The 288,358-nt window shown below is 34.1% G+C and overlaps 1 protein-coding gene and 1 pseudogene across 10 annotated transcripts; one reads left to right on the forward strand and one right to left on the reverse strand.

Moving 5' to 3' along the window:
- Nucleotides 1–14,210: 14,210 nt before the first annotated feature.
- On the reverse strand, nt 14,211–116,473 carry TFPI (tissue factor pathway inhibitor). Of its 10 annotated transcripts, XM_042949399.1 has the most exons (14): nt 116,375–116,454; nt 115,219–115,283; nt 112,270–112,372; nt 94,310–94,442; nt 85,475–85,578; nt 82,032–82,391; nt 61,415–61,476; nt 52,442–52,564; nt 45,288–45,485; nt 37,501–37,539; nt 33,444–33,620; nt 32,403–32,588; nt 15,012–15,191; nt 14,211–14,317 (listed from the first exon to the last, which is right to left on the reverse strand). In XM_042949399.1, the coding sequence occupies exons 8-14, from the start codon at nt 52,548–52,550 to the stop codon at nt 14,211–14,213; spliced, it is 996 nt and encodes a 331-aa protein (XP_042805333.1). In that variant the 5' UTR covers nt 52,551–52,564; nt 61,415–61,476; nt 82,032–82,391; nt 85,475–85,578; nt 94,310–94,442; nt 112,270–112,372; nt 115,219–115,283; nt 116,375–116,454. The 10 variants fall into 10 exon arrangements, with proteins under 10 accessions (XP_042805333.1, XP_042805339.1, XP_042805335.1 ...); XM_042949405.1 differs by lacking the exons at nt 112,270–112,372; nt 115,219–115,283 and adding an exon at nt 86,202–86,303 and having other exon boundaries at nt 116,375–116,473; XM_042949401.1 differs by lacking the exon at nt 112,270–112,372.
- Nucleotides 116,474–238,393: 121,920 nt separating this feature from the next.
- On the forward strand, nt 238,394–239,042 carry LOC122226040 (annotated as a pseudogene).
- The last annotated feature ends 49,316 nt before the right edge of the window (nt 239,043–288,358 follow it).

A 288,358-nucleotide genomic window follows, 5' to 3' on the forward strand; every position in this document is an offset into this window, starting at 1 on the left:
GATTTTTGGTTCTAATTGTACACATAACTTATCATCTTCAAGGACATTATAATGTTATTGTTAAAATATCTCCCATGACTACAAATTTGAGAAAGAGCAGAAAACTCTGAATTTTAAATGAGTAACATTACATCCATATATACATAAATAAAACTATTTTGTTAATCTATAGATAGTATTTCTTCTAGTATTTTATAATGTGTTTCCCCAAGAGAGTCAAATAACAAATCAAAAACAATTGGCTAAAAGTCTGCCTATTCTTTTCATTATTCTTATTCATTATTCTTATTAAGTATTCTTGGATTTGGATCTCTCAAGAAAATCAATATTTTTTATAGATATTCATGATTGTTTGAGCCTCTCCTCTTCCAAAAGGAAGAACCCTTGCTAGAATAAAGAGCTGACACTGGCAAATGAGCTATGACATAGACTAATTCAAAATGAACATTTCAATATAACAAAATTATAAATTCTCACTTAAATGAGGGTACAAAATGACCTTTCCAAGAATGAACACCATTAATTATGGTGACATTATGCCTCAGTTTGCTAGGTTAGTCCCAGTTCATATTTCCACACTCAAAACTGTCATGATTTGAATGTAAAAGTATATATATGATCACCTTAGCCATACTTATGCATATTGCACTGACAAGTGGTAGCATAAATATTGAGAAGAATTCCTTTGCAAACTTGAGTCTCCTTTCCCAGAAGAGTTTAAAATAGTTCTTCCTATTTCTAGGATAGTTTTAGTTGGCATTGAAAAAGATGCCCTTTTCGTCTCTAGATATGTATTTATTGTGAATTTTTGCTGAATTGCTTATTTGCAGAATGTCAATCTTGATTACAAAAATAAACTGTTTATTTAATTTTAAGCTTATGTGTGTTGACATAAGTAGCATAAGATTAAATGACCATGTCTTAAGTTCTAAAGATGCCAAATAGTATGAACGTTCTCCCACTACAGACTTTTTTATTCAGCTATTGTCATACTTATAAAACTTGTAAAGTTACTAGTAATTTATATGTTTCTCTTCAATAATTTACTCATGTTTAACATCACTCTGTTGTATACAGTGGAAGTTTTTAAACATAAAGGAAGTGGAATTATATACAGTACATATATTAAAGAGTGCTACAACGTATTTGACTAAAAATTCTCAATACCTTTGAGAAACCAGCAGATACTTTACACTTAGCTTTGAGGAGTGAGGTATCCGCAGTCTCATCCTGCCATCTAGTGTTAAGCAGTGTCACATTGTAAAAAGCTGCTTTCTAAGTGAATAATGAAATTCTTTTTTTCTCTGACAAAAAATCCCAACAACTAGGAAAGATCACTAAGAAAATATTCTGAAGCACTTAACTAGGTTTACAGTGGGCAGGTATTTACTGTAGACTATACAATTAAAGTATCAACTTATATACAGTGGAAAAAAGTACATCATAAAATACTTAGATACAAAGACAAAACAATAAATATATGTTAAAACATAATATAAGCAAAAAATACGAATTAAAATGACATACTATCTTTTGTCTTCCAATGAATGTGTACATGAGGTGCATATATAATATATATATTTAAATATTGATTTAAATATACACAATGCTGAAGCCCATGGCTAGGCTAGAGGGGATTAACTCCTATGTATCTGACCAGGAATACAAATCAGATCTTCAAAAGCTCAGAACAGAGTGACAGTGTCTCTGACATCTGACAAATGAAGCCCTCACCATATCCAAGCATGAAAAATATACATTCCACCACTGTATGTTAGAAAAAAATCAATTGCTAATTGGCTATAATCCTGTTCTGGCCTAATACAACGGACACTTGAGAGAGACATTATTTGGGGGCATAATTATTACATCCAAGCTCTATCTCTATAAACATTTGTATCATAAGAAAGTAAGTTTCTGAACAATAACCATCCATAAAACACATATTAATTGATCATCTACCATATGCCAACATTTGGATAGATACCAGAAGTACAAAATTTGGTAATAGAGACATGATCCTTGATCTGAAAGAATTTACTTTCTATCCTCAGGTAGACATTTAGAAAAATAGACTTATTTTTGCTTATATTGCTTAAACATTCAGATTCTAAAAAGCACTACGTTCAATGACTAAAACAGGTGAGCACTGAATAGAAGGAAGGGGGGATGGAGGGAGAACATATTTCCTATAGAAAAGTACTTTCTCTGAAGATAATAATTACTCTGGAACCTAGAAGGGGAGAAATATGAAGCATTCTGTAGATTAGAAAGAAGTCTGAAGTAGAGCTTCCCAGATGAGAGCTTGAGAGGATTCAGATGCCACAGTAATTGCTGGAGGAATGCTCTTCAGACTTTAGGCAAAAGCAGTAAGGGAAGGAAGCAGATTTGGGGGAAAAAAAACAAACATGCGGTGAGCAAACACGTGGTCTCAAGTAAACTCTGGATTTGGCCTAAACAATAGGGATAGGGCTCTGGAATGTAATCTGAATGACAGAGTTGGCCTCCCTTGATGCAAGGGAATCCCTCTTTAGCAGGTCCTTGTTAGTCATTGTATGAGCCACTCTGGGAGTGGGAATGCGAGGAGTGCTTTCAAGGGAAAGAACTACCATCAGCTGAGCACAGTTTGGAGAAGGATGCAGCTGAGGGCTATTAGCAGCCAATTCTCCCAACAACTGGGAGATGAGTTACCGGCTCAGTAAAAGAATGTGGGAGGGGGCATCAAAACAGAGTTTGCTGGAAGACTATTGCAAGTAAACAAAACCTGTCCAGGTGGTGCACCTAGAGTCTGGAGACCAGTGAGCAAGAAGGGAGTCCCACACGAATACATCAGGACATAAGTTGTAGGACCTTGTAGACTGTGGTAAGGAATTTGTATTTGTTCTATTTGCTGGGTCAGGCAATCCAAATCAAGTTTTATGCTTTGTTCTGGTGCAGTTGGGTATGGCTGGGGTGGTGGGGCTGGGTGAGGAGGCAAGTCCAAAAACTTTTCCTTTGAAACGTTTCCATGTCTTTCTGAAAGGCTATTAATTGAAGTTAATGTCCATAGTGTTAACCATGGTTCCTCTTATGTGGTATTCTTAAAATCCCCTTCTCATAGTATTTGTGGATATTCAGAAAATAAAAATACCACAATTGAAGGGCTCTCTTTTTTGGGGTTAATTGTAAAGCATAAAAAATTCAATAGTGAATTGTAGTAATTAGTATATTTCAAAGTACTTAACATCTAGTAGTGCTGCTGGGTCTCTGTTCTGTTTTAGGGGAAGTTGAGGAGGAAAAACAATGTTGATAACCTGTCATTTTTGCAGAAATATGCTATATGCTTTAGGTATTTTCTGTAACTCTGTGAGGATTTTATATTCACTCATCAGATGAGGGAACAGAATCTTAGTAAGTTTTTACAACTGGAAATTGTAAGAGAGACAGAGAATGAGCAGGGGAGGGGCAGAGAGAGAGGGAGACACAAAATCCTAAGAAGGTTCCTGGCTCTGAGCTGACAGCACAAAGCCCAACGCGGGGTTCAAACTCACGAACCGTGAGATCATGACCTGAGCCAGTCGGACACTCAACTGACTGAGCCACCCAGGTGCTCCAGTGGTGGTCGTTTTTTAAACTCAAAATCTCGTAGAAACATGAGACACATTTAAAAATTGTAAGATAGGTTTTATGTAGGTTCAGTAGAGAAATAAAAAAAAAAAATTCACTGATTTTACCATTTTACCCGTGTCCTAGAACTTCCCACATTAAAAAATATTTTAGCAACTCTTAGGCAATTATTTCAAAAACAAATTACTAAACGTTTTAAATATTCGCAAATATATAATTTTTACATTTTTCTCAGTTAATCTTAAGAGCACTTACATCAATTCCATTTCTCATATTATAAAATTGTTATTTTAGTGAACATTTACCTAAAAGTTCCTACTTTAACTTTTATTGCTTGACTTATTTGAGTAATTGTTAGAGCTCAGAGACTATTCAAAATATTATATATTCAACATATCCTAGTACCAGTAGTTACCATTTTATTGAAGATTTACGATGTAGCAAGCACTATGTTGAATACACATGTGCTCTTACATACCCTCATAATCATTTCACAATAGGGACACCAAGGCTTAACAATCTTAAATCCAAGTTAATTTGAATCCAAATCCTATGCTTTTCATTATTTTATTTGATTTGTTTTTTGTTTGTCTCTTCCATAATTGAAAAATAGTACTCATTTGTGTCTGACAGTTTATTGAAGCTGTGAGATATACTATTTTTTAAAGATTTTCTTCCTTCATTGATTGTATACGTGTGTAGTTTGTGAAGGAGAAAAAGAGAATATGCAGAGTTAAATTAAAAAATTTCCTAACCTATATTAGCTTACAATTCCAAAGACTTTCTCCTTGAACAATAGCAGATACTTTGAGTAAAAAATGGTAATTGTTTATTTCTTCTCTGAAGTAGAAATTTCTTGGCAAGATGGATCATTTAAGTAGCTCATAACTGTTCACATTTAGAAACTCTGGAAACTTCCCTAGGGTGATTTGCAAAATTGCAGAACATTTGTTCAGAGTGGGGAATATGTTTAAAAAAATAGACTATTGGAAAGTAAAAATTCCTTTTTTTTTAAATTTTTTCATGTTTATTTTTAAGAGAGAGAGACAGAACATGAGTAGGGGAGGGACAGAGAGCGGGAGAGAGACACAGAACCCGAGGCCAACTCTAGGCTCTGAGCTATCAGTACAAAGCCTGACGCGGGGCTTGAACCTAAGAACCCGAGATCATGACATGACCTCAACTGACTGAGCCACCCAGGCACCCCTGAAAAGTAAAAATTCTTCAATTCTAATTCCAAAAATTGACGAAGAAGGAAGTAACAGTTTCCTCTGGCTTCTAACTTGAGAGCCCTTGCAACTTAAGTGTTCGGTATATTAGAATTATACCCTCTGTGAAAATACAGATTAAACATGGATTAAAACCCCAAAGATCTACAGGTTCGTAATTGATTTAGCTGATGTTATCGCATAAAGAGAAGCACAGCAAATGAAGAATAGCAAATCATCAATAATGCTGACAGGGATGAGTTAATTTTGGCTACAATTGGATTTGCTTAAAACAGAATAAGTCTTATATCGAAATAAAAGATTTTGGTACTAGAGATAATTTATTTTCACTAAGCTTTGCTAGTACCTCTAAGAATGATTTCAAAAAGATTAAATACTTTAAAAATTATTTCAAAACTTTCCATGGGCTTGAAATGCCTTGATGACTTAGTGTAAATCAGAAGCACATGTATTATTTCTAGAATGCATATAATCTTTTTTTTATTTTTTATTTTTTTTACATTTATTTATTTTTGAGACAGAGAGAGACAAAGCATGAACGGGGGAGGGTCAGAGAGAGGGAGACACAGAATCTGAAACAGGCTCCAGGCTCTGAGCTGTCAGCACAGAGCCCGACGCGGGGCTCAAACTCACGGACCGCGAGATCATGACCTGAGCCGAAGTCGGCCGCTTAACCAACTGAGCCACCCAGGCGCCCCTAGAATGCATATAATCTTGAGAGGAAAAAAAGTTAATGGTTCAGAATTTTTTTAAATCGTAAGCAAAACTGCAATGTTAAGGCATTCAGAATCTCCCAAAGTGATTGGAATCTCTGTAATCAATTGGAAGCTTCTCATACAATCTTCTGATGTTTGGGAATTGGGCACTGAAAAAGAAAATCTGTGATAGATGTAGTCAATTTGGAAATGGCGAGCTGCGTCAACATAGGCCAGCGTTGAAGAAATACAGGGGACCACTGAGAATGGACCACCTTATGCTAGAAGAGATGTGGTTATTAACAAGAGAAGAGCCAGGTCAATGGTGATTTTTGTCTTTTTGATCATGAGGCATCTTAACACTTTTCAGCTGTGTATTGGTGTTGAATGTTTTGAAATAGAGAACAGCCCCGTAAAATCCAAAAATACTAAAATTGGAAGAATTCTTATAGGTAGTCTAGTTCAGAACACGCATTTCAAATATGAGTAAATGTGGGCCTGAAAAAATTAGATGACCAAATCATCCACCAAGTAGTGTCTGTATTGGTACAAAAAACAGAATCTTAGTTCACATTCCAGAACTTTCCCCAAAGCCTCTGATGGAAGGCGAAAGCATTAAACACCTTTATTTTAATTAATGTTTGTTTCTCAGGAAGCATTACAGGCACATTTTAATAATTAGCATTATTAAAGCCTTTTAACAAGTAAACAGCTATTATCCTCTCTCAGACTTTCGCATCCAACTTTATTTTGGCTTCTTTCCATTCTTGCCATGGAGATGTACAATTCCACTTTATTTCAACTTCTCTGTGATTATTCCACCACAAGCTTTTCTGTCCTTTAGGAATTTTCTCTTTATCACTAGTATTTGAAATTTCATGTGAGTATAGGGAGTGTGCTGGGCAGGTTTTCCTTTGTGGGTTACAGCACACCATTTCAATAAAGGAAACCTATGCTGTTCTATAAAATCTCTCTCCCCTCTCTTCCAGCTGTTCTATTTTTCTGGACCTTCTGTTACTTCAGGGTTGCTCCTCAATTGATTTCATAATTTTCTTATTTTTTTTTATTATCCAATTTTCATTTTGTATATCTTTTTTTTAAATTTTTAATGTTTTTTATTTATGTATTTATTTGAGAAAGACAGTACAAGTGGCTGAGGGGCAGAGACAGAGGGGGGACAGAGGATCCAAGTGGACTCTGAGCTGACAGCAGCAAGCCTGGTGCGGGCCTGGAACTCATGAACTGCGAGATCATGACCTGAGCTGGAGTCAGATGCTCAACCAACAGAATCGCCCCGGTGCCCTTGTCTTTTTCTTTTTATAGGTTAGAGATTTTCTTCACTCTTCTGTTTTTTAATTTATAAAATGCTTATGTATTTTAACATTTTTTCCCTTCATAATCTAATGTTCTTGTGTTCTTTCTCTGCAAATACTAAGGGCTACAATAAATAGAAGACTATTTAGTTCTTTTTATGTCCCTCAGTAACATATTTGAATTTTCTCTCAGGGATTTTTTTTCTAAAATTTTTTTTTAATACATCCCATGGGATTTAATGTTAAGTACATTAGGGTTGTTGTTCTATTGTGGCTAGTACATTTTTTCTATTTTTCTATTTAGTGTACAAAAATGCTCTTGAGGCACCTGGGTGGCTCAGTCAGTTGAGCATCCAACTTCAGCTCAGGTCACGATCTCATGGTTTGTAAGTCAGTGGAGAGCCCGTTTTGGATCTTACGTCCCCCTTTCTCTCTGCCCTTCCCCCACTTGTGCTCTCTCGTTCTCTCTCTCTGTCAAAAAATAAATTAGGGGCACCTGGGTGGCTCAGTTGGTTGAGTGTCCAACTTCGGCTCAGGTCATTTCCTGGTTTGTGGGTTCGAGCCCGAATCAGGCTCACCGCTGTTGGGGCAGAGCCTGCTTCAGATCCTCTGTCCCCCTCTGTCTCTGCCCCTCCCCTACTTGCACTCTCTTTCTCTCAAAAATAAATAAAAACATTTAGAAAATAAAAACATTAAAAAATTTTTAAAAATTTTAAATGCTGTTGATTTCATGTGTTGAAATGGCATGTAGCAATCTTGCTGTACGCATTTCCATTTTTGGTTCTGCTGTATTTTCACTTATAACAAGCATATTATATGAAACTATGATGTAATATTTATACTTAGTTTTTGTTTCTTATCTGTTTGTTTCAGTATAAAATTAAGACTACCTGGATGTGTTGAATAGTAATGGTAATGGAGAGCATTTTGGTCCTATTCCTGAATTTAATGGGAATGTTTCTGAAATTTTACCACATACATATCATGTTCTAGGTTTTTGGTAGATCTGCTTCATTAGGAAGATCTCTGTTTTGCTCAAAGTTTTAAATCATGGAACGAGTGTTGAATTTTAGTCAAATGAACTTTATTTATTAAATAATAACTTGGTTATTTTTGTCTGAAAATAACTTTTTATTACACTAATAATGACCAAATGTGAACCGTCTTTATATTCTTAACAAATCGTCAATATTAGTGTTTTTTCCTTTTGCCTCAGATTCCAATATGGTTGTTACTGATCCTGTCTTTTTAATAACTTGGATATTTTCATCATGAATTGCTTTATTTTTTAAGAATGCTATATTAAAAAATTATTTCTTAGTTACTGACTTCTTTTTAACATCCTCTCAAATTTTGTGCCTGTGGCCTCACTCTAGTCCCAACCCTAGCAGTCTGATCACAGATTTCAGATAGTGCTTATATCAGTTGGATATCTTGGAATGGACTTGTGAATCAAACCTGGTTAATCAGAAAGTCACAGTTCTCTAAACATGATGTTGGGTCAGGGCTGGCCATAAGATATTTGGGTCAAAGAGTGTAGCCACGATTTTTAATAAAAAAATTTAGAGCAATTTTATGTTCATAGCAAAATTGAAGGAAAGGTCCAGAGTTTTTCCATGTATCCTCTACCATGACACATGCATGACCTCCCCCATTATCAACATCCCCCAGCAGAGTGGTATTTTTGTTATAGTTGAACTTCCGTTGACACATAAATCATCATCCGAAGTCCATAGTTTATGTTGGCTCACTCCTGTTGCTGTACAGCCTGTGGGTTTGGATAAATATATAATGATGTATTTCTATCATTGTGAGATATCATACAGAGTATTTTTACTGTTCTGAAAATCCTCTGTGCTCTGCCTGTTCATCTTTCCTTTCCTACCTATCCCTGATCTTTTTACCATTTCCATAGTTTTACCTTTTCCAGAACATCATATATTGGGGATCATAAACATATAGACTTTTTCAGTTTGTCTTCTTTCACTTAGTAATATTCATTAAAGTTCTTCCATATCTTTTCATGGTTTGGTAATTCATTTCTTTATGACATTGAATAATATGCCATTGTCTAGATGTAACAGTTTACCCATTCATCTGCTCAAGGACATCTTGGTTTCTTCCAAGTTATGGCCATTATGAATCAAGTTGCTACAAATAGCTGTGTGCACACTTTTGTGTGGATAAACATTTTCAACTTCTTTGGGTAAATAGCAAGGAGAATGATTGCCAAATGGTATAGTTAAGAGTGTGTTTATTTTTGTAAGAAACTGCAAAATTGTTTTCCAAAGTGGCTGTACCATTTTGCATTCCTACCAGTAATAAATAAGAGTTGTTCTTGCTCTACCCACATCTTTCCTAGCATTTGGTGGCATCTGTGTACTGATTTTGGCCATTCTAATAGATGTGTAGTAGTAGCTCACTGTTGTAATTTGTAGTTTACTGATGGTATAGAGCATCTTTTAATATGCTTGTGTCATCTGTAGATCTTCTTTGGTGAGGTATCTGTTAAGATCTTTGAACCATTTTTTAATAAGGTTATTATTTTTTTAGTTTTAAAAGTTCTTTGAATGTTTTATATAACAGTCCCTTATCAGATGTGTCTTTTGAAATATTGTCTCCCCATTCAATGTCTTCTAATCTCTTGATACTAGATTTTGTACAGCATAAATTTTTAATTTTAATGAAATACAGCCTATCAATTATTTCTTTCATGGATTGTGCCTGAGGCCAGGGAACAAGTCTAAATGTTTCTATAAAACTATTGGAGAGGATGTGGGCCTTAAATTCTGGAAGTCATCTTGAAACCCTGTGAGGTTAAAAAAGGTAATAAATGTTGGGCAGCAGAATCAGGAATAAAGATGGACTGAGTTTTATTGACAGTATAAAGCCCTGAGTCCATCTATACTTAGGTAAAATACCTTTGGCCTTTCCATTTTTTTTTAATGTTTGTTTTATTTTGAGAGAGAGAGAGAGAGAGAGAGAGAGAGAGAATGTGCATGAGAGAGTGGGGGAGGGGCAGAGAGAGAGGGAGACACAGAATCTGAAACAGGCTCCAGGCTCTAAGCTGTCAGCACAGAGCCCGATGTGGGACTCGAACTCACAAGCTAAGATATCATGACCTGAGCCGAAATTGGATGCTTAACAGACTGAGCCACCCAGGCACCCCTAGCCTTTCCAATTTTGTGATCAAATATATCCTTGTTTCATTTCAGACTGCTGGGGCCAGAATTTTTTTAGATGAAGAATTGTAGTCAGAAGTTTTGGATGAGGAAGTCCTACTCATTGTCATAATGCTCTATTTTATTGTATTATATGACTAAATGCTTACACACATCTTTCTCTCTCTCTCTCTTTCTGTCTCTCTGGTAAAATGAATTACCGTGTATCACTACTCCCTTAAAAAAGTGGTCTGAATAATTCTAGCCAAGACACCAGCTATAGTTCAGAGATTGGTCCTGAGAGACTAAGATGAATGTTTCATGTTCTATAGAGCGGAATACAGGAAAAGCAATTGAGGTGTGTTCATGCTAAATTTCTTAAGAAAGAACTGAAAGTCAAAGGTTGGAGACTAAATTCAAATGCTAACTTCAAAAAAATGAGACAAGAGCAGGAGCAGCTTATGAAAGAACCCTAGATTTCTCCTAGTTACTTTAATGTCATTTTCTTCTGGTATGGAAATGGGCCAGGACACTTTCAATAGTCAAGATTGGAAGTCATATATAATACATAGTTACATGAATTATATTTAAATATATATATATATATATATATATATATATATACACAAACACACATATATATATATAATTTATAGAATTATATGAGGTGATTGGTAGAAATATGGGATGGAGTATGGATTTTAAAGCATGTGTACTAGTGTGTTTGACAAATAAGAAGTCCTAGTACATGAATACACATTTGTAATTGAAAGGAGATTATTAGCAAATTCTAATTAAAGAAGGTGAAAGTCAACTGGAGTTTATGGAACAATTTTTTTCTTTGTCTTAGGACTTAATCTGTGTAATAACTGAAGAACACTGAATTTTTTCTGAAGTATAAGAAACTTCATGATGGGACACCTGGGTGGCTCAGTTGGCTGAGCATCCAATTCTTGATTTTGGCTCAGGTCATGATGTCACAGTCATGGGTTCAAGCCTGGGTTGGGCTCTGCACTGACAGCAAAGAGCCTATTTGAGATTCTTTCTCACCCTCTCTGCCCCTTCTCTGCTCACATGCATCTAATGCTTGCATGCTCATGCTCTCTCTCTCTCTCTCTCTCTCTCTCTCAAAATAAACATTAAAAAAAAAAACTTCATGGGGTACCTGGGTGGCTCAGCCGGTTGAGTGTCCAACTTCAGCTCAAGATGATTTCACAGCTGGTAGGTTCGAGCCCTGCACTGAGCTTGCTGCTGGTAGTGCAGAGCTCAGTTCAGATCTTCTGACCCCCTTTCTCTCTGCCTCCCCTCCCCCCCCACCCCATTCATGCTCTCTCTGTCAAATATAAATAAAATATAATAAAAAATAAAATAAAACCTTCATGAGGGGTGTCTGGGTGGCTCAGTTGGTTAACGGTCTGACTTCATCTCAGGTCATGATCCCATGTTGGGCCCTGTGCTGACAGCTAAGAGCCTGGAGCCTGCTTCAAAATTGTTTCCCTCTCTCTGCCCCTCTCCCACTTGTGTTCTGTCTCTGTCTCTCCCCAAAAATAAATACACGTTAAAAAAATTTTAAAACACGAAAGAAAAAAAACCTTCATGAACATAACAGCTATGCTTCATTATTCAGAATATTTTATTTATTATAATGTAAACACTAAAATCATTTGGGCAGTTTTCAGCATGATTCATTAATTTTGAACAGAGAGAAAACTAAGTAGGTAAATACATATAAATGCTGTATAAAGTAATTCTATATAAAATTCACAGTTAGATGTATTTAATTATGTAACACAAAGTAAGACAATACAACCAGAGAGCTTCTTATTTAAAAACACAGTAAAAATAATATTCTCATGCATTAAAAATTAGAAATCATCTGAGTGTATTTCTTGGTTAAGTAATGAACCCGTGAATGATTGTTGGAGAAAACCGTCAACTCACTAATGTGAGTAGCACTAATGTGCTACTTCTATGTCCTTGGTGGCAGATAGGTTAACTTAGGAGACCATATTGTTTATTTAAAGGTATTACTCTCCATGTATAATGATACAAAGCATATTTCACAGGGATTTTGATTTCCAAGTCTCAAATTCCACAGCAAAGATCCAGTCTAAGGCAGTTACTTATGTATATATTATGTATATATATTATATTTGAAATCAAGATATAAAATTTTTAAGTGAAAAAAATTGACACTATTTTATAATGATATAATTTTTATGCCTTAGGATGAAAGTAATTTGTAATTGTATCTTAGGACTTTATATTCAGCCACAAAACAGAGTAATTTTATAGCTCACATCAGCTGAACCCTGACTTCACATGGATAGTCTGGAAAAGATAATATTTTTAAGTAGGAAATCAGCATGAATAAGCTGACTAAATAAAGAGTATTTAGTGAACAGTATATACCCTTTTAATTAAATTGAAATAGTCGTGAAAGAGGGCAGTAGTGTAATATATATAGAACAAAATAAAATTGTGGGGGATGGGGTGGGGTTAAGTACCAACTAGTGAGTCCTTGATGGATTTTGAGTGGTGGAGAAATATGCTCTAAGGAATTAATTCTTAGGAATTAAATCAATACTGATGTGAAGAATGCAGTAGGGGCAAAAACCCTGGAGTTGGATGAACTTTATGAAAAAGGAAGCACTAGTGTTTAGAGACTGATCAGATACGTACATGAGAAAAAAGAAGTCAAAACTGGGGTCAAACTTTCAAGTCAGAGGAACAGAGAATTATAATACTATTGCTAGAGAGAAATCATAAAGCTAAACTAAGCAGATGAAGTGATTAGTTGTTTCTAGATGACAAGTTCAAATTTAAATGCAAAGTTTGAGGTGAATATTATAGGAACTGAAATGTCTAGGAGGCTGTTGAGATGCCAGACTGCACATAGATCAGCATAAAAGGATCTGGATAAAGTGAATTAACTCCACGGAGAGATTATTTAAAACCCTGAGAGTGAATAGTACATAGATTTTTCTAGTGGAATCTTCCTTGCTGGTAGACTTTTCAGTAGTAGACCTTCCTTTTCTACATAAATAACATGACTTTTTCTTCCCCCTGAAGCTTACTTCCCCCATGACTTACTTATTGGTTGCCTTGCATGCAAAGCTTAATGATAAATGAATAAGTTTCAGTAGGATTCAGTATTCTTGCTATTTGGGGTAAGAGAAAATTTTGTTAAACAATAAAATTAGGAAGTATATAAACACAATTCACTTTTGATTGCCATTAAAAACTTCCCTTTCCACCAAGTTTCTTCTTACCATGATCTGTACTTAACATACCAGTATTCAACCATTTTTACTAATATAGTGAGTCATAAGCACACATACATACACAAAATAGTTAAATCAATCAAAATCAGGCAGGCACATGATAGAGTTGACTCTCTTTGTTCAGATAATGGTATGGCTCAAGATTGATTGAGGTACTGGTTTATAAGAAAGGAGAAAAATTATGTCTATGGATGGAAGCACATAATAGAATTGTATTATTACCAGCTTTCGCACAGTTGAGTGATCCTTATAGAAGCAAATGCTTGTCACCATGTTTGATATGAAATCCAAAAAGTGCTTGATCCTTAATATCTGCATTTATCAATTTGGGCATAGACTATAAAGATCATCATATACACGGTCAAAACAAATAAATGACAACATATTCTCAAACAGATAATCACCAAATGGAAAAATGGACTGTCTTGATGTGGCCAGTAAATGATAGCTTGTAGTTAATGAAAAATATAAAGGAATTGAGAGAATAGGTAAATTCACAGTAGTCAGTTAATAAATCATTGTCCTTGAGTAAGCAATTTGACTAGATTAAGAAATGAATTCTGATAAAAATGTATTAATAGCAGTTAACTTGTACATAGAAAATTGATGGAAATATTCATTAAAAGGATTTCAGGAAAAAAAATAAAAATTATAGTGAAAAGTTTCATCCAAAATATTTAGAACTAATGTAACAATGTAAGATTTATTTATTTTTTGTTTATTTATTTATTTATTTAGAGAAAAAGAGAGTATGTGAGTGGGGGAGGGCAGAGAAAATCCCAAGCAGGCTCCATGCTGTCAGCACAGAACCTGACCCACAGAGCCCAAGGTGGGGCTCAATCTCCCCAACCATGAAATCATGACCTAGCCAAGAGCAAGAATCAGACGCTTAACAGACTGAGCCACTCAGGTGCCCCCAAATTTATATTTTTTTAACAAAAATTTTTTCGTATCCTATTTTCACTGTCTGCTTCTTTCTTTTTCTTTTAGTTTTAATTAATCCTCCTTTTGATGTTCTTTTGATGAAGCCTACAAAAGGAAGAGAAACAAATTTATTATGCATAATAAAGTAATATAATAAAACATTTTATCTAAAATTTTCTCAAATTATCCTTTAATATTTAAAACAAAAAAATGGCTTAAAAGCCTCTAATTTGTCTGTCTTTGTGTAGAACAACCTAATTCTAAGGAAGTCATTTTGCATATATAAGAATTAGCAAAAATGGATAAGAATGTTATTGATTTTTATTCATCTTCAGTTAGAAATTCATGCTTGTTTTATTAAAGTGAACATGTGGCTGTATATGGTTGGTGGAATTATATATGATTTTTATTTATATATTGATACTCAGTAAACATGCATCATTTTTATATTCAGAAGAAAATTAGTAACCACATTAAAATGTGCATTATAAGATAGCTTACAAATATTTTGGTATAATCATTTAAAATGAAAGCTTAGTATATAAATATTAAAAGAATAAAATGTTTTGTTTAAAACTGATTATTTTTTGTGAAGACACATTAAGAGAAAATGTAGTTGACATCTCCAAAACTATCATCTAGATGTAATAATTAAAAGGGGGACATATATTAGCTTAATTATAATAATTTTTTATTATAAATAGAACTAATTTCATATTTTCTTAGATTAAAATTTGTTCACAATTTCATTAAATTTGTTATCCTAAGTACTACTGAAGGGGAAGAATGTTTTCTATACCTTTTTTACAAGTCCGAAGACATGCATTTTTAGAAGTAAAATTATTTTCATTCCCTCCACATCCACTGTATTTAAATGGGCGGCATTTCCCAATAACTGAATTATAGTAGAATCGGCTCACATTGGCTTGACACAATCCTCTGTCTGCTGGGGTCAGACACCAGGAAGGACCGTAAAATTCTAAGAACATCAAGAAAACACGGTAAATCACATATGATAGTTAATCTGAGACTTTAATATTTATTGTTTATAGATCAGTCTTGTGGCATGTTTATATAAAACAGTAATCTGAATGAATAAAGGTAGTACTCTGTGAAATCCATGTATTTCAATTTGAGGAAAATGCTTTACTAATCGCCATGTGTACACTACAGTAAGATCTATCGCAAATAAATAAAAAAGTAGATATATTTGTTAAAGGGAAGTGCTATGGTGACTCTTTAAATGAAAAAAACTAGTTGTCCTAATAAGAGAAACTACTATTCAAAAAATTAACTTACAAAAATTTGTTAACCAAATTCATTTGAAAAAACAATCAATGTTTATCATTTTTGTTCATGAATGTTCAACTTTGGGGGGGGGCGCAAAATCCTTATTTGATGTAGCAAATCTTAATTTGCTGCATGATGCAAGAATTGAAGCTGAGGAAGAGTGTTTTCTTGACTAAAGTTCTAAATGATGTAATGTAATCACAATTAAAGCACAGGAATTCAGGTATAGCAAATTCTAATTTCAAGCTTCAGAGAAGGGGCCCTGAAGAGATGGTTTGATTTAGTAAGAAAATTTTCTTGTGAATGGAAAAATCAGTTCTAGATGAGTTAGATGTTTTTGCAAAGGAAGGGATATTGCTAAAGCAGATAAGATAAAACACTTGGTTGAAGCCAGACAGACATGCTGATGTGTCAATGGGACTAACCACTTTAAAAACAGAAGAAAGAAAATGCAACGAGGGTAGTAAAAGGATCACTCATTTTCTTCTTCTTCTTCTTCTTCTTCTTCTTCTTCTTCTTCTTCTTCTTCTAATGTTTATTTTTGAGAGAGAAAGCGTGAGTGGAGGAGGGGCAGAGAGACAGAGATGGGGACATAGGATCCAAAGCAGGTTCTGGGCTGATAGAGAACCTTATGTGGCTCCCACCCCCCCCACCCCCCGCCCCGAACACAGTTGGCAAGATCATGACCTTAGCCCAAGTCAGACACTCAACACCTGAACCACCTAGGAGCCCCATGGATCACTCATTTTCTTAAGGCAAAACAGAAATAGTTTTAGTTCAATGGTAGCTTTTAGCTCTTTTGGGAATTCTTGTCAGTGAGGGGAAGCTGATACTCTTAACAGCAGATTTCAACTGCTTGATCTTAGTGAGCCAATACTGCAGGCAAGTTGGTAGATGGTGAGGAATCAATAAAATAAAACTGTACTGGGTTTGCCAAATAGTGAGATGTGGCACAGAAAATAGAGAGGATATGCTAAATGTGCAAAATTGGCAGAAAATAGAACTTTGAGGAATCCAGCCAATGAAGGCAAAGAGGTTGTGCAGAAAGCTGTAAGTGGTTTGATGGCAAGCAAACCCTAAATGAAAAGACTATAAAAGAAATAAAATGAAACAATTTGGAGGAAAAATGAGATCTAATCTAAAGTAATGAACAGTAGTATAATCCTAATTAGACATGAAAAAAATAAGGATCTGGATTTACCTCCTGCCTTCTTGATAATTTAAGATTAGAGTGTCTTGATATAATGGCTTATTTAATAGAGAAATTCTGGAAAATAAATGGAATGGGATGACCATGGAAAGAATATATAAGACATTTTAGAAAGATGATAATTCTGTCAAAATTCAAGAACTGTAATCACATAAAGAATGCTGTCTTTGACTTTAAGTCTTTGCCTAGGTCTACAAATACTGATTTTAAAAGAACATCTTAGATCTATAAAACTAAAACAGTCAAAGTCATGTAGTCTAAATTCTTCTTTATGTATTCCTATTTGGGGGCTATAGTACAGCGCATGATTATTGCCATCATAGATATAAATTAAGATGTTATTTGGTGAAAATATATGCTTAACTTCCAATGTTGAAGTCTCCTGCCTCCAATATTGGTTTCCGTGAGAGAAATTTTCTAACAGTGTAGTAGAGATACACTGTAATTGAGCCCTACTATTGTGCAAACTTGCCCAATGTATATGCTCTGGATTCTCATTAACCCAGAGTCTGGAATATGAGGAGGTTACCAGTTGCTACCACTTCTGTCTCCACAAACTTTCAAGTTATCACCTGTATTCAGATACAAAAGAAATATTCCACAAGCAATCAGCCTGATTTGAGAAATAGAGAAAATGGCTATTTTTTTTTCTCAACAAGCACCCATAGATGCTTCATAGCTGGTGTGTGAGTATGATGTTAAGATTTATACATCAGTTTCACTTTAGCACTTTGTACACAAGATTTATTAGTCCACAGTAAGTTGAAGATGATATACATAGATGTACCTGTAAGTTGTACACTTCTTCTTTACAAATGTTAATTATTATGTCTTAATAGCAAGATTCTACCTAAAGTTCCTTATTCCAAGAGAGATAATTTTTTTCTTTTTTTTTTTAACATTTTATTTTTTATTCTCTATACCCAACGTGGGGCTCGAACTTAGAACCTGGAGATCGAGAGTTGTATGCTCTACCAACTGAACCAGCCAGGCACCCCCAAGACAGAATTTTCTGAAAACATGAAGAAATTCCATCCCTCTTTTTCCTTAACCTGTAGTAAACCTGGCCCCACAAAATTAAGGCTACTTCAAAATAAGAGCAAAATAGACTAGTACATCTCAGGCTACAATCCCTAGACTAAAGGTAACAAAGGAGGAGCCTCTGTTATCCTAGGCCAAGAGCCTAGAACACCAGGTGAAAGCTAGAACAATAACAAGCCTCTTCAGGGGGATCTGAAGCCATGGAGGATACAAGTTTGGTGGGGAGAGGTACCCTAGCTTTTGTCTTTCTTTGGGCACCAAGTCTTCCAACAATGTCTGCCATTCACCATTCTACTCCAAAGCCAAGGGAAAGCGTTTCCTATAATATGGGACAGGGCAAGAAGAAGGCAGGGGTTTTATAGTTGACCAGCACAGATGCCATCAGAGAGTTTCACTACAAGTTAATTTGTCTCAAGCATCAGATTGCCTCTATCTGAAACTCTGACATCGGAACCAGAGTGTGTCTGGCTTGCTGCTCTCTGACCTCCTGGGAATTGGCATATGGACTTGAATTGTCCCTCTTATCAGACACTGGCTCCTGCTTAAAAAGCATCTATCTGTGACTGACCCAGTTACTGTTGTCCATCTATCTCAATTTGTTTGTCCTGACTTTAATCACTACCTACACAGATTATCAAATACAACTCACCTTCGACCCAGATAAATATCGCAGTTCCTAATTCTAAAAATACAAGTATTTTGATAGGTTAAAATTTGAAATTAGTTACTAAGAATGTTGTATTATAGTTAACTTTTAAAAGTTTTTAATACAATAATTATCAGATGGGGAGTCTTTGTAAGGCTATTACCTTCAGAACATGAATTCTACCTTCTATGTAAACGAATTCATTTCTCCTAAAATCATTTTAACTCTAAGAAGTTGAGAGTATCATTGGATTACTTTAGCACAGACAACAATATAATTAAAATATGAAATAGATGGTTTCTCAAGGACATTTTAGCTCCAAGATTTTTTGAGTCCTTGATTACCATCTGGTTCAATCTCCAAAAGTGAGGAAATTGGAATTTCTTGTACCTCATGAGGAGATAAGCTTGACTGTTTTCAATTGACATATTTATTCTAGATAAACATAAGCACTCACCTACTCAAAATCCAGACTTTGATATCTACAATGAAAGAAAATATACAGGTTTTGAAGTAGCTGCATAATGTAGTTATTTTGATCTAGGTTATAATTATTCAGATATTTAAGCAAGAATAAAAGGACACTAACCTGACTTCTGTTCATTTTCCAAAGGGAATTGAATAACCAAATGCATTCTGTCTTGATCTTGCCATTAGCAACAAGTTGAATAGCTTCCATTTAGAGGGTCTATGATAGATTTCAGAATTCAGGATCCACTTCTATTCTGCCAGGAACTGCCATGATCTAGTATGGCTGCTAAACTGTAAGGTGGTACTCCAAAAATCAGTTTTATATTTAAAGTGGCTTATGTAAATTTTCTCTGAAACTTAGACTGTAAACCTTAAATTTTATAGTCACTTTGAATATTTACTATGGTGTCTTTCTGCTCCCACTTTACATACCTAATATTTAGGCTTTTATTTTACCAACCAATTTAGGATTTATGAACCACCCCATGACTTGCTGGGAAATTTTTTGTCTTCTGAGATTATTTTAGGGAATTGAATAATAAACCTTTTTCCTTTGAATGACATATTCTTTTTTTCCCATGATTTTCTAGTAGAGAAAACTATTTTAACTTTCTAATTACAGTTTATCATTGTAAAACACTGAATTAATACAAAAGTATAACAAATAGAAAACAAAAGTTCTCTATAATTTGACCCTTGTCCCATAACCACCCTCAGTGTTTTGGTGGGTATCTTCCTGCAAATTGTTTGCATAGGTAAACATATACTGTGTGAGCATACAGTACTGTGTATCTTTTTATACTTGATAATATTTTGTGAATGTTTCCATATATCATATATATCATTTTAATACTGAAACAGTATTTCATTTCTTGAATTGACAATAGTATGCTTAGTCAATCCATTACTCATGTGTATATAGATGATTTTTTTTCAATTCCAGATAATGGCTCATGAGCATCTATACACTGGTTCAGATATTTCTAGAGACATTTCTAAAATTAGAATTGTGTAAAAGCTATATTCAACTTATAATTGGGTAGATGCTGCTGAATTTTCTGCTGAAAGTTTATATAAATATATACTGACACAATGATGTTTTAAATTGCCTAAACAATTACTTAATGTGGACCTTACTGAAGTGTGTGTATGTATGTATGTATGTATGTATTTATTTTAATGTTTATTTATTTTGGGTAGAGAGAAAGAGACAGGATGCAAGCAGGGGAAGGGGAGAGAGCGACAGACACAGAATCTGAAGCAGGCTCCAGGCTCTGAGCTGTCAGCACAGAGCCCAATGCAGGGTTCGAACTCACGAGACGTGAGATCATGACCTGAGACACAGTCAGATGCCCAACTGACTGAGCCCCTCCAGTGCATTTATTTATATTCACTTTTATTCTCTCCTCATACCCACAAAAGTAGCTGATTACTGTAGAGATGGTTTTCATAGGTAGGAAGCTTAGCTGTTCTCCAGGTTATAGCTCCACAATGCCGAGCTTCCTCTATGCTGTTAGGGATTCTCCAGAAGCTACTTTCAGTCTTGTATTTTATTTACTTCATGGTGTGGTAGGAATCAAAAATAGCAAAGAAATATTAGAAGGAAATATGCTAGAATGTTTGGCCACGATTGCCTCTGTGAAATGCAAATATGGTTGATTTTCCTTTTTCTTTTCTATTTTTTCAAGTTGTCTGCCATTATAATGTTCACATTACAAAATAAAATATATAATGTTAGAAATATTATTAGATAATAAAAATATTTTTAGATCCCAGAGTCCTGGGGCCATAAGGAAAAGGCTGGATATTGGAATCTGTGGTTAGAAATGGAGAGTAAACCTGCCATCTGTCAATTTGCTACTTATAGAGAGTAAATCTGTACTACAGGAAAAGTCCATTCACTAACAAGGGAGAATTGGTGTTAAATGGGCAGAAACTGACATTCTATATAGAAAAGAAAAAACAGCAGGGAATGGGAAAATGAGTACTGTGGAGTTTTGTTTTGATTTGGATTTTTGGTTTTGGGGTTTTGGGTTTTTTTGTTTGTTTTGTTTTTGGCCTATGTGTACAGTAATGTAGCTGAAAGTGAAATGTAAAAAGCATTTCAAATTGAAAGGTCATGGAGGAACAGACAGTAAGATACCTTGCCCTGATACGGAAGCCTCCACAGATTAAAAAAGAAGAAGAGAAGTTGTATAGCTATTTATTGGTTGGATTTCTTGGCGTAGGTATGGCCTAACCCAATAGAAAGAGTTTACAAAGTTATCATCATCCAGGGATTTTTCTAAATAAAACCATAAAGAAAGCAAGCCATGGTAAAATTACAAATTATGAAACTTCCGAGTATAATTTATCCTGAGATAATTATGTCTTATATTTAGAAAAGTTTTTCCTCATGAAATCTGCAAAATTGAACACCCTACAAGATTTTAGTGAAAGGTGAAAATTAATGCTTATTTAGTTTCTTGATTGGCATTTAAGGAAGAGTGTAATTTCAACAAGGGGAAGAGATACAGGGGAAATAGGTGAAGGAAAGCACAAAAGTCAGGATATTCCTGGTTTGTTTGGGGTACTTTGAAATCTCAAGGCTATCTGAAGAACAGAGTACATGGAGAGTATAGTGGGATGCAGGGCTGGAAGAGTAGATTTAGACCAAATTAAGAAGGTTTTTGACTACTTATAGACTTGGATTTTATGATATAGACATTAATGAACAGCCAAAAGTATCGAAGGATCAAAAAGACAGTTCTGCTCTTTCTTGATACATGAAACAAGCTCAACCAGGCATATGTAGGCTAAATTCTACAGGAGACTTGCAATAAAGGAGAATATGAGATGACCCTAACTGACGTAGGTACATTGGAGATAGATAAAATTAATTACCACATTGACTGTGGGCAGGAAGAGAGCTAGAGAGAAGATAATTCTAGTATTTCTAGACTGATTGACCTAGAAGATGGACTATTTTAAAATATAGTATGAAATATAGTTATAAGCTTTAGAATTTATGTTTTTTAGTTTTTAATATTTATTTATTTATATTGAGAAAGAGAGAGAACACACAAGCAGGGGAGGGACAGAGAGAGGAGGACAGAGATCCCAAGCAGGCTCCGCACTGTCAGTTCAGAGCCTGACACTGGGCTCCTTCCCACGAACCATGAGATCATGACCTGAGCTGAAACCTAGAGTAGGACACTTAACCAACTGAGCCACCCAGGTACCCCTATAATTTATAATTTTATCATGGCTTTCTTTCATTGTAGCTTTACTTAGAAAAATCCCTGAATAAAGAGAGAATTGTGAACTATGCCCATGCATTAGCCAGCATCTACACAAATAAATCCAAGATATTAGATAGAATATAGAACCCAGGCTTTAAAAAGACAAAATTTTAATTGTGATACCCTGCAGTGGAAGTACAATATTGTGACCCTGTCCTCCCATAACACTTGTGCAGCTCTGTGTCTTAGCATATAGTGCAGGCAGTGAAGTCATTTTTGTATCTATGCCTTTCCCCCATTTCAAAGGCAAGCCTATGAAGGACTAAAACCACCTTTCCTTTTTATTATCAAAAGACTTCCAGTTCCCGTGACAATTCCCATCATATAGGAGATATTTGTTGAACTGAACCGACATTAAGTATAATGGATCTGAACCTCAGGTCATAAGAGAAAGTTGGAAACACAGATTTACAAGTCCTCTGATTAGAAATATGATCCAAAGACACTAACTATGTATTGGTGTTTTATAATTATGTTTGAATTTTAGAAGTGCTTTATTTTATTTCAGGTAATAGTATTAAGTATACTGAATGAAGATACTTCAGATCAAGGTTACAGGCTTTAGTTATATTAAAAAATTATTACTAATAAAATATATACAAATAATACCCCTGATTATTTTTTCCTGCTATAAACATCCACCAACACCAGATAATCATCATCAAAAACTTCAAATACTAATACTTTTGACCCCTTATTGCATGTTAAACCTGGGGCTAAGAATTTTATATATGTCATCATAATGATCACAAAATTTTGTGAGATATACTCTCCACATATAACAAATGAGGAAGCTGAGGCCAAGAGTTGTATAATTTTTTTTTCAAGTCCACAAAAAAGAGTTGGCAAATAGAATTAGAGTTTAAATCCACATCTTTTTTCCCCAAACCCAGTGCTCTTAACCACTATGATATGTTCTCTGAAAACTAACTAGAAGATAATAAGTAAAGATATTTTAATAGTTATTAGAAAAAGAAAGCTGTCACAACTTCCTTTTTATATCCAATTTCCAAATGCTCTCCTGTGAAGCTCAGGTTCAGAATGTCTTCTATATTTCTTACCCCAAGTTACATGCATAGAGTTGGAGTTTATCAAGTTTGAATAGGGAAAAGATAGGTCATCAAATGAAGACAGTGGAAACAAATCTTGAGAGTAACAGTGCTGAGCCAAGCAGTAATCAAAGACATCAAATATTTAAAGACAAGAATTATTGAATTTGCATATTCGCCCTGGACTGATTCTAGAAATAACAGACCAGAGTTCCAGGCTTTTATGTATTCTGTGATCATATTTGCATTAACCAGTCAGCTATCCACTTAATAGCATTAAGATCTGATGGAAGACTAGAAACCATATTCCACTGTGTCCCTGGAAAAGATGGAGTTGGGATTTTCCTAATTAATACATTTTATAATAATGCTTCTCAAACTTATTCTTGCAAAGATTGGTCATTATTCAAAGAGAAGAAGGGCCGTCAGAGAATTACAACATAGCGTAGCACAAGATTTTCTAACCTATTCCTCATTCCTAACCCGCTCTATAGCAATATATACCAAATTCATATGATAATGGGGATTTTTTTCCCCTTTTAACAAAAAACATGTGCCACCAAAAATCAGACACACAGATCAATGGAACAAAAATGCCCAGAAATAAACCCAAACTCATATGGTCAATTAATCTATGACAAAGGAGGGAAGAATACATAGTGGACAAAAAACAAGTCTTTCCAATAAGTGGTTTTGGGAAAACTGGTCAGCTACATGCAAAAGTATAAAGCTGGACCACTTTCTTTACCATGGTCAAAAATAAAATGGATTAAAGACCTGAATGTTAAGACCTGAAACTATAAATAAACTCCTGAAAGAAAACATAGGCAATAAACTCTTGAACATTGGTCTTACCAATATTTTAGGAGTTTGTCTCCTCAGGCAAAGGCAACAAAAGCAAAAATAAACAGGTTGGACTACATCAAGATAAAAAGCTTTTTTGCACAGCAAAGGAAACGATCAACAAAACTAAAAGGCAACCTTCTAAGACTGAGAAGCTATTTGCAAATGATGTATCTGAAAAGTGTTCATACACAAAATATACAAAGAACTTGTACAATTCAACACTAAAACAACAATTTAATTTAAAAGTAAGCAGATGACCTGAATAGACATTTTTCTAAAGAAGACATACAAATGGCGAAGAAATACAGTAAAACCTCGGATTGTGGATAACTTGTTCTGTGAGTGTTCCACAAGATGAACAAACATTTCTAATAAATTTTAACTTGATAAATGAGTGGTGTCTTGCAATATGAGTAGTATGTGATGCTGAACATCACATGATCACAACTGAGCCAATGGTTCTCTCTGTCTCTCCCTCTCTTCCTCTTGCTGAGGAATTGTGGGTGATTGTCTCCCATGCTCAGATGCTGGGTCTCAGGCCACAGTGTTTGGCAGAAATCAGGGATTTTTCAGAATGTTGGAAGGTGCCCACAACTGGCACTAGTGTATTTTTTGTCACTTCAAAGCACCTGTGGACAGTCCTTCACTTTTCCATACAAAGGTAAACTTAGGAATGGTTTGCCTCATTCTAGGTCAGGCTGCCTACAGATATAGACCCTTTTCCTCTGCTGCTTTATTGCCAGTTACATTAAAAGCAGTATATGACAAGAGTTTATTAATACCGGCCTGTAGTCAACATTTGTGAGAGCATATACAAAGGCCCCCATGCAGAAAGATTCCATTGAGCCAAGAGATAGCAGGGATCCCGTTAGTGATCATGAAAGTCATCCTACACAATAACCCTCCTCTCTCTTGTCTCCCTAATACCAGCCACGAAGGCTTTCAAAGGGAGGTGCAGGTTAATTTATGTTTCTTTATATTTTATATTTTCTTTATTATTTTGTATTATATTACAGCATTGTAATCATTTCTATGTGAATATCTTTGGGTTGTGCAATGAATCCATTATTTCTTATGGGGAAATTCACTTTGATATACAAGTGCCTTGATTACAAGCATGTTTTTGGAACGAATTATGCTTGCAAACCAAGGTTCTACTATCTGTATTAGGTGGATCCAAGACAAAACCAAATGGTAAGTTTAGTGAAATTACCTTTTCTCCTAAATTTCATTATGAACAATTTCAAACACAGCATGTTTCCAGAACAAATTATGCTCAAACCAAGGTTTTACTGTACATGAAAAGAAGCTCAACATTACTAATCATCAAGGAAGTGCAAATCAAAACAAGGAGTTGTCACCTTAGACCTGTCAGAATAGCTAGTATCAAAAAGACAAGAAATAACAAGCGTTGGCAAGAATGTGGAGGAAAAGGAACCCTCGTGTGCTATTGATGGAAGTATATTTCGATGTAGCTATGGAAAACTATATGGAGGCTTCTTAAAAAATTAGAAATACCTTATCCAATAATTTCACTACTGAGTATCCAAAGAAGGCAAACACTAATTTAAAAAGATATATTCACCCCTATGTTCACTGCAGTGTTATTTATAATAGCCAAGATAGGGAAGCACCCCAAATATCCATCAATAAATGAATGGATAAAGATGTGGTATATGCATACATATACATACCGCCAATGGAATATCGCTCAGCCATAAAAAGAAAAGAAAAGAAAAGAAAAGAAAAGGAAAGGAAAGGAAAGGAAAAGAAAGAAAGAAAGAAAGAAAGAAAGAAAGAAAGAAAGAAAACTTGCAATTTGTGAGATCATGGTCAGCCATAGAGGGTATTATGCCAAATAAGATAAGTCAGGGGGCGCCTGGGTGGCGCAGTCGGTTAAGCGTCCGACTTCAGCCAGGTCACGATCTCGCGGTCCGTGAGTTCGAGCCCCGCGTCGGGCTCTGGGCTGATGGCTCGGAGCCTGGAGCCTGTTTCCGATTCTGTGTCTCCCTCTCTCTCTGCCCCTCCCCCGTTCATGCTCTGTCTCTCTCTGTCCCATAAATAAATAAAAAACGTTGAAAAAAAAAAATTCAAATAAGATAAGTCAGAGAAAGACAAGTTCCATTACCATTCCTTATACTGGAATATAAAAAACAAAACTTATAAACAGAGAATAAACTCGTGGTTGTAAGAAGGCAAGGGGGTAGAGGAATAGACAAAATATGTAAAGGTGATTAAGAGGCACAAAGTGACAGTTATAAAATAAGTCATGGGGGTATAAAGTACAACAGAGAGAGTATAATCAATAATATTGTAATTACTTTGTATGATGACAGATGGTAACCACATTTATGTGATCATTTTATAGTGAACATAAATGTCAAATCACCATAAATGTACTCCTGAAACTACCATAATATTGTATGTCAACTATATATTTTTTTAATGTTTGTTTATTTTTGAGAGAGAGAGAGAGAGAGAGAGGAGGAGGAGGGGCAGAGAAAGAGGGAGACACAGAATCTGAAGCAGGCTCCAGACTCTGAGTTGTCAGCACAGAGCCTGATAAAGGGCTCAAACTCATGAACCAGGAGATCACAACCTGACCAGAAGTTGGCCGCTTAACCGACTGAGCCACCCAGGTGCCCCCAATTTCAATTAAAAAGTGCCATGGGGTGCTTGGATGGCTCGGTTGAGCATTTGACTTTGGCTCAGGTCATCATCTCCCAGTTCATGGGTTTGAGCCCCACATCAGGCTCTGTGCTAACAGATCAGAGACTGGAGCCTGCTTCTGATTCTGTGTCTCTTGCTCTCTCTGCCTCTCCCCTGCTCCTGTTCTTTCTCTCTCTAACACTGTCTCTTTCTCTCTCTCTCTCAAATAAATAAATAAATATTAAAAATATTTTTAAAGTGCCATCATTAATTTGTTTGTAGCTTGTATTAATTTGTGAATAAGTTTTGATTTATGGTTGTATAATCGTCACATGCATAACTAGTTTATTCCTACTATTTTACTTGTCCATACAAAATTAATGTCATACAATATAATTTGGTTTAAAAATAATTAGAAGTCTATGGTTTTTTTCTTTAAAAGTATCTGTGTATTCAAGTTTTAGAAACACTTCTCGGGAGGAATCTCATGACTGGGGCAGAAAATTTATCCTTGTTAAAACCAGAGATGGTCCAGGAAGAAAAGGATTAGCGAAAGTAGTCAGTGGTCACCTAGGGTGACTGTATTTGGATGAAGCAGTCTTGGCAGAGATGAAGTGCTACATTTTTGTTTCTCACCAGCTCTACCGGCAGGAAATAGAAGGTCTTATGGATCCCTTCCAGAAGCTATCTATTTTTAGAAAGTCACCTTATCAGAAAATCAGGGTATGAGGCATCAGATTCACCATGCAGGCATATTTAGATTATGAGGGAAGTTTCTATGCTTCTTGGTCTGAGAGCACATTGTGAAAAACAAGACACTTTTTGGGGGCTATTTCAGTGGGTTTTTGATTAAGTGGGGTTTTTCACAGTTGTTGACAGTGCTGGTGATTAACTGTGGTATGTAGCTGCATGTTTAACTCTTTAGATTATGGGGGATGGTTTCTTTCCAAAAAGTTTCCATGGTTGCCATGTATAAGCACATCTTCAACAAGAGGCCAAATAGAAGACAACATTGTCTTGCAAATCTATAAATTAACAGTAATGGTGTCTGACTTTCTTTCAGGCAGTTTATATAACATCGCTTCCAAAAGGCCAATGAAGCAATGAGGGACTAGGTCAAATATATAGGTGTTTCTTTTCTCTGTCAGATGTGTGTATATGTCTACATGTGTCTGTATATGTTTGTTTTATGTTTATGTTTTTTTCTCCCTGTTTTTTTTTCACATATATGTAGAATCTGGCCAATAGGGCATATGCTGAATACAGTCAGGCAAGAGAAAGTGAGTCTCAGGTACCCAAATGATTTTCCAAATATCAGATTGAGTTGCCAGTGGGCTTTTGAAGTCTATCTGAAGATTTTTTTCCCAAATATCATATAACTGATGTAGTCCCAAGGCAGCTATTAAGAGCTGACATACAGAAGTAAAGAGAACTAAGAAAATAAATCACTTTTTAAAAAGTTTATTTATTTATTTATTTAGAGAGAGAGAGAGAGAGAGAGAGAGAGAGAGAGAGAGAGAGAGAGTCCCAAGCAGGCTCTGCACTGTCAGTGTATTTCTATGAATCCCATAAATAATAATAATGAGTAATATTTATATAGCATGGAATAGGTATCAGGCACTATGCTAAGTGAGCTATGTATATCGACTGATTTCACTTGACAACAAAACCTGTAAGGTGGGTACTATATTATCATCCTCATTTTACACTGGGAAAAAGGTTCAGAGAGGTTATGAAGTATCTCAAGGTTGCAGAGCTAGTAAGTGAAAGACCTGGGATTTGAGCCCAACTCTTCAGGCTCAGAGTCTTTTATCTACTATAATATAGTGCCAGTCACAAGGGAAAAGTCAAAGAAAACTAATTGTGGTAGTTTTTCATTCTGAAAATTATGCACAGAACTGCACATGTTTACAGAGATTGTTTTAGAATTATTTCTCTCACACATGTAGTGAGAGAATGCTTGGTAAGCATTCAGATATCTTCAGTCAAGATGGTTCACTAGAAAAAAAATTCTCAAGATTATGTGCAATATGTAGTTAAGAATAAATAGCAATTAAAAAAATCACCAAACCATTTTCTAGTAAAAGCATGCAAAACTTTCAAAATGTTTCCTATTATCATCATGAAGAGAAACTTTAAAATTATATTTAAAAATATTCTACTTAATAACAACAACATAATCTAGCATGTTTTGGGAATATTCAAATATCCTACCTAAGGACTGTTATTTAATGGAAAGAATTTTAAATGAATACTATTACTATCCTATTTGTGTTGTGGGGTATGATATTGTTCCTATTCACTGAATCAAAATAAAAAAAGATTTACATCTTTTCAAAAGAAACTAATACAGAGAAGCTTACACATTTGCTAAAACCTAGAATAACAAGGTCTTACATAAACATGGAACCATAGCGGGGCTTGGGCGGCTTAGTTAAACTGCCAACTTCGGCTCACGTGTCATGATCTCACATCCATGAGTTCGCACCCGGCATCGGGCTCTGTGCTGACAGTTCACAGCCTGGGGCCTGTTTTGGATTCTGTGTCTCCCTCTCTCTCTGCCCCTCCCCCACTCATGCTCTGTCTCTGTCTCTCAAAAATGAATAAATGTTAAAAAGAAAATGAAAAAAAAAATCCATGGAACCATGTTTTCTTAAATTGTAATAACATATCTTAATATAATTGCAAACTTTGGTAGATGTAGCTATTTTAGAGCTGGAATATGAAGAGTGTCTTCATAGACCTCAGCAAAAACCGTTGGTGGAATAGGAGAGAGATAATCTAGGTATAGGAAACGTGGGGGCACAGTTGCCTTCCTGCATTCCGCTACTTGGATGAGATGGAGAAAGGATCATCCAGGTCGCATTGAGGAGGGATGGCTGCATTCCGACCTGCACTTGGATGGGGTGGACGAGGGATCATGAAGATCTTAAAAATAGTTAAGGTGGAGCTTCACTGTCACCCTTTACACGTTAAGCCACTCTTGGTATCAAACTTCCCATAGTAGTTCCTGCAACATTATTTCATGTTTTGACTTAGGAATGTTAGAAAAACGAAAGAATGAGAAATAAATACTCCTAGAAAAAAAAAAAAAGGAAAAACAGTAAAACTGGCTAGAGGAATTTAGATTTTGAAGCAAACGAACACAATAAAAAATAAAATTCTCTAGACAAAAAGAAAGGAGGCAGATTTTCCCTAATTTTAAATGCAGTTACTATGAAAGAATTAAACGTCTCTTGTGTTAAATAAAAATCCTCTTAATGTTTTCTTTTAAGTTCATGTTGTGAATTTTTACTGTTTCCTTAGTTAATAATTTATCATTATAACCATTAATTTGGTATACTTTTTATTGTGCAGCTACATAAAAACTCAGGACATTTATCAGACAGTATTGAAAACTCATTTACTTTCTCACATGTATTTTATCTCTTCCTTTCTTTTTTTTTAATTTTTATTAAGACATTTCTTCTGAGTTTATTTATTTTGAGGGAGAGAGCACAAGCAGGGGAGGAGCAGAGAGAGAGGGAGAGGGAGAGACAGAATCCCAAGCAGACTCTGCACCATTAGCACAGGGCCCCATGGAGGGCTCAAATTCACGAACCTCAAGATCATGACCTGAGCTGAGATCAAGAGCCAGACGCTTAACTGACTGAGTCACCCAGGTGCCCGTCTCTTCCTTTCTATATTGGTAAAGTACCTGCCAAAAACCATTTTTATATTTCATAAAACTTTAAGGCACAAACATCTCCTGACTTACTCCATTCATTATAATGACAAATGAATGAAGACCTTTATTTGAATTAGTGAAGTAATCCAAACAAAAAATATTGAAACATATTGAAAACTGATTTCATGCAATTATTTTATTAGCAGATATATTGTATCACATGTATCTTTAAGCCCATTAAGTTTGTTATTCTAAACTTCCACATCTTTCACACCATAGGATTTAGCATGCTTTTTCAATATGTGACTCTTAACTGGATTAAACAAAATGTCACTGAAAGACACAGGGCTGCAAGAACACAAACAATGCAATGAAATTACTTAATTTTACAGATAAAAAATCAGAACTAGAAAGACATTTATTCTTACCATGATTACAAAGTATTGTTTAAAAATGAGACTCGAATTCATCTGGCATTGAATTCATTGCTCTAATTATAGAATCTAATCTAAGGACCTGAAGGCATTTGAATATACTATGTTTTCAAACTCCCTCTGAAATGTTATATGCCCTTTAATGACATCTCAAGTGCTATTAGAATTTGAATGCCTACAATTTAGGGAATTTAATCCCTAAACTACCCATTCATTTTTTAAGACCTCACATTAAAAAATAAACACTTTACAGAAAGAGACATCTACTTTAGATTTCACAAATTAATCCTGATCCTTAGGCTGGCTTGAGGGAAATAAGGAAGGGTAAGGATGTGGGGAGGAGCAGATTAAAATGGAGAGGACAGAGGTTTAGGGATATAGAGAACCTAATTTTTCTTTCACATGATAGAGTCTATATGATGTTCCCTCTTTAGATCTCACATCTCCTTATACTTCCCAGTCGTTCTGTAAACATGTTTCCGGTTCTCTTTGTGACTTCTAAGGTATGGCATTCAGGGCTGAAGCAAATCCCACAGACGTGATCAGGTCAGTGTGGGACTAAACTTGGTATGTATATCCCTCCTTCTAGATGAGGGATAGTTAACATTTGCAGTGCTTTAAATCCATCTGGGCAGACATTTTGTTTGCCATGTGCTTGCTCGTTTGTTTGTTTGTTGCAAAGACCTGCTCAGAGACTGTCTGATTCTGAATACCATCTGATTCTGATACATGGCTGGGGTGGAGAACCCCTGCCCCTGTCTCTTTTTACCCAAAGGCTACAAATTTAACAGCCACAGAACTCTTCCAAGTCTTGTCAACTTTACGTTTAAAACTTTCACATGGACTGCTTCTAAGCAAAATCTCCAATTCTTGAATGAGCACATGTGACTTTTAAAATTTAGGTAGGACCTTATCTTTATCCTGTTAACTTTCAGCTTTCTAGATGCTTTTTAACTGCCCAGATATTTGTGGTTTCTGGTTATGTTTTTCAATATTTTACTATTTTTTTCCAGCTCTGCAGTTTTGTTGGTATATTTCCTTAATGTTTGTTTAAATTTGATAAATACGCTGAAAAGTATCTTCAGAATAGCCCTAAATAGCCCAGGCATAGCCCAGAAAAGAATTTTGCAGAAATCCAAAAGAAAATTCCTTTCAGAGTGACCTAACCTTTGGGGATGGCTAGTCAACAAATTCCTAATCTGTCCTGTGACCAAACACCTGAGGCCTTGCCCAATACCATGCTCAATTTAAGAGCACCTTATACATTGCTGCCATTATAGCACTTTACCATCAGATGTTGATGCTGATAATTGTGAGAATTATTTTATATGATAATTTGGCCTAGAGTTGAATATCATAGGGAAGTTTTCATGTGATATATAATCAAAAGCCTACTTCAAAGCATACTTTAAAATAGATTAGGAAAATTATCACCCTTATGAGACTGAAAGACTTAAACATTTTGAATCTCAGTATTTCAACACACCTATTATTAGATAACAAGAGCTACATTGCTTAAAAAAGCGAATCGCAAAGTTCTCATATACCTTCCACTTCTATTTCTACCATAATATTTTTCTGGTAGCAATTTTAAAAAGATTCTTACCAAAAAAGCTAGGGACGTTGGTAGGCTGGGGAGTGAAGGAGTCATTATTCACAGAATCAAGCGGTAATGTACTATTCACAGATTCAGGCAGTAACATATTAGTTGTAGAATAAAGTGGTAATACACTGTCTGTAGTCTCAGACAGTAATGTATTATTCACAATCATATCCAGCTGGTTATCATTCACTGGGAAAAAAATACAGCCAATTAAAACACAGCAGTGTCATAAGTTCATAATTGTACATGTAAAGCAAAGCATAGTGGTTGTGTTAAGAGTAGACTTCTGAAAATTTTTTCACATTGCTATGTTAAATTAGTTAACAATAAATATTTACTACACTCACATATATAGTTAATATACAGTTATATATACAGTTAAAAAGATATTTCTGTGAGCAACTTTGTAGTTCTTGGCCAAAAAAGTTAACAGTTAAATTTTAAGGCAATCCTTCAATAAATTTTATGGTTAGAAAAAAGATGATTGATTTTCTGTGGTAGGTTCCAAAGTACTACTTGCTCTCAAATTGTTATAAATCTAAGGGATTTCAGCAGCCTGATTCTTATGCCTACGTTGTACTACAATATTCTCAGGACAGAAAATTAAGTAATGTAACTTAAAAAAAATCTATGGAAATAATTTCCACTATACATTTCTTAACTTTCCAGTGCTTTACAAAATTATTTATTTTATTTTAGAGAAGGGGAGAGGGAGAGAGAGGAGAGAGAGAATCTTGAGCAGTCTCCGCATTGTCAGAGCAGAGCCTGACGTGGGTCTTGAGATTATGACCATGAGATCATGACCCTAGGATCACGACCTGAGCTGAAATCAAGAGTTGGATGCTCAACTGACTGAGCCACCCAAGTGCCCTCTTTTTTTTAAGTTAACATAGTGACTAATTTTTAGCAGATTTAGTGGATGCAAATGTATCTTCATTTGCATGGCTGGAACAAAAACTGAGTAAAGCTGAACATCTTCTAAGATGCCTTATTTTTAAAGGAATGACTCTAAATGAAGTAAAACGAGATGGGAAATAAACTTACCTGCATCTTCACAGGTGTTCTTGCATTCCTCAAGTGATTCAAAGTTGTTTTGATTGCCAAGGCACCCACCGTACTTGAAACGTTCACACTGCTTTGTGTCATTGCTGTAAAAATACCTAGTCATATAACCTCGACAGATTCCACTGTCTTCATCCAAAAAGCAGAATTCTGGCTTTTCTAGAAATTATAAACATGTCAGAAAGAATACTCTTTTTTGTGAATAATTTGTGTTGATTAAATGTATAACTGACGAAGTGGAAGTTACTTAGTGAGTAAACATGAAAAGTGAAAGATAAAAGGTAAACATAGAACTTTATCCACAACTGCATAATATTAAATAATCTACTGCATCTACTGTGACATTTAGAATAAGGAAGATACATCTATTGTCACATATAGTTGCTATTGAAATTTCAAGTTCTAAATTTCTTATAGTAAATTAGTAGGGCAATAACTATCAACTATTTCATGAATGGAGAGAATAAAGGCATTTTATTTTACCCTTGGTTTGGAAGCACAAAATATTATGACAAAATTTTGGTCTAATTATGTTTATTAGGCTTATGTGCATTGACATTTAGGAAAGATCTAGGAATATTTCATATTTTTCAGGGGTAGGCTCTCATTAGGGAAAGAGGTGTAATGTCTTGCGTTATTACAATGGTTTCAATTTTTAAAATATTGGAGCAGAAGCTTTGAGGCGTATGGAAGCTTTCAGAGCTATTCTTAGAAGTTCCTGAATACTTATGCTGGAATCTGTATTAGGTGTGACATCTACCACTGTGTCTCTTATTTTTCTTCTTCCAGGCATTGGAGTGACTCCAACAGTATAGAATCAGAAAGGAAATACATGTTCAGGGATTGGAGAGGCATTTGAAAAAAACCTAATACCCATTCTTTGATAGTACTCCAAACCAGACTAAACACAGCTGCCACAAACTTGCGCCACTGTGATCTACATTACAAACCTTGTCTACATGCGTACTCTGTAAAGAAGAGAATTAAATTTATTTTCAAAATTATGACCGCAAGATATATGGGGCTTGAATTTTTTAGGGCAAAGCTCCAATTTCTTCATTTTTCCCCTGCACCTATATTACCAGAGTGGCAAAATGAACTGTAGTATATCCTTTTACATCTTAAAGCAACTTGTTCTTCTGTCTCAGGGAAGCAATACTCAGGAGTGTTTTACTATGAAAAGAGCATATATTTAATAATGTTAAAGATTTCTGCAACAGTTGCAGATCTTCAGAAAAAAAAAACAATTTCCCATGAAAGCACTGTTTTATTAAATAAAACATTCTATTTAATATAGTATAAAATATCTACTTTCTATTACTTCTCAAAGTACCAATTTGGAAGTTATTTTGTTTATTCTTTATTGCCTCTTGTTTCTCAAGGTGAATGTTACTATTATTCCCATAGTAACAATTTGTGGTTAAGTTTATGGCACAAGGGAAAAAAAAACAATTCTAAATTTTTGTAATGCTTTTCTATAAGAGAAAGAGCAAAAAATACATTCAAATATTATTTTGATACATTTTGACCTTAGCGTGTACTTCTTATGAAATTTGAAATCATCTTGACGGAGAATATAAGAATTCTATGTTTAACAAAAAGGAGGAGGTAAAATATATTGCATATAAAAATAGAAAACAATAAGAAACTATGCTGAGAACTATAAATTAAGAAATTATGCAACTACAAGTTGTTATTTATGGGGACCCATTGTAGGATATAAATTTATTTTAGGACAAAGTTGAAATTGCACATTTGCAAAATAATTCTCCTTGGGCCTACGGTTTAAAATAAGGCTACAAATCAAGAAACTCATGCACTATATTCCTCAGATAAAGTAATATTCATATTAAATCTATATACACAATCCTTGGCCTAAACTGATGCTTGGTTAAAACACAAAATACAGACTTCAAGCTATAGACCAACCTCCACAAACCACATTAATTTTCACTGTTAACTTTTGTTCGAGGCTGCATACTTGACAATTGTTTTAAACCAGACCATTTCAAAATGGTTGCCTTTATAACTGTTCCAATATTGATGCTAGAAAACATATCACAGAGTTAACTTCAAATTGATATGCTTAGAGGTCTTTATTATACATTGGTTATGACATCTGAACATTTTTTAACACGTGTGAATAGTATTGATAGCTTTAGTCTCTAATTTCCATGTACTGTATCAATTAAGAATGAAGAGAAGAGGAACTCCTAACTAGGAAACTAATTACCTACCTACCTACCTCACTGCTCTCTAACAACCTTTTAAGCCAAGCAACTTTGCCACCTACCTCCCTGACTCTTGACAAATGTATTCATTCAAGTTGCTCCTGATCTTTGCTCTTCCTTTGACACAGCATATCTCTCATCCCTGGGTCTCCTACTTATTGTCATATCTCCTACAAACGCTGAAGTTGAACTCTACAGATTGGGGATTCTGGAGGCTTGGTGATCTCACTGAGCAAAGCAATGCAGTGAACTGGAGTAGGTTATAATCACAATTGAGGAGCCCTTATTTTGCTCTTGAATATGACCACTATTCTAGGATGATTAAGAACTCCATAAACCTACACAGGATGAACATTTTTGCCTTGTATCTAAGGAAATGATATATATATTTTTTTCTTGAGTTAATTACAATCTGACAAAACTCAGAAAAAAATATAAATTCATAACTTGTTAAAGGTAAAAGAATTGTTTCTCTGAATATGCTCATTTTATAGAGGAAAGGAAAGGGAAATAGGGATTCAATTAGGAGAAGTGATTCCTGTGGTTCTTAGGTAAGCGCCTGTGTATCCCATATTCTTTTTCCTCACATCTAATAATGTATACTGTGCTTTACAGTTTATAAGATTGTATTTCATACAGTGTCAATATTTTTACTGTTTGGAGCCAATTAACTTTGCTAACAATAAGATACTGCATTTTTGGAAAAATATTAACATGAATTAGTAAAAAAAAATGGATTCTAAATTATTAAATATACAATAAATACCATAATTATATGTTAAATTTTATCTGCATGTAACTTTTTCCTAATTTCACATTTTTATAAAAACATTCTAACATTTAAATGTTGGTATTTCCTTTCTTTTAATTGAAGCATTGAACATTTTTGTAAACATTAACTCGGCATTTTAAGAAAGCTATTTTAAAATTTGTAAATAAATATATCCACCAATGGTATTTGTACAAACTTTGCCACTGAATTTATTTTACAAATTTTGATTCAAAGTCTAATGTCTTAAGGTTATCACTGACAAAAGCTTTCAACTCCCTCACACAGTTAAATCAAAGTCAGTAAAATTAAAATACACTGAATTTTGTAGCTTTTTCATGTCTGAGTTAAATAATTTGATCTCATTGTTTAGTGTTATCTCATTCAAATGCAAATAATATAAATGGTAATTGGACCAAGTCAGTTCCTAGACTTTCCTAAAAGGAGAATATCTTTCTTAATATATTGGTACATTTTTTCATGTGCTAATATAATATATTCATCAGGAGATAATTATTTTTAGGTAAAATCAATAAATAAAATAATTTAAATCACAAAATAAAAAGTATGCACACACACTAAATAACATTGACAAGAGCACTTATTGTTAAATATTTCCATTTACTTCTGCATACAGACTGTTGACAACTCAAAGGCATATATTCATTCAGGGGAATACTGGATAAAGCTTGCCAAAGCTACACAATGCTGAGATATCAAGGGATTAGAGCTCTGAGAACTAAAGATTAGAGGCATCTAAAGTACTGTTCCGGAGATGTTGAAATAGCATGTGCATGACTCTGGAATGTGACTGATCTAATACTAAATATCATGCTTTATTAAAATGGGTGTAAATATAGCATCTGAAGGCTTCCCTACCAAATAGCATGTATTTGTTTCTAATTTTTCATTATATCTACTGAAAACACCATTTCAAATATTGCATGGGGTTATGATGAACTCCGTATCAAAGAAAACTAAAAATTGAATTTCTAAGTGCCTTACATACATTCTAGTTAGCATACAAATGAATGTTTACCTTTTTCTAATGTGGTCTCTGTCCTGGTCTTTATATAATCTGTGAGAAAAACGTGTATCAATTACCACAAATTATAAATAAATTACATATACATTTCAATTTAAAAAAATTAGAATGATGTGTTTATTACCATTAAAATTATTCTTTCCTATGTCAATAAATTTCTTATTTTATCTAAAGATTAATTTTAATTATTATAAATATGAAGCCATCTGCATTGTAACATAGTACTGTCTCAAAAATGATGTTGAAAGTTTCTAACACATTGACAAAAGCATGAATTCATGGTGAACTTCATTTGCTATTCAAAAGATCTGTAATTAAAAGTGATTAAGATATGGGGTGCCTGTGTGGCTCAGTCAGTTCAGCGTCTGACTCTTGACTTCGGCTCAGGTCATGATCTCATGGTTTGTGAGCTCAAGACCCACATCGGCCTCTGCACTGACAGTGAGAAGCCTGCTTGGAATTCTCTCTCTCCCTCTCTCTGCCCCTCCTCGCAATGCGCTGTCTCTGTCTCTCAAAAGAAATAAATAAACTTTAAAAAAAAAGTAATTGAGATAGAATCTACCCCTGAAACCAAGAATACACTGTATACACTCTATGTATGAGCTAACTTGACAATAAGTTATATTTTTAAAAAGTCATTAAGATAATGTGAAATATGGAAGTAATTCAAGTAGCCTACTTTGCATATAAAAACAGACAATTTCTATAGAGAATTGATAGTAGGGGTGGAAAAAACCAGAATTATCTTTTTTCCTGATTCCTTTCCCTGAATAATTATCTCAACCCAATTACAAGTTGTATTATTATTTCCAAGTACAGAAGAGAAATGAAACAAAAGGTATCTGTGACATATTTTTTGGTTTAACATCAAAGAATTAATGGAATAACTCCACTCAAGAACTAGGATGCCACTTGTCTTTGACCCACTATATAAAAGTATGGATTCTAAGTTCTAATTTAAATGATAGGTAATGAGGGGTGCCTGGGTGGCTTAGTCAGTTAAGCTTCCCACTCTTGGTTTCAACTCAGGTTATGATCTCACAGTGGTTCCTGAGTTCAAGCCCCAACTCTAGTTGCAGGGCGTGGAGCCCTACTTCAGGCTCCTGAGATTCTCTCTCTCTCTCTCTCTCTCTCTCTCTCTCTCTCTCTCAAATAAATAAACTTTAAAAATTAATGATAGGGGGTGTCTGGGTGGCTCAGTCGGTTAAGCATCCGACTTCAACTCAGATGACAATCTCGCGATCCGTGAGTTCGAGCCCCACATCGGGCTCTGGGCTGATGGCTCAGAGCCTGGAGCCTGCGTCCGATTCTGTGTCTCCCTCTCTCTCTGCCCTCCCCCCATTCATGCTCTGTCTCTCTCTGTCTCAAAAATAAAATTGATTAATATGTGGTTTTAATTTACTCATGTAAAAGTAAAGCTGAGTGATGCTTGTTGTACAATCATTTGGTTTACACAGAAAAGCTTTGGTCAAGGCAGCTTATCATTAGTTGTGTGGCCAGAGAGACAGGCAAAGAGGGAGACTGAGAGAGAAAGAAAGAGAGAGAGAATAAGTTGGCTTATATACCTCTTTCAGACCCAAATCAGCAGTTGGGTTATTTTTTGGAGAATAAAACATCTTTGAAAGAGAAGGAAATGAAGTCTCTTTTTTGAATTTTGAAACTATGTTTCATTCAATAGTCTTTTAAAAAAGATATATTTCTAATTGTATTTTAAATATTAAGGAAACCTCAGGAGTCTTTTTTGTTGTAAATAAAAAACTCTCATTTAATGTGCTTTAATTAGATAGTGAATTGTTATAATAGACTTACACTAAAATATTTTTATATACAACTAATTTGTTACAGTTTTAATTTATGAGAGCAAAAGAATATATACAGATAAACATTATATCAGACTAGACTGCTAAATAGTTTATACTGTTTTGCCTAGAACAGCCATTGGATGGGAACATAGAAATGCCTAATTTCAACGTTCAAGCAGTTTTAAAAGAGATAACTTGTTTGTTTTCTGATTCCATTCCAAGTTTGATTAATTTAGCTGATATACATGTGAATTAACTCAACTAAGTGATTCAACACACTAGAATTTAAATGTTTTTATATTACCAATGATTAGCTTTTAGGATTCTGGAAATAAGAACCATGAACACCCAATTTAATTGATAATTATGCCAATTACAGTCTGAAAAATAGATAAGTTTTACAGTAAATTATCCAAATTGTCATATTTTCCTAGATTTATTTACAACATAACATTACTGGGACACGTGGGGGGCTTAGTCGGTTAAGCATCTCTTGACTTTGGCTCAGGTCATGATCTAATGGTTCATGAGATTGAGCCCTGCATCGAACTCTGTGCTGACAGCTCAGAGGCTGCTTGGGATTCTGTCTCTCCCCTTACCCCACTGGTGCACATATGCGTGCTCTCTCTCTCAAAATAAATAAATAAACTTAAAAAAAAATAACATAGGGGCACCTGGGTGGCTCAGTCGGTTAAGCGTCCGACTTCAGCTCAGGTCATGATCTCACGGTCTGTGAGTTCGAGCCCCACATCGGGCTCCGTGCTGACAGCTCGGAGCCTGGAGTCTGCTTCGGATTCTGTGTCTCCCTCTCTCTCTGCCCCTCCCCTGCTCATGGTCTCTCTCTGTCTCAAAATAAATAAAAACATTAAAAAAAAAAAACCATAACATTTACTAATGATATATTAAGGAGTAATGAGAGTATATTTTACTAATTCCCATTTTAGTAACTCCTTTAACCCCAATATATATGAATTCACATTTTAAATATTTTATTAAAAATATTAAAATGTAATTAATATTCAATAATTTAGTTCATAATTATAGGACACATTTTAGGAATTGTAACTTAATCTATTCTTTTTTCATCTTTTTTCTCTTGTGTAGGAGAGCAGAGAATAAGACTAATTTTTAATGTTTCTTATTTGTTGAAATCAGCCTAGAAAATATTCTAAGCAGGTAGGAAAATGACTATATGGACAGAAGACTCTCATTAGTAAATAGGTCTTCACAATCTGAACAAATAAAACATGAAATGACAAAGTTAAAAATAAGGAGAATGGAAAAAGTATTTACATGCTCTTTAATTCCTTATGGAGAAAATCCCCATGAAAAGCCCCATGAAAAGTCACTACTAGCCCAACCAATAAAATAGTAATTAATATAGACAGCATACTTTCTAGAGCCTTTAAACCTGTTTGAGGAATTGATGAAATTCTATGAAATTAAATATACCTATTTTAACTTTGCTGTAGAGGCTGACTGGTTATAAAGTTAATGAGAATTTGATATCTTTCATCTACTTCTGTAATTTCCAACACTACAATGTGCCTATTTTCCCAAAAATAGCAATCAAAGATAATGTTGTGGGAAAAAAAGCAACTAACCCAAAAGGCAAAACATCTTGAAAGCCATGTATCTAAAGCCATTTTGCAAACTTTTTATTTTTTAAAACCTATTAACTTTGTTTCCATGCCTCTATTACATAGGTAAAAACAACAAACAAAAGTATCCATATTTGAAAACAACTAACAAAGCAACTTTACATGCACAAGGAGAGCTGTGCATACATATCCAACTAAACACATTCATAGTTCCTGAAACGTTTGGCTTGCCCTGTTCTCAGGCTTGGTAGTTCACAAGCTATAGTTGTCATTGGTCTTCCCTCATAATACAGAATTTCACCTTTCAAGCCGTACTACACAATGTATGTCATATGTTTTATGTGCACCATACTTATACCATCTTCCCTTTCCCTAGGAAAAACACTTAAAAATTGGTATGAATTTCTGTAATGAAAGATCTAATAGCATTCTGTCAATAATTTATGCTTAAGTAATTACATATTAAACAAAAACCAACAATTTCTTAAAATAGTCACATTGATCTTAGTTAATTGTAAAATAATTAAGTTCTCTGCATAAAGAGGACCACTTTTGAGAGATTTCACTGGCTGCTTCTATAGTATTCATACCTTATCATGTCAACTAAGCAGCATGTTTTACACATGAGTAAAAATTGAAACTACTTATGATGAGCATAATGAAAAAAATATATAATTTTGTAGACAGAGACATGAGCAGGCACGGCAGGATAAAATGACAACATGTTGATGTCGTTATTTTCTAATGTTTCCAAGTGCTTTCAAGCCTACAGTCACATTATTTACTGGAAAGGATCTTTCCCTTGAACAAGTAATGTAAATATTTGTGTAAGTAGCATTAATGATTTGTCTATGTGATTATCACATCCTCAATGTGCACAGGAAGAAACAGAATTTCAGAGAGTAACAAGTAACATTCAGGTTGAAACGAAGCAAAGCTTTTATCATGTTTATTACTTTTTCTTTATTAAACTGTTATTCTATTTATAAAAATAATATGTCCATCTTCATAGAAAATCAAATAACCATGGTTGTGTACTATCTGTTTCTAGACTATTTATTCTGTTCCACTGATTTCTGTACTTATACTCACATCCTCCTCCTCAATTTTTGCAGCTGTACTATAACTCTTGAAATCAGATAAAATTCTCCAAACTTGCTCTTCTATTCAGAATTGTTTTGCCATTTTAGGTCTTTTGTATTGCATATCAATTTTAGAGTTGACTAATTAATGTACAAACAAAAATGTGCTGGAATTTGATTGGAATAGGATAGAATTTCCAGATCCATTTGGGGAGAATTTATATCCTAACAACAATGAGTCTTTCAATCTCTTAATAGGTTTTCTATCTCTGTTTATTAAAGTCTTCTTTATTTACCAATGACTTTTTAACAATGTTTTATAGATCTCATTGTACATGTTGTGCACTTTTGAATTTACATCCACCCCTAAGAACTTCATGTTCCATTATTTTAAATGGAATTGTCCTTTTAAAAATTTTGTCTAATTTTCTATTTGTTCATTGCCAGTATATGTGTATATAAATATTTACACTGTCCTTTCCTCCAGTGAGATACCTAAAATCTTCTGCAAGTTCTTATAATTTTTCATCAATATATTTGGGTTTTTTCCCAGTTATATGAGAACTCTGGGAATTGTCCCACTTACAAATCACTATAATTATTTTCTCAAACTTAAGGAATTTCATCAAATGCATGCAGTTTTGTTATTCAGTGACAAATTCAAAGGGACCCTTATCCAGACTTTTTCCCTTTTTCTCCACATATGTCCATTGTCTCCAACATATTATGCCTCAGAGCGCAGTCACCTCAATCCCCAATCTCCAATTCCATATTCTCTACCAGGGAGACCACCATGCTGTGTTTGGACTCCCCTCCATTGACTGTGGTTCGGAAGCACGTTCATGCAGAAAGCTGAGAGAAGGCAGGCCTCACCTCACGTGCCCCTTCTCTCAAAGATCGCAAGCCTGCACTGCCTTTTTTGTTTTAATTTTGTTTAATGTTTATTTATTTTTGAGGGAAAGACAGAGCATGAGCTGGGAAGGGGCAGAAAGAGAGGAGACACAGAATCTGAAGCAGGCTTCAGGCTCTGAGCTGTCATCACAGAGCCTGACATGGGGCTCGAACCCATGAACCATGAGATCATGACCTGAGCTGAAGGCAGACACTCAACTGACTGAGCCAGCCAGACACCCCTGCACTGCCTTTTGATCAATGTCTGCAAACAGTTGCTTCATATATTTTGCCCACTTTTCTAGTCATTTGTATTATGAGAGAAAATTCAGTTCCAGCTACTCCATCATAGCTGAAGATGAAATTGCTCCTTTGATGATTTTTTTAAAAGTCTGGCAATGCTTTTTCTATATGCCAGCTATATCCTTAACAGTAGCTTTCTATATAAAATGCTCAGGTATTCAAACAATAAAACATAAGTGGCTTTTGAAGATATAATAAGGATATGGAAGCAAGAGACTCGTATTTATACATTAGGTATATAAACAGATAATAATGTTTTAGAAGATATTATAAGCAAGACAGTCAGTGAAGAACCAAATGATTATGTTTGATTAATTCCTAAAGAAAAGGGTAACCTTTGCACAATGGTGAAATAAACGATTTGTGAATTGTAAAAAAGAAATAAGTATGTATTTCAGGAAAGAGGCCAGGTGATGAAAATGTGTTGGCTGCTAAACGAAAAAGTGAGAATTACAAAGAATGAAGCAACCAGGCCTCTGAGCCAAGGTGCTGAACCTGAGTGATATTCAACTCAACACAGAAGGATACTTGGCCCAGTATGGAAGAGAAAGAGGTATAATGAATGGAAAACGACCCGGCAATCACAAAAACCAAAGGCACTACAGAGGATCACTGAACTGCTTAATCTGTGTTAGTAACATTTCCAGCACATCTATGGAGAAGAAAGAAGGAAATAAGTGCTCTGAGGTCAAGGAAATACATTCGCATCAATCCTTTTCTGTCAGCTATGGAACATACAACAAAGCACCCCACAGAGTCACAGAGGAGAGAAGTTCTCTCTTTTCACCACACTGACATTTTCCCACAGGCAAGAGCATCATGATGCCAAGGCTGTTTTGTGAAAGCTATTCTGGAAAACATTATCAAAGTGAAAATGCACAGCTGCCTGTTTTGCGAAAAAGCGAAAAAGCAAGGCACCTAGCGTTACTAACTAAAGATATCGTCTCTATAGCACTACAGTTTCACTCAACGAGCTAAGAACACACTGTGGGGAAATTTGGGGCTACAAACTGGGGAAATAAACATAATTCAGCTTCTTCTATCCTTCAAATAGCCCACAATTCAGAAGAATAAAACAGAGACAAAAGCATTCAAAATGTGACCAGAAGTGATTTGGGATCTATCACAATGAGATGAGATGAAACCACATTATAGTTTGTAAAATTCAGGAAACAATGTTGTTTTAATAGGATTAAAGCAAAATAAAAGTGTTCAATAAACCTTAACAATATAATATATACTTTTAAGCATTATTACTTAGTAAAAATATGAAAAGTTGAGCTCAGTAAAATCTACAGGGGTCAGTAAGTATAGTATTTTCTACAATATTCCAAGGTCCCAGAGAAAATGACTTAATTTTCATATATATATATATATATTTCTTCTTTTTTTAATAATAATAATTATTATTATTATTATTATTTTTGAGAGAGAGAGAGAGTAGGAGAGGGGCAGAGAGAGAGAGAGAGAGAGAGAGAAAATCCCAAGCAGGCTCCTCACTGCCAGTGCAGAGCCCAGTTCGGTGCTTGAACTTACAAACTATGAGATCATGACCTGAGCCAAAATCAAGAGTCAGATGTTTAACTGACTGAGCCACCCAGATGCCCCTATTTCTGCTTTCTGATGCAGTTTAGAATTTTCTCATTAGTAGCCACTGAGAGCCTCAAAGTGGATTCTCAGATTCATTATTTTGACAGGAATAGCTATAAGATCACTGTACTGATAAGGAAAGACTAAGTCAGTGTGACTAACAGTTTCTTTCCTGCCAACTCACAGCTGCCCAGGAAGACTGAATTATACTCATTTCATTGCAGATATAAAATCAGTGAACTTAAAGTTTTTTCTTCTTTATTATGGAGAAATAAATATAGGATAATAAGTGGGGCTTAATATAACTTATGATAACTGATATAAACAATGAAAAACGATATTTGCACAGGAATGCCAAAAATGTGAACAAAATGTTCCTTGGAATGTTAAAATAGTTTAACTTTTTTTTCTAAAATTATCAGATCTATGATTAGATCTAATAACCCTGAACTTTTTGAAAAAGTTAAAGGAACCTAATGGCTCTTGGGTAATAATTGTCCCCAGAAACCTACCTCCTATACATTTTTCTTCGCACTCTTCCAGGCTTTCAAAGCGATTCTGATTTCCTTCACATCCCCCATATATAAATTCTTCACACTGTTGAGTGTGAATATTGAAAAAAAATTTCGTAAGGATTGCTCTGCATGGGCCATTATCTGCTTTCAAAGCACAAAATGAATGTGCAAGTTTCAGTGGTGGTAACCCATCATCTACAAGGTAAAAATAAAAGATATATAAGCTTTCATCAACACTGCAATAATGTTCTTTATTTTCATTTCCTTTTCAGAATGTCCTAATTTTTCTGAAAAAGTACAACAGAAATAGCACAGGCTGAAGAAACCATGACAAGTTATTCAAGATTATCAAACAGGTACACAAAGTTTATAAACACACCAATGAAACAGGTTTTATCAACTATTAAAGTTTAATAGTTGATTACTGATTATTAAAGGAAAATGTAGAATAGTTTTCTAGACTCTTGTTATGGATTTGTTTAAAAATATACCAGTTGATCAATGTGGAACTGAGTAGCAATTGTAAGGTAACAAGTGTGTTGACATTAGAAATTAAATAGAGACATCTTTTTAAATTCAACAGTTTTTAAGGGCAGACATTAATATCAACTCTTTGCTTTGCTCTCTAATCCACAGTTGTGCCATTTTTTACACATAACTTGTTACAAACAATAGTATATCTAGATTCATATATATGTGTACTATATCATACCATGTTAAACCATTTCCCTAATTATGAAAGTATAGGTGTTTGATATTACAAGTACATATATATCATGGTCCATTCTTTTACTTACCATGGTTGGTAACGGTATTTTAGCAATGTTGAAAAAGTTATACAACACTATCTATGTTTTAAAATAGAATGAGGCAATTATTTTGATCTTGAGTTAGAATTTTTTTCCCTCAGTATTCCGTCACTTATTTTAGTCACAGGAGAATTTCATATCTTGTGAAGGGAGTTGTACATACAGAAAACTCAATTTTTTTAATTTTAATTTTTTTTAATTTAATTTTTTTATTTTTTAAAACTTACATCCAAATTAGTTAGCATATGGTGAAACAATGATTTCAGGAGTAGAATTTTTTAATTTTATTAAGTCCAACAATAGAAGCCTAATTTTAAAGAAGTTGCATTTGCTTATAGATTTATCGGTATGATAGACATGGACAATTGTGGCTGGTACCACCAAAATAATAAAGACCAAATAATGCCATTTCATACTTCTGAGGATTGTCTATAATATATTTTCTAAGACTTTAAGTATTCACTCTGGTCACTTCTGAGGGATATTGAAACCTCAAAATGACCTAAACCAATTTGCCCTTCAGAGGGCAGCAGTATTCTGCTAAGTGAAAACTGATGAAGTCTAGGTATCTAGACTTTAATACACTATAAAATAATTTACATTGAAAAATATGAATGAATGTCATCATTGTAAAAATATATGCAACATGTTAAAAGCATTAAATAAAAAAAGTTTGTGGATATAAATCATCGAGAAGGAAATCAGTGTTGAATTCCTGTAATTTCAAAATTTCTTGAAATTTCAAAAAATTTCTTGAATTTTTTGAAAGAGAAGATAGGCATATCATCAAAGCTAGAATAGGTAAGTTTATCTAATGTCTTCTACCCTTCAGGTTTTGTTATTTTAATTATCTATATCGAATTAATGTCTAGCTTTAGCTATATTTCAGTAATGTTAAAATTCTCTGTGATAAAATAATTGGAATATTATTTTTCATTTTCTATATGGGTCATAAAATTATAAGTATGCCCTGAAATCTTAGAAGGATTAAAAATATAGCTTTCTATGCATAAGTTATTAATATGCTGTTTCATTCACTCCATGGTAATTATTTATGAACATGTAAATTTTATCTCAACCCCTTAATGCAACTTTTATTTTTATTTATTTATTTATTTTTGGCTTATATATTTTTTTCAATATATGAAATTTATTGTCAAATTGGTTTCCATACAACACCCAGTGCTCATCCCAAAAGGTGCCCTCCTCAATACCCATCACCCACCCTCCCCTCCCTCCCACCCCCATCAACCCTCAGTTTGTTCTCAGTTTTTTAAGAGTCTCTTATGATTTGGCTCTCTCCCACTCTAACCTCTTTTTTTTTTTTTTCCTTCCCCTCCCCCATGGGTTTCTGTTAAGTTTCTCAGGATCCACATAAGAATGAAACCATATGGTATCTGTCTTTCTCTGTATGGCTTATTTCACTTAGCATCACACTCTCCAGTTCCATCCACGTTGCTACAAAGGGCCATATTTCATTCTTTCTCATTGCAACGTAGTACCCCATTGTGTATATAAACCACAATTTCTTTATCCATTCATCAGTTTAATGCAACTTTTAACCATAAAAAAAATCTCAGTTTAATTTATAAAATACCATATCACCATTTTTATTTCTTTGATAATATAATTGACATTTTTTTCAATTGAAATAAATGGAGCTGACAAATTATAGAACAGTTAAGTTTTCAAATTCCAAATGTGATAAGGTAGAAAAACATAGAACAGAGATTTATTATGACATATAGATCTTCATCTACAAAAGACATATATACTTTCACACCAAACACAATTTTCATGAACTGGCTGATTACAAGTTATAATACTGGTCAAACCTTTAACTAATTTGAATTTTATGCACCTGTGCACTTGTCTGTTTTCAGCTTCCTGTGGGGTATGTGCAGTTGAAAAATATAATTTGGGTGTTTATACGATATTTTTAAGTAATTTTTACACCAATTATATAATGTCCCAAAAGCCAATCTCTATAATATATATGTAAATAGTTTACCAAATGAGTAAATAACTATTGATTGACATATATAAATTTAAATCTCATTTCCTTTTCTTTTTAATGATGTACCTAATATTTTATGCCGATGAACTTTTTGAATATGATTGGCTTTAAAATGTGTCTAAAAAAATAAAAAAATTAAGAAATAAATAAAATGTCTCTCAAGGCATATTAAAAGTTTCTGGCATCTAATAATGTGTACTTCAGAATTATAAATTTTGCTTAAATGTTCTTAGACTTCCCCAAAATTTTATTTTCTTAAATTATACACACAGGTGCTTTTTTCTATAGTTCATTATAAATGTTATATATATAAGAGCACTTATATATAATACATATACATTATATATAACAGCATTTTAGAGTTGGTAAAAGTATTTTCCATAGATAAATAGGTAAACATAAAGAAAAAATGATTTGTGAAAAAATATCTTTCCCATTCATCACTGAAATTACAGTTGTCAGTTTGAGTTCAATAATAACTGAAAGCCTTTTCTGAGCGGTAGTATATTTGTGAATAAATGTAAATGCTGTTTATGTTCCCTTTCTTTACTTAAAGATTTAGAATACTGTGACTGACATTCTGAACTGTTAAAAGTTGTGAGAAGCTAGAAACTTTGCCTCAAAGACTCTAAGCAGTGCACTTGATTCAGAGCAGACCCACGATAAGTATCATTGCATTAGCACAATGTATTTGTGGATGCATTTTTATGTGACCGATAAAAATTTGACCTGTCAGTTCTATAAATGTCTGATCTTAGAATAGGTCTCAGGATCTCAGGAGTCACATAAATAATTTTGAGAATTAGCTAGGAATAATAAATAATATTCGGATATTTTGAAGCTTATGGCTTATATCCCATTTTTTCAGAAATTCCTATAGCGCTCCTCATATAATATTATGGTTCCTTATTCCCACGCTGATGCTACCTCAGATATTCAGAAATCTTCACATCTTCATTGATGACTCCTCTGATTTTGACTTTTGATGTATTTGATTGTCCTATTCATCATGCCAAAACTTTTACTTTACATTTTGTCTATTAAACAAATATCGCTCCCTCAACTTGCTATTTAGTAATTATGCCACCAGGTGGCAGGCCATCACCACAAAAACGAAAGCTAGTACCATATTTGTGCCTGTAGTAGTAGTAACAGCTGTTGTTTATGAATTGTGCTCCAGACATTTTGTAATTGTATTATTTAATAATCACAACAACCTTCTGAATTAGGTATTTTTAAATACCATTTTAAAAATTATAAAATAGCACTATCGAAATTAATTGCTCAGTTCACACCATAAGTGCTGGCTTTAGAATTGACCCCCACATAGTTTTACACCAAATATCTCACACATTCTTAACATTGAGTGATACTGTCACAGATCTGCATGACTGAGATTCCTAGATTGGCATTTAGGTCAAGGACATAGATTTAATCCTAGGATTTCCACTCAATACATTTTTTTTCTCAAATTTACTTTATAAAAACTAAAAATGTTTCAATAATGAAAGCAGGTGGTTTTACAAAACTTCCCAAAGGAAACACTAAGAATTAATTGTAAACTATATTTTATTAAGTTATTACCTAGTTCTTTATCGTTACTGTTCACATTTTAATGTATTTTTTAGATGAATCATGTATTAGAATATTGTGTTGTCCCATCAGCTTACGACCCACACTTTGCACATTGCTGACGTGGGGGAGTGATGAGGTGCACTCCCTTGAATGTGGTGCCATGCACTCCATCCAAAAGGGATGCAAGTCTGTCTTGGTTTTTATTTCTTACTTTGGATAAATCCTTTTGAAAGTTAACAATCGTGTGTTGATCATGTGTCAGACACTGCGTGGTCAGGGCGGATGTGATAGTACAAATATCAGGTGGCAGCAGACACCCTGCCCCCCCCCCCCCAAACACACACTCTCATGTAGCATGCAGACACTGAAGACTTACTTACATAAATATTCAGGACATTCAAGGTGCTGTGTTTGTGTGTACTAAGATGCCTAAGCTTGTCTGAAGGATCAGGGAGAGCTTTCCTGAGACTTGAAACTGAGACTTGAGGAAAGTGTTAGTGACAAGGATCTGCCTAACACCACGTAACTAGAAAACACATACAGAGCAGTATAACAGGAATTTAATCTGATGCAGCCAGACAGAATTATGGTTTATATTATGTCATTTTTCTCATTGATTTCTTGTATTTTATGTCTCATAGTCTGAGGATTACAATCTCACTCTCCCTTCCCCCTGCCCTGGGATGTTGGATAGAAGGCTCATGATAATATTTGGGGATATGTCACATCCCTTTTAGAGTCCTCATTCTCCTGGAACTTGTTTGGGAGTCTAGAGTTTTAATGGAATTTACTATTTAAGAATGCAGCCATATGCTCTGACTTCTCCCTGCCACAAAATGTGCCAGGTGCTTCTACGCAGTTCATATAACAACCATATGAACATAATTATTTACATCTTTATATATAAAGATACTGGGAGTCAGAGAGTTTACATAACTCACCTAATTTTGCAAAGCCACTGAGTGACAAACCACACATGCAAACTTAGGTCTGTCTGATTCTAAATCTTATAAAGGACACCTGCTTTTCTTTAAATTCTCCCTGTTAATCTTCTCTCTCCCACTCTAAAGGAATTTTTAAAACAATCTTGTCACTATCGTTTTTTTATTATCAAAAGGTTTATTGTTTTTCATCCTCCCCGCTGGTTAGACTGATTAAGAAAAGGTCTACTATTCCCTTGTGAGAGAAGCAATAAAACCTTATGTTTTCTTATAAGATGATAATACTCTATTCAATCAAATGGTATACTTCTATAAAAAGATGTCATGACTTTGGCACAGTGTGATAAATGGTATCTTCAAAATTGAATGGATTCTGATATGGAATCATGTTATTGAAAGATTAATTAAAAACAAAACCCCAAACCCCAAAACTGGTTAAGACTGTGCAGCTAGTCAGTTTAGTGACCTTCAAGTCTAACTTTGAGATAAAGATGTTTTCTTAGCCAGCTTGTTTTTTTCTGAATTTATCCAGAGATTTTAAACTCTGGCTTAATTATTGATGGGTTAATTCTGGCTTGTTGGCCGACTGTGGCAACAACAACATTTTCAGGAAGCTTCTGGTGACCTGGCGTGCATTTTCTCAGGCTAACTGAGGAGATTAGATTAGGTGAATATTGGGGATCCTCTCTCCTCCCACCTCCCAAGATGGTTGCCCGCTGTTTCCCTGTTGGGATTTTATTCTCTACATTCCTTCTCTGCTCAACTTCCAGAATATCGGAAGCTATCTCTTTTGATAAATGGGGCAAATGAAGAATTAGAGCTTATTTCATAATGCCTAAATTCTCATTTTATAAAAGCAGATTATAGTGTTTATTAAATAGTTTCATTTTTAGGAAATTTTTATAACAATTTTTTTTTTTTTCACTGACAATAGAACAGTCTCTCCATGAAACAGATTCTTGAGAACTTGGTCTGACTCATCACTGCTTCCCTAGGACCTACCAATCTCAGGCACATAATATATATTTATTTAGTCTTTATCAAAAGGAAATATATTGAATTAAATCACTTTAAAGAGTGGTTAGATATATGAAATAAAAATGTATTTATGGAAGTCTTTTGTACATCATAAACATTACATACGAATAGAAGCTATCACTTTGTTCATGTTCTCTCACTATTACCAATGACTTGAGACTTCTATCAATGTTTTACTAATTTGCCACAAAAATATTACTTTTAAGAAAGAAATCTATAATAACAGTCATGGTACAGTCTTCTTTTTGTTCTATTGCTGATTGTTAATATTTTGTTTTTAGATACAGAGCTTCCTGGGATGAGAACTAACTTGCACTAAGCCAGATCTCCCAGTGTCCTGTGTGGCTAGGTTCTCACACTGGACTCATCTGGGAAGTTCTTATTTTGAGAATAAGGCAAGAAAAGGAGAGAATGTCTGTAGTTTCCTTTTTCTTTTCACACTTATCCCAGCCAAAGGGTGGCATCACGGTTCACAGAGAGCTGTTTCTACAGCACTTTGCTACCTGCACTTGTCCAGAGATCCTTCAGTGTTAAGATGTTATAGCCTGAAAAAAAGAGCCTTCCTTGCTAAAGTGACTTTTTTTGGTGTAAGTTTCATTTTTTTGTTGTTTGGATTTTTTTTTACATTTCACATATAAGACATTTCCCAAGAAAAATGTCACTTCTGCAAAAGCTAATTTTTCTACACAATGGAGAAAAATACATTAAATTATTGAATTAAAATTGAGAGCTTTAACTAGCTGAAAAAGATGAATGCTTCTAACATTTTACCTGTGACATCTGTATATTCCTCAGCATCCTCGGCGACAGCACTAAGAGGGGCAGAAGCACAGTTAAGCAGCAGACACACAGAAGTCCAAAAAATCTGTTCTTTCTTCATTGTAGAAATTATCTCTGAAATACAGAACCCAGATATATTTAATTAAGAGTAATGTCAAATTGTCTACAGACTGGTAGGAATCTTATGCATGCCTCCACATGTAAATTTCTATGACATTTAATGTGTATTCTCACACACTTCTGTCCACAAATTCCATGAGTCATATTTAAAACGTGTATGTGGCATTTACTACTGTAGACAGACATTCAGGACATATGTCTAACATTCAAGTATGTAGCTCATGTTTCAGCCTTGAAAATGCAAATTTAAAATGGCAGTATTTGAGAGACATGGGTAAATCCTCATCAACATGGCTAAGTATGTATTAAGATCCATTTTCATATGCGATTTTATCTGCATCAGTTCTAATGCAAGAATATTTGCTACCCTTCTTTCTCAGCCAGAATTAATTACATTTTAATATTTTGTACATTCTTCTGTTATTTCACTAATGCAGGCAACGTTAAATTCCTGATTTCACTTTCCCTTTGTTTCAGTACTTTTATTTATTTATTTATTTAAAAAAATTTTTAAAAATATTATTTTTTAAACGGGGGAGGGTCAGAGAGAGGGGGAGACACAGAATCTGAAACAGGCTCCAGGCTCTGAGCTGTCAGCACAGAGCCCGACGTGGGACTTGAACTCACAAACCGCGAGATCACGACCTGAGCCGAAGTCAGACGCTTAACCGACTGAGCCACCCAGCGCCCCCAGTACTTCTTTTAAAAAAAAGAAAGGCATTTTACAAATTTTTGTCTTTGTTTCCTTTAAAATAGATTTGTTTTTATAACCAATTTCCGAACCAGGTTTTCTATGAGAGAGCAAACAGAACTGCAGACAAAATACATGTCTAGCATTCTATTGAGTCCTTTACCTCAGTTCGTCCACCTCGTTTTAGGCAGTTATTATCTGATTCAAAAGAGTTTAACAGAAAAGTGACTTTAAGTGATAAACCAACACATTTACACTCTGAGGGAAATAGATTTCAGCAGGAAAGTGAGACTTCCTCTTTCAAAATGATTTAGAGATCCACAGTAAAAACTAATGGAAAACCACACTGAAATTTTTTTAAAGGTTCTGTCTCCTTTGGATTCAAAGGTGGAAGGAAATGTGTTCATGCAGCACAGGAAGAGAAAAAGAAAGAACATAGGCACATGTTCAGCCACTGAGGATGTTATCAGCGTCAGGAAAGAAAACAAAATCTTATCAGTAAATAGTCACAAATGCAGGAATGGATATTCCATCTAAAACAATTTAGAGAATTCTGTGTTTACGCCTGTAACAAATCATAGCTGCAATACACGCCATTAAGGTGTTTGTAGCTTTGTAATAAGTAATAAATAGTCCCCCTTTGCTTTAAGCATCATAAAAATTACTAGTGAAATGTACAACCTGTTTTCTCACAACACTTTGTAAATGTTAACATACACTTGATTTTTAGTCAATAGCAGTGTTACGTACCTTCTATATCATATCATAAACTATTCGAATCCACAAATAGGTATGTATATATATATATGCATATAGATATATAATTTTGAAGAGTCTATCAGCTCAATTTCGAGTCTTTCAAGGACTCTTCTATTTCTATTAGTTTCTTTGAGATATACAACCTTGTTATATCTTGATTGTAAAATATAGCATGTTTTCCTGTCCCATGGTTTAGGGAGCAGGCTGAGGTTGGGTGCTTGAAGAACTTGATGAGAATTTGGGCTTCAAACTCATCAAATTATTCTCTTTAAAATATTGGCCTAGAGTGTTGCCTAATTTTAGTGGTTTTAGACTTTCCTTAGATGTAAGAAACACAAGGCACCTCATACAGTTTAGGTCAAAAGGCCATCAGCTTATTCATTCTAGAGAAGGTAGAATAATCTAGGATCAGAAAGGAAGGTTTGTGGTTGGATCTGAGAGTCGGGGAGCTGAATACCGCCAGGAGTCGCTCATTGCTACTGCACTCCTTAGACAAGCTTTATTCCCCCTCAGTGCAGCCCAGCCTTCTCTACATAGTAGGATGCACCGCACTGATATTTTAAACCTTAAAACATTCTTCCATGAAAACAATGTGACTGCTTCTCTTTATGGACTAGTTTCAAATAGCTTAAGAATAGCACTGATGGTTTCAATTTGGAAGAATTGAAACTTTTGGACCAGTACATTTGAGATGACAAGCTGTTGGGAGACTGGAATCAATTTGGGGAAGCTGAAATGGACTTGTTTCAGGTTTGGAAAATAGGAAAATGTAGTAACCTTGCAAATCTTAACATAAGTGTATGGGTCTTAGGGTGGACAAGTGTAGCTCCAAGAAGGAGCGGATTGTTGCTTCCAGAAGAAAGGAAGGGTGTCGGACAGCTAAAACTATAAGAATGCCCTGTAGCGAACTACAGCTAATTAATGACACACAGAGTTTGAAATCAGGTTAGCAGATTACCAGTCCAGTCCTCTTTCTTCACAATGTTGCCCCTGAAGAGTGGCCAAAAGCACTCAGCCTTCCAGAGCAAAAGACTGATTTGGGCACACCACTGAAAAAATACTATAATTTGTTATGACACTGGTAAAGCTGTAATTTGTGGAGATCACTTAGAGTGAACTGACTTAATTACATATCATTGTAATTGATTTCTTTTTAAAACTTCCAAAAGCATCACTAACTTACATTGCAAAACAGTAAACAAGACGGCAAACCCAAACTGAAGCTGTACATCGGTTAACTCACTATACCTTTCTGCATTCTACTTTCTTGAATATCTGGCCCCATTAAAAATATCTACTACCCAACCTGGTATCGTACAGAAAGATTGACTCAAAGGAGTTCAAAGATCTGAATGTGAAATATAAAACATTAAATCTTATAAAAGAAACATAGGATAATATGTTCATGACAAGGTTGGCAAAGATTTCTGAATCAGGACATAGCACCAATTATAAAATAAAATACTCTTAATCACATTTCATTAAAATCAAGATTTTCTGCTCATCAAGATAAGCACCATTAAGACACTGAAAAGGAAGTTGTGAGAAAGTGTTTGAAACTCATGTATCTGAAGACTACATTGAAAATGTATAAGGAATTAAAAATAAATAATCCAATTAAAAATGGGTTAAAGATTGAATAGGCACTTCTCAAAAATTAAATGCAAATGGAAAATAAGCATATTAAAAAATGCTCAACATAGTCATCAGAAAAATTAAAATTAGCACTATTGTGAGAGAGTACAACTAAAATTAATAAAAGCTGACAACATAAAGTGTTAATGAGCATTTGGACCTTCACTATTGTTGGTGGGATTATGCTATCATCTGAATTATTAGTGTTCTCCAAATTCTTATATAGAATCTTAACTCCCAAATGTGATGGTATTAGGAGGTAGGGCCTTTCAGAGGTGATTAGGTCTTAAGGGATAAGGTTCATGCTCTTATAAAAGAGACCCCACAAATACCCCTCATCCTTTTCACTATCTGAGGACACAGCAAGAAGGTGCCAGCTATGAACCAGAAGGAGGACCCTCAGTCTTACCAAGTCCCCTTTAATTTTTAATTATATAGCAAGAATATATTACGTAAAGGTGTTATGTTAGTGACTAGTTGTGCATGATAATATGTTAGACACTAAGAGACTTAAAAATCTAGAGGAAGCCTTGAATTTACATGTAACCAACAGAGTTAAATAAATATACAATGTTAATAACAATGCCTAGATAAATTGTCAGCATATCTTTGTAGATGCCAGGTACATAGTAGTGGACAATAAATTCATGTTAAATTATTTAACTTGAATAAAAATAGTATTTATCTTTTGGGGGCCAAAATTTAAAACTCCTATACTTAGCTCTGCCAACAGCCTGTTAAGTAACCTTTGGAAATAAATTTATATTTTTAAACCTGATTTATAAAACACATGACTTTTGCTACATTGTCCCTAAATTCCATTTAAGTTCTAAAAATTTATGCATTTTAATGAACACATTTTACACACTTCACAGAATAATCTATAGTTAGTATAGTTTACGTTTTCTATTTTTTACTTTAGTGCTAATTTGCAGCATCAATTTTATCCTTTTAGGTCAAGATGTGTTCTCATAATATGAGTTAGGCAACGTGTTATTAGTTGTTACAGAAATATATATATATATATATATATATATATATATATATATATATGTCAGAATTAAAAAACTTATAAAGGTTTCTCAACTGTAGGACTTTCATAGGATCCTTATTATGGTAATGTACAATTGTATTTTCTATGGGAGAATATAGTAAATGCATTTCCAAATTTATATGGGACTACTGTCCCATAAAATATTTTGGGGAAATACTTTGACAAATAATGTTACATTTAAGGAAAAGTCAGTAGATTTTCTGAACCAGAAAAATATTAAAAAGCACGATGTGATCTGTGCTTTAATAAAATCCAGCATATATGGAAACATGTCAAAAGGGCAAAGTTTAAGGAATTAACAGCTAGAATGTTGCAGAAGATCAGATTGAAATTATGAACAGGGAGTTGTCAGTGGAACCACAGAGAAAAGGGCAGGTAGGAGAGACTTTTTAAGTATTGATAAAACTGAGTGAGTAAATGCAGGATATGAAGGGCAGATAATTCAAGCACATCCTGAGTAAACTGTTGTGTAATCTTAGAAATAGGGAAATTAATGTAAGTATTGGTGTGCATATCAGGGATGAATTCAGACTGGACAGATTGTATGTGAAGGTTATGTCTTCTAAGTGGGCCTGTATAAAGGCAATTAAAAATATAAGACAGGAGCTGGGAAATGTTTCCCTATACCATCATCATCATCGTGAGGTAGGGTCATTTCACCAAGGGAAAGGGTGCCCAATAAGTCATTTCCAGCTCCCCTTCAATTTTATTTCCTGTCTTTCCTGTAATTGCTTGGCTTTATGGACACTACCTACTAATCCATTGGCCTCACTGAAACTGCTAATTCTTGAACAAACCATACAACTTCTAGGTTTAAGACTTTGAAACTACAATTTTTTTAAATTAATTAATTTATTTGAGAGAAGGATGGGAGAGGGGAAAGCAGAGAGAGAGAATCCCAAGCAGGCTCCATGCTCAGTGGGGAGCCCAAAGCAGGGCTCCATCCCATGACCCTGGGATCATGACCTGAGCTGAAATCAAGAGTCATGCAACCAACTTAGCCACCCAGAAACCCCCAAAGCCACTATTTCTTGTCATGGGAATACACTTTTCCGAGATACTGGATTAGCAAACTCCCTTCTTTTAGTTGGTACCCTTTCCAGATATCTTCTCCTCCAAGAGATTTTCTTAGAGCACCATATTTAAAAAGTAACCAGCACCAGTACCTCATCATTCTCTATCCCAATAACCTGGTTTTTCTTTTTTAAGCTTCTTTGTCTCTTCATTACTGAACTGTAGAAGTTCTGTACCTATTATGGACATAAATTCTTTGCCAAACATATACATTATAAATATTTTATCTTGGTTTATGGCTTAGCTCTTCATTTTCATATAAGTATCTTGAGCACCAATTTTTATTTTTAATACATTTGATTTTTAAAAATAATCCAATAGTTCAGTAACTATTAGTGTATCTATAGAGTTGTACAAACACTGCCCCCATCAGTTTTAGAATATTTTCATCAACCTATAAGGAAACTCCATACCCTTCAGCCATTATCTCCTCCCTTCCCAGTTTCCCCATTCCACATCTCTAGGTAACCATTAATCTAATTTCTGTCTCTATATATCACCTAACTCTAGATATTTCATATAAATGGAATAATACACTAAATGGCCTTTTGTGTCTGGCTTCTTTAATTTAGCGTAATGTTTTCAAGGTTCATATAGCAGGATTTCATTTCTTTATATTGCTGAAAATATTTGATTGTATAGACATACCATAATTTATCGATTTATCAGTCAATGAGCATTTGTGTTGTTTCCACTTTTGGGCTATTATGAATAACATTATGAACACTTGTGTACAAGTTTCTGTGCAGACATACGTTTTCATTTCTCTTGGGTATATAACTAGGGGTGGAATTGCTGGATCATACGGTAATTTTGTTTAATCTTTTAAGGAACTGCCAAATCAGCTGCAGCATTTCACATTCCTACTAGTTATGTCTTGCTTTGTTTTTTGAATAACGCTTATCATCACTTACATATTTATTTGTATACATGTTTACTGCCTTGAACAGTAAAGCATTTTCCATTGTGAGCATAGACACTTTATGCAACTTTCACATTCTATGTTTGATACCCAAAAAATGACAAAGTAATACTTGATAAATAAGTGAATTAATTTGGGTATACTTTGTGAGCTAAAATTAGGGTACAGTATCCATCTCTGGATATATCCATGCAGTTTTATTTATTTCCACCACACCCACACACAAAAAATAATAAATAGGGGTTAGCAGCAAATGTGATAGAGTGGTCATTCATCCATATTTCTTTTTCTAAATGTATTGTCTTTTTTAAATTGCATACTCTACTTTTCCGGAAGTATGAAATATTTCATATTTCAAGTTGAAAAATTTGTATAAAAGGAAATTTTTAAAGGAAAATATAACATGAATAGACTAGATTTCATGTTTATAAAATTTTACTCAAGTGGCAGGTATTTTCCAAATCAAAGGAGGAAAAAGAGCAATTGCTAACACCCAATCCAAAGAGATGGTAGTGTGTAGGAGGGATGCCTAAAAGTGAACTTAGAGGGGCATCTAGGTGGCTTAGTCAGTTAAGCGCCTGACTCTTGATTTCAGCTCATGTTATGATCTCACGATTCCTGAGGTCAAGCCTCATGTTGCACTGTCAATGTGGAACTTGCTTAGGACTCTTTCTCTCCCTCTGTCTCTGCCCCTCCCCCCGCTCTTTCTCTCTCTGTGAAAATAAACAAATAAACATTTTTAAAAAGTGTACTTAGAAAAGAGATAATTAGGTGAAAGAAATGTGTTATTTGTTGTTTCGCTATTATGATATTAATATTCTTGAGAGATTATGTGCAAGAAAGGGAAGTAGTCAGTATAAATCTAGGAAGTGAGGAGCCAAAAATGGAAAGGAAAAGGGAAGAACCTTGAGATTTTTACTTGTTGAGGATATAAGCTTATCTATGAACTTTCTATCAACTACAATCCTTTTAAAAAATATGGGGCACCTGGGCGGTTCAGTTGAGCATCAGACTCTTGATTTAGGCTCAGGTCATGATCCCAGGGTCATGGGATTGAGCCTTATTTTGGGCTCCACACTAAGCATGGAGCCTGCTTAAGATTCTCTCTCCTTCTGTCCTCACCCCCCCCAAAAATAATCTTATTCTACATGAAATATTATACCCATCTTAAGAAAACTGAGGCTCAAAAAAGAAGTATGATTTTTCCAAATAGAATGAGACAGCTAATATTTGCATCCCTGTTTCTGTAACTCCAGAGTTCATGGTCATATCACCATACCAAGCTGTCTTCCCAAGAATTGGGGAATTCTGTCTTCAGCAATGTCTATGAAGTACCCAGCTTCTGGCTGCCTACAAGGTTATTCTGCTTGGCAATTATATCACTGTGGTAGAGATGACTATATCCCTTATGGAAACCAAGAGCCATCAAATCAATCTAAGTAATGTCCCATGCTCTGATCCCAAGTAATATCTTTCCTTCCTCCCTTCCTTCTTTTCTCTTTCTCTTCTGTTTTTCCTGCTATCCATCCTTCCTTGCTTCCTTCCTTCCTTCCTTCCTTCCTCTCTCCCCATCTCCCTTCTGCCTTTTCTCTTTTTTAGGTTTGTTTAGTGGTTAACAGAAGGAGTCTGGAGTGAGACTGTGCTATGGGCTCCGTGTGTCCCCCTACAAATTCATATGGTATCTTAACCCCCCAGTAACTCAGACTGTGCTGTATTTTGAGATAAGGCCTTTAAAGACATAATTAAGGACCAATGAGATTGAGGTGGGCCCTAATCCAATATGACTGGTGTCCTTATATAAAGAGGAAACATTAGGATATGGATACACACAGAGGAAAGATGTACTACCTATAAGCCCAGAAGAGAGACCTCAAAAGAAACCACTCTTTGTTGACACCTTCATCTTGAACTTCTAGCTTTCAGAGCTGTGAGGAAATAAATTTCTATTGTTTAAGCTACCCAGTCTATGGGATATTGTTTTGGCAGCCCTGGTAAACTAGTACAGACTGTAAAACTTCACATACCAGTTTAGTCACTTACCAATTATGTGAATTTGATAATATATTTATCCCCTCTTTGCTTCTGTGTACTCATCTATAAATTGGGTATTTTACTAGAACCTACTTCACTGGATGTGAGGATTAAATGTAAAGGAATTAGAATGGTGACTGCTTCAGTAAATTTTAGTTATTATAATTTGTATAAGTAATGTTTGACATCATGTTGGGTGCACTGTAAAAAAACCGAAGCTCAATATTCATGGAGCTTATTCTTCCTTGAGAATGTTATCTCAGATTCTATGAAGGTCTAGAAAATAATTGAAAGCATAGCACTAACTTGGAAAGAGATTAGGGAGAAGCTGAGAAACATTTTTGTACTGATTTGGTTAGTATGCAAGCCAAGAATTCCTGGGCTACAAATTAGAAGATGAGCAGTACGGATCTTAAGGTAAAGTGAATATTCTAAGGATCGCAGTCAAGTGGAGCTAGAAATATGTTGGCAATTTGGCTTTGGTGACTGGAAGAGAACTCAAAAGGAATGGCAATGGACATTGATGTGAATGAGAACTTACGGCAGGATTCAAAGAGCAAAAAGCTCACAGAGAATGGAAGACACTAAGAGTAGGCTGGAATTACAGCATTCGATTTCTAGTACATAATTTTGGGAAAGACATGAAACAATATGTAGACAGTTACAGATCTATTCTACCTTTAGTTCCGGGAATGTACTCTTTCTTGTTATCTTCTGTGATCTGTCATCTTGAAATTAATCTGGAAAAATTTCATATTGTGTAATTGTGTTGTGTATTATCAGCACGGTGCTTATATAATTTAAAGTTCCGAGCTCACATATTATTGAACTTCTTTTTTAAAGTTTTACTGTCAATTTGCAAGATCAATGCATACTTTGCTATGTCTAAAAGGGAGGAATTTCATTTTGGCTGCTTCTTTGTGGTGTATCAATGAAAGACAGGACAGACAAACCTGACAACCAGAAAAGAGGAAAAAACAGATTGAAGAATAACTCCAATTTTCTGCTCAGCAGTCGCTAACGTTGTTATCCTCTTGGTGTTTATTACTGCCATCTACTCAATTTGGCTGGTCCCTTGGGGGCTACCTTTCTGCCCACTAAAATTTGGAGCCTTCTTTTATCTTTAATCTATGTGCCTCCTTGGCTCTTTCACATTTTGGGTGAGTTTGCTGCACACTAACACCAAGGATAATGAATGAAGAAATAGAGAATTAGAATAAAACTTATGGTGAGAGAAGGGGAAGATAAAAACCCTCCAGTGATTTTTAGTTTTCTATTTTCTCTGTGTGTTTTGAAGGTCATTTTTTATGAGTAGTATTTTCAATGGAAAATTCACAAATATTCATAATGACCAGGGTCCAGAAATGTTTGTTGTTTTTTTTTTAACTATTTTTAATAGGCTTCCAACTCTTGTTCCTGGATGGAGAGTTTCTGAACTTGCATAATCTCAGTAAGAGAATTCAGAGCCAGACTTTTCTCAGGCAAAAAATATTTTTTTAATAAATACATTGTGGGAATGCAAATGTTTGGGTGGCTTCTCAAGAAAGGTCTAAGGCTGTGTGACTGCACATTTGCCACATAATAAGTTCTAACAAGTCTGTACAGAGCCTTCTTTATCTCTTTATTAACTCCCCCCCACCCCAACCCCAGGTCCACATTCTTGGAACACTGAGTCATCATTATAAGCATTATTTTGGCATCAGGATTATTTATCTATGAAATAAGGTTAAAATTAGATAAAATGTGATGAGATTCTGGCTATAGGGAATATACACCACATTTGTTTTAAGAAATATTAGAAGTGCACGGTGCCTGGGTGGCTCAGTCGGTTAAGTGTCTGACTTCGGCTTGGGTCATGATCTCACGGTTCGTGGGTTCGAGCCCCATGTCAGGGCTATTTGCGCTGACAGCTCAGAGCCTGGAGCCTGCTTCAGATTCTTTGTCTCCCTCTGTGTCTCTGCCCCTCCCCCATTTGCGGTCTGTCTTTCAAAAATAAATAAATGTTTAAAAAGTTAAAAAAAAAGAAATATTAGAAGTGCAAAGATACAGCATTTATAAAACATCATTTTAAAATAAAGTCTTATCATTTTTTGAAGTGGTTTCTTATCTATTAGGTCACTGTATCTGGACAATAATGCTATACAGCCAATGGCACAGGTATGCTGAATTTATGTTAGAGATACATGAGTTATTTTCCAACATCACATGGCTAGTAAGTGACAGAAGCAAGACTAGATCCTCAACTTTCCCAAAGGTTCCTTAAAGTAAACAAGACTTATGGGATAGAGACTAAATACAATTCAGGAAAATATTATCCAATATGTCAATTACTTATATCTGTCTGTATTTATTTGCCTTTGAAATATTACCTTTATTGTGAATTGAAGACTATGAGCAGGCAATATCACCAAAGGAACTACAGTATAAAAACCAGTTTCTCTGGTTGCTAATCCTACAAGTATAATTGATTAACCAATGTAAGAAAATAGCTTAAAAGCAGGCATCTAGGGAGAAAATCTAAATGAAGACTCAGTCTAAAATATGAATATGAATCCCAAATAATTCTACAGCTAATTATAATTATATGCTTGAAATAACGCTCAAATAAAATAGGAGTTTGCTGTTTTCAACTTTGGTCTTTAGCCAAGATTTTTTTTTTTTTTTAGATTTGTATATGTGTCTTCTATTTCCTCTAAAATTTGGGGAAAAAAGAAAATATGATGCTTTAAAGATTTTCAGGTACCTTTTTTGCGGTTCCTTTGTGTGACTTGTTCTAATCTATTCATTCAATCTTTGGCTACTGGGTGAATTTTTGTGTCCTCTTCCCAAGTATAAGGGACCCCCCTCCTGCCAGTTTTGTTTTTTTTTCCTAAGGCTTTGACCTGTGCCCTTCTTGAATGCGGTTAGCTAAGGTTTGGGTCAAAAGCCAACTTCCCATATTTATGGATAGACTAATGCAGAAATATTTACACAATAACAGAATAATCACTAATGGTGTACCTGGGTGGCTCAGTCGGTTAAGTGTCAGTTTCTTTTTATATTTATTATAAAAAAATGTCAACAGAAAAGTAATGAAAGATGTATTTACAGAAATTGTTTCTATATGTATTTTGCAATTATTTGATTATAAATATTTTTCATGATACCAATTTAATTTTTTCATTCAGAAATATCTATAGTTCAGTCCTCTTTCATCATAACTTCTATGATTATAATAAGCTTATAAGTTTTAAGTAATTGGAAATTTTATTTTTTTCCCCATCTCCGCAATGGGAAAAATGCAATATTTTTTATTAATAACAGCGTTTAGAAATTGTCTATTTCATTTATGTTTGATTCTATCTAGAAAAAACATAGTATTATCACTTAGTTTTCATCTAAATGATATATCTGCACAAATGAAAAGCAAGCATTCTATGGTAGTTAATAGGGGATGGGAGTGAGAAAATTGGGGAAATGTTGTCTAAGTGTACAAATTTGCAACTAGTAGATAAAAAAATCCTGGATATCTGTTGCACAATGTAATAATTATAGACAACAATACTATTTTATAAATTTCAAAGATGTTAACAGGCAACTTAATTGTTCCCACCACAAAAAACAAGTGATAATTATGTGATGCAATGGAGATGTTAGCTAACATGGTAATAATCACATTGCAGTTTCCAAATGTATCAAATCAACATGTTATACACCTTGAACTTACACAAAGTTATATGTCAATTATATCTCAATAAATATTTTTTTTAAAATAAGGTAAGCATTCTGTTTGGTATTGTTAAGATAGTATGAGCCATAGGCAAAATATACTATGACTATGTATTACTAATTATAGTAGATTTAATAAACACCTTCATTTAAAGAGGGAGAGTATTATTGAGAGACTGATGATTTTGTGACCAACTGATCTTATTAATATTTACAAAATTAAAACGGTCTTCTTAACTGGGGAAGGTAATACATGTTCATTTCTAAGAAATCATAAAACACAGGGGCGCCTGGGTGGCTCAGTCGGTTAAGCATCCAACTTCAGCTCGGGTCACGATCTCGTGGTTCGTGAGTTTGAGACCCGCATCTGGCTCTGGGCTGATGGCTCAGAGCCTGGAGCCTGCTTCCGATTCTGTGTCTCCCTCTCTCTCTGACCCTCCCCCGTTCATGCTCTGTCTCTCTCTGTCCCAAAAATAAATAAACGTCAAAAAAAATTAAAAAAAAAAGAAATCATAAAACATAAAGAAAAGGAGAAGAAAATCCTAGAATAGCCATCAACCTACACACTCAGAGAAAACAAAACAAAACAAAAAACACTGATGCATATGATTTCAGATATATGTGAACATGTGTGTATTAGTGTATTTACGTAAACGTGAATAATCACAGCACATATGTATTTTGGTAACCTCCTTTGTCATCGAACATGAGGATATAGGTATCTCTCTAAAATGACCTATATAACCTCATTTAATAACTGTATAATATTTTATTTTTTATTGTTTTAGAATTTATTTTGCCAATTAGAAAATTAAGTTATCACAAACATTACAAACATCAATGTAATAAATATATTTGAAGTTTAACATTTTAAAATTTCCTTCACTATTCCTTTCTGGTACATTCACAGGCAAGGAATTATTAGGACAAAATCTTGTACATTTTTAAGAATTTGCATGTGTGTAAATTGCCATTCAGGTATATAATTCCAATATACACCTTTTTCAGGGGCTTATAAAAATGTTTATTTCTTTGTCTTTGCCTAAATGGTGTGTATGTGTGTTATGTGTGAGAGTGTATATGTGTTCCTTTAAACTTTACCAATCACTCATTTGAACTGCAATAAAAAGTGACTGTCTTTGTGGACAGTATGATGTCTGTGACCAAATTAGAGAAATATTTTACAAAGTATGAAGATGCAAAGTAAAGATTGGTAATAATAAATATATGCATCTGCTCTGGTATACTATTTTCTTTCAAAATAAATTAAGGGTCAAAAGAGATGAGCGAGCAAACAAATATATTAATGTTATTTCATATGTAGGGTAAGACTGCAAAAAATAAAGTGAAAAGAATGGACGTAAGAGAGGAACAAGATGCCTTTTGAACATCAATCTGGTTCTTTCTAGTTGTTAACTAGGAAAAAAGCTTTAAACATCCATACAACTCTAGGTTTTTAGCTGCTAAATAAAGGTTAGAACAGGTTATAATCTGTGTTGATTTTGAATAAAGATAATATGTGGAAAACACACGTAACAGAATGCGTGGCCTTAGTGGGCTTTCCTTAGCAAATTTTCACCCCTGCAAACTCCAATGTGTACAGAAGTAGCAAATATCTCCAGAGTACAGCCTAAAGTTTGATGAGAGTAAAGAACCAAAGAAATGGCCACATTTGTTTTCAGAATGGTAAATGTGACTTATCCCAATTCAGGCAACGAGGAAAAAAAAAATGGAAGGGGGTTAAGTGTGGGGAAAAAAAAAAAAAAGATCTTGTTTATCCTCAATTCAAAGAATCATTATTTGAATCACTGTTTTCAAGAGAATTCCTGACATCTTCAATATCACCAATCATCATACCTCATCAGCATTCTCATTTATAATCCTTAAACTATTTGAGTTTAGCTTGATACTAAACAAAGTAAGTTAGATTAAGACTTTTCTCTCCACTCTGCCTGCTGCGCACTCGCCTGTGCCCCTCCTAACGATGCCTCACAAAATCAAAGAAATCAAGGACTTTCTGCTCATGACCAGGCGGAAGGGTGCCAAGTTCGCTGGCAGCCACCATTCTGCTTTCTTCATGGACTGTTCTAGATGTCTCCTCCGTCAAGATTAAAAATAATAATAATAAGGATAATGTGAAGTTTAAAGTCCGATGCAGCAGATACCTTTACACTTTGGTCATCACAAAGAGAAGGCAGAGAAACTGAAGCAGTCCCTGCCCCCCAGGTTTGGCAGTAAAGGAGCTGAAATGAACCCGGCACACTGATTTGAACTGTATTAAAATTTTAAAAATTCTAAAAAAAAAAAAAAGAAGAGAAAAGAAAAAGAAAAAGACTCTTCTCTTGAAAAGAAAATTGCAAAATAAGGTGAAAAAACACAGTATGTCATATCATATCACACTATGATGAACATCAGAGTTGAGCTATATACTCAGTATTAGATGATTAGTACTCTTAATAATGTAAGAGTTGTAAACTGGAAAGGGTAATATCTGGGAAACACATCCTAGATAAAGTGAAATACCAAAAACCTTTGAAGTCTTGGGAAGAAAACTTGAGAAATTAGGATAAAGAGCAAGCAAAATGTATAAGAAATGTTATACATTAAAGTTTAATGAAAGGAAAACTCATATAATAAATTTTATTTAAAGGAAAGAATATACCTTTAATGAAAACATGAAATAAATGTAAGGGACAGGATCAAATAATGGCAGGTTCAGATTGCCTTAGATTTTGAAGCACAGTGTGACCCAACGAAGCAATATATTATCATATATAAAAATTATCAAGCATTATTATATGTATCCTCCATACTTCATGTCATAACATCACAAATGTTTACCACACACACACAAAATATAAAACATGAAACTAAGAAGTCCTCCTAACATGTACACTTGGAAGTTTTTATGGAGTGAGTTTAAGTATATTCTGGAATATCAGAAACCCAGAAGCTTCCAGATAATATTTTAAAATGAAAGCTGTCTATGATATGTAATATCATTGGAAGTGGAGTTTGGGAGAAGCGGCCCGATTTGTGAGGAAATTAAAAAGTAAATTCAAGATAATTTGTTGATTAAAATTACATGGAAAGTGAGGAGAGAGAAGAATCAAGGACAATTATAGTTTCTGAGTTAACAAAAAGTCAGTGGATGGTTCCAGGTAATGAGTTAAAAAGAAAAAGAACCTGTTGCCTTAGGAAGGTGATGAATTCAGTCTGAGGCACTTTTGAGTTTGAAGTTTCTGTAAGACATTCATTGGAGCCATGAAATAAGAAGCCTAATACATACATGTGGAGCTCAGGACAGACATCTCTGCCAGAGGTGAGAATCAGGGGCACCCGGGTGGTTCAGTCGGTTAAGTGTCCAACTCTTGGTTTCGGCTCAGGTCATGATCTCACAGATTCGTGAGTTCAAGCCCCGCATTGGGCTCTGTGCTGATAGCATGGAGCCTCCTTGGGATTCTCTCTCTCCCTTGTTCTCTGCCCCTGCCCCACTCACGCTGCCTCTGTCTCTCTCAAAATAAATAAATAAACTTAAAAAAAAAAGAAATGTGAAAATCAAAGTATAAATGATAATTTCTTCTGTGTAGTGGATGAAACAGTTTTAACACATACTTGTGTAGCACTTGCTAAGGAGCGGACATTCTTCCTTTTACAAACTTTAATTTCATGTAATCTGTGACTCTATGAGGGGAGTATGAGGATTAGAACGGAATACCCTAGAACTAAACTCCAAAGAATGAGAATGAGGAAAAGGTCTGAGAAGACGACTAAGAAATGGCCAGGGAAGCAGGAGGAAACCTGGGAAGCTATAGTGATATGGATGCTAAGGGAGGCACTTCAAGAAAGTGTTGCAGGTTGACAATGTCTGAAGCACAGAGGGTTCAAAGGAAGGCATGGTGGTTAGTGTCAATGACATTGTCAGTACCCTTGCAGAATGACAAAAGATTTGAGATAGTTGTGTGGGCAGGTGAGCTGTCGAAGGAACTGGAATAGAGGCTGTGAACACAGCAAGTTAGGGTATCAGTTCATGAATGTATCCGGAAAAATAAGAAAAGTAAAGGGAAACTTCTCTTGAGGGTATAGTTTTATATGTTTCTGCCATTAGAGAGAGGGAGAAAAAACTAAAGCAGAAAAAAAAAAATGAATAGAGGATCCTATAACATGAATAGAAGATCCTGGGCAACAGATGAAGAGGGTCTAAATTTAGACCTGAAGAAAAGAGTATATTCCATTAAAATGAGAGGTGGGGGCACCTGGGTGGCTCAGTCAGTTAAGCATCTGACTTTGGCTCAGGTCATGATCTCCCAGCAGTTCGTGAGTTCAAGCCCCGCATCAGGGTGTCTAATGACAGCACTGAGTGGCTTCAGGTCCTATCTCCTTCTCTCTCTGCCCCTACCCTGTTTGTGCTCTTTCTCTCTCTCTCAAAAATAATAAATAAATATTTGTTTCAAAATGAGAAGTATTCTTTTGGGGGGGTTGAGGAGGTATGATACATTTTCAGATGTGTGAGTGTATGTACGTGTATGTATTTTGCGAAGGAGTTGTTGAAGAGCAAATAGAAAGTCGATGTTGTTGCTGTGATTCAGTTTTCTAGGTGAATAAGAGGTTGAGATTGTTCAAAATGTCAAGTAGTAGTGGATTTTTAAAAATGTGAGGGTTTGACATCTTCTCTAGACAAAATAAAAGGAGGTATTGAAAATTTCTTGTTAAAGGATTTCTGGACCTCTGGGATCCAAAATTATAAATTCATAATAATTGGCCTGTGAAAATCAGTGTTCCTTCTCTCTAGATATCAAAATTAAACTTTTGAAGGATCCAGAGTTGGATTTTATCAATTGGGCAGAGATAAAAGACCACAAGGGCAAGACTTTGAGGAGTGTTGGCAAGAGGAAACATGTAAGTGGTTTGCTATTTAATCATCCACAAATAATTTTTCCTATGTGTACATTCTTTCTTCAAAAAATGTAGATGATATGTTATGCTAGCAATATCACATACTCAGAAATTTAAATATATGAAAATGGCTAAATGCACACTCATGTTTATTTTAGCATAAAAATGTTACATTTTTAATGTAGATATGCAACGTTATGATAATTATCAGATATGGTGACACATCCATCTATCAGATGTAATATTACACAAAGTTAAATTGGTAATGTTAATGACTAGAAGCTAAAGTGGGGGAATAATCATGGTAATATGAATTTTAAAAGCTGAATACAAAAAATATGTCTATTTTAAGATCAGCTAAAATTGATGTTCATGCAGAAAAATATGTTTTAAAAAGGGAAAATATATTAGGCTAGTGAGAATATGGATATCTTTTTGTCATTTTTTTAACTTTTTAAATTGTTTCAGTTTTCTTGTTTGTTTTCATATTGAACAACCATTTGTAACCACTTTTTATCGATATTAGTAAGCCGAAAATGTTCAAAATCTAGATCTCAGGGAAAGATAGCCTATGTCTACTCCAGGAATAAACTTATAAATAATAAGCTTCATTACTCCACTTTAATCGTAGTGATTCCATTTCCCCTATGGTGATTGGTTTAATTATTTCTATATGATAAGTTTCTGACCAATGATATGAGAAAGAAAGTATGCTATTTTCCCGGGGTTCGAGATTATGTACTTTTGAAAAAGATTCTTGCTTTAAATGGAGCCACATGGAAAAGGCCACATGGTGTGTCTGTCCATTTGTCTTTATGTGATGCTTGTGACTGAAGCAATCATCTTATAATATTGAGACCTACCTGAGATAAAGACTATCTGTTGTAAATGATAGAAATAAAATGACAGGGGAACCTGGATTTGTGTTGAATTAACTGGTCTTGAAGCATATTACCTCTGTGCTTTGTACAGTAAGATAATATAATGAAATAAGTAGCCTCATTATCTAAGCTAGTTGGCTGTGGTTTTGTCCTACACCCAGCCAAATGTAACCTGAGAGTTATTTTGCTTTTATTACTTTCACAAACTGCTTATTAACCAATTTTTTTCAACTGTTTTGATAAAGGATGCTTGGGGGATGAGAAAATAGTATCAGTACTACAAAGCCTACGTAAGAATCCCCTTTTCTCATCATTAAAACTGTTTTAACACTAAAATAATGCCTGATGTTTTGCTATTAGAGTCCGATTTTTAAAGTTCTTAAAAATAGTTTGTCTTTTGTTTTTTTTAGTTTTCATTTTTTAAGTAATCTCACTGCCCAAGTTGGGACTAAAACTCACACAGAGATCAAGAGTCACATGCTCTACTGACTGAAGCAGTCAGCGCCCCTACAAGAGTCAAATTTTTAGATTATGTTTTAGAAATATACCCAGGGTAAAGATAAAATATGGAAAACAATGAAGCAAAACATTCTGACCTGATAAGTAAATTAATATTAGAAACACAGGGTGATTCAAAAATAAAACAACAACAAAACACATCCTGAAATAACTGCAGACTATTGACTTTATTCGTGTTTACTTAAAGACTGGCAGTCCACTAGGGAAACATCTACTAGATCTGGCTCCTGTTACAGGAAGTCATATTTCCGGAGACTTGTGTAATGTGAAATTCCCTAATGTTAGTTAATAGGTCACATCATAACACTTATCTGTGTTTTAGATTGTGACAATCTCATTGATAAAAAACTTTGTTACTCTCTTTTACATTCGGAAGCAGTTGTCACATATGATTTTATAAAGCTGGAGAGTTTCTTCTAAGAATAATACATTAAAAGCTGTTCACTGTGTGAGCCTAACTGCTTGTCATGTATAATGTAAGAAATAAAAGTAAAGACAATCCCATAGAAAGGAAATGGTGACAATAGGGAGAAAGAGCGAATATCTTCATGTTATAACCCAAAAATAAAAACTGAAGTGGAGAGCATGATGATACAATTAGATACTATTAGAGATAAAAGAAACCATAGGGATAGGTATTTTTTAAGGAGAAAACTGAATCCCACAAACAGACCCCCCCAAAGTCTTACATTTGCAAATTGGCAGAACTTCAATTCAAACATGGGAATTGCGAACATTCAAGGAAAAGGCACCTGGTTCAAGAAAGACCCACTGTTCTTGCAAATATCTTCCTCTTTTTTCCCCTAAAGTGGATTTCAGGTTATTTACAATCTCTAGAAACTAACATTTCATCAAGTTCTAACTAGGGGATTTTATTCTCTGTTTTGGACCTATGTCCTATAAGTAAAATAAGTCAAGAAGAAACTCATCAATTAAAACAATTTAAAATCTTTAAAAATTTTTCTATGTTTATATCTTTAAAGAGGAAAAATAATCTCCCTTTAAATAATACTAAGAAATACTAATTCTTATTGCTAGTTAAGAGAGAACAGAGACCTGGGAAATTGAGAAGGAAAATTGAGAAATGATGGGCAGGGAGAGAGGAGAATAAAGAGATAATTAGAAGTTATGAGTCGGGAAAATGTAAATATGTATAAATATTTCTAAAAATCTGTAAGTCAAGTCTGAAGAAAATATGATATAAATCTTCAAATACTAAAAATATAATGAACAAAGAGAAATCACGTAGAAACTCATAATAGAGGAAATAATGCCAAAGATTGTTTGTTATATATTTACCCATGATTACCAAAAGTCTTTTATAACAATATGCATGGAATTATATTGTCTAGATTTTACAGTTAAATTTGTAAGACTTTTTTTTTGCTGCTGTTCAGAAGTAGATGTCATTCATTTCTTTGAGTTTATCTTTCCTTATCAGAGTAACTCTGCTTCCCATACTAAGTTTATTTAAAAGCAAAGCATTTCACAACATACTGTATTCATGTCTTTTCTTTAGCAGGAGGAGGGGGACAAAAGTTGGTATTCTATATCAAACCAAAATGGAGGTTTCTGAGAATTCAGTTCTGCTTAACTACTGAAGCCAATAGCTTCAAATAGAAGGAAATAGAAAAGATACAAATGAATACAATAAATACAGCTGTGAGGAGAAAGAACTGAATATATTAACTGTGGTTTTTTTCTATTATTATCAACGTCCATATTTAAAAAGAGAACAATATTGAAAGATCTACAGTTGCTTCTATTTTTCCTACTTTTTATATTTGCTTTTCTAGGTACCCATTATAGAGCAAGATAGGAAAATGGTATTGCAGGACCATTGCTTCTCTATATAACTGTCTATCTATTTATCTATCTATCTATCTATGTATCTATCTATCATCTATTATCTTTTGGTTATACAAATACTGTATTAATTCTAATGAATCTGTTAACTCACATTGAATGTAACATCTATGATCAGAGGGTATACGTACTTTGGAAAAACACAGAAAAATGGTTGAGACCCTCCTAATAGGGTTCAAATTAAAACTTTGATTCATAGCTAATGCAATTCAGGTTGATATTACCTTTTTTTATTTCAAGAATCAATAACTAAAGTCTGGTCAAGTTTTCTAATTTCCCCTCAGTCTCCTGTCATCACAGATTTTGTCTCTGTTTAGACAAATATATTAGAAACTTCTCAATTTTCTGCTTCTGCTTATCTTAGTTTATATGAGAAAAGGACAGCAAAGTGTTAGCCCATGTATGATGTGGGGGGCCCCAAGCAGACTGCCTCAGGATGGGCCACTTTGGCATAATGATTATTCTGAGCTGAAGGCAATCAACACCTTACGAGCTCAAGAGAAATTTTGGGATAACCTGGTGGTTCAGTCAGTTGAGCGTCCAACTTCAGCTCAGGTCATGATCTTGCGGTTTGTGAGTTCGAGTCCCACAGTGGGCTCTGTGCTGACAGCTTAGAGCCTGGAGCCTGCTTTGGATTCTGTGTCTCCTTCTCTCTCTGCCCATCCCCCACTTGTGCTGTGTCTCTCAAAAATAAAAAAATAAATGTAAAAAAAATTAAAAAAAGAGAGAAATTTTTAATTTCTTTCCCAGAATAAGGGTTACTAGCAGAGATGAATTTTATCTTGAGTGACCTCAAGATTTGTATGGCAAGGCAAGCATCTAATTACCAAACATCTGTTCTTCTTATTGCTCTGTGAAGTACATTCCTTTCCTCTGAAGTCTCAGACTCCCTAGCTCAAGATGACATATATGCCTCATTTTGCCTGTCTTTGGAATTTCCATGTCTATATGGATTCCCCATACATACGATATTAAATTTTATTTTCTCCATTAATCTGTCTCACATCAATTTGATTCTTAGTCCAGCTAGAAGGATCTTTGAAGAGGAGGAAGCAGGTAACTTTCTTTCTGACTGGAAAAGTATTATGGTTCCAAATATTAGCTAAAGGTTTTGTTTAATCTCTATTTATTTATGTTGAGAGAAAGAGTGCTCACAATCAGGGGAAGGGCAGAGAGAGAGGAAGACAGAGAATCCGATGAAGCAGGATCTGTACTGTCAACACCCAGCCCAATGCAGGGCTCCATCTCATGGAGCAAACCGTGAGATCATGACCTGAACCAAAATCAAGAGTAGGATGCTTAACAGACTGAGCCACCCAGGAGCCCCTATGAGCTAAAGATTTTATCCTGAAGTACAGTAAACATGGTGAACCAATAATGATCAGTTTTCTCACTCAGTGAGAGTAATTGCTGGTGAAATAAGTCCTCATATGGAAAAATCCTGGAATTTATGCTTGTGCTCTAATGAAAACTATCTGGAGGTGTCTGAGCTTAGTTCCAGATTGAAACTGCAGCTGTTCGTGACTGTACCCATATGTTTAGATGACATCCTGAGTTCAACTTCTCTGAATCACCACTGTAAAGGAACAGGGAAACCCCAGGGACCTGAGTCATGGACTTCCAGGAACCATTAGCGTGTTGATCTTCAGTTACTTCAATTTAGACTATAAAATGTCAAACCCATAAAAGAATGAGAACTGTAGGCCCAGAGAATGAAAGGCAATTGGTGCCACTTCTTTTTTTACTCATAGGATCCAATAAATAGTTCTCTGTTTTTCTTGGTTCCTCCTCAACGAATGCTCATTATTTTACATTTTTACAAAAACCAGTTAGTCTGTCCAAATTGTCATTTCTTTTTCTCCCATCCAAATTCAGTCTAATACATACTCATATAATCAGGAATCCGATAACCTCTTCTTGTTAAATGCCCTACTTAATTCCTTTGATTGTAATTTTCTGAGAATAGAGAACAGAGTTTTGATTTTTTTGTAAGCTACTTTAAATATTAATAATTAAATTAATTTATACATTATTAAACTGTATGGCATTGCATACTTTTTGTATCATGCAAAGGACCTAATATATAAAAAGCATATTGAGTTAATACTCAGCTTTGAAGATATTAAAAATTGAATCTGCTTATTCAAGTATAATGATAGAACTGAAAGATATCTAAAAATGATTTAATCTCTCCCTTGGCTTTTCAAAAAGATCTTTTCTCAAAGATTTCTTTTTCGTTGGATAACTTTATGGCTTATCTCACATGAAAAACTTTATAAAGAGGAGCTCCTGGCTGTCTCAGTTGGTAGAGCACGAGACTCTTGATATCAGGGTTGTGAATTCAAACTCCACATTGGGTGTAGAGATTATTTAAAAATAAAAATCTTCAAAAAAAACTTTACAAAGATAACTTCTTTATGTAGCCTTCTCTAGGACATATTATTACTTGATACTCTTTTTGATCCTAACTCTATATTCTGTTTTCTTTAGATATTTAATCACATCTCAGGTATGTCCTTCATGGTGAGATATAAGCTACTGAGATCTGAGGGAAATTAGGCTCCTTTCTAAAATACAAATACACACATGCACAGACATTTTTTATGCACATTTCTGGGCATCTATGGATGCCCACTCACTCTGTTTAATTGAGGCATCCAGTACCTACTACAAGGAGAGACCGTCACTTGTATGTCTCTGGTTTCTGAATATGGAGATGATAATATGGAATGCAGATAAGTGGTAGTGGGGAGAGTAATGTTGATATAACAATGAAATGGCAAACAATGGTATTTCAAGGACTTTTTACTTTTTAAAGGGCTTTAATTAATGCATGCAAACTTAAAATGGCTTTAAATGAACTGACCATATATAGAAAAAATTTAAAAAAAGAAATCTCTTGCCATGTGAATTGTGGCTAATTTAAGTTCTCCTGGATTAAACATCTTTCTTTAGTTGATACATTCATCAGCAATTCCTTAAGAGAAAACATACAAAGCATACACAAAAAGGTTAATCCTGGGAAGACTAAAATAGGAAAAAAATTATGGGCACTAAAAAAAAGGTTTAGGTGTTTCTAAGATAAATTGCTTATCTCACAATTTTTTGAGAAAGCACATTAACATCAGGATGTGGATGCACAATAATTTCTTTGTTGTGTACCTGCTTCCTATCCTCATGGACTGAACAACTATGCTAAAAGAGATTAAAACCACAGAACTCCAATAAGATATATAGAAATCTGAATAATGTACCCACTTTCACCTGATTATAAGACCAAATTCTAATGCTAAATATAAATTTTGTCTACAGCATTTATCATTTGGGATTATGTTTGCCTCAACTGGTATAAATAATTGAGCTTTGAGGTATTTCAAGCATCTTAATTAATATACATGTAATTGGAGTCCTGGAAAGAAAGGAATGTGCCTAAGAAGGCAAATGGCATCAGATGGAAATGTGGATCTATACAAAGGAATGAAGATGCCAGAGCATGTAACTACATGGGCAAATATAAAAGATTTTTTTTAACATTTAAATCTCTTTAAAAGATAATTAGCTCATCAATTTGACAAATGTATCCTACTAATATAAGATGTTAATAAAATGAGTTTGGAGCATATGGCTAGTCTTTTTAGCTTCACAAATTTTCTGTACATCTAAATGTATTTAAGTAAAAAGTTTATTTTAAAAAGATGACTAATTGAAACCAGAATAAATTTATAACATGTAAGGAAACAAAGTATATGGCAACAATAGCACAAAGGCCAGGGAAGGAAAAGTAGAAGTACACTGTTTGAAGTTTCTTGTACTATTAGAGAAATGGCTTAACATCTCTTGAAAGTAGAATGGGATGAGTCAAAGATGTGTACTCTCAGCCCCCAAACAACCACTAAAATAACAACGAATGATAGCAAATAAACCAACAAAGGCAATAAAATATTATCATACATAATACTGAATTCAAAAGACCCCAAGTAAGTAAAAAAGAAAACAAAAATAGTTAGGACCAATAGAACAACAGCTAAGTGAGAGACATGAATTCAAACCTATCAATGATCACATCAAATATAAATGCTCTAAGCACTGTAATTTAAAGGCAAATATTTCCTGATTGAGTAAAGCATCAAGACCAGATTATATATTGCCTAAAAGTCCATTTTATTTATGAACAAACAAGTGAAAAATGAAAAGATCTTAATATAGACATAAAAGAATAGAGAATGTACAAACCACTAATATCAAGAAATGAAGGTTTCACATTATTACAGATTCTAGTATAAGGAAATAGTCGGATGCGTATAAATTTGACAACTTAGATAATTGGACCAATTTCTTGAAAGACAAACTACCAAAGTTCACTCAAGAAGAAATGAATAATCTGAATAGCTTATAATTATTTTTTATTGAATTTTGTAATTACAAACCTTTCCACAAAGAAAATTTCAGTCCCAGATGGTTTCACTGATGAATGCCACCAAACATTTAAAGAAGACATAATACAAATTTTACATTAACTACTCCAGAAAATTTAACAGAAGGTAAGGAGTACTTGCCAATTCAATCTGTAAGCCCTGAATTACCCTGATACCAAAACCAAAAACGACAATATGAATAAAAAACATTAGCCTCCAGGACAGCAATATCAGGTAAAAATAGGTTCCAGTTTGCATCAGGAAACAAAACAGGAAGATCCTGTTTTCAGTTTTTAAAATTTAGGTATCCAATATTATAATATTTGTACTTTTATTCTATTGAGAAAATATAAAAGGAATATTATCATGAATCTAGAATTCTTCACACTGAATTCTTTTTTTTTAATATGAAATTTATTGTCAAATTGGTTTCCATACACTGAATTCTTTTTAATAGTTTTCTGTTTTTATTTTTTATTGTGGTAAAGTAGATATACCATGAAATTTGCTATTTTAACCATTTTTTTAACATCTAATTTTGAGAGAGGGAGAGAGAGAGAGAGAGAACGAACAACTGGGGAGGGACAGAGAGACAGAGGGAGGGAGAGAATCTCAAGCAGGTTCTATGCTGTCAACACAGAGCCCGACATGCTCAAGCTCATGAACCATGAGATCATGACCTGAGGTGAAATTAAGAGTTGGAGGCTTAACTGAGCCACGCAGGTGCCCCTGCTATTTTAACCATTTTTAAGTGTACAACTCAGTAGCATTAATTACATTCACAGTGTTGTACAATCATTACTGCTACCAACTGCTGAAATTTCTCATCACTCCAAACAGAAACTCTGTATGCATTAATCAGTAACTCACCATTTATCCCTTCCTCTAGATGCTGGTAAACTCTAATCTACTCCCTGGCTCTATGAATTTGTCTATTCTGGATATACACATGGAACTATATACTATATGTTCTTCTGTGTCTGGTTTATTTCACTTTAGCATGCTTTCAAGGTCCATTCTTGTAGTATGAATCAGAAATTCATTCATTTTACATTCATGCATATTTGAAAATAGTTGGCACAAAAAAGAGCAAGAGTAGGCATATGATATTTTAATATAATCATTTTGATTCATTTTGTAAGATAATTTGAAGTTTCCTAAATGAATTTTAAAAATATCAAAAGTTTGCAACAAACACTATTATTCTGAAGGCTCATCCCATTACTAAAGTTTACTCCATTTTTAAGTCTTGTAAAGTTAAGAACGAGGTGATGCTTAGAGATGGGATAATATGGGATTTGAGGCGAGGATAGACATTGATATGAATCATGAAGAGGAGAGATAAACTGAGGTTGGCAGCAGAGTGGTGGTGGCACTGAGGGTGTGGTACAGTTGAAGGATGCCAGTGACAAATTATGCTGGTAATAAAAACACTACATTTTATTAGTGCCATATTGATTGATACTTTCACATTTCTGATGTTGAAATAGTCTAATCAACAACATATAATATTTATTCAGTCTACAGAGAATGCTACTATGCTATTATTACATTTTGATTAGGGAATTCCTTGCAGTAAGTCCATGTCACCTCAGGGAACTGTGGTCCACCAGACAGAACAATTGGAATAGAAATACTGCATCACTGGCACTTCTACTATGGATCACGGTGTCCTTTTACTCTTTTGTCTTTAAAATAAAATGTGTTTGTTCCAATTAAGAGAGAACATAGGATCCCAAAGGAAGTCCTAAAGAGAGATGAACATAGCAAATTTGACATGGATCCAGTGCTTTTTGTTATTGGTTCTGGAAAGAAGAAATGTGGCAATGATTAGGTCATCCTTAGCCTTTTGGTAGTTGAATCCTAAATTTTGGTTCTACATGACACCTGCCACTTGGAGAAGAAGTGAAGACAAGGAAAAAAGAGTAGTGGGAAGACTGGGCTCCTGGCGATGATACATCACACCAAGAAACCAGTCATGGAGGATTTCAGAGACCTACTAGAGAAAGAACTTTCTGGAATAACTTGCAACATTTCTTCATTTTTATGAAATTTAATATTCAGAAACAAGGACTTTAATAGTCACTCAATTTCTTGAATTCAGATATCTCCAAGGCACAAACAAAAAATTATAGCTTTGGTATATTTCTATAAAAGGTATAATACATTTAAGAATATTTTTTGTTTTTAGGTGCTCTTGGATGGCTCAGTGGGTTAACTGTCCGACTCTTGATTTGCGCTCAGGTTCCAATCTCACGGTTTGTGACTTTGAGCCCCGTATCAGGCTCTGTGCTGACAGTGGGGACACTGCTTGGAGTTCTCTCTCTCTCTCTCTCTGTCTCTCTCTGTCTCTCTCTGTCTCTCTCTGTCTCTGTCTCTCTCTCTCTCTCTCTCCCCCTCTCTCTCTCTGACCCTCTCCCACTCTCTCTCTCTCTTTCTCTCAAAATAAGTAAATAGACTTTAACAACAACAAAAGAACATTTTTGTTTTTAAAAAGACAAATCTGTAAATTAATTTCCCAAGTTAAATGTTTTAGATGGAAAACAAAAACGGAAGGGTGCTAGAGTCAGGCTTTACTGAAATAGGTGAATTATAGTACAGTTCTTAAATCATGTCTACATAGCAAAAATAAATTGTTGATATAATTAACTTATTTTAACCAATATTACCATTCAACTTATTTATGTATACTAATAAATAAGGTATTTTTTAAAAATCCTATTCTAAGTACTTCCCTTCCCTTTTCATATTGTTTCTCCTGCCCTTTATTCTTTTATTTTGCAAAGATTTTTACTTTGCACTTTTTTTCCTGCTAATTAGGTAGTGATCTGAGTTGAAATGTGTCTTAAAAGTTTGTGACACTGAATTTAAACCAACCGTTTCTAAAGAATATATAGCATTTACTATTTGGTCAGTTGCTAGGTATTCTGAGAATAAGTAAAGCCTTTCGAACTTGGCCTTTTCTTCCAGTAGTTACTCATCTTGTCCAATTATCTTTTGAATTTGAATAATATAGATAAAATAATGGTCAGGAAATTAATTCTCAAGAGAAGAGTAACTTAATATTATAAAAAGTATAGTTTAATAACACAATTTCCCACTTCATAGATTATTTTATTTTTAAATTTAGCAAAAATGTTTATAAAAGAAGATTCTAGTCAGAGTAGTTGTATGACCAACAATCAAGTGAAGCCTAGAGTTACAATCAGGCCAGCAAGCACCAACTGATGGCATAATCCATTTGAACAGGAGCCACAGTTTGATCTAGTCTATTGAATGTAAAACAAATACTTAAAGGTATCAGACCATACCTTTAAAAAAACAAAAACAAAACAAAACTTGTGCCATTCAGCAAACCTAATGGAAAGAGGAACCAAACAGTAATATGTATGTCATTAAAGTTCTCCAACAACATTCTTTAATTTTTTAATTAAAATTTTTTTTAATGTTTTTATTTAATTTTGGGGAGAGAGAGAGAGAGAGAGAGAGAGAGAGAGACAGGGCACGAGCGGGGGAGGGGCAGAGAGAGAGGGAGACACAGAATCCGAAGCAGGCTCCAGGCTCTGAGCTGTCAGCACAGAGCCCAACGCAGAGCTAGAACTTGTGAACTGCAAGATCATGACTTGAGCCAAAGTCGGATGCTTAACCGATTAAGCCACCCAGGTGCCCTTCTCCAAGTATTTTAAAGTTTTGCTTTTACATCTGTAATGTTAATTACCAGTATTTACATTAATATTTAACCCCTTTGATCCCTATGAATATCTTATATAATTTTATTAACCCATAGGCTCTGAATTAAATTGCATACTCCGATACATTTTCGAAGACAGTATTCATTTTTTAGTTTAAAGATTAGAGGAGATATAGATAAAATGTCTTGAAATAATCATGCACTAGAATGATGAATTAAAAACAATCTAAAACTGTTTTTGGAAAGGATTTTCTTAGGTTTAAAAACTTTGCAGTATCTCAAAATTGACATGTTTCCCTTCTGATGTAAATACTATGCCTTTATACATAAAATATAACTCTCTGGGCTGTAGATTTCCTGCTTGGGTTCTGCCCTCTGTGTTTATCACACAATTTACAAAGTCATTTTGTGACTAATTTCCAGAGCACTGAGTCACACTGTGGCTGTTGCTTATCTTTTCTTTTTTTTCCTACATGGCACTGTTTGGCCTTCATTTTTTGGTATTACTTACACAAATGAGCTTTTTCCATAATTAAATAACTTTGTCTTATTATAGTTCGGTGGTTGTGTACTTTTATATTATGTGCTTTTATTGGCTACCAGAAGCAAATTTTAATGTTTCATAACCAACATGAACATGATAGTACATCATGTAGGTATGTGATCTATTGCTTTAATTAACATCATTGTACTACAAATAGTGAAATGATATATATTCTTATTTAAGTATCTTAGAATGTGAGTTTTATTCTTTGAAGGCTTGTAAAGTATTTCCTTAGAGAGATTAGTTAATACAGGCATAAAATATTTAATTTAGTTTACAAGAATTCTAATGTTTATGCTTCATTTTAACTACCAACAATTAAAAGTAATGGAAGAAGGTTCTTTAAACATAAGGCTGCCAGGGAGTCTCTCAATCATATTTCTTTATATGTTAATATATACTATTTAAAAGTAAACCAAATCTTCAGAAAATTCCAATTAAACACACAATTAGTAACAAATTGCTACCACAAGCTAAGAATTACAAAAAAGACTACATCTCACCAACTTCTTACAAAAATGTTCAAGGTCTTCAAGCATAAATATATACTGCATATATATTTGCATTAGAACTAAATGCAAAGTGCTGAGAACTTAGTTTTGCACTGAAATATGAGTTTACTTTGTTTACAGAGAAGAGTCAATTTTCATTATAGGGTTACAGACAATGGTCCTCCCCTACCAGCCTTTACCTCTCAGTACCCTGTTTTTCTCCCAAGAAAAAATAAATAAAGGTTATTTCTCATGGGCTAGAAAGTATATTGCCAAGTACTCACGAGTCAAATCTCTGAAGAAAGTTCTTGGAAAGATTTTTTTTCAAAGCGGAGTTGAGGTTATTTTGTTTTCCCTTCCAGGCACTGAAGAGAAGATTTATCTTTTCTACTTCTTTTAAACAGATCAAGAAACTGGGGAGTGGAGAATAGTGAAAGAAATGTAATCTGATCCTACTAGCAGTGAAAGGGCGAGGTAAGAATTTGATGATTATGTAGCCCAAAGTCGCTCCTGTCTATTGGAGCAAAGAGGGAGCCCCAGAGCTGGTTTCAGAGATCACAGGCAGTTGGGAATAGCCAGGCTTCCTGTTTAGGTCACTCCAATAGTATTTAGGCTAATTTCGCCAAACACTTCGAAAGGCTTTTCTATTATGGACAAAATGAAGGAAACAGAATTCAGAATTACTGTTCTTGAAGAACTGTATCTTTCACTTTCCAGGATTCTTTTTATAATCAGTTAAAAAAAGAAAAAAACACTTTTCCCCTCAGAGCTATATATTTTTACAATATATATTTACTATTACATTGTTACTTAATAAAATGACCTCTTTTTCCAGTTTGTTTTTTCTTCAAATTATTTTATCCACATTATGGGTATACTTAAGAAAACAATCTGAGGGCTTCTGAAGTTTCCTAGGATTAGAGAATTATCTATTGCAGAATGATGGGCTGTGAACCCTAAACCTCAGCTCTTTGCTAGTTTTGCAACTTTGGTCAATTATTTAAACTCTCTGAGCATCCATTTCTTTTTCCCTAACATAATAATAATAAAGGTTTTTAAGTTTGATATATGTAGTAAATGGATTAATACATATATGTATACATATAAACATATATAAAACACTTAAGACACTCACCTTCAATAAATGTTAATTTTTGTGTTTATTACTATTGTTTATATTATGATGATGATAATGATATTATTTCACATAATTTGTAAATTCTTAAATATGTCCAATTGTTCTGCTGTAAGTTGCTGTCATGAGGTTAACCTTTAGTGTTTTCTTTTTTCTTTTTTTTTCAATATATGAAGTTTATTGTCAAGTTGGTTTCCATACAACACCCAGTGCTCATCCCAAAATGTGCCCTCCTCAATACCCATCACCCACCCTCTCCTCCCTCCCACCCCCCATCAACCCTCAGTTTGTTCTCAGTTTTTAAGAGTCTCTTATGCTTTGGCTCTCTTCCACTAACCTTTAGTGTTTTCATAATGGAATTATGATCATATCAGACTAAGATCACTAAAGATTTCCTATGATTTCAGAATCTACTATTCCATTAAGGTTTCAGTCATTTGATCAAAAAATCCATCAGTTTCCTGTTTTTCCCTTTTTAGATTGTCTTTGTGCCTTTGGCTTTTCTTTTTTTGTTTGTTTCATTCCTTTAATCTTTGTGAGAGGGGTAACTTTTCTTCTTCTGTATTTTTAATATTTATTGAATAATTATTAGGGGTCTAGCACATAAATAACCTCATTTAATTCTCACAACTAGCTTATGAAGAAGGTGCCCAGGACAGGCCACCCCAAGATGGCTCAATTTGGCATGAAGATTATTTTTTATTTAAAAGCACTCAAAACTCAGCAGATTCAGAAAAGACTGTTTACCTTCCCCACGACAGCCTAAAAGGATTTAGACAGAGGATCTGCTTCGGAAATAGAACTATCACTAGAGATAACTACATTATGATATGAACTAGGCATGGTAGAGAAGAACCTAGCAAGACCTGTTTGATCAAAGTCTCTAGGTCCTATTGTTTTTGATAGCCCTGCAAATGTTTGTTTACCGAATATTTACTCTTTTTTATCTTCCAGTGAATTGCATGCTTTCCGTTTGAAGTATCAGACCCCTAACCCCTCCTTAGTTCAGAGTGACACATATACCTCATTTTGCCTGGAATTTGGAATTTCCATGTCTGTGTGGATTTCCCATATGTACAAAATTAAATTTTATTTTCTCCTGTTTATCTCATGTCAATTTAATTCTTATTCCAGCTAGAAGGACCTTGAAGGACAAATAAAATTCTTTCCTCTAGACAATGGTGTAGGAGAGAAAAAATAATTTTCCCTCTACCCTTCTAGGTTCTTGGGTGAGACCACCCTATAATAAAAGATTTACAGGGAAAAACAAACAAGTTTAGTAACATGTATACTTTCTGTATACATAGGATATACCCAGGAAAACAGAATGACTCCTTGAAGTGGCCCAAGCTACGGTCTTAAACATCTTAAACATCTCTTTGTTAAAACTTTGGTTTTAACAATGAAACTTTGCTGCATAATTACCCCTTATTAACTCAGACCCTGCCTCTCAAGCATATTCAGTGTTCCCTTCCTACTCACATTTGTGAGGAAATTTGCCTGGTTTTGGATTGGAATGAACACTGATTAATTTTGGGGCTAATCTACAGGCTTTGTTGGGGTAGAATTAAGCTCAGCCAATCAGATTTCTTTTTTCGAACTTGAACTAAGAGCTGTAGAAAAAGTATAGAGTAGGTGCCAAGCTCTTAACTAAAAAGCTGACATAGAGAAAGGGCTGGCAGCTGTAATGATATATGCAAGATGATTATGTGGAGAGAGAATGATGAAAAGAATGACAGAGAATGTACAGCCTCTGAGAGGAGATGAGAAAGAATGAAAGCAAGACAAGACTGGGAACAGGAGAGGTGAGAGAGGGTGTCTGAATTCTACAGCAAAGTCCTTCTCCAGTTCTACTTCCAGTTCTCCTAAGTACTAAAAACATACATCCTTGTAGTACTCAATCCCTGTTTCCCTTGTTAAAAAGATAACCAGAGGCCCAAAATGGCATCACTTAGGCCAAGTCACTAAACTGGGGCTTAATACCTAATTGCAATTTCAACCTCCCCCAGCAGAAAGGTAAATCTTAACCTGTTAGTCTGGAATTTCCTGATAAGCACCAGTGAAGTAATCTGTCACATGGGCCCTCACACATCCCCAAAGGCAGATAAGATAATTCACCCAATATTGACCTCCTGCCCTTCACTCTAAGGAAAAGTGACCTTGCCTGGAGCAATCCTTTCTTTTGTTTTACTTTCTTATTCCACCTACTTCCTATAAAAAACCTTCCATTTTGTACAACTCCTTGGAGGTCTCTATTTTCTAGATGGGATGCTGCCCAATTTATGCATCGCTTAACAAAACCAACTGGCAATTGGTTAGATTCATATCTACTTGGTTGAATTTCTGCTCTTTAGCACACTAAAATCATTTGAGAAATCTTTTTTATTATGTAAAGAACTTTATTTGAAAGAGTGGTAGCTAAGCCAAAATTAATTTCCCAGAAATCATCAATTTCATATTTATGTTGCATCAGTGAAAACTTTTCACCATTTTGTTCCATATAACTTACACAAACTGGAATATTCTTGTGCAGAAGAGAGCCTGGGGACATGAAGGTCAATTATTATTAAGATAAGATAGTCTGTCACTAACCTGCTTTGTGGACTCACATTTTCTCTTCTCTGAGGATTACGTGCGCTCCCTCTTGTAGTTCTGCCACCAGCTTGCCATTCCACTGTGTACAAGTCAGTGTAAGTCTAAATTAGTCGGATAAAAAAATTTTTCTCACCAACAATTTGATTCTTTGCCATTGTATCTTAAAGTTCTTTGTATCTAATCAGCATCTGGATTTTCAACTGCCCACCTAATACTAAGGTACTTTCCTTTTCATTCCTTACCATCCTGTTCACTTTTGCTTTCCAACCACCACACAACACAAATAACATTCCAGGCTCTTACTAGGAGTTTGTTTAATTCATATCCAAGCTAGGAAATAGTCTTTTTTTTTTCTTTACTTGTTCTATATATCAGAAAACATTTCCTAATTTACCCATTAAGAATCTTTTCCATTAAAATATACTGAATGTTTCAACAAGTTCAGGTAACTAACTAGATGGGTGAGACAAATATGGAAGGAAATTAATTCCTTGAAGGAACTATGAGAAGAGTACACTATGAGGAACTATGAGAAGAGTTCTCTGCTGTAGGACAGAGAACAAAATTAGACAGGATGTCAAAAACCAAATTATACAGAAGTTTTGATAAACATCTAAAACGAAATTAAGTTGTATCACATTGAACAACTATTTTATTCATGTCTGTTTACTCCAAAGTATGTGAAAGATTAGACATTCTATTGCTTTATATTTCAACCAATTACTTATCACAAAGTCACAAAGTGTGACTATAAAGGTCTTGAGTTGGATTCGGCAAGGGATGAGTGTTTGAGCTTCAATTCTTTGTCTCAGCCTTCATCCTTTATCTAGAATATAAACCATGGACAGCTTGTAGTTCACTTTCCTGAGAATGAATTTCTGAAAACTGATCAGCAAATGGAAACCATACACATTTTCAGATTTCAAATGTAAAAAAGAATGGCATCTAAATTTTATCAAAATGTATCCAGAGAAACTCTGTGTAATAGGTATGACACATACAAACATGGGTACAAAATTGCTTCTATTTATGAACAAAATTTTATGAACAAAACTAACTCTCAAGCCCCTATTTTTACTGATACAAAAATTCGTTTTGGTTTGTTTTTTTGTTTTTTTTTTTTTAATGTTTTTATTTATCTTTGAGACAGAGAGAGACAGAGCATGAGCAGAGAAGGGCAGAGAGAGGGGGAGACACAGAATCCGAAGCAGGCTCCAGGCTCTGAGCTGTCAGCACAGAGCCCGACATGGGGCTCGAACTCACACACTGCGAGATCATGACCTGAGCCGAAGTCGGACGCTCAACCGACTGAGCCACCCAGGTGCCCCTTGGTTTGGTTTGTTTTAACCATGAAGTATCTCAATTTTCTTAATTTCTGAAAGGAGTTTTCTAAAAGCAATTCTTCTCATAGGGAAGTAGGGGCTTAGACATATGTCAGGGAGTAAGGGAATCTTAGCTTCTTTGTCTACTTTTCTCTGTGGTAAATTATATTATTTGTTCAAACATATTTGCTGCACCTCCCACAGAGCCCTTCCTTGATAACCAAGAGACAAGAGGATATTTTCCCTCCACACTGACATCAAGTTTTGCTATATTGCTAGGTTTGGTTCATAGAATGAGCAGATAAAAAACCAAGAAGTAATAGGTAAGTAGATTTTTATGAGTTTTACGAGAAGTTTATGAATTTTATGATTCTGTAGTTTTGTTTTTTTCATTTTCTCTGACAAATGACTCTCTTGACCCACATGATCCAGATCATTCAACGCACAAAGGTGAGTGAAAATAAACGCTTTCTTGCTAAAAACGCTGTAAATTTGGGGGTACTTTGCTATCAAGTGTTAACTTAAGTAGAAATGCATAATATACACTCTACTTATATATCTTCTTCCCTCATAGATATATTATCTTGACTGCATCCATATTATTATATTACATAACCTTGAATACAGAACTATGGATACCTGGTTACTAAAATTAGACCCCTGGACCTCATTCCTTCTGTCTTTCTGGAGCCCTATTCCCTTTTTTTTTTTCCTTTTCTTCCTATGCACTTAATTGTAGGATATGAAGTATTAGGGGGGAAATGCTTTCTGGAAATTTACTGATGGTAAACAACAGTATAAACAAAATTAAGCACCAATCAATTTGAAATATGTTGTGGATTAAAACAAATTCTTGTTAGCAGTATAATCATAACAAAAAGGTTTTTAGGAATTTTATGGTCACAAGCTGACTCCATCTACAGAAAAATAAATTCTTCTCAAACTAGACTGAATTTTCACATGGAAATCAGAATAAGTGCATAAATGCAAACTTGAGAACTGGAATCATTATGTTACTTTTGTTTTGTCTAGTTCATGTTTTAATTAATAGTATATATTTTCTTATTTTTTTATGAGAATGGTTATTGAGAAGTAGTGGTAACAGTGGCAACTTGAAGGTCTACGCATGGTTGAGGGTTATTTAGCATTCTCAAGAGAGTCTCCACAGGACTCTCAGTTATAACTTACATTATTAATAGGCAGACATCTTGAGCAAATGATTTTTCTCATCAGACAAAAAAAAATTAACTAAAAAAATAGGGAAAGCTAAATCTTTCTATCATCTGTGCTTAAACATTGCATTTCACAGTTATTGCTACTTATTGATATCTTTATTTATTTATTTATTTATTTATTTTTATTTATTATTATTTTTTATATCTTTATTTATTTTTGAGAGAGTGAGAGAGAGACAGAATGAGAGTAGGGGAGGAACACAGAGAGAGGGAGACACAGAATCCGAAGCAGGCTCCAGGCTCTGAGCTGTCAGCACAGAGCCCGATGCGGGGCTTGAACCCACGAATCATGAGATCATGACCTGAGCTGAAGTTGCACACTCAATCGACTGAGCCACCCAGGCGCCCCTACGTATTGATATTTTTAAAATGGAATGTCTCAGAGGAAAAACAAAACAAGTTGAATTCCTAGCTTCTTCTTTCTAGGTTTTTAGAATCAGATATTCTATTAGATAGCATGGTGAGATTAGTTAGAACTTTCACTTTCATTAATGTGATTTTTTTTTTCCTAATCATATTTAGTTTGTCTAACTCCTTCTGAGAGAATCTGGAATGTATATCTGTATCTCTAAAATGTGAATAAAGAGTAAATTCTGTTGCTTTTCATTGATGTTTATAAGATTCATCATACATCTACCTCTGTGAAGTAACTCCTATGGAAGTGACATGACTATTAAAAAGGTATCATACAATCTTAGGTCACAATAATTGATCTATGTCATCTAGCATAAGGAAAGTAATACTCCCACTTCCCTTTGCAGTATTGCAGTATTTTGCTCTTATATTTGTACCATAGTTTAGGAGAACAATTGTCAAACCAGAATGTGTTCAGAGTAGTGAGATAAAACCTAGTTTTTTTTTTTTAAGGCATACACTTCAGATATTTTAAAAGTACTTATGTCTAAAACATTTTGATTAAACCCAGAATATTTAATTTTCAAAATAGAAACTGAAAGGTGGGCAGAGTCATTGTATTTATTATCTTAAAGTATTCAGGAGATGGTTGTATAGAAATGACAGTAAATTTAATCTAGTTTGCTCCAGAATAATTAGGTGAATGAAGATAATGGGGACATGTATTTTTAGCTTAAAATTAGGATAACTTTCCTACCAATTATAGTTTAAAAAGATAGGATGAGCTGTTCTATGATAAAGAGTATGTTCACTCCTAGAAGAAATAAGGGAGGGAAAGTGACATGTGGAAGCTGTTCAAAAGACATCCTGACATTAGTTTCCTGACAGATGAAACAACTGGACTAAAAGACCCAGAGAATTACCTCCAGTATTCAAAACTCTTGAGTCCTTCTTATGCCTTGATTAACAGTAAGGATAATATAGCTACACATGTAAAAACAATAGTATAAATAACAAACATAACAACAATAGTTAATATTTATTTAAGGCTTACTTAGTGCCAGGCATTATTCTGCATGTGCCATATTTAAGACACCATCATGAGATGGGTCTTATTTTCCTATTTGGAGATAAAGATAAATGATTCATTCATTTGTGCAAATTCAAACAGCTAATTAATGAAAGTGGGATTTGAATCCAGATAGTTTGAATTCTGAGCATATAGTCCTAACTATTAGGTAAGACTACCTCTCTGTTTTAGATTATGTTACCTTTCTTATATGTTTCCATAACCATAATAATAAATACTTATTGGGGCACCTGGGTAGCTCAGTTGGTTAAGCATCCAACTTCAGCTCAGGTCATGATCTCACGGTTCATGGGTTCTAGCCCCGGGTCAGGCTCTATGCTGACAGCTCGGAGCCTGGAGCCTGCTTTGGATTCTCTGTCTCCCTCTCTCTCTCTGCCCCTCCACTTCTCGTGGTGTGTGTCTGTCTCTCTCTCTCTCAAATATAAATAAGCATTAAAAAATTTTTAAATAATGAATATTTACTGTCCTTCTTAGTAAAATAGAAAAAAATTTTCACAAAGCCACATTAGTACTTTTTAAAATTATATATAATCTCTAACCTATAAATTCTACCTCTATTCTAAAAAAAAATTTACATACTGTTTTTGTGCACCAATAGATATTTACAATATCAAGTGCAATATTTTTGTAAAAATGTAAAAAACAATTTAAAAATCAATAAATATGGCATATATAAATACATTGTAATATCCATTTGATGGAATACTATTTGGAAAAGTAGGTGTTCATGAATATGTATAAACATGTGAGAACTTAAGAATATATCAGTAAGTAAAAAATGTGGGGCACCTGGCTAGCTCAGCTGGTAGAGCATGTGACTCTTGATCTCGGGGTTGTAAGTTTGAGCCCTATGTTGGGTGTAGAGATTACTTAAAAATAAAATCTTAAGAAAAATTCAAAATCAAGAATGTCATTTACTTAACTTTGGAAATACACACAAGTAATACTGGATATTTAATAAAGATATATATGTAGTAAAAGGACACACATTTATTTTGGTTGTTCTAAAAAGGAAAGGAGAGGAATACTACTGGAAAAGGCTATAAAAATTGTTCACCTTCAATGGTATTTGTAATATTTTATATCTTTTATATAAAAATACTACATAATACTATATTTTATCTAAAATAATATGCACCATAATGTAAATACATAGAAAATGTGATGAAAATGTTAGCATATATTAATTCTAGATGATAATTACTTGGATGCTTGGTATTTTCTTTTCCTTTTCCTTGATATGTATATTTAAGTTAAAAATCAATAAGGACATATAACAACAAAAGACTAGAAAGAGAACATTTTCACTGTTCATTTTCTCAAAATTTTTAATTTTTAAAATTCTAAAATCTGCCTAAATGAAAGCAAAAAGTTTGGCATCAATGAAACATTAAAAAAAGAAAAAGTTCTGAAACATTATTCTATTTGACCATTTTTATCACAGTGTGACTGAAAGAGTAGAGAGTCTTTTATAAAATGAGGCTGTTCTCTTTTATAATATAATTTTCAAAGTCAATGTACATGAAAGGCAAAAAAAAGTTTCCTGGCTAACTTCACTACCAGTTTCATAGAATTGATAGCCGATAGGCGCTACTATAACAACTCTTTGGATCTAGGAAAAGCACTCTTCTTCTAAATGTACTGATTTTTCTTTTAATAGCCTTTCTCACAAAGGAGGTGACTAACCTTGGCAAGATGCATGAATTTTAACATAGCACTCTCTTTGGCTTGCCTGTCCCATGCTCGCAGGGCAACAAACATCTTTAGAATTTTACTCTAGCAATGGGTTTCCTTTTGCCTCCATTTTCTTTTTTCTTGTGACGAAAATAAATAAATAACCACCTTCCTTTGGTACTACTTTGCTCTTTATAGATGGAAGCATCAACTTATTTTACTATGAACTGGGTGACAAATAAACTAAAAGCTGTAATAGCATTCTTGACATGTAATCTCGACACCAGTGTTAAGTCTTGCAATATTGAAGTATAAATCTTGGAACAAATACAATGCAGCACCAGGAAAAGCACACAATCCCTTGATAGATCCTGCCCTCAGAGAGCCTGGATGATTAGATAATGTGATCTTGCCCTGAATTTCAGAACACAAGACAACAGCCAACCATCCTCATACTTTCTTTGATTGTAATCTCAGCTCTCCACGCAAAGATCAACTAAACTAAGGGAGACCCAGGTTCTTAGACTCTTAGCTCATTCTTTCAGATAAGTACAGAAGGTCATTTCGAGAAGGTTTCAGTTTCTGCACAAAGGTAATAGCATAGCCAACTTAACTCATTACAGCTTTCTCCCAATTTATTGGCCTTCTCAGCGGTTACATTTTACATTTATCCCAAGTTTTCAACCTTTCTACTATTGACATTTTAGGACAGAGAATTCTTTGTTGCAGTGGGCTTTCCTGTGCATTGTAGCAACATCACTGGTCTTTATATATCAGATGCCAGTAGCAATTTCCTCTTAATGGTGACAACTAAAAATATCTCCAGACATTTGCAATATCTCCTGGAGGGCAAAATCTTTGCATTAGAACCATCATTCTACTTTGAGCCAAATCCTGGCAAAACTAATCACTTTTGGGGATTCTACCCAGCTGCCTGATCCTGCACCAACTGATAGTATGTCCCATATTCTTTGTCTGAAATTCTACTCTGCAAGCTTTGGACCTGCTAGGTGGCTTCTCCACAAAGTTCATCTAAATATAGAAAGTGGACATTCTTTCAAATGGTTTTCATTTCAAGTAAAATAAAATATCAGTGAAATACCTAATGAAATAAAAGTATATGTTAATTATAGAAAATAAGAAAAGTACAGAAAAGACCAAACTCAAATAAAACTTTATTCATATAGGGACGCCTGGGTGGTTAAGTTGATTGAGCTTCCGACTCCTGATTTCGGCTCAAGTCATGATCTCACAGTTTGTGAGTTAGAGCCCCTCATCGGGCTCTGTGCTGACAAGGCAGAGCCTGTTTGGGATTCTCTCTCTCCCTTTCTCTCTCTCTGCTCCTCCCCCACTCATGCTCTCTCTCCCTCTCCGTATGTCTCTCTCTCTCTCTCTCAAAGTAAACTTAAAAAAAAAAACAAACCACACACATTACTCATACATATTGCCCAACTCTAGGCATTACAAAAATTATTTCATATATTCTCTGTCATGGATAGCTCTATACACATGCATGTACATTATACATTTCTGTTTTCAAAATGAGATTACATTGTGTCTATCTGTATGTAGTCTGTTTTTAATCATTTAACATGTTTTTGTACAGTATATAATCTTTAAGAGAGAGAGCACATGAGAGCAAGCCAGGGAGACAGAGAGAGAGGGAGAGAGAAATTCCAAGCAGGCTCTGCACTGTCATCACAGAGCCTGAGGTGGGGCTCCAACTCACAAACTGTGAGATCAAGACCTGAGCTGAAACCAAGAGTTGGAGGCTCAACGGACTGAGCCACTCAGGCACCCTTCTAATACATTACTTTAATAGTTCCATGCTATTTAATTACAAATGTTTCATTATTTAGTAAGTCAATATCCTGCTGTTAGAAAGCTGCAGGCTTTTAAATGAATGTAAAAGACCTAAATTCCACAGAAATATATTCTAAAGCCTGTAGTCCCTGCCACCATATTGGCATCATTTATGTATTTTATTATTTTATGTCAAAGGTGTGAGGCTTGTTTACTTCATGAAGTCAGCCAGGTTGTTGCCACAGATCCATGGACCTCTGTATTTTATTAGGCAAATGGCTGCATCTTCCAATAATACTATGACACTGGAAGAACATTTGTCTCCCAGGAACTAAGATTCTTTTCTTGGAATGTGACAGGATGGAATTAAAAACTGTAGAGATGCTTATCTGATAATATTTCTTCTAGGTTATTACAGTATTAGAAAAAGTTATAAAGGTGGAATAGGGTTGTTGAGCTTTAGGTAGAGGAGAAAATGTATAAAACTTTGGTAAGTCTATTTAAAAACAAGACTTAGACGAGAGTTCAAGTTCATCTGAGTAAAATTAGTCTAACTGCTATATATAATGTGTACATACGTGTATTAGAATGTATCTGTATTATATTAGGGTCTAAAAATTATGTTTGTGATAATATATCTCAAAAAAATGTTTGAAATGATACCAGGTAATGGGTTACAAAGAAATTGCATATCAACTGTCTTTTTTTAATTTTATCCTGATCACTTAAATTTCTATGTGACTTACATGAAATAACTATTTGGATAATAATGTTTCATTCAAAATATTTATTTTACTTAAACTAAAACCATTTTAATCTCTTTATTAAGTATATATTTGTGTTTTCACTAATCTTTTCTAAAAAGAACCAGAAAAAAACATACTGCTCAGTGTCATTTGTAATTCTGAAGAATAATGGCTCACCAGTGAGGTTTTGTGATTATCTATCTCCCTTTGTCTAATGATACAAGACACAGCTACAAAAGCAAGAATGGTTGGTAGTCAGAGTTTGACTAGATTTTTTTGTAAGAATCATAAAAATATTGCTAACAGATAAACTTTTTTTAGAAATTTAAGAAGTTACTTCTCATAAGTTTATATATTTTTATTAAAATATTTTTACTTATAAACTTCTTAGAAAAATTTCAGTGTCAAATAAAACAGCATGTACATACACAACATGGACATATTTATTGAGTACTAACTATATGACAAACTATTCTAGAATAAAGAACTAGACAGGTAAAAGCCTTGTCTTCTTGAAACCTTCATTTTAGAACAATAACTGATGTCACTAATGATGACAATTCCTATTCAGTAAACAAGGATTACAGAGAACAAAAGAAAAATCTCACCTTATAAAATATCTTCTTTTAAAGCGGGGATTAGAAAGAAGTTATTCCAAGAGCTTCATGTAAAATTCTATTTCTTTAATTTATACAAAATTGTGTAAGTTTATCTTCCAGAGGTTTTCACTGATTTCAATATCTAAAAAGTAAAAACAAATTCTTGTTCAATTCACATCTCGATTCATTTTTTAAACCTTTTAGGGTAGAATGTCATGGTTACAGTTATATTTTCAAATAAATGTGTAACCAATTGAGCTTCACACCTTATGAGAGTACTCATATACCAACTCCCTCGAAGGTACCTTTAAAAAGTTTGTTTTCTGTTTTATAAGCAAAATGTGAAAAAATTTTAATTTGCAGTCCATTGAGTAACAGCGAAGTTGAATGTTCATTTTCTTAAAAATATTTTTTTTCTTAAATGTTTATTCATATTTGAGAGAGATAGAGAAAGAGAAGGCAGAGAGAGAGGGAGAATCCCAAGCAGGCTCTGCGTTGTCAGTGCAGAACCAGACACGGCACTAGAATCCACGAAATGTGAGATCATGACCTCAGCAGAAACCAAGAGTTGGATGCTTAACCAACTGAGCCACTTAGGCACCCCATCATTTTTATTTTTTCTTTTGTGAAGTGCTATCTATATTCTTTAATCATTTTTCACATTTTTAACATGCATATTTTTTTGATTTATAAACAACAAAAAGTTCTCATCCAGTATCCCAGGTTTTTCTCTCTTAAAAGGTTTAAAATTGAGGTAAAAGGTAAACTGATATTCATTTTTAACTATTAAAACATGTACCAAATTCCCAAAATTTGGTTCATAAAAACACAATGTTATTATTTGTTAAAGGAATATGTACATACATATATACACATGCATGTACATTATACGTATACACACACACACACACACACACACACACACACAGTAAAGCTTTGGTTTGCAAGCATAATTCATTCCAGAAACATGCTTGTAATCCAAAGCACTTGTATATCAAAGAGAATTTCAAGAACCATTGGCTTAGTTGTGATCATGTGACATTCAGTGTTATGTACTACTTGTATTGCAAGACATTGCTCGTTTATCAAGTTAAAATTTATTAGAAATGTTTGCTCATCTTGTGGAACACTTATAGAGTAAGTTATTTGCAATCCTAGGTTTTACAATACATAGTTATATATATTTATTTGTACATAAATATATATGTTTAAGGATAAAATGCAGTATTTCCTCTATCAGACTAAGTTGTACTAAAACAAGGAGATCTGTATGATAATATAATAGCAACAATAATCATGATGATATTAATAAACATTATTGAGCAACTATATATATATAGTATTTTCCTATATATTTTATAAATAATTATTTTAATCCTTAAACAATCCTCTAAAGTAGCTATTGTTATTATTTTGGATTTGAAGGAATATAGGCTTTGGAAAGTTTCATTCAGTTCACCAGAGTTTAGCATGTACAGACAGTAAGTAGCCTAGAATAGTTTAAAATCCAAATCTGTAGTAATCCTTTGTCTCTGATCTTTCCAGTGGGCACTACTGTATCGACATGCACCACACAAATGATCAGAAGGCAGAGTAAATGACGTTCTAATTCCCGTCAACAAGGCCTTGCCTTATCACGAAACTCACTTTATATTCTTCCCTTTTTATCTTTTGTGTCTCATTTCCTTTTTTTTTTAATTTTTTTAATGTTTATTCATTTTTGAGAGAGAGAGACAGAGCACAAGCAGGGGAGGGGCAGAGAGAGAGGGAGACACAAAATCTGAAGCAGGCATAGAGTCCAATGCAGGGCTCAGAGCCACCAACTGTGAGATCATGATCTGAGTGGGAAAAAGCAGTGTTTGTTTGGAGTATTTATTTGAATGGGAGAAAACTGGAATATAATCACAATTTTAAAAAAATAGCAAGAAAAACTGTGGTACTCTGAATACTATCTTCCTTCAAATTCTATGAATAGGATTTATTTCTTGCTCATGGAAAACATGGGACTATTTGTGGTTAATTACTGCCCTCTGTTGACAACATGTTAAATGTCTTAATATATTCTTAAGAGTATTTAAGGTTATAATTACAAGAAATTTCACCTATAAATCTTATCTATAAAGATGAATAAATCTAAAAGAATTGAAGTGCCTTTGCTTAACAGCCATAGCTAGTTAATGATTAAGGATGGAATGACACCTCAGGTACCATGACCTATGATCAGTCTTGTGTTACATAATTTAAAACAATATATTTTTTTCCTGAGAATAGTTTCCATTTTCTAAGACTCAAAAACAAAATTTACAAGTCATAGAAACTTTAAAAATTATTAAACGTTTAAAAAAATGTCTGTTTAGTTTAAAAATAAATCATACAGTAAAGAAAAGAGTGGAAAGTAGAAGTAGAAAATAAACATCTTTCTCTCTCCACCTGATTCCACTTCCAGAGGTGGCCACTATTAACTGTTTCTTTGTCATTCTAGAAATTATTTATATATGTATCTAACTTTTTTTCAAAATTGAGGTACAGTTCTCCAACTTTTTAAAAAAATTTAAAACATATATCTTAGAGTTAATTTCATATTAGCACATAAATCAAGATATAAGGCATTTTTTCATACCACGGTTTTTTATTGGCACTTTGAAATTTACAGGCAAGTTTAGAATGTCCTTAATTAGGTTTGCCTCGTATTTCCTCATAATTAATTTAGGTTATGCATTTCTTCTTGGACTATTACATAAGTGAGGCAGTTTTGTTCTCATTTCATTCCATCAGAGGGCACACGATTTAGTTTGTCTCATTACTGATGATGGATGTTCATTTTGATCATTTAATCCAGGTGTTATGTGCAGACTTCTCCAATTGCAAGTGATCCCATTTTTCTGTTCCTGCACACAGAGAGGATTTGAATGGCAGATGTGCTCAGCTAATTACAAAATCAAAAATAATTACTTTGTCAAATCCTTTGTCTCAGGTAGCAGGAATGGAATAGATCTCAGAATGTATTATTTTCACAGTAGCACTGGCTTCTCTGGCCTCTCATTTGATTCCAATGCCCATTTCTGGAGGAGCACACAGATTCATGGAGTATTTGACCAGTTGTACATGGAGTGTGAGGAAGGGTCTGGTATGTTAAATAATTCATATAAGTATGAAATTTGTTAATACGTAGGTCTGTATGTAATGTGAAGTATAATAATAATATTTTCATTGGCAACTAGATGAACTCCAAAAACCAGAACTGCTGAAAATTTACTTTTAAACACTTAGTAAGGTTGTCATATTTTCAAAAAATCCTATTAAAATTTCAGTCATTCTTTTAAATTTTGGTATTCATTAAAAATGTTCACTTTGCACATATATTTTAATAAATAACTTTCACTACTCTAAAAGAAAAAACTTTTTGAAAATATGAAATTTTTAAATGTTTAGATTGAATTTACATTTGACAAAATATTTGAAATTGCATATACTTAAAGTAGAACAAAATTGTCAATATGTTGATTATAATTATTAATTTTGCTAAAATGAAGTCAAGAAAGATCAATGCTATGAAATAAATACATAAATACTTATGAATTGTGCATGCATCTAGTTTGTTATTCATTCAAAGCATCACTGGACAATTTAAGCGATACCCAAATATGCACAATATAAATTCAATTGATATGTCCTTAGACATTGATATGCCTTGGTATTTTGCCAACTTTCAGCCCTATAAAAATTATAGCTTTATAACATATTTTACAACTTCATCTTTATGAAGTATATTGTCTAAGTAGGATAGAAAATATCTTATGCAATAATGTACTAACGTGATTAATAACTTTTAATATTTAACATATGGTCATCATTAATGCTTTGCTGCTTTCTACTTCACCATAATACAAACAGGTGTTTTCTGAATAATCCATTTACAAGCTATTTTTTGACCACCTATTACATGCCACTACTGGGACTATAGCAGTGAACAAACCAGATAAACATTGCTGTTTTCTTGGAACTTACATTTAAGTGCATTTTTCATCAAAGGGGTCAGGGGAAATATTCAGGCATATGACATAGCTTTTGGCCATGTAATGGCACAAACTATCTCAATTTTCTTTGTTGACAAATTTTGTCTGAATAACATGTGGTTTGGGTAGGACAAAGTCATAATTGCAGAGGGATTTATCAGAAGACTTGAAGAAAAGATCTGGCTTTGGGGAAAATGTTTAAGGGGCAAAAGGAAGCAGAAGAATAATAGGAAAATGTCAATGTAGGTAATAGCGTTCTCAGAATTTAATGAGTATAATTAAAAGAAGAAACAAGGAAAATACAAATTTAAATTGAGTGTTGTTTCAGGCTAGAAAGGTATTCTAGAAAGTAAGCAGAATAAGGTTGAATAATTGGTACCTTAACATGTAATGAGCAATCACAAAACCACAACCCTTATATTCCAATGGAAAGATAGTGATAAACAGGTAGTGTCCATTTTGCACACTCAGAAAAGCAAGGCTAATTAGAAGTGCTGTACTTGTAAACTCAGTTCCATTAAAAGCAAAACCAATTCAGGAAATGGTATTTTCATGGCATGATTTTTTTTTTTTCTGAGTTCTACTAGGATTGTGTCAAATCCATATATGAGTTATTCATTTGAGAGTTTAGAAAGTGAGGTGCCTGCCAAAAACCCATCTGGACGGAGAAGAGTATTTCCACTTTTTTGACAATAGTCATTTTTCTTTCTTTTGATGTTGAAGTCCTTCAGAATCCAGGTGACATTCATTAAAGTAAGACTAAAGTAAGACTAAACCATGAAAGTATGACAAAACTTGGTTTTCATTCTCTCACAAAAATTGAAGTAATGAAATGCATAAGTGACGAGATCAATCTAGATTTTTCATGTTTATCTTATTTAGGGAGTGTATCCTTCCTTTTAAAAAATAGATGACAACTGATATGCATTTGCTTTAGTGTAATATTTCAGGCTTCATTATCTACATGTCACTAAGCATGGAAATAATCTTCGGTGAGTATTAACATTCTTTTATGGCACATGGGTTAGGGGGCTGTTTTCCATCTTGAAACATTTCTCCTGATACTTGTTCTATTCATTCTTTGTGGATAGCATGTACCACTCATAATCAATAAGGACCCAGATTTATTTACTGTCTGAAATAACCTTAACTCCAGTCCACTCCACAGTCTCTCTTCCTCTTTAGTAGTCAGTATCATGAAGTTGGGGTGAATATTTTTCATTTACGATGTTGTACATTGCTATATATGATTTTTTACACAAATAATTCATCCAATTGTTTTTTATTTTACTTAAGATTTTATTTTTAAGCAACCTCCCCACCCAACACGGGACTTAAACTCACAACCCCAAAACCAAGAGTCTCTTGCTTTTCTGACTGGGCCAGTCAGATGCCGCAACCCCCCTCCCCCCGCCAATTGTTTTTTAAAAAATACATAAATAGTATATTACTCTATTTCGTTTGCAACTACATTTTTTCACACATGATTACATTTCTGAAATGTATATGTATTTACATTTGTGGATCTCCTTCTTTCACTTTTGCTTTGGTATAGTATTCCATTTATTTAAAAAAGGCAATTAATTTTTTTCATCTCTATGCTTAGGGGAAGTTAGTTTGATTAGCTTGCTTTCACTTGTTTTTGCTTTAGTGAACATTCTTACACGACACCCCGCACAAATCTAAGCGTATGTTCTAAATAGATATGTAAGATTGGAATTGCTGCATTGTAGAATAAGAGGTTTTTTAGTTAGAATAAGAGGTTTTTTAGTTATGCAAGGTATTCTATATTGATCATCACAGAACTATATAAGACTACTTATTTCTCCACATGCTTGCCAAAAAGTGTTGTCAGAATTTTAAATTTCTGATATACTGATATTAAGAAATGCCATCTTATTGTTGATTTTGCTTTTATTTCTTAGATTTCTTGTAAGGAAATATTCATATTTATTGATTTACTGATCTGAGAAATGCCTGTTCATATCCTTTGACTCTTTAAAATACTAGGTTTGCTGTTCTGTCTTGTTTTTATTTAAAAAAATTTTTTTAACGTTTATTCATTATTGAGAGAGACAGAGCATGAGCAGGGAAGGGGCAGAGAGAGGGGGACACACACAGAATCCAAAGCAGACTCCAGGCTCTGAGCTGTCAGCACAGAGTCCGTCATGGGGCTCGAACTCACAAACCATGGGATCATGACCTGAGCCGAAGTCGGACACCCAACCGACTGAGCCACCCGAGCTCAGTCTTATTTTTATTTAAATAATAAATGTTTCTTATATATTTTGGGAAATATTTTCTATTGGTTATATGAATGAGAGATGCCTTCTCCAAATATGTGTGTTGTCTTTCTGGTTTGCTTAGAGTGGGTGGTTTTTGTTTTTGTTTTTTTGTCAAATAAGGATTAATACTGAGGCAGGTAAATATATCAGTCTTTTCCTTAATGGTTTGTGCTTTAAAAATCTTATATAAAAAATTCTACCTATCGTAACATGGATGAATATATTATTCTACATTTTCTTCTAAAATTTTACTTTTAAATCTTTAGCTTTGAAATCTTCATTTTCATCTTCTGTTTCAAACATTTCAAAGTTCTTTCGGCTATTTTTTTTTCACTCTTTACATCTTCCATATAAAGTTTAATATTGGTGTGCCGGTTTCTTCAAAACCAGTTACTGTTGACTGGTAATGCATTGAATTAATAAATTAATTTGGGAAGAGCGAGCTTGAATAACTAAGAAGAGCTGGGATTTAGTGACTTGGGAGATGTACTAAGCTTCGCTCAGAGACAAGCAGCTCATTAATAAAAACAGAAGTAAAGGTTGAGTTAAAGGCTGGGTTCATGCCAGTGAGACTGATGCAATCATGCAGGGCACTGCACTAAGAAGGGTTCTATGCCTAGTTTAATACTCTGCTATCACCATCTTAACTTCTGATCAACTGATCCACAGTTTCCTTTTGCTACTAGGCCCCCCAAATTATGTAGCTGGTGTTAGAGAGTACATGGGTAGAGTGGCATAACATGGGCAGATAGGGTGGTGGGTGTATTTGGAAGTTCTCTTCCATTGGCTTTTATTTTCTCAATGAAATAGGAAGAAAAGGTTATTTTTCTCTCTGTGCTGCATTCTGGGTTATATCTCAAGGTCTCATATTCAGTTCATTAATTCTTTCTGTGTCTAATCTGCTGTTTGATTGATTCAATACTTATTATTTTTAATTTATTTATTTTTTAATGTTTATTTACTTTTGAGAGAGAGAGAGAGAGACAGAGCATGAGAGGAGGAGGGGCAGAGAGAGAGGGAGACACAGAATCTGAAGCAGGCTCCAGGCTCTGAGCTGTCAGCACAGAGCCCGACGCGGGGCTCGAACTCACTGATAGTGGGATCATGACCTGAGGTGAAGTCTGACACTTAACTGACTGAGCCACCCAGGTGCCCCAATTCAATAAATTTTTAATTTTTGTGCTTGTATTTTAATTTTAATTCTATTTGATTTTCTTTGAACTCTGCCTTTTTTCATAATTTGGTGTTTTTTGTTTTATGCTTTTCGTTTCTTGTTTTTTATTTAATGATTTTATATGTACTTTCTGGCCTTTTTTTTCTTTAGTATTTTTTTTTTTTGAAGTTTTAGGTACTCTAATCAGACTGTTGACTACGTGGTTGCTAGTGGTTATTTATGACACAAATAACTTTCAAAATGTTTTCAGCTTCACAGTGAGATTATTTGTGATAATCCTGTCTTGGGTTATATATCTTTTCAGAGAGTTTGTACATTTGCATTTGCCAGGTATTCCAGATGACAGCTATTATCCCATTTGGAAACTTTTTTTCACCCTTTATACAGGCATTTTATTTCATAAAATTGTCATAATGCATTGACTTTATTAGAACAACATAATTTACTGCTGTTTTTGGAAAATAAACATGTGTGAGTAAATGGGGGAGGGGTAGAGAAAGAGGGAGAGGATCCAAACAGAGCCCAATGCAGGGCTCCAACCCACAAAATCGTGAGATCATGACCTGACCCCCAGTCAGACACTTAACGGACTGAGCCACCCAGGTGTCCCCAATAAGTGAGTTTTAATACAACTGGAAGGTCTGCAAAACAATTTGAGTAACAACTACACTTTAATTATGATGTACTGTTTTATTTTCTTTAGTTTCCCAATAATCAATTAAAAGTCAAAAAGAGGAATACGGTTTAGTTTTAAAACATTATTTAAATTCAGTAAAAACTTGCATGTATGGGATAAAATTTTTGCCAACTAAAACATTATTCTTCCCAGTTCATACTCTATTTCAGTGTTTTAAATTTTAATCACACAAACAGAGCTCTTATTATTTAATAACAGCTCTATATAAACATAAATTTTTATGAATAAAACATTAAAGCTTTATGTAACATGAAATATTCTAGATCATAGAAAAAGGGAATGTTTCTTATATCATTTTACATATTTATCATAACCTTAATATCATAACACATTAGGAAACTCTAGAATAATTCACTTAGCACTATTAATTTTCTAAATACATTGATTAGAAATACAATTTCCCATAGTATGAAAATAATAACACCAGAAGCAGAAAGGAGTTAGAAATATAACTTTTGTTCAGAATTAGGGCACCAAATAAGCAATTACACATACACATTAAAAAGAAACCCCAGGGGTGCCTGGATGGCTCAGTTGGTTAAGTGTCCACTTTGGCTCAGGTCATGATCTCACAGTTCATGGGTTCAAGCCTCACATCGGGCTCTCTGTTGTCAGCACGGAGCCCACCTCAGATCCTCTGTCCTCCTCTTTCTTTGTCCCTCCCCCACTCACACGGTGCTCTCTCTCAAAAATAAATAAACAACAACAACAAAAAAGGAAAAATACAAATATTTAAAAAAAGAAAAACCATATGTCAAGAAATATTTGTTAAAATTCTATATGCAATCAGAATTTCTAAGCATTATTAAGGAAAGAGGAATCGACAGAAATTGCTTAAAAACAATGAAGAATATTCATACACACACACATACACAGATAAACCAGCAAACAATACATAAAACAGTGAAACACTGAGATAATTAAAAGTAACAAAAAGACAGAAATGTCCATTATCATGAAATTTTTCAATATTATTTTTGGCACTTTAGATCTGTACTGCCCAATACATTAGCTATTGTCCACATGTGAATGTTTAAATGATTTACAATTAAATCAAACTTAAAAGTCAATTCCACAGTTATACTAGCCATGTGCACCTAGTAACTCCCCTGTTGGTAGTGAAGATTTAAAGCATTTCCATCATCACAGAAAATTCTGTTGGATAGTGCTGTTCTTCTAGATATGCAACAAGACAATAAAAAAAAATTGTATACACATTGAAATAGGGAGAGAAACTTACTCTTAGATGTAGGCAACCAGATTGTATACCTAGAAAACTGAAGAAACTACAAGTACATCAGTAAGGAAATTTGTTGACTGTTTAGGTTAATACACACAAAAAAATCAATGTAGCCTTTTTTCTCTATTAACAATTACCATTGCAAAATGGAAATAAAAAATACTCTGTTATTGTAGCAAATAATGAACACATAAATAGTAAACAGTAAATGACAGAGTACCCATATATAAATTTAATGGCAAAAATGAAAAAATCTGTATAATTTGTTTTCGGTGTATTTCTGATGGGCATTAAACAGGACCTGTGCAAAATGGAGAAACTATGTACCTAAATAGAAATGATTGCAAAATTAATGAATAATTTCAAGCAATTCCATAATAATTTGATTTTTACTTTAGATTTTAAATAAGATTTTATATTTCAGAAGAATTATACCTAGTAAAATTACAAAGACAAACTGGAAGAAGAGGTTCTGTTCTTGCTTTACTAGATATTAAAATTGAATATGAAAACATCATATGCAAAAGAAAGTGTATTATCTCATTAAGGTGCATAGTAACTCGTGGAATATATAAAAAGCCTAAAAGAGTCTAACATGGTGTTATATAGGAAATAATTCAGTGGGAAATTGTTTATTTAATAAATGTTGCTGTGGGTTGATTAATCATCTGACAAAAGAAAAGCCAGATTGTTATTTCATTATTTAAAAACCACTGTCAATGAAGTAAATGCTTAAATGTAAAGAAAATGAACAAAAATAGTAGAAAAATGAAGTGCTATAGGTGTTACTAAATGCAGAACATATTCAGAAAACAGAAAAGGGATAAAAGTATAAAAGGGATATATTTAACTACACATTTTTATTGTGTGACAAAAGATACCACAAAGTAGCTAATGACAAATGATAGTAGTAAAGGCTAAATAAGTATATCTTAATATAAAAAGTTAATATATCCTACAAATATTTCTGATAAGTTGATTTAAGAAAAGACAAATACCAAGCTAGAAAAATGGCAGTTGTGGCAGACATGGTTAATAGCCATCAAATATTCCCCAAATATACCTCATTTGTCTTGCCCAGACTTACTAACAGTCTGATACCATAAGACTAGGTAGCGTGAGAAGTCACAGATAGTATCTGAAAGCTAAGGCTGCAAAGAGCTTTTATGTCTCCTCTGCAATTCTTTGAGTTTTTGGAAGCTCTCTTGGAACAAATACCATAGGTAGTTCAGATATAACACTGAAGGGTCTTTTCCAGTCTAAGTCCCTGAGTGACTGTGGATCTGGGTTTGCTGCTAATTCATTCTGGGCGTGTAACATGATTGAGAAATAAAATTCTCCTGTGTTAAGCCATCAAAGTTTCTGGGTTAGTATATTATCAAAGCATATCCTAGATTATCCTAATACAGCAGGCAAGTTATAGAAGAAGAAATAAAACAGTAACATGATCATTAGGAATATTTCAGCCTCACAGGAAGGCAAGTTAAAGGAATAATTAAATAATATTTTTGTCTTCAGATTTACCAAACTTTCAAAATTTGATAATATCCAGTGCTATGACACAATAGGAGAAAATGAAACTCTTTTTCACTTTTTTCATGATTTGTTACAAGTTTTGGAAAACCAACTTGTAATATATATTAAACAAACAAGAAAATACATAGTCTTTAACCCAGCATTTCCACTTTAAAAGATGTGTCCATGGAATATCATATAAAAATAAAAGCAATAGTAGTTACATGCATACACATACAAAGATGTTTGTTGCAGGCAGCATGATTTCAATATAAAACTAAATAGCTGGAGTACTGAACATCTAGCAATAGAAAAAAGGTTGAACAGGCTTTTGACCTAAGGAATGGTCAATATGTTTGTCAAGAGAATTTTTTCAAAGTTCAAGTGTACTATTTGTGACCCATATTTTTGTAAAAGAAACGAATAATCTCTACATGTGCATGTATCTAAGATATTCATATGAATATAGGGAAAGTATGAAAGAATATACTAAAGACTGTTGAAATTAAGTCAATATTGTGGGAAAAGAAATACAAGAGTGGAGATGATTAAAGCTTTCTTTATACATTTTTGTATCGTCTTTACTTGAGACAATGTATACGTACTAACTTAGGGATGAAAGAAGAAAGAAGTCATTTCTAAATATTACAAGGAGAATTTTATGCACTTCTGAGCCTTTCATGTGCAGAGATATTAACATTATTTGTTAACAATTTCATAATGGGTAATTAGCAAAAACTATGTTTTTCTCTCAAGATTTCTATCGTTTGACTTTACTTATGTTGCATAAAAATAGAAATGGGTTCTAATTATGTTGAAAGGATATATCAATAAGTGTCTTAATGTTATGTTAATATAGTCAATTCTGTGTGAACAAGTTATGTTAGCTTAAGTGAAAATCATTGAAATAAAATGTGTTTCCCTGTAAGTTTCACCTATTGCTAATAATTTTCCTGTAAGCCTAAAAAATGTTATCTCCACAGGGAGACTTCAAGTATTTAAAGGTAACCATTACTGATTATTTATGCTTTTCTTTCTTGGCTTAAACATTTTCAAGTTTCTTCAGCTCTCATATTACAAATTTCAACACCTAAACTCTTCTTAAGATGCTTTAACTTGTCAATGACTCTCTTAAAATAGGCAACAAAAACTGAACATAGTATTCCAGATGCAGTCTAGCCACCTGGAGTTCACCATTGACTTATTTCTCCCTTTGTTTTTGAAAAAAAATTAAAATAAAAACATAAAACCAGAATAAAAATAGAAATTAAAAAAATTAAGGCAATTTAAATAAAAACCTTTATTGTGAATAGGCTATATCAAACCTGTGGTCAGCTAAGATCTCTTAACATTTACTTTTTAGTGTGAACTATTATCACATTGTATCTCTCTTATATTTTTGTAACTCGTGACATTTTGTATGTACCTCTGTTAATTTCATAGTGGGGGCATTCCATTTTTTTCATCCTATCATGATTGCATTAAATTGTGATTTTTTAAAAAAAATCCATGTATTAACTTTTACCACTATGGTTTTAGAAATGGTAAATTAGGGGCTCCTGGGTTGCTCAGTTGGTTAAGCGTCTGACTTTGGCTCAGGTCATGATCTTGTGGCTGGTGAGTTTCAGCCTCACATCAGGCTCTGTGCTGACAGCTGGGAACCTGGAGTTTGCTTCAGATTCTGTGTCTCCCTCTCTCTCTGCCCCTCCCTCCCCTCAAAAAAAAACATTAAAAAAAATAAAATAAAGATAGAAATGATAAGCTACAATGAAAATATTGAATTACTCAATGCCACAGAGTAGCATGACTGTGAAGTCCTCCACATCCCCAACACACACAATACCCAATTTAATTTACGCAAGTTTGTAATATACCTACACATTCACCATTTCACTCAATATTCACTTTCCAAATATTCAATAAGAATGATGAATAATCCCATGAAACATCTTGGTAATGATCTACCATTCAGGGGAAGACATGCATTCAGTGCAAGAGATTAATATTGTAAATGATTGTTGTTTGACTCTTTTTTAATTAACAGACTCTGCTTTTGAGGACAGTTTAGATTTACTTTAAAAATGAGAAGATAGTACAGAGTTCCATATTATTCCATACAAGCAGTTTCATATTACCCCATTATTATTAACTTACTGCATTATGTAGCACATTTGTTACAATTGATGAATTAACATTGATATATTATTATTAACTAAAGTCTGTAGTTAATATTGAGGCTCACAATTGTACAGTTCTATGGGTTTTAATAAATGCATAGTGTCATGTATTCACCTTTATAGCATCATATGGAGTCTTTAGAATAGTTTCACTGCCCTAAAAATCCTCTGTGCTTCATCTATTCATCCCTCTCTTCTGATAACCACTAAACATTTTAATTTCTCTATAGCTTTGTCTTTTCCAGAATGTCATATAATTAGAATTATACACTACATAGTCTTTTTAGACTAGCTTTGCTTTCTTGAAAATATGCATTTAGCTTTGCTCCATGCCTTTTTGTGGCTTGATAGCTCATTTCTTTTTGTGGCTAAATACTCCTCTGTTGTGTGGGTGTATCACAATTGTTTTTTCACTCACCTACTGAATGATATTTTTGTCGCTTCCAGTTTGGGGTGATTATGATTAGAGCTGCTATAAATATTTGTGTGTAGGTTTTTGTATGGACATAAGGTTTTAGTTTATATCAGTAAATGCTAAAGAGCACAATTGCTGGACCAGATGATAAGACCATTTTTAGCTTTTTAAGAAACTGCAGACTTTCGCAGCAGGTGGCCATAACGTTTTGTATTCCCACCAGCAATGAATGAGAATTCCTGTTGCTCTACATACTTACCAGCATTTGTTATAATCAGTATATTTTTATTTTAGCCATCTATTAAGTGTGTAGTGATATATTGTTGTTTTAACTTGCAATTCCCTTGTGACATAGGACACTGCATTTGAAGAGTTCTTCGTATATTTTGGGTATAATCCTTTATCAGCCATGCTTTGCAAATATTTTCTCCCAATCCATGGCTTATTTTTTCATTCTCTAAGTGATTGACTGGTTTATATTTTCACCCAATGATTTGTTATATGGATACATTCTTAGAACATTTAAAACAAATAGAGAAAATGTGTGTAGTTTAATACTTAATAACACTTTCTCTTTTCCTTGTATAGCAAATCTAAAACATATTCTTTGATTAAATCTCAGTTGTCACTGGATGTCACTGTTGCTTTACAAAATATGACTGTTTTGTTCATAAAGACTGTTAGGAACATTTCCTAAATAAGCACTTTATTAAAAGAAGAAAATCCACATTGTTAAGTACCTGTCAATTAGGTTTAGGTACAAGCTACATAGGATATCAATAATTAGGTAAACATTTATTTTTTAATTTACAAGATATTAGTTTATTGCTAAACTTACAGACATGTTTCACATAGCACAAAGAATTCACTAGGAAGACTATACAGAACTAAGATAGTTTTTTGAACAATAATTTTTTCAAGGTAGAGGATTAAGATTTAGTCCACATATGGTACATGGCTAATATGTAGCACATTAAGAAATTTCAAAGTATTTTATTACTTACAAAACATTTTAAATCAATATATGTAATATATATAATATATATATTTAAATATGTATATGTAAACATATTTACATACATATATGCTCAAGCACTAAAAACCTAAATGCTTAATATGGAATAAATTCATCCTATAGACACTTTTTATCATAACCTCCGTATAACCCCTAGATATCATAACCATCAGGTAAACCTGCCTCTACAGATCAGTTTTTTCTTACAAAATGCCTTATACTGAAACAGTTTTTGCACATGTCATTCCATGCCTTCCTTTGTCCCACCCCATTGTCAGGCTAAACTATTCCACTGTAAGCATCCTTTCCTGAAAGACTCCTATATTGGAGTCTTATTTTACATTATCTTAAATCTGCCCTATGGGGCTATAAACTTTCTGAAGGTGGTAGAGTATCTGCTTTATTGATTCCTAATGTCCAGTAGCGCATATAACATCATTCGTAAAAATGTGTTTAATTGTGAAACTTTGGTTAGCAATGACTACTTTAACAGTGTAAAATATTTAATACTAAAAGTCACTTACAATCATAAGAAATATTACTAAAAACTCATTTGGAGAGATATGGATAAAGTTCTAAATCTAAAATAAATATAATTGATAAATAATTTACTTAATTATTCCTTAGACCAAAGGATATAACTAATTACTCTGTTACATATCTATACCTAAGTCTGAAATGGGTGGCACTTCCAGTGTGTTATATTAGTCACAGAACATAATATTTCTAGTCATGTTAATTGTTTATGCAGGTTATATTCCTAGGCATCTAATTGGATTTATGTAACAATGAATCCCCCGTTTTCTCTATGCAAGTTTTTCTCAGCTTCATATATTTTGTAGGAACAGAAGCGCAAACAGTTTGCAGTGGAGACTACATGGCTCTCAGAACACATTGCTGAGGTTGCACAGAACTTTGCAAGGGATACAAAAAATTGGTTTAGGTATTTGCATTTCATATCAGAATTGGAACACAACTTTAGATCTCTATATTGAATGGGAATGTAACAAGACAAAAATCCTCTGGGATTTACAGCACAGAATTAGGGCATAGGGTTTCTGAACACCTAAACTTGACATAATGAAAATAACACCTAAACTTGACATAATGAAAATAAAAGAAACAGACAAACTCACTCTCCAAAATAAAACAACGAAGATTCAATACATTCTCTTAATATACCAATCCTATGTATAATCTTTCCTATGTATGATCACGTTTTCCTATGTATTATCCTTTCTAATTTAAAAAATACTTTATACAACAAGCAATTATGTCACTATGAACCTGATTTGTTGAGTGCATTAGAGAGGGTATATAGATACAAGAGACTGTCTTATCTGTACAAAGCAATAGCCATTGGTAGCATTCATTGTTGGTCCTTGGAAGATGATTGTTAACAAAAGTCTTCAAAAATATAGACTGACAAAAATAATACTCTTAAGTCACAGTTAGGAAAACATATATAAAATAATATACTTATGCAGAATGAATCAGAAATCTTATGATCCGTGATACTATGGTGAAAGAGTGGTTTGCTAAAAATTACTTGAAACTCACAGCACATGATCAACTTTATGTGACAGAGGTGTATTAAAAATTTGGGTTCACTTAAAAGAATAAATACTTTGGAAGGAACAAAAAGGAAAATAATTACAGTGAATTACAGTGTTGTTAAGTAATATATATTCAAAAACATTTATGAAATTTCTCTTGTTTTTGTAATAAAACCTACACATAAAAAATCCCTCTTTTCTACACACCAATAAAATCAGTGGTTTTTTTAAAGGATGGGTTGTGTTTAATATGGATATAGAGTGACTTATGCAACCATCCACCATGGTATTCTGTTGATTTCTAAAGCAATGCATATGGGAACGTTATTTGCCATGGTAAAATGTGAATGTGAACATTTCAATGATGTTACTAAGAGAAATGGTAATGAGAGTTTTTGTCCTGCAACTATCTATAATTAGTTTATTATCGATGGAAAGAAGATTTTCATCAGTATAGATTATCTGATAATCATGCAGAATAAAACAACAGGATCAAATCTGTATTACCATAGTAGATAAAGAAGTTGACTTTGTATCTGAGAAACAAAGGAATATATAAATATAGGTAATGAAGAAAGGCAATTGGCAACTGAAACTACTTACCATGGTAAGTAGGTATAAATCTAATTTATAGATTTATAGATTTATTGATACTGGTACAAGGAGAGCATTTTTAAAAATTATTTATTTGAGAGGAAGAGCATGCAAATGTGAAAGCAGGGGAGGGGCAGAGAGAGGGAGAGAGAATCCCAAGCAAGCTCTGCACTGTCAGTGCAGAGCCTGATGCAGGGCTTGATCCCATGAACCATGAGATCATGACCTGAGCCAAAATCAAGAGTCTGCCGCTTAACCAACTGAGCCACCCAGGCGACCCCTAAGGAGACCATTTTTAAATATAATACAGTTTGTAGGGGAGGTTGCTACTTTCTCCCGATATCATGGTAACCATATAATTTATTTTGCAAATTGGAAGTTCTCTAACAGTGAAGGAGCTTAAATATTAAGGGATTCCAGAAGAAGGACTACATTTTTACCTGAATTTACAGCAATTTTTACCTGAATTTACAGCAAACTTGGATACGTGTTCAGTCTACCTAAGATCCATTCTCTACTTCTCTTAGGATAATAACAGAGATATTAGAACATATTAGGATAATAACAGAGATATTAGAACATATTAATGTGCATAAAAGAATTTGTATTGCAAGAATGTATAGTAAAAATGTATATTTCATAATATTGGAAATATTTATACATAAATATTACAATATGCATTTCTTCAGATAAATGATTTGAGTTCTTTAGGTAACAACTCAGGGCAACATAATTGCAAAGCATATGCCTGGGAATCCAAGCAATTACTAATAACTAAATTTATCTATAATCTATCGATCGATCTATTTAACATCACCTATCTATCTTAAAAAATTCATGTAAGGTGAAAATGGTCTTAATAGAAAAATTGCTAAATCAACCAATATTGACTAAATTATGCAAAATTAATGATTCAACACGTATGTCTATGTAGCTGATATAAGTAAGTACCGTCTTAATTCTTGACTGCATTAAAGAGTGGGAAATCAGTGAAAAATTGTAAAAGCATTCAAATGTTTTTCTTGGTAAATTAATTTTCTCATGTTTTGATAAGGCTAATGCTAATTTACTTTGGAAACTACCTTTGCTATAGCCTCCACTATGTTCCAGAAGCTAGTCATCATTTACCTCTTTATTCTCAAAATCAATCATCACACCTTATATTTTATAGTACCTGATAATTTATAAAATGTTTTTATATCCATACATGATCCTGATAGTTTCATTATGAGTGATACATATGAATATTTATGCATTCAGTTTGAGTGAGAAGGAATAAAATTACCTTCAATGTATGCAGATTTTCTTTTAAATTTAGTTCTACCAAAGAACCACTTCGATTGGTTTGACAAGCAAGTTTCAAGCTTTGACATGCACTTTATGTATTCCTGCATATAAACAACCCAAACACAGTGGTTTAAAATGGTGTAAAAGGCCAGACAGTAAATATTTTACACAGTGTGGACCACATGCTGTTGCTTTTGCATGTTGTTATTATTGTTGTTTATCTCTTAAAAATATAAAAATGATTGATTCTTAGGTTGAAGTCCCATACATAAAAAAGTTGAAGGATGGATTTGGCCTGTGGTTGTGGTTTTCCCAGCCTCGCTTAAACAACAACCATTTTATTTACCCTAATTCTGTGGATCAGAAATTTGGGCTGGGTTTTGCTAAGTGGTCTTTTTCTGGTCTCACTGATATCATGGCTCTGGTTAACTAAGACCTCAGCTGGAACTGTATGGTCTAAGACAGCCCAATTCACATCTGAGTTTGGTGCTGATTGTAAGCTGTGTTGTGGTGTCTCTCATCCTTCAGGAGGCTGACCCCAACTTCTTCAAACAATTACCTGAGGATTCTAAGATCATATTGGAAACCACAAGTTAGAAGTCCAGCCCTGATTCAAAGGAATGGGAAATAAACATCACCTTGTGATGGGAGAGTATAAAACCACATTAAAGGTGCATGCATACATGGATAAAAGTAATTATAGCAGCTATTTTTATAATAAATATATCACATTAAGATCTAGAAACTTGATTATTTTATGTTAATGATAAGATTTGCTGGAAAGAAGTCATATGACAAGCTAACCTAGCATACCAGTTTATTAATTTGCAAAGGGATTTGACTGCCAAGAAGCCCACAATGCTTGTGCCAGCCAAAAATATATATATTTTTTTCTATAAACAACATGGAAGTCCACATTTTTTCCTAAAGTTTGCTTCATAAGGAGGAAACTGGTGTGTTTTTGGCATGGGAAACATGAGGTATGGGTAGGAGTAAATTTTTTAATGCTTACTATCCTTGGGACAGATGCTCTGACTTGGGGCTTTCAGCATAGATACCAGCTTCCCTAGCCTGTGTTCCTTTACTGCAGAGGCATAAAACATAAATAGAGTTTCACAGACTCTCTCCTAAGCTAGATATGGCGTAGGTTCTACCTTGCAGTTGTTCTACTATCAGATTCAGAAGGAAAAGAAAAAACAAGCATGAATCGTGTGAGGACAGTAGCTTAGCTTCTGAACACCATGATGGTGGTGTATATATACATACTCTGTAAAGCTTTTAGCATTCAAACTAATCTATAAATTCAATACAATTAAAATTAACATTCCAGAAGTTTTGTAGAATTTGATTACTTGATTTAAAATTTTTCATGTAAGGGGCACCTGGGTGGCTCAGTTGGTTAAGTGTCCAACTTCGGCTTAGGTCATGATCTCACAGGTCGTGAGTTCAAGCCCCACATCGGGCTCTGTGCTGATAGCTCGTAACCTGGACCCCGCTTCGGATTCTGTCTCTCTCTCTGTCTCTCTCTCTCTTCCCCTCCCTAGCTGACACTCTGTCTCTCTCCTTCAAAATAAATAAACATTTAAAAATTTTAAAAAAATAAAATAATTTTTTTAATGTAAGAGTTATTGCCCAAAGATAGCTAAATGAGTTCTAAACACAAAAGAATGCCTCCTTTATCAGATATTAAGACACACTGTAAAGATACAACAATCAAAACCTCATGATATGTGCATATGACCAAAAAAGCCCCAACTAGAACAATGTAACAAAACAATAAAAAAAAAAAAAAGTTCCATTAACACAAGGCAACTTGGTTGTCATGGTTTAACAAATCTGTGGGGGAAAGGACAGATTGTTTACGTGGTGGGAATGAGAAACTGGCTTAAATCTATAGAAAAATAAAGTTTACCTGGAGCTCAAATCTATATGTAACTATTAGGTGGATCAAAGACTTCAGTGTGAAAGGCAAAGTATAGTGCTAATTCTAAAAGTAAGAGAGATTATTTTTGTTACTATGATGTCATGAAGTATTGCCAAAGTCCCCAGTGAATGAAATGTATTTATTCACACTTCTCTTCAGTGAAGGAAACAATAGAGAATTCAAGAAGGTGAATTACAGGCTGGGGGAAGATGATTAATACGGAGGGATTAGAACCTAAGATAACAGAGTAAACTCTGCCCATTGACAAGAAAAAGACCAGATACTAAGAGAAAAACATTCAAAGGAGGTAAGTATTTATTAGAATTAATGTGCTGGCTAAAGTGTTCATGAGGAGATGTTCAACTTTACAAATAATCAAATAAATAAATACAAATATTTAAAACATCAGTGTCACAGGGTGAACGACCTGGTTTGCCTAGCATAACCTGTTTATGATTTATATCTCTTTGCAGTTATCATTATCTCTTCTTAGCTATTAAAAATGCTCTGGTTTGGATAGATAAGATTATATATTTTCTTATTAGCTATTGTGTTCTATGCTTCAAATGTGAAATAAGTAAGCAGACTGTACCAAGTTGTTGAAAAGACTATAGAAAATTAAGAGCAGATTAATCTTGCTGATGGGAGCGTAAGCTGTCAGTGCTACTATGGAAGGCTAACTTCCAACCCTTATTGGGACTGTAACTGTGTGTTTCCTCTCACACTGCAGTCCCCCCACTGACTGTTTGCCCAAATGACACTGTCACTATTTGTTACTGCATGACTGTGGTAGCAGGAAATTGGGGGCACTTATGTATCCATGAACAGAAAAATTAAAAATGATTTGAAATGGGATACTGTGCAGAATTTAGCACTTGGAACTAGATAAATATCAAACAAAAATCGTCAACTATAATGTTGAATGAAAAAAAATCGGAGAAATTATACTCGTAGGTAAATATCATTTGTACAAATTAAAAACACAGCCATAAAATAAAATCATTTAAAAATAAGAGTACATACATATTAAAGACATATACCAAACACAGTATAGTGAAGCAATGGGAAGAGGCAATGGGGGCGAAAACCTATGGTGAAGGAGAAAACATGCAATGTAAATTGAGGAAGCATGGGGGTGTGTGTGCATGTTTATACTGTACAATATTATACTATGTATAGTAGCATATTTATTTCTCTCTTGCATAACTTAGCAATAGGCTTTCAGTTTACATTTTCTTGAGCCTTTATCTTTGAAAAGTAACACTACATAAACAACCATATATTAATTTAGTTTACATTTTCTTGAGCCTTTATCTTTGAAAAGTAACACTACATAAACAGCCATATATTTATTTATTTTTATGTATGTATGTATGTATGTATGTATGTATGTATGTAGTAACACTACATAAACAGCCATATATTTATTTAGTTTACATTTCCTTGAGCCTTTATCTTCGAAAAGTAACACTACATAAACAGCCATATATTTATTTATTTTCCTTCAATTATTGGAAGTATTTCTGTAGTCTATAATTCTTTGTTGGACACAAGGAAGAGCCAAATAAAATTACTTTAAATATTTGTTTGAAACAATTCCAGATTTGAAGGAAAAATATTAGTATGGATATACACAGTGAAATCAGTGAATTACAGTGGAGCCACAATGATTACTTGTAAGAATAAACCACTTTTCAATTTATCTTTTGACACTCTAAATCAATGACTGACACCACCAGCAATCACACATATAGACTGATTCTTCAAATTTCAATTGGCTTGGTGATGTTTGTATTTGACTTTTGTGGAAACAAAGAACATAATAAAGAGAAACAACATTATACAAGTCAAAAATAAAAATAACTTACTGGCTCTGGAAAATTTAGTTAACTCAGAATTCTGGCAAAACATACAGAATATCTTAGATTTTGCTTATGTAATAAAAGATATATATTTATACAAATAAAATACATTCACTAAAAGATGTCTTTACTAATTGTTCTAACATTTACTGATGGCCAAACACTGGCTTCTGAATTGCTTTTATATTTCATCACCTACATTTTATCCTCATAACAGCCCCATGAGTTAATGTTTAGTATGGGTTCAGCTGAAGTTAATGGTGATTCTCCTATCTAATTTAAGCGAAGAGGGTTTTAATACAGGGAATGGTACTTACAAAACTCTGGAAAAGACTGGAGGATCAGTCATTAACCTGTACTCCTAAGAATCACTTACAGCAAAATACCGTGAGACCAGCCCACTGAAGATTCCATCTATGACAAACACAATCTGAGATTTCTGGTCACTGATTCTAGAATTACACTACTTTTGTCAGTCTTGGAGCGAGGTAATAACCAGCAGAATTGATGATTCTAGAATCCCGCCACTTTGGCTGGAGACTAGGAATCAGAAAACTGCTGTCCAATGATTGACTTCTACTTGATCTACTTAAGGAAAAGAGAAACTTGAGGCTTAGCCGCTCTTCTCTAGTGATTTACTTCTGGAATCTAAGTCTCAAGCAGATGCATCTCTTCAGAAAAATCTAAGTCACATCCAGAGCCATAGTTGCCAGGAATCTGGGAAATGTAACATTTTTATTTTCCTGCCTAAATAGAACATTAGATGGGTTGAAATGCATGTTGTGTAAGTCAAAGCAAGAATCAGAAATGGAGGAAATAAGTCAGTTGTTGAGGCTATATATTTAATTAATGCTTTGCAACAGGTCCTAATTATACTAATTTTCACAAAAATTCTTTCTTCCTTCCTTCCTCCCTCCCTCTCTCTCTTCCCCTTCCTTCCTTCCTTCCTTCCTTTCTTTCTTTCTTTCTTTCTTTCTTTCTTTCTTTCTTTCTTTCTTTCTTTCTTTCAGAGAGGGAGCTCAAGCAGGGGAGAAGGGCAGAGGGAGAGTGAGAGAGAATCCCAAGTATGCTCCACACCCAGCGCAGAACCTGACTCAGGGCTGAATTCCATGAACCATTAGATCATGACCTGAGCCAAAATCAAGAGTTGGATGCTTAACTGGCTGAGCCACCCAAGTGCCTCAAGAATTATTTTCAATTGGAGAAAACTTCAATGCAAATTGCAAGTTTTCTAAAAGAGGGGAGAAGTTATAACAAAAATTATAAAAATTGACAAACAACTCTGCTCTTCATATGTAAATAATTAATATGAAGCTGATAATTAATAAAACCTCTTACTGTTTAAACTAGGCAGCATCTGTTAACATCCCAGGTTCTTAAAATGCTGCAATAAATAACAACAGCTATGTATAAATTACTTACATTTAAATATATTTATAAGATGAGATGTTAGAAAATAATTCTAGGTATTGACTGCCTCACCCTTCCTAGTCCAAAACCTCCAAGATAAATGCCTCCCTCCCTCTTGGACTCTTCCTGAGAGAGCCCTCTGTAGTTTGGTGCCTCTAACTCCATTGTTTACTCCATTCTCCCCAAGTAATTTCAATTTTAACATCAAATTATAATATAATTATTATTTGGAAACAAATTGTGTAGTTTACCTAATAATTTATCAATGCATCTATAAAACCACTGAGCTAAGAAGTGAGATATTTCTTTTATTAACTTGTTGATAAAATTGATATCTATTTTAGTTTGACTTTTGAAGTCAATGTCATTTATTTTTAGAAGTTTAGATTTTAAACATAGCATAAAGTTGTACTTTTATTGTACATCAAGTAGTGACTGAAACTAAAATTCTCTTTCTGTATCTCTATCTCCATTATATCCATATCTATGTCCATATTCATATGTAATTTTTCTATCACCATTTTCACTAACATCTTCAGTTCACACCGTATTTAGCTGTTTTAATGACATAACTATTATTTCCTCTCTTCTTATGAATTATGAGGTCTACCCATAAGATAGCATAATAGATGGAGCTAGTACAGAGATAACCATTTTGTAGGGAGTTTAAAAATAAATCTAGTGCATAATATAACTGACTGAAACTTCTTGCTATAAGACAAGTAAGTCTGTAACTATTTCAGAGATATAATAGAAAATATGTTGGTTCAAGATAAAAAGTTCACAAGCACAGTTAGTTTCAAAGGGGCAAATTAAAGGGAAAGGAAATATGCTTTGTGAAAAACTACAAAACATCCCACTAATAAGTAAAATTGTATCATACAACTTGTTTAATCTTGTTTCATTCATCCAAAAACATGAAAAAAGGAAGTGCAATAGGAAATGGATATAATCAGGAACTCTTAGAGCAATGTAAGGTTTCAATATTAGAGGCAAATGCTTGTCATTTAATGGAGTAAACGTAGTTTGGTTTTTTTTTTCCATAAATAGTATTTTCCATTTATGAATAACAGCATATCTAGGTATTTGTAAAAAGCTTTAAAAAATACATTCATCATAATGGTATTCCCCCTCCAACTTCATTCTAGAACAGCATATCTTTTTTTTTAATGTCTATTTATTTTTGAGAGAGAGAGGGGGAGAGAAGCAGAATGAGAGTGGGGAAGGGGCAGAGAGAGGGAGACACAGAATCTGAAGCAGGCTCCAGGCTCTGAGCTGTCAGCACAGAGCCTGACGTAGGCCTCAAACCCACAGACCATGAGATCATGTCCTGAACTGAAGTCAGAGGCTTAATGCCACCCAGGCACCCCTAGAACAGTGTATCTTAAAACACATTATGGTCAGGACCATAATACATCTATTAACCTGTACACTATTTACACTATTCTACTTATCACAATACCTAAGGTTTTTTTTTTTCTACATTAAAAGAAATTAGAACCTTATGAAAACAAACTTAAAAGCAAAATCAGGTGTTAATAATCACAATACAGTCAATAATGTTTAATTGAAAATAATTTTCTATAAAAGAATATAATATATATTCACTTACAGTTTTGTCCACATTGAGAGACTGAAATCCTCTTAGGCAGGTATGACTATGAGTAGTCTTGTACTGTCCTGACGGAATGTCCTTTGCTTATGATACTGATCACGTGTTACTGATTCCTTTTTGTCCTGTGTTGTTCTTTACACATGCTGATTTGAGTTGCAGTGTGTCTTTTGCAGGAATCCTTATTTTCATCGGAAAGTTCATACTATAGTTTATGTGAAATCTATTTATTTTTAAAAGAATGTTTATTAATCCATTGTTCCAATGTATTGTATAAAGTGTCTGCTATAAATTATATGTTATACAATTAATAGTGGATTTTCTATTGGTGAAGTACTACACTTTGTGGATTTGTTTCTCTGCCCTGATTTCCCTGTTCCTGCATATACATTCTCCCTGCTGATTTTTTGTGACCTGAATCTCCTCCATCTCCAGAGTGTTCTACTCTTAGAGTGAAATGAAAACAGATGGTCAGAGTTCTTACAGGAAACGATGGCTCACATACATTCAGATAATTCAAAAAGAGTTTATTCCCCAAACACAAATTACAAATTTGGGGAGAAATACAAGAATAATGTAGGGATCCAAATAGAACAGCAGTTTGCTATCAGTATCCCTATGCCTGAAGTGTCAAAAGGAGGGAGGAAACTACAACCGATAAGGAAAAAACAAAAGTCAAGATAGAGCACACCACCTTGACAGGAGCCACACTGATGATGTGACCTTTATGTGAGGGCATTGAAAGCTCAAGGCAACTTCACAAACGGAGAGCTATGGGAATACATACCTTGATATTCCTCTTCTGTTTTCTCTCTCACTCTCTCTCTCACTCTTAGTCTGTCTCTGTATTTCTGTCTCTGTCTCTTTGTTTCTCTTTCTCACTTCCTGCCAGGACTCCCCAAAGACTGCATTTAACTCCAAACCAGTGTAAATGGTGATCTTATTGATGTAATCCATAGGGATCAGCCTCCTGAAGAAATAGGGCAGGATGGAGACAGGAGATAAAGTGAATCCGAAGGATCAAAGATACCTAGCACAGTCCACTTTTTTGCCTCTTGTCTTCTTTCTAAAGCTTGTGTCTACATTTGAAAGCATGAGGTCTGATCAGCTACTTTATCATAAAAGGGTGCCCTTAATTAGTTCTTACTCCTACCTAAAACTTAAGGTTTTAAGTACTCTTGTGTTCTCCATATAGCGGTGGTGGTGGGGCGGTGGTGGTGGGGTGGGGGGGAAGGATGTTGTAGAAAGTAACTTATTAAGTGATATAAAACTGTAGCTACTATAGTCCTTTTCTGTCATTAGCATTGAGGCCAAAGTTGACAATTATAACTGTTTTCCACCACTATTCAACATTTCTCTTACCCTCTGCCTCAACCAAGTGAGACTCTACCTGTGGATAAGCCAGACCTTCTTTTCTGCTTAAGCTGAGTACTAACTGGTTTTACCGGTCTACTGTGTTCTTAGAGTTTTCTAAGAAGAAACACTACTGGGCATAGCAGCACTAAAAGGCACCCGAAGGGCATCTCATAAACATAGTTTTCATTGGCACTACTGAGTCGGAGCAGTCCAATTTCCTCCTAGTCATCAGCATCAAATACCCTGTTTGGTACAGTGACCTTTTCTCTCCTTGTTGGTTCAGTGGCATAGGAGATCAAAATGGCCTGGGACTTGGGACTAAGTCCAGGAAAATAGTCTACTGTTGGGAAATGGTATCTCTAAACCTATGGAACCAAAGGTCCTGTTGATAGGAAATATATAAATTTTAGTAGTGTATCAGAGAATAGGTCATTGCTTTGGAATCACAGATCTGTGCACCCTGCCAATGGAGACTTTGTCACAATATCTTGGCCATTATTTTATGGAATATTCAGCAATCTGTAGGATAGATAATGACAGCACAGGGTTTAATCTCTCAGGAGTTATTTTAACTAAGTCTTCAGTTTACCATTCCCTATCAAGCATATTGCTCCTAGGATATGTGACATATGGCAAGCCCAGTAAATTTTTTGGGCGTGAGCTCATTGCTATACTTCCTTTGTCATAAAATATGCCCCTGGCCTCTGATGATTTTGTGCAGCATAACATAATATTAAACAAGGAACTCTGTAACGCTACCAATGGGTGGTGCTTGCAGAAGCAATGTAGTTCAAGAAGGCAAATCCACATCCACATATGTGTCAATCCATACAAAGATACAAGAAAGAGAAAACAAGATATCTGGTACTAGATACTTTTCTTGAGAAGAGTTATTTCAACAAGGATTTTAAGATACATACATATTCCGTTAGCTAAAAATATAGGTCATACTAATTTCTATGTAATACTGGTTCTTGTATATTTCGATTTTTAAAAAAAATATTTTTAATGTTTATTTATTTTTGAGAGTGACAGAGACAGAGCACAAGCAGGGGAGGGGCAGAGAGAGAGAGAGAGGGAGACACAGAATCTGAAATGGGCTCCAGGATCTGAGCTGTCAGCACAGTCCCCAACGTGGGGATTGAACTCGGGAATGGAGAGATCACAACCTAAGCCAAAGATGGATGCTTACCCAACCGAGCCACCCAGGAACCCCTTATATTTTTAGATTTTTATAGTCAAGTAACATTTTACTTAAAAAATTACGTGCTTTACAGAGAATACTAATTTTTAATTTTTCTAAGGCAGCCAAAAAGAAAAAAACCCTTCCACTTACTTTAGCCACATGAAAGAAAAAATATTTTAACATCTAAAAAGAAGGAAAAACCTAATCTCAGATAAAAAGTGATTACTTAAAAGAAATAATTTTAGCATAATGAAAAACTTTCTATGGTGTCATTAGTTTTCTTATTTTTCTGTGAATATTTTTTTAAATTTATTTTGAGAGAGAGAGCATGAACAAGCATGAGTGGAGGAGGGGAAGAGAGAGAGGGAGGGAGAGCATCCCAAGCAGGCTCTGCACTGTCAGTACAGAGTCCAAAGCAGGGCTTGATCCCATGAACTGTGAGATCATGACCTGAGCTGAAATCAAGAGTCAGACGCTTAACTGACTGAGTCACCCAGGTGCCCCATTTTTCTGTGAATATTTTTAAAAATCATGGACCAACAACTAACTGAAAGATTAGAACCACTGATCTGTAACATTTAAGATCATTATATTGTCCTGATATCCCATCACAACTCCAACACGGCATAAGGTAAAACCAGTGAATTTCATGAGTATGAGCTCAGTGTAACACTTCCTTATCATAAAAGTGCCTTCCTAGGAACTAGTAGTTTAAGGAGATTACTAATTAACATTATACCTATGAATGTAGTGTATGTTTGTATTGAGTGATACAAGAGAAAAAGAGAAAGAGTTATTAAAGAGTTACTAAGACCTGTTAAAGAATCTCAAATGTTATGGCTACTGTTTCGTATCAATCTAACTGTTGGATAATTGATAAATTTTAAAATCTCCATTTATATGATGTACACCCTAACGGTACAAAAATATAAAGGAATGCTAGACTACCATAACACGTTCCTCTAGCCTGTCAAGTTGCATAAAATTTACAATGCCTAGACACACTATGAGAAATAAGTTTAGTGGAAATATTTATATTTCCCACTAACTTTATTCTGGTCTCAACATATTATATCAAGATACACTTTTTCATTTATATTCTTAAGGGGAGAACCATCAATTTACTTAATTTACATATGTGATACTATGAAAGGGGAAAGGTGGTTCTATGGAGAGTTATAGTAATGAAATCAAAAGGAGTAATTTCTTGAATTCTAAAGTTATAACAAAGCTTTTCTATATCTGTAAAGAATAGAGTATTTATATTATGGTGGATATTTGTTTAGACATTTCAAATACTCTCTGACATAATAGAGGACTGCATTGTAGATAAGAGATACAGTGATACCTGATATAAAGCATATAAAAACTATCTCTGCTTATGTACCTAGAGAAAATAGCCATCTCATCTTTGAAATTAGCCTTAATTCCTTTAAGATCTAGGCTAACTCTCATTCTTTTGATTCTTTGATCAAAAGCAATGAAAATCAGAAAAAAAAATACAATATCCTGTGCCAGAATTCTTCGTGAGTTGGCATCAAAAGCTTAGCATAGAGAGTATGAACTTTAGAGTTTGACAGACCTGGGTTTTAATCTTGCCTCTGCCACTCAGTAATTCTGGACCTCTGGCAAGTTACATAAACTCACTGAAACTGCAATTTCTCATGTGTAAAATGAAAGCACAATATCAGCTTTGATGTCTATCTCTAACATTCACCATCTGTGTGATTTTGGTCATGCTATATCAACACTATGTGGCTCATGTTTCTTATCTATAAAATCATGATAACGACAGTACCTCCTTCCAGAGGCCAACTAACCAAGTGGCAAATAACAAATCCTTCCAAGATCCTGTACTTAAGTATATATTCATAATTTTATATTACTTTTTAGCCTCTCATATTAAAATCTTCAGGTCCTAGAAAATCTGGATCCTCTTCTGCCCACTTCCTTGAGAAGTTCTGATATTATTATTTTTCATAATTACTATTATCTTTCCTGGTTAGAAGGCTTTATGGATTGTGTCTGGATCAAAACAGGTGCACATGTAAATGTAATTTTAATAATTATATTAGCAGTATTATTATTGTTATTCTATGAAGGCAAAGTGATTTTGTTTACCCTGATTGTACAATTTTTGCATGTATAATTTATAATACTTAAATTGTTATCTAACTTAAGGAAATTCTTAGTCCAGTTATTTCTCATTCGCAAAAAATATCCACTTGTATATATTTTCTTGGTTTCTTAAAATAATAATGGTTATTTTTACTTTCATTAAAGCTAGCACTTAATGAGAGCTTGTTTAGTGCCAAGGACTCTATAAGTGCAACTTTTAACAATGGTAAGGTAATACTGGTAATAGTAATTAGCCCCAACTAATTAGCTAACTACATTTGGAATTGTATAGTTTTTTACTCTTCATGATGACTTCCATGAAATTAGTGACAGAGTGCAATAATTATATTGTATTATGGTGGATTTTTGTTTAGAAATTTCAAGTACTCTATGCCATAATAGATGACTAGTGTATGTGAAATAAGGCATAAATAGATTACAAAATATGCTCCAAGTTTTACAACTTGAAATGGTAGAGCTAGAATGTGAGGCATATCTGTCTGACTCTAGGGCCTTAATATTACTAAAATATATATGTATAATGGCTCTTCATATTTATAGAGAATGTAAAAGTATAACCATGTAAGACAGAAGCATTGATTTACTTTAATTATGAAATGTGCATTATATTTGGCTATTTTGGCTGTTCAGTATTCATTTCCCACTTCTTTGACAACCCTAATTTCTTTTTCAGGTGTTATTTCATTCTCACTTTGTATGGTCTTAGTAGAATGTTGAGTAAGGTGTTTTGCCCTCCTCTAGGGTCCGTTTTAGAACTAGGGTGGGTGCCTGGGTAGCTCAGTCAGTTAAGAGTCTGGCTCTTGGTTTTATCAGGTCATGATCTCACGGTTCTTGGAACTGAGCCCCCCAGCTAAGGGTTCTGTGCTGACAGCATGGAGTCTGCTTGGAATTCTCTTTCTCCTGCTCTCTGCCCCTCCCCATTCACACTTGCTCATGTACTCTCTCTCTCTCTCAAAATAAATAAATAAACTTGAACAACAACAACATAGTAAGGCAGTGGGAACTTTTCATGAGAAGGGTTTTCTATCCAGTTGAGTCTAAACCCTGCCTTAAGCTTCTAGTAAAAGTTTTGCCATGCTTTCAAACCCAGTACTTGATTAGATATTTGGCAATCACAAAGCAAGTCTTTAAAACAGCTTTCACTGTGGGTGAATAATAATAATTATTAAAAAACACTCAGTAAATGTAAATTATCCATGGTAGTAAAGGTAGTGCAAAGTGAGACTCATATTACAACTATTTCTGTTAAAATATTATTATTTAAAAAAACTAATAATCAAAAAAAGTTAATAATCTTAGGTGAATGAAAAATGCCATGGCTTTCCCTTACAGTAAAAAAATTATAAAACTGGGGCACCTGGGTGGCTCAGTTGGTCAAGTGTCTGAATTTGGCTCAGGTCATGATCTCGCAGTTTATGAGTTCAACCCCCCACATCAGACACTGTGCTGACAACTCAGAGCCTGCAGCCTGCTTCGGATTCTGTGTCTCCCTCTCTCTTTACCTCTCCCCTGCTCACGCTCTCTCTCTGTTTCTCAAAATAAACATTAAAAATTTTTTTAATTATAAAACTAAGTTTCTAGAATAATTTCCAACCACAAAGGAAAAGCCATCTCATACTGAAGTGAAGGCTGTCTTCTGTGATGTCACATCATTCATTACATCATTCCTAAACATCGCCATGTTTAGGAATGCCCCAGTTCCTTTAAGTCCCCACATTGTTAGACCCCAAAGTATATAATACTCTTTGACAAATAACATAATCCATTGGAAACGTTTAGAATAAAAATTAAAATTCCTCTGAGTAATCACAGAGAATTCTTGTGTCATGTCTGGCTGATGTTAATGAGCAGTGAAAAGATCTTTAATGAAACTGTGTGATGTGTGAGCTTGGTAATTGCTGTGGTCAAATTCTTTAAATCACTGTAAGGCTTCTAAAGGAAGATCCAAATGCTCTTGATTAAAGGAGGCATGCTTCAGCAGATCTGCAAGGAGCATTCAGCTGTGTGGCATTCTATTACCACTCATGAGTTAGCTTACAGCACATTGTTTAAAAAATGCAGATAGAATTTGTGTTAATAAAGGGTATTTTATTTGGCAGCATACAATGTTGACTTCGTGAGAGATAGACTTTGCACCCTTTTGTTTTAACCTTCCACAATATGAATTTATGCAATAATATCTGCAAAGCCTGTGAAGCAGAAAAAGTCTATTTTTTTTTCATGTTCAACAGTCAGATTGCTCCACTACACCATGTTCTACTTGCTTTTAATGACCTGAAGGATGCTCAGAAGTGACTGATAAGCCAACTGCTTTTGGTAGTCATGCCAATGGCCAATATGCCTGATGGAACAGATCTAATAGGCAAGTGGTAAGCTCTTAACGATGGCTCTTAAGGGGAAGAATAAAATCTATCTCTTGTGTAGCCTTAAGCATTTCCTGGGACTCTAGAGATTACTCTCTGCTCTTGGCAAATGGCATTTTAGGAACAGTATTGGGGTATGAGACACAATAGACAGGATGGAAATCAAGTGCAAAATCACAGAGTTAACAATGTTTTAAAATTTGTGTAAAATAAGCTTTATCTGATATTTGTTCACCTTATTTGTGCCTTTTCTCTATAATATGTGAGTATATAAGTCATATACCTCATGGGCATATAATTAACTTTGGTTTGTGTAATTAATGGATCAAATTTGCAGATTATCCATGGTGGTATATTTTTGAACATGAAAATAAGTGATAGGAAAATATCAATTCCCTAAGGAAACACTATTATCTCTATCAATAGATGTATTAATATCAATATATATATCAACATTGTATTAACATTTCCCTAACGGTACAACAAAAAAAGAATAAGTACTTACAATTTGAAAATAATATTTTGTTTTTAGTAATTTCTTGAATAAGGATTTATTTTGTGAGGCATAATAAGTACGACATGAAGATACATCACTTTGCATACAATCTCCAGTTGTTCTGGGGTACTATATATAAGACTGCACTTAGATTTGTAAATGAACGCTGTATCTCTGTTGGTCACAGGTCCTTGAAGAACTCTCCCATCTATGGATATTGTGTCAGAGTTCAGCATTCTCAGTCCATAAATGGTCTATAAAGAAAAATAAACTCTTGTAACTCCTCTGAGAGGATAAATATAGCCAGAATGGAACATTATAAAAAAGGAGATTAAGTTGTTTTCTGGAAATCACAGGTATAAGCTGAGTGCATTAAGTTATAAAATTGTGTTAGAGATTTATTTTTTATTTGGTCAATAAATTCTGGCAAAATGGTCCCTGCAAGTTATATAATTCAGAGTTTAATTCTTTAATAGTATTTAATAGTAACCACCTCCATGGTTACCAAAGAGGTTAAATAAAGTAAAGGTTATTTACGCAGATAGACAACTAATTTAATTCTCTTGTGCTTAATTGTCTAAAAGAAACCTGGTATATTTATATCTTGGTAGCTAGCAAGCTATCGATATATCAAAAAGTAGGATTTAATAAAAAAGACGAGGTGTATTTTATGAGCAATTGTTACACCAAAGTAAGAGGTGAAATTTCCGAGTATTTTTAGGGACAGTAGTCAGAAGCTGAAAGGTTTCAGCAGTACTTATTCACTTTCAATACTGCAATATTTATTTATAAACAATATCTGTAATACTTAATCTAAAAGTAAGAACTCTTTTATCAGTAAGAACTATGTAGCTTCTTGATGCAAATTATCAGATTAGGTAAATTATCTCTTGGTTTTGAATTGTGGTAAACAGAAGTGCAGTGTCACATCAGGAAGATTAATGATCGTCGGGACAGTAATGTCAGTGAAGTATTTGTAAGAATGAAAGAGTCAAGAGTACCTCTTATGTTAGTACCAAATGAATTTACTTCCATTTTCCTTCTTCTTTGTCAGGTATTCCTAATTTAGGCTATTTTTTCTTCCTTTCCAGACACACAAAAGTATAATTTAGAAAATTACTTGTATGTGTATTTGGCAATTATCCTTACATTAAAATGGCAAAAGAGATCTTGATTTTCAAAAGTTTAGCAGGTTTTTTGGGAACAGCCAACAACACATTTTACTTTGGGAAAAAGTGACCTTTAAAGCTATATAGGTAGGTTGAGAAAGTATTTGGTAGGTCTGTGAATTTTTGTATCTAAGATCATCTAATGAGACTAGTTTAGGGATTTATAAGGATGTGATGTCATTTAGTGTAGAAACTGTTTTCTCTCATAGTTGATTCTTCAGCATTTTACACAGTACCTAGGACATACTATGGTACACAGTGAGCTATTGTTTTTGTTGTCCATCATTACGCTCCACAAATATAAAAATTATAGACAACCCACATAACTTTCAAGTTACTTTTATATAGTAATATTTTCTTTATCCCTCTTCAACCTCTGGAACTTTTGAATGCTTTTAAAAACACCAGAGAAGAAGTTAGTTTTTTTCTTAAAGTTTACTTATTTATTTTGAGAGAGACAGAGAGAGAGAGAGAGAGAGAGAGAGGGAGAGAGAGAGAGAGAGAACAAGCAGGGCAGGAGACGAAAGAGAGGGAGAGAGAAAGAGAATCCAAAGCAGGCTCCTCACTGTCAGTGCAGAGCCCAATATAGGGCTCAAAATCACAAACCATGAGATCATGATCTGAGCTGAAATCAGGAGTTAGTGGCTTAACTGACTGAACCACTCAGGCATCCCAGAAGATAAGTTATTTTTATGTTTCCCATTTAATTGACATTTCCTTGAACTGCTGGGCAAACTTGAGAGAATGGGAGTTGTTATTCTCTGCAGAGAATCTGTAAAATGACCAAAGCCAGACTTAATTTGTAACATAGGGGCAGATTCTCAGGCTACTTGGGAATATGGCCTCACAACTCTGAGCGTATGCACCAGAAGAAAATGAGAAATATATTGTTAGAGGCAGTAAGTCTCTCTTTGTCTGAACAGTGAAATTATCGTCTTTGAAGTTCAGTTGAAAACATAATATTGAGGAATGTATTTCTGTGGTGACAATCTCTGGGAATACCACATTTTACAACAATAGCAGACAAAATTAAAATTTCTATTTGGGAATCTCTTCTAAAAATTTATGTTGTGGTCACGGGAATACAATACATGGAAATTTAATAAAAGAAATTTTAACAAGTTGAAGAAGTAATCAGCTACACGGTTTTTCCTTTTTTAGTTTAAGTATTTGTTGCGGTCTTTAAATTATTTTTATTTTTAGAGAGAGAGAGTGTGATGGGGGAGGGGCAGGAGGAAACAGAGAGAGAGAGAGACAGAGACAGAGACAGAGACTCTGACTCTTAAGCAGGTCAGGGCAGAGCCTGACACAGGACTCAATCCTGTGACCCAGGATCATGACCTGAGTCTAAATTAAGAGTAGGATGCTCAACTGACTAAGCTACCCAGACACCCCTATTGATTATTGCTTAATCAATGACTAATACTCTGCCATAGATTGATATATTCTGTGATCTAATGAAGAATGCACTTTGCTATTTAAAGTGTCTGAGGAGGCCTAAATTGTTCTCGTGTGTTCAAGGTCATAGTTGTTCATTATAAAGGCTAATTTTTGATGTATGGACTTTTTTCTTTACAGTTCTCCATATTACTCTTCATTGTAATATTAAATGAAGTAGATTATGTTGACTAAATCAGGAAAGAATCAGGAAGGAATAGCTGCTTGAAGTAAAGACTGCCTTGCCAAAGTAAATAGCTGTTACCCAAGCAAAACAAAGATAACAGAACAGTCCAAGTGATAAGAACAGCAAAAATAAAGGCAATAAAGTGTGAAATTAAAAGTTAAACTGAGTAGCCAAGATGGGCAGAAATGGACTTCTTTTTAAATCAGAGTAAAACCAATTAAGGCCATCTCTTTGCTAACAATACTTTTGCCTACTGCTTGTGGAGTATTTGAGATTCTCTCCCTAAAACCTGGTGGTGCAACTGTGATATTTTTACATCTGTTCCTGGAGCAAATATCCAAAGCAGAGGGTTTTATGATATAAAGTAAATTATAAGTTCCCCCATTTTAAAGGAAAGTAGACTCTCACAAAGTTGCCATAGAATCTTGAAAGCTGGCAGGGGTAAGAGTGGACACCCCCTCTGTGCTTTGGTATGTTGGGGTTACACACCCATGGTGCCAGGAGGGCAGGCTTGGAAGAGGAAGTGATATGAACATAACATGACCATGCTGGAATAGGGATAATGGCCTGCTTCCTGTGAGACCTCTTCTATTCAGGTGTGATAGTCTGTTTCCTGTGGTAATTCTGTCATTCATGTTTACTTCCAATGGCAGTCTGTTTTTCTGATTGTAAACTGACAGTGCTGGAAATCATTAGTCGATTTTACAGAAACCATTCATGAATAAACAACACAGTAGAGCATGGTGAGTATAAGCACAGTAACTAGATGGGTTTCCTTATTAATTACTTTTCTGAGTCTCATTTTCCCTCTTTTGGAAAGTGAGGTTCCTAATAGCAATCTCTCAGGGCTCTGTGTGGGTTAAACAAAATGAAATAACAAATGTAATATTCTTTAGCTAGTGTCTGGAATTTTGGGGTCTTTGTTAAAATACACAATTGCCTGAAATCCACAAGATCTTTTTGCATTGTGGGTTGACCCTATACCGAAGTACTTTGAAAGAAGTTCCTGGGACATTTTGAGTATAAGCATAATGAAGAAAAGCACTTAGGAGAGAGGGTTACAAGGGTAAACTGTTTTCACACGTCCTTTATCTTCTTAAAAATGTTTATTTATTGAGAGAGAAAGGGAGAGAGAGAGAGAGAGAGAGAGAGAGAGAGAGAGAGAGAGAGAGTGCATGTGTGCGTGAGAGGGAGAGAGAGAATTCCAAACAGGCTCCGCGTTGTCAGCACAGAGCCTGATGCAGGATGTGATCTCACGAACTGTGAGATCATCACCTGAGCCGAAATTAAGTCAGCTGTTTAACTGACAGAGCCACTCAGGCTCCCTTCACATGTCCTTTAGAAGGTAGTTATTAGGACTTTCACATATCAAAGGGAAGCATTGATTTTGATTATTGAACCTTTATATTTGAAGCTGTTCCATTTCCTTACATACTGTTGATGGCACAGCAGTCCTGACTTTGTGGCATTGCTGTGCAATACACTGAATTAGCCACCATCTATCAATGTGATGGTTATTGGTTTGTAACTATTGGCCATTTTGCCACTCCCTAATTTTAGTCTTGACTGCAATTTTTTTTATGTACTTTAGTGTTCACCTAGTAGAAGAATGTATTTTACAATATCTTTCCACAAATTAATGAGTTATACAACTCCTAATTAATAACCAATGGTAATATCTGGACCTGCAAGGCATTCCAATTTTTAAATTTATGGATGGTAAGTAAATAATTCTTAAATAACAGATCACAGTATTTTTAAAGAAATAGAATTATGGAATATATTTTTAAATGTATTATAATCAATAAAAGTATTCTTAGAACCAATCTAAAGAAATGTTAAAGAAAATTAAGAAGTCAATTTTTAAGAGATTTTCTGGCATGGTTTAATTTTATGGATCTTCAGTTTTACTTATTAAAATATGAGGAGTTTTATATTTCACTAGTAATACTTGGTGACTATGAACATTATAAGTTTCTCTTGAAAATGTTACTTTTAAATAATGGTGAAATATAGGGAAGTAGTGGAAGGCACAGCATGTGATAGCAGTAATAAAGATTGAGTACCTTAGTGAGGGATATGTTCTAAAAAAAAAGTTACAAAGAACAAACCTAACAAAAGATGTGAAACTGAAAATAAAGCAATTCTGAAAGAAATCTAAAAGAGGTAAATAAGTGGAAAGATACATCAAGTTCATGGATTAGAAGTCTCAATATTGTAAGGTCTTAATTCTCCCCAAATTGATGTATAGATTCAAGGCAATTCCACCAAAAATCCCATCAGACTTGTGTGTACAAATTTATAAGCTAATTATAAGATTTTATGGAAAAGCTAAGGACCTATAATAGCCAAACAGCTGCGAAAAATAACAAAGCTGGAGAACTTGCTCTACTATATTTAAGATTTACTAAAAGTTACAGTAATCCAGGCTGCTGGGTACTGGCAAAGATAAATGAATGGAAAAGAATAGAGACTCTAGAGACAGACACACACATATATTACCAGTGGATATACAATAAAGGTGCTAAGAAAGTTTAATCGAAAAAGAAACCTCCTTTCAACAGTGATGTGAAGATATATTAGCACCTACCTTTCAGAGTTGTTATGGATGTATTATCTACTGTTGCATAACAAATTAAAGTTTAGCTGCTTATATACAAAAACATATTGGGGTGCCTGCGTAGCTCAGTTGGTTGAGCGTCCGACTGTGGCTCAGGTCATGATCTCACTGTTCATGGGTTCGAGCCCTGCCTCGGGCTCTGTGCTGACAGCTTGGAGCCTGGAGCCTGCTCCAGATTCTGTGTCTCCCTCTATCTCTGCCCCTCCCTTGCTTGTGCTCTGTCTCTCTCTCAAAAATAAATACATAAAAAAAATAAAATAAAAAAACCATCTTATCTCACACAACTGTTTTAAGGATTAGGGATTCAGGTGTGGCTTGGCTGGGTCCTCTAGCTCAGGGTCACTCCAAAAGTTACAGTCAGGGTTACAATCACCTCATGGCTTAAGCAGGGCTGGAGGACCACTTCTAATATAACTCACATGCTTGTTGGCAGGTCCCTGCCTCTCTGGCTATTGACGGGAGGTCTTAGTTCTTTTCCATATAGCCTTTCCATAGGGATGTTCACAACACTGAAGCTTGCTTACCTTATAGTCAGTGATAAGACAGAAAGAGAGAGCACCCAGAATGGAAACTTTGCCTTTAATAATCTAATCATGCAAATGGCATACCATCATTTCTTCTGCATGCTATTGGTCAAACAGAACAAACACATACAAAAGTGGGAGGGCACTAAACAAAGCTGTGAATACCAGGTATGTGGGCATCAAATGACAACCATATTGAAGGCTGACTACCATGTGGGAAAAAAGGAAATTTAGGACATAAAGCACTCAGAATAGGGGCTGACACAGCAGAAGGACTAAACAGACATTACCTTTTCCTATTGTGACTATAGCAATTATTTAATTTTTTTTAAATGCTTTTAGTTTTGAAGGAGAGAGAGAGAGCATGAACGGGGGAGGAGCAGAGAGAGAGGAAGACATAGAATTCGAAGCAAGCTCCAGGCTCTAAGCTGTCAGCACAAGCCCGATGCTTGAACCCACGAACTGTGAGATCATGACATGAGCTGAAGTCGGATGCCTAACCGACTGAGCCACCCAGGTGCCCGATGACTCTAGCAATTATTTTGATTATTCAGTGACAATAACCTAACATTACATTCAGGGTATTATTATTATTTATGACATATTTATATATATGATTTTCTTCTTCCTACCCCAACTGAAGTATACAATTAGTAGTTAGATGTTGCTCTGGAAATTTAGGTTCATTAAATTGATGTCAATGCAGGAATTATTTTAGTATTTACTGTAAAGTTCTCAGAGTATAGTTATTGAATGAATATAAAGAGTGTCATTTCAGCATCAATGAAATTCAGAACATTGTCTTCATAACTACAGTCTGACCCTGACTGTATTACATTCTATATTCAACCTCTATCCTTCTAAACTCTGATAGATAATGCCAAGTGGCAATTTCCAGTTTCAGTGTCAGCAAGTAGAGTCAATGTGCCAGGTGCAAGCTGAGATGATGTTTCAGTACAAAACAATTTGGATGCCAGTGTTAGTGCTTTGCTTCCTCTGGGTCAGCTCATCTTTATGACATTGAGCTGTTACTGGCTCAGTGCTCTCATATGAGGTCATAATAAATAGAGGTCATTGTGGATGATTCTTGCTACACATATGTCTTTGCCCAAAAAGTTGTTAATTTTATTGCTACTTACCATCTTCCTTTTCAAAGTGAGAATCATGACCTCTTGGAATTTTCATAGGTCGAATGAGTAGGTTTACAGTGTTTCTGAATGTAATAGATCTACCTAAAAAATGAGGAGTCAAAACTTCAGATTTAAAATAAACTGGTCCAAAGTGAAGTGAAGGGTGTTTCTCAAACTGTATTTTTATAGGATGTAAATAGCTGCTACATGATGTCAGAGGCATTTGTAATTTCTTGACCATCTGCAAATCACGTTCCTTTCACAATAATCTCCAAAATTATTTTCAGTAAATTACTTTTCTCTCAGAGTGCATTAGCCTAAACTCCCTAAAAAACATGACCTGAGGCAAACTTTCATGCAAATGTTTTATTGGTGAATGTCATTCACATGAAGAAAGCTGAGGAGAAGAGGAAATGAGGCAGAGAAGGAGGAAAAGCAAGTGCAAACATTTCCACTCCCAAGAAAACTCAGATGTTGGCTCAGTCACGAAGAATACCTCCAGGGAGGCAGTTTAAAACACTGCTCATTAAATAGCACTATTTCCTGTCTCTCAAGAGATAAAGTCCATCCTATCGTGTTATGTGCTCCACACTTCTGAGTTGTGTTTTCTGTCTCCTCTTGACAGCATCTGGAAGAAGACAAGCCTCCATTGGTCTGGTTTCCTTGATGCTGAAGTTTCTAGACTCCCTTCAGTGATGCTTTTAATGGAGGCCATGGGAGACTGTTCCTCACCCCAGCACAGACTGAGACAATGTTTTGAGTTATATGAATGTGGCTTTATGACTGAACTATGAGAACTGGCATGTGAGGCTACAGGCTAGGAAATAGGTCAATTAGGAGAAGGCCTAAAGGCAAGTGGTGCTGAGCTATTCTGTAGAAGGCATTAACCAGGTCTATATACAAGAGGTGTATTTGGTGGGGGCAGGGGAGGTGGGGAGGCTTCTATTGAAGTCAAAGGACCAATCATCCCATCCCCTTCTTCAGCCAGATATAGTAAAATGAAGTGCTTGTCCACGCATTAGGATTTCCAACAGTTTTAAAAAATTGTATTTGCAGCCTTTGGCTTCTCGACCACTTGAGGATATAAAAGCAAAGTTGAAAGGAGTTTCAAGTAAAGTTGTTAATTTGTTATGAGGAGATTATGCTTCTCCCTTACCTCAGACATAATGATAAAGACTTAAATAAGACTAGTTGGAGAATCTGATAGGTTACTGAAGTTTGGAAGTTTAGGGGACACATTAACTCATACTTCCTTCCTAGAAAAAAATTTTTATTTATTTTTATTTTTTTTTAACATTTATTTATTTTTGAGACAGAGAGAGACAGAGCATGAACGGGGGAGGGTCAGAGAGAGGGAGACACAGAATCCGAAACAGGCTCCAGGCTCTGAGCCATCAGCCCAGAGTGCGACGCGGGGCTCGAACTCACGGACCGTGAGATTGTGACCTGAGCTGAAGTCGGACGCTCAACCGACTGAGCCACCCAGGCGCCCCTCCTAGAAAAAATTTAAAAAAAAAGTTTATGGCAGCAAAGTAATGGTCTGGATGGTTTGGAAAAGAAATCCCACTAATGACTGGTCAAAGGACTGGGTCTATCATGGACTATTAGAGAAGGAGAGAGAATAGGAAAGAGAAGGGCCCAATTAAGGAAGTCCATTTGGACCAGAAGCTCAAGGGAGAAGTCATAAGTGTCCAGGTAGGTCTTGTATTTCCTTTACATTGGAAGTATAGATTAGAAAACTTCATTTAAGAAAGACCCCATTATCATTTACATCTTCTCCCCTCTATCTTTCCAACCCTGAAGTTGTTAGATGGGGTAGGAGAGAAGCTTGTCTGGCTAGAATATGGAAGCATTTTAACTTTGAATTTGAGGTTTTTTTATACCTATATGTGTATATTAATTACAGAGTGAGAGCTGTTTCAGCACTAAAATGATCATAGTGGTTTTGTTAACAAAGAGTGAAAAGCAGTGGGGCTGTCCAGAATTTATCTTGGACAGAGACAAAATTGTCTCATGTAGTGAGTTTTCAGGGGCAGTCTTATGAAAAAAACAAAGACAAAAAAAACAAAACACAGATTGTTTTATATTGTTTTACAATTGCTCCCTAGCACTCTTGCTCTCTCAGTGTGTTGAGTAATGTAATATTCATTTTCTTCTTTACTATTTGCAGAAATGAATTGAGATTTCTTCATTGTTATCCTTTAATAGTAAATTATCATTCCTACCATTGGCTACTTTTTTATGCCTTTTTGCTCCAGTAGTATCATTATTCTTTTAAATATTTTTGATTACAGAATTTATTATTTATTGTAAAGGAAGTTTAAAAATATGGAAATTCTATGAAAAGTGTGTAAAAAATAACCCACAAATGCATTACCCTGGGAGAGTAGCTATTATCATCTTGTTTTATCTTTCAATAGATAATGCTTATATATATATATATATATATATATATATGTATATATATATATACGCATATATATATATATACATATATATGCATATATATATATACACATATATGTATATATATATATATATATATATATACTATATTTATACACACTATATTTTTAAGGTGATTTTAAACACCACTTGTGGTCATTTTCCCTATCAGTTTTAAAGGTTGTATTTCATTGTCTGGACATCTCAGTCTATTTGATATTTCTGTATTAGGGCATCTTAATTTCTTCCATTTTTAAAAGTAACACTGACACAAATATTCTTGAAGAAAAGATTTACTTTGATTTATGTGTTAAGACTTTTCTAAAATTCATATATATTTATTTACTTTGTGTTTCTGATGCTCGTATTTTTTGTTCTATCTTCGGTTCATATCTTAGTGGCATATTCTCTGACTTCACCATTAGTTCAATATTTTTTTCCTTGCTCATTTTTTTCCTTACTCATAGGATAAGGGTAATTATATCAGATGTAGGTATTGCTGTGCTGGGTCCTGTAAACCACTTATATGAACACTTGGGAATCATTTTAGGTTTTAAGTTTTACATTCTGATCTTCTTCCAGTGATCCAGCAAGAGTAGCTTCAAGAAAAAGTTGGAGCTGGAGTATTTCTAGAAGGAAATCTTCATCTATTTTTTGTCTCTGAACATTAGTAGTATGGGCGAAACGTCTATAACTTGACTTTGCCTCTCCTCAAGATACATGTTTGGCCTCTTTCTCATTCTACTATTAATAACAAAAACTAAATAATTCAATATTCTAGCAATCTATCCAGAATTATCAGTGAGAGTCTCAAATAGTGATAGTTGTTTCCTTGTCTGATATCAAACCTTTGAATATTTAGAGATAACATTTTAAGATTTGTTTTTTAATTTTTCTTTCTTGCCAGTGCATATTATTTTCAAATATGCTATTTAAAATTTTTTTAATGTTTGTATATATATATATATATATATATATATATATATATATATATATATAGGGGGGAGAGAGAGAGAGAGAGAGAGGCAGAATGCAAGTGGGGGAGGGGCAGAGAGAGAGGGAGACACAGAATCCTAAGCAAACTCCAGGATCTGAGCTGTTAGCACAGAGCCCTATGTAGGGCTCAAACCACGAACCATGAGATCATGACCTGAGACAAAGTCAGATGCTCAACCGACTGAGCCACCCAGGTGCCCTGATACATTCTTTTTTCATAGTCGGAGTTGAAAGAAGGGAAAGAAGGGAAAAGGAAAACTAACTCCTTATATATAGTGTACATGCTATCACTTGATCAGATGAAACCGATGCAACTGGGAGGAATTGTAGAATGGACCTTTACTAAAGAAGCAGAATATGAAGAACACCAAAGTAAAGAATAATTCTGACCATTGCTTACTGCTAATCTGGTAGATTACTGAAAACAAGTCTACCCAGTTATTTAAAATATACTTCTTGCTTCTTGATTTTAACTTATTTTATATTATATATATAATTCTAATTTATTTTATATTGTAATTCATTTTCATTTTATTTCATATATACATATATAATACATTAATTTAAATATAGAATATTGGATATGATGCAAAAATTATGTAAATTGTACATTCTAAAATGGTTTTTTTTTACTTATTTTTGAGAGAGAGAGAGAAAGCGCATGCAAGTGGGGGAGAGGCAGAGAGAGAGGGAGACACAGACTCTGAAGTAGGCTCCAGGCTGTTGAACGAAATGCTTATCCCCCAAACCTCATGTTTCAGATGGGAAAGGGAATTTGCTGCTACAAAGTAGAAAAAGTTGGAGAGTATAATGACAATTTCCATCCTATTTCTCCACATCCTCACACTTACTCCTCATAAAGCCATGTCATATTTGAGTAGAGATCCTGATTTAAGATTGGGCATTCAGAGATTAACATTCTGGGATTTTTCTTTAGGAAATCCCTATTTTCAGAAGCACTTGTTCTGTGCTCATATATGGGAAAAATAATCCTGGACAAGCTTTATCCCTGTAGGGGTCGGGGGTGGCAAAATTTCAGGGTTTAATGTTGGAAGAAGAATATTAGCAAGCCCATTTGGCCTGGGAATAACAATTCTGTCACCAATCAGCTCTCTGCATTTTAATCTCTGATTTTCTGACTTTTACTTCCATATTTCAGATGGTTTCAAACTGTTTAATTATCACTGACTACAACAAATATACTTGAATGTTTTATACCTTATTGTGGTATCATGGTATCTCTTCTGTCAGCACCCATCTGTAAAATTGTTCATACTCCTGGCTCTTAGGAAAAACAGACTCTAAATGGAGAATAATTTAAGGAAATTTGGGTAAGTAATTTAATGTCAAGACTGCGCGTCAGTTTTTTACTTGGTTCTTCTATTCCCTAGCCCCTAATTGAGCAGTTTGTCTTTATTCCCTGCTTCAAAGCACATACTTAATACTTGGGGGGGGGGGGGTTGTAATGTTTTTTCCCCCTATACATAGTCCTTACAATATTCCCCCCTCCCTTTCCACTGTTTAGCATCTTTGTCTCTGTAAACTGGGTTTTTGTCACCTATCATAATAGTTCTCTAGGGTGCCAGGCTGGGTCAGTTGGTAGAGTATGTGATTTTTTTTTTTTTTTTTTTTTGAGTGTGAGACTCTTGATCTCAAGGTCATGAGTTCGCGCCCTACATTGGAAGTAGAGCTTATTTAAACACACACACAATCATTAAAAAAAAAAAGACAATTTCCTATTGTCTACCTACTTGTATTATATGTATATATGTATTAGGAACATGATAATACTGGTATTGATTATCATAAATATGTGAGACAGATTTTAATTACAGGTGAGTTGGAAACACTAATTTTGGGGACTCCCAAATGTTTTGTCTTTGATTCTTTGCTAAAATAAGGATGATGGGATTTATGATGATTTATTTAAATTTCTAAACTTCTGCTAGAAATCCTCCAAACTTAATTTCTTTACTGATGGTTTGCAACCAGCATAACCAGTTAAATCATGCTGGCTTATTATGTAGCCAGAGAGCCATAAAAGCCATGCTTGGAACTTCGTATTTGAGGTCTCCCAAAGCTAAGATTGTTTGCACAGATCTTGGTGGTTTAAGCTGGAGAAGGAGCAAGGTCAGTGTGTATGAATAAACAGCCCTGAGAAGCTCGCTCATGGGAATGTTTCTTGGAACCTTCATGCTTGCCTGTATTCTCTTCCATTTGTCTTTTTATTTTTATTTTTTTTAAGTAAGCTCTACACCCAACATGGGACTTGAACTCACAACCCTGAGATCAAGAGTCTCACACACTACCTGAGGCAGCTAGGTACCTCATCTCTTTCATTTGTCTTTAAATAAAAGCCAACATGAGTATGATGTATAGAATATAGTGAGTCTTTTCCAGTATCTAAATTTGGGAAATCTTTGCAATATATACTGGGAAATTGAATTAAATCCCTCTCAGGACATTCTCTTTATCAGTAACCATTGGCCTGAAGAAGACTTAGACTTGATTAATGGTAGATTATTTTCTTAATCATTCAGTAGATATATACCATAAAGTACTGAAAGCTATATGATCAGGGAGGTAAAAAAATATAGTTAGTACAAAAATATGAAAAAGTTTATGCCAATATTATTAGATGGCATTGCTGTCTAATTCCATACCAAACCCAAACACTGGGTATTACAAATGTTTGGACTCTGTATATAGCTTTGATTATCTATCTTACTATATAATGTTATGAGGCAAGTGCTATTGACAGACTAAAAATGAGCCTTTTGTCCTAAGAAGGCCTTTACTATCAGTTGGCAGATTGACTGTGTTGTGAAAATTTAAGGAGGTCTGGAATTAGTCTTAGCTTTCCTGCTAAAATAAGAAATACACATTTATGACACTGCCCTCTGGCCAAGATATGAAACACATTGATTAATAGTGTTGCTTTGTGACCGTGGGTCCGAGGAGATTTGTGGGGGGTTGTTAGCTTGTTAGCATTGTTTATTGATTCCCGTGAGATTGATGATTTCAATTTGGGTGTTGAGGTCCCTGGAGGGTTCCTCAAGAGGCTGGAATAGCCTACAGAGCCAGCACTTGCTAAGTATGTGCCAGCATCTGTGTTTTGAGGCATTTTATGCATATCTTTTTCTATTGTCAGACAATGGTTTCCTTTTGCTGTTGTGCTCCATCTATATGAAGCATACATCTATCATCTATTACAGTACTTTCTTCATGCCAAAGTCCTACCCACATAGACACCTTTATGTTGCCTTTTCTAAACCTGTGGATCCACCTAATCCTGAGAGCTAAACTTTTATTAGATAAACTTTACTAGGTTCATTCTATGGAGAATAAAATCATTTATCTTATAAACCTAATTAGAAAAAAAAACTAAATAAAAATTTTTGCTCTTTTAAATTCACTACTGGGACACCCATAACTTCTTTAAGGGGCCTAGAATCTATCACCTTTGTTATGCTAAGGCATATGTATTACCATCAGAAATCAAAATGCATCAACTTCTGATTGGAAAACGATGTTAATTTAGAACTTTGGATCATAAAACTTAAAACTGGAAGAGCCAGTTGTATTGATGTTTCCAAAAATAAGTCCTATAGTGAATGAATTTAAGATATATTTAAGAACTCAATCTGAAAATCTGTACCTTTGAATTGCCGCTTGAGAATAAAAGAGGGACTTCAGAAAACTTTATCAAAAAGCTCTCATTGTTTGGTTTACTTAAAAAAAGTTTTTTAAGTTTATTTATTTATTTTGAGAGAGACAGAGACAGTGTGAGTAGGGGAGGGGCAGAGAGGGAGAGAGAGAATCCTAAGCAGGCTCTGCACCATTGGTGCAGAGCCCGATGTGGGGTTCGAACTCATGCAACCATGAGATCATGACCTGAGCCAAAACCAAGAGTTGGGGATGGTTAACCAACTGAGCCACCCAGGTGCCCCTCTAATTGTTTGGTTTATTAATGAATTCAATAGGGAACATAATTTGTGCTGTTAAATTGGTTAAAATCTGCTAAATTTAACTTTATTCTAACACTTGATTTATATTTAATTTCAATAGGCCTACGCATGGGAAAAAATCCTAAAATCATTTTCAAATCTTCAAAATATATTCAATTTAAGTTAATCAAATTAAATTTAAATTGATTCATGATCAATTAAATTTATCATGGGGGCACCTGGGTGGCTCAGTCAGTTTAAGCATCTGACTCTTGATCTCAGCTCAACTCATAATTTCATGGTCTGTGAGATCCAGCCTTACATAGGGCTCTGCACTGATAGCACAGAAACTGCTTGGGATTCTCTCTCTCTCTCTCTCTCTCTCTCTCTCTCTGCCCCTCCCCCACTCATGCATGTGTACTCTCTCTCTCAAACCAAGTAAATAAACTTAAAACAAAAATATCATGACTATATGCGAGTAAGAATACCTAAGGGGCACCTGGGTGGCTCATTCTGTTGAGCATCTGACTCTTGATTTCGGCTCAGGTTATGATCTCACAGTTTGTGAATTTGAGCCCCACATCAGGCTCTGCACTGTCAGTGCAGAGGCTGCTTGGGATTTTCGCTCTCCCTCTCTCTGTATGTCCCTCCCTCTCTCTCTCTTTCTCAAAATAAGTTTTAAAATTTTTGAAAAAAATATCTAAGAATAATTTTGGTAATAAATTAATGTAAATTTATTCAGAAAAAAGATAAGATGTTTAAATTATTGCATTCTCTTTTTTAAAATATTTATTTATTTATTTTGAGAGAGAGAGAGAGAGAGAGAGAGAGAGAGAATCCCAAGCAGGCTCCTGCACACTGTCAGCTCAGACCTTGGTGTGGGGCTTTATCTCACAAACTGAGAGATCATGACCTGAGCTGAAATTAAGAGTCAGACGCTTAACCAACTGAGCCACCCAGGCACCCCAATTATTGCAAACATTCTTAACCAGAATAAGAGAAATATGTTCAATGTTGAGCAGTTAATTTAAAACATGCATAAAATTCACCCATAAATGATTCATTTCCTTTGAAATCATTTTCCCTCCATAGTAGTTAAAACTTTTATTTTGATTTAAAAAAGCAAAGTAATCAATCATTCTTTTTCAAATTGCATAATCTAAAATACATTTTCTTTGGTCAAATCTAGAGATTCCTATCAAATGTAAAAGGCTTTTACTGAGATTTTCAAAGGGAATTGATTCAGGAAATGAGATTACAAAATGGTTTCGCTTTATTTCATGTCGTTTTAAGAACCAAATTATTTTATGAAATGTCCATGTTTTCCTGCATTCCTCAGGCTATTTCAGTTTCTAAATTCTTAGTAATATAAGAATCCTTAGGACAAATATTTTTATAGTTTTGTCTTGAAAACTTACTTCAAAGTATATAAACCATGGTTTCCTAATTGATATTTTAAACTATTGCATAAACAAAGCACATGAAGTACTTTTTAAAGAAACAGAAGAAGAAATGGAAAAAGAGAAAACAAGTATATATAAATCAAACTAAGATCATAAGAGAATTTTTGAAATTATAGATGACAATATAGAAAATTTCATTAATTTTTTTTGAGTTTATTTTTGAGAGAGAGAGAGAGAGAGAGTGAGCATGAGCTGGGGAGAAGCAAAGTGAGAGGGAGACACAGAATCTGAAGCAGGCTCCAGGCTCTGAGCTGTCAGCACAGAGCCCCACGTGGGGCTCGAACTCACAAACCATGAGATCATGACTTGGCTGAAGTTGGATGCTTAACCGAGTGAGCCACCTAGTGCCCCAGAAAATACCATTTTAAAATAGCAGAATCCTGCTATATTTGAATGCCAAATTTATTTCTCTTAAAAATTCCATGTACATTAATACTTACTACAAAACCCAATTAGTCTGAATCATATTGCATAAACAAGACCAAGATTCTTCTAAAAGAGAAGGCAATATTTTTTCCTTTGCTGGCCACAAACTGAGCACTGTGGATTGAACTTCTATTTGATTTCTCCACAAAGAGTGGCCCAGACTAGCTTGTTCCTGATAAAGCGTGCAAACTAAAGGGAGATCTATTCACCCTTCACAGACAAGCAGAATCCTGAATAACAATAAATGCATTCCTCTTTTTCCTGAATACTCTGCTAAAGTGCTTGGAAGAGGGAGTAATAACTACATTTACTTCTCTTCCTTTCTCCCTCCTCCTCTTCCTACTTTTTATTGTTATTAGGTATAGTTAACCATAATTCAACATTATATTTATTGGTTCTGCATCAAATCAGTTCTGGCCAAAATTCCATGGTGATTCATGAATTAAAGAACTTGTCTTCATCTTACTTTATCTGTTAGAAAATTCTGGAGCTACCAAATCCCATTAAAGAATTGAACTTCAGTGACCTGATGATCAGCTGTGAAAAAGACTTAAGGGTTATAGATAAACAATGGGTACTTCAGCTACCTGACAAGGAACAGAACAACCTTTCATCCACTGCATGTATCTTCTCTAGACTCAGTAATAACCTGTTGCAATTTCTCCTGGAGAGCCTTCCATAAAGTTCTTTATAAACTGATATCACTAGAACAAACATCTTGCTGTGGGGATGAGAGAACCTGAACAAGGACAGAAAGAACTGGAGAATATTATTGATTGGCTTTAAATTTTGTCTAGCATGCTGCCGTTTATAACTTCTTTTATAAGTTTATAAGTTTATAAGTTCTTTTAAAGAAACTTAATCCTAAGTAATTTTTTGAAAATTCAATTACTGAGTTAAAAGTGGAAAAAAGGAAACAAACAAAACCCTCCACATTTGGTATGGGATTACACGGTAATAATAGGTGAGTAGAAGATCAAGAGTAGAAGATCAAGAAGAGTAGAAGATCAAGAGTAGAAGACCAAATGTGAAAACACTGAAAGGAGAAAAATAGTTATCATTGTTTTGGTTGCCATTTAGCTATACATGTTTAAATTGCCTAAATTTAATTTTTTCTTCAGTGAAAACTGGTTTTGTTTTTTAGTATACATTTGTATTTAGTATAAATACAATAAATTGTAAGCTATCATTAGATAAAAATTGGTATTCTCTGTACTACAAATTTCTATGATCTTGGTCTTGCTACTTAATTTACTTGTATGAAAGATTCCTCATAGTTTAAATAAAAATTTCAGCATCATTTATAGCAGTAGTCAGAGCATTCACTGAAATGGGAAGTATATTAAATCAGTGATTATGAATATAAACTCTTTTAGGTAAAGTAGTTTATATAAATGATAAATTACAATGCAGACAACATGACAGATTTACAGTTCATAAAATTCAAATTTTGGAAGAGAAACTGTGTTTATCATCTATATTAATATGAAGCTGAAAGTAATTGCAAATAAATGGGTGTACTCAATATCTTTCCTTGATTTTTTAAAAAAGCTATAATTGAATTGTCCTTAAAATATAATTGTGGTACAAGGTATTTTACTAAATGCATAATAAGTTGACTCATAGTCAAATCACTTATACTTAGTCATATAGTCATAAGTAGCTTGCAGCTGACAGCGAATTTTTATGTTACAATCAGTAAGGACACATTTTCAAAGCCCTCAAGAGAAAATAGTCATGATACATCACATTTTTAATTGTGATACTTCCAAATCCATATTTAGCTGAACATCAAGCTTTCATCTGTTACCAAATCCACATTTAAGGGAAGAAATGAAGCTTTTATGACATAAATATTACTTGTTGTACCCTTCAACAGACTAACCATAAAGAAGATAATATGAAAAAGGGATAATTGAAGGGTATTAAGAGTACATTTTAACATTATTTAAAGATTATAATCCATAGAAACAAGAATAGGTGCTATTAAAGTATATATGTATATCTTTATAAACTCTATTACATGTGTATAGGTACTTATTTTCCCTGAGATAGAATTCAGTAATATATTTCAAGCATAGTTTTGGGAGGAAATGCTGTGGTTTCTCTTTTGAAAGAAATGCTTACATAACTATGGTATAATATTTATTTTCCTTTTCATCATGGTTTCCTAGGCTGATTATCATTTAAAGAAATGTTCTAAATGGGAGGTGGGTAGAAGAAGAGATACAGGTGGTAGGTAAGGAAAGGGATTTGAAATTTTTGTGGGGATGAAGTAAAGATTTTTCTAAAACAAAACATATATGACAAAGAATTATGGAATTTTCCAAGTCATTTATAAAGTGGTTATGTATTTGTTTTACATAGCTCAATTTCAAAATCATATAGGAATTTCCATAATTATAAATGATTTTAATGGAAATCCACTACAATAAGTCAACAAATAAATTGTTAATTACTAAGATACACGGAGTAATTGTTAGAAGTAAAGCTTAGAAGTAAAGTAATTGTTTAAAGTACAGAAAACTTCTAGGTATACAAGAAACAATTTTTAGTAATCATATTATTGGTGCTATTGGTTTCATTATTCTGAGACTGTAGTATATTTCTTACCCAGGATACAGCAAATGGATATGTTGGTGTCATTTGAGAACAAGGAATTTTAACACTAAAAGGAGGAGATACAGAGGTAAGATTAGTGAGATTAAGAACAATCCCGGGGTGCCTGAGTGCTCAGTTGGTTAAGTGTCTGACTCTTGGTTTTGGCTCAGGTCATGATCATAATCTCTCAGTTCATGAGTTCAAGCCCCATCTGGGGCTCTGCGCTGATACTTGGAGCCTGCTTGGCATTCTCTCTCCTCCCTCCCTCTCTCACTCTCACTCTCCTCTGCCCCTCCCTCTCTTTCTCTCAAAATAAATTAATAAAAAAAAAGAAAAACCCTGATATTGAATTGGAAGCATCAATATACTTACACTAAAGTGTATTCTCTAGTTCTGTCTTATAAAAAATAATATAGATAATGACCAATCCAGTAATAACATGCATTACTAGTATCAAGATTGTGCTTATTACCATTTCTCATGAAAAATATACAGAACTCCTTGGAGAAATAGCTGATTCTAGGTCTGCATCAGGATGTGAACAAACTGGGTTATTCATGTCTGATAGAATAGTGAAGAATTTATAAAAGATTACTAACTCTTTAAAAGGACTCCAGAATCTAATTTGAATAGGTTCCCTTTGCGTAAATTTGGGACAATTTGAGCATCTTAAGAATAATATAGTTGCAATGGACTGAAACACATCACATATATTTCAATCCATTACTTACTTTATAATAATGAAAACATCCTCCATGCTCATCTAGGGAACAAGCTTGGAAAGCACTTCATTGTTTTGAAAAAATAGTAACTTACACTTTTCCTATATGAACTATGCTTCAGGGAAAACAAAAATAATACATTAGAGACTTTTTATAGAAATACTTCAGCTAATAAATAATTATAGAATTAAACTCACACAATTTTGCAGCCCTAGTGAAGTAACAGATCTAGGCAATAATCATCAATGGATGCCAGTTACAAAGAAAAACAAATGATTAAGTGCCTCTATAACCTCCATAAACTGCCTCTATAAATACCACATACAAGGTATTCTTGCTAAATATAAACCTGATTCTAGATCTGGCTGTGAATTTATAGGAAGTACTGATGTTAGAGAAACATGTTAAATGGAACCACAAAGTTTCAACCATCAACATCCAGAATGTAGAAAACTCTACAGTACAAATAATGTGGTTAATCCAATAAATGAATTATATAGAGGAAAAGAAACAAATAAAAAGAGGAACTTTAGATCTAAAGACCTAGCAGTCATATTAACCAATTGTACCATATAGGTTTTACAGGATAGTGACTGAAACATATAAACTATAATTGTACCTAAAATTGTAAGATAGTTTGATATTAAAGAATTACTGTCATTTTTGGTATGATGTCTTATGTTATATTACAAAAGGGTAGTTATATTTCAGACATTTACTGAAATATTTACAGACAAAAGGATATAGGTCTTGAGTTAGCTTCAAAATAAGCACGAGTAAAGTGGTGTGGAGGTATAAAAATTATTATAACTTTATACTTGTTCAAACTAGGACATACATGTAATGAAAGTTCATTATTTTATTCTTTCTACTTTTATGTTTAAATTTTTCATATATAAGTTTTAAAAAGTAACTCTAAAAAAGAATAATTATAAAACAACTGATTATCAATTTTTAAAAACTGAATGTAAATGCTGACTTCAAAAGGCCTTTTTCATATGAAGTTAAATAACATACACATCAATTGTCTCTAGACCATGAAGTAAAAACAATTAAGATCAAAGCAAATTGTTTACAATAGTAAACAATCTTTTTGATATCTTTCATAAACAGTGTGTATAGTGCATAGAATTTATAACTTTGCTGTTAATTAGGGGTTGGCAAACATTTTCTGTAAAGGAAAAGGTAGTAAATATTTTAGGTTTTGTTGATTATGTGGTCCCCATCATAATGGATAAATTTTACTGTTGTAATGAAAAGCAGCCAAGGAGACTACATAAATAATCATGACTGTGTCACAATAAAATCTTATTAGCATAAATAGGTGACAGGCCAGATTTGTCTCTTAAATCCATTGACTTTTTACCATTTCTGTCACCACCAACATAATCCAATCCTCTCTTCTATATCACTACAATAGATAATTGTCTTCCTTATGTAATGATGAAATCTCTTGAAACATATTAAATTGTTTTATTTTTTAATGTTCCTGAACTCAACTTTTTTTTAAATATTTTTTTATGTTTTTATCTTATTTTTGAGAGAGAGACAGAGTGCAAACAGGGGAGGGGCAGAGAGAGAGGGAGGCACAGAATCTGAAGCAGGCTCCAGGCTCTGAGCTCTTGGTGCTGAGCCTGAAATGGGGCTTGAACTCACGGACTGTGCGATCATGACCAGAGCTGAAGTCAGACACTCAACCGACTGAGCCACCCAGGCACCCCTCCTGCACTCAACTTCTATTTGATTAACTAATATCATATATATACTATGTGTGGGATACAAACAGAATAAGAATTAAAACTGTTATAGTTATACAAAGAGCCAAAAAAAAAAAAAAAAAGTCAGTGCTTAGCTTTTATGATCAAAAACAAAAACAAAAACAAAAAACCTTAAAAAAATTCCCTAGCAATATAATGGTGTCAAGTTAGAAGGTTTCTCTAAATTCATTAACCTCTTATTAACAAATTATGAGCCAGAACTAGTGCCCTTGAATATTTGTTTCACTATAAGCAAGAGATTAAGAGAACTCAGACTATCATGGGAGGGAGGGTGGTTTGGGCAGAATTCTGTTCTCATTAGAAGGCGAAAGGCAAAGGATCCAACATCAATGTCCTTTCTATGTCCTCTTTGTGAGGAAATGCAAGGATATGTATGCATTTTTGTGGTTCTGCTGGATGGATATGATGGTATTTCTGAGGATGCAATAGAAACTTCCAGAAAGGTAAGAGTATACATGAGAACACTGGAACTAGTGACCCAATTTCCTGGATGAGATCCATGAAAGTCTCCATTTGGCCTTGTGCTATATTCTACAATTGTAAATATGGGTAAGGGCAGTGGGACAGAGAAGAATCTAAGGTGACATAAATGGTCCCCAATAGGTTACACATGTTTTATGGAGCACCTGGATGCATTCTCATTTCCTAGGATGCAAGGGTAGGAGGGTTGTTGAGAAATGAAACAGAAATGCTAAGAACATTTGTGGATCTAAAGAATGTTGGAATTAAAATAGGGAGCCACAATGTTCAGGGAAGTATAGCCAGAGTTGGATGAGCAGTTTACAGCACAATAGAACCATTTATACTTCAGTAGGTACTAGGTTAGGAGGCTATGAGGAAAACCATTTTGTCACAGAGACCAATGGGGACCCAAAGGGCAATCTGAATGCTTGAACCCAGAAACCCTTTGGAGAGAAGCAGAGGAAGGGGGAAAAGAAAACCAAAGAATGAGAATTTAACCAGAAGAAACTGTTTTAACTGTTTGATGTTTCTAAAATACAAAGTAGTGGTAATATTGTGTGACTTCATTATCCCTTTTATTATATTCTTTCTGGTTTCTTTTTAGTAATTGTTTGCTTTAAAGCATCCAATCTTTTTATATTACAAATCTATACATGTCACCTATCCTTTGAAAATGCTCATGGTTTTCCCCATTGCTTTAATAAGTACCTAAATTCTAGATATGACCTATTTATATGACCTACTTGCACAAAATCCAACCCCTACTTCTGTGTCTCATCTTATATTTCACTCTGCCATGTACCTTCATTTCAGCCATAGTGGCCTTCTTTCTTATCTATGCCTGACATGAGGTCTTTGCCCATAATGCACCCTCACACAGAATGAAATGTTCTTCCTTCTTTACCTGGTCACTCTTCCAACAAATCTTAATTTTAGTCATCTTAATCCCTCATACTCAAATTTCATTCATTCTAGAGCCATCATGTTAATATCTGACATGACCATGTACTAGTTTTATATGTTGAACACCTTTATTATTTGCTACTTATTATTTCCAATAATCCATAAAAACAATTGTTAAACAAAAGAAAATTCACTATCCATGAATAGATGTTTTAAAAATATTTTTAAAAATATTACTTGGACATAAGACACTATAGGAAACTCCATGGAACAAGCTGAGAAGAAAGTAGAATCAACAATCCTCCCATAGATTTAGAAACAAAACCTGTCACCCTAGTTCCCTGGCCCACAAATTTATTCAAGGCCCTATATCTTCTTTATGATCTATCCCTTATCTGATGTTATACTAATTGCCTTTGCTTCACTGTTATGAAAATTATCATATGTTAATTGTATTAACTTTATGTTATTTCTCCTATTTGATTATACTTATGAAATCTAGTGCTACACTATCTTACACAGTAGTGAAGAACTGTAGATAGACAATATTTATTTTAAGTTAAAAAAATAAAATTACTTTTAGCTTCAGACCTTTTGAAGAGAGAAAGAATTTTTTAGGATAAGAACATACTCATATCTTAACAGCACTTTTATTTCAACCTCAATACCCTTCATGCATCATGTGTGGAAAATAATAAGTGTTTGATAAAGACACCCTTAATGAATAGAAATGACTTCTCATTTAAATAGGAAATTTATTTTACGATTGTTAAGATGACCAAAACAATTTCATGATAATCATAAGTCATGTCATTCACACAAAGCGCATATTACAAAGAGAAATGATATTTTGTGGAAGTAATTATACCGTGACAATACTAATCCTACTGATCAAAGTTCAACTAAGTTTCTTAATTTTAATATTATTGTTACTCCAGTGAAAAATTAGCTTCAATTTCATATAGTATATGCACAATTTTATCGATCAGGCAAAATTGTTCTTTATAATAAATTAAATATATGGCTAGAATAAAATTTGAGGAAATTTCACAGTAGATGGCTTTGTGAAAATTAATGGTCTGTTAAGTTTGATAAATATAAGTTCCTTTCTCTTATCAGAAAAAAAAGTACTTTAGTAATAAACAGTGCAGTCCACTCACTTTTCTACTCAATTTTAGCAATAAAAATTATAAAATAAAATCCCCCTTGAAACCATAAATCATATCAAATGTAGCTCTTTAAACCCAAAAACAGAGTCATTGTAATTAAGCATTCATCTTCAGAAACAGTTTATTAAATACAAACAGCACAGTCTTTTAAAGGCACTGTTTTTATTTTTCTCCTGCATCATATCAAGTTATATTATTATACCAATACAGATTTATGTATATATTTAATAAATGTAATGAATTTTTAGAACATAAAGCAAAAGACCAGAAGTATATAAAGTTTAGTAATAACATTGAGAAGTGCAATTCAAAGTAAATACTCATTCTCTCATTTATGCCTGAAAAGAGCTAATTCTGAAATACTGACTGCTTTCACCCAGTTCTAACTCTGGAAAGGATCATCTACGTAAACTCTGATTCCTTTTAAAAAAGCCAAATTTGAAATCAATGAGTTATTTAAGTGATTAAAGAGGTAAAATCACCTTAACAATGTAGGTTCCCCTATCAATTGTAGGATTAAAAAAAATGATCTCAAACTTACAGAAAAGTTGCACAAGCAATATAGAAAGGACTTTTCCCCCCTAGCCATTTGAGACTAAATTGCAGAGCTGAAGCCCTAACAGCGTGGAATCTTTTCTTGCAAACAAGGACATTCTCATAAATAATGACATTACAACCCTCAGAAACAGGAAATTAATATTGATACATCACCACTATCTAAAAATCATCCCATTCATTTTTCACCAAATGTTACAATAATGCCTTTTATAGCAAATATTCCAGTTCAGAACCACAAATTGATTTTAGTTGTCATGTCTCTAATCTTTCTTGGTCTCTTGATTCTTCAATCTTTCCTTGACTCTTTTGACCTTGACACATTTGAAGATTACAAGGCACTTCTTTTGTAGAAAATCTTGGTGTTTCTCAGATGTATCTTCATATTAGATTAAAGTAGTTATCCTGGCAGGAATGTTTCAGAAGTGATCCTATATTCTCATTAAATTCTACCACTTTGCACATGATTTTAATTTTTCCTATTATTAGTCTGGTTTTTTTAAAATGTTTATTTATTTTTGAGAGAGAGAGAGAGAGAGCGAGCGAGCAGGGGAGGGGCAAAGAGAGAGGGAGATGTGGAATCTGAAGCAGGCTCCAGGCTCTGAGCTGTCAGCACAGAGCCCAATTCAGGGCTCGAACCCATGAACCCTGAGATCATACTCTGAGCTGAAGTGGGACATTTAACCAACTGAGCCACCCAGGCACCCCCAATGAGTCTATTTTGATGAGAGCAGGCACTCTTGATTACTCCCAAATTTATAGGAAAAGTTTTCAACATTTCATTATTATGTATGGTATGTGCTTTCGGAAATGTGGACTTACATAATTTGTACCTTTATAAAGTTATAGAATTTTCATTCAATTTATAGCATGCTACACATGAAAAGATACTGGGGTTTTCAAATACTTATTTTTCATACATGGAGTTCATTGTATGATTTTTATCTTTCATTCTATTGATGATAATATGGATGGTGTTTAAATTCTTAACTACATTTATATAACAAAGGGTATGATCCATTGTCCTCATTTATGTAGTACTGGACTCGGTTTGCTAATTCTTGTTTAGAATTTTTCATTATCTGTATTTGTGAGAGAGATTGGTCTGAGTTTTCTTCTAATCTCCTTGTCAGGTTTTGATGTCAAGGTTATGTTCACTTTATATAATTAGTTTGGAAATTTTCCTTCTTTTCCTCTTCTCTGGGAGAGTTTATATATGATTAGTAGCTTCACTTAGGAAACCATATGGTCTGAAGTTTGTTGTGAGAGGTTTTTAAATGCAGATCCAAATTACTTGAAACTATATCAAACTGTCTTTCCCTGTGTTGGGGAAAAAAAAAAATTGATCCTGAGACAAAAACTTATCTGAAGGTAATTTAATTAATATCCTATAAAACAGGAGTGAGGGAATTGAGAGGAAGAGGAAAGTCAATGCAGATTTGCATAATCAAGCTGTTAATTATTCTAAGTACCTGTGGTTTGATTCCCTGGAACCTGATGAATAGGCGTGAAGAATCCACCTCAGAATTGTCTGTCTTAGTCCAGGAAATGAGAAATGTTCCTTCATTAGCTTGTATGCAACATTGGCTAAGGGTTGCCCCATGGAATGTTAAGTTCCTCAAACTTGTACTTCTGAGTTGAATATACTTGGGAGCCTATAAAAAGGTAAACCAAGTGGAGGCAAGACACAACAGAAGTATTTAAAACAAACATTTTTCAGATTTTCTATTTTATCTTGTGTCAGTTTTGCTATAGAATAACCAAAAAAACCAAACCTTTGGTATTACTAATTTTCTCTGTTGCATGTTTATTTGGCATTTCATTAAATTTTGGCTTTTGTTTTTTATTATTGCCTCTCTTCTATTTTGTAGTGTTTAATTTTGTTTTCTCAGGATTTGACATAAATGATTAGATCTGATTTTTCAGTTTCTTCGTTCTCGTGTAGTCAGTAAAGGTTGTACAATTGCCTTTAATCTTACATCAGTGTTGGCCCTTGTGTTTAATGTGTTTCATTTAACTATCATTCTTTTTATTTTCCATTATGATATCCTCACTGACCCATGGCTTTTTATTTTGAAGTAAATAATTTAATTACAACCTTTTGGGTGTTTTCTAGTTATATTTTGTTTCTGAGTTCAAGCTTAATACCATTTTGGTAAAATAACATACTCTGTATAATTTAACATCTGCTGAGTGTTATAATCTAGCCCAGCATTTGGTCAATCTTGGTAAATATTCCAGGTTTCCTGAAAGGAGTATGCATTCTGGAATTGCTTGATGTAATATTCTATATATGCCAATTAAGTCAATAAAGTTAATTTTGTTATTCAAATCTTTTATACCTTTAATACATTTTTTTGTCTGTTTGATTCCTCAATTCCAAAAATAAAAAGTATTACATTTTCCAGTATGATTGCTGTTTTGTCTCCTCTTCCTTATGAATTATGTTAATTTGTCTGCATTATACATTTGAGACTGTGTTTTTAGGCACATGAAATTTTAAGACCTTTTTACTATTATTGCATATCACTCTTTATTACTATTTTTTATTTAAAGCCTATTTTTATCTGATATTAACATAACTATATCATCTTCCCTTTTGTTGATATATATATATGTGTTTTAAAAACTTTTCACTTTCAATATTCCTATATTTTTTTATTTAAGGTATGTCTATTATAAGCATATGATTAATTTTTTTAATCTGATAGTGTTTGTCTTTCATTTGAAATACAGTTGACCTCTGAACAACGGGAAGGTTAGAGGCACCACCCCTGCACAGTTGAAAATCCACATATAACATTCAACTCCCCCCATATTTAACTACTAATAGACTATTGTTGACCAAAAGCCTTAATAATAACACAAAAAGTCAATTAACACATATTTTGTATGTTATATGTATTATACACTGTATTCATACAATAAAGTAGGCTACAGGAAAGAAAATGTTATTAAGGAAATCGCAAGGAAGAGAAAATACATTTACAGTACTATACTGTAAAAAATCTATGTATAAGTAGACCCATGCAAATTCAAACCTGTGTTAAGGGTCAACTATATTTGGTTCAACTGCATTTGTTGTAGTTTACTGGTATATTTCTGTTTAAATATAATATCTACTATATTTTTTGCTCTTTTACCAATCTGATTTGTATTCCATTTTATATCCTTTGTTACTTTTTTGCATTAAGTAACCATAGATTTTAGTTTTTTCCTCTACTATCTTGATTTTTTAACATTGTTTAACAATTTTTAATGATTATACCAGAGATTCCATGTCATTATTTTAAACGAGTGCAGAAGAAAAAAAGTATTGCTTCAAAAGACAAAGAATATCACAAAATTTTAAATGGGGTCTATTAAAATTTTAGAGGAAAGATGTATTGTTTAGGAAAGGAATTATTCTTTGAAAATTCAGTTATCATTAAAAAATTGCATATGGTTTTATTACTTTTTCCTCCCTTTAAAAAACTAGTTTTGGAAAATGTTGCATTCCAATGGACTAGGTATATACATTCTCCTTTTAATATTTGCATAATATTCTACAATACGTCATTTCTATTTCCTTGAAAAAAAATTCAGTTATCACCCACTATCTGAACAAATTTTATATTGTTCTCTGTTGAATAAATGAATGGTAAAGCAAATCTTTGACCTCTTTCCACTCCTTAAGTTTGTCTTGTATAGTGACAGTGAAGCAGAAATTCTAATTAAACTAATCAAAAGTCAGTTTGGGATGATGAATTTTGTTTACAGAAAAACTAGTCAAGCTGCGCTGGTCAGAAAATGAGTCATTATCTAGTAAAAAAATTAGTCAATAGGACAAATTTCTCTGTCAATAATATGAAGAACATCTTTCAATACTTAAAGTTTCTTCCTTCCATTTCAGCAGATTTTACATTTCTGCCATCTGTTTGAAGTAGACATAATGTTGATACCTAAACAGCTCATGCACAGCATTTTTCACGTATAGATTTTCCTGAGTCATAATAGCAGACAGCTAATTGGTTCACTGAGTTGCTCAAGCACTAGGCTTCAGAAGCAGTTTTCAGAAGAGAATATGGTGACTGTGGCAGTTAGAACTGCTGTAGGCTAAAACATTCCCAATTCCCTCCACCTCACCACCTTTCAGACCCACAGGAGGACTGCACTCCTGTCTCTTGTGTTCGGAAATATCTTGGTGCCTAGTTTTGGCCAATGAGTTATAAGCATTTAATTGCTGAAGCCAGGGCTTGGTATTTCCTTGCAACAGCAGAACTCTTAGAGCCTTCCCATTTATCTGACATTGAGATCAACATCCTGTGCAATAGCAGCTCCTGCATCATCCGAAGTCTCTGAGTGATTGCAATAAGCAAAGGTCCGTGATGGTCACAGAACATAAACAAGAAGTATATCTTTGTTGTTTTATGCCTCTCAGTTACTAGCGTTGTTTGCTACTGCAGTAATTCTCAGCTCTAGCCCATATCACCCATGATTTTCAAACTGAGTTTCTATTCCTCAGAGTATTATACTTTGTCATGCATGGATACAGTAGCATATTGTTTTGATGGAGAGATATTTTCTGTCAAGGACTTCAATTTCAGGAGAATTTACTGTCCAAAAAGCACTTGTATATCTTTTTTTTTTTTTTCACATTAGTTCAGCTTTTCATTTCTCTGCATCAAGAAAGAGTTAAATTTTTGAATAGTAGGCTTAGCACAGTCTTGCTTTATGTGTGGTACATCATCAACAGCACCACGATTAGTGTTCTTGTTGATTAAAATGCAAATTCCATAAACCTCATGCAAAAAGTATTGAATCTGAATCACAAAAGATTTGAGACTGTACACAGAATAAGCATTTTAAACAAGCTCTTCTGCTAGTATATATCAGTGTTGGAGAATCAGCATTATGGAATATTTTTATTAAAAAATGATCATGTTTATTTAGAGCACTAAATCAGCCAACTTGTGTAATACCTACTATTAAGAGGACTGATGATTGATAAACTAATAAAATGCAGTTGATAAACTGTATTTTATATCCCAAATGGGCTATGATTCTTTTTATAGTCCTGAAAGCTTGGAACAGTTTTGTCTAATTTAATTTTCTGTCAGACTAATGGTTAAATTGTTTCTGTGTCTTTCTGTTTCCAAAGAATTCAAAATGGTGGCCATGTCAAATTTAGATGAAAATACAATAAGATCTGTTGTGGAGTCATGATTCAGATTTTTTTTCACTGGGGAGTTGTCAAATTCCAAAGGCAATCCTATCATTTTCATTGAATGAGATACAATAAGTTGCTCCTCATCCTTCCATTCTCAGAATAGTTTAGAGACTATAGTATGATGGCATCATCTAAATTGATGTTGGTCTACCATGGCAAAGTCTGAAAAATTATTTTGTTTATTATACAAATCAGAGTATGATTTTATCATAATTGTACTACATATTTGCAAGCACAGTCTACATTATTTACACCTTTGATGTCTATTGGTCTCAAAGGCATCATTTTCAACTAGCATGAGATTGACTACTGATATTTTATTCGTGGGGAAAACAAATGTTAGTGCAGATATATGTTCACAGTTTGGTTAGGATGTTGTGATAGACACAGATATGGTCTCTTTACCTGTGTTATATATTACCACTCTAAGATATTTTAAAGGGAAGTAATCAATAGTTAAGTGAACCTATTTAAGTGAATCTCAGGGAAAAAAAAATCCTCAAGTATAGTACCTCTATAAATATCCCTCAAATAAGCACCCAGATGAAGTCGTCATCCTTTCTTATATAACAGCATAGTAGTTAACACTATTTTTAAAAAATCCTTTATGTAAGTTATCTCATATATTTTTCATGATGACTCTATGAGATGTGTACCATTTCTCTCTTTTTTTTAAAATGCTTACTTATTTATCTTTGAAAGAGAGAGACAGCAGAGGACGAGCAGAGAGAGGCTAAGCAGAGAGAGAGAGCCTAAGCAGGTTCCATACCGTCAGCACAGAGCTTGATGCAGGGTTCAATCTCATGAACTGTGAAATCATGACCTGAGTCTAAATCAAGAGACCAACGCTTAACAGACTGAGCCACCCAGGTGCTCCAGATGTGTCTATTTCTATCTCCATTTTACACATGAGGATACTGAGGCTTAGAGACATTAAGTAAATGTGTCAATTAGGTTTTTTTCCCCTGTTCAGCTTAGTGAATGCCTTTTCTCTAACCAGACTGTAAACTGATAAAAGAATTATTCTATAGATTATCTATAGGTAATCACTGATGATTTATACTGGCAGTTTTAATGTTACATTAAATACATAGAAGTTATAGGCTTTTTCTATACAAGAAAATTGTACAAATACATCTCAGATAAAAGTAAGTAAAGATATGTCCTTCTGGCCATGTTTTACAAGAACACTGATCATACAGTATGAATTTATTTTTTCATGATTTACTGGTTGAGTTTTTAAATATTTAACAAATACATATAAGAATTCCTGGCATGTACTAGACAATGTTTTATGTGTTAGATATACATCAATAAACAAAACAACAGCCTTTCCCTCAAGGATTTTGTTTCCAAAGAGGCAGTGATCAGTGAGGCAGGCATTAATGATACACATAATTAATTATATCTATTGCATGTTACAAAATTATAAAAACCATTAAAAAAAGAAGAAGAAGAAGAAAAGCACAGCAGGGAGTATTGAATTAGTAATACTGTGGGTGTGTGGTGAGGTTGAAATTTTAAGTTAGAGCTCCAGAAGGTCCCACTGGTGGTGGATATTGAACAAGACTTGAAACAGAGTTCTATGACAATGTTAAATGTCTGGTTTTATTAAAACTAATATGGATAACTTAAAGATATTTAAGTACTACCATCTCTCTATTTCATGAGTTCTTATATGCATTTCCTCTCACAATTTAACCTCTCTAAAACAAGAATACATATTACCAAAGTTTGTGGCTTACAAGATTACAATTCCCAACTGGTAAAGGGCTGATATAACTTGGTTGTGTGAAAAATTCTGTTAACTGTAATAAGATTAAGAGTGAGCCAGCATGAAAGTACCTTAGATTCCCTAACATATGGTTATATGAATCCAATATATGTGAGTTGATGCCATAGCACAGCAGTTCAGTAAAGAAGCTTTGGAGCTGGACCTAAGGGTTTTCATCTTGGCTTAGCCATTTATTTGTTGTGTGATTTTGCCAAGTTATTTAACCTCCCTGCGCTTATTTCCTTATTAGAAAGAAGAGGTAATAATGGTACGTATGTCACAAGGTTGTTATAAGGACCACACCACATATAAATGCAATGCCCTTTAAAGCCTCTGGCACACAGTAAGTGCCTTACATGTGCTAGCTGTGTGTGCCCTCTCCCGCAAACATGAAAACTAAAATCTTATATCCAACGGGTTAGAATTACGATCTTCCTCAGAATTTTACTTCAAATGAAGCATTATTTCCTAGAGTTATCTTTTTCTACTTGGGGAAATTTATAAAGAGACCTTTTATTTTCTGTAATTATTTTTTAATTTTGTGAATTATGGTATGTCTTTAGTTTTGAAGTTTTGTGTTCATACACATAATCTTAACATGATTGTTTCTTGAGAAAATTGGATGTATCTCATCTATGGCCTGAAGGATGCAAAATGTTTAATTAAGGTAGTATTTATGGGAATAAAATATTTTATGATTGGAAAACAAATAGCTAGTTGAAAATAAACTAAGATATTAAAATCATCAAGAAATAAGGTATCTGACACAAGATACTAGGTTAAGTAAATGCTTTTTTTCCATGATCTAAATGCTAACATATTTCTTTAAAATAATTCAATACAAATTATATATAGTAGTTAAAATAAAGAGGCTTCTGAATTTCTTGTGCACTTAAGTATCTTTCCTATTTGTGATTCTAAAAATGCATGAATCACTTGATCAATGTTTACAGACATTCCATTAAGAAATCTCAATGTTTGTTAGTTATATATAGATTAAAAAAAACTATAGCAAGAAAAATATGATTTCCATTAGAACATGACTATTTAATAAACCACTTTTTTATTTTATCATATAACTTACACTTCTTTATTGTTGGGTGGGAGAAGCTCAGAGAAACTGAGAAATAATTTAATCCCATTAAAGGAAATCAAGTATTCCTCGCAAGAAATTTGTAAACTTCATATAATAATACCATATTACAAAATTATGCCATACTTTGACTAGGATTATAATACAATATTCTCTATATTTCAAATGAATATAACTTCATTTTTAACCTCACGTACATAAGTTTTCTGGAACAAAAAATCGTTACCTTTTTTTTTTTTTAAGTTTACTTATTTATTTTGAGAGAGAGAGTATGAGCAGGAGAGAGTCAGAGAGAGAGTAAGAGAGAACCCCAAAAAGGCTCTGTCTGCGCTGTGAGCAGAGCCCCAGGCAGGGCTGGACCTCACAAACCATGAGATCATACCTAAGCCCAAACCAAGAGTCAGAAGCTTAATTTACTGAGCCACCCAGGTGCCCCGCAAAATGGTTACTTCTAATCTTAAGTGTTAATATGTATCTTTGACTAATGGTGAAAATAATTGCTTTTATTTCTCTAAAATTTAGGGTAGGAATTTCTGGGGTGGGGGGTGGGGAAGGCAAGCAGTAGCAGGAATGAGCAGTGAGTGCAAAATGTTTATAATGCTCGTGCATTTTACATATTTCCAGGAAAGCATGCTAGCAACATGACTTGAATAACAATAGAAAACTGTAATAGGTGGCTTGTACTATTTCTTAAAGTGATCATAAAGTGTGATTTCTCTGACAAATCATAAAATAGAGTAAAAAATAAGTCTCACAGAGAGGTGTCAGTACTACGTGTAGTGATTTGTGTCTCCTTCCTTATATTATTTTCTCCAAATAAGTAAGGAAAGGTGTAGAAGTTTGTTGCCCGCATAAAATACCATGAATTAAATTCATAAAACAATGCAAGTTCTACCGTCACATTCAGTTTCTCAGTTTATGAAAACCTGATTTGAAAATTTTCAATTTGCAAAAACTTTTTAAAGGATCTCTTTTTAAAGGATCCTCAGATTTTCTTTAGACAATTTTCTCCCTCAACATTTAAATTAGCACTCACTTTCTCTCACTTCTTTGTTCCCACCTCAATCATTTCTATGTAAATGTTCATGGACATCATGGATCTTATCAACCAATATAGATTCCAGCAACTAATAGCAGCAGATATAAAACTTAGAGTTGACTCTGTGCTGCCCACTTCACTAATAATAGCAACAACAAAATGAACACTGACCAACCACGTGGATCCAGGATACGAAGTCTGACATACAGGTCTGAAAGAGAACTTTGGACGGGACGCTCTCGGGAAGTCAGAAGCACCCACCTAACAGTCGTAAATGCGAGTCTGGTTGACGACGTGGGACGCACGGAATTAACACACGGAGTCGTAAGTGCGGGTCTGACCTACGGCGGCAGAAGCGCTGGTCTAGCACACATAATGTGCTAAGTGCCGTTGTGACTGACAGACGACTTTGACTGCCCGCATTGAGGAGGTGACTTGGGAGGGTCAATCTGGGAGACCACGCGTGGAGGGCAGAGCAAAGACGGCGCTGACAGAGCACGCACTATGCAAAGGACGTCATGATCTTGGAAGTTAACCTCGTGGACCCCCGTGTGGAATAAGGTGAGGGTACTTGTACGGGCTAAAGAAGCCCCTGAAAGTTGTCTCAGCCACAGGGTGGCAGGGAAGGGGGCGATGTGAAAGGAAACAAAGAACTGCCTTTTTGGCAACCAGCTGCCTGTGAACATGGCCCTGAAGAGGGGCTCTGAAGAAGCTACTAGCGATTTTAAGTCTTTGAGAGCTGGAAAGGGTTAAACAAGCCACACAGAGAGAGATGAATAGGGGAGGGAAAAAGGAAGCAGGAGTGGGGGGTGATGGAGGAAAGAAGGAAAAGGGGGAGGGAAGGAGGAAGAGAAGGAAGATCTATTGTAAACAAAAGGAGGATGAAGACTACACAGCAGAATAATGTTGCTGTGGATGAGAAGAAAATGATGCCATGCAATTGTAGATGCGTTTAAGGAACTGAATGATGCACAGTGTCTATGCATAATGAACTTATGGCAGAGACACAGGTTCAAGGATGAAATAAGACAACAAAAAATGAAAAATGAGTGGTGCTCAAGAAAGAGGAGGAAGGAAAAAATTAATACATGAGAAGTGAAGTCGTATTAACTACAGAAAGAAGGGGAAATGATATGGATGAAAACAGCAACAGGGAGAATGTATTTGAAAAGTAGATTGAACAAAATTACATTTAAGAAGAATAAAAGGAGTGGCTAGGTGGCTCACTTGGTTAAGCATCTGAGTCTTGATTTTGTCTCAGGTCACGATCTCAGTTCTTGAGATCAAGCCCCTCATCACATGAGAGCCTGCTTGGGATTCTCTCTTCCTCCCTCTCTCTCTGCCTTTCTTCTACTCGTGTGTGTGTGCATGCTTTCTCTCTCTCTCTCTCTCTCTCTCTCTCTCTCTCTGCAAGTAAATAAATAACATTAAAAATAGAATAAAAAAACATTGATATGGAAGCAAAAGGAGATATAGGGTATTTACAGTTTGTATTCTTAACGAAGAGGAAAAATATGAAAATACCCAGAGAGATGAGAGAGCTTTTCTGAAATTAGGAAGGGTTGAATCCACAGATTGAAATGTTGCAGCGTATATTCCAGAGACAATCAGTGTGGATTTAACAGTCCTAAGGTCTGTCCTAATTTTATGAGACTTCAAAGAGAAAAATACTCCTCTAAATTTCAGGCAATAATAATAACAGCAAAAACAATAACAACAAATAGTAAGGGGAAAATTCAGACACCTTCAGACTGCCAAACAAAATGAAACATTTGAAATGCAGCCATTGTGTCTGAATGGAATTAAGTGCAGGAGAGAAATAGAGATGTGGAATGAATTCGAGGAGAGCAAGGTCCAGATCATAATCAAGATTTTAATTTTATTAAAATTTAATTTAATTTTTAAATTTTATTAAATTTTAATTTTATTAAAATTTAGTCGGGATTTAGATTTTAATTCTAAGTGCAATGAGGATTCGGGACATGCTTTTGCAGTGGTCTAGGTGAGAGATGGTAGTGATGGGGGCTAGGGTGATAGCAAGGGATATGGGGAGAAGTGGATGGATTCAGGACATGTTTTGGAAGGAGAGGCAACAGGACTTGGTTACTGTGTGGGTGGCAATATGGAGAGCAGGGTAAGTGAAAGCATGGAAGTGAGCATATTTTTTAATTGAGCAGCTACATTGTGATACTGCCATAGTTGTGATACTGGGATACTGCATACTGAGATACAGAGACTGGAGAAAGAACAGTGTTAGGGTAAAAAGTTTGTTTTTGGGCATGTTAAATTTGAGAAGTTAGGTGTGATATTAAGATAATTAATGCTGATATTCTCATAGGAACCTGTTAATGAGAAGGGTATTTGTCTAAACAGAACAGATATGATTCAGTATATATAACTGATAGTGGAGTTTCCTACTAGAAATCATGGTTTTATATTGAGTTGGCCCTATATTTTTTGAGTGGGAAATTCGGGAAAGAGACCAGTCTGAAAACCAACAAACATACAAATATATGAGTTGTTTTGATAGCATGGTGGTCCCTGGTGACTTTGACAAGAGTAGTTTCAGTAGTGAAGTGGGCACTTAGCTGAAGAAGGTAAAGGGGAATATAGGAGATAAGGATGCAGAGGTGGTCATCAGAGCCAGTTTGACCAAGAAGACAAAAGTGGAGTGGTAGCTGGAGAGAGATGGGTATCAAAGAGAGTCTTTTCATTTTTTAAGGTGGCACATATTGATGCATATTTATATACTAGTATGACTGATCCAGTATCGAAGGAGAAGCTGCTAGTGTAATAGAGGGGAGAGTTACTAAAGAAGGGCTTTTGAGTAGGGATGAGGTGAGATGCAGGGTATAGGAGAGGGATTGGATTCTAATAGGGGAAGGGACACATGAAGCATCACATCAAGAGAGAAGGCAAAGGTCATTTGTACACAGGTAGATAGGTTGAGGATGTGGTGGTGAGAAGCTGAGGAAACTATTGTCTAATTGTTTCTCTTTTCTTCATGAAATAGGAGTCCAGTTTTGTGAGCTCAGAATAGGAGAAAGAAGACCATGTGAGAAGCTTGAAGAGCAAAGCAAAAGTTTGAAAGCATTGTTTTTGAGAATAGAAATGAAGTTTACCAAGGCAGCTTAGTGGTGTAATTTGAGATCTGAAGACTTGAATTTACAGTGAGACTAGTCAGCACAATGTGTGCTTTTCCTGCAGTTAACACACAGCTCTGGGGGCAGGTGCAGGTTAAACGGAGAGTTGGGTTTCAATTGAGTTGGCTTTGCCTAGTGAATACAATGGAATGAAATAGGGCAGAGGAGTTAATGATGTTTGAAGAGCATTGAATTTAAGATCATCCAGGGGGAGTGAGGGCACAAAAGAGATGATGGACAGTGAGAACACGGAAGACCTGATGTTTTCACAGGGACAACAAGGTCAAAGATTTTTGAACAAAGATCACTGTATCATGGGAAGTGAATGGTCAGAAAGTGGAATAATTGCAAACAAGATGTTGGAGGTGGAGTAGTTATTAAAGATGGCAGTCTCTCAGGAGGTAGAGTGAAGGTGAAGGTCACTGGAAAGGACAATGTCAAGGAATAGAAAGGATCATCCATGTTTCACTTGTAGTATGTTCCAAAACAGGCAAAACTTAATGTATTGTGTTAGATGTCAAGATAGTGGTTATTTGGGGGAAGAAGGATGGACAGTGACTGAGAGGGGCCTATCGGGAAGTGTCTGGGGGCTGAAGTTCTGTGTTTTTTTTTTTCTTTTAAATTTTTTTTTAACGTTTATTTATTTTTGAGACAGAGAGAGACAGAGCATGAACGGGGGAGGGTCAGAGAGAGGGAGACACAGAATCTGAAACAGGCTCCAGGCTCTGAGCTGTCAGCACAGTGCCTGACGCGGGGCTTGAACTCACGGACCGTGAGATCATGACCCGAGCTAAAGTCGGCCGCTTAACTGACTGAGCCACCCAGGCGCCCCGAAGTTCTGTGTTTTGATCCAGGTGCTGGTTGTGTTCACTCTGTGAAAATTCATTAAGCTATTCCCTTATGATTATGTACTTCTATGTTTGTTATAATTCAATACCTAATTAAAAATATAAACAAGAAAAATGAACAAAGATTATAATTACTAAATTTCCATCAGAGATGCAGATCACCTTCAGTAGAAAATGTTATTTTCATTCCAGGCATCAAAAACAATTTTTTTTGACATTTTTTCATTTTTGAGAGACAGAGCATGAGTAGAGGAGGGGCAGAGAGAGTGAGACACAGAATCTGAAGCAGGCCCCAGGCTCTGAGCTGTAAACACAGAGCCTGATGTGGGGCTCGTACTCACAAACTGATATCATGTCCTGAGCCAAAGTCGGACTCTTACCAGACTGAACCACTCAGGTGCCCCCATGTATTTTTGAATAAAGTATTAGTATAAAATTTTAAATCACTTAATTAAAAATTAAACTAGATAAACATTTTTAAGACAAAGTTAAATGATATATTAGAGAAATACTTAAAAAAACTTCAGGGAAGGAATATTTCTAAGAAGAATATTAAACTCTATGTAAATTAATTATATTGAGCCTTACTGACTTCTCTGTAGATCAGTAATGTGTTTAAGCAGTAGACTAAAGTTCTTAGGAAAAATCTGAAGGAACTGAGAAGGAAGGATATGTGATAACTCACAGAGTAATATCACATGCCTTGAAATAAGAACGTATGGAGAAAAATTACCTATTGTTACTCTGCAAGGTAGAATATTTGGGAGGTAGATTCTGAATACATATAAGATAGAAAGATATGATAGAAAGATATAACAATGATAATTTTTCTGTTTTTCTATTGGGATTTTAGACCTGATACAACGGGATTCTTTTGAAAAATAATTTTGGCATCCTATGTGTAAGAATATAAGAAGTATGATTTATATACTGAAAGAATCAACTAAGGAATGAAATTCTTTGGCAGTATAAGGGTGATTTCATATCGCTGTAATTTTGGAATGCAAGCACATGCCATAATCTGCAGTTGCAAATATTTTCTGTGGCCAATAGTTCTTCTAGATCTTTTTTCTTAAGTTTAGTTATTTTGAGAGAGAGAGAGAGATCATGGGGAAGGGGCAGAGAGAGAGAGAGAGAGAGAGAGAGAGAGAGAATCCCAAGCAGGCTCTGCACCATCAGCATGGAACCTGATACAGGGCTCAAACTCATGAGCTGTGAGATCATGAACTGAGCTGACATCGGAAGCTTAACTGACTGAGCTACCCAGGTGCCCCTAGTTCTTTTAGATCTTGACCCAGAGTCCACATCTGAACAAAGATGGAAGAAACCTATATGTTACACCTTTCTTTTTCTTGGTAGCTCTGTAAGAGTTAGATATGGAAAACATATGTAACATCTCTAAGAAGTTGTGTCAGTCGAAGAACATTCCTGGATACCTAATGAAATCATATTATGTGGGTATGTGTACACATAAATTCAAAGACAATATTATTTGGAGATTGTCTTTAATTGATAAATGAGTATATTGTTATACTGAACCTGAATAAAATATCAGAAATAGAAAGTATGCTTCTGTTACAAAGACTTTAAAGAGGTGTATACACTCACATACACTTATACATATAAGGAAAAATAAAAAGAAAAGATTAATAATAGGTATAAAATGTACAAACATTGAGGGGTGCCTGGGTCGCTCAGTTGGTTAAGTGTCTGACTTCAACTCCGGTCATGATCTCACAGTTTGTGAGTTGATGTTCTGGTGGTTCGTGAGTGCTGACACCTCACCACCTGGATCCTGTTTCAGATTCTGTAGCTCCCTCCTCTTCTCTCTGCCCCTCCCCCACTCGCACTCTCTTTCTCTGTCTCAAAAATAAATAAACATTAAAAAAATTAAAAAGAAAATGTGCAAACATTGAGACTTTCAGAATAAGAAAATCTACTACAAGAAAGAAACATTATTGGAGCCTTATTGGACCATTGGCTTTTTGAAATATAAACAAAATTTGGAAGAGAGGAATTTTTAGACAGGGAAGAGTGTTCTATGTTCAATGACTCATAGAAAGGAATAATCAAGATTTCAATATTAGGTGCTAAGTAATTTGTTGCCAGGGGCATATAAGATAAATAGAAAATTGAGATCAAGTTAAAAATATATATTATATGCTATGATAAACGAAACATTCTCTTTTTTTTTGTTCCAATACCTTTTATTTTATTCTATTTTTATTTTTTTTATTTTTTAAAATTTTTTAAATTTACACCCAAATTAGTTAGCATATAGTACAACAGTGATTTCAGGAGTAGATTCCTTAATGCCTCTTACCCATTTACCCCATCGCCCCTTCACCACCCCCTCCTGTAACCCTCTGTTTGTTCTCCATATTTAAGAGTCTCTTATGTTTTGTCCCCCTCCCTGTTTTTATATTATTTTTGTTTCCCTTCCCTTATGTTCATCTGTTTTGTATCTTAAAGTCCTCATGTGAGTGAAGTCATGATATTTGTGTTTCTCTGACTAATTTCACTTAGCATAATACCCTCCAGTTCCATCCACGTAGTTGCAAATGGCAAGATTTCATTCTTTTTGATTGCCAAGTAATATTCCATTGTGTGTGCGTGTATGTGTGTGTGTGTGTGTGTGTGTGTGTATATATATATACATATATATATATATATATATATATGTATATATATATACCACTTCTTCTTTATCCATTCAACCATTCAACCATCAATGGACAGACATTTGGGCAGTTTCCTTACTTTGGCTATTGTTGATAGTGCTGCTATAAACATGGGGTTGCATGTGTCCCTTTGAAACAGCACACCTGTATCCCTTGGATAATACCTAGTAGTGCAACTGCTAGGTCGTAGGGTAGTTCTATTTTTAATTTTTTGAGGAACCTCCATACTGTTTTCCAGAGTGGCTGCACCAGCTTGCATTCCCACCAACAATGCAAAAGAGATCCTCTTTCTCTGCATCCTTGCTTGTTTTAAAACAACTGGGTTTTTGTTCCTTAGTATTGTCAAAAACTCAACTATAGGTCTGATGTGTATTTTTCCTTTTTTCCCTTGTGCTATCTGCTAAAAGGAGCAAATGCCACAATAGTACTTCTCCAAAGAAGCAAAACTATTAATTTATTGGCTGTCATGTGGGTTGTGTTTGAAACAGAGATTGGAGCTTTCAATAGCTATGGGGAAAAATGATGTAAAACACAGAAAAGTTGTATAATATTGCAGTGGGGTTTTTTGTTGGTGAATTATTGCATTGAATATAGTAAATATCTGTGATTAGATTGAATATAGTTCTAATCATTTGACTTTGGGGGCCCAAAATAAAGGAAGTGATGTTTTCACATTTAAAAAACAAAAACAAAAAAAACAACATCTGTTGCCTGAGTTGTTAATGTTAGCCATTCTTACAGGTGTGAGGTGATATCTCATTGCGGTTTGATTTGTATTTCCCTGATAATGAGCATGTTTTCATGTGTCAGTTGGCCATCTGGATGTCTTCTTTGGAGAAGTGTCTATTCATGTCTTTTGCCCATTTCTTCACTAGATTGTTTGTTTTTTAGGTGTTGAGTTGGATAAGTTCTTTATAGATTTTGGATACTAACCCTTTATCTGATATGTCATTTGCAAATATCTTCTCCCATTCTGTCAATTGCCTTTTAGTTTTGCTGATTGTTTCCTTCGCTGTGCAGAAGCTTTTTATCTTGATGAGGTCCCAATAGTTCATTTTTGTTTTGGTTTCCCTTGCCTCCAGAGACATGTTGAGTAAGAAGTAGCTGTGGCCAAGATCAAAGAGTTTTTTGTCTGCTTTCTCCTCGAGGATTTGATGGTTTCCTGTCTTACATTTAGGTCTTTCATCCATTTTGAGTTTATTTTTGTGTATGGTGTAAGAAAGTGGTCCAGGTTCATTCTTCTGCATGTCACTGTCCAGTTTTCCCAGCACCACTTGCTGAAGAGACTGTTTTTATTCCATTGGATATTCTTTCCTGCTTTGTCGAAAATTAGTTGGCCATACATTGTGGGTCCATTTCTGGTTTCTGCATTCTGTTCCGTTGATCTGAGTGTCTGTTCTTGTGGCAGTACCATACTGTCTTGATGATTACAGCTTTGTAGTATAGCTTGAAGTCTGGGATTGTGATGCCTCCTGCTTTGGTTTTCTTTTTCAAGATGGCCTTGGCTATTCGGGGTCTTTTCTGATTCAATACAAATTTTAGGATTATTTGTTCTAGCTCCGTGAAGAATGCTGGTGTTACTTTGATAGGGATCACATTGAATGTGTAGATTGCTTTGGGTAGTATCAACATTTTAACAGTATTTGTTCTTCCTATCCAGGAGCATGGAATCTTTTTCCATTTTTTTGTGTCTTCTTCAATTTCTTTCATAAGCTTTCTATAGTTTTCAGTGTATATAGATTTTTTGCCTCTTTGGTTAGATTTATTCCTAGGTATTTTATGGTTTTTGGTGCAACTGTAAATGGGATCGATTCCTTGATTTCTCTTTCTGTTGTTTCATTGTTAGTGTATAGGAATGTGACCAATTTCTTTGCATTGATTTTATATCCTGCAACTTTGTTGGATTCGTGAATCAGTTCTAGCAGTTTTTTGGTGGAATTTTTTGTGTTTTCCATATAGAGTATCATGTCATCTGCGAAGAGTGAAAGTTTGACCTCCTCCTGGCCAATTTGGATGCCTTTTATTTCTTTGTGTTGTCTGACTGCAGAGACTAAGACTTCCAATACTATGTTGAATAACAGTGGTGGGAGTGGACATCCCTCTCTTGTTCCTGACTTTATGGGGAATGCTCTCAGTTTTTCCCCATTGAGGATTATATTACTGTTGGGTTGTTCATATATAGCTTTTATGATCTCGAGGTATGATCCTTCTATCCCTACTTTCTTGAGGGTTTTTATCAAGAAAGGATGCTGTATTTTGTCAAATGCTTTCTCTGCATCTATTGAGAGGATCATATGGTTCTTTTCCTTTCTTTTATTGCTGTGATGAATCACATTGTTTTGCAGATATTGAAGCAGCGCTGCATCCCAGGTATAAATCCCACTTATTCGCGGTGAATAATTTTTTTCATGTATTGTTGGATCCGGTTGGCTAATATTCTGTTGAGGATTTTTACATCCATGTTCATCAGGTTAATTGGTCTATAGTTCTTCCTTTTATTGAAGTCTCTGTCTGGTTTTGGAATCAAGGTAATGCTGGCTTCATAGAATGAGTTTGGAAGTTTTCCTTCCATTTATATTTTTTGAAACAGCTTCAAGAGAATAGGTGTTAACTCTTCCTTAAATGTTTGGTAGAATTCCCCTGGAAAGCCATCTGGCCCTGGACTCTTGTTTTTTGACAGATTTTTTATTACTAATTCGATTTCCTTACTGGTTATGGGCCTGTTAAAATTTTTTATTTCTTCCTGTTTCACTTTTGATAGTGTACATGTTTCTAGGAATTTTTCCATTTCTTCCAGATTGCCCACTTTATTGGCATATAATTGCTCATAATATTCTCTTATTATTGTTTTTATTTCTGCTGTGTTGGTTGGGATCTCTCCTCTTTCATTCTTCATTTTATGTATTAGGGTCCTTTCCTTTTTCTTTTTGATCAAACTGGCTAGGGGTTTGTCAATTTTGTTAATTCTTCCAAAGACCTGCTCCTGGTTTCATTGATCTGTTCTACTGTTTTTTTGGTTTCGATGGCATTAATTTCTGCTCTAATCTTTATTATTTCCTGTCTTCTGCTGTTTTTGGGTTTTATTTGCTGTTCTTTTTCCAGCTCTTTAAGGTGTAAGGTTAGGTTGTATATCTGAAATCTTTCTTCCTTCTTTAGGAAGGCCTGGATTGCTATATACTTTCCTCTTATGAGCACCTTTGCTGCATCAGAGAGGTTTTGGTTGTGGTATTATCATTTTCATTGGCTTCCATATACTTTTTAATCTCCTCTTTAACTTGTCGGTTAGCCCATTCATTCTTTAGTAGGATGTTCTTCAGTCTCTAAGTATTTGTTACCTTTCCAAATATTTTCTTGTGGTTGATTTTGAGTTTCATAGTGTTGTGGTCTGAATATATGCACGGTATGATCTCAATCTTTTTGTACTTGCTGAGGGCTGATTTGTGTCCCAGTATGTGGTCTATTCTGGAGAACATTCCATGTGCACTGGAGAAGAATGTATATTCTGCTTTAGGATGAAATGTTCTGAATATATCTGTTAAGTCCAGCCAGTCCAGTGTGTCATCCAAAGCCATTGTTTCCTTGTTGATTTTTTGATTAGATGATCTGTCTATTGCTGTGAGTGGGGTGTTGAAGTCTCCTACTATTATGGCATTACTATCAATGATTTTCTTTATATTTGTGATTAATCGATTTATATATTTGGGTGTTTCCACATTTGGCAAATAAATGTTTACAATTGTTAGGTCTTCTTGGTGGATAGACCCCTTAATTATGATATGATGCCCCTCTTCATCTCTTGATAGTCTTTATTTTAAAGTCTAGATTGTCTGATATAAGTATGGCTTCTCCGGCTTTTCTTTTGTTGACCATTAGCATGATAGATGGTTCTCCATCCCCTTACTTTCAATCTGAAGGTGTCTTTAGGTCTAAAGTGGGTCTCTTGTAAATAGCATATAGATGGATCTTGTTTTGTTATCGATTCTGTTACCCTGTATCTTTTGATTGTGGAGCACTGAGTCCATTGATGTTTAGAGTGAGTACTAAAAGATATGAATTTATTGCCATTATGTTGCTTGTAGACTTGGAGTTTCTGGTGGTGTTCTCTGATCCTTTCTAATCTTTGTTGCTTTTGATATTTATTTATTTATATTTTCTTCTTTTCTCCCCTCAGAGAGTCCCCCTTAAAATTTCTTGCAGGGCTGGTTTAGTGGTACACACTACTTTAATTTTTGTTTGTCTGGGAAACTTTTTATCTCTCCTTCTATTTTGAATGACAGCCTTGCTGGATAAAGAATTCTTGCTTGCATGTTTTTCTGATTCAGCACATTGAGTAGATCCTGTGACTCCTTTCTGGCCTGCCATGTTTCTGTGGATAGGTCTGCTGCAAGCCTGTTCTGTCTTCCCTTGTAGGTTAAGGACTTTTTTTCACTTGCTGCTTTCATGATTCTCTCCTTGCCTGAGTATTTTGTGAATTTGATTATGATATGCCTTATTGATGGTCGGTTTTTGTTGAATCTAGTGGGAGTCCTTTGCGTTTCCTGGATTTTGATGTCTGTGTCTTTCCCCAGGTTAGGGAAGTTTTCCGCTACAATTTGTTCACATAACCTTCTACCCCTATTTCTCTCTCTTCCTCTCTGGGACCCCTATGATTCTGATGTTGTTTCTTTTTAATGAGTCACTGATTTCTCTAATTCTTAAATTGTGCTCTTTTGCCTTAATCTCCCTCTTTTTTGCTGCTTTGTTATTCTCCATAAGTTTGTCCCCTGTATCGCTGATTCTCTATTCTGCCTCATCCATCCTTGCCACTGTAGCATCCGTTAGTGATTGCAGCTCAGTTATAACATTTTTTATTTCATCCTGACTAGTTTTTACTTCTTTTATCTCTGCAGAAAGGGATTTTAATCTATTTTCGATTCCAGCTAGTATTCTTATTATCGTGATTCTAAATTCTGGTTCAGAAATCTTGCTTGTATCTGTGTTAGTTAAGTCCCTGGCTGTCATTTCTTCCTGCTCTTTCTTTTGGGGTGAATTCCTTCGTTTCATCATTTTGAAGGAGAAAAGGAATTAATGAGGTAGAAAAAATTAAAATTAAAAAAATAAAATTAAAAGATATTAAAATTAAAAAATTAAACACACACAAAATCGAATAGATGATGCTAGATCCTAGTTGTGTTTTGGTCTGGGTGTTGAAAGTGGCTTGATACATTAAAGAAAAAGGGGAAAGAAGCAAAAAAAGGAAATATTTTGAAAATTTGAAAAATGAATACACTGAAGTAGACTAAAATGATGGAAGTAAACTAGAATTTGAAAAAACTTACAGAAAAGTAAGAAATATAGTAGAAAAAATTAAAGAATAATATTTTTTAATAAAAATTAAAGACAAAGATGAGTTTTTGCTTTCTGTATTCAGAAAAAGAAAACAAAAAAGAGAAAAAAGGAAAAAACAGAAAGAAAATAGTTTGAAAATTTGAAAAAATGAATACACTGAAGTAGACTAAGATAAAATGATGGCAGTAAAATAGAATTTGAAAAATTCACACAAAGATAAAAAATATACTTAAAAAACTTAAAGAAAAATATTTTTGATAAAAATTGAAAATGATTTTTTCTCTTTCTGTATTCAAGAAAAACACATGAAAAAGAGAAAAAAGAAAAAAGAAAATTGAATAGATGGACCTGCTAACAGACTGAAGTATGACTGAAATTACTTCGTTTTGTCCAGAAGTCAGACTATGAAGTGCTTTATAGTCCATAAACTAAGCAGGCAGTGAGACTTCTGTTCTTGAAGAGCGAGGTTGGCCTGGTTGGGCGGGGCTTAGTGTAATGGCTTATTCTGCACTAGATGGCTCTGCTAGCCTAGTGAGGTGGATTGTTGTGACCCTCGTAGGCATGAATGCGCATGAATGGGAGCAGTGAAAAAGGCATCACTCAGCTACCTAGTCCATAGTATCAGAACTCTGTTCTCTCACATCAGCAATCGTGCACCTGTCCTTTGTTTTCAGCTTTCATCTACTCCTTGCATTTACACTGTCCATGACCAAACTCCAGGTAGTACCTGTCTCCTGAGTTTTGTCTCAGATATGGCTGTTTTCCCTGGTCCCTTGCTTCTGAGGGACTGTGGCTTTGACCTGTTCAGCCCCTCTGCGGAGGGTCTCACTGAGCAATGACCGAATACCGGCCACACCCAGGAAAGTTCATGGGACCATGCTGCTGCTGAAGCCCAGAGCAGCCAGATGTCAGCCCACCTCAGAAAAAGTTCGCAAGATAGTGTGGCAGCAGCTTTTCAGGGATTATGGAAAATCACAACACACATCTCGCACCAGGCTTCACCTTTAATGACCTTGTTCCAGCACCAGCAAATGTGGCTGTTCTCTGAATTCTGCTGGGCCCAGGTTGCCTCATAGCCTCTACCAAATGTCCTTCCAGCAGTGGAACCGCTTCTCCCTGTGTGGCCTGAGAATCTCCCAGACCCGACTCTGCTCCTGGGAATTCACCCTTCCTACCAGAGCACCTCCAGGTATCGAGCTGTGGAGCTGCAGACTCTGCATTCCCCCTGTTTACAGTCTTAATGGAATTTGAACTCTCTCCTTTCTCCTTTTTTAGTTCAGTCCCTGTGGCTGTTTCCAATTTTCCACTTTCTCTCCAGCTGCTTTTGGGGAGGGGTGCTTTTCCCATATTCTCCTCACTGTCTCTGTCCTCTCTCTGCACGCAAAGCACCTCCCTGCCCTCCATGTCTTCTTTCTCCTCAAATTCACCTCTCTGCGCCACGTACCTGTTGAATTCTGTGGTTCAGGTTATGCAGATTGTTGTGTTAATCCTCAGATCAGTTTTCTGGGTGTGCAGGATGGTTTAGTGTTGGTCTTGCTGTATTTCATGGACGTGAGACACACAAAAAACTTCCATGCTGTTCTGCCATCTTGGCTCCCTCCTGTCTGTTCCAGTACCTTTTAAAGAGCCAAGTATAGGTGATTTTGATGATGGTGGTGGTAACAATGGAATGGTATATTGATGGAATTTGCAATTTAAGTTTGGGATTGAGAAGCAATACATATTGCTTGGAATCTAAAGTATTAATAGCTTGACAAGTTAGAAAAATTAACAGAATACTACAGTGTTGTAGGATCTAGCAGTACTCTACTCCACATGATTATCTATTTATTTATTTATTTATTTATTTATTTATTTAGGGTTTATTTATTTATTTTGAGAGAGAGCATGCAGAGAGGAGAGAAGAGAGAGAATTTCAAGCAAGCTGTGCGCTGATAGTATGGGGCTTGATCTCATAACTGTGAGATCATGACCTGAGCTGAAATTAAGAGTTGGATGCTTAGGAGACCTGTGTAGCTCAGTCAATTGAGTGTCTGAATGAGGCTTAGGTCGTGATCTTGTGATTCTTGAGTGAGTTTGAGCCCCTCATTGGGCTGTCTCTGTCAGCGCAGAGTCTGCTTTGGATCCTCTGTCTCCTCTCTCTGCCCTTCATTTGCTCATTTGCACTCTCTCTCTCAACAAAGAAAAAAAATAAAAATAAAAAAATTAAAGAGTTGGACATTTAACCAACTGAGCCACCCAGGCGCCCCTTAATATTTCTGATACCATTTAAATTATATTTTAGTTATATAATACATCTGCATTTGTAAATACTAATTCTAGATAAAATTACGACCCGATGACCAAATAAAATGTACAATTTCTCATGTGCTGGAAATCAGAAAAATTCCATATGTACAACTAAAAACAAGAAACTATAAGAAGGAGAACTTTTCAGTTATAAACTTAATATAGTGAATTACTAATAGAGTATTATAGGTTCTTCACTTAAGTTATGAAAAATATTCAGAATCACAGAAAATATAACTATGACTAAAATCACTTATCATTTATTTTAAAAACTAAACAACTCATTTCTTTATTGATTTTCAGCCAATGGTAGTAATACTTCTGATTTTTCTGCCACAAACCCATAATGTGTGGTCACAGCCAGTAAGGTTGAGGCTATGACTACTTTCCTGGCAGTGATACAGTGATCACCGTACCTCAGTAAGTTATCTTTTCTGTGTCCCTTTTATTTATTCAGTGAACACTTAAAAGTAGCAGTTTAGTGCTAGTGTTCTAAGAAAAAGGGTTTCATAGTGGACCAGCCTTTACACTGCAGTGGAGAGAGAGAAAAAAAATGAATGAGCTTTGTTTTAAGGACATAAGGGAAAATTGGGAAATCTAAGGGAAAATCTTACCTGTTTACTGTGCCCTCAAGGATTTCTGGACATTTTTCAGATACCCCAGAAACTCTAAAAAATCAACTTTGGAAGTCCTAAAATATTCAGAGTCATCTCCTATCTTTCCTGTTTCCTAATAACTCTGTTGATTGCCCCTTCTCTACTCTGGTTTCTTTTACATCTGCCTTTTGCTGATTTGTGTCTTTTAGCATTTATATTTTTCTGCTCTGTAACTTCTGTTTAATCACTTCTAGAAGCTAGCAGAGTTAGCTAGCAACTATCAAATAGAGTCTGTGTTGGGGTTTGGGCAGAATTCTCAATGCCTCCTAATGCTGCCTTTGGAACAGGCACCAATCCCTGGTGAAAGCAGTTAAGTTCAAGCAGGCATATGGTTACAGAGTTCAAAGTGCTAATGTCTGGGCAGGTATTCAGAATCTTGTAATTTATGCAAATAATAGCCCTAGAAAAACTTAAAAATAAGATAAATATAAATGTCTTTTCTGTCATGGAAAATACAGTTACCAACTGCAGGACAACAAAATTGGAAGGAATGAATCATTAAAAATAAACCAAACTAAAATATAGCATGATTTTTAAAAACAGAATTTTGTGTAAGAGAAGAGAATACTCTTTCACTGGTATTTGTAATACTCATTAGAACGAAAGGATGTTTTCTTTTTCAGTCCAATCATAGTAGTTGGTGTTGCAATGAGCATTATTTTCATTATCATGCAAAAATTAATTGTGTTTGGTGTTTGGTAATAAAATGAGTGGCTGAAAGAATCCTGTAATTGCCTCAGGGTAGATTTAGACAGGTTTCTATGTTGAGGATTCAGCCAAAAGAAATACCAGGCCTTTTATTCAATGGGCATCTTTCCCACAGGAGCACTAAATATAATTAAGATTATAAATGAATGAAATCTAAAAAAGGAGACAACTTTAAATATGAATATCCACTGACGTAAAGAACTTTTCTCTAATTAAACACTGTAAACACATTTTAAAAAATGTAATTCTATTAAAAGTAATACATATGTACGTTGTATCACTTGTATATACTTATCTTATAACTGGAAGTTTATACCTTTTGACCACAACATGATGAATACAGTTAACATTGCTGTATGATATATATGAAAGTTGTTAACAGAGTAGATCCTAGAAATTCTCATCACAAGGACAAGTGTTTTCTTTTTTCTTTTTTTGTTGTATATATATGAGATCATGGAAGTCAACTTAGTGTGGTAATAATTGCACAAAAATGTAAGTCAAATTATTATGCTGTGCACTTTACTGTATGTCAGTTATATCTCTAAAAGTAATAAGTATGTGGATATTTCTTAAAATTATATACAAAATGGGTTTGTATTTAGAATGATCTCTAACATTTAATTTATGTTGTATGTTATATAACCCTAACTCTGTTTTTGGCGTAGTTGTTTTTTTATACTAACAATTGGAAAATACTTTCAATAAATTTGACAAAACAATGTTTTCTATGTTAATGCTAAGAAAATAATCGATTTATTTCATAGTATAAATTATATGTGTTTCTTGAAGTTGTAGGGAAATGTTAAAGATATGTCCAATTTGCATCAAAGCTATAGTATTGCTTCAAATCATCCTAAACATGACCAGCAGACATCCAGATATGTGTAAGGTCTTCCTGCAGAATGAACGTTCACATTTTTATTATTCCTCTATTGCTCATGGGTTTCAAAGCTGTTTGAATAATGTCATCTAATCTTAGCTTCTTCAACCGAGTAAATGAAATGTCAAATTTCAATTTAAATTTAGATCCATATTACATGAGAAAAATAACTGTTATAAGTAATTCCAGGAGTACATTCCAGGAGTAATAGTATCAAAATATTTATCATACAGAATCATTGTAGATGTGGTTTAAAATAAAAAGCTAATGAGTTATAGCTTCCTTTTTGTACCATCATTGTCTGGGATAAAAATGGAAAGCAAACTATTTTTTAAATTAAGACTTACAGTGGTTTCTTTATTGTAACTCACCAGTGAGCAAGTTAAAATCTTGAGATAAATATAAAAATGTAATCAATTTCTTGGCTTTATATGTACCACATATGTCACATTTGTATTGCTCTCTTTATTCCAAAGTCATTACTAAATTTTTAGACAACTAGTCATATTAATAAAAAATATTCTGTTATGAACAATAATATTCAAAATCACAAGAAACATAAATATGACTAGAATTTCTTAATTTATCATACTTGCTTTAAAACTATAAAAACATCTGATATTTTTATATCAGTCACGTCTGATTCTCTGATATGATGTCATATCTGTAGAGTTCAATCTTTTATTGATTTTCACCCACTGGGTAATGGGTGAATAACTTCAGATTTCTGCCACCAACCCAGTGTGTGGTCACATTTAGTAAGGTTTAAGCCTGGCAGTGAATAAGGTGTTCTGTCTACTTCAGCAAGTTACCTCTTTTATGTTTCTTTTATTTTTTCAGTGAACATTTAATGGCATCAGTTTGGTGCCATACACACTGGACAAGCCCTTATATATCAGGAAGAGAGATAGAAAATGAACAAGTGAACTAGATGAGATAATTTCATATTGTGATGACTGCTGTTAGGATAGTTATCTCTGTCTTTGCTAAGACCGTGGGGTATTGGGCTTACAGATTGAATGGTCTATTGGACTATATCAGATAAGATGGTGGTAAATATGTAGTTTAAAACCTGAATGTTGGAAAGAGAACAGGTAAGTTAAGAACAAGAGAGTGGGAGCATTTCAGAAGGAGAGATAACAGATAAAAGGGCCCCAAAGCAGGAATGAACTTTGAGGATAGAATATTCAAATGGCTTTGAGGCTGGTCCATAAAAAACCTTTAGAGCTGTATAAATCTTGATCTGTAGGGAGAGTAATTTCCTGCTTGAGCATGCCATTCCCTGAAATACAGTGAACTTGCTGAAGCAATGATGGACAAGTGTCATTAAGCCGATCTGCTGGCATATCTCTCCTCCTTGGTATTTCACTGCTGTGTGTGCCTGTTCTCTTTACCTCTGTTCCCCTCAGTTGCTGTTGTCTCCTTTTTCCAGATGGAACTCTTAGAAATGTGCAGCAGAACATCAAGGAGACATCTTCATCCACCTACCTGTCATACAGCGCATTCTGTGAGAAACAGTGAGGTACTGAATGGAACAGGTTGGTCAAATTATGTCTGTTACAAAATTCACCTCAGAGAGGTGCTTCTTATATATTTTTTTTGTTCATCCCCTGAGGTATTAGAGGAAATATAAAGATCATTTTTGTGGGCATCTGATTGCTCAAGGTCATATAGCTGCTTTAAGGCTTCCACCAAAAGGTTGATAGAAGCAGAAAGATGAAGTGCATTTCAAAGTATTCCATGCAAAATAAGTAAAACTTGTTAGAGTCTCTATTAAAAGGTTAAATTGGGAAAGAGAGTTGAGTTATTTGCATAATGAAACATTAAGAATTTATTTTTAGATTCAAACAGAGTATGCTATTTTTGACCCCAATTAACATGACTAATCAAGACTGGACTGCATTTCTTGTACATATCACCTTTTACTCACAGCCTTAGTGGTCAGTGGACATCAGTTACTGCTGGAAATACTGCCTTTAACAGATCTATAACTTTGTTTTTTCTGTGTGGTGAGTCCCATGAATTGGAATTGTGCTAGTAAACATGGATGAATCTACAGTTACAGTGTTATTGCTGGGGTAGAGGCCAAGAGTGATCAGGCTGTTGGCATGTTTGTGAGGTCTGTTTCTTAAACTTTTGGTCAGTTTATTAAGAGATGATTAAAGACTTCACGTGAGCTACACGTTAAAGAGATTGGATTTATAAGCTAAAATCCAATGCATTCAATCTTGTAGAGGAAAATATATTTTTGGATATGAAAGTATTTGTCCCCTCTATTTAGGACTGCTTTTTATGGTGTCAGGTCCCATGTTTGACTAAGGAATAAGGACTCAGAAGCAAAGAGTTTTGAAATTGTTCGATTATTTCGTCTGAAAGGATAGCACTCAGAGAGATATTTATTTTCTTTATGATGTCTGTCTTTGTGGAAACAAGGACACATGTACTAATCAGTGTCCATCATACTTATGCTGTCCTGGACTAGAGAGGAAATATAAACAGATGTGCAAAAAGAGTCAAATTACAGCTTCCATCATCTATAATTCTTTTCCTGAAGACAATTAAATTGTATATTTAATGTATGAAACGTCACTGTATAACTTTACCTTTACTCATTAGTACTTTGTATAAATATTAAATATTTGTCATCAAGGATTAAAGTGCATAAACTACTTAAATTCTTTATACTTATATTTTGCCATGTAATTAAACATATATTACTAGTAATAAATCCTATAAATTGAAAATGTGAAGATATTTTATCAACCACTGCATGTAATTCTAATGACAGAAAAATTAATGGGGAAATATCAGAAAATATCAGTACAATTTAAAACCTGTAATGTATTTATGAGGGTGTATACATACACAGACACATGTGTAACATATGGAATGATGAATCCAGGAAACAACACATAATGTCCATATTATTTTCAAATATATTTGAAATATTTATAGTATTTAACATACAGAAGTCAGAAAAATGAATCTTAAATTAAAAATATGTCAGGGTACCTGGGTATCTCAGTCAGTTGAGCATCTGACTTCGGCTCAGGTCATGATCTCACAGTTCATGGGTTTGAGCCCCGCGTCGGGCTATGTGCTCACAGCTTGCTTAGAGCATGAAGCCTGCTTTGAGTTCTGTGTCTCCTTCTCTCTCTGCCCCTCCCCTGCTCATACTCTGTCTCAGTCTGTCTCTCAAAAATAAATAAATGTAAAAATTAAAAATATGTCACATATATTCTGGAAAAAGGCAATTAAAAGAGATGAACTAAATACACATAGTTTATTTTCCATTAGAAATGAAAAATATATTTCTACATATATCTTCAGTTAGAGAGGAAAATATAGAAATAATAAGCTATTTAAAATGGAATTTTAGTGGAGCAAATAACAAAATGTATGTAATGGCCAATACAGTTCTCAGAGAATAATATATATTCTTTAGTTTAAGAAAGTTGAAAATAATAACCAGAATTGAAAAGCAAACACAAAAGACTAGAGGGAAGGTAATAAAAAAAGAAAAAGTTAACATAAAAATTATGAAGTGTTGGTTCATAAAACCAAATGATTGGCAACATCGTATAAACTGTCATAGACCATACAGAATTTTGTGTGGTTTAGAAGTTTAGTATTCCTTGATATCAAAAACAGGCAAGCACAGAACAAGAGAAATGTAGACTGATTTTACTTTTGAAAATAGAAACAAAAATCATATGAGATTTCATAATTCTTCCTGTTTCTCTGTCTCATTCTCATTCTCCTTGAGCTATCAAGTTAGCCAGAGTATGTTTGTCTCACAGAAGAATCAGAGCACATGAGGGCAAGTGAAAATAATAAATCTTGTCGTTTAGGCTCCAAAATGGTACAGACCAATTTCTACCCAGTTGATATTCTTCAAAACTTGTAATGAAACAAAACAAAACAAGCAAAAAAACAAAAACAAAAAACCTGATCACATGCCTGGCCCAGTCAGGAAGTGGGGAAATACATTTCCCTTTAATGAGGCCATGGAAAGAGTGTGGATGTATGGCAAATTGAAAGATCATGCCAATTAATTCCTTTAGCTACAGAGCCTCATCATTAGAAAATTACCTATACTAGTAGATGAAAGTAGAAAAGCATATAACCAACAAAATAAAGGTTCAAAAAGCATTTGCTAACATTTAACATACACTTACAACAAATTACTAACACATTAAGAAGAGGAATGTCTTAACTTCAAAATGGTGCCTACCAGAAATCTTCTACAGATATCCTACTTAATGTCGAGACATTAGAAGAATTCCTATTAAAATTAAGAAAAAAGGGAAGGGTATTGGCTACCATAGCTTTAACATTTTCCATTGGAAATGGAAATAAATACCATAAAAATAGAAAAAGCAAATAAAAGTTAGAGGACTGTATAATAAATAGTGTAAAGCAATGCCTTATCCCAGGTGAGGGTGGGGTGGCCAAGATGCAATGACTGATGCTGACACCAAACAATTTTGACAGGCCATTTGAGCATCAGCTCTACGCAGTGGGGTTGAAGGAGACCTTTGGACCCGCATTACAGCTCTGCTGCTTTCTCCGGACTATATTCCCACTTTACGTGTGTTAGTCCCTGATAAACATTCTGTTCACAGACCTTTTCCTCAGACTGTTTTCCAGAAAATACAACCTGCCAAATAGCATAGACAAATTTATAGCATATAAATATAGTATGTTTGTACCTGTCAGAGAAATGAGGTACAAAAGTCTTTGTGAGTGGCTTGGCCATTTAACCCCATGTTTCATAAGATAAATAATATGACTGTGAAACCTGATTGAAAAGTCGTGGTGGCCAATTCTTTTTTCTCCTTACAGTCTGCTCCATTCTTAATTGCTTCATAAACCTGTCCTTGATGGACAGAACTAATAGAAAACTATATTCAGTTACACGTATCTTATTTATATCAAAAGTTTTAGTTAGAATAGTTTACATTAAATAATAATCTGAATTTTTTTTTTTGCCAAAGTCAGTTTAGAAAATGGAGAACTAATTAAACCTTTAAGAATGGAATAGCTATGCTTTACATATTATTTTTGTTTCCTTTTCAGAGAGAAAGGGTTCCATTTTTTTAGTCTGGTCTAGAATTAATATGCTTCCGATGATCTGATTTATCAGATCCCTGGTGCACACTTGCCAGGGAGGAGCAGAGAAAGAGGGAGAGAAACAATCACAAGCAGACTCCACGTACTCAGTGCAGACAGAGCCCGACACGGGGCTCAAACTCACAAACCGTGAGATCATGACCTGAGCCAAAATCAAGAGTTGGTTGCTTAACCCACTGAGCCACCCAGGCGCTCCTCCTCCTGCATTTTAATAACAAGGGATAGGGGCACCTGGGTGGCTCAGTCAGTTGAGCGTCTGGCTTTGGCTCAGGTCATGATCTCACAATCTGTGAGTTCGAGCCTTGCATTGGGCTCTGTGCTGACAGCTCAGAGCCTGGAGCCCGCTTCAGATTCTGTGTCTGCCCCTCTCCTGCTCATGCTCTGTCTCTCTCTGAGTCAAAAATAAATCAAAACATTAAAAAAAAAATTTTTAAAAATAACAAGGGATAAAAGTAAAAAATCATTAAATAGAGTGCTTTTTCATTAACCTGAAGAATGTGTAACTGGGTGTTCTGACTACTCTTAAGTTTGGAGATTTCAACATGCTTCATCCATGTCTCATTAATCTGAGAGGTAGAACATCAGTATAACCTACCATCTCATAGAGTAGTTTTCACCAGTCACTAAACTATTTAATAAACATTCCTTTCATCAGTAATATGTCCAGAATGACACCTCAGCACAAAGCTTATTCAATCTTGAAGAGTTTTATAACTGCTAATTTTAAGACACTACTGCTTTATATTAAGCTTCTCTATGAAAAGCTCTGGATTTGGGATTAGGTCATCTGAGTCTATGTCCTGATTCTTTCCTTTGCTAAACAATGTGATCTTGGATAAGTCATGGAATCTATGCTTTACTTATTTAAATCTGCCTGGTTATAAAGAGTATTTTCAGTGGCTTACAAAAATATATAAGGTATATAAATATAGGTATTATGTATAAACATATAAACTAGCAAGTAAACAATAGGTATATTTTTTTTGAAAAAGGTTACCATAATTATGTGAATTACCTTGGAAAAATTACCAAATCTATAAAATGTTGATTATATCAGTGCCTATATTATTGACCTGTCACAGGGATTAAATGGAAAACAACAATAACAATGTTACATTATATTCAGTAAAAGTTACCTATCATTAGTGTAAAGTTGTAAGGAGAAGGGGAGCATCTAACTTAAAGAATGAGTAAATGACTCCATTTCAGTTGTCGATAACCATCAGTATCTCCCTCCCCAAAAGAATGGTTGAGACAAAATATAGAAGGGTAAATGAGATTAAAGGAAATTTAATACACAGGAAATAATTTTATTCAGTACTGTATTGTAAATGAATATGCACAGTTTTGTCATTGAATCTTTCTGCGACTTTGCCTTAGTTAATTCAGGCTACTGTAACAAAATACCACAGACTGGGTGGCTTATAAACAGAAATTTACTGCTCACAGTTCTGGAGGCTGGCAGTCCAAAATCAGGGTGCCATTGTGGTTGGGTGGTGGCCTTTTCCGGGTCACAGACTTCTTGTTGTATCCTCATGTAGTGGAAGGGACTAGGGAGCTCTGTGGGATATCTTTTATAAGAGCACTGATCATATTCATGAGAATTCTACTCTCAAGAACTAATCACCTTCCAGAGGCACCACTTACTAATGCCATTATCTTTGGGAGTTAAGATTTCAACACATGATTTTGGGGGCAGGGGAGGCAGGGACACAAAAATTCAGGCCATAGCAGAATTCCTCTGTAAAGTTAAAAAGCTGGAAAAGATGATTTCTGTGATTTCTTCTAACATTCCTTGATATATATACACACCTATGCTCTTCCTTTTTCTCTAGGAGGACATGAAAGAACATGCTAGATAAAGAAACAGATGCATGATTCTTGAGATTAAAGATAAAGGAGAGCGAACAGGAAAATTACTGATTTATTTCACTGAAATAGATATAATTCTTATTTCTATTATATTTGTTTATTTTCCATAAAAATAAACAAGCTACTGGAATAGAAGTAAATGATGCTTTTTGTTTGCATCTCAGCAGAAATGAAGTCTATTGGGGCACCTGGGTGGCTCAGTCGGATAAGTGTCTGACTTCAGCTCAGGTCATGATCTCACAGTCCATGAGTTCGAGGCCCGCATCGGGCTCTGTGCTGACAGGTCAGAGCCTAGAGCCTGCTTCAGATTCTGTGTCTGCCTCTCTCTCTGCACCTTCCCTGCTTGGGCTCTGTCTTTCTCTCTCTCTCAAAAATAAATAAACATTAAAAAAAAAAAAAGAAACTGAAGTCTATTTAGCTCAATAAAAATGAAACATATTACTCCCTTAATTAGGAAAGTCATAGATGACAATAGCAATTTAGATGGGCTTTTGTTTACCATTAAGACTTACCTGGTCTCTCATCTTTGTTCTCCTCTGTCGGCTTCTTAATTGGAGATGTGGCTACAGACAACTTTAAATTGGCATCCTGAATCCTTTGTCAGAGAAGAAAGGGACTTTTATTACCAGCTCTAGTATGAAAAAAATGTGTTAGTTGGACTCCAGTGTTTCAACAATAGCCTTTGTGGCCAAGGATGTTTTACCAGAGGATGGGAAGTAATGGCAGTAATGACCATTTAAGGAGTTGTTGAACTATCTCTCCTGTTACATATTTATGGTAGCTGAATAATATATTTTTAAGAACCAGGAAGGTAAATAAGTAGCATGTCCATGCACATTTATTTAAACTGGGACATTACTGAGAATAAAAATATTTATATTTGAGATTGAGATGTTGTGACAAGACAGGACTATCCTGGGCCCATAGAGAAATATAGTCACTTTTTGTATGACTAAAAGAGGCTGATAATTTTTGTTTAGAACTAGAAAAAACATTTTCCATCTAAAGGGGTGTTCACTCCAAAGCAGCATTGTGGACTTCTGTTGTTATATCTAATTTATTTATTTTATTTTTTTATTAAAAAACATTTTTATGTTTATTTATTTTCTGAGAGAGAAACAGCATGGGCAGGGGAAGGGCAGAGAGTGAGAAGGAGACACAGAATCTGAAGCAGGCTCCAGACTCCAAGCTGTCAGCACAGAGCCTGATGCGGGGCTTAAACTCATGAATTGTGAGATTATGACCTGAGCTGAAGTTGGACGCTTAACTGACTGAGCCACCCAGGCACTCCTTATATCTAATTTATTAAGAAAAACTAGAAATGTATATTGTATGTAAATTTAAAACTTTTCTATCATTGTCAATTGATTCCATTTTTTTTTTTCATTTACTTCTGTGTTGACAAATCTGCATTCAGTCTAATAAAGCAGACAGAATTATTTGGACTCTTTCACTGCCTTGCCAATGAAAATATTTATTTCAAGTACTCCTGTATATCTCTATTCTACATACATGTTAATCTGAATCATATGTGCACATAAACTTAATTCACAGATATTTATCTTGTTGTACTATATGATGATCTAAATGTAGGATGCTGACATGTCTTTGCTGACATGAAGCAAATTATCCCTTCAGGCAAGCAGTGCTAGATACATACACTCAAACACATGGAGGTATGCATGTGTGTGCATGGTGCTGAATGAGGTGTAGGTGAGGAAAGGGAAATGAGGTGGCCTATGATAACAAAGGAAGTGAGCTCAAGGTTTTTGATCTTATGCTCTGATGTCATCCAGCTGTGATGATATCATAACTGGAAAGATGTGGGTGGACTATTTAAAAAAAACAGAAGGGACCTCAAAATATTTACAGCCTTCTAAAAATTATTTTGACTTTGGCACCTTTTAAATAGCAAAACTTTGGGACAGAGCTGTTCTGTTCTATCCACCATGACTCATGAGTAGAGTTTTTTTACACTTCAGTTAACTCTCATGATTTATCATTCCCAAATAATACGTCTTACTGACATATCGTAAAATATTTTTGGAAGGAAAGCTAAAGGTGTATGGATGGATGATGGAGGGAGTTGTAAGCCAGTTAAACCACATACATGGATCAATTCATGAGTATTAGAGATAATAGCCAAGGCTCTGAGGCCAGGGCCCACAACAGAAGAATGAGAGTGGAAGTGAAGCGCTAAAGCTGAAAATGTGACTGTTGAATGGCAATTTGTTCAGCATACAGGGTGAAATATCACCCATATATTAGCTTTTGAATTAAGTTCTATTTTTTTTGATGTCCTCTATATATTTTTCAAGGAAAAATTGTCAGTTACAAAGGTTGTGGTAGTCATTTATATTTATTCATAGCTCATGTGCTGGAGGCCAGCCCTACCACCATAAATATAATGTGAAAGTGTTAAAACCACTACAACTGCTATTACCGAACATGGAACGTATTGTTAAAATAACTGTATTTTACCTGCATAACTTAGTATTATATGATTATTTATTACCTTTTTGTTTTCATCATAAAAAGTATACTTTTTAATCACCTCAACTATTTCACTCATCCCTCCACCCACATCCCCTCTGGTAATCATCTGTTTGTTCTCTATTATTAAGAATCTGTTTATTTGTCTCTCTTTCTCCCTTTTCTTCCTTTGCTCATTTGTTTCTTAAATTCCACATATACGAGTGAGGTCGTATGGTATTTGTCTTTCTCTATTTTGCTTAGCATTATACTCTTTAGCTCTATCCATGTTGTTGCATATGGCAAGATTTCATTTTTATTTATGGCTGAATAATATTCCAGTGTGTGTGTGACATCTTCTTTATTCATTCATCTATTAATGGACACTTAGACTTCTTCCATAATTTGGCTATTGTAAATAATGCTGCAGTGAACATAGGGGTGAATGTATCCCTTTGGATTAGTGTTTTTGTATTTTTTGGGTAAATACCCAGTAGTGCAATTACTGGATAAAGACTCCACAAAAAAACAGAGAACTATAGGTCAGTATCTCTCATGAACATACATGCAGAAATCTTCAACAAAATATTAGCAAACTGAATCCATCAATATATTAAAAAGAAGTCATATACCACAATCAAGTGGGATTTATTCCAGAGATGCAAGGGTGGTTCAGTATTCACAAAACAATCAGCATGATACTTCACCTCAATAAGACAAAGGATAAAAAATATATGATCATCCCAATGGATGCAGGAAAAGTATTTGACAAAGTACGACATCCATTCATTACAAAACCCTCTGCAAGGTAGGTCTACTGGGAACATATCTCAACATAATAAAGGCTTCATATGAAAAAATCACAGCCAATATCATACTTAGTGTTGAAAAACTGAGAGCTTTTCTCCTAAGGTCAGGAACAAGATAAGGATGTCACTCTCACCACTTTTATTCAACATAGTACTGAAGTATTAGCCACAGCAATCAGAAGAAATGGAATAAAAGGAATCCAAATTGGTAAGGAAGAAATAAAACTATATTTGCAGATGATATGATACTATAAATAGAAAACCCTGAAGACTCTACCAAAAAACTACTAGAACTGATAAATGAATTCAGTAAAGTCATAAGATATAAAATCAATGTACAGAAATCTGTTGCATTCCTATACACTAATAATGAAGCAGTAGACAGTGAAATTAAGAAAACAATCCCATTTATAGTTGCACCCCAACTTTGGTTAAGTTTATCTATGAATAAACTTAACCAAAAAGTTGAAAGGTCTGCACTCTGAAAACAATAAAATACTGATGAAAGAAATTCAAGATGACATAAAGAAATGGAGAGACATTCCATGCTCATGGTTTGGAAGAACAAAAATATTGTTAAAATGTCTATACTACCTGAAGCAATCTACAGATTTAATGCAATCTCTTATCAAAATATCAAAAGAATTTTTCACAGAACTAGAACAGTCTTAAAATTTGTATGCAACGACAAAGACCTCAAAAAGCCAAAGCAATCTTACAAAAAAAAAAAAACCCAAAAAACAAAACAACAAAAAAAGCCCCCACAATTGGAGGCATCACAATTCCAGATATTAAGTTATATTACAAAGCAGTAGTATTTAAAACAGCATGTTACTGGCATGAAAATAGACACATAGATCAGTGGAATAGAATAGAAAACCTAGAAGTAAACCCACAATTATCAATTAATCTTCAACAAAGGAAGAACGAATATACAATGGGAGTAAGATAGTCTTTTCAACAAATGGTGTTGAGAAAACTGGACAGCTATATATAAAAGAATAAAACTGGACCACTTTCTTTCATAATGCACAAAAATAAACTCAAATTGGATTAAAGACCTAAAATGTGAGACCTGGACCCATAAAAATCCTGAGAGAACAAGCAGTAATTTCTCTGACGTTGGCTGTAGCAACATTTTTCTAGATATGTCTTCTGAGGCAAGGGAAACAAAAGCAAAAATAAACTATTGGAACTACATTAAAATAAAAGCCTCTGCACAAAGGAAACAATCAAAACTAGAAGGTAACCTACTTAATGGGAGAAAATATTTGCAAATCATATTTGATAAAGGGCATTTTCCAAAATATTTAAAGAATTGATACAATTCAACACCCCGAAAACAAATAATCCAATTAAAAATGGGCAGAAAACATGAAAAGACATTTTTCCAGATGTCCAGCAGACACCTGGAAAAATTCTCAACCTCAGGGAAATGCAAATCAAAACTACAATGAGATATCACCTCACACTTGTCAGAATGGCTACAATCAAAAACACAAGAAACAAGTGCTGACAAGAATGTGGAGTAAAAGGAACCCTCATGTAGTGTTGGTGGGAATGAAAGCTGGTGCAGCCACTCTGGAAAACAGCATGTAAGTTCCTCAAAAGTTTTTTTAAAAAGATTATTAATTTTTATGGGTGTATATCCTTATTAATAAGTAGTTTATGTAATTTATTATATTTTATCTTTATATTTTTAGTTTTGTGCTATATTCACATTTTTTAATTAAAAAATTTTTTAATGTTTATTTATTTTTGAAAGAGAGAGAGAGAGAGAGACAGTGTAAGTGGGAGAGGGGCAGAGGAAGAGGGAGAAATAGAATCCAAAGTAGGATTCAGGCTCTGAATTATCAGTACAGAGCCCCTCGTAGGGCTTGAACTCATCAACTGCGAGATCATGACCCGGGACGAAGTTTAACTAGTTTTGGACATTTAACTGACTGAGCCACCCAGGTGGCCCATATTCACATTAAGTACAAGTACTTACAACTTAGTTTCTATTAATTTTTCATACATATATGCTGTATGTCAGCTCCTTTAATATTTAAATATATTATTTTATTTCCATTAAAATAGTAATATACAGTTACACATAGAGTTTTATAAATTGCATCTTACTTATGAGAGAATTTGGATAAAAGTATATTGTGTTCATAATTAAGTCTTTGTAATCATCACAGTTTTGTTTTAATATTAAGTAGAAAAAGAATATGACTGATGTATTTAGAGATGCTCAACACTTAGCCCCTGGGGTTCTCAGCTTCAGCAAAGATCCCTGTGCCCATACTGGATGCAGAAACAACTGGACACCTGGGCCTCAAAGATGAAGTGATGAAGACTGGGCCATTTCAGAGGCAAAAGGTAATGAAGAGATGAGCCAACACTGGGTGGGTGTCTCTGGCTTTGTTGTGATGCAAACTCCAAGGACTTTTTCTCAGTCATGGCCATAAGTGGTTAAGGAATCCTAATAGAGCAGAGATAGAATGGAATCTTAGAGTTAGAATTAATTTGCTTAGAGGATGTAAAGTAATGTGACTTTTTTTGCCTACCGAATTTAAGGGTGTAAGCATAATGTCTATTAGAATTTCATGTACATTTTTTCCTTAAAATAGCTAACTATTTTCATTTCTTACTTAAGTTATAAAAAGTTTAGGGAACTTTTCTTTCCTATTCCCAAGCAGTAACCCACACCTTTGAAATGCTCTGAGTTAAAAAAATATATACAACAGAACTCATGGGTCAAGGTGCCCAAAAGAAATTAATTTTTTTCAAGAATTTTTTCCATGGATACTTCATAATTTTACTTACTGTTTTTTGATGGGAACCAAAGTCATCTCTTTCCCACCAGAAGCAGGTCTCTGCAAAGAATAACTAAAACAAGGATAATAACCTTAGAGACATCATTAGCATTTTCAAATTTTATTGCTAACCATCCAGTACATATTGTGTTCCTTACTCAAGGTCAGTTGTGCACATCATTGTGGTACCATCCCTTACACAAGTTTTGAATTGCCTTTAAAAATGTCAATGAGCTGAAGTAAGCTTTATTTCTAGATAGATGAATAAATAGATGAATTCATTACCATTAATTTGAAGAGTCAGCCTGGTTATACATGAGATAATTAGATGCACTGTAGTTTTAAACAATTTAAAAGAAATTAGAGAAAGGCTGGCTGTGGACCTTAGGATTTGGCTGGGAGGGAAACAATTGAAAACAAGGAATAAACAGTATTCAAAGGGAGAAAGGATATTGCAAATGCTTATTCTCTTTCTAAAATCATTATCTGAAGCAGTTAAAGGATGTATATTCCCACCAAATCTATTTACACTTTACAGATGTTTTAGTACATAAAACAAGAAAAATAAATAAAAGGCATAAAGTATAAAAGGGAGAAGGTAGAGAGTTTTATTACCTTCATTATCATATAAAGGGATTATTTATTGACAGCCTATGGAATCTATAAATATAAAACTACTAAAAGTAATAGCTGAAATAATCAAGGTCTCAGTATATAAATTTAATGGTATCAATTGTATTTCCATACATAAACAATCAGTAATTGAAAATTTAAAATAATATTTATAATAAAAGGACAGATGTAACACAAAATTATAAAATTCCCAAACTGAAAGTAGAAAACAATGCTGAAATTGTGAAAGACCTAAATAAATGGGAGATACATTATGTTCCTGAAGTGGAAAACTCAATATTGTTAACTTATCCGTTCTCCTCAAGTTCATCAATACATTCAATACAACTTCAATCAAAAGCACATCAAGATCTACTTTAGAGATGGACAGAGTACTCCAAATTTATGTGAAATTGAAGAGGTCCTAGAATACCTACAGCCATCTTGAAAAAGAAGAAGAAAGCTAGAGAAATGATAACCATTTGATTTTAAGATTTGCTATAAAAGTACAGTAATTCAAGCAGAGTATTACTGATGTGAGGATGGACAAATATAATTATGGAGCCGAACAGAGAGTCCAGAAATAGAATGATCCATATGTGTCCAACTCATACTCAACTCATAAGGCACCAGAAGAATTCAATGGGAAAAATTTAATGAGAATTAGTGAATAAGTAACTTTCATATGAGGAAAAAAAAATGAACCTTGAAACCTACCTCACACTAAACACAAAAAACTGTTTTGAGATGTGTCATAGACCTAAATGTTAAATCTGAACCTATAAAAATTTGGGAGAAAATATGGGAGACTATCTTCATGACCTTGAGAAGGCATCTTAGAAAAGGAAAATCTCTAAGCATATTAAAAATTGGTGAGTTGGACTTCCATAAAATTATTCTTCAGAAGACAACCTTAAGAAAATAAAGACAGATTTGGACAAACTATTATATATATGGTGCGCTCTCTCTCTATCATTTTACATATATTATATCTATCTATAAATAGATATGTATCAGTTTGTATCTAAAGTATATAATGAATTGTTACACCCAAAAAAATACCCAATAAAATATACAAAAAAGATGAACACATAAGTCACAAAGAAAGGTATATAAATATTCAATAAGTACATGAAATAATGCTCAATATTATGTCATCAGTGAAATGAAAATATAAACCATTTGAAATACCCCTACATGTCTACCAGAATGGTACATTTAAAAGGCAGTCATTTAAAAATATTGGCAATATAGGGAGCAAGAGGAAGTCTCAAACATTGCTGGTGGGAGTGTAAATGTTGCAACCACTTTTTAAAAGGTGTCAGTTTCTTATAAAGTTTGACATATATTTATCTTGTGACCCAGCAATTCCCCACCTAACCAAGAAAAATGAAAACATATATACACAAAAGGACTTGTGAACAATTTTCATAGAAGTTTAAACTATAATAAACAAAAACTGGAAACATCCCACATGGCCATCAAGATACTAGATAAACAAATTGTGGCATATTCATACAATTGAATAGCACTCAACAATAAAAATTCCAATATGCATAACAATATGGATGATTGCAGAAACATTATTTTGAGTGAAATACAAAAACAGACATAAAAAATACATACTGTATGATTGCATTTATAAGAATTTCTAAAAAAGGTCAAGTTGTTTATGATGATTGTAATTAGACCATTGTTTGGTGAGGAATGGGGTAGGGACAGAGATTGAAAAGTGGCATGAGGGAAGTTTCTGCAGTTGGGAAATAGCCAGTTTTGAAAGAAGTGTAGGTTAGAGGACTGTATGCATTTTTCTGAAATCATCATACTGAGCACGAAAGATATGTGTATTTTATGTATAGTGTAATTTGAGAAAAATAATAATATAATGGAAGCAAGATTTAGTATTTATAGGTAATAGCCAATCAGAAGTGCCTATCACTAACCCCCCAAAAAATGCAAGTTAAGTTTATTAGGATTTCCTATCATATTTCAAAATAATTTCTATGTAAATATATTAATTTACATCGTATTAAAATCAAAGGCAACATATAGAGAAATCTCTGTATATAATATATCTTCACTGAATTTCCTATCTACGACATCTACTCACTTTGATAATGTATTCTTTAATGATAGAAATAGAAACAAAAGTTTAAAACGCATCCTTATATTAGTTTTTGTAGTTAAAATTAAGCGTGTTATCATGTGAAAAATTTAACACAGTTTAATTACTTACAAATTATTCCTTTAAAATATCTGGATTTCAAAGTGTTATATAAAATTGGTGATTTCTTCAGATATGTGAATAGAAATATATTAAGATAGCATGTTATTTAAATAATTTTTCTATTCTAGCCTTCTAAAAATACTATTATGTTGTATTTAATGTTTGTTACCTTGATCCTTTTACATAATATATTTAGTATCCTTACCCCAACTATAGTATTATTTTAATTGGAAAAACTATATTAAAATCATATATGTGATAGAACAGCTTTGAAAGTAGAGAAATTTAAGGAAATATTCAAGCATGAGTGATTTTTTTAATGAATTAGCAACAGAGTTGACTTATATTTATCTCTAAGAATACTTACATTAAAATTAAGTATAGTGATTATACCAGAATGTTATATTCATTTTGAAGCAAGAAATCTCTTGGATAAATGGATTTACTGAGAAAGACAAGTGAACCAATATATTTCTTAAGTTAGAAATTTTTATTTTTTTCAAATGTCATAGTAATAATTAGTAAGCATGAATTAATATAAACTTATTATATACTCTGCCTACAAAACTTACATTTTTTATTCTACTTGATGTTAGTACATATATTCATGCCTAAAAAATGTTCATTTTTTAAAATACATATTTCTGTTTTTAACTATAAGCTTTTCATAGCAGTAATATAACAAGATGATATTGTTTTTATTATTTCAGTGGTATATGTATATATATCTTATAAGTATCTTACACCTCATACATATATAAAATCTTATAAATGTTAATACCGCTTTTAAAAATATATAGAGACAGTGAACTATATTACAAAAGAAAGAAGTTACAATACCAGAAGATGCTGCTTCTAGTTCATGTTCTGCCTCATGTATATCAAAATCTATCACATAAGCTTTCTGAGCCCTGAAAATTTGATGTTAATAACATCTTTCTAACCAGGATGTTGGAGGATTACATATTTTGGGGATCATATGTTAGAAGGATTACTTTGGAAAGAACCTTGTAAACTTTAGAGTTCTGTAAAGATATTAGGAATTATTATATCATTAAGTGTAAGTAAATACATGAAATGTTTGTGTTGGTAGAGTAAGGCATGCTGTTTTATCATTATACTTTACACTAGAATGAAGAAATGATAATTATAAATTATTGACTATAAATAATGAAAATACGTATTATAGAATACATGTTACTTCCCAGGAACTACTATAAATAGCTATTTTTATTAACTAATTCTGACTTAGATAGGATACTTATTTTATCCAGGGTCACACATCTGTAGCTGTGCTCTTAACTGCAACAATATGCACTGTGTTGTATACTATAAATCTTTTATATGTATTAATTGCATTGATTCACATTGGTGCAAAAAAGATCATTAGATGGAGTGCATTAACTAGATTATTTTTAATATTTAGAAGAAAACACCACATTGCTTTTTATTTTAATTTATTGAAGGAAACTATTCCTGTATTTCGTTTCTCCTGTGTTTAGGGAAAGCTTATGTAAGTTATTAGTTTATCTCACTATTTCCTTTGGCATATCAAAATATATTCAATTTTGAGAAGATAAACAAAATAGTTACTTGCATTTATAGGACAATATTATTTGTTTCTTTCAAAACAAACTTGATTTTTAGAGTTTAGTTTCCCACAAGCAAAAAAGCATCAGAAAATCTAAACAACCAACAGTGAAGAAATAAATTGGGAAACTTCCACATTGAAGATATGATGGAATGACATAGGTTAGATTTACGTTCCCAACTTAACCAGAAAACTAGGCAAATATACAGCGTGGAGGGTGGTGATGGTGATGGTAGTGAAGTTTTTCAGACATTGGACAGTGGGTAGCACAAGGCAATGATCCCATCCATAGTAAAGCTGAGAGAATTCATTACCAGTGGGCCAATACTATGATATATGTTAAGGAAATCTTTCAAGAAGATGGTATAAAAATGAGGTGAGCCCCATGATTCCACCAGCTGACTGGCTATAGAGAATTTCCAATCCTCGATAGAAAGATGGGAGCCCAGATAGAGACAAGAAGTCTTCTTGAATTGAGGAGATAGAAAGTATAGCTTGGGGAGGCCAAAGAGGCTAGAATTTGTGGGGAAGAGTAGAGAAGAGAGATGAAGACACTTGAGAGAGAGAGAGAGAGAGAGAGAGAGAGAGAGAGAGAGAGGAGAGAGAGAGAGAGAGAGAGAGGAGTGTGAGAGAGATTGGGAGAGACAGAGAGAGGGAAAGAAAAGTGGAGGGGGTAGGGCAGGAGGGGAGAGAAGAGGAGATAGGAGATATACTAGGGGTTAGTGAAGAATCAGGTAACTATCATATACTGTTGTTGTTGGGAGTATAAATTAATCACTTTAGAGAGTAATTTGGTACAATTTCACTAGTGCACACAGCCTAACTCAACATTTAAATACTTAGTGAACATTCTAGAGTAATTTGCAAAGTTGCATAAGGAAAGATATATAAAGGATGTGTTTTTTTTGCAAGAAAGAAGGTGGCTCACTTGAGATCAGCAGAGTATTCCCCTTGTCTTTGGTTGGGTATCGATTGACACACACTTGAGAGAAAACTGCTCTTCTTTGATTTCTGGTATTAATAGTTTGTATTCTCTCTCTTTTTAATCTTAGTTAGCCTGGCTCGAAGCTTGTTGATTTTACTGATCTTTTCAGAGAGCCAGTTTTTGGTTTCATTTATTTTACCAGTTGATTTCCTATTTTCAATTTCATTGATTTCTACTCTGAAGAGAGCTGATTGGAGTTGAATATTTCCATTTCCTTGGTTCAGTTGGGCTCTAATAATACTCTGGCCTGTTAGGTTCTGGTTAATTAGTTTCTCCTGAGGACAGGCCTTGTTAAGAATGCAGTGTTCTAGAGTATTTCAAAATGATTCCCTTCCCCTCTCCCTGCAGGGTGCACAATGGGATTTTTCTCTGATATTTACAGGGAGAACCTGGATAATCTGGAGATGAATCTCACAGAATTGTGGAGGCTCCCCTATGACTGGGTACCCTGGAGTTTTTAACTCTCAGAGTTCCTTACACTGACCCTGAAGGAATTACCCAATTATAGTTCAGGTTTTCCTACTCTAGCCTGGATTCCTGTTGCAGTTTCCACTTGTGAATCTCTGCTTTGGTAAGCCATGACCTGCTATTTTTACTTGTCTGTTTCTCCAGTCTTCGGGAATTGTACCTCTTAAATCCATTTCCCTATTTTTGTCCATCCTCCAACCTCTTCCTCTCTGACAGCCATCAGTTTGTTTTGTGTATCTTTAAATTTATTTCTGTTTTGTCTGTTTTGTTTGCTTTGTGTTTTAAATTCCATATATAAGTGAAATCACATGGTGTTTGTCTTTGATTTATATTTCACTTAGCATAATACCCTCTAAGTCCATCCATGTTGTTGCAGATGGCAAAATTTCATCCTCTTTTATGGATGAGTAATATTCCATTGTGTGTGTATACTACATATTCCTTATCCATTCATCTATTAATGGACATTTAGTAGTCCACCTTACTGTTAAGAATTTATAAGAAAAAAATGCTATTCAGAAGTATATATCCTTTATTTATAATAAGGATTACTGTGCTGTATTGATTTTATGAAACATGTCTTTAAGCATTTATACTTATAAATTTAATTTCAAAATGCCCTTAGGCATCATGGTGCAACAAAGGAGATTAATTAGTGACAACTCAGATTGACTGATGAGACTAATAGAAGATTTAGCAACCAATAGATTTTGCTTAGTGTTATTTCCAGGAGGAAACATTTAATCTACTATTGAGTGGAGATGAAATTTTGATTTTTAACAGATATATTCATTCATAGTATTCCTAGTCATATTATTTGGCATTATATATATATATATATATATATATATATATATATATATGTGTGTGTGTGTGTGTGTGTGTGTATGTACAAGCATATTTCTATATACACCACATACCTAGTCACTTTTATTTAGGATGATTATATTGTGTGTATATATGCACATATACATATTTGTATTCATATACACATACAAATGTACCTATACACACTCATATTTATACAGACACTTCTTATTGTTTCTGCAGCATAGTTCATAGTCAAAGTTTGGTGAAATGTTTATTAGTATTTTTTCAAGAGAAGAAAGAAGTTCTCCAGAGGTTCAATTAGTTCCTTTTTAAGTGTTTGTATCTTCATGGACACTTCCTTTGTTAGTTTGCATGTGTCTCGTCAGTAGTAAAGGTGTATATTTCACGCTTTAGTGGGCACAGCTGGACCTTACCACCTGGTACTTTTTTAGTCAGCTTTAGAAAAGTTATAAATAGGTCAGCCTTCCAAGAAGTACTCTTTGTGAAAGAATATTCTTCGATTAATAGTTATGTTGATATTTTCCTTCAACTGGTCTTAATACCTATCAACGTTCCAAGTTTGTATGTGTTCCCACATGTAATTCTTTATCTATATATATATAATTGATTAATATATTTCATTCCAGTCCTTATTATAGTAACTATTTGTCATGGATGCACAGCTCTGTTTTTTAACCCTTGGCAAGATGCTCAAAAGTTTTTCTCGATATCTTCATTTGCAGCATGATAACACAATCTACTTCACAGGATTGTGATGACAGTATTTTAGTACACTTGAGCACTTAGAACAGTTCATAGTACATAGTAGTCACTCAGTAACAATTAATATTTAATATTTGTTATAAAGGCTAATGTTAAATACTTTGTCATAAATTGTTAACTTTATAGCATTGGCATCCCTGCATTATATTCTGTCAGTTTTACCTTCACAGAGACTTTTGTATGGAGACATTTATGTCTCCAGAATCACTAATCTCTAACCCTTTACATAGACCACTATAATATCTTTTAAAAATATTTGTCTTTAGACTTTAATGATTAGCCAATATACACATTGCCAATATAATTTATTTATAAAACAAATATCTATGCATACCATTACTCTTCAAGTCTTCAATGGGTTTTTCTAATAATGAACTACAATATTCTAAGTATGGCATACAAACCTTTTGGTGGTTTTGTTTTGAACATTATTAATAATCAAGTAAAATCTTCTGCCATCCCAGAAATCTTCACGAATGTGAAAAGGAAAGAAAATAGTTTTATTATTTATTATTGAGTAAGCATTAAAACAGATTGCAGTGTACATCATAGGCCATCAGCTAAAGACATTACAAAGACAGAAAGAAGTCTCATGCTTTCATACAACCAGGCAAATACAATCTATACATACAAGTTCGTTATTTTATTCAAAGGAAAAATAATCTCAGGTCTCCAAGACAAGCAAAAAGTTACCACTTGTATCCAAATGTCTAGAAACATAGGGAGACAGGACACAATCTTCCCTGATGTTCACATTTCAAAAAGATGGACCCTAAGAAAATTTCCTGAGATGCAAAACTAGCAAAAGTCCTATTTAGCTTTTAAAAGATTTTCATACCTTTCTGGAGTGCCTGGCTGGCTTAGTTGGTAGAACATGCAACTCTTGATCTTGGGGTTGTGAGTTCAAGCCACACGTTGGGTGTAGAGCTTACTTTAAATTAAAAAAAAATACACACACACACACGCGCGCGCACACACACACACATACACACACACACACACACACATATGGGGCACCTGGGTGGCTCAGTCGATTTGAGTGTGTGACTCTTGATTTCAGCTCAGGTCATGATCTCACAGTTTGTGAGACCAAGCCCCACATTGGGCTCTGTGCTGACAGCACAGGGCCTGCTTGGGATTCTCTCTCTCTCTCCCTATCTCTCTACCCCTCTCCCACCCACATTCTCTCTCTCTCTCTCTCTCTCTCTCTCTCTCTCTCTCTCTCTCTCCCTCTCTCCTCTCTCTCTCTCTCAACAAATAAACATTTAAAAAATATTTTAAAAATAAAAATAAATAAAAGATTTGCATACATTTCAAAGAGATAGAAAAGATTTGCAATTACAAGCTTAAATTACAAGGAAGTACTATAAGAAAAAGAGAGAGGGAAATTCTTTTTCAAATTTGGTGCTAGGGAAAATTAAATTTTTTAAAGATTTGTTATTACTCCTAACTCTTGTCACAGTTTTTCATGTTAGCTTAATTTTCTGGCAATTTCCTATACCACCCTGAAGCACATTGTGTTTGTACTAATTTCCACCATACCTTGATACTTCCATGACTTTACTGATATAGTTTTTCCCTCCTCCTAAAACATCCTTCCTTTCTTTGTCTTTCTGAAACATCTAGGCATTTCTCAAGGATCAGGCCAAATATCACTTTATTTATACATTTGTAAATATCAGAACTGTTGTATCTAGTGGGAAAAAAAGTATATATATGTAAAAAACATACTGTTTACAAGCAAAGATATATCACAGCATACACAAAGTATATTTCTTATAAAAGAGACAAGTTTGGAGTGCCTGGGTGGACAGTCAGTTAAGCGTTAAACTCGTGATTTTGGCTCAGGTCATGATCTCACAGTTCATGAATTCAAGCTGTTTGTCGGGCACTGTGCTGAGTGTGGAGTCTGCTTGGGATTCTCTCCCTCCTCTCTGTGCCTCCCCCACTTACATGTATATGCTGTCTCTCAAAATAAATAAATTTAAATGAATGAATGAATGAATGAGACGAGTTTGATAGGTTTATATATAGAATAGTACTGGGGGTGCCCGGATGGCTCAGTGGGTTAAGTGGCCAACTTGATTTCAGCTCAGGTCATGATCTCATGCTTCATAAGGAATTCTGCTTTGGGCTCCATGCTGTCAGTGGAGTCTGCTTGAGATTCTCTCTCTCTCCTTCTCTGCCCCTGCCCCACTCACACTTTTTTTTCTCTCTCCCTGTCACAAAATGAATAAAGTTTTTTAAAAAAAGAATAATACTGGACATATGTGATCAAATATGGCAAATGTGAATAGGTGCATGAAAAATATACAAATTTTAATGCTTTTATTTTTTTACTTGAACCTCACCAAGCAGGAAGTGAATATGCAGAATAGGAAAATAATGTACACATAGGTTACTTGTCAATGTACTACAAAGTCTCCTTAATTTGGAAGAGGAGAGAGTCATAATTCTGTATATCAGCTGTGAGCACAAGACCACAAACAGCTGCTTCTGATCCCTATGTTGCCCTTCAACTTTCCAATTTGGAGGATCCATAAACACAGCAAGATGAATGAGATAGGGATTTGAGGCTTCCCAATTTTTGGTGAGCCATTATAAAACTTGCCTCTCCAACATATTTATAAGTTATGATAAATGTGCTGGCAATTTACTTTGTAGTATAATCAGCCACATTTCACCTGAGAGTTGTATGTACGCTTATGTAACTTTGACTTATCTGAGTTTTTATTTGAAAGTGTTTAGTCATCCTTTTCTTCAACCTTATCTAGCATCATGTCTAAAGCAGGAAATTGAGAAACCTCATATTTAATTTCCTAAGAATAAAATTTCATTGCTTTGATAATATATTTAAGTTTATAGCAATCTACAAGAGCCCTGGTTTGTTTTTATGTCTATGGATATTTTTAAGTATTAGTTGTCAAATGTCAGATAACATGTACTGCCAATTAGTTTTTTTCTGACCAATGAAACAAACTTTGTCTTAAAATGGGTTTTTTTGGAACACTGAAAAACTGAAAAAATGAAAGTGAAAATTGATTATATTTCAATGATAGGAAACAATATCCAAATTGGAATGAATTACAGAAACTCATAAACCATTTGCCAAGTGGTCTGAGATTGTGTCCCACTAGCACATAGAGGAGAGAAACAGATAATAGGAAATCTAGACACAAAGACCTGGGTATCTAAAGAGGTGTTATGGGAGCATAGGAAGGGGATTCAGGCCTGAATCCAAATTAGCCTCCAGCACTGATGAGCTGCTTGCTTTTGAGTGTGTTGAATTTCATTCTTGGTGCATGTACACTTTCCATCTGAGAAAAATTTGCCTCTAAGAGTTGTAGAGAACTGAATTGAGATATGTCCTAAATGGTATTTCAATGCCTAGAATGTCTTAAGATCTTAACCAAATTTACTCCTGTTTTACTCTTTTTCTGAACCTTCTGCTAGGAAAAACCTAATGTTTGATGCCTTAGCAACTGTGAAAGGTAGATTTATTCACGAAAAGAACAAATAATTTGGGAGTGCCTGGATGATTCAGTCACTGGAGCATCCGACTCTTGATCTTGAAATTGTGAGTTCAAGTCCCACATTTAGTGTAGAGATTACTTAAAGAAAAGAATAAATAACTGTAATATGGATGATCCATATGTTGTTAATAAGCAAAGCTCCATCTTACTTGCTTTTTATATAAGATGTATCTTGTTTTCAAAATTTAGCTCTGACATTGGTGAATAAATTTTACAAGGAGAATAAAATATAAGGAAGATAATAGTACCTGAATTACAGAGTTATTTTGAAGATCAAATAGCTAATATAAGTTTAAAAAAAAAAGATAACAAAAGCCTAATCTAAAACATAGAAGGTACTTATAAGTGATACTTTTGATTAGGCTGCTTATGTTGTTGATTTGACAAAATTAGTGTTGATGATGATGAAGTTATCTCCATATTTTAACACTGAATAGAGCATATTCAAGCTTATTTTTTTAATGTATTTACTCTCATAGGCGAGAAGAAGCAATTAATGATGTAAACCATACATTTATTAAAATATTTCAGTTTTTTTTCACTAGATTCTACTTTTTAAAAATTTTAATGTGAATATAAACAATCACCCTTTCATCAAGTAGATCAGACTTATCATTGGTAGAGTTAGTCTGAATACTGAAACAGGAGCAGACATCTTAATTATGACATTAAATGACAAAAAAACACAAGTGGGTATATTCAGTACCAGTTTTATGCTGCTGACAGAATTGCTCATGTTTAACTGACTGTTGGGAGAATGCTATTTATGCAGTTGCACTAATGATGATTCCACTGGAACTAGAGTCTTCGTGTCATATTAACCCCTATAAAGGAAACCCTGCACTGCTTAACTTTTCTCCTTCTTTCTCATGGTATCTTTCATCATATCATTACATGTGTCTCCATAGAAACAGAAAGCATTTTTCTTAAAAGACAAAAGGTGAATGATTCCTGCCTAATCCCATCATTATTCTTCAGAGATTACTTTATTTTATTGCAAGTGAAAATGCTTTCAAAAGCAGTCTCTACTCTGCAGTTAAGAACAGGGCAGTTTAATCCTTGCAATAAAGCTGAACCAACAGCAGCTAAGAACTGTTTTATTAACTTCCTAGAGGATTTTTAGCTACGTAACATTAAAGGGTGCCTCATAGTAAACTAAATTCCAGGGGAAAAAAATAGTATATTTCAACCACATATGAAATGTCAGGAAAGCCCCTAAGGAGGTATGATATATTTGGTCTTCTTAAGTACCTATCAACAAAATGACACCATGTAGTATCTGTTTATCGCAGGCTGACACTCTACCAGTTCTTAAATATTTGAGATTGATATTTAAGATTAATAAAAATGCTGATAATAATTTATGGTTTCTGGCTACTTAGTACAGAAATTGTATGGATCAGGGACCATCTCTCAAATGCATGAAGCTTTTGCATATTTCTGTTTTCATTATTGCTTTTGCATATTTTTAAATAAACACATATGGTTTACAATCCATATTACAAAATATTACATTGATTCATCTACTTCCTTTCAAAAGCATCATACAAAAATCATCAATGACCTCTCATGTCCCATACCCTGATATTTAGGGCTTTCTATTTTTATAAGCAATTGCCTGTTTTCTGTCCTCCTTTATTGCCTCTTAAAAATATATGGATAGGCATGTGGTGTCTGTAGTTTGCAGCAGATGGAAGGAGTTCAAAACGTCCTAGAAAAAAATCTACAAAAATATTAACATTTCATGCAGACAGTTATCAAAAGCTTCACAAATTGGTATTGGAATTTTGAGAAGATGCAAATGACTTTAGGAGTAGAGAAGTAATAGGATGTGTGTGTGTGTGTGTGTGTGTGTGACGCATGTATGTACATATGTATATATGGTGTGTAACTGATGTACTTAATTTATTTCTCTGGGTTTATGAAACATGATTAATTTCAGTCAAAATTAGAAGAAAATACAAAAGATAAGTTTTTGGTTTCCTCCAATGTAATTGTTATTACATTTTCTTCTTTGGTAAAGTGGGTTAATTGTGTTGAAGTAGGGTAATCATGTGTATACTTCCTTTTGTTTTTTGAGTCTTTAAAGTGTGGTTAACTTATTTTTTAAATAAAAGGCTGAAAATTAAAAATGATGCAAAAGAATACATGGCTGTAAGCAGGTGACAGAAGCTGCTACAATCCCCTTTTCTTTCTTTACTAATGAACAGATCTTTAAATTTTAGCTGGATGCTAGGCCACTTAGAATATAGACTAGAATATGAGGCTTTATCACAGCAGGTTGAATACATGTGACTAATCCTGATTAACATCGTGCTAATCTAAGTAATGGATGCATGAACTTGAAATGACAGCATGTAGCCTAAGTGCCTTTTTCCTTTTCTCCCTGGCTCAAACACAGCTTTGGTTGTGATCCCTTTGTGGACAAGGTGAATTTGAGTTGTGCCATAAAATGGGTGAGCAATAAGTTAGAAGGAACTTGAATCTCTGACATATTGCTATTATAGACAGGTCACTCTTAATTCTGGTTCTTTCTTGGAGCAGCTGAACTTGTATTCTCATTAATGTAGAATGCCTTATATGTAAGTGCAAATATTCACTCAATTAACAAATACTTACTGAGAGTTAACTATATATCAACAACTGATTCTTTCATGGTAATTAAATTCTTGTGCGATAGGGAGATAATAAAAACAATATAAATAAGTATGGAAGTAAAAGCAGGTTGTAATAAATAAGGGCTTTTCATTTAGACAGTTTTGCAATTTAGAATACTAGAAGATTAGAGTTTGAGAAGGTGCCAGTGGTTTTAAGCGTCGAAAGTGATAACAATACACAAATTCAAACTAGATAATAATGTAATATTTGAAGAGAATAAGGTATTGAAGATATGATATTGCCAGAAAAGAATAGTAACAAGTTTGAAATGACTGAAGGACACGTTGAAGCTACAAATTGGTGATAATAACTTCCTTGTTTAATGGGATGTATTCAGAAGTTGGTATATATATTTATAAATGTATATGAATAAATATAAAAGTTATAAGAAGAAAATAATATATAATATTGAAGCAAGATAAATGGTACCTTAAAACATAATGCTTAAAAATTATAAAGCCATCAGAAAATACAAATTATACTCCTTAATGAAGAAATGGAAACTCAAGCTTATTGGATAAGGGTAGACAGACATAACTGCTATATTTTTACACTAAATATGAAATTTAAAATCTATATAAGAAGTAGAGCTACATAAAAAATTTAATATGCAATTCTAGGAAAACATTTACATATATCTTTGAAAGCAATATGTATTTATTTCATATTAGATTTTAGCTCTGGCCAATATTTATAATATATTATTTTTATGAAAATAGTCCTTTGATGATATAACTTAAAATTTATCTATTTTCTATGTATATCTGCTTTAATCTTTAAAAAAAAATAACAGTTTTGACTGTTATGCCATGGACAGATGCCTGAATATTTAATGGACCAATTCATAGCATGCACAAAATGAGACAAAATATTGAGCTATTTTCAAGAAGCAAAAATACCTTGAAGAATAATTCTGACTTATTAAGAAATCAGACATTGAAAATCATAACATGATTGTCTGCAAAGTGCCTTAAAAAAACAATAATTGTTAGTTCATGCTTTTAAATTTGTTAATAAAAAAAAACCTTTTTTCAAACTCTTCTCTCTTGCTGTGAATTGAATCTTTTATTTCATTGGCATAGTCTAGTCAAAAGCTTAAAGCAATTATACACAGATGTGAAATCCAGTGACCTCTAATTAGCCTTATTTCAAGCCATGCCCTTGACAAAGAGCAGCATCACCTTAGGAAAGAATTAAAGGATAAGCAGATGCTCAGTAAGTATTTGTTGAATGAGTAATTTTAATACCTGTGTCATGTCTCAGCATTGAACACAGTTTAATTATAGTCAACTGAAGGTTAAATTGTTGAGATGGATCTTGTTGCTATCTTTATAAGGAATATGAACAAAATACTGTATACACAGTTATTAATTTATATTAAAGTAGAAGTATGTTTGAATATATAGAGACAAGTTTAAGACTTCTGGATGCATACTTAAATATGGAATTATAAAATAAGCCCTATTAAGTTGATATTATCTAAAGCCAATCTCTTCACTTGGTCACTACATCCCATCTTCTCTTTCTACTCAAGAATTTTGGCCTACAGTTATTTTCTCTCATGTCATAAATTTTCCCTTCTGTACTGGATTATCCCCAGTAACATATAAACAAGATATTATTTATTCCATCTTTAAAAAAAATAATGAATAAGCATAAACTTTTGTTCAATATATTGTTTCTCTTTACAGCATCGATCCTCAAAAGAATTCTTGGGGTGCCTGTCTGGCTCAGTCAGTAGAGCACGTGACTCTTGATTTCAGGGTTATGAGCTCAAGCCCCATGTTGGGGGTAGAGAACTTAAAAAGAAAAAAAAAAAAAAAAGAATTATCTACATCGTCAGTCTCTAATAACTCTCCTCCCATTAACTCTCTCCAACCACCCCAAACCGTATTCCCCTATAATTCCCAGTGAAACTACTCTTGAACTCTCTGTTGCTAATGGTTGATTCTTTCAATTCATTAATTTACTGTGTGCTTTATCTTGTTATATAGTTTCTTCACTTGGCTCCTGAAAACCACATTTCATTGCTTTTTCTCCTACTTCACTGAGAAGAGTTTTTGTTTGTTTGTTTGTTTGTTTACTTATGTTTTATTGATTCTTTCTCTTCCCCTAGAACTCTTAAGCATGGAGTGATCCATGCCTTAGTCTTTGGCCCCTTTCTGTGCTACCTACAGTCTCTTTGCTAATTTCATTTAGTCTCCTGGTATTGTATAACATTTGTATGCCAACTGCTTTCTACATTTATATTTTTAGACCATTTTCTCTAGCTCCAGCCTCATATATCAATTGCCTTCTTGATAAAGCTGATAGGCATGTGAAACACAATGTGCTTGCCTGAAACCAGACCCTTCTGATCTCTCCCCATCCTAAATTTGTTCCTAACCCAGACTGCCCCAGCTCAGTGATTACAATTTTATCCTGTATGTTTCTCAAGACAAAAACCTTAGTGTCACTGACTCCATTTTTTCCTTGTCATACCACATTCAGTCTGTCATGAAATCTTATTTGCTTTCCTTTAGAAATATACCTAACATCACATTTCTTTCACCATCTCCATTTTGTTCAAGCTACCCATCATCTCTTCTTTGAATTAGTTTATTAGTTTCTCAACTAGTCTTGCTCTTTCTCATTTTGCCCCCCCCCATACTTTGTATCAGCAACACAACACCCAAAATTATGATTTTCATAAAATACATATCAGATGATGTTACTTCCTCTGCTTGAAAGTCTTCTCAGGGCTCCTGATTTCACTCGCTGCAGATGTTGAAGCCCTGCAAAGACCTTATGAGTTGGTCTCTTGCTTCTCCTCTCACCTCATCTCCTATTGCTCCCTCTCTTGCCCACTCCTCCAGTCAGAGTGACCTTTTTCTTCAGATATACCAAGACAATAGGGATACCACTAACTAAATGTCCTTATTGAGGTAGTTTCCTCAGAGTGGAACTCCATTCCTTGGGAATCTGTATGATTTACAATCTCATATTGGTCATTGTTCAAACATCACCTTCTCACTGATGTTTACCCTGGCCATGCTAATATAAAATTGTTACCCAGCAACCCTCCCTCTACTATATTCTTGTCAGTCTTCACTGACCCTGCCTAGTTTGCTTTCTTTTTTCAATAGAACTTATTACCACCCAATATACTTTATTTATATTTATTTATGTTTACATACATTTATTTATGTTTATATATATTTATTTATGTTTACAAAGTTACAGTCATTCCTAACAATTCCAAAAAATCAGGAATGTGTATGTTTTGTTCATTGTTGAATCCTAAGTACCTAGAACAGTGCCTCCCACATACTGTATGCTAAATAAGTAGTTATTGACTAGATGAATACTGTTATATTAAAACAAGTAAAAAAAAATTATCACATGCATTCAGTGATTATTTAATATTATTTGAATATTGTCAAATGCCTATCCAATGGTGCATTATAATAAATACACTTTTAATTATTCTTTGGTACTCTATTTTGTTTACACTGTTGTCATGGAAATGGAAAAGCTTATACTTAAAATACTTGAAATTTCTAAAAAAAAAGAAATTTCTTCTTGATACCACTTAGAAAGAGATTATAGCAAACCTAATAACTATAACCAGCTCCTTTAGCACTTAAGTAAACCTCTGGCTTCCATTTATAGAGATTTAGATGATCAAGATTCTAGCCATGGGTCATCTACAAGATAACTGTTTAACCTTTGGTGAAGTACTTTAGAGTACACATCTTTCACTTTTGAAGTAAAGGAAATAACTTGCTCTATAAAGTTTATAAGATGGTTAGAAATATCAAGAGATTATGTAAAGAAAAAAAAACTATAAACAAGTATAAATGCTCTATGGTATAATAAATTATTGTGATTATAAAAACTATACATTTCAGTTTTTGACATTTCATTCTGATGTATTGACAGGCTACTCTAAACTCAAATGTGTTCTCTAGTTTGAAACAATAATAAACTATGAAGACTTTTAATAATTTTAAAATGTTCAGGAATATTTTCAAGTATACACTATATATTTTTAAATCCATTTTAAGTTTCTTAATTATTTAATTTGAAAATTCCATTCTAAATAGAGAATTACGCAAAACTAGAAGAGAAAGGAAACAAATATATCTTCATATTTATTCCAAATGTGTTCATAACACAAAATGAAATGGGTTTCTGTTACTGATATTATAGTAATGGAAAGAATGAAGTTCAATCCAAATTAGTTTTTAGTAGATTATCAAATGTTTAAATTATCAAAAAAATGCCAAGGTTTATAATATATTGTTATATAAATGATATCTACAGGGGCTCCTGGGTGGCTGAGTTGGTTAAGCGTCTGACTTGATTTCACCTTAGGTAATGATCTCACGATTTGTGAGATTGAGCCCTGCATCAAGCTCTGCATGGTACTGCAGGGTACAGAGCCTGCTTGGAATTTTCTCTCTCCCTCTCTCAGTGCCCTTCCCTGCTTGTGTGTTCTCTCTCCTAAAACGAATGAATAAACTTAGAAAAAATTATATCTACACAGTAATAATTTATTGTCATACATTGATAGTATATAAATTTATATTTAGGTATATTTATGTTTATAACTGTATAAATAATCTATAGTTTATTCAAAATTCAAGATTTAACTTTAGTATAATTTCCTGTAACAAGGTCCTTACAATTTATATTTTTAAAACAATTTCATATATGTTATCTTATTAAATTCTCACAATGCTGATAAAAATAATATATTAATTCTGTTTTATGGAAGAATATTTTAGTGGCATCTCACAATAGCCACATTTACTATGTCTTTATATCCTGTATCTGTATCATGGTTCAATATTCTTTGCATCCTCTCTTGTTTCATAAGACATATATGTTTGTGTATATCCTGAGCCTATATAGTTAAAAATAACTTGAGTCACCTGGGTGGCTCGGTCAGTTAAGCATCCGACTTCGACTCAGTTCATGATCTCACGATTCGTGAATTCAAGCCCAGTGTCAGGCTCTGTGCTGACTACTCAGAGCCTGGTGCCTGCTCCAGATTCTGTGTCTCCCTCTCTCTCTCTGCACCTCCCACTTGTGCTCTATCTCTGTCTCTCAAAAATAAATAAATGTTAAAAAAAAACTTTAAAAAATTTTAAAAACTTACACAAGTATAGCAAATATACAAACATAATTGATAATTATCATGAGTAAAATTCTTCACCTAACATGATAAAATCATCAAAACTGTTTTATCCCTACTTTTAAAAATTAGAATGTATAAGCCACTCATTGACTATCTTAAGAAAATAGAAAAAATAATTCAATGTAAAAAAATGATAAGGTATGACATTTTTTAAAAGTCAAAATAACATGGTGAAAGGAATGTGTACTTTTCACCAGATCCATTCGAATTTTAGTGATAACCTAACATTAAAGTGATAACTTTAGTGAGCAAGTGATAACCTAACATTAAAGTGATAACATTAAAGTGATAACTTTAGTGAGCAAGTTACATTACTTGATTTCCTCATGGACAAAATGGGTAAAATAGTATTTACTTCATATGCTCTTATATTTTTGAAGGAACACATGACAACTCTAATTAAATAAATAGGTAAATCATATGTAACAGTGTAGTATCAAAAATATGATTGCAATGGCACTTAAGCAAATACTCAGATCAGTGGAACAGAATAGAGAGCCCAGAAATGGACCCACAAACATATGGCCAACTAATCTTTGACAAAGCAGGAAAGAATATCCAGTGGAATGAAGACAGTCTCTTCAGCAAGTGGAGCTGGGAAAACCAGACAGTGACATGCAGAAGAATGAACCTGGACCACATTCTTAAACCATACACAAAAATAAACTCAAAATGGATGAAAGACCTAAATGTAAGACAGGAAACCATCAAGATCCTTGAGGAGAAAGCAGGAAAAAACCTCTTTGAACTTGGCCGCAGCTGCTTCTTACTCAACATATCTCCAGAGGCAAAGGAAACCAAAGCAAAAATGAACTATTGGGACCTTATCAAAACAAAAAGCTTCTGCACAGTGAAGGAAGCAATCAGCAAAACTAAAAGGCAATCGACAGAATGGGAGAAGGTATTTGCAAACGACATATCAGATAAAGGGTTAGTATTCAAAATCTATAAAGAACTTACCAACTCAACACCTAAAAAACAAATAATCTAGTGAAGAAATGGGCAAAAGACATGAATAGACACTTCTCCAAAGAAGACATCCAGATGGCCAACTGACACATGAAAACATGCTCATCATCAGGGAAATACAAATCAAAACCACAATAAGATACCAACTCACACCTGTCAGAATGGCTAACATTAACAACTAGGCGACAACAGATGTTGGTGAGGATGCGGAGAAAGAGGATCTCTTTTGCATTGTTGGTGGGAATGCAAGCTGGTGTAGCCACTCTGGAAAACAGTATGGAGGTTCCTCAAAAAATAAAAAGTAGAACTACCCTACGACCCAGAAATTGCACTACTAGGTTTTTATCCAAGGGATACAGGTGTGCTGTTTCAAAGGGACACATGCACCTCAATGTTTATAGCAGCACTACTGACAATAGCCAAAGTATGGAAAGAGCCCAAATGTCCATCGATGGTTGAATGGATCAAGAAGTGGTATATATATAGTGTGTATATATATATATATATATACACACACACCATACATACACCACATATATGTGTATATATATACCATATATACCATACATATACCATATATATGGTATATATATATAAATATACATACCATATGTATATGTATATATACAATATTTATATACATATATATACACATATATACACAATGTGTATATATATATATATACACACACACATATATACAATGGATATATATATATATACATATATACAATGGAATATTACTCGGCAATCAAAAAGAATGATATCTTACCATTTGCAACTACGTGGATGGAACTAGAGGGTATTATGCTAAGCGAAATTAGTCGGAGAACGACAAATATATGACTTCACTCATATGAAGACTTTAAGACACAGGACATATGAGCATAAGGCAAGGGAAGCAAAAATAATATAAAAACAGGGAGGGGGACAAAGCATAAGAGACTTAAATATGGAGAACAAACAGAGGGTTACAGGAGGGAGTGTGGGAGGGGGATGGGCTAAATGGGTAAGAGGCATTAAAAAATCTACTCCTGAAATCATTGTTGCACTAAATACTAATTTGGATGTAAATCAAAAAAATAAAATTAAAAAAATGTATGATTGCAATAATATTTTAGTGATGTAGATGAACAAATGCCATACAGAAATGATACATGTTACATATTCTATAAATGATAACTAATGCTATATAATATATATGTATGCACATACATATATAGAAGCATACACACACATTTACAATTTCTTTGCTTCCATGTTATTTGAATAATGATGACACTGGCTTTAAATGCTGAAAGGTATCTAAATTGTCAGATGTAGCATTTAGTGAATTTTTACCTCAAGTACACTTATTTCTTTGAAAATTAGAGTTTGACACACACAACTTTCAACTAACCCATATTTACCATAATAATTAGTGTCAAAGATGTTTCCAATAATAGTGTTTTTATCTTTTACTTGTTTTAAAAAAAAGCACACCCACATTTGTACTTTTATTCCCATAAAGACCCTGGGAGCAATACACCACAAGTGTCATTATTACATGAACCAAGTAGGTTTAAGGTACCAGACAATTTGAGACAGATGGTGTTTTAAATAAACATTGTGTTTTATATACTACCTTAGATTGAAAGGAAATTAAAAAGCAGGTGAAAAATGAACACAGCTTAATAACATAGCAGAGAATTTCTTTTCTCATCATTTGGTAAATCTAAAAGTACAAACAATCAGCATATCTTGTTAGATAACAGTAAAAATCATCTCAGGGATTTTATGCCAAAGGTCTTAACACATTCAGCATTCACATCAATCTGTTTTCCTGCTCTCTTATAGGGTGTGCTAGGAAAGATAACATAGAAGCACTGCAAGATTTTTAGTCATTAAAAATGCCTCATTATGTCTAATGCAATTATCCAATAAAGAACAGAAGTGCAGGTAAGATATTTAAAAAAACTTTCCCCATCTGGAATGAACGTATATTTCTTAAAAAGTTAAAGCATTTTAGGGGCACCTGGGTGGATCAGTCATCTGACTCTTGACTTCGGCACAGTTAATGAACTCACAGTTAGTGAGTTTTGAGCCTCACATCGGGCTCTGTGCTAGCAGCATGGAGACTGCTTAGAATTCTTTTTCTGCCTCTCCCTCCCTGCCTCTCCCCTGTTCATGCTTCCTCCTTTACACACACACTTTCTGTTTCTCTCTCAAAATAAATAAACTTTAAAAATAAAATTTTTAAAAGTTAAAGCATTTTAATTATATCAGTTAGCATCCACTTAAAGATCAAACAGGCTAATTAGATTTTTATTGTGAAAGGAACATTCTAGAATATTATACTGATTTAAATAGCAAAATGCCTTATAAATTTGGTGCATGTGTCAAATAATTTTAAAAAATGTTAGATGTAGAATTGTATAGCTTTAAGATGAAATGTTAGCAATTGATTCGGTAGGTTTATATTGATGTTAGCAGTTGGTCTGTGCAAATAAAAAATGACACACATACTGTAAAGACAAATAAACATGGGTTTAAGACAAGGATCAATACTATAGAAGAATTTAGTATGTGTTTTAGAGGCTATACCATGGAGCACCTGAGTGGCCCAGTTGTATAAGCATCTGGCCCTTGATTTCAGCTCAGGTCATGATCTCACGGTTTGTGGGTTTGAGCCTCATGTTGGGATCTGTGCTGACGCTATGGAACCTGCTTGGGACTCTCTCTCTCTCTGCCCCTCCCCTGCTTGCTTATGTTCTCTCTCTCTCTCTCTCTCTCTCTTTCTGTCTCAAAGTAAATAAACTTAAAAAGAAAAAAGAGTAGTGGATGTGCCAGACATTTTGAGTCCTACCAGAAATGAATGTGGAAGCTGAGGAAAAGGTGGTATAATGAGTAGATTCTTAGAAGACATCCAATAGTCTTCTTTTTGGCTCTTCTTCAATTGCCCCTTAAATGCTAATGAACTCTTGGGTTCTCAGTTTATTCACTTTATCTGGATGATAATAACCATTTAAGTAACTTATGTTACCATTTCTGAATTCTGGCAATTCTGAAATCCATGTCTTCAGACCAGACTTTGACAGAGCTATTGAGCTATCTATAAAATATCTTACAAAATTCCTATGCCCTGGGTATTTCAGCATCTCAAAATCAGCACGTTTAATCTTGAACAAATTACTTTCCAACCCAAACTCTTACTCCTCTTGTATACTTGCTATTCATATAATTACCACAGCTTGGCAACTGAAGAACATCACAGAAGTCTTCTCTTTCATTTGGGACTAATCAATAAGTCCTATCAGTTGAATGTTTCTGGCTTTCCAGTCTCTTTGTACCATTGCTACTATCATAAGTAAGCCCCAGTTTATCTTCCAGTTACATTTTTGAGAGTAAATGACTAGAGTTCTTAAGATGTGAATTCTGGGGTTACACACCTGTGTTCTGTTTCTAATTATACTATCTACTTTAAATTTTTTTTTTTAATGTTTATTTATTTTTGAGATAGAGAGAGAGCATGAACAGGGGAGGGGCAGAGAGAGAGGGAGACACAGAATCTGAAACAGGCTCCAGAATCTGAGCAGTCAGCACAGAGCCCGACGCGGGGCTCGAACTCACGGGCCGCGAGATCATGACCTGAGCCGAAGTCGGACGCTTAACCGACCAAGCCACCCAGGCGCCCCTATACTATCTACTTTAAACTTTCATGTCTCTGTGCCTTAGTTTTCTAGACTAAAATAGAAAAAAAAAAAGTAAGTCATAGTACCTATCTCACAGGTTTACTCTGAGGGTAGATGTGAATATATGTAAAGTGCTTAGGATAGTGCCTGATAGTTGACTTAAGGCTTCATTAATTAAAAAAAATTTTTTTTTACATTTATTTATTTTCGAGAGACAGAGAGAGAGCACAAGAGGGCGAGAGCCAGAGAGAATGTGACAAAGAATCTGAAGCAGGCTCCAGGCTCTGAGCTGTCAGCACAGACCCCGACCCAGGGCTCAAATTCACAAAATGAGATCATGCCCTGAGCTGAAGTCACACGTTTAACTGACTGAGCCACCCAGACACCCCTAGGGCTTCGTTAATTTTGATTTTTATTTTGCATTCCTCTTCCTGATTCCATCTCCAGTCTTCAATTCTTCTTCCCCATTGCTGCTCTGATTATGAATCCAAAAGCAAAACTTGACTGTTCAAAACCTGTAATTGATCTTCATTACATACATAATAATATCCTGAGCTCATTGTATGGCACACAATGTCCTTCATTATTTGGTCCAGCCTGCTAATCCAGAATTGTCTGCCAAGAATTAGCACTCTGGTATAATGATATACAGGGCTTTCCCGGGCATATGTTATGTCATACCGGTGCTTTTCTTTACATGTATCCCACCACCTTCCCTTGTCTCTCTGTGGAATTTCCTCAGTCTGTCTAATAAATATTGATATGTTCACATGCCTTCAACTATACTTTGTTCATTTCTTCCTTTGATCTTGCAATAGGTCTTTACTGATGCTTGTCTAAAAAGACCCATATTTCAAGACTTCCCAGATTAATTGATATTTTTAGTTAGTCTTAAATTATGGTTCTGTGTTAAGACACAGATCTGTGAACTGGGAATTTTTTTTGGTTGTTTTTTTTTTTTCATTTTGTTGTAATCAGTGAGAAGTTATTGGGGGATGTGGAGCAGCAGAGAATCATATTGAAATGATGATTTAATAAATGTATCCTGGAAGAAAAAGTAGGATAGAATAGAGATCCCCAAACTGTCTCAGTTCCAGGTCCCTACATATCTCAGTAATTTTTAAAGGCCCTCCCAGGCCAAAAAATACCTAATGGTTCTATTTACTAAGTCATTATATCCAAGCCACAGAATAGTAATAGTTCACATGGCCTTTAAGAAATGTTATACTTCCCTTGAAAATTTAAAATATCCTAAAGGGTGATGCACTGAGTTCAGTGTGGTGACCCAGTGTACCTTAGGTCATACTTTTTAACCACAAGATCAGAAGTATATAAACAGGAAGACTGGAGACAAGAACACCAGTTGAAACAGGGCTGACAAACTAGGACCCAATCTGACTGACTGCCTGTTTTTGTAAGTAAAGTTTTACTGAAATACAGCCATGCTCATTTGTATATGATTTTTATGTTTGAACAGCAGAGTTGAGTATTTGAGAAGAGTCCATATAGCCCCAAAAGATGAAAATATGTATTATCTGGTCCTTTACAGAGAAGTCTTGCCAGTCCCTAAGTTAGAAGGTTAGTCCAGTATCAAATTATCATGTCATAAAAGACTGAACAAAAGAGACAGACTTAGAAATTTTTATTGTATTTAATTCACATATATTTGAATATCTATAATATGTCACTCTGTGGAAGCTATGACAGATTTGTCATTAAGTTTATATTCTATAGATTAAAATTGAAATCTTGGCAAATTTAGGTGTGTATTTTTTTTTCTTATACTCTCTTATTAAGTGTCACAGGAAATTATATTTCTACCGAGGATCAATTCATTAATCATCACCATCCTTTTTATAGTGGATGAGGCAATTAAGATAATTTTGAAATCAGTGTCTTTCAGATATTAAAAGCCACAGCAAAGCTATTATGTTGACATTTTAGGGAAATTCAGATTGTACCTTCTGTTCATTAACATTACCAATACAATTTTGAGTAATGGGTATAGAAAGCCAGCTCAAAACATAATCTGACAGACTTGTTTCCTGTACAGCCTATGATGATATAATAATATTAACTTAGGAGATTTTTTTCTCTCTTTTCCTTTAAAAAGCATGCTTATTTAATACTTTCTGGCATAATTGAAAACATCAATTTCCTATTCTAAAGATAATTTTAGTGACTGCAGATAGCATAATCAGCCCATAAAGCTGTCAATGGTCCTTACACAAAAAGTTTGTCTCATTTATTACTCATGACCCATTCACTCACACTCCTGGATTTCAGAATTGCTCTAAATAATGTATCCACGTTTACAAAATGTAATCTTAAGGGCTTGTCTGCAATATTTTTGTAGGATTGGGATGATACCTGAGCCACATATAAATAAAAATGATTTGACATTATAGATAAAATTCAACTTTTAACCTTACTCCATCTCCTCTGAGAAAAGTGCATATTCGATTGTATCTGTGTATGACAGTGAGAGATTAAATCAAATAGTATATAGCATTGTGCTATGAAAGTAAATAGGATAAAAAATTTGTATTTGTTACTGCAAACAAAATTAAAATTATATCTCAAATATTAAATAATTTGTATTAATAATGACATTTCTCTAGCAGCATGTTCGGCAAGGTACACATTAATCCTTTTTCTAGAGTTGCTTATTGAAGGACTTTCTTGTTTAATGTGGCGATGTTTTTAGAAAAAAACTTAAAATATTATTTTTCATAGACAAAACAGTATTTTTATTTCTAACATTTATTAATGAGCACTGTAATATCCTTAGACAAATGATGAATGGATGATAGATGTGTTGGAAACTCCAGTGCTACTGGGAAAATGAGGAATGGAAGCATTCTAGGTTCTGGTTCTTTGGAGTGTCTGTCAGCTCATACTGCATAGGTCACCTCCTATTCACTTTTCATTTCTCTAGTCTCCCATCCTCCCAGTACACTTTCATTTCTTCTTCCTAAGCAATCCTGCATTCTCCCTTCAATTACCAGCACTGACTCCAAAGTTATCTTTCTTGTCATTTCTCATCTCCCATGTCTGTCCAAACACTGAGATATTCTAGGCAAATTGTGCCTTAGAACACTACTTACCTGTTAGATGCAATTGCTTTTTCAATCTTGCCAGCAACTTTGTCATTTTCAGTGTCTTTTCAGCATCCTTGCAGTCTTCTCATCTCTCAGTCACAGTTGCTGGAACTTTAACTACCACATCCTGTCTGTCTTCCACCAATGCCCCCACTTCTGATTAATACAGTCAAAAAGACCAGCAGATCTTCTCTTTGCCCAGACCTTCTAGGTTTCAGACATTATTTATCTAATCTTCTTTTCAATCCGGCAGATATTTTTAGAAAGATATTATAGTTCCTGTAGTTCAAGAAATCAGTATTTTTTAAAAAATATATATATGATAGACCATTTTTAAAGCACAATCTGAGGACCCACCATATTTGGTACCAAATGGTGAATTATATACTCAAAATTATAAAGTGACTTTAAAATTAATTTTCCATTACTACAAACTACATTATTTAACTTTTATAAAACATAATAGCGAATACTGAAAACTCATTCAAAGAACAGAGTATATTTTCAATATCATCTTAAACGTTAACTTTAAGACTCAAAGTGGTGAGTAATCTTAGGTATACCTTTTATATTTGTAAATAGCCATAATATATTTTCAGATAGATTTCATGAGTGTAAATCAGAGAATTCTAGTCATATAATCATGGTTCCTGTAATATATTCCAAGTGGAAGCATAATTTAACTAAAAATGGTTTAATATAAAAATTATCTTTCATCTTTGATTACACTAAATCTTGTGTTTCTTTAAGTATGCCTTATAATCAGTGTCTCTTTCATGTGTGTCTCAATATGATTAATAAATTAAACATATGTTAAAAGAATATTTCTTAAAGAGAAACAGCTATCACTTTATATCATTTAAAACCATTACAATTCCAGTTTTCTATTAAATTCTAAGACAAATATGCAAAAGTAACTGACTTTTTACCAGTAACTATACTTGTAGCAACAGATTCATTTGCAAAACTTTCCAACCTCAGCTTAGAAATCAATGAATCATAGCCTCTCTTTTGGGGAAGTCTTCTGATTCTGTATTTGAATAGAAGAATGCATGTAGTTTTACTCAACTTGTTTTGACAAAAATCACACTTGATGCTTGTTTTCAGGATAAATCCTTTGATTTTTTTGTGTTCCCTTTATTCTCTCTGTTGTCATCCTGCTTTTAGTCCTGATCCTTTTCCTGCTGCAGTCAAATGTTTAGCCTGTGTTCAGCCATATGTTTAGCACACATATGCTCGCGTACACATTCTCTCTCTCTCTCTCTCTTGTTCTCTCCTTGAGAGTTTTTCAAGCCCTTGGTTCTCCTGGTTCCTAAGCCTTTGGACTTAGACTGGAACTATACCATCAACTCTTTTTGGTCTCCAGCTTGATGACTGGAGAAATTGGAACTTTTCCGGGGCATCTGGGTGGCTAAGTTGGTTAAGTGTCTGACTTTGGCTCAGGTCATGATCTCATGGTTCATGAGTTTAAGCCACGTTGGGCTCTGTGCTGACAGCTCTGAGCCTGGAGCCTCCTTCAGATTTGTGTCTCCCTTCCCCACTCACTCTCTCTCTCTCTCTCTCTCTCTCTAAAAAATAAACATTAAAAAAAATGAAAAAAAAAGAAATTGGAATTTTTCAGCCTCCATAATCATGTAAGCCAATTGTTGGTTCTGTTCCCTTGGAGAACCCTGATCAAGGGTTGGAAATTGGGAATCAGAATGCTAAAAGTCAATTGGATCAGCTCATGAAAGGCATTTAATGTCGTATTAATGGACTTAATTTACTTCTCTTAGGTAATATGAACACATTAGAAGTTTCTAAGGAGGCATGTTACGTTAAAACACACACATACACATACATACACGCACACACACATGTTTTCGGAAAATCCCTCAGGTGGGAGTGGACTGAGGTAGGGTATGATGAGAATGCTACCACAACAGACTCTAAAAACTGAATTGAGGTCAACAGAGCTGGACAAACCATGGGCTAGAGAAGATCAGAAAAATTATCCCAGTCATTGGTTTTAATCTTAGGTGGAAGTGGAGATGGTAATGCTATTTGCTGAGCTGAAAGGACTACGGAGAATCTCAGAGCAGAGGGAATGGAATGAGCAGATATTTGCATATAGGTTGCAAACTAGCAGCTTATAAATCAAACCTAGCCTATTTTTTTTTTAAATTTGCCTGTTAGCTTTTTAAAATCTTAATTTTTTGTCAACTCAAAATTTGTGACAGTTCATCCAAAAAGTTTTTTTCTATTTTATCATAAAAAAAGATGAATTGGCTTCTTGTAATTTACCAGATCAGTGGAGCTGAGTAATAGCCACCTCAGTCAGACAAGCATGGTCATGACTCTTTGATTTGCCACAGACCCCTTTCCTAGACCGTCTCTGAGACCCAGGCATAATCAGGAGCCCCTTATAATTTTCCTACATGTCATAAATAGCTCAACCACAGTTGTAGATTGAGCATCTACCTTATATTATTAGTAATCTGATGTAAGGGATCACCCTAATACACCCTGAGTGTTTCAGGCAGAGCCAGGATCTTGCAGGCACCATAATTGAATTTGTTATTCAGTTGAACTAAAGCTTTAATGGCTATAAAATGGAAAGATTAATTACAGCCGGGCCTTGCTGATTTCTAGTCTCAGTTGTTTAGCAAGGGTCTTATCTTTTTTGAGTCTCAGTTTCTACATGGGTGAAGATAATAATAGTACCACCTTGGAGAATGGTTATGAGGACTTTATGAGCTATTCGTGTAAGAGGCGCTCAACACCTGGTTTCAGACAATGACCAGGAGAGTTTAGCCATAATGTAAGATAAAGTCGAATCCAATGTGTAACCACCTTGTGAAAAAAAATGAAAAGAACAAAACTGTAGTCTTCTAAATTGTTAAGTCTTTTCAATGTTACTTCTATTGTCCACAAGCACAGGCAAAAATAATTTTACTTGCTTGATGTAATCAAATAGTTTTTCTATGCTTAACCCATTTCTATATCCTCAAAACCTCCACCTTATAATGAAGTGTGACAATTTTGAAAAGTATACCATGCAACAGTTTGGAAATTTTGTCCCAAGAGCAGTTGACTGCCTTTATATACACTTATATATCTTTATAGTGAATGCCAAGGGCTTTTTGCTTACTATTTTATTTTTTTGCATACTATGAATGCAATTTAAAAATTTGTATTGTGTTTTCAGCAAATGAAGAACAGATGTTGAAATTCAAACTGAATGCATTATAGTCAATAAACAGTACTCATTTATATATAAAATTCATTATATCATTTTATGTATAATTGGGACATTTGAAGAACAGTGCCATATCACCAAGAAGAACAAAAGTTACTACAATCTAACATATAATTGAAATACTGTTTTAATATTTGCATAAAATAATTGTCTAATGAGAATATTGCAATGGGTGTGAAAAGATTTAAAACATCTCAGAAACTTAAAAAATTTTTTTTTTCTAATTGTACTTTAATTTCATGAACATTCAAGGCCCTTTTGCTCTTTTCTAAACAGAAGTGAAAATATAGTTGATTTTGTTCTTTTCTCTAATTGGTTCCCTTCTCTTGATTACCAGATACAATTTAGATTTCCTATAACTGGAAATGAAAATCCATTGTTTGCAAACTCTCTTAATTTCAGACCTGACTATGGCAAAGCCCATAAAGAGGCTCTTTTTAAAAGGTGCTGACACTGAATCAGAAGGTGATCTCATCTCGGTGGAGGCAGCAGAATTAGACCCATTAACTTCAAATGAAATTGAACAGCCACCCTGGGAAAGCTTGTCTGAGTGAAAATGAGTATAGTCAAATTTGAGGCAAGGTGTATGAGAACATCTGAAAGTGTAATGGGATGCAAAGTATTTCAGTGTGGCCTATTAGTCACACCTAGAAGCCTGTTTTAAAAGTCTAGACAGACAATAAAAATAGCTACCAGAGAAAATAAAGAGACATTCTAGATTCCCATGGGGTTTTCCTTTAGTGGAGAATGATTTAAACTAACCATAAACCACCCCTCCACTATCAAATAACTTAGAATGGTTAATTTTAGTGGAGAAGTCACATTTAAATATTTTCTTAAAATGTGGCCAAATTATTCCTCAGAGTCTTATGGCTTTACCCTGTTGTAGACAAGAGACATTAAAAAACAAACCAAAAAACTCTTAAACTCCTAATTTAAAAACTCTGGGGGAACTTGTCATTTAAAGAGATTTTTTCCCCCAGTCTTAGAAGCAAATAATTTACCTCTCATTGTACTTCTGCAAATCCAAAACTTTTTTTGTGCATATTTTACTATTTTTTTTACTTGTCAAAGAGGTATTACTTACATCTAGATTATAGAGCTCTCCATCTCGGTAGGCACACATGCATGTATCTAGAAATATGTCCATCTGTATATATTTGGGAGCCAATTCTTAGAAAAGGTTATGTTAAAAGGTAAACTGAGGCACAGAACTTTCAGGAGTCTCTTTGAGCATATGTCCATTTCAATTGGGCAGTGCCAAACCAAACGTGGTTAGGAGAGTCTACTGACAGGAGCAGGAGCTGGGTGTATGTGCGTGGGGTGCGTAGGAAGGTTTATACAGAAGATGAGGCAGAAAAGCAAGGATATTATTTGATTAACCATAGCTTAAGCAGTTGCTTATTTAGGAAAGTTGGCTACTTGTGATTGGTTGTTCTTGTTTGATTTTCTCAAATTTGAGTGCATTGATTCTGGTTTAGGTTTTGGTTTCTTTACATAGTATTAGAACTATCTCAGTCTATTAGCCTCCCTGTTTAAATACTTTAACAGAAAAATGGAAGCAATGTTTCTGTGCCTGTAAACTCTTTCCATTTCCTGCAGGTCATATGGGGATTATGGTACACCCGGTTCCCCTGCAGAGTACAATAGACTCCCTTAGCACTGATTTATTTAACTTCCTAATTTCTACTAAACACAGTCATCCCCAGGTTCAATGGAAGAAGTAATTTGAATCTTACAGAAGCATGAGATTGAGCTGCAGGTGCTATAATGCTAGGGACAGGAGCAAACCAGGGGAGTGTTGAGAAAATTTAGACAATTCTCTCTTTGGTATCTCTATATAACTTGTTATGTTCCATACTTGTGTTTGCAAAAAAATGTCATTCTATGAAGATGAAATTCCAGAGAAAACTGAAAGAGATTAATATATGAGGTCAGACTAGGAACATAAAGCCTGTAAAACTGGAAAAATGACTCATGGTAAATGCAGAAAGTCATTTCTGTGCAAAAGTTAGGATTTAGAAAGTGTCTAGTCAATACAGAGTTATACTTTAGAATCAGCTGCTCAGTCTGAGGAATTAAATAAATCAAAGAAAGATTTGATTATGACCATAATTACAGTAATATCAGTGTTTTGAGCAGAGATATTGCCTATGATTTGAAGGACATTTCATGAGGACAGCATCAGTCACTTTATAATATGGCAGTACCTGACCAAAATATATTATTATAGCACTTTTCATGTGTATCAGAAAAATTTAAAATAGACTCTTAGGAGGCTTACGTAGTTTTCTGTGTAGCATCACCAGCCAATTTCAGTTGATTGATCTGATATTGTAAAGAGTTGTATAAGACACTCTCAGTAAATGATTAATCTGTTGGACAATTTTGGAAACCAAAGAATATATAAAAATATAAAATTTATTAGCTCATGCATTGGAATTTACCAGTATATTTTTTTTTTAAATTTACCAGTGTCTCAAAGTCATATATTAAAAATACAAATACAGGAAAGAGAAAAATTGATAACATTATCTCAAAGATGTTCTTATTTATATTTAGAGGAGAGAGTAAAAGCAAAAGAACGACTTTGGGAAATTATATTTATTTATGACACATCTGTTTTTACTTTACCATGTCTAGCTATAGAGAACCCAATTAGGAATATAAATTTAAAAAGAAAAACTAGATACACTGATAAGAAAGATGAATTTGTGTCAAAATTAAATACTTATTTTTAGAATGCTTTTAAAATGTCAATACTATCAAATTAGTTAATATACATGTTTTAAAAATAAAATTTATCTATACTAATAACAAAAACAGTGCTCCTTTTATTATCCCTTAATCACCTCTGATTTCTGCTCCCCAGAGACAACTGCATTGACCACTGAGCTCATTTATCTACCTCCAAATTGCTGAATAATATCTTTACACTGACATTTTGTGGTTTTTCAATATTAGGCCTTGTCCATGGCCTCTTACTGCAGATAAGGGTTCTCTCCCTTGTCTTTATATTCTCTAAGTATATCTAATTTCCATCGTCTCCAGATATTGGTTATATCACGTGTGTTTTGGAAAGCTAATTTATTATTTAAATGGTTTCTAATGGAGATGTCACATTGTATACTATGATTGTATTTCTTTTGTGTAATGTATTTTGCCTTGAGTTAGTATGTGTCTCCCCCCCCCACCATTGGCTTAGTTGCTATTACTGAATTTCAAAAATTTCCCATAAAAATCCTCTCAAATATAATTAAACATGTGTAGTTTGCCATACATGGTAAAAAAAAATGGCAAAGTAACATTTTTTAAAATGTTTATTTATCTTTGAGAGAGAGAGAGGGAGAGAGAGAGGGAGAGAGAAGAGCGCGAATAGGGGAGGGGCAGAGAGAAGGAGACACAGAACCCGAAGCAGGCTCTAAGGCTCTGAGCTGTCAGCATAGAGCCTGACACGGGGCTTGAACTCACAGGCTATGAGATCATGACCTGAGCCAAAGTCGGGTGCTTAACTGACGGAGCCACCCAGGCGCCTCAGGTACCACTTTTATTTTTCCATATATTTTATTATTTTCCAGAAATAATTTTCAATACAAGTTTCCAATATTTTATTTTCACAGTAAAACCTTAGATTGTGAGTAACTTGTTCTGCAAGTGTTGACCAAGACAAGGAAGCATTTCCAATAAATTTTAACTTGATAAATGAGTGATGTCTTGCAATACAAGTAGTACGTGATGCCAAATTTCACATGATCACAACTTTGCCAATGGTTCTTTTCTCTCTCTCTCTCTCCCTTTCTCTCTTTCTCTCTCTCCCTTTCTCTCTCTCTCTCTCTCTCTCTCTCTCTCGTCGTGGGATTGTAGATGCTTGTCTCCCATGCTGGGATGCTCACTCTTAAGCGGCGGTGTTTGGCAGAAATCAGTGATTTTTCAGAATGGTAGAAGCTGCCCACAACTGACACTAGTGTATATTTTTGTCACTTCGGAGCACCTATGGACAGTCCTTTGCTTTTCCATACAAGGGTAAGTTTAGGAATGCTTTGCTTCATTCTAGGTCAGGCTGTCTGCAGATATAGACCCTTTCCTCTGCTGCTTTATTATCAGTTATATTAAATACAGTATGTGACAAGAGTTTATTAATACTACACTGTAGTCACCATCCGTTAGTGATAATGAGTGTTTTCCTTTACAAAAATCCTCTTCTTGTCTCTCACACCAACCATGAAGATTTTCAAAGGTCAGTTCAGGTTAATTTGTTTATTTTTCTTTATATTTTGTATTTTCTTTATTTTTTGTATTATATTACAGTATTATAATCATTTTTTACATGAATATTCTTGGGTTATGGAATGAATCATCTGAGTTTCCATTATTTCTTATGGGGAAATTTGTTTTGATATACAAGTGCTTTGGATTACAAGCATGTTTCTGGAATGAATTATGCTTACAAACTAAGGTTTTACTGTATTGTACTCCAGTTTGGACAGTTTATTTTGGGACTTGCTGAATACCCAGGGCTTTATTTCTTCCAGATTTTCTTTGCCTCATTTAGTAATAGCCATTCTTTCTGGGTTCTTCTAGGATGTGTGAAGTCTCAGGGAAAGTATTATTTTGTGGGCATCCTGTTTATATAAGCAACTCCATTTGAAAATATATAACAGAATTCATGGACTCCTTTGAATTACAGTAAATTATTGATGAAAATTTAAGATATTGATAGAATTATTACTCATTACTCATGATGCTCTATCACCCATTGTGTTGCTTGTGAAAACTGGTTTTCAAAGAATCTCTCACAGCTTGGTATTGTCTTTAGTTGATGCTATAAAAGTACATCTTCTTAGGAAATGCAGGAAAATAGGTATGTTAATTTGTTTTCTTGTCATGTTGAATTTAACATTCAACATGTACAGTGTGGTGTAAATGCAAAGGACACATCTTCCAACCTTACCTCCTCTTGAATTCTTTAGGCAGGAACTGTTTCATCCCTACAATGTGATCTGCAATGTTGACCACATCCTGTCTTTCATCATATTGGGTAGATGCTTATGGGAGATGAGACAAGGAAAATACATCCTCCTTTTAGCATGCCTAAAAATCTACTGGGAGAATGTGTCATCAATACATTGATTGAGGTAAAAGAGGACATCATTTATAAAGGCTTCTTGACATTAGAGAACAGGGTGGCCTTGCACCCTGAGAGTAAGTAAGGTACATGACATACAGTCATGGAGAAATACTTGACATGGATCACAGAGCATGCTGAGAGTTGGGTTAAATCCCTACATGCTAGTAACAGAAGACACACAAGGTAAAGGACACCTGATTCCACTTCTGCTGCCTGTAGGTGATTTGGTAAGAGGTAGCATCACAGCACACAGACCAGATGAGAGCTAATGTAAGGGCCTATTGACACAATTCTAGTCCAAAGGCCAACCATGGGCAGTTGGTAGTGCAAAGTACCAACTTATCTTGTGCCCAGTGTTAGAGTCCTGCAAAGTCAGTGTATCTGCAACAAGCTGGAAGCCCAAATTAAGGGAAAATATCAAGGTGTTAGGTTTACTTGTGTGTTGATTGCTTTTTTCTTCTTTCATTAAAGCACGTATATATACTAATAAGAATGAGCTATTGATAATAGAGAAATGAAAATGCAGAAAAAAACATGGTGAATAATGACTGTATGAAATCATGCTGTAGGTTAGTGGGTGGGATAAGGTCAAAAGTGATGGGTTGGCTTTGATATAAGCAGAACTTCTTCCATTGTTACAAAAAAAGGAAGCAAAGTACATAGGAATGAATTCTGGAATATGTAAGGACATTGAGGTAGCACTTACTTGATTGCACCTGTTTTCTCAGTGAAATATGAGACATCATCAGATAAGAGAATGTGATAGAGGCTTTGATGTTAGGGGTCTGAAGAGAGAAAAGGAAGTATGAATATCCCCTTTAAAAACTATTAAGTAAAGAAAGGTGTGTACAAGTCCTTATTCTTATTATTAAATTAAATACATAGTGTTTTAAAAAAATATCTTTAATTATAGTGTAAAGATAGGAAGGATGGATTGTGAACCATTGAATATGACATTGGTTCTGTCATTGTCCTCTGTCTTCTCACTTTAGTCATTTGAGAGGTTGTCCAAACAATCCTAAAGAACCTAAAGAACCCCAGTTTACTCATTGGTAGAACTAGGCTTCAGACCAAACCAGTCCGTTTCTTTTAAATTTTCTTATTTTCTCAGTGAGGTTTCTGATTCTGGATAACATTAAGCTTTGTTTCAGCAGATTGGGAAGATATATTATTCTATACAAGGGTAAATGGTATAAGTAAAGTCATAAAGAAAGGAATACATATGAAATTTTCAGAGGAAAGTGAATGGATCAATAGTTAATAAAGGCTTTACCTTCTGCAAACTCATGGTTCCAACACATGGATGAATCTATAGTAAATTATTAGCCTGGTGTATATTTGACATAATGGCATGGAGTTAAAAGTAATAATCTGGATACTAATTCCTTCTTTGCAATCATTCTAGGTAGGCACTGTGAACATATCTTGCACTCAAAAGGGAATGGTTGAATTATTCCCTTACTCTCCCCAAAGCCATCAATCTTTGAAAGCTTAAATCAAGAATATGTAGATACAGCACAGATTGAAATGACTACAAGGCCTATTGGCCATCTCTCTTTGTCAGAGTATTTCAAAGCACAGCAGTGCTTGTATAGGTCACATTTATTTATACAACCCAAAATATCACCTTTGAAAACTATAAACATTAGTGCCCATTTCCATGGGACACTAGAGTCAGACTTTCTGAGCTTTCTTTCCAGAAAACATGCAGCCATAAAATATCTAGGTCTCTGCCCAAGAAGTGACATCCAGTGACTCATTATGAATGAACATATCTTCTTCACAGAGAGATATGGAGTTGTTTCTTATCAAGAAAGTCACACCTGTGTCTCAGGCCCTCTGTAATATTAGTGAAAAATATAAAAAACATGAATATAAACTAAACCTCAAAGGAGTAATGCATATAGAGGAATAAATAAATAATCATTTTAGTGTTCGCAACTGAAATGATAATATAGTTTCTAATACTGAAATAAAGTTTTATTTCTTCTTTATATATAATAAAATATTTTCTACATGTTTACCTGAATATATTAATTTAAAATTGTTGGTTAAGTTATATTATTTCATGTTAGATTTTTCACTACAAAATTATTTTTAGGTCATTGGATAACATACAATTATGTATATAGCCTCTTCTATGCAAATGTAATTTGTAATATAGTCCAAATTTTACATATCTTATAAGTAAAGAAAAGGGCAGACGCATTGTTTATTTTTAGAATTCTTATGCTTGGAACTTGCAAGCAATATTATTTGAGAAAGACATGGGTGATTATGTTGTAGCAGTTAATTTTGATTGCATCATACTATGCACTGATTTGTATATGTGTAGAAACTAGTAAGGGGATTTAAATGGGAATTTAAAATGACATACTGTGGTAGAAAGCTGATGTACTCCAGGAGAAAATGTCCTTAATAGAAAATATTATTTTTTTATTTGGGAAGCCATATCTGGGAAATACCCAAAGCAGCCAGTTGTGAAAGCTTTCTTCAGAGGAGTAAATATGAAATTTTCTTTTCAAATGATTTGAGAAGGTACATTCTGAGTACTTATATACCAAAGAGACCAGAAGCTTTAGAAATGTCTAAAATATACATGCTCTATAAAGTTAGCCTCAGATATTTATATCTGAGAAAAATCAGAAATACATGTAAAGTTTTTTCAAAAGTTTGTCTTCTGTATATCTCTTTTTGATATGTAAGTTGATTTGAAAACATTTTTTGGAGATGTTCTCTAACATAGACCCTGTAATTTGACTTGGAATAAATATGAAATTTTTAATATGAATACTTTTTTAAAGGCAAAGACTCTAGTAAATATATTTAGGCATTACCCAGCCTTGAAATTTTTTTTCTCTCATCATGAATAAGACATAAATGTGAAGGTTGTATTTTTAGTAGCAGCTGCATAATTTCATTACAGATAGGTCTTTGCTTTTCCCTGTTATTTAAAATAGAAGAGAATGTTTTCTTTCCAAGCTATGAGCACAGTTATTTTATAAAGTTATTTTTCTCCGTATTATGAAAATATAGTAAAAATACATACTTGATATTCACTCTATAATTCATTGACTCTATCTTAATTTTTAGTATAAAAATTTTATTGAAGTATAACTTACATGTAATGATATGCTCAGATCTTAAATGTATCATGTAATCAACTTTTACAAATTTGTTACAAATGAATTCTTTCATGTAACTACACCCCATCTACATACAGAAAATTTCTCTGTCCAGAAAGTTCTCTTGTATTTCTGTCAAACCCTCTATCTATATATTTGAATAATGTTGAGATTAAAATAGGATGTTGCTCAGTTTTATATCATATTGCCATAGTATAACATTACTAATAGTGATCTATAAGATATTTGAATAAATTTGAATAGCTGATATTCTAAAACAAGTATAATACAAACAATAACATGAGACAAAACACTAAATTGTGATTTGGTGTGTGAGCCAAATGAAATATCTGGTTCAAACTACCAATTCATTATTGTTGGATATATTATTCTTGTTAACTAGCATTATTAGATGAGATGAGTGTATTGGATCAAAGCTTTGTTTCATGTGTTTTTGTCTTGTCCTGGGCTGTCTTGTTTCTTTTGAATGAATAATGGTGTGTTACATGGGCAACGGATGGTTTCAGTTCATTAATTTTACAATCCAATACAAACCAGCCTTGTGGATTAACTACTAGAAGTCCATTAAACTATTGATTAGTTTGTTCTGATCAACTTTGCATTGGGTCCCCTACAAAAACCACCTGAGGGCTCTCCTTATCTTGTGAATTTGGGAAACATGGATACTTTATCACAGTGTCAATAAATTGTGGCCTCTCTTTCTTGTTTGACATAAGTTTTTCCATGTCAAATCTTCAACCTCATCCCAGGACTCCCACTTTATATAAAATCCATACATCCTGTAAATGTATCTTTGTAAATGACAAAAACTTTTACTTTGTATAACAGTGAACATTTTAGAACAACTTTGACATGACAAAATTTAACAATTAACATATGTAAAAAGAGTTTAGAAACAACAGAAAAGAAAGCAACAAACATGCAAAAGTCCACTGGTTTTAACTTCTAAGAGACTTCAAAACACATTCTAACTGAAAGATGTTGTCTCTTAAGATTGTTAAACTCTCCTTGCAAATTCTTTCTATGTGTGTGTTCAGCTTTATCTGCACAACCTACTTAATAATACTTCCATTAGTTGCTTCCCTTGACTTTGAAAATATGGTACCATTTTTTTTTTTTAGGAAAACAATAATTGCATAGCAAAACTGTTAGATCAGAAAGCAGATCTAGAAAAGCTGAATGCTTAACTTGGTTTAAAGCAGAGTTAGAGACTTTAAGACTTCTTTCAGAGGTAGAGTGACAGAAATTTGCAAGAGAACTCTAAATTTTACTAGTATTTATTTTCCTTGACAGCCAGATCTCCAACAACTACTTCACTTAATTTTTAACTTATCTCATTAGGAAAAATGGTTAAAAGCAACAGGAGGGGAAAATAAAGATTGACTTAAATAATAAAACTCTGAAACTTTTTTTTTTTTGCTATGTCTTTTAAGACTTTATTTTCTGAAAAACAGGTATTTCATACAATCTTTGCTGTGTTAATGCAAATATGCACAAAGTAGGCATGTATTTTTGTTTTCCAAAAGATGCATTATGAATATTTTCAGGAAGCTGGTGTGATTTATTCAACTTTTAATCTTAAATACAATCACAATTATATCCATCAGGAGGCATTACAAACTTTCGTACAGAGAAGCCACTTTATTTATACAATGTTACTAGGACAAGGAAGATTCATTTAAACGCAGTTTGCTCTTATAAGTGTAAAGTAAATTAACAAATCAAATATGCGGTTGCCACTGACATTACAGGTAATAATATAAGAGAAATTTAAAACAGGAAAATAACTGACACAACAACTTTATTTTTTTCTTTTTTTTTTTTTTTCCTGACACAACAACTTTAAAAGGAGCTGAAACTTGGACTGTCAGGCAAAGAGAAGAAAAAAAAATCAGCCTGTTTTGAAAGAAAAACATTCTATAAGCCTGCATTTCAGGAGAACATGCAATTCCTTAAGTTTACCATCTTCAAAAATCAAACTAATTGTATGACATTTTTATATTAGCACAACAAACAGCTTTTCCCTAGTAAGTCCAATTTCCCATAGAAAGCAAGGGACTCTAAGTGGTTCCTGTTGTACAACTAACCCTTAACCTGTAAAGCTTCTCAATTGGAGTCCATTTGCCCCTTTGTAAATAAGGGATGGTGATATTGTTACTCAGGCCTAAAAAGCAGGAAGAGTGCAACAAATCCTTAGGGGTTCATAATACAGTGGATTCCCCCTTCTGCAATGTTTGGAAAAATTTGTAACCCTAAGCTAGTTTTTCCCCATAGGAGGAATGTTTCTAATACAACCCATACATTGAAAACAAAGTCTACCTTCTTTAAGTGGCCCTTACATTACTATAGTCTACCTCCTTGATTTAAGGGGGGAAAGTCCTAGCTCTAAATTACTTACATTTTACAAGTCCACGACGACAGAGAATGGAAGGCACTGTTTTTCACATTCATCTAATCTTATGTAAAACAAAGGTACATGTGCTAACAGTAAAGCATTTGCTGATTTTTGATGTATATGAATAGGACTAACAGGCAAATTGTAGGTGCTTCCTTTCATATGAAAAGGAATTAGGTAAAAGAAGAACCAGCCCCTTTGATTTTAGTACTGCCAAAACAAGTAAGCCCCCAGAATAATTACAAATATGTGGAGGATGATAGGCCAGGAAGACTTCAATTTAAAGTACTGCCAAAATATAAAACTCTGAAACTTTTAAAATTATCTTGAGAAGTGAAGAAAAGTCGGAAGTAAATGCAGAAGTTATTTTTTAAAGTTTGTTTTTTCTTAATGGTAGATATGAAAATGTATTAAAACTGTAACAAAGTAAAGATAAATCAACAGGAGACTCCAAAATTATACTTCAGGAAATTTTCACACTATTTTGGAGTAGAGCCATGAACTGAAATGTAAAAAGTGCCTCATCTACTTAAAAAAATGTTTTTTAATGTTTATTTATTTTTTAGAGAGAGACAGAGAGAGAGTGAGCATGAGCAGGGGAGGGGCAAAGAGAGAGGGAGACATAGAATCAGAAGCAGGCTCCAGGCTCTCAGCTCCTAATGCAGAGATCGAACCCATGAACCATGGGATCATGACCTGAGCCGAAGTCAGACACTTAACTGACTGAGCCACTCCGTCTCCCTATCATCAACTTTTTTTTTTTTTTAATAAATCCAAACTAGAATTAGGGGATTTGGACAGAAAAAAATAGGTGAAACAGTAAAATAGCCAAAATAGAAAATAGACAATATATAGTTTAAATATTTACAAGATTTTCCAGCTATCTTTCTGTTACTGACTTCTAGTTTAATCTCATTGTGATCTGAGAACACATTTAGTATGATTTTATTCTTTTACACTTGTTAAAAGTCCAGAATGTAGTCTATTTGGTGAATATTAATTAGATAAAATTGATTTCTTTACATAGCTGAACTGAACTTAATTGACATTATAAAACACTTTATTCAGAATAATACACATTTTTGTCGAGCTTATATGGAACATTCCCAAATAGACCACATTCTGGAAAATCCCTAAATGTTGAAAATTTTTAAAAAGACACTTCTAAATAAACCCATATGTTGAAGAAGTCTCAAGAGAAATTGAAATATTTCAACTAAATGGAAATGAAAATAATACCAAAATCCGTGGAATATGGTGAAAGTAGTGATTAAATAGAAATTTATAGATTAAATGCATATATTAGAAAAAAATAACTAAAATTGAAACCCTAAGCTCGTACCATAGGAAAATAGAAAAGAACAATTTAAACCTAGAAAAGCAGAAGAAAAATACTAAAAGAGCAGAAGTTAATAACATTTGAAGCAGGCAAACAATAGAAGAAATTTAAAAATCAAAAACAATTTCCATGAAAAGATCATTAAATTAATAAACTTCAAGCAAGGCTAACCAAGGAAAAAGAGAGAGGACACAATTCATTAATATAAAAAGGAATGAAAGAAAATGAAAGAAGCCATATCATGGAAGTTCAAAGTTTAATAAAGGAATATTTGTATGCATACAAATTTGATAACTTAGGTGAAATGAACTAATTCCTTGAAATCTACAAACTACTGAAATTCTCAAAAAAATAGATAATTTTAATGTCTATATTCATTTTAAGTATTGAATTAATAATCAAAACCTTCCAAAAAATAGATCACCATGATTGTTTCAGTAGTAAATTATATCAAAAATTAAAGGAATAAATTATGTAAATTCTCTATAATCTATTCCAGAAAATAAAAGCAGAGGAACACTTCCTAATTCATTATATAATGCTGGTATTACCCTAATACTAATTAGATTAGATTGATTGACGGTGCATTTCAGCTCTTCTATATTCTTACTGATTTTCTGTCAGTTACTGACAGAGGGATGTTAATGTCTGCAACTGTATTGGTCAGTTTGTCCATTTCTCTTAAATTGTTAGATGTTTTCCTCATATATTTTGACATGTTTAAGATATGTCATTAGAAGTGCCCTACTAATCTTATCCTTGATAACAATTCATCATTCCTTTTTTTTTAATGTTTATTTACTTTTGAGAGAAACAGTGCAAGCAGGAGGGGCAGAGAGAGAGGGAGACAGAGGATTAGAAGTCAGCTCTCTGCTGTCAGCACAGAGCCTAATGTGGAGCTGAAACCCACAAATTATGAGATCATGCCCTGAGCTGAAATCAGATGCTTAACTGACAGGTGCCACTACAGTTCATCATTCTTAATGGTCAGCTTTGTCTCAAATTAATAGTTACTCCAGTTTTTTGTTTGTCTGTTTTATTTTGTTTAAACATTATCTTTCTTCACCCCTTTACCCTTAACCAATCTGTGTCTTTATATTTAAAGTGTTGATCTTATAGATAGCATGTAGTTGGGTCTTGTGTTTTATTTACTCTAACATTCTTTGTCTTTTCATTGGTGTATTTAGGCCATTCCTATTTAAATTGTTATTTATATATTTTGATTTCATACTTAACTGTTTATAATTGTTTTTTATGCACTGAATTTATTCTTTTTTTTTCCTTTTGTTTTTCTGACTTCTTTGGTATATAATTGCATTCTCCTTTCTTATAAAAATATTTATATTCCCATTTTTCTAAAAAATAGTTGTTCTCAAATTTACAATATATAGTTTTAACTAATTTAAATCCATTTTCAAATAACACTACACCAATTCATGTGTATTAAGGTATATTATTTATCCCTATGCTATATTTGCCCAATAGATTACTATTACTGCTTTGAACAGTTATCTTTTATTTTAACGTTTTTATTTTTTTATTTTTTTTATTTTTGAGACAGAGAGAGACAGAGCATGAACGGGGGAGGGGCAGAGAGAGACAGAGACACAGAATCGGAAGCAGGCTCCAGGCTCTGAGCCATCAACCCAGAGCCCGATGCAGGGCTCGAACTCACGGACCGCGAGATTGTGACCTGAGCTGAAGTCGGACGCCCAACCGACTGAGCCACCCAGGCGCCCCTGAACAGTTATCTTTTAAATCAATTAAGTATAAGCAAAATAACTTTTATTTTTATTATTCTTTCTCCAGCGCTCTTTATTTATATAGGTCTCTATTAGAACTTTTTTTAGCATAGAACTTCTTCTAAAACCTCTTTCAGAGCAGGTTGGCTCTGATTGATTCCCTCCGTTCTTATTTTTCTGAGAAATTATTTTTCTTTCAGTTTTGAAAGATGATTTTGCTAGACATAGAATTCTAACCTGGTGATGTTTTTTCTTCATGCACTCAAAATATTTAGATCCACTCTTCCTTGCATGGTTTCTGATCTTATAAGCAGTCTGCTATAATTCTTACCTTTGTTCCTCTGGAGGTAAACTCTTTTATTCTTTAGCATCTTTCAAGATTTTTTTTTTGGTCTCCTGTTTCTCTAATTTGAATATATTGTCTTTGAGAGTGTGTGTGTCGAGGTGGGGGGGTGCATTTTTCCTGCTTGGTGTTCTCTGGGCTTTGTAGATCTAAGGTTTGGAGTCTGTTATTAACTTGGAAATCTCCAACTTAAGCTCACTGATTCTTTTTTTTTTTTTTTTTTTTTTAGCTCACTGATTCTTTACTCAGCAATTTTGACTCTACTGATAATCTTCTTAAAGGCATTTTTCGTTTCTGCTACCATAAGCTTAATTTCTACAATTTCCTTTTGATTACTTTTTTTGTTTGTTTTTTTTAACGTTTATTTATTTTTGAGACAGAGAGAGAGCATGAATGGGGGAGGGTCAGAGAGAGAGGGAGACGCAGAATCCGAAACAGGCTCTAGGCTCTGAGTTGTCAGCACAGAGCCCAACACGGCGCTCGAACTCACAGACCGTGAGATCATGACTTGAGCCGAAACCAAAAGTGTGTGTGTGTGTGTGTGTGTGTGTGTGTGTGTGTGCGCGTGCACACATGTGTACCACATCTTTTTTCTTTTAAGTTTATTTATTTACTTAGAGCAGGTGAGCACAAGCAGGGGAGGTGCAGAGAGAGGGAGAGACAGAATCCCAAGCAGGTTCCATGCTGCTAGCACAGAGCCCACTCAGAGCTCAAACTCCTGAACTGTGAGATCATGACCTGAGCTGGGATCAAGAGTTAGACGCTTAACCTACTGAACCTCCCAGGCGCCCATGTACCATATCTTTTTTTATTAAGTTTATTTCTTTATTTATTTGAGAAAGAGAGATAGAGCACGAGCAGAGGAAAGGCAGAGAGAGCAAGAGAGAGAATCTCAAGTAGGTTCCACGCTAAAAGCGTGGAGCCTGATGTGGGGGTAACTCACGAACCGCAAGATCATGACCTGAGCTGAAACCAAAAGTCAGATGTTTGACTGAGCCACCCAGGTGCCCCATTTTTTTATCCATTCATTTATGAATTGACATGTGGATTGCCTTAGTATCTTGGCTATTGTAAATAATGCTGCAGTAAACATAAGCGTGCATAAATCTTTTCAAATTAGTGTTTTTGTTTTTTTTTGGGGGGGGGTAAATATCCAGTGTTGGAATTATTGGATCATGTGATGATTCGATTTTGAATTTTGTGAGGGACCTCCATACTGTTTCTCTCTGTGGCAGCACCGATTTGCATTCCCAAGAACAATGTATGAGGGCTCCTTTTTCTCCTCATCCTCACTAACACTTGTTATTTCTTGTCCTTTTGATTCTAGCCATTCTAGTGGTGGTAAGGTGATATCTCATTGTGGTTTTGATTTGTATTTCCTTGATGATTAGTGATATTGAGCATCTTTTCATGCATCTGTTGGCCATTTGTATGTCTTTGGAAAAGTGTGTATTCAGATCCTCCCTGCCCATTTTTAATAAGATTATTTGTTGTTTGGTATTGAGTTGTGTAAGTTCTTTATATATTTTGGATATTAGTCCCTTATCAAATATATCTGTGGAAAATATCTTCTTCCATTTAGTAGGTTGTCTTGTTGCTTTACTGATGCTTCACTGTGCAAAAGCTTTTTATTTTGGTATAGTCCCAATAGTTTAATTTTTCTTTTATTTCCCTTGCCTCAGGAAACATATTTAGAAAAATGTTTCTATGGCTGGTGTCAAAGAAATTACTTCCTGTATTTTCTTCTAGGAGTTTTATGGTTTCAGGGTCTTACATTTAGGTCTTTAGTCCATTTGAGTTTATTTTTTGTGTATGGTGTAAGTGGGTAATCCAGTTTCACTCTTTTGCCTATAGCTGTCCAGTTTCCCCAGTACCATTTGTTGGAGAGAATATCTTTTTCCCCATTATATATTCTTGCCTGCTTTGTTACGGATTAATTGTGGAGATATATATATATATATATATATATATATATATATATACATATATATATATATGTATATGTATATAGGGTTATATATGTATACATATAGGGTTTTATATATATATATATATATATATATATATAGAGAGAGAGAGAGAGAGAGAGTTATATATATATAGGGTTATATATATATATATATAGGAATATATATATAATATATATAATATATATATTATATATATTATATATATTATATATATATAATTGTGGATTTATTTCTGGGCTGTCTATTCTGTTCTATTGATATATGTGTTTATTTTTGTGCCAGTATCATACTATTGTTGTTGTTGTTTTGTTGTTGCCGCTGTTGTTTGTTTGTTTGTTTTTAAGTAGGCTTCATACCCAGCATGGAGCCCAATGCAAGGCTTGGACTCACAACCCTGTGGTCAAGACCAGATCTGAGATCGAGGTTGGATGCTTAACTAACTGAGCCCCCCAGGCCCCCCAGCATAATGTTCTGAAATTACAACTTTGTAGTGTATCTTGAAATGAATTGTAGTAGCTCCAGCTTTGTTCCTCTTTCTCCATATTACTCTGGCTATTTTGGGTCTTTTATGGCTCAGTATTTCATTATTCTTTGTTTTAGTATTCTTTGTGTTCTGTGAAAAATGTTGGTATTTTGTTAGGGATTGCATTAATTCCATAGATTGCTTTGAGAAGAATGGGCATTTTAACAACCGATGTAAATGTTCTTTTAATCCATGAGCATGGACTATCTTCCCATTTGTTCATGTTATCTTCAATTTCTTTCATCGGTGTTTTTGTAGTATAGGTCTTTCACCTCCCTGGGTAAGTTTATTTCTAGGTATTTTATTATTTTTATTGAAACTTTTAAATGGGATTTTCTTAATTTCTCTTTTTGCTACTTCATTATTAATGTATAGATATGTAGCAGATTTCTCTATATTGATTTTATATCCTGCAACTTTGCTGAATTCACTGATCAGGCTAGTAGTTTTTTGGTGGAGCACCTAAATACATAAAGCAATTATTAAGAAATTGACAGTAATACAATAATAGCAGGGGACTTTAACACCCCATTTACATCAATGAATTATTGTCCTTACGGAAAATCAACAAGGAAACAGCGGAATTGAGTGACACATTAGACTAGATGGACCAAACAGATATATTCAGAACATTCCATTCAAAAGCAGTGGATTATACATTATTTTCAAGCATACATGAAACATTCTCCATAATGGATCATGTGTTGGGCCACAAAACAAGTCTCAGTAAATTCAAAATCACTGAAATAGTATTATGCATCTTTTCTAACCACAATGGTACAAAACTAGAAATGAATCACAAGAAAAAATCTAGAAAGAACCTAAATACAGGGAGGCTAAATAACATGCCACTAAAGAATGAGTGGGTCTAACCAATAAATCAAAGAGGAAATTTAAAAATACACAGAGAAAAGTGAAAATGAAAACAGTGTTCCAAAATCTTTGGGATGCAGCAAAAGTGGTTTTAAGAGGGAAGTCTTAGCCATACAGACCTACCTCAAGAAACAAGAAAAATCTCAAGTAAGCAACCTAACCTTACACCTGAAGGGACTAGAGAAAGAAAAACAAAGTCCAAAGCCAGTAGGAGGAAGGGAATAGTAAAGCTCAGAGATTTTTTTCAGTCTCTAAATGAAAACAAAACAAAACAACAATAGAATAGAACAACGAAACCAGGAGTTGGTTCTTGAAAAGATAAACAAAATTGATAATTTTTTGAAAAAGTTTATTTATTTTGAGAGAGAGAGCATGCCTGCAACCAAGGGAGAAGCAAAGAAAGAGAGAGAAAGAATACCAAGCAGGCTCCACACTACCAGTGCTTTGACCATGAGATCATGACCTGAAGTGAAATCAAGAGTTATACACTTAATTGACTGAGCCACCCAGGCACCCCCAAATTGATAAACTTTTAACCAGACACAGAAAGAAGAAAAGAGAGAGGGCTCGAATAAGCAAAACCAGAAATGAAGGAGCAAATCTCAAAAACAGATATGTCAAAGCAAAATAACAACTGACACTGCAAATATACAAGGGATTGCAAGAGAATATTAGGAAAAATCATGTGCCAACAAATTGGACAACCTAGAAGAAATGGAAACATATAACTTGCCAAAACTGAATCTAGAAGAAATAGAAAGTTTGAACAGACAAGTTGCTGGCAATGAAATTGAATCAGTAATCAAAAAAAATCTTAACAAATGAGCCTAGGACCAAATGGCTTTACAGTTAAATTCTATCAAAAATTTTTAAAAGGCTTAACATCAGGGTACCTGGCTGGCTCAATCTGTAAAGCATGTGACTTTTAATCTCAGGGTTGTGAGTTCAAGCCCCGCATTGGGTGTGGAGCCTACTTAAAATAAAAATGAAAAAAAAAAAAAAAAAAAGAGTTAATGCCTATTTTTTTTTCTCAAACTGCTCCAAAATATAGAAGAGGAAGGAAAGTTTTCAGATTGAGTCTATGAGGCCATCATTACCCTGATACCAAAACCAGATAGAGACACTACAAAGATACTAAATTGACTATCTCTGATGAGCATAGATGCAAAAAATTCTCAACAAATCTCTTTTCCAGTTATTTTAGCTCCAGTCACTATGTCCAGCAAAGTCTCCCATGACACTGTCTACATGGTGGTGTGGGAAGTCCTTTATGGGAACTAGTGAAAGTGCTGGAAGTTTTTGGAGATGATCGAGCTGAAGATTAGCCAGAAGAACTAGGGCAAATGTTTCTCAGGCATGCATCATCAAGCTTAAGTCCACTCCCTGCCCAAATTATCCATATGTATTCTGGGGGGCCTGCAGCACTGTGATGAGGCCAAGTCTGTGGCTTGGCCTTGGTCCATGTGGATAATGTCCCCTGTAGACATTGAGGTGTTGAAGAAACTCAACAAGAGTAAGAAATTGGTCAAGAAGCTGTCCAAGAAATATGATGCCTTTTTGGCTTCAGAATCTCTGTTCAAGCAGATACCCCTGATCCTGGGCCCAGGCTTTAATGAGGCTGGCAAATTCCTTCCTTGCTGCCCTACAATGAGAAAATGGTGGCCCATGTCAAAGCGAAGTCCATGATCAAATTCAAGAGGAAGAAGAAGTGTTGTGTTGGGCAGTGGCCATTGGCCACATGAAGATGATAGATAATGAGCTTATGTACAACATCCACTTAGCTGTCAATATCCTAGTATCATTGCTTAAGAAGTATTGGCAGCATGCCCTGGCTTTATACATTTTAAGAGTGCCTCTTTACTAAGGCGCATCTTAATAAATCCTAGTGCTACCAATTGAAAAAAAAATCCGCAACAAAATATTAGCAAACCGAATCCAACAATACGTTAAAAAACATAATTCACCATGGTCAAGTGCGATTTTTTCCAGGGATGCATAGGTGGTTCAGTATTTGCAAATCAACCAACATGGTACATCACATTCACTAGAGAAAGGGTAAAAACTATATGATCATCTCAATACATGCAGAAAAGGCATGTGACAAAGTACAACATCCATTCATGATAAAAACTCTCAACAAAGTAGGTTTAGAGAGACCTAATATAATATGTTGAGAGACCTCAACATAATAAAGGCTATATATGAAAAATCCACAGCTAACATTTTACTCAACAGTGAAAAACAGACGGAGCACCTGGGTGGCTCAGTCAGTTAAGTGCCTGACTTCGGTTCAGGTGATGATCTCGTGGTCTCTGAGGTGGAGACCCGCATTGGGCTCTGTCCTGACAGCTCAGAGCCTGGAGCCTACTTCTGATTCCGTGGGTCTCCCTCTCTCTCTGCCCCTCTGTTTCTCTCTCTCTCTCTCTCTCTTAAAAATAAGTGAACATTAAAAAAATTTAAAAAAACCCTGAGATCTTTTTCTCTGAGCTCAGGAATAAGACAAGGATGTCCACTGTCACCACTTTTATTCAACATAGTACTGGAAGTCTTAGCCACAGCAATCAGACATGAAAACACACACACACACACACACACACACACACACACACACACACACAAACACCCAAATTGTACGTAAGAAGTAAAACTTTCATTATTTACAGTAGATATGGTACTATATATTATTTTAATGTGATGTGGTGTTATGTTGAAGAGAGGGAGCATTTTAGAATCTTTTCATTAAATCTCAGTTTTGGGGCATCTGGGTGGCTCAGTTGGTTAAGTGTTCAACTTAGCCTCAGGTCATGATCTCATGGTGTGTGGTTCAAGCCCCGCGTTGGGCTCTGTACTGACCACTCAGAGCCTGGAGCTTGCTTCAGGTTCTGTGTCTCCCTCTCTCTCTGCTCCTCCCCTGCTCATCCTCTCTCTCTCTCTCTCTCAAAGATAAATAAATGTTTAAAAAAATTAAAAAAACAATTCTCAGTCTTCTGGTGGGCCTGTGCTTTGCAGATGTTACCTTCAAAGTGTTTCTCAACTGGCATAGCTTTTTTTCCTCCCGGGTTTCTATTCTCCTCCCTGGATATAGAATTCTAATTAATTTACTTAAAATCATCACCCCTGTTAACTGTGTTTTTTTTTTTCCCCTTTGTAGGTGTGACATGAAGGCTAGAGGGCTTAGAATTAGAGGAATTCTATTCCCTCAGTTGTGATAAGGCTCTAGCAAAGACTTTTCTCCTGAAAAGTAGGCTTTGTTATGGAGAGGGTTTAGATTCCTTCTCTTCTCTGCCATAGCTGTGAAGAGATCTTTGAGATCTCCTTCACTGTGAGAACCTGGTGGGGTTCTGGAAGGGGCAGTCCAGAAATATGTGTATTTCCCCTAAGGCTGCAGTCTTCAAAAGTTTGTCACTTTGTCACTCACTCTAGCTTTCATAAGATTACGGCAATTCATAAAAATTAGTATTTAAGTGTTCGTACCAGTTTCTGCTCTAAATAAGTAGGTCTTGGCTATGTCTCTTTGGATCCAACTGCCTTTCCAGATTTAAAGTGATAGTTTGCCCTATGATCTTAGTTCTCTGATGGGTTCAAGGAACGTTATTAATTTTTCTGTTTTTCAACTTTCTTATTGCAAGTAACTGTTTCTAAGTACTTTATTTTTCAAAGTTGAAAACGGATGTAATCTCATCTATTTATAAAATTTTCATTGTTATACTTTTCATACTAGTTATTACCATCTTGTTCTTTGGAACTTCTTGATCTTAATTCGTATTACTAACACTTAATTCATATTACTAATTACTAAATCTTCCCCTTCATTGAGAGTGGTTATTATTCTTTCTTTTTGAATGTTTATTCATTTTGAGAGAAAGAGAGAGAGACAGAGACAGGGCAAGGAGGGGAGGAGCAGAGAGATTGGGAAAGAGAGAGAATCCCAGCACAGGGCTTCCCACGATCCCTAAGATCATGACCTGAGCCGAAATCAAGAGTCAGACCCTTAACTGACTGAGCCACCCATCCACCCGAGAGTGGTTATTATTCTTGAGCTCTCTACACTGTTTACTCTCTTTTTTACAGTATAAACATTTCTGTTTTATTGTCACATTCCATAGCAGTGATATAAAACAGATGTGTAAACTTTTTGTCTAGGAACTTATTCTCCCTTGATACATCACTTAAGATGAAAGTGGGTAGGTTTCTCAGGAGAGAATACTGCCCATACTGTGATTTGTACCCTGCCTGTGAGAAAAGTTGAAGGTTATGACCTGAGGGAAGAATGCTGTAGATAGTGAAGTACTCACGTTACTACCACACTAGGTTGCACTTTTGTCCTTCAGGAACTCTGCAAATCCACTCTCAGAATACTCTCTTAAACTTCAAAAGGTTTAGACTTCGAATGTGGACTATAGCAGTCCAAGGTGATAATCTCCTTTGACTTGAATCTCCTGGCCTTGGGAATACAAGGATGGAAGAAAGAAGTTAGGAGTTTTCAAATTTATCTGGTCTACTTGTATCATACTCCCTGGCCAGATTTTCATGCTGTCTTGATGTTATTCCAACAAAACCTGGGTGACCTTGGCTATAATAACTGGTTTTTGTTATATAGTGGCAAAAGGTCAAACAAGAATATGCCCAAGGTAATGTGGAGAGAAAAATACAAAATGCACAAACACTGCATTCAAAATAGCCCCAGACTGTAGTGCTGTCTGCTTTAGACTGCATTTTCTTCCTTGCCAGAATGGTTTCTCAGAGTTTAGTGTGAGTTTTTTAGAATGCTTTGCTCTCTCTCTTTTTCTTTTGTTTTGTTTCCAGAGTTAAGCTTGGGGTAGGAAGTCAACAACATTTATATCCACATTTATTTCTTGTGCCAATATAAATTTATTGAAACGTAAACTGGATGCTTTGCCTAGACCGTCCCAAAATGGAACTTTGCTACCAATATGAATTGCTTATTAGAATTTTGCTACCTAAATAAAATCTTAAATAACACAGTTGTATATAGTAAGGAGAAATTGGTTTATTGAAACAGTTGTTTTCTGAAAAGGCAAGTAATCTGTTCATGACTTTCTCAAATATTATCTATGGACATTTTTTGCAATAATTTTAGGAAGTGAAAGAATATAAAATGATGATAGTAATTTTAAAAACCACCATGAAAGAATCTTGCCTTCATGTAATGTAGCATTTTAAATCTAAATTTATTCTGTTCCATTGATCTATGTCTCTGTTTTGCTGCTAATACCATACTGTCTTGATCTCTAAAGCTTTATAATATAACTCGAAGTCTGGAATTGTGATGCCTCCAGTTTTGCTTTTCAGGATCACTTTAGCTATTTGGGGTGTTTGTGGTTCTATACAAATTTTAGGGTTGTTTTAGCTCTGTGAAAAATGCTGGTGGCATTTTGATAGAGATTGCATTAAATGTGTAGATTGCTTTGGGTAGTACAGACGTTTTAACAAAATTTGTTATTCCAATTCATGAGCAGGGAATGTTTTCCCATTTCTCTGTGTCATCTTCAAATTCTTTCATAAGTGTTTTATAGTTTTTAGAGTACAGATATTTATCTCTTTGGTTAGGTTTATTCCTAAGTATCTTAAGAATTTTTAGTGCAATTGTAAATGGGACTGATTCCTTGATTTCTTTTTCTGCTGTTTCATTAATGGTGTATAGAGATGCAAGAGATTTCTGTACATTGATTTTGTATCCTGTGATTTTACTAAATAGAAAACCCAGAAATGGACCCATAACTATATGGTCAACTCATCTTTGACAAAACAGGAATATCCAGTGGAAAAAAGACAGTCTCTTCAGCAAATGGTGTTGGGAAGACTGGACAACAATAATGCAAAAGAATGAAACTGGACCACTGTCTTACACCATACACAAAAATGAATTCAAAATGGGTGAAAGACCTAATTTTAAGATGGGAAATCGTAAAAATTCTAGAGGAGAGCCCTGGCAGCAACCTCTTTGACATGGGTTGAAGCAACTTCTTACTAGATATGTCTCCTGAGACAAAGGAAACTAAAGGAAAAATAAACTACTGGGACATCATCAAAACAAAAAGCATCTGCACAGTGAAGGAAACAATCAGCAAAATTAAAAGGCAACCTTTGGAATGGGAGAAGACATTTGCAAGTGGCATATCTGATAAAGGGTTAGTATGCAAAATATATAAAGAAGTTATCAAACTCAGCACCCAAAAAATAAATAATCCAGTTAAAAATGGGCAGAAAGGAGGATACCTGAGTGGCTCAGTCAGTTAATTGTCCAACTCCTGGTTTGGGCTCAGGTCATGATCTCACGGTTCGTGAGATCAAGCCCCACATTGGGCTCTGCACTAATAGTGTGGAGTCTGCTTGGGATTCTCTCTCTTCCTCTCTCTTTGCCCCTCCCCCACTCATGCTTTCTCTCTCACATGCAAAATAAATAAATAAACATTAAAAAAATGTAAAAAATAATGGGTAGAAAGGGGCACCTGGATGGCTCAGTTAGTTAAGTGTCCAGCTCTTGATTTTGGAAAAAATGGGCAGAAGACATGAATAGACATTTTTCCAAAGAAGGCATAGAAGTGGCCAACAGATGACAAGATTGTCAACATCAGGGAAATGCAAATCAAAACTATAATGAGATATCACCTTAAAACTGCCAGCTTGGCTAAAATTAACAACATAAGAAACAACAGATTTAGTGAGGAGGCAGAGAAAGGGGAACCCTCTTGCTGTTGGTAGGAATGAAAACTGGTGCAGCCATTCTGAAAAAAACAGTATGAAGGTTCTTCAAAAAGTTAAAAATAGAACTACCCTATGACCCAGCAATTGCACTACTAGGTATTTGATCAAAGATACAAAAATACTGATTCAAATGGATTCATGCACCCTGATATTTGTAGTAGCATGACCAACAATGGCCAAGTGATGGAAAGAACCCAAATGTCCATGGACTGATGAGTGGATAAAGAACATGTGGTATATATATACAATGGAATATTACTCAGTCATCAAAAATGAAATCTTGCCATTTGCCATGACGTGGATGGAGCTGGAGAGTATTATGCTAAGTGAAATGAGAGACAAATACCATGTGATTTCACTCATGTGGAATTTAAGAAACAAAACTTATGAAAACTTATCTCACACCTATTTCTCAGAGAAAGCAAGTTCATAAAATAAATCCACTGCTAATTTTCCCTAATGATTCTTTGTCAGGCTCACTACTATAAGTCAATATATTCGAGCACAGCTCTTATAGATGATCTTATAAAGTCAAAGACCTGTGGAAGATTGAACTATTATATAACATTTTTCAGGCACTGTTAGTTCTAACAGTTCTAACAGTTAATTTTCATAATTCAAAGAAAGATATATACTGAGGAGAAAAGAATAATACCAGTTTATTAGCAAAATATTTTTAGTAATTTCTGCATCCAACGTGGGGTTTGAACTCATGACCCCAAGATCAAGAGTCACATGCTCTACTGACTGAACCAGCTAAGCACTCCTATCAGCAAATGTTTTAAAGTGATTTTATATAATTTAATTTTCATATCAATATAAAATAATTTAACCAAAAAGAAGGCTACAGTACTGCACATACAAAAGATATATTGTGGATTTAGACTCATATCTTTTATCTACAATTCAATTATCAATAGTTTTATTATGGTTATAATATATATTTTAATATACATTGATTATGATCTTCATTCCTTTTTTTTCCTTCCACATAAACATATATTTATTGATCTTTTACTGTCTCACAAAGCCTGGGAATTTAAAAATGAATAAGTCAAAGAATTTGAAGTCTATTAATAGAGGCAAGTAAATGAATAATGTTTAAATATATAAAAATTAATGAAAATTTGATACTGCTAAAGTTAACAGCAAGCAGTATTTCTCCCAAGTCCATATTGTAACATTAAAGTCTCATAATTATCCTCTTTATTTGAGTGACTGCTTTCTTTCCAATAATGGCCCCAATCTTTCTTCAGTACTTCTCAATCAAGATTGATGGAAACTCAATATTAAGTTTTTCTTGCATCATGACAGCAACAAACCCAGATCTGATCTGTGCAAATGTTAACCCCTCCTCAGAAACATTTATGCCAGCCTTGCCTTTACAAAAAGTCTTTCCTACTACCTCTTACCCAGAGGCTCATGGTTTCTCTGGTGAGCAATCTCCCTTGTAGCAAGTTAATAAACCTAACTTTTTGGACTACAGGTTATCCCTGATAGTTTTTATTAGATGAGTTTTATTAATATTGAAATGAAAATGCTTATAAAACACTAGACTTTTTAGCTATGTAATAACATGATTTCTATCTTATATTTTTAACCCTTTTAATATTTTGTATTATAGAGAGCAAGGTTAGTAAGGGCACAAACAATACTTTGAGTGTTTTAAACTCAACTACAAGATCAAAAAGCATGTAAATGTTAGAAAAGGGAGAGCTCTTGAAATTCTCAAAAATAACTACAATAGATAAGGCAAATAACATACTCATCAGGAAATCAAAGCATCCTTTGTAGTTTATAATTCAAATACAAAGTAACTTAAAATACAAGTAACAAATTAAATGTCAAATATATGATTTTGACATGTAAGCAAAAGACTTTTCACCATAAACAAAAATGTTTTTTGCTAATAAAAATATTTTATTTAATATTTAAATGTTTCACTATTTAACCAGATTTTATGAAATATTTGAATTTCAGATAATCTGGTTTCTTACATGGTTGAATAAAAAATGATAGGAGATGTGGAAATAACAGATTTGCAAATGTTTAGAATAGTAATTTTTTCTTCACAAGATTCCCATCATTTTGTGCATTTATATCCATGGTCATTCATTTTTTTTCCAGTAATCTTAGGCACTTATTATAGGTCAAGTATCATGATAAATGCTGATGATACAAATATGGACAATCATTTGATGAGCATTATATAACTTTTATAAAATATTACGTACACACAGGTGATTGAGCAAGTTTTTTGAGGCTTTGGAGAAAGGCTTTGCTACTGGATGATATATGACAATTCCTAGCTATACTACTTAAATGAAGGGAAACATTGACAATGGCAGTACTAAAAATTGCCATGTAACACATGCTTATCCTGTGGTCTGCCCTGTGTTATATAAAGAGAATTTATATGCATTGTATCACTTAATCCTCCTAAGAACACTGTGAGGTAGTTACTTTTATGATGGCCTTTTAAAAATGATGTGGATAATATTTTTATAGGTTAAATATTTGTTCAAAGTTATAAAGAGAAATGGAGTCAGGACTTTAAGTTAGCTATTCTCTAGTATGAGAGCTAGCATGCCTTTTTAATGTTAGCATCAAATTTTTTATACAGCTGATGACAACTAACTAGAAAAAGCTTCACAATGCTGCTTTTGAAAGAATGTGCTAATAGTTGTAAAAGAAGTCAGCTGCTATGCATTTCCTCCTGATCAAGGGGATAAAATCTAAAATGAGAAGAGGATTTTCTACTTGGTGCCAGAAAAGGATAAAAACAATTGCACTCAGATGTAAAGCCTGGAAAAGAGACAGCACAGGGGGATAATGAAGATGTGTTTGTGTGTTATTGGAGGGTTTCTTATGCTCTCCTAAGTGAATTATTAAACAAAACCAAAGAATAAGCTTTGCTAATTTAAAGGAAATTATTTTTCTAGGGCAGCATTTCTGCAGTTGGTTTCTCAGAATTGCATTGAAATGATGATTTGGGGTATGGGAAGAAAAAGAAGGTGAATGGTTCTCTGGCCAAATGCATTTGGAAAATATGATGCACTATTCGATATTCACAAATTCCATTAGCATATTAAAGATTCCAAGAATTTCTGTAATAGGAAAACCTATTTGACTTAAACCAGTATTTATCATCCATTCAATAATTTTTCAAAGAGTTAGTGGTATTAGTTTGCTGCAAAATGTGCTTTGGGAAATGTTGGTTTATGGATACTTAAATATGTTCAGGAATAAGAAATAAATATATAATTCAAATTCTTTTTTACATAAGGAAAAGTTTTAATTTGTTTGCAGTTTCTTAATAAAATGAAACTTTTAAAGAGAATGCTTGAATTTTACATATTTTTACATTAGGTAATAAATGCTTTTGATGAGGGCAAGAGCTCTTAAAAAAGGCATTGGTTTTAGAATAAACAAGAGTAAATGTCCTACGTTCTCTCCTGCTGAGGACAGAAGTCTTGCTATGACAACAACCTACACATATACTTGATTTATAGCCCTGAACATTACTATGCCATTTTATAATAAAAAATGGTAAATTTTATCACAAGTAAACCTATTCCAAGTGATGTAGGAAATGAAGGCTAAAGAAAAAATTAAATTTCCTTACAATATTGACAAGTCTTTGAGACAGGCAGAGTGACCTTCATCTAGGAGCTCAACGGTCTTGATGTTGATACATTGGTAAGGGCAAAAGGCAATCTTAACTTAACATTAAACTGATCTCCAGGATCCTGTAAGTGTCCTTTAACATACAACAATTGCTTTGGAAACTTCCTTTATCTCTACCCCCAAGATATATGTTAGCAATCATCCTCTGAACATATGGCCCACCGATATACATCTGAAAGTTCTCATGACTAAGGTTTTATTAGACAGTAATAAATGACATTTTCCTAACAAGAGCTAGCTTCCTCAAGGTCCTTGCTTCCAAAATTCCTTATAGATTCGTGCTGTTGCTAACCCTTTCACAATCTGAACATATATAATCAGTTACTCCTCACAATTTCAGTGCAGCTCTTGTGGCCCATGAGTCCTGTCTCCACGCTTTACTAAAACCCCTTCTTGCACTGAAGACATCTCAAGAATTCTTTCTAGACCATTCGCTCAGAATCCTAACATTTCTGTATCATTAAGTATTTGTTAGCTTTTAACAAAAATCTAGAAATTCTCAGGGGTGCCTGGGTGGCTCAGTCAGTTAAGTGTCTGACTTCGGCTCAGGTCATGAGCTCACAGTTCGTGGGTTTGAGCCCCGCGTCAGGCTCTGTGCTGACAGCTCAGATCCTGGAGCCTGCTTTGATTCTGTGTCTCCCTCTCTCTCTGACCCATCCCCACTCACGCTCTGTCTCACTCTCTCTCTCAAATAAACATTAATTTTTTTTTTTAAATAGAAATTCTCATTGATATGGATTTTGGATTCCAGTGCATTCCTACATTACATGGTGATTATCTTCATTAGGAACTCCTATGGAAGATAAGATTTCTCTTACAAGGTGCTTCAGGAAAAGTTTACTTTCTTTTCACTGCAGTTCACAAATGAAATGATAGTTAGATGACGTTAAGTCAGGAAAAAACAATGCATGCCTTATAAAAGCATTATTTTCAATAGTTTGAATTCAAATTTAGCTCTATCTTAGGTGAGTAGGCCTTTGTAGTATTCACTTATTTTGCCCTCACTGATAAATATGCATCATAAGATTCATGTAGGGGATTATGATTTTTAAAAAGCAGGTGATTGAATAGTCTTGGATTATTTTTGTTTTTTCTGCTTTTTTCTTTCTTTAGACTTTGGCAGCTCAATGGTTTTCTTTTTTTTAATGCTTTATTTATTTTTGAGAAAGACAGAGACAGAGAGAGTGCGAGCTGGGGAGGGGCAGAGAGAGAGGGAGACAAAGAACCTGAAGCAGGATCCAGGCTCTGAGGTGTCAACACAGAGCCTGACATGAGGCTTGAACTCATGAACCATGAGATCATGACCCAAGCGGTAGTCAGATGCTTAACGTACTGAGCCACCCAGGCGCCCCCTCAGTGGTTTTCTTTTCAACCATGCAAATGATATGGCAGGATTTCTTGTGCCATTTGTTATTCAGATACTGTTTTTTGCTATGTAAAAATTTGGAAAACAACATAATTTCCTTCCAATTTATATATGGGACACTGAGAAATCATTTTAGAATATGACTTTATTTAATCAAAATTACTTAGTTTAGTTACTTAAAGGGTGTTTCTGGGTGCAAACACACACACACACACACACACACACACCACTTACGTATATGTGTGTGTGCACATGTTATATGTTCTATAAATTATATTACATATATGTTTATATTTTATAATATATGTAAAATATGTATATTTGTGTATGTGTATATATGCATATACGCATATATACACATATATGCAAAAAATGTTTGTGTATAAACAAATGCATACATATGCACATATCTTGGTTTAATGTTGGTTTAGTTAACACAGAACCATATTTTTTCCATATCATGATACTCAAGCACATTGTGATGATGAACAATCTTATTTCATCATTGAACTTGTCTCAAGAGTAAGCAATTAAAAATTAACATTAAAAACTCTCACAACACTACTTCAATAAATATGAGACCAAATGTAAACCTACTATATTGTTATTATAAATTCCATTTTCATTGATGAATATTAACTCAAAATCAGTAATATATGTTTTTATAAAGTACCTCCATTTGATTTTACATTTTATTTCATATTGTTTGGGATCATGCACTATTTAAATGAAAACAAAATGAAACATTTTCAATAATTTCTAAACCAAAGGTTGTCTAGAATTTTATAAAGCCAAAAGTTCATTAAAGAATATGTAGATTTCAAGGGCACCTGGGTGGTTCAGTCAGTTAGGCGTTCACTTTCGGCTCAGGTCACGAGGTCACGGTTCCTAAATTTGAGCCCTACATCAGGCTTTCTGCTGTCAGCACAGAGCCCACTTCGGATCCTCTGTCCCCCTGTCTCTCTACCCCTCCCCTGCTCACTCTCTCTCTATCAAAATAAACTTAAAAAAAAGAATATGTAGATTTCAGTAGAACAAATTAAATTTTCTCCAGTATATTTTCTGTTAAAACTAATACGTTACACACTGAAGGGGTAAGGAAGATAAGTAATTTACTAATATCTTTGATCATTGCTACCTTTCACTGACTAGCAGTGAAATATGTTTGTGTAGAAACAAGTAAGCCATGCATAAGGAAACGCTCTCTAAAAATACATAATACCCAAAAGGTGTAGGATGTAATAAAAATTATTTCGTTTCTTATTTGTATACGTGTTTTATTTTTTATGTATTTTGGGTACATCATGTGTGTTATATATCATATATAATATGTATTTTTAAAATATCAATAATAAGGAAAAGCACAACTTGAATGAGAAAAAAACAATCAACTAATGCTAATACTATGATTAATTAAATGTTAGAATTATCTGTTAAGATTTTTAAATTATCCCTGATGCTCTCTTTATTTATGATTATTTATTGGTTCACAAATAATTATAAATTCTTTTAAAACAAATGAAAAATAGAAAAATCTCAGCAAAAAAAGAAAATTACATAAAAGAAGCCAAATAGAAACTGTATAACTGAAAAGTAAAATAATAAGGAAAAAAACCTTGCTGGATGGACTCAATAGTGGAGTGGAGATAACAGAGGATAGAATAAGTGAACTTGAGGACAGGTCAACAGTTTACTGAATCTGAACAACAGAAAAATGATTAGAAGAAATGAACAGAGCCTCTGAGACTTGTAAGGTAATAATAGATTGACATTTATTATCAGCACGCCTGTAAAAGGAGTAAGAGAGTGGGGTTGAACAAATATTCAAAGAAAAAATGACTGAGGTTTTACCAAATCTGGAAAAAAGACATAAACCTATGGATTCAAGAAGTCCAGAGAAATTTGAATAGAATAAATCCAAAGAAATACCCATGAGGATGTATCCTAATTAAACTTATGAATATTAAAAACAAAGAAAACATTTTAAAAATAGCCAGAGAAAAATGACACTTGTGTTTAGAGGAACATCAATTTAAATGAGAGCATATTTCTTATCTGAAATCATAGAGGCCAAAAAGAAGTGGCACATCTCAACATTTTGCTGAAAGAAAGAACTGACAGAAATGCATCACGTATCCAGAGATTAGTCTATAGCAAGACAATGTAGAAGCAGGGAAAACGAGAGGCTGTTATGATAATGTAGGAGGTAAATGATGATAAACCTAGAAGTCAGGTTTCTAGACTAGAAAGTCTAGAGTGCTGTTGCTTTTACTCTGAATCAAGTTTTATATACTCATTTGTTAGAATTCATTAGGGAATAGACATAAATTTGTATCTATTATTAACATTTTAACTGTAAACACATAATTAAGGAAAAATCAGAATAGAAGTAGTGACAAAAATATGTGACATATATTTAAAAACAAGAACATAATTTAAGATTAAAAGGATTTTCCTAGAAGCCTAAATAATGGCACAGGAAAGAAGTCATTAGAGGTTATTCAACCAAAATTAGGAGTAATCATGCCAAAATTGGAGCTAGTAGAAAATACTCTAAATCTCATATATTTAGGGAAGGCAGTGCTGAAACTGAGATTTTTTTTCCTAACCAGTGTAAAAAAATAAAATTTGAATTAGCAGTCACTTTCTATTTACCTGCAAGGAAAAATGTATTGATATTTAGTGATCTCATCATTTGAAAGAATTAAAGACTGAATTCATGAATTGATTTTTCTTCTGTAAATTTATAGAGAAACATAAGCTCCATGTGGATACAGCAGTCTAAAACACTATCGGGATTGTGTATGATTTAGTTTAAAGATGAAAAAGAAATCATTTGATTCCATTTTTTATTTTTTATTTCATTTTTTTTATTTTTTAATTGTTTTTAACGTTTATTTTTGAGACAGAGAGAGACAGGGCATGAATGGGGGAGGGTCAGAGAGAGGGAGACACAGAATCTGAAACAGGCTCCAGGCTCTGAGCTGTCAGCACAGTGCCCGACGCGGAGCTTGAACTCACGGACCGCGAGATCATGACCTGAGCTGAAGTGGCCGCTTAACCGACTGAGCCACCCAGGCGCCCCTGATTCCATTTTTTAAATGAGTAATATGTACTTGCACCTTACGTGGTTAAGCTAATTTTGCAAAACATCCCTGCTTTAATTCATCAGTTTAAGCTCTTAATTTCTGCCTTTGACTTTTCTAAGATGATATACATATATTCTGAGTTTTTAGAATTAAAAAATTATAATGATTGGGGGAAGAATTACATATGTAGATCATACAATTATACTATCCTGATGGGTGGGAGTGAGACTTAACCTTCATTTACAGAGAAGACAATAAGGAAAACTGTATAGACTATTTCCTTAGACTTTGGGGGATGAATTTTTGCAAGGATATTTATGATACAAAGTTTTTAGAAGCTCATTGTTAAGCTAACTGGTAAAAAGAATAATTAAATGTCAATCAAGCCTTTGAGTCTATTTCAAGTTATAGTCAGCAACAAGAAGAATATATCATCATTTTTTAATGATCAATATATATATATTATATATCAATTATATAGCCATCTCAAAAAAGTATTTGTAATTTGTGAAGTTTACCACATTAAATTATCTTTATAGCATCCTGATGGAGTTTAGATGAAAATGTTATCTAAAGTAATTGAAGTGTGGGGTTCCTGGGTGGCTCAGTTGGTTAAACATCTGACTCTTGGTTTCAGTTCAGGTCACGATCTCATGGTTTGTGGGTTTATGTCAGGCTCCACACCTACAGGGCAGAGCCTGCTTAGGATTCTCTCTCTCCCTCTCCCTCTCTGCCCCTCCCCTGCTCATTCTCTCTTTCTCTGTCTCTCTTTCTAAATAAGTAAACTTTAAAAAAATAAAATAAATAATTGAAGTGCATTAAGAATAATTGAATTATTCAATGATACATATTTTAAAAGAAAACTATTTACTAAATATTCACATGCTTTATTCACATGATTATTTCCCTCAGTAATTTAGTTTTTTTTCTTTACTACTTTCCTGGGTTCTGAAAATCTTTAATGGGACTTTCACATTGATATGTGAGCTGGGAATTCTCTCTACCTGGAAGCCTTGAAACCACTGACTGATTACACAACAAGTTTAACACTGATGAAGAACAACCATTTTCAAGTTTGTATTTTGCTTCTTTTTGTTGCTGTAAAACACAAACTTTTTATTCAAATGAATGCCTTTTAAAAATTGCTTAGCATTTATTGGGGCACCAGGGTGGCCAGTTGATTAAGTGTCTGAATTTGGCTCAGGTCATGATCTCATGGTTCACGAGTTCAAGCCCCGCATTGGGCTCTGTGCTGATAGCTCGGATGGAGCCTGCTTCAGATTCTGTGTCTTCCTCTTTCCGTGCCCCTCCCCCTGATAGAACTCAGTCTCTCTGTCTCTCTCAAAAATGAATAAAGAGGGGCGCCTGGGTGGCGCAGTCGGTTAAGCGTCCGACTTCAGCCAGGTCACGATCTCGCGGTCCGTGAGTTCGAGCCCCGCGTCAGGCTCTGGGCTGATGGCTCGGAGCCTGGAGCCTGTTTCCGATTCTGTGTCTCCCTCTCTCTCTGCCCCTCCCCCGTTCATGCTCTGTCTCTTTCTGTCCCAAAAATAAATAAAAAATGTTAAAAAAAAAATGAATAAAGATATTAAAATTTTTTTAATTGCTTTGCATTTGTATATTTGAAATATATATTTCAAATACTATATATATATATATATATATATGTTTATATATACTATATTTACTATATATATTCCAATTGCTATGAACACATTTTGGAAGTATATATAGAAATATTTAGTTATATATGCAATTCACTAGACATCTAACAGATTCCAATAAAGCCCTGAATTAAGATACTCTATGTTAATCCAAATTTGTTCTAAAGGATTCTCTTTTGGTTTTGGCGTTTACCAGTTCAGTATTCAAATGGGGACAGGCTAGAGTGGGTAGGGATTAGGGACTGGGATTAGGAAATAATAGTGTCCTGGTACATCAGTTGTGTATGTCACTATCTTTACTTTTTGCTTCATGTGAGATTATTTACTGAATGAAAAATAAGTTTTTCATTAATAATACAACCTAGTGTTTCATGCAACTCAATATGTCATCACACTATAGTTCTTTTAGTGCTTTTTATATAACTTTGTTTTCTCTGAGAAAATAAAAATATTTTATAAACTGATTTTTTATTATTGATTATCTTATATAAAAACTGAGTCCTAGAGTCCCAAAGTACTAAGAATAAAGAAATAATGTTCTAGACTTATTTGATAAAATGTCCACTGATATTTGTTTCATTTAATTATATTTGTTATATGTGGAAGAAAGAACATGTTGATGTGACCTTATTACGTTTATAATCCAATATGTCATCTTTTCATTCCATAGGAAAGAGTCAGAAAAATAAGGGTGAAACAAGTTAATCAGTCAGTTTGTAGTTATAAGGGCTTGAATGCTAATAGCATGTACTATATTCAGTTTTGTAGATTAATGACAAATTTGGCACTAATATTGCCCTGATGTCTAGATTTTTGTTTTATTATTGGCAATCTTGGATAAATTATTTTCTAAATCCCATATAATTTTCCCAAAAGGAGCATGCAAGCTCCATGTGCTATCCATCTTTCCTAACCTTAAAGGAATAAAGAGAAAGGTAAATTATGCTAGCTTTTAAAATAATATTCAAGAATCATCAAGTCTATTCACTTTACATTACAATGGCCTCAGCCACATGTTAAAGTGACATATTCTTACACTAGTAGATAAAGTTTTTTTCTTATGAATTTGTAGTACAATGCAGAAAATAGTCACAATGTTGCAACTGGACCTTTTACCGAATAACAGGAAACACATTAAAGGGAAACTATTAACTTTATTCTCAGAAATCAAATCACATTCTACCTTAGTTCTAGACATTTATAGGCTAAGGGTCTTTTATGGTGCTGGAATATAGGCATGCTGTCCCTCAGCATCAGTGTTTTTCAACATTAGTGCATTTTTCTTTGTCTCCTTTTCCCAAACTTTTTTATGGCAAGAGAATGACTTATGACTTTAAGTAATACACTCCAGAATGAAATGATATATTTCAATTTATATTATTCACTTTGGCATATAGATATCTAAAATACTATCAGGCACTAAAATATTAATTTGCCTGCTATTTTCTCTGAGGGGAAAATTAAGTATTAAGTCCATTGATACAAACAAATATGCTGCAAAAACTACATGTTAAAAGTAGAGGATGATCATGTCCAGTACCTTACTCAAATTCTAGATATTTTGAATGTTTTCCTCACACAGGTGAAAGTAGAACATCAAAATAGGTGTAAGAAAACAGAAATTAGATGGTAATAGCCAAAGAGACACAAAAAAAGAAATAATGTTTTTTTATATCATTAATTACAATTTAAAAATTGTACAGTTGTACAATTAAAAAAACATTATTTGTATTTGTATTTTTAATTAAAAAAATTTTTTTAAGTGTATTTTGAGAGAGACAGAGACAGCACAAGTGGGAGAGGAGTGGAGAGAGAGGGAGAGAGAGAATCCAAAGCAGACTCCTTGTTGCCATCACAGAGCCTGACATGGGCCTTGAACACACAAAACCAAGGGATCATGACCTGAGCCAAAACCAAGAGATGGACACTTAACTGACTGAGCCACACAGGTGCCGCCGCCCATTATTTGTATTTTTAAATATTGTTTTTAATAAGAAACATTTGAATGTTTTTTAATAGATTAGTTTATCATTAAATCAATTTTCTGATCAATTTTAGTGTGAATCTATTCATACATAAGGTTATTTATGCAAATATGCTTATTTTAAATATGAAGCCATCAAACAGTCTACTAGTGAAGGCCAAAGAATTGAAATTAGTTATTCTAAAGAATTTAATAATTTAAAATGTGTTTTATATTGCTCATATTTTTGAGTTTAGAGTATTGTGTTCTTATATGTGGATTTCTATTTCTATTTCGATTGCTTCTGTGACAACTTACCAAAAGTTCATTTGCTTAAAACAACATAAATGTATTATCTTGGTGTCAGGTCAGAAGTCCAACAACATAGAATCTCTGTGACCCTATTTCCATAATTATGTATTTTTCTGACTCTTCTGCCTCCCTCATCATGTACATATGTTATGATCTAGTAATTCCACATATGATATGTATCTGATAAGAAATCGGTTCATCTTCAAAGAACCTCTGTAACAATACTCAAAACATTAAAAAATGCCAAAATTCCTTTTATTTATTAAGTTTTCTCCAAATTGCTTTTAGCAGCTGTAATTGATAATCAACTTGTGATGTGTTCTATCAATGACATTTTATAAAGCAATTAGAATTAATGAACAGCAACTTTACATCACAACATGGCTTGATTTTGTAAACATAGTGTTGATACTTAAGCATGCAAAGAATTCATAAGTTTATCATAAAAGAAAAACTGAATAAATAGAGACGTATATAGCCATTTTGAAGAACAATCTGGAAAAACACAATGAAAGTAAATGTGTTACTTTTTAGTATATATTCCAAATTAACTCTGCCATATGAAGTCCAGAAAATATATTTTAAGGAGTGTTCCTTGTATGTCTGTTTGAAGGAGCAGAAATATGCTCCTACATGAAAGAGAGTACTTTAAATAGAAATAAAAAATGAGACTTATATACAAGGTTATCTATGTACATTTTTCACATAAACATATAGAAGATGACTTGAGTAGATGTAATTTAGCAAAGAGTGAAGAGTAGAACATGATGAGGGTACTGGGACAAACAAAATATTAACAGTAAGGATAAGTATAATAAAAGTACATAAATATAAAGTTTTGCTCAGATTTATTACACTACCATGCCATAAACAAACAAGCAGAAAACATTAAGCAAAAAGGAAAACACAGAGAAACTATTTCATAAGGTGATAATATGTGTTGGTTAAAGCACTCTTCATGGTATCAAATACAATAAATGCCTTTATAGGATTAACTTGTGAGGATTACAATTTTAAAAATACATTTAATCCATCAATATGTTGAAGTATAATTGCAAACTTCCCAATGTGTTCTGCATACCCTTCATCGGATTGATGCTTGTTAGATGCTAGGACTTGGACATGTGGCTAGGACTTGGCTGTGACTCAAACCTCAGCCTTGCCTGCCTGTTTATCTGAGAAAGGGATTTGTGAAGGACCCAAGTAAGCACATGCAAGGGCAAAGACAAACGCTGGAAATTGAACAGAAAAATAATTCTAACAGCAGAAGTATAGATTCTTCAACCCATCTCTAAAGATCCAGACAATATTAAATTTTGAAAAGTATTTATTTTATTTTGAGAAAGAAAAAGAATAGGACAGTTATCATCCGGTCTCTGTAGGGAAAGATCCATAATAAAAGAATAAACAAAGAGGTTCAAATGCTTTTCAATGTAGAACATAGACTGAAAATCTGTGAAATTACAGTTACAGAACGTTATTTAACACGATGGTGTTGATGTAGTAATATTTCTGACACAAGTCACAATGTAAAGGTGGGAATCTTAGCCAGGGTAAGATGATATATTCAATTTAAGAGAATTCTTACAAAGGGTTTCATAATGGGACTATATATAATAAAACTGGGGAAAAAACATTGAACCTTAAATGGCAAGAGATTTTTTTTCAAAATTAAAATAATAAATTTAATTACTTAAGTAATTTCTGAGTTCTGTTTTCTAGTTGAAATCAAGAGACTCAGCTGATAGGTTCCTGGACACAAATGTTAATCCATAAAAAAAGGAAGGTTTCTTTTTTGGTTGTCCCATATTGGCAGCGTAGAGGTTGTACGAGAAATTGTCTCAAGGTCCATTTTTACCTATGTTATTGGTCAGGAGAAAGTAATTTACTTCATGTACAGAATAAACTTTTCAAAGCATGGAGAGAATTACATAGTTTCCTGTACTTTTTAAAGTAATCATTGAAAACTCCAAAAATTAAAGTCTATAGCATACTTCACCTTTATACATTAAAATGCATGTATATAAATACTTGAATAAAGAAAAAGAAAAGTGTGAGGCAGCACTCTTTGGTGGTGCTCTACAGACTAAATAAAGGCTAGAGATGCAGTAAATGCTGAGAAAAAAATTGGTAGGAATCAGCATATCTCTAGATGCACAACAAACTATTTTTACTACTATGACATGGTGACTGGAAAATCTCATGTAACACTCTTCTAGATTCTTTTTTTTTCAACATTTTATTTTGAAATAATTTCAGACTTACAGAGACAGATACAGAATTGCTCAAAGAATGCCTATAAATCCTTCACAGGTTATATTAATTATCTAAATATTGTTTATCAGCCCCAGGATTTAGCACCTTAAAACAGTGAACGTTTATTTTCTCACTTAGTGTCTAAGTGTCAGGAATCTGGAAGCACTTTAGCTGAATGCTTCTGGTTTAGAATATTTCATGAGAGTATAGTCAAGTTGTTGACTGGGGCTGCAGTGATCAGAGGGTATTGGAAAATCTTTCAAATACTCATGGCTGTTGATGAAACTCTTAGTTCCTTGACTCAGACTCAACAAGTGAATTTCTTTATATGGATGCTCATATAGCCTGGCAGTTGGCTTTCCAGAGAGTGAGGAAGGAAGGGAAAGAAAGCTAAAGTGAGATAAATGCCTTTAATGACATAATCTCAGATTTATGCTCCACCATTTATGTCTTACTGATTTTGATAGAAGTACATTACTAAATCTAGCCCAAAACCAAAGGAAGAAGAATTTCCCTTCACTTCTTGAAGGAAGAAGTATCGAAGTGTGCACAAATATTTAAAACCACCAACTCAGATTACCCAAGTGTTAACATTTTATCCCATTTGCAATATCATTCTCTCTACCTCTCTTATTCACATTTTTGGAGGGACACTTTTGAAAGTAAGTTATAGACATGATGCCCCCTTATTCCTAAAACCTTTAGTGTATATTAAAAACTAACATATTCTTGTATATAGCTATTGTGTAATTTTTTAAATTTATAAATCTATTGTGTAACAGATACAATACTAGTGTCTAGTATACAGACTTTATTCAAGTTTTCCATTTGTCCCACTAATGTCCTGTTTTAAAAGAAAAAATAAATAGCCTGGTCTTGGATCAGTCTAGGATTACTCATTGCATTTAATTGTCACAGGTTTTTTTTTTTCTCTTTTCTCTCTTTTTTTTATTTCTCTCCCTTCCTCCTTCCCACCCATTCTCCCTTCCTTTTTTCTTTCCATTTTATTATCATTTGCTATCTTTTAAACTAAAACAGTACATACATTAGGCTTTCTTGTTTTTCAAGCCCTTGACTCTGAAAAGTAAAGAACATTTGTATTTTTCTTCACTATTGGTTTGTCTAAATAATCCTCATGATTTGATTCCAATGATGTGTATTCTTTGACAGAAATACCATGTGTATGAATTATGTGTGCTCCCCAGAGCATTATATTAGAAGTTACATGTCTATCTCTCTTGTTATTGAGACCTTAATTTTGATCACTTGGTTAAAGTGATCCTTGCCAAATTTCTCTAACGTTACTGTCTTTCCCTGTGTAGGTAGTAAATATCTTTGCCCATCAAAATTTCATTTCATTGTGATAATTTTTGCTTGAAGAGTATTATTACTCTGATGGATGTCAAATAGTATTTGACCGTATACCCTTAGGCTAAATATTAAAAAATAAGAACAATATTGAACTCTAGTTAGTCCATTTATTTTCATGGTGGTATGAATAAGCAATTCTGAAACTATGAACATTCTAAGATTGAGAAAACAAGTAAAAATATAATCTATGAGAGGATCCATACTTCTTATTTCAGAGGAAAGAATTACAAATACAGAAAGAAGATTAAATGTATCCTCTGTGTGTGCGCATGCACACACACACACACACACACACACACACACACACACATATACATGTATTTCTTGACGATTTTGCTTAGAGGGTCTCTGAAAATCAGTGATATCCCAGTAGCTAGGAGTATATTTAGCATCCAGAATGCATATTTGAATTCTAACCAACTAAAAGTAGGCAAATTGCTTGGCAAAATTGCTGATTTCAGGGCTTGTGCTGAAAGAGTTTGAAATATTTTGCTATGCCAGAAATAGGGAAATGCTCAAAGAATGATGGAGGCATGGTAGAAGGACACAGTAGCCAGCTTTCAGGGTCTCCCATTGACTAATTTATGAGTACTTTGAATGTTAAAATATATATTGATAGTTACATATTATACCACAAAATAATTTAAGAACTTTTGAATAAATGTAAAGAAGGGAAAGCTCTCTCTTACAACACACTGAGAGCCAATAAATGTAAAAGTAGTGAGGGAATTAGAAAACAGTTTCATATTTTGATAAAACCCACTAAATGTTCTTGCTAAGTTAAACAGTCTGACAATTTGTGTTCAATTGATCTGCTAATGATTGATTAATCTGGGGTCTGGTTTGTGTATAAATTGGCTTCAGATATTGTATAATGTCCAGCTTGGTAGTTTTCTCCCACAATTATTAACCATGTGTGAACATGAGTAAAATTGATAGGATTAAAGGGATAATCTTTAGTCATTATAAATTGTTTTATTGTATTTAACTCTCAAACTCATACATAACATAACATAAATAATACATTATTAATACTAATGCTAATATATACTAAATAACACTGTCATTAATAACACATTGCTTGAAAAATATCTTATATCAGTGCCCTCATCCTATATATAAGAGCCTCAATCTAGATAAGAGCTACAATTCTCATTCCACTTAAAATAGGACATCTGATAAGTGCTGCTATTTCTTTAGTGACAATTTTATCTCTGAAGAGGGAGCAAAAGGTAAGGGAACTGGTCCTGTGAACAATTATCGCAAAAAAAGGAAGTGCTGGTTGGTGACGTGAAAGTGATGGAAACAGAGATACTAATCATATCATTAAACTGTCTGAAATAGTTGTGAAAGGTAGTACTCGTCATTGTCAGGAGAAGGAACATTGTAAAATTTTAAGAAAAAAATTCAAATTTACCCCCTCATAGAAAATTTATATTACTGAAAATATGAATTTATGACAGTTTGTCCTAAATGTCAAATTTCCCAGTACTTGCAAGACAGTCTGAAGCTCTTAGCCAGACACTTCAAACATCTAATAGAATGGTCTGGCCAAATATTTTACTTGTTTCTCTCAAGTACCTACCCCAGTGCCCCATTCAATTTCAATGAACACCCATACACGCCATCACCGCCACCACCTCAGTATACACATACATGTATACCCATACACAAAATTAATAAATATCTGTCCTTGCCTTGTGTATTTTCAATTTTCTAAATATATTCTGTGAAATCTCTGTTCCTTTGGAAATTTCCTCTGCCTGGCCTGGTTTCCTACTCCAACCTACGTGTTTGGCAAATCCAGTATTTCTTTCAAGACTTCTAATATTTTTGTCTCTATGCAATCTTTTTTTTTTTTTTTTAATGATTATGTATTCTGAGAGAGGAGAGAGAGAGCGCAGCGTAGGGAGAGTGTGCGAGAGAATCCCGTGTCCCAGAGTCTGAGGTGGGGCTTAATCCCAGGAACATTTAGATCATGACTTGAGCGGAAATCAAGAGTCTGATTCTCAACCAACTGAGCCATCCCAGGCCCCTCAGTGTAGTCTTTTTTGTCTTCTAAGTTCCGATTAGTCTGCATATTCCTTGTTCTCATTAGTTTCTCTATACCTTCCTTAATATGTATCTAAGAATTTTTAAAAACTTTATATAGTCTATATTAGATGTTATTTTGTGAGCTCCTTAACATTAAAGGCTGTGACTTTGTTCTCCTTTGTCTTGGTGACATTCACACTGTATGGATCAGACTCAATACATGTTTGTGAGAATCAAAATTCATACCGTGACCATATAGTCACTAAAATGCAACATGCACTAAGACATAGAATAGTGCCTAGCATTTAGTAATTTATTGGTAAACACTATTTCAATAAATATATGTTGAAAATTTAGAGGTATTATCAGTGATGGAAAAGAGAGGTAAACATCAGCGCAGACCATTAGACTTCTACATAGTATGTTCTAGTGAGCTCAGATTTTAAAAGGCGAAGATCAGAAGATGTAAAGGAAGGAGCAGCTAAGTGGGATAGAAAGAAAAGTGTGGTTACATCAAACTGTATGAGTTTTGACAGGAATTCTAATGCTAAAGAACCCAAAATATAGATAGTAAGAACAGATTTCCAGGTAAAGAACTAATATGTTTGTTATTTGTTTCATTGTCAGGACAGACATTGAAATGGAAACTTCAGTTTAACTTGACTTGACGGCAAGAAATAGTGGAGATAAAGAATAAGACAGAGCGCTATTTAAATACATAATGGTTCAGAATTTTCCAGAACTGCTGATAGATATCAAGAAATGATATGAACAGCAAAATATTCTAAATTCACCTCGTAATACACCTACATACTGAAATACACCTAGGTATTCCATAGTAAAGCTGCTGAAAATCAAAGACAGAGACTGTCTTAAAGGGACTATGAAGGATGAGAACATAAGCTTCAGAGTAGCACCATTAATACTGATGGATTATTTCTCAAACTGAACTATTGAAACCAAAAATAGAATGATAGCTTCAAACGGGGAAAGAAAATAACTGCCACAATCACCTTCTATATAGAACAAAAATTACCCTTCATTAATTAGGCAAAATAGAGACTGTTTTAAGCCAACCAACATTTTTAAAAAAATTATTACCAGTTAACCCACATTAAAGGAAATATTTTTTTACAAAGCACTATCCCCTTTTAATTATTATCTCATTAAGTCAAACTGGGAAGCTAGTAGGACAAGGACAGTTGTCTCCAGAAACTGAGACATAAAATGTCAGAAATTTCAAAGTAGGAGTCACATCTCCCAAAACAGAGTGCCTTGCCTTTTTTTTCTTTATTATTCTTTGTTGAATTATTTTTTTTCAATATATGAAATTTATTGTCAAATTGGTTTCCATACAACATCCAGTGCTCATCCCAAAAGGTGCCCTCCTCAATACCCATCACCCACCCTCCCCTCCCTCCCACCCCCCATCAACACTCAGTTTGTTCTCAGTTTTTAAGAGTCTCTTATACTTTGGCTCTCTCCCACTCTAACCTCTTTTTTTTTTTTCCTTCCCCTCCCCCATGGGTTTCTGTTAAGTTTCTCAGGATCCACCTAAGAGTGAAAACATATGGTATCTGTCTTTCTCTGTATGGCTTATTTCACTTAGCATCACACTCTCCAGTTCCATCCACGTTGCTACAAAGGGCCATATTTCATTCTTTCTCATTGCCACGTAGTACTCCATTGTGTATATGAACCACAATTTCTTTATCCATTCATCAGTTGATGGACATTTAGGCTCTTTCCATAATTTGGCTATTGTTGAGAGTGCTGCTATAAACATTGGGGTACAAGTGCCCCTATGCATCAGTACTCCTGTATCCCTTGGGTAAATTCCTAGCAGTGCTATTGCTGGGTCATAGGGTAGGTCTATCACATTAAGGGAAATATTAAAGGGCAGTTGCAGAAACGGTACTTACAGATGAAAACATGTATTTAGAAAGTGATAAAGAGAATGGAATTAAAAAGTAAATTCAAATAACATAATATTATATGCAGTTTAAAATACATAAAGTGCTAAGATTTAGGAAAATAATTGCATAAAATATGGGAAAGTATTAAATGGAGTTGAAAGTTTTAATACACATTTGTACATGATGTAGGCAAAGTACTCATATACGTTAGACTTGATGAATCAAAGGTGCATGTGGCTGTAAAAATAGTTTACAAAGAGGGAAAATAAAATGCTATATTAGAAAATACGTAAATGGCAAGAAAGGAGAAATACAGGAAGAACAGTTGGGGAAATAGAAACAAATAGTAAGATAGCAGAGGTATACCTAATTACATTAGTAATTACATAAAATGTAATTGAACTAAAACACTCCAATTAAAAATTAAATGTTCAGAAAAAGGTTGACCTAAATTTATGTTGTTTATAAGAACGCATATAAATTGAAAATAAAAGTATAGAAAAGGTATATTATGCAAAGATTACTCAAAAGAAAGCTGTCCAAAAATTAATTTTTAAAAATATTCTTTTAGTAATAAAAGTAAATTTACTGCTACATACAATAGCATGGGCGAATCTCAGATATATAATATTAACTTATAGAATGTATAGGTCCATTCATATGCCCTTCAATAACAGGCATAGTTAACTATAGCGATAGAAATCAGGATACTGGTTGATGGTGAAGATGAGGATGATAGGGATTGAAAAGGAGAATATGGGGCATCCTTATTGCTGGTGATGACTTCTTTCTCATTCTGAGGGGTAATTCCACAGGTATGTTCCCATTGTGCTAATGCAGTAAGCTATACATTTATGAATTATATTGCTTCATATATATCATACTTCACTAAAAGAGTGTTTTTTTAAAAAGTAAGTTGGTATGAAATTCATAAAGAATTTTAAAATGGTTAGTTTCTTAAATATAACATAATGCCAGAAGTAATGCTAATAAATCACACAAAATGCGTGTTATAGGAGTCTATATATTTGTGGAAGGGCAAATATTGGCAAAATTGCCTGGCAAAAATTGGCTTAAAACTTTTTAGCAACCAAAATTAAACATGCTAGTTGTACAGTGTTCGTGAATTGAAGACAAACTGTGGATCAGAATAGTACAAATATTACTGGTACAGAGACCACAGAGGGAATTCTTATTCATCTTCAAAAAAAGAAGAATGTATAATGTGCTGAACATCATCTTTAACAATAATTTTAGAGTAAATATAGGGATGAGTTTCAAAAGACTTCAAGTGTGATTCATTAAAATAGTGTATGGAAGGGATTTTGGGGGATTGGTTTTAAGCTACATCCTATGATAAAAAGGTTTTAAAATAGGCCTATTTGGGTTATTTAGAGATTTCCATATGTCACTAGAAAGAATTAAACATAATATTTCTTTTAACTCAACTTATATCAGTCAACTCTGTCAAGGTCACATTCCCTAACAAGTACTTGGAACACAGCTCTTCTGTACTGCCAGTTTGTGCAGGGCCATATGCCGCAACAATCAGGGAAACAGAAGGTAAGATTAACATCCCCTGTGAAATGTGAGGAGCCTGACAAGGACAGGTACCTGACCAGAGGCCGTGGTGTATTCACACAGAGGTGGACCAGCATAGCTCCTGCTAAGCTTCTCCCCATGAAATAAAAGCTTAGGGTGTCTTCCAGCATATATATGAATAGCTAATAATGTCCACAAAGTTCTGTGGAATATAAGGTGATTGCAAAAGTTTGATCTCGAAATGTTTCTATAAATGAAATACCTCCCGTATTATCTCCTTCTCCCGCTCTTCTACCACCATCACAGTATCAATAACCCCTAATAAACATTTACTATTTTATTCACCCTGATAAGAGCTTGCATACATTATCCACTTGGTACCTTAAATAGTCTAATAGTAATGACAATGATAATAGTTACTGGATATTGACTACTAGATACTGACTCGTGTGCTAGACACTATATAAAGATCTGTACAGAATTATCTAATTTAATTCTCCCAACATTCTAAGAATTACCTTAATAGTATTATGCCTGTTGTATACATGAAGAAAATTAAAGTATGGGGAAGTTAATAATCATACAGAAAATGAAGTTCAAAAACTAAGGTATAAACCCAGGTCCATATGATTAAATTTGCCATTTAGATTGAAGGTATTGCTGTTATATTTTAATTGTTGAGAAAACTTAAGTTTAAAAAGGTAGCATAAATAAGCCAAAGTCACGTACATTAAAAAGCATGTAGGGTAGAATTATAGTCAGTTCTACTCGACCTGAAAAGCTTGACATAAAGTACATGTTTATTTCATTACAACAAACCAAATGTTTTCATACTAAAGCCAATTATATATTATACCACTGATGGTTCTTCTCTCTCACTGATGGTGCACTACTTATGCAGTACATAGTACTCACTCAGTACTGTGCAGTTTCGGGATCTCTTTTGTACTGTATAATAATTCTCTGCATATATTCTTCTATTTATGACTTTCATAAGAGGTATATTTTCTCACTATTACCGTTTTACAGATAAGAATACTGAAGCTTAGAGAAATTAAATAACTTGGCCATGATCGCAAGGCTAGAGATTCAGGTCTAAAGAGTCCAGAATACAAGATAATTGACAAAATTAAGCAACCTGATTGAAAAAACAAAACAAAACAATATGTAATCAGGTAGGGAACACAAGAATAATTATAAATGTCCCAGCAAACATATATCAAAAAGTGAGACTCAAAATAATCAAAGAAATGAAAATCAGATATCAATTGTTGCTTTTCAATTCTCAGTTTGGTGGAGATGCAGAAGATTAATCATTTCCAGTATGGCACATGGTATGGAAATGTACCCATTTTATACCACCACAGGCAGTTTGACAACATATATACAATCGTATAATACTATGCAGTTTCTTTGACTTAGTAATTATCCTAAGGAATTGATATGAGGTATATATATATGAGAATTTCCGTGACTATATTAATCATTATAACAAACATAATAAAACAGCAGAATTTGGCCTTCAAGGAGGTACCGATTAAAGAGAGCTTAGCCCAAATAACTTAGTTATTATTAAAGTTACTTATATACATTTTTAAATAAATTGAAAAGACAGACCAATATATTAATAGTATATATGTTGTATCACAGCACTGTATTAGTTTCCTCGGGCTACTCTAACTAATTACCACAAAATGGGTTGTTTACAAAAGAAAAAGTCGTTCTCTCATGGTCCTAGAGGCTAAAAGTCTAAAATTAAGGTTTTGGCAGGGTCATGCTTCCTCTGAAGACTGTAAGGAAGGATCCTCCCTTGCCTTTTCCTAGCTTTAGGTGGTTGCCAGCAACACTTGCTTTTCCTTAGTGTATAGGTGCATCCCTCTGCTCTCTGGGTCCATTGTCACATGGCATTCTTCTGGTGTTTCTCTGTGTCACTGAATATCTCTTTATGAGGATAAAAGACACTGCATTTAGGGCCCACCCTAATCCAGTATGACCTCATCTTACCTGACTATTTCTACAAAGAAATTGTTTCCAAATAGGATCACATTCACAGGTACCTGGAGTTAGGACTTTAGGATATCTTTTTTGGAGGAAACAATTCAACCCAAATGGACAATTTAATAATTAAATATTACATTAGTAATCCTAAAAAGGAATTTACTTTTTTTAAAAAAATTAAGTTTCTTTATTTGAGAGAGAAGAGACAGTGCAATAGGGGAGAGGCAGAGAGACAGAGAAAGAGGGAGAGAGAGGATCCCAAGCAGGCTCCACACCAATGTGGGGCTCAAACTCTCAAAACTGTGAGATCATGACCAAGCTAAAACCAAGAGTTGGACGCTTGACCTACTGAGCCACACAGGTAGGTGCCACAGGAATTTATTTGTTAAAAAATTACTTTAAAGGGTGTACATAAATAACAATAATAATTAATATATTATCTGGAAATTAAGTTTTTACAAATTAATTTTTTCACCCCAAATATATTACCTCAACCAAATGGTGGTTTGGAGTGGATCTGGCATTTATGAAGGAGTAGAACATTTTGATTCCTTTTCCTGTGGAGATTGAATTACGTATTCCAGTAACGGTTTCATAATTAACTAGTATATGACCAGAGGATTTTGTCGGTCACTTAGCAAAAATGGTCAACATGAGCTTACTGATAAAAGTTGTCTTTATTTCATGAGCCTTTTGAGAACATAAAAACAATCTTTTCAAAGAACTAAAAATATTCATAGAAAGAACTCTGCTAATTCAATTTAGTTTTTACCCCAGTGAAAAGAAATAGGTAGGAACAAGGGAGCTTCAGTGTTTCCTACACACAACCCAAAATAATTTACACTGTTCTCCCTAATTTTTTAAATGTCATTATGCCTTTTTTCCAGTTTTATTGAGATATACTGGCATTTAACATTGCATATATTTAAGATAAACAACATGATGATTTGATACATATATCATGAAATGATTACAACAATAGGGTTAGTTAACACCTCACATAATTACCTTTTTGTGTGTGCGTGGTAAGATCTACTTTCTTAGCAAATTTAACTATAATGAAAAAGCCGAAGAAATTGAAATACCACTTCAAAAACCTGTGTTATTCACCTATGAAACTAAAACTGAGGATTTTGAAATACCTGCTTGCTTTCAACTCAATTCTCTTAGTGCGGTTGCATGATGATTTCTCAAGTGGTTATAACCGTTACCCAAAACTCAAACACTATGTTCTAATGGTTGATATGCAGTTTCCCAGCTGGTATGTGATAAATAAAAGATTACTGTCCTTGGCCATTGCTGCTTTTACAAGCCTGCTGCCCACAAATACCAAAACCTACCATAAAAGTTATGTGTGTTACTGATAATTAAGATACATCAAATATTCCCTTTCATTATGTTCTGTGAATTTGGGAACTTTGAGAAATTTTAATGGTATCAGCAATTTGTATCTATTTTAGGAGGGAAAATAAGCTGCTTATTATTAAAATTAAAGTTTTCATTCAACAAAGTATGATATATTAATTACTGTATTAGATTCTAAATGTAGGCAGGTGAGAATACATGGTTTCTGCCCTCACATACTCACTGCGTGGTAAAGAGCAAAAATATGCGAAAGTATTGTATATATGCTTATTGCTCATATGAAAGATAAATAAAATATGTCAGGAGATAATAAAGTGAAGAGGAATAAATCCTGTTTGAGGTATGCAAAGATTCTTCAAAAAAATAGACTTTGGGTCTGAACTTTTAATGATACATAAAATATCTTCTGGAGACACCTGAGCAGTTTTGTCGATTAAGGGTCAGACTCTTGATTTCAGCTCAGGTCGTGGTCTCACAGTCCTGAGAGTCCTGAGATGGAGCCCTGAGTTGGGCTCCATGCTTGCCGGACAGCCTGCTTAAGATTCTCTGTTTCATTCTCCCTTTGCCCCTCTCCTCCACTTGCATTCTCTCTTTCTCACAAAGCAAAAAAAAAAAAAAAAATCATCAAACATCTTCTGAAATGATGATAGGAAGAGTATCCCAGTGGAGCTAATCCTAGTCAATAATCTGAAGGTAACAGAAGTGCAGATGCTCTGGAAGCAGTGTTTAGTTTGCCTTAATGACCTTTTGAAAAAAGGGCTATAACCTGAGTGGGGCAAAGGAGTGGGTCACAGTCTGCTCACAAAAAGCTTTATTTGACATTAAGGAATTTGCATCTTGTCTTTCGGGCAATTGAGAACCCTTGAAGCTTTACTACTGCTACTGTTCTATTTATTGAACACCCATCATTGTACTAGGATATAGGGATATATACATGAACCAGAGAGAAAATTTATCATTAATCTTATATTATTGAGTGAGAGACAGAAAATCAACAAGAAACACCAACATGAGGTAATTACAGATGAAACCTTGGGTAATGCAATAGAAAATAATTGTAGGAGGCCCTTGAGTGTACATTGTCATTGCCATGCTGGGCACCAGTATGGTGGTAAGTAAGGGTGATGTGTCTATCTTTTACTGATTGACTGAATGTGAACTCAGTGAGGTAGGCAGAAAGTAGACAACTCCTACAGCAGCTTCAGAAGATTTCGTAGTCGTGTAGCCATCCTCTATGAACAAATAGGAGCAAAATCTGGGAAGTTTGTGCAGTGACTCTTCAGATGACTCTGATTACACAGGCATGAGATGTGGTTATTCTCAGATTATCCATACGTTGAATGATGCCCCAGACCAATAAATTATTCTCTCTGTTCATTAAATTTCAAACTTCCAGATACCTAGAAGTTTTTTTTTTTTAATCTTTAGACAGATTAAAGAGATAGGGAGCATGTTCTTTTACTATAAGTCTAGATTTTTTTTGTCTAAGCTAATGCATACATTCAAATCAATAAAATAATATGATCATGAATATGAAATGCAGCCAGCCAATATTGATACAAAGATTATAACTTACAGCTTGTTTGATATTTTTCTAATTTTAATTTTGGAAACACATTCAGTCAGTTATATTTAGGAGAAAAATTTAATTTGTCCTTGGAGAAAGATGCAGTGTCTTTTTCTTGTTGAGGTAATGTCTCTGAGCAAGTTTATCTACAGTAAAAGAAGTTTAAAAATGATTTGATACCTAATGAAGTTTGTTTAAATTCTACCTATGTTTATGTACTGTGACATATCTACCATGTTTATATTAATGTGTGTTTAATTATAAGAAAATCATGTTTCTCAAGGAATAGGACTCTTAAGGGAAAAACATATGAATGTTTTTTGTTTTTTACCAACGTAAAATAGTTTCATAAGTTCTAGCTATCCAGCAATGGATTGGATGCATAATAATATTAGTGTAGAGGGTCTGAATCCTTTTTTAATAGGCTTCTAGTGGCCATTGGTTTTGCTAAACAAAATTGAATATTAACATTTTTTATAACATTTTATAACACCTGTTCCTTCTGTACATTTTCAGCGTCATCATATATTGGTTTTCAGTGTTATTTCTGAGGATGTATTAGTTTCAATCAATTGTACTGTTATTCTTTTATACTCCCCAATTTAGTGGTCATTTATGTTATTTCCTGTATAAGACATTCATGCAAACAGCATAACTGCTTATATATTTCCTCTATTTGAGAACCAGCTTAACCCTGGAACTATCCTTGTTGTTTCATCACTGTAGTTCCACATATTCCCTCTAAACTTTACAGCAGTCTTTCTCTGCCGTCTGGCTTCTGAGATATGATGACCTCATATCTTCGTTTTCTTTTCTTTTGCCCAAATTAATTGAAAAGTGTTGGTTTTCTCAGAGCATTTTTGAAAACTTTAGAGAAACTGAAAATTAATCAAAATGTGGGTATAAATGACTTCTCCCAGAAAACTTTCATTCTTGTCTAAATCTACTCACTTCTCCAGTTTTTTACTTCAATAAATAATGAAATCTAGATACCTAACTCATTGTATTTTCTGGACTAGAGAAATGATGTCATTTCTTCTTTAAGTGTTTGGTAGAACTCACCAGTGAAATAATTTAAGCCTGGCATCTTCTTTTTTGGAAGGTTATAATGAAATAATTTCTTTTGTAGATATAATCTTATGCAGATTATCTCTTTTTCCTTGTATGAGCTGTTTGTAGTTTGTGTCTTTCAAGGAATGGGTCCATTTCATTCATCTAAATGATCAAATTTGTGGCTATAGAATTCATATTTTTTTTAATTAGCCTTTAATGTTATGCAATCAGTGATGACCCCTCTTTCATTTCTGATATTAGTAATTTGTGTGTTCTCTCCTTGCTTCTTAGTTAATATGGCTAGAAGTTTATCAAATTTATTGATCGTTTCAAAGAACCAGCTTTTGGTTTCACTGATTTTCTCTTCTGAGAGTGAGAAATGTATAGGGTTTCACTCTAATGGGCACTGTGCCTCCAGCAATTCATCAAAATTATTCTTTAAGTGTTTCTTTCAAAATATGGCTCCAGAGGCTTCTGCTTCATGCAAACTGAGTCTCTGTAGCCTGTGATTCTTTGTATTCCCTTGTCTTTCCAGATTTTGGGGTGGTGGTTTTACCTGTGAACTCAATTCACTGATGTTTCCGAGAAAAATTATTTAGGTTCAGATATTTTCCAGTTATAAGGAAGGAAGTGACGATTTCCAAATAAGCTCTTTAAATGTCAAAGCTGAAACAGGAAGTGTCTGAAATGTCCATTGTTTTATAGTTTTATTTCCCTAGTGGCCCTAATGCTGTAGTCATATCTGTTTATACCATTCTGGACTCGGCCTAAGAGGGTACTTCTAATTCCAGGTCTGCCCCTAGTTCTACTCGAGTCTTCACTCCATCCTATCTATAGTTCAGCTGGCTTGGTTCCATGTTCCTGGTTTAGTGATATGGTTTGTTATGATTCATGCAAGGTTAGACATCACACCATAGATCAATAAATATGGTAATTAATTCCCTTCAAACTTAACTCCTTGTATTTTCTTGCATTTCCTAGACACAGTACACTGTCTAGACACATAGAAAGACATATTACTTTAAATGATTATGAACTTCCAATGAGTTAGAAGGATAGTGCAAAATACCCCCTTACTGTTCTCACTAGTTATCTCTTATACCACAGATAGTGTCTGAAAAGTCTTCTAGACTCCAGTTTCCTCCTTTGTTATCCTCTCTCGATCATCCCTTCAGTCTTTTACTCTCTTGGCTTCACTCTTTGGGTTCCCACCTCCACCCTAGATGTGCTCATATTCTGGGCCTCCCTTTTGACTCCATCATGTGGTAAAACAGTGGCTTTTCCACACTGGGGAGTATATTTGGTCTTTAAACTTTCCAGACAGGAGAATCTACAAAAAACACAAAATTGATTGCCTCTAATGGTTTAATATTGATACTAGAATAAAATGTACATCCCATGCTGTGATCTATGATTCCTTACACAATCTAAATCTAACTTAACTCTCTTTTCTGCCTTCTCTGTTTCTTAATCACCCTGACCTCCTTGACTATTCCTCAAACACACTGTAAATCTTCCCATCTCAGGAACTTTGTGCTTGTGCTTCCCTGCCTACAATGTACTTCCTCTTGGCTTCCTCCCTTACTTCATTCGTATCTCTGCTAAATGTCACTTCATCTTAAAGTTCTTCTCTGAATCATCTGTATAAAATAGCCGCTGCTCTTGACCACACCCATCATTTTCTACCCCATCATGTGTTCTTTGGTTGAATAAGTGACCATATGATGCCATTACTTGTTTGTTTGTTTGTTTGTTTGTTTGTTTGTTTGTTTGTTTTTACTATGCTATGCCAAAAACATCCTTCCTTGCCTAGAAGAGAAAGTAAGGAGGAGTAAAATCCCACCTAATGTATATAATAATGTATTGCAAAAGTAATAGCAAGGGAAGGTGTTCTCAGAGCAAGTAATAGGCGATGTGGTATTAGTTTGGGTTGCCAGAAAGGCTTTTCAGAAGAAATTTAATATGAGACTTAAAAGATGAGCAGAAGCCAATTACATGAAAATTGGAATGCTAAAGATTCTCAGGTAAAAGAAATTGCACTTGGTGAGAGAGCACACAGCATGTTTAAGTACCTGGGAGACCCTTAAGGATGAAACAATCAGTAGGGAGAAGACATATCATGAGAAGAGTTTGGGGAGTCAGGTAGAGGTCAGAACATAGAATGCCTGGTGTGTGTGTGTGTGTGTGTGTGTGTGTGTGTGTGTGTGTGTGTATAAATACAATTTTTAAGTGGATTTGGAAGGCATTGGACAGTTGTAGGCAAGAGTAACAAAACAATTTGTGTTTTAAAATTATCACCTTGGCTGCTTTGTGGAAAATGAAGTGGAAAGTGACAAGATAATTAGAGATGAGACTTGTCAGGAGATTATTGCAGTACTCCAGATGAAAAATGACAGTGATCTGCACCAAAACTGAACAGAAATGGATGATATATATTTTTGTGAAATAAATGGCTTAGGTTGGACAGATTAGATGCTGGGGGAAGAAAAGGAGGTGTCAGAAGTACCCCAGCGCTGACTTATATGGGTGGTTGATGAGGCCATTTACTAATTTGGAAAAGTCTGTAGAATAAAAGCTCTTATAAAGAAGCATGAGGGACAGGAACAAATCAACAGTTCAGCATAGTTGGATTAAGTGTGAAATATCTTAGAACAGTCAACTGCAGGATTGAAAAAGTTAATTAGATACCTAAGTATAGAGCTTGGAAGAAGGATTTTAGCTAATGAGTGATAATTGGAAGGGAATTTTTCTTATACCATCTCATGTATTTCTAAACAATTTACTTTCTAAATATGATGTAGCGTAATATAGCAATAATTCTATTTCTTTCCAACAAGGTGCCATATTTTGAGTATAGTGTAGAACAAGAAAAAAAAAGAGTAATAGCTATTCAGTGCAGACTATTTGCAAAAGAGTGATAGATGTTTACTCTTTTCTTTTCTCAATAATGCTATACGTTTATTTACATTTCACACATGGAAAAACATATTTTAAAAGGTTAATTAAATTGCCCTAAGATCACTCATGTTTTAAGTGGCAGAACCGTGATTCAAGATAATAGGTTTTTATTATTAAAACCTATCCCCTTTCTATACTGCCATGGTATGAATGCATGGTTTTTCTTTGTTCTTTTATGAGAGTTAATAATAACAGTAAATTGCTTCCTGAAGGGAGGCAAATACAGTAATGTTGCTATAAGAACATGCATAACAAGAGCTGGTAATATAACCTTGCTTCTTAAAAGCTATGGCTGCTTTGAAGTACAGATTATAAATGTTTTGTCAGAGCAGTTGACAAAATGGTGTTATGAGGTAAGCAGTATTTTCATTTACTTCCAAATAAGAGAACATATTTTTTTGTGACTACTTTTTAAAAGTTTTGGTTTGCCTACAATTTCAAAAAGTCTAGAAAAGTAAGTTTGATTATCTTAGCATAAAAACCACACACATGAGAACTGTGTCTTAGTAGCCATTAGTTATTTTCTACATAGAAACTTGGTATTTTAGGGGCTTAAGTTATTCCTTAAGGTAAGAATTAAGCACTTGATCAAAATTCTGGTACTGTTTATTATTATAATTACCTGGAGGGCTGGTATTTGCTATTCTTGCTATTTTTGACAAGGGACAGGGGCAGTGAGAAATGTTGTCTCCTAAGAGGATTTTTCCAGGATGTGATCATGCATTTTTTACAACATGAGGAATTCTTTTCCATTAGCTTACATAATTCCATCTTATTTGGAATATGAAATAATATTCCCTTTCTAACTTTCTCTAATGAGTTTGGAGGAAACAAAATGATAGTATGAGCAAACTAGAGATACCCCTTTGTGTTCCTGCTGACATATGAAAAGAATTTATTTTATCTTTCTGAAAATATTACAAAATTTAAACATTCTCTTTGGTATATCTTCTATCTTGTTTAACCTGTAGAACTTGTTCTGTTTCATCTGTACATATAATTCTGCCTCTTCATATTTCAGTGAGCATCTAAAGTAGTAATAATAATAATAATACTGAAGCCATTTTTAAATACTGAAATTCTTTTTGATATTAAATTTCATTATTTTATTCTTTTTATTGCTCTATTAGAAAATTAAAATCTTAGAATTAAAAATCAAATAATAGGGAATGTATTCAATAATAATGTAATAATGTTATATGGTGACAGATAATGACTACAGTTATCTTGGTGAGCACTGAGTAATGTAGAGAATTGTTGAATCAATAAGTTGTACACCTGAAACTAATGTAAAATTGTGTGTGGTTTTGTTACAAATTTTTATTTAAATTTCAGTTAACATATATTGTAATATTAGTTTCAGGAGTGTAACAATATTAATTATACTTAAGCAATTTCATGTAAAAAAATGATATCCAAGTTCCACCTACAGAAGTTCACATTTAATTTGTCTGAGAGAGGAAAAAGAAATCATATGATATGAAATTTTTTTTTTTTACTTTGAAAGAAGGAGAAAAGAAAAAAGTGGATGAGGAATTATCAGTTGTTGAAAGATTGTAATCTATGCGTTTGAGAGATTATATGTGTGATTTTTAATTAAACCTTGAAATTTAGGAATTTTTATCCTAAAGTAAGTCTTAAAAAAATGAAATAATTAGTCTCAGCTGACACAATTAGTAAGAAAAAGGGTTGTGCAAATTTCACATTGTACTCTAGAATGAAACAGTTGTCTTAACATATTCATGAATCACTGAGAATGAATAGATTCCACTCTTTGCTTTTAGTATGTGCTTAGAGATATGTGGAAATCCCCAAATTTACACTGTGGAAGTGCAGAAAATAAAGTCTGTAAAATAAAAGAATTAGTGCCAAGGTCATTTCACAAATAAGCATAGAATCAGTTTTTCTTATCCTGATTCTTTGTTCATACACATTTCAACTTGATTATATTTTATTGCCCAGTGAACACTGTATAGATATACCATTGTTTGTTTATCCATTTATGTCTATTGGTCTTTTGTTAGAGTTTAATCTAACAAAAGTGATTTATTGAAGAAATTCTCTTAGGAGAATCTTGTTAAGGAAGTGAAGGGAAGCAGTATAGAACTGGGGCAAGGAGCTAATCAAAGATGTATTTCAGTTTATTCTACTCTTACATTGAACAAGTGAGAAGCTCTGAATCATAGAATTCACCAAACTTGGCACAAAAGGGATGACTTTTTGTACTCCGTATCAATGAAGTCATTGTCTGTAGGCCACTTCTTAAGTAAAAGACGTACGTTTTCATGCCTTCCCTGGTAAAGTGATTTTCCTTGGACAAGAGTCGTTTTCAGAAAAGAGTAAAGTTATGAGCTGTCAGATGCCTGTATCCCCAACAGTTAGGAGATGGTTGCACTGGTAATAAAGGGGTTGTGTAGGTAGGGTGCCAACAACATCTACCATAGTCTACTGCTTACATTGCTCAAGTCATCTTTCTTCTCATGTTAGTTCATTCCATCTGGGCACAGTTTCTCTAGGATTCTTCAGACAAATCTGGGGAAAATTTCAAGATGAATATTTTAAGAATAAACAATACCTCTGATTTTAAATTAGGCTGTTATTGATCTTCATTCTGTCTCTGCCACAAACTCTAGATTTCCATTCCTTCAGGGAAAATTTCTGTTTGTTTGAGTGCTGTGTCTGTGCTTGTCTCTTGAGAGAACAAGACAGTCATACCTGAGGTAATTGAATCCCCAATTATCATACTTGTATAGAGCCATTTTTGTTGTCCCTGTCCATTGAAAGATAAAACTGGGGATGCCTGGGTGGCTTATTCAGTTAAGTCTCCGACTCTTGATTTTGGCTCAGGTCATGCTCTCCTGGTTCTTGAGATCAGCCTACCTCCGGCTCTGTGCTTACACTGTGGAGTCTGCTTGGGATTATCTCTCTCCCTCTCTCTCTGCCCTGCCCCCACTCATGTGCCCTCTCTCTCGCTCTTTCAAAATAAATAAACATTAAAATAAATAAAGACAAAACTCTAAAATAGAATATAAAGTGTTATCCTGGTTTATCACTTAATCAGTGTTTTTCTTTTTGCACTCATTGTATAGTAGCAGACCTACCTCTTCTGATGATAAGAGTCAGTAAACTTTGCCAGCATGTTAACTCTTTTCTTTGCCTTCTAATTAACAATTTCAAGGAGCCCAAGGTAAAAGATGAGGCCATTATAGCTTTAAATTTAGAGGGACCATTTTTGAGTCCTCTGATGGAACTGCTCAGTCAACCAGATAGTCTAGAAGCACAGAACCTGATGTGATAGGGAAAGGAAACACAAGTCTTCAAGTACGTTAACAGGAGTGTTTGAGAGGAGGGTCACTCCTATTTCTACTCCTTTTTTTCTATAACAGGTAGTTTGCATATTAGGAAACAGACCTATATAATGAATATTTGTTTAAAGTATGTACCAACACAGAAGGATAATGTACCATCTTCTCAACGGTGTCACAAACAGATGCATAGATGACTTTCAAGAGACTGTTCCACTACTATAAGGTCAGCAGTCTCCAGGTGGTTTTGTATGCATTAGAACCAGTGAATACCATAATTATGTGCTTGTTATTACATTCCTTGCCCTAGAGTGGATCCCTTGGCCCAAGGTGATGTTATGTGGGATCCCACACTGGTAGTTTGTATCCTGTGTGAACCCTTGAATAGTGGTGCTGAGACACTGCTGATTAGAAAGGGAAACTTACAGCTAGCATATATCCCATCGTTATCCTTTTCAGAGAGGAAACAAACCTTCCACCACGTTGCTTGTTGATCTCCTCATGGAATGGTACTGCATGGAGGACTCAAAGTTTATCATTTATATTTCTTCCTGTTTCCGTTTGGTAAATTTGTTTATTTAAATTATAAAAATTTATTGGAATAGAGATGTTTATAATATCCTCCTGTTTCCTTTTTAATAGCTAGGGTATCTCTAATGATATCTTCCTTTTAATATCTGAGTAGAATATAATTTGCCTCATCTGTTACGCTTAGCATATTTTAATTTTATTAATCTTTTCTAAGAACAAACACTTATCTATGTCAATTTTCCATTTTGTAGTTCTTAAATTTTTCTTTTTATTATTTACTTTCTTGTATATCCTCTAGATTTATTTTCTTTTATGAACTTAAAATTAAACTTCTTATAACAAAACTTAGATTATTTTTATTTTAAACTACTTCTGATACGGTAGAGTAAACCATACTCTCATATCTGAGGTGATATGTGTTACTATTAGTATAAAATCATAATGATTTTAATGTCATAAATTGACCATAAATGTAAGAGGTTATTTCTGCACTCTCAGTTCTATTCCATCGACCTATCTCTATCTTCATGTTAGTACTGTCTTGATTACTGCACGTTTGTACCACAATGTGAAATGCATTGAGTGTGAATCCTTTCACTTGGGTTCTTTTTTTCAAGATGCATTAACCTATTATTCTCTTCAATTTCCACATGAATTTTAAGATCAGCTTGTCAATTTTTGTAAAAGGGCAAACATATTTTGATAGGAAGCATGTTGAATATAGATAAGTTTGGGGAGTATTGTCATCTTAATATTGTCTTCCAATTCATGAATATCCATTGACTTCTCTTTTCTTAGATCTTCTTTAATTCTTTCATCAATATTATGTAGTTTTCAGTGTTCAGTAATTGTATTTGCTTTGTTAAGTTTAGGCCTAATGATTTTATTCTTTTTATGATACTGATTATTAACTTAATTTCATTGTTAATGTGTAGAAACACAACTGAGTTTTGTATATTGACCTTGGGTCCTTAAACTTTGCCAAACTCACGTATTAGTTTTAATAGTCTTTTAAATAGATTACTTAGGATTTTCTATAAATAAAACAATATCATCTTCAAATATAGTTTTACTTCCTTTCCAATAAAGCTACCTTCTATTTCTTTTGCTTGCCTAATTGTCCTAGCTAGAATTTCAAGAACAATGCTGAATAAAAGTGGAAAGAGAGAACATTCTTATTTTGTTTCTAATCTTGAGGATAAAACATTAAGCCTTTTGCTATTAAGTATGATGTTAGCTGTGGGTTTTATATAGATATCCTCTCCCATGTTGAGAAAATTTACTTTCATTCCTACTTTGTATAATGTTTTATTAGGAAAGGGCATTGGTTTGTGAAATGCTAATTTTCTGTGCTTATTAAGATGGTCACATGAAGATTGTCTTTTATTCCACTAAGATGATTATTACATTGATTGATTTCCATATGTTAAACTAAACTTGCCTTCTTGAGTAACACCAACATATTCATGGTGTATGATCTTTTATATATCTTATTGGCTTCAATTTTCTAGTGTTTTATTGAGGATTATTACATATATATTAAAAAGGGATATTAATTTGTAGTTTTCTTTTCTTGTGATGTATTTACCTAACCTTGGCGTCACAATAATACTGGCTTCAGAAGATAAGCTGGGAAGTGTTCTCTCTCTCTCTCTTTTTTTTTTTTTTAATTTGGAAGTTTTTAAAGGATTGGTAATTTGAGACTCTAATTAACTTGTCAGTTTTTACCTATAATTTTCTCTACTTTGTTGATCTTATCAAAGAACCAGTTTTTTGTCTGGTTGACATTCTTCATTGTATTTCTGTTTCTACAGATTTATGTTGGAGACATTGTGGGTTTGGTTCCGGAGCACTGCAATAAAGCAGATGTAAGTCAAATGAATTTTTTGATTTCTCAGTGCATATATACATTATGTTTACACTATACTATAGTTTATTATGTAATAGCCTTATGTCTAAAAAACAATGTGCCTTTATTACAAAATAGTTTATTGCTAAAAAATGCTAACCATCATCTGAGTTTTCAGCAAGTCATCTTTTTGCTGATGGAGTGTCTTACCTTGATGTTGATGACTGCTGACTGATCAGAGTTGTGTTTGCTAATGGTTGGGTTGGCTGTGGCAATTTCTTAATGTAAGACAATAAAGAGGTTTGCTACATCAATTAATTGTTCCTCTCATGAACAATTTCTCAGTGGCATGTAATGCTGTTTGATAGCATTTTGTCCACAGTAGAACTTCTTTCAAATTTGGAGTCAATCTTCTCACACCCTGCTGCTGCTTTATCAACTGAATCCATATAATATTCTAATTCCTTTGTGGTCATTTCAACAATCTTCCTAATACCTTCACCAGCAGTAGTTTCCATCTCAAGAAACCACTTTCTTTGTTCATCCATAAGTAGCAACTCCTTATCTATTAAAAATTTTATCATGAGAATGCAGCAATTCAGTCACATCCTCACGTTGTACTTCTGATTCTAGTTTCCTTGCTATTTCTATCACATCTGCAGTTACTGTCTCCACTGAAGTCTTGAGCCCATCAAAGTCATCCATGAGGTTAGAATCAACTTCTTCCAAACTCCTGTTAATGTTGATATTTTGGCTTCTTCCCATGAAGCATACATCTCCTTAAAAACATTTAGGATGGTGAATCCTTTCCAGAATATTTTCAATTTACCTTGTCCAGATCTATCAGAAGAATCACTTTCTGTGGCAGCTTCTTTAGCTTTATGAAATGTATTTCTTAAATGACAAGACTTGACCTCTAATGCCTGTTTATTCCCTTATTTGTGCTGATGCTGGGCACTACTTCCCTCACTTGTTCTTTTTAGATACCTTGAGGGAGTAAGGGCCTGAGGAGGGCCAGATCCAGGCTTCAGGGACACAGGCAGTGCAGCTTTTGGCTGTGTACATAGGGTGCTTTTCACTCTACAGAGCGATATATGTTAAGATGGGTTGAGCTTGGGCCATTGTTCTCATGTGTTTAGATCTTAATAAAAAGTAGGTCTCCGAGGAGAAAAAAATAATGACACTTGAAAGTTTACATTTCTTCTTGACCTATGGGCTACAAGATGTATATTGTGTTAGTAGGCATAACAATGAGATTAGTGTCATATATCTCCATCAGAACTCTTGTGTGACCAGGTGCATTGTCAATCAGGAATAGTATTTTGAATGAAACCTCTTTTCTTCTGAACAGTAGATCCCAGTAGTAGGTTTAAAATATTTATTGTACATTTGCAACTAAGACTGTCAACTATATTTCAATAGAAAGATATTCAGTAAACTATGTTGTAAACAAATGTTTGTCTTCCAGACTTCATTGCTCCATTTAAAGAGCACAGGTAGAGTAGATTTAGCATAATTCTTAAGAGCCCTAGGATATTCAGAATTGTAAATGAATATTGGCTTCAACTTAAAATCACTGGCTATATTATCGCCTAACAAAAGAGTCAGGCTATATATTGAAACTTTGAAGTTAGACATTGACTTCTCTCTAGCTGTGAATGTCTTACATGATGTCTTCATATAGACGGCTATTTTATCTACATTGAAAATCTATTGTTTAATGTACCCCCTTCATTAATTATCTTTCGCTAGGTCTTCTGGATAATTGTTGTAGCTTCAGCACTAGCTGCTTCATCTTGCACTTTCATGTCATGGAGATGGCTCCTTCCCTTAAATCTCATGAACCAACCTCTGCTAGCTTCCAACTTTTCTTCTGAAGCTTTCTCACCTCTTTCAGCTTTCATAGAATTGAAGAGAGTTAGAGCCTTGCTCTGGATTAGGCTTTGGTTTAAAGGAATGTTTTGGTTGGTTTGAGCTATCCAGACAACGAGGCTTTCTCCATATCACCCAATAGGGTGTGTTGCTTTTTTATCATTTGTGTATTCACTAAAGTAACACTTTCAATTTCCTTCAAGAACTTTTCCTTTAAATTTACAACTTGGCAAACTGATTGATAGAAGAGGCCTAGCTTTTGGCCTATCTCTACTTTCAACATGATTTCCTTACTAAGCTCAATCAGTTTTAGCTTTTGATTTAAGTGAGAGCTGTGCAGCTTTCTTTTGTTTGAACACTTAGAGGCCATTGTAGGGTAATTATTTGGTTTAATGTCGATATTGTTGTGTCTCAGGAAATAGGGAAGCCCTCTCCATGGACACATACAACGTTTATCAATTAAATTCACTATCTTCTATGGGCCTGGTTGGTGGAGTCCCAAAACATTTATAATAGTAACATCAATGATCACTGATCACAGATCACCATAACAAATATAATAATAATTAAAGAATTTGAAATATTGAAAGAATTACTAAAATCTGACACAGAGACAATGATGTGAGCAAATGCTATTGGAAAAATGGTGCTGATAGACTTGCTGGATGGAGGATTGTCACAGACTTTCAATTTGTAAAAAATGCAACATTTGCAAAACACAGAGCAAAGTACAATAACATGAGGTTTGCCTGTATTTTGTTCATTTCTACTCTAATCTTTGTTATTCCCTTTCTTCTACTTGCTTTAAATTTAGTTTTTTCTTTATTTTTTCCTAGTGTCTTAAGATGCAGATTCATTATTGATTTGAAGTGATTTTTTTAGTATGAATATTTATAGTTATAAATTTTCCTTTGTGCCCATTTTAGATTTATTCCATGAACTTTGGTATATAGTGTTTGCATTTTTATTCATCTTATTTCTAATTTTCCTTGTGATTTTTTCTTTACGTATTGGTTATTTGAGGAGTGTGTTGTTTAATTTTCCTATATTTGTGAACTTCCCAAACTTTTTGGTTTTGAATTCTAATGTCATTCTCTTTTGGTTGGAAAACATATTTTGTATTATTTCGGTCACTTTAAGTTTATTGAGGCTTGTTTTATCTATCCAGGAGAATGTTCCATAAGCTAAACTTAAGAAGAATGTGTGTTCTGCCATTATCGTGGAGAATGCACTATAGAGAAAACAGTTGGTCTAGGTGGTATAGGGTTGCTTAAGTTTTCTATGTCCTTGTTGATCTTCTGCCTACTTATTAATCCAATATTGAAAACAGGGTTTAGATGTTTCTAATTATTATTTTTGAATTGGCTAGTTTACCCTTCATTTCTGTCAGATTTTGTGTTTTGGGACTCTGGTACCAGTGCTGTGTATGTTTGTTCTTGATGTATTGAGGTTTTTATCATTGTGAAATAGCCTTCTGTATATATGAAACATTTCTTACTTAAAGTCTTTTTTCCTGGTATTAGTATAGCTACTCCGGCCCTTTTAAAGTTGCTTTTTTCATGATCTCTTTTTTTTTTTCATCCATTTGTTTTCATCGTATTTGCTCATTTAAATCTAATGTTTGATATATATATATATATATAGGGTCTTGTTTTTCCTTATCCAGTCTAAATTCCATATTTCATTAGAATATTTAATCCATTTACATTTAACATTATTATTGGTATGATTGCATTTATACCTGCCATGTTACTTTTTATTTCTCTTTGTCTCACATCATTTTTGTTTTTCTATTCTTCCTTACCCAATTTCTGTTCAATTTGATAGATAATTTTTAGTGTAAATTTTTAATTGTTTTAATAATTTTAATAATTTTTCTATTATTATCTAGAGATAATGATAGTTCTATGTATTTCATCTTATCAAAATATACTTCACATTTTTACTATCATAATTCTTGCCCCTTTCTCTCTTTCATCTGTGGTTCTCCCATTATGTGTGTTATGTGCTTATTGGTACCTCACATTTTTCTGTGGCTCTGTTCATTTTTCTTCATTATTTTTGCTCTCCATTTTATCAGATTACCTTCTCTCTTTTAATCAATCTTCAATTTTGCTGATTCCCTCTTTGCTAACTCAAATCTAATATTGAAGCCATCTAGTGAATGTTTCATTTTGGTTATTGTACTTTACAACTAAAATTTTTCCATTTGGTTCTTTTTTAAAAAATAATTCTATCTCTTTTTTGATATTTTCTATTTCATGAGATATTGCTACATACCTTCTTTCAGTTCTTCAGACATGGTCTCTTTTACTCCTTTGAATATATTTATAATAGCTGCTTTGAAGCCTGTGTATGCTAACTGCAACATCTAAGCCACTTCAAAATCAGTTTCTGTTGTCTGCCTTTTTTGTTCTGTGTATGGTCATAATTTTCTGGTTTTTGCATGTCTTAGAATATTCTTGAGAATGGGATATTTTAGAAAACATGTTCTAGCAACATAGGTTGCTGAGTCTTCTACTCCTGAGATGTTGTTTTTTGGACTCGTCATTTATTTATTTGCTAAGAGACTTGGTTGAAGTGATTCTTTGAAGTGATTTCCCCCTTGAGTATGACCATGTGACCTTTGATATCCTGCTTCTATTTTTTTTTCTTTTTTTTTTTTATCTTTTAGCCTGGATACCTAAGGGTTGCCTTTGGATTAACATAGGCCCCTTATTACTCAAAGGTTATGCTTGGCTACCTAGGGGCTGCCCCTGAAATCCACATAAGCCATTTATTTCTCAAAGATTGAGTTAAGCCATCTTAGCCAGTTAGACTGTTAACTTTACTATTGGAAGTGTTTACAGCTTGGAGTCTACAATCATAGTTAACAGAGTGTATGTTTTTGCCACATCTTCAGCCAAGTCTATGTACTTTTTCCTCTGCAGTGTAGGATTTTTCCTCTGTAATGGCTCCTGAGAAGGCATGACCTTGACCATGCGTACAGTCTTCCAAGCTGCCAGGAATTAATGTAATTTTAAACCTGATTTCTTAGGATTTGCCTCTATGTATTAGTCTGCTCAGTCTGCAATAAAAACCTGCCATAGACTGAGTGACTTAAATAATAGAAATTTATTTTCTCACAGTTTTGGGGCTAGAAGTCCCAGATCAGGGCTCTATATGATCACTTTCTGGTGGGAACTCTCTTTCTGATTTGCATATGGCCAACTTCTTACTATGTCCTCGCATGGCAGAGAGAGAGGGAGGGAGGGAGGGAGAGAGGGAGGGAGGGAGCAAGGAAGGTTGGAAGGAAGGAAGGAAGGAAGGAAGGAAGGAAGGAAGGAAGGAAAGAAGCAAGGAGGGAAGAAAGAAGGGAAGGAAGGGGGAAGGAGAGGGAAGTATACTCTCTTGTGTCTCTTTTTATAAGGATAAAAATACTATTGGACCAGGGCCCTACCATTATGACTTATTTAATTCTAATCACCTCCATAAAGACACTATCTTCAAATATAGTCATTTTGGAGGTTGGAGTTTCAACATAAGAATTTTGGAGGGATACAAACATTCAGTCCGTAACATTATTGTTCAGCCAGTTGTTGGTCAGAAGTTGTGTTTAAGTGTCTAGTGCCACTGAGATTTCTGCGTTTTGTTGATTCATCTCTTTGTGGTTTAGGAATGTTTTCAGTTCTTCTCTACATCCTGCTCTGATAACTCTTGTCCAATGAGTGGGGAGTGGTTAGAGTAAGAGTACCCTGGTCCTTTCAGCTACCTCTTCTTAGAATAGAATTTCTTGGGACATGGGACTGGGGGTAGGATGAGCTATTCTTTTTTTTTTTTTTTTTTTTTTTTTTTTTTTTTTTTTTTAGGGATATTTAAAATTGTTCTTTATTTTCTATCCCCACTTCCTATGCATTGTAGGATGGATACCATCTAGATCGGGGATGTGCTAAGGAAAAGGTCCATAATGTGTAGGAGATTAGAAAACATGATTGCTAAGATATCTTCTATTTCTAAGATGAAACTGTGATTGGAAAGGTTGTGGTTTTTTTGTGGTTTAAGTTCAGGATGAGCTATTCTTAAAGGTTACTGTTCCCCTCTCCTCATCCCCTACTTCCCAGTTTGAAAACAAACCCCAGAGTGGGACATGAGGAAAGAGAGAATTCACATTCTTGGCTGCAGCTTCCTGTATTAAAACTCTTGGAATAGTTTCTTTAAGATGTAGCTTGGGGTGGGCAGGAGACAGAAGGGTAGGGGAAGTGGGTTGTGACTAGATACCACAGACATGTGATTCTTGCTAAGATTTAGACAATTTATTTGAATGGATGTTTCAACATTTGCCATATGCCCTTAGGACAATTTTCAGAGACTTTAAATTATGGCTCTTCATAATTTTGTCTAGTGAAAGTGTTTCTTAGCTTCTAGTGCACTCCTCACTCCTCTATTCTACCAGTTGTTTCTATTTATAGATTTTTAAAACTGGATGTCAGTTTAGAGAAATATTTCATTTAGAAACGAAGGAATTTACCTCAGAATGACTTATCCAAGAACACAGAGTTAAGTCAAGACAAAGGCAGCAGTAGACTCCTTTTTGAGAGTGGCAGATTCAAAACATTTCCCCCTCCTTCAGTCCTGTGCAGGTTGAATCTTTTCCCTGCAGCCTATTTGATTCTCAAAATTTCCCTGATTTGACCAGTGGCTGCTTGCTCAATCTGGCTCCTGTATCCTTTTGATATGTCTCCATCAGTCTTTCATTATTGTTTTGTTTTTCAGCACACAAAAAAGATATTTTTTTTATCCATAAACTTTCTACACAAAGAATTTCTGTAATCAAGCATTTCTTCTAGGAATCCTGGTTCTTTTCTAGAAATTCTAAGAGGATTAAATGTAATCTAAATGCTGAGAACTGTCATGAAATTTTCTTTCCATTCTTTCCAATTAAAATATTTTGGTAAATTTATTTCCTACAGCCCACTCCACAGATTTTTCTGAGTCAGAATAGGGGCAGATAAGTTTATCTGAGTTTGACTACAGATTATTTTCTTATTTGGTTTAGACTTGTCATGCATTTCAACCAAAGTCTCACTAAAAAGAACCCATTAGCTTGTATCTTTTTTGTGATGCCAACTTTCAAATCTATAACATTGTAGTTTACTTTCTTCAAAGACTAAGTTACCAAATTTAAGAGGAGGAAAATAGAAGCTAAAGCTTAAAATATATAAGTTTATTCATTTCAGGAAAGAAATGTGTGTTCTACAACTACAGAAATTTAATCTATAACTTTATTTCTTTTATATGTTTTAACTTTGTGGAAGGTGACACATAAATATATTTACTTAAGTCATAAAATCAGAAAGTATAAACATATAAAATAGACTTGGAGGGGACACGGAATTGGTCAGCATATATTTTTAAATTTTATCATAAACATGAAAACATAATAATCTTTAATAATTTAAAATTATTACGGATGTATTTTCACATTTTTATAATTTGCAACTTTAAAAATTGTTTCTTGAAATAAACGAAATTGCATTGTATTGTCCTTTAAGGCTCTTTTAAGATTATTCTGTCAATCTAACATTGAAAACTCATTTGTTTTACATTTGATTCATTAATGAATTTTATTTTATTTTATTTTATTTATTTATTTGCCTTCATGGTGGTTATCTTAGGTAGATAGCTTATTTCCAAAATGGTAGATATATATATATATAGATAGATATATATATATATATATATATATGTATACACACACACATACATATATATATGTTATAGTAAATGGTATAATATATATATGTATATATATATGTATATATATATACATATATATATACATATATATATATATAAAATAGTTAAAACTAGTAAGTAGAATTAACCCTTTTTGTAAAGTAACTTTATGGCTTGTCCTCAACTGTACTTGATGATAAGTTTTATTTATTGAAAATGAAGTTCTATTGACAATTGCTATAAGCATATCATCTGATTTCTGAGATTCTGTGTTGTAAAATTCTAATCTATGAGGTTTTATAATTAATTTTCTCTCAAATGCCAAAACTATAGACCTTGAATTTCTTTGCAAATCTGAACACAAATAAAAACTGTTTGTTTGTTTGTTTGTTTGTTTGTTTGTTTGTTTGTTTTTGAGGGGGGAGCATTACTGAGCAAGCAGGGGAGGGGCAGAAGGAGAGGGAGAGAGAATTTTAAGCAGGCTCCTTGCCCAGAGCAAATCCCAATGTGGGGATTGATCTCATGACCATGAGATCATGACTTGAGCTGAAATCATGAGTCAGTTGCTTAACTGAATGAGCCACCCTGGTGCTTCTAATAAAAACACTTTAAAAAAATGATCTTTCCTAGATGCAGAAGCAGATAAAAATATGGCCATAATTTGTCAAATCATAATAATTAATTAAATTTAGAAGACAATTTTCAATATTTTAGCTAAAATGTTTCTTCTACTTGATATTACTTCATTCATTCATAATCTTAAAGGCTGAAATTAAAAGAATTTGTGCTTTGGAATCCCCAAGACATAAATCCTGCATTTAAATACTTGATATGTGACATTGGGAAATCATTTAGCTTGACCCTTTTGCAATTTAAAAATAGGATAATGATATGTACTTTCCAGAGTGTAATAATTAGATTATTATGGTAATGCAATATATGTGAAGTATACTGCCTATATTTGCTTTTACATTTAAGCTATTCTTAATGAGTATCCATTATAGGCTTAGAGGTATTTCCTTATACAAGCATTTGTTTTCC

The sequence above is a fragment of the Panthera leo genome, chromosome C1 (genome assembly GCF_018350215.1).
Source record: "Panthera leo isolate Ple1 chromosome C1, P.leo_Ple1_pat1.1, whole genome shotgun sequence".
NCBI classification, from domain to species: Eukaryota; Metazoa; Chordata; class Mammalia; order Carnivora; family Felidae; genus Panthera; species Panthera leo.

What these genes read in the sequence shown, in the direction of transcription:
- TFPI (XM_042949404.1), bottom strand. Translation starts at nt 52,550, where the DNA reads ATGAAGAAAGAACAGATTTTTTGGACTTCTGTGTGTCTGCTGCTTAAC. An exon ending in GAACACCTGTGAAGATGCAG is followed by an intron (nt 32,589 to 33,443) that starts GTAAGTTTATTT and finishes TTTTTTTCCCAG; the next exon opens with TGAATGATAACCAGCTGGAT. An exon ending in CAACGTCCCTAGCTTTTTTG is followed by an intron (nt 15,192 to 32,402) that starts GTAAGAATCTTT and finishes TGATGTTCTTAG; the next exon opens with AATTTTACGGTCCTTCCTGG.